Source organism: Cupressus sempervirens, chromosome 1, assembly GCF_028749045.1.
Source record: "Cupressus sempervirens isolate cs-2001-9-10 chromosome 1, ASM2874904v1, whole genome shotgun sequence".
Lineage (NCBI taxonomy): Eukaryota > Viridiplantae > Streptophyta > Pinopsida > Cupressales > Cupressaceae > Cupressus > Cupressus sempervirens.
This window is the reverse complement of record NC_143118.1, coordinates 199,754,027-200,042,384: the sequence shown is the minus strand read 5'-3', so window position 1 is coordinate 200,042,384 and position 288,358 is coordinate 199,754,027. Positions and strand designations below refer to the sequence as shown.

General features: G+C 34.7%; 1 protein-coding gene and 1 long non-coding RNA gene across 6 annotated transcripts; one reads left to right on the top strand and one right to left on the bottom strand.

Annotated features, from left to right (window-relative positions):
* Positions 1-64,832: 64,832 nt before the first annotated feature.
* LOC149576815 (uncharacterized) lies at positions 64,833-186,011 on the top strand. 3 transcript variants are annotated; one of them, XR_016362319.1, is made up of 5 exons: positions 64,833-65,116; positions 68,704-69,489; positions 137,128-137,182; positions 166,139-166,198; positions 185,394-186,011. It is a non-coding gene; the product is annotated as an uncharacterized LOC149576815 (long non-coding RNA). The 3 variants fall into 3 exon arrangements; XR_016362322.1 differs by lacking the exon at positions 166,139-166,198; XR_016362321.1 differs by lacking the exons at positions 166,139-166,198; positions 185,394-186,011 and adding an exon at positions 169,541-170,141.
* Positions 66,907-279,781, bottom strand: LOC149576814 (calcineurin B-like protein 9). Of its 3 annotated transcripts, XM_089820154.1 has the most exons (10): positions 279,628-279,726; positions 252,489-252,588; positions 240,899-241,052; positions 165,079-165,161; positions 164,762-164,821; positions 138,391-138,499; positions 138,197-138,249; positions 70,336-70,416; positions 70,103-70,215; positions 66,907-67,523 (listed from the first exon to the last, which is right to left on the bottom strand). In XM_089820154.1, the coding sequence occupies exons 3-10, from the start codon at positions 241,032-241,034 to the stop codon at positions 67,460-67,462; spliced, it is 699 nt and encodes a 232-aa protein (XP_089676280.1). In that variant the 5' UTR covers positions 241,035-241,052; positions 252,489-252,588; positions 279,628-279,726; the 3' UTR covers positions 66,907-67,459. The 3 variants fall into 3 exon arrangements, with proteins under 3 accessions (XP_089676280.1, XP_089676279.1, XP_089676287.1); XM_089820153.1 differs by lacking the exon at positions 252,489-252,588 and having other exon boundaries at positions 279,628-279,781; XM_089820161.1 differs by lacking the exons at positions 240,899-241,052; positions 252,489-252,588 and having other exon boundaries at positions 165,079-165,165; positions 279,628-279,765.
* Positions 279,782-288,358: the final 8,577 nt, after the last annotated feature.

Genomic DNA, 288,358 nt, shown 5'->3' with positions numbered 1-288,358 from the left:
GTGCTTCACCCCTGTGAGCATCATCTAGATCCAATGAATGCTAAGTGTTCCATTTATTCTCATGAGAGATGGATTCATGTTGAATCACTACTCATGAAATATGGGTCAATGAGTTTGACTCAAAAATCATACAGTTAAATCCTGATAGCAATATCACAACTAATATAATGTCAGGTCTTCTATATACAACATATTGCAATTTTCCAATCATAGACCTATACAAAGTTTGGTTCACATCAATTGAATCATCATTCTTTGAAATTTTATGTCTTGTCACCATAGGTGTATTGATGACCTTTGAATCTTCTAATCTAAACATTTTCAATATTTCCTTTACATACCTAGACTGAGTGATGTAAATAACATATTGCATTTGATACACTTGCAAGCAAACAAAGAATTTAATTTCTCCAAAAATGGACATCTCAAATTCTTGCTTCATTTGATCAACAAATGTCTTGCAAATTACATTTTTTCCTCCAAATATGATATCATCAAAAAAAAAATCGGCTAATAAAATACCTTTACCACCTTCAGTCTTCAAGTATAAATTTTTTTTGTCATCAATTCTCTCAAAACTAATCTTCACAAGATAAGTATGAAATTTTTCACACCATGCTCTAGGTGCTTTCTTTAAACCATATGAAGCTTTTTGTAATCTACATACCATATTCTTGTTGTTAGCATCAACAAAATCTTCAGGTTGTTCAATGTAAATCTCTTCCTCTAATATACCATTTAGAAATGCATATTTCACATCATTTGGTAAACTTTGAAACCTTTGTATGAAGAGTAAGCAAGAAGAGTTATTACTCCTTCTAGCCTGGCAACAGGGGAAAACATTTCTCCATAGTCTATTCCTTCTTCTTGAGCATACCCTTTGCAAACTAGTCTTCCCTTGTTCATTGTGACTTCACCATTTTCATCTAACTTGTTTCTGAACACTCACTTGGTACCAATAAGATTCTTATTCTCTGGTCTACGTACAAGTTACCAAGTCTTGTTCTTCTCTATTTGCTCAATCTCTTCTCTCATGGCTTTACTCTAGTCCTTATTCTCTAGTGCATCCCTAACAGTTTTAGGTTCATGCATGCTTAGTAGGCATGTATCATTTCTCAACTTGTTTCTTGTCATAGGTCTAGTCTCTTTATCTCCAATAATCTATGTTGTAGGCTGATTTCTTTTGACATACATTGACAATCTTGGTTATGCTCTATTTTCTTCAATAGGTCTTTCAACTTCAGAATTAGTATGTGCTTCTCTATTAGGTAATTCAACATTTCTTTCATGTGTATTGATCTCATTATTAGAATGTATCTTTGATTCACTTAGGAACTTGGCTCCTGACTGTAACTTGGTACCTAAACGTGACCCAACATTCATTGTCTATGACTCGATAGTCACTAAGACTAGTTATTGTTGGTTTCTAACTTGATTCACAACAACATCCTCAATCATGTCATCATAGAAGTAAACAAAAGATTTGTAATCTTTAGGTTCTTTTGCAAGTTCACCTTCATGTACTTTTGTATATTCATCAAATTTCATATTTTCACTTTCCACAACTTTGTTAGTGTTAATATGTAAACACTTATAAGATTTGCTCCTTGTGGGATAGCCTAGGAATATACCTCTTCACTTTTAGCATCAAATTTTCCATTCCTATTGTCCTTAAAAATATAACACTTGCTTCCAAATACCTTAAAATATTTTACATTGGGTGAATATCCATACCATAATTCAAAAGGTGTTAAATGAGCACCTTTCTTGACTTGTACACGGTTCAGGGTATAGACAGTTGTACTTACAACCTCTCTCTAGTATTACAAAGCAAAAAATTTCTCCATCATTAGTATTATAGCACATTCCATAACAAATTTGTTTCTTCTTTCAACAATCCCATTTTGTGGAGGGATTCTAGGTGCAAAAGTCTATCTTTTGATACTTCTATCATTATAGAACATCTCAAACTCATTTGATGTAAATTATCCACCTCTATCAAATCTCAAACATTTCAAGCTTTTACCAGTTTCCTTTTCCACTCTAGCTAGGTACCACTTAATCAATTCAAATGCATCATATTTTTGCTTCAAAAACATAACTGTCATCATCTTAGAATAGTCATCAACAAATAGGATAATTTGCTTGTCACCTTTATTATTATACACATTGATCAGTTTGCATAAATCAATATGAACTAACTCAATAATTCCTTTTAAAGTATAATTCTTACTTTTAAAACTTGATTTAGTCATCTTTCCTAATTGACATTGTTTACACATTACATTTTCTAGTTTCTTTGGTTTTGGAAAACCTCTGCCTCTCCTCATCTTATTGATACTGACCAAATTATCAAACTTAACATGACATAGTCTTTTATTCCATAGCCAGATATCATCAAATTGTACCACTAGACAAGTAGAATCATTCATGTCAAGATAGAAAAGATTACCTCTAGTATGATCACCATTGCCAATTAGCTCACCATTAACTATTAGAAATTCTTTAGAATAACTAAGAGGTGGGATGAATCAGTTATTCAAGGTCCAAATTTCCTAATAAAACTTTTTCACCAAGTAAAGTGATCCCATTAAATTGTTTATGCATCCAAGCTTAAACTTTCCTACTTAGCAAGTTACTGAAAATCAACATGCAAGAATAACACATGAAGAATCAACACATAACATAGTGATTTAGGTAGAAACCCAATTTGGGAAAAAGCACCAGTAACATGCTACTCAATTCTCACTCTTCTAAAGTGATGCCTTGTGAAAGGCATGCCATGTTCAAGGCTACAACACATTGTTAAATGTGACATGGTTAAAGGATTTAACCACCCTGTTAGAAGTGGGCCTAGTTAGAGGACTTTAGAATATTCACTTGGAATGCCACCCTATGAAAGGATTTACAAATGGTTGTTAAACCAACCTAAGTCCATAGGTTTTCACCCTAACTGATACAATTGTTAGAGAGTAACAATAAGGGATTTTGACTTGATACCACTCACAACTTAACTTGTAGATTTTAGATCTCTATTTAGCTCACAAAATTGCTTGGCTTTCAATCTTTTTAGCTCTGACAACTTGTCCTCCTTCCAAGCTTTGTCTCCTTAAGTCTCCATGCTCGATGTACCAATACAATCTCCTATATGGCCACTTATCAAACTAGAGTCTCTGTGCTATGTTCTTCCTTCTCAATGTCTTCTCCTTGACACCTTTCAACAACTTTGCAACTTGGCACCCCAACCACTCTAGCTTCTTGGCCTATGACTCCTTAAATAGAAGTCTATAATCCTTTTCCCGCTCAAATATTCCATCTTTTAATTTTAGTTCAAATGGATTAGGTAGGATTCAATGAATCTACCCCATATCTTGTTCCTTCTAGAAACATCATGAAGAATCCTCCTAAATTTGCCCAAAAATAGTTTAACTAAAATTCTGTGCCTCCAACTCATCATCCTTATCCTCCATCTGGTTCACAAAATTCAAGGTAACAAACTTGTCGGCTCAGATTTGGCAAATCTTTCAATTTTCAAATAATGCAGGACTTAGCATTATTGAAATTCTAGTGCTTGGCACATACAATGTTACTCGAAACAAACTATGTTTTACTGATGCTCGACACCTATTGTGGATTCACTCGACATCCACTAAGTTTTTTTGATGCTTGATACCTATTAGTTGCTCAACACCTAAACTTGCTTGACTCCTTCTGTATCACTCGACACACACTAGATTTTGCATTTACTCGGCTCTTACTGAAAATCTACTTGGCATGAACTAGCTTGCTTGGCATTCACTAATGAACTTAGTCAAGCTTTGTAGATAGCCTTGTTACAACTTATTCTTCCAAGATTTCTAAGTGTGGCCAACCTCTGTATCTTCAAATATATTATCAATACATGATTTTACCATTGTCTTAACTAACCCTTGCACTTCATTACAAAACTATAACTCAACCTTTCTCTTAGGTACTTTTGTTACATCTTGTTGATTAAATCCTCTTCATCAATCAACTAAGTGATAATACTTTGATCTTGTAAGAAATTGTCATTCCAACAAACAACAAGTTTGACATTAGTGACAAAACAATGATTGAAAACATTGTTTATTAACAATCTCCCTCTTTGCAAACAATCTTCCTTCTTCAACAATGATCTTTTCAATCAGATTTCCAACAATCTCCCTCTTTGGCATTGATGGCAAACCAAACTAATCAACCAAGTTATAAAAAATACTAACTAGGTTAAAATAGTAAATCAAATGCTAAAATAAATTTTGTTACCATTTCTATTTTCATTAGATTTCACATCTCTGTCTCTGATCTACTATCCTGACTTCTTTGCTTCTGCTTCTCCCTCTTAGCTAATGTTTCCTTTTTGCTATTTCTTCTCCTTTTGCATATCTGATCAGTTCCTGTATGACTCCTTTTCTTGTAGCTTACTACTTTGATCAATTTTTCTCTTCTTAACTACTATTCCTCCCTCTTATATTTTGTTTCTTCCTCTTTATCCATTGATCAATTTTTTCTATTCTGGTATTAGCTACTTCTTCCTTTGATTCTATAGATTTGATCAATTTCTACTAATTCTCCCTCTTTGACAACAATGCCAAAGACATATTATTTCAACATCTTAACATGCAAGTGTAGCATTTGCAGGTACTCCAATTTCTCCCTCTGACACCTTGCTTGTGACTGATTTGGAACTTTAGCACTTTACTTACTTTAGGAAAAATCCTAAAGTAAGTATCCTCTGCATCAATTTGTAATATTTCATCATTCAACTCATTTGATGTAGGGTAGTCTTGTTGTTGCTTAAACAACCTTGGATAGGGGTATCACCCCTAACTTATCTCTAAGATACTCAAATGCATCTTTAGGTAGTGCTTTTGTGAAGATGTCAGCAATTTGTTCCTTTGAGCTGACATATTCCATCCTCACTTGCTTGTCTTCCACCAATTCTCTTACATAGTGATACTTAATTGCAATATGCTTTGTTTTGGCATGCATCACATGATTCTTTGATATGTTGATGGCATTTGTGTTATCAAAATAGAGTATCATAGGTTCAGTTACCTCTTCCTTCATACCTTGTAGCAGATGTTTGATCCATACAATATTGGTGAAGTTGATAGCAGCAACAACATATTCAGCTTCTACTGTGGACTGTGAGATACAACTTTGCTTTTTGCTAGTCTAAGTAACCAATCTTTTACCTAAGAAAAGTGCTCCTCCACTGGTGCTTTTTCTATCATCAATATTGCCTCCCCAATCTGCATCAATGTAGGCTTTCAACTCAAAGTTTTCACTTTTCTTGTAATATAATCCAAAGTCATCAATCTCTTTTAAGTACCTCAATATTCTTTTTTCTATCATTAGATGATTTTCTCTTGGGTTTGCAGAAAATTTTGCCACTATTCCAACAACTAATGCAATTTCTAGTCTACTATGCACAACATACTACAATTTTCCAATCATTGATCTATATATTGTCTAATCTACTTCAGTTGACTCATCATTCTTGGATAACTGATGTCCTATTACCATTGGTGTACTAACTAGTTTTGAGTCTTCTAAACCAAATGTCTTGAGTATCTCCTTCATATATTTTGATTGGGTCACAAATATGCAATGCTTCAATTGATGTACTTGCAATCCAACAAAGAATTTGATTTCTCCAGAAATTGACATCTCAAACTCATTTTGGGCATCTTTTCCTCCAAATATTATGTCATCAACAAAGATTTCAGATATCAAAATATCATTACCTTTTTTTGCCTTGATATATAGGTTGTTGTTGTCATCTATTCTCTCAAATCCAATCTTCACAAGATATTTATGCAGTCTCTCATACCATGCTCTAGTTGCTTTCTTCAAACCATAGAGTGCTTTGTACAATTTGCAAACCATATCTTTGTTGTTGTCATCAACAAATCCCTTTGGTTGTTCTATGTAGACTTCCTCTTGAAGTATACTATTCAGAAAGGCAGATTTTACATTCATTTGGTAGACTTTGAAACCTTTGTAGGTAGCATATGCAAGTAGTGTTCACACTCCTTCCATCCTTGCAACAAGGGAAAATGTTTCTCCATAGTCCAGTACTTCTTCTTGTGCATACCATTTGTAGACTATCTAGCTTTATTTCTTGTGATCTCACCATTCTCATCTAGCTTGTTTCTAAATACCCAGTTGGCACCAACCACATTTTTATCAGCTAGTCTTGGAACTAAGGTCCAGGTTTTGTTTTTCTCATCTAATCTATCTCTTCTTCCATAGCTTTATGCCAATTATAATCTTGTAGTGCATCTTTCACTATTTTGGGCTCAATCTTGCTCAACAAACATGATTCATTTCTTAGTTTTTTCCTTGTCATTGTCTAGCTTCCTTGTCTCCAATTATTTGTTCAGCAGGGTGATGTCTTCTCACATACTTGGATAGTCTTGGTTCTGTCCTCCTTTCCATGTTTAATCTTTTAGTTTCAAAGTCACTGTGCACATTTCTTTCAAATATTTCATCATCTCTTTCATGTGTAATAATTTCAAAATCAGAATGTGCATTATCTTCATTGTACAACTCAGCTTCTAAATGCAGCTCGACATTCACTAGTTGTGACTTGGCTGATACTAAAATTTGTTGTTGATTCCCAACTTGATTGGCAACTTCATCTTCAACATAAATTCTTTCATAGAAGTATACAAAGGATTTGTATTCTTCTAGTTTCTTCATTTCATCAACCTAGACTTCTGCATGCTCATCAAAATTTACGTTTGCACTCTTCATAATCTTGTTAGTGTTAGTATTCAAACACTTATATGCTTTACTTCTAGTGGAGTATCCAAGGAATATGCCTTCATCACTCTTTGCATCAAACTTGCCATTTCTAGAATCTTTAAGAATATAGCATTTGCAACCAAATAATTTGAAATATTTTACATTCGGTGAGTGACCTTACCATTATTCAAAAGGTGTTGCATTTGTACCTTTCTTGACTTGTACTTGATTCAGGGTGTAGACAGCTATAATTATAGGTTCTCTCTAGTACTTCAAAGCAACATTTTTCTCCATCATTAATGTTCTAGCACAATTTATCACTAATCTATTCCTTCTTTCTGCAATGCCATTTTGAGGTGGAGTCCTTGGTGTTAATGTTTGTCTTTTAATTACTTTGTCATTGCAAAATGTTTCAATATCTTTTGATGTGAACTCTCCTCCTCTATCTGATCTTAGGCACTTCAGATTCTTTCTTGTTTCTTTCTCAACCCTGGCTAAATACCACTTAAACATTTGAAATGTATCAGATTTTTGTTATAGGAACATGGCAGTCATCATCCTAGAGTAGTCATCCACAAAGAACATTATGTATCTATCTCCTTGGTAGCTTTGTGCTTCTATTGGGCCACATAAATCAGTATGCACTAACTCTAGTACTTCTTTGGAAGTGTAGGTTTTTCTTTTGAAACTTGACTTGGTCATCTTTCCTAGTTGACATTGTTTTCACATTGTATTTTTAGGTTTCTTTAGGTTAGGCAAACCTCTAACTTTCTTCATTTTGCTGATGCTAATCAGATTGTCAAAGTTAACATGACATAGCCTTTTATGCCATAACCACACATCATCAAACCTAACAACAAAACATGATGCATCTTCCATATCTAGGTAAAACAAATTACTCCTGGTTTGTTCACCTTTTCCTATTAGATTTCCATCAATGTCATAGATTTTGGCAAATTTGTTTCCAAATTCTACTTTGCAACCGATATTGCCTAATTGTGACACACTCAGTAGATTATAGTTCAATCCTTCAACATAATATGCATTGTCACATGAAATTTTCTCTATAAGTTTAATAGAACCTTTTTCTTTGATTTGACATGGAGCATCATTTCCAAATCTAAAACTATTTCCATCATATTGAGTAAAGGTAACAAACTTACTTTCGTCTCCTATCATATGATGTGAGCATCCACTATCTATGGTCCATTTGTCATTCTTGTTCACATAGGTTACCAGTGTTGTTGTTTCATCTTCATCTGACTCCTCCTTCATAGCTACATAGACTACCTCATCATCATTTTCATCAAAATCCTCTTCTTCAACAATGTAACACTTTTTGCCTTTATCTTTGTAATCTCTGCTATCATCTTCTCTTATGTTCTTGTTCTTATTGCCTCCTTTGTAGTTCTTCTTTTGTTTGCATCTTGCAGCAATATGTCCTACTTCATTTTAATTAAAACAAATGATAGGAATCTTACCTTTGAATTTGCCTTTGCCTTTGTGAAATCTTCTAGCCAGCAATGCTTCCAATTTTTTCACATCTTCTTCATCTGTGCTACTATCACTGGATGCATACTTTACCTTTTTCTTATTCTTCTTTAATTTCACCTCCTCAGTGTCTTTCGATGATAGCTTGGCCTTGAAAGTAGATTCAAGATTCTTCGGTATGTAATTATCAAAATTGGACAACTCAAATGTAGTGAGTCTTCCTATTATACCTTCAAAAGTTAGTGTGTTCCCTGGTACACACCTTAACTCTTGGATGGCTAAAACTCTAATAGCATAGATGGGGAGCAAGGTTATTAAGTATTTTCTATTAATAGTGTCATATTCTAAATGACCACCCAAAATTCTTATTGCACTTACTACTTCTTTCATTCTAGAAGCATATTGAATAGCATTCACCTTCCTCCATTTTCATGTCATCAAACTTTCCTCTGAGGCTTTCTCTTTTTTCTCTTTGAACATTTTGGTCTCCTCCATATATATCAGTCAAGGCTTTCCACATCTTGAATGTAGAGTCATATCCCTTGATGCCATCAAATTCAACATAGTTGAGGGCAAAGGCAATCTCCAACATTGCCTGATTATGCTCCTTCTTTTTCTTCATATCTTTTGCAGTGGGTACAGCTAGATCAAGATGTTATACTTTAATTGAGGTTTGTGCATGATCACTTATTGATCCAAGGTGCAACTTCAAACTTTTTCCATGCAATGAAGTTATCTCTGTTGAGCTTGGGAACTTCTCTCTTGGACATCTTTGATCTTGCTTCTAGTGCAGTTAAACTAAATCAGCAGATGGCTCTGATACCAATTGTTAGAAATGCTTTAGAATAACTTGGCGGGGGAGGGGTGGTTGGGTGAATTAGTTATTCAGGGTCCAAATTTCCTAATAAAACTTTTTCACCAAGTAAAGTGAGCCCATTAAATTGTTTTTGCATCCAAGCTTAAACTTTCCTACTTAGCAAGTTACTAAAAATCAACATGCAAGAATAACACATGAATAATCAACACATAACATAATGATTTATGTGGAAACCTAATTTGGAAAGAACCACCAGTAACATGCTACTCAATTCTCACTCTTCCAAAGTGATGCCTTGTGAAAGGCCTGCCCTATTAAAGGCCACAACACACTGTTAAATGTGACCTAGTTAAAGGATTTAACCACCCTGTTAGAAGTGGGCCTGGTTAGAGGACTTTAGAACATTCAGTTGGAATGCCACCCTGTTAAAGGATTTACAAATGGCTATTAAACCAACCTAAGTCCATAAAATTTTACCCTAACTGATACAATTTTTAGAGAGTAAGAATAAGGGATTTTGACTTGATACAACTCACAACTTAACTTGTAGATTTTAGATCTCTATTCAACTCACAACATTGCCTGGCTTTTAGTCTTTTTAGCTCTGATAGCTTGTCCTCCTTTCAAGCTTTGTCTCCTTGAGTCTCCATGCTCGATGTACTGGTGCAATCTCCTATATGGCCACTTATCGAAGCAAAGTCTTTGTGCTCTATTCTTCCTTCTCAATGCCTTCTCCTTGACACCTTTCAAGAACTTCACAACTTGGAACCCCAACTACTCTAGCTTCTTGGACTGTGACTCCTTAAATAGAAGTCTGTAATCCTTTTCCCACTCAAATCTTCCATCTTTTAATTTTATTTTGAATAGATTAGGTAGGATTCGATGAACCTACCCCATATCTTGTTCCTTCTAGAAGCATCATGAAGAATCCTCTTGAATTTTCCCAAAAATGGTTTACCTAAAATTTTGTGCCTCTAACTCATCATCCTTATCCTCCATCTAGTTCGCAAAATTCAAGGTAACAAACTTGTCGGCTCAGATTTGGTGAATCTTTGACTTTTCAAATAATACAGTAACTCGACACTATTGAAATTTTGGTGCTTGGCACATACTGTGTTACTCGGCACCAACTACATTTTACTAATGCTCAGCACCTACTGTGGATTCACTCAGTATCCACTAAGTTTTTCTAATGCTCAACACCTATTACTTGCTCGGCTCCTTATGTATCACTCGGCACACACTAGATTTTGCATTTATTGGACTCTAACTAAAAATTTTCTTAGCATGAACTTGTTCGGCATTCACTAATGAACTTAGTCAAGCTTTGCAGATAGCCTTGTTACAACTTATTCTTCCAAGGTTTCTAAGTGTGGCCAACCTCTGTATCTTCAAGTATATTATCAATACATGATTTTACCATTTTTTTAACTGACCCTTGCACTTCATTACAAAACCATAACTCAACCTTTCCCTTAGGTACTTTTGTTACATCTAGTTAATAAATCCTCTTCATCAATCAACTAAGTGATAGTACTTGGATCTTATAAGCAATTGTCATTCCAACAAATAGCAAGTTTGACATCAGTGACAAAACAATGATTGAAAATATTCTTTATCAACAATCTCCCTCTTTGCAAACAATCTTCCTTCTTCAATAATGATCTTTTCAATCATATTTCCAACATTAGAATCATAAATCTTGGCTTTTTTATTTCCAAATTCAACCTTACAACCAACACTATTCAATTGTGAAACACTCAACAAATCGTAATTTAATCCTTCCACATAATAAGAATTATCACAAATGATAATATCTGTTAACTTAATTGATCCTTTTCCTTTGATAAGACATGGTGCATCATTCCCAAATCTAACACTATTTCCATCATAAATCATAAAGCCTTTGATCTCCACCTTGAAATTTCTCTCATGTCAAATTGGGATGTCATCCAAGTGTGTTTTAGCTCATGTACATTTTTATTCATTATTATTTTTCCAAAAAAATCCAAAGAGGTTATTTTATAGTAATTTTTAGATAAAACTTTGTAAGGATCGACAAAACCAATGGGAAATGCCACAAACTTTAAATAGACCTGAGGGGAGCCAAATTAGGGTCCAAGGTAAGGGATTAAATTGTACCTTAAATTAAGAGAATTTTGGATTATAGGTTCCTAAATATCTCAAACATGTAGCTTCCAATAGGTTTTATCAGGCATACAAGAGGGAAATAGTGATTTGATCACAAAAATGAGGTTAAAATGAGAGAGTGAAGGAACAACCATAGAGGCTAGGTCCTATCTCAAGTTTTGTACAAGAAAGAAAAGGGAAATCAAGGAGGATGTGTTAGAGAGAGAGGGAGTTGTAAGTTTATAATAGAAACACACTAAATAGGAGCTAATTTGTCACTAAATTAAATTTATTTCAATTTAGGATGGTACTGTTGGTGTTTTAAAATGCACTAAAACTACTAAGTGATAAAATGCTTAATACCAGGATGGCAGTAGATACGCAATCTAAAGACTAGCCAATTCTTATTAACAATTGCATATGCAAAGTATTTGGACCCAACTTCAACAAAACCACAGCTGGTTTTCTACTCTTTTGGCTCTGCAAAACCAGGGTGGGTATACCCAAGGATGATTCAAAACTGGAACAATTGTATGAGGATTATTCTTAGTTTCATTCTGATTCTCATTTCAAAATCCTCAGACACATACATAATTCTTAATAACTTGATAAACACATCCCATATAACAGATATGGCCAAAATTTCTTCTATAGATCTGCAGATGTTCTTAACAATAGTGGCTAACTGAAGTTAAAACATTCCATGCAGACAAGTGCTGGCCAACTTTGAAGATATACAGGAAATAAAAGTAAAATTTGATTTGATGCTGAATTTTGATAATCATTTATGATATATTTCTCCTTCAACTGAATCAATTTGATCAGTGCCTAATCCATTGGGGTTCAGAGTCTATAGAAAATTCTCAGATCTAGTTTGTTGCCTTACAACAAATTCTATCAGCAATTCTTATCAGAGTTCATCATTCAAAACCCTTTCCACTACTGAAGAAACCTTACCACATTTACCAAAGCTTTTATTTAATCCATTGAATTAACAACAATGATAAACATATATACAACCTAACTGGATTGCATTCAATTGCACAAGCCTTTACTTATACAATATCAAGATAACCCAGTAATAAAAAGGAGACAAGATTTAGAAAAGAATAATATGGGGATAGTTCACAATTTGTATTTATTTTCTTTGAAAACCTTATACCATTTACAATAGACTCAGAATGACCTTAAAAAAGAAACACAGTTCACTCTATATTCATGTATCCTCAGAGAATTGACAGAGAAAAGACATCATGGATTTGCTTTCAAAAATTTGGACCAAAGACAGACTAAGCATATCACTTAGAAAATTAGAATTCGGATCCTTCTTTTGCCTTGGAATCTCACTTAAATAGTGTGAGATGCAACAAGCTTTAGGCTAAAAGAAAGTGACAGGTGTCCTTTACAAAGAATATTTACATACACCTATCATAAAAATGACAAAATGTGGGTAACAGAAGATATCTAGATCAAAACATTCTTTTAAGTGAGTCAGCTTCTGTTATACATTCTAGTGTTGCTTATTGGTTATTGATCTATTTTCCCTGCATAAGTAACTACCAAATTATCCAATGATGAAGCTTGTTCTGATGATGGCACATTAACTTCCACCTATAGGCTTTCTTCGTCTTTATCTTGGGTGGTAGGAACAACTTCTATCTTGTCCTTTTCTCTAGCCGTATCAGCATCCTATGGTCTCAGGTTTGTAATTGAAAATGACAAGTTTTTCTTGTCTTCTTCTTCTGATTGGGTTTGAGAAATGATAGTATCAATGATTTGGACTTCCTAATCCTGCACGTCATCACTGTCAGTTTCATCTACATCCAACTGTTCACTAGAAGCCATTTCTGCCATCCACTTGTCAAATAATGCATCATCTGGCCAATTGAAATGCAAAATATCCTTCTAATTTTTTATTACATAATCAGCTACATTATTAATATCAATGAAATCCTATTTTAAAGAATCAAAGAATATTTTGGCTTTCACCATCTCTTCTATTGTGGTGGCCCACCATGCATGCCTGGTTTCATTTACTACTTGATTCATTCTTAAATAGAATGCATCATCAAGTTCTTTTGCCCATTCCTCTTTGCTTTTTAAATTAGTTTTCTTATCTAGGGCATGAGGAAATAATTTGAAATTTTGACTCTTATATTTGTCTAAGTGGCTTATGGTTATCTTCTGTAAATGTATCCTTTTACTATCAAAGTCAGCAAGGTCAGAAACAATATCAAAGATTTTTTCAATCTGATCATGAGAATTATCTATAACAGATAAGCACAAAAAGGTTATTGCTTTTTCCCTTCTTACCCATTTGTTCACAATAGGCTTTAGAGCCTCATCATTTGCTTTTAACTCCTCCCAAATGTTAATCACCCTGACCAATTGATGATGGATTAGTGGCCATTCAACTTTGTCTCCCAGATATGTAAGAGCTTTTCTTAGTTTATCTTCATACTTAGATTCCAACTCTATATGTAAAGCCCATAGTTTAGCCTTTTCTTCTTCAAAATCCTTAGTAGTGTAATATCATGGCCCCTGGGGTGTATCTGGCATTTCAATGAGGGGGGTAGACTTAAAAGGTTCTATTGGGGGACAAGGGTATGTTATTCTAGGCCTGGTGGATTGTTCCAATAACTTATTTTCAAGCTCAATCCTCCTCTTTACCTCTTTGTTGTATGCATCCACCACTGTCTCATACTTGCTCTGTAATTCAAGCATGACCTGTTCCTCCTTCTTAGCAGTGGCCAAAGGAAACTAGGAAGAATCCACATTCCAATAGGCTGCTTGTACATGGGAGGTGTCAGCAAACCTTCTTACAAGTATGTTGCCCATTAATCTAGACTCGTCTGGTTGCGATGATGTAGCTCTAGATCCTCTTTTCAATGACCAACTGACCAACACAGCTTGATCTTCAATAAATGTAGTTCCTTGGAAATCCTTTTTATTTGGGTCTTGCAATTCCAATTTATTTGAAACAGAATTGAAAATTAAGGCATCTGCTATATCCCAATTTGGCAATAATAATATGTTAGAGGTCTTTACCATTTGCCTTCCTTTTTCAGGAGTAATGTTCTGGAATTCCTTCATCATTTCTTCTTTAATCTAGTTTTGTATGGAAGTTTCATCCATTTCTGGATGCTCTGTCTTCATCTTTTTACATTTCTCCTCAAAGATGTTCATGTTTGTCCTCCATGCAAATTGCTGAAAAGCTCTTAATTTTACAAAATTGTCATCAGTCAAAAATTGATGACTTGCTTGTTCTAATACAGGGGCCAATTCCCTGCCTCTATAATTAGCTCTTGTTAGATCCAAACTTGGGAGAGGAGGTTTTGGAGGGTTACCTTCATCCAATTCTGCTTGGGTAATAAAAACACCTCCCTGTGATCCAATTTCTTTGACTTGCTCACCTGTGAGCTACTCTTCTCCATATTCTCAAAGGATATTGGGGGGGTGAATATTCATCAATTTGAGGTCTCTCTTCTCTTATTACCTTCTGCCTCTTTGGGCTAGGCTCATCAGGTCTCTCCTCTAGAGCTATGCTGGTGGATCCCATTATTTGTTTGCCCTTATCTATAGGAGCCCTTTTATTATGAATTATATGTAACCAGGTTTTTTCTGTACAATTATTTGACCAACCCCTATATTAGGAGTGAAAACTAACCTCTTCATGACTTCTCTAGCCTTATCAAGAGAAGAATTAATAAAAAAATATTTCTTCTCATTCATGGTTTCCATTATTGCAGGGAAGTTATTTATGAGCTTGTTTATTCTGTCAACCTCTTATTGGCATTGTCTAAAGGACTATAATTCTGATCAAAACAATGAATAAATTCTAGGACCCGAGAGTAAACTCTCCATTTTTCTTTTTTAGTTTCTTGTTCTTGTAAAGAAAATTCATTTCATGTAATGTCTTCTAGGTAATAGGAATCATGCTTTACCGGTCCCAGCTTGATCCTATGCCTTAGAGTCTGATTGAAGAATCCCTCAGAATCACAAAAATGGGGGTGGGAGACAGCCATCATATATTGATCCAAAATTTTGTACAAAAAGAGCCATCCTCCTTTAATAATCACAAACTAATGGGCCACTGTACAGGTAGGGAAAAATGACCCTAGTTGCCTTTTTGACAAGAACATCTCCTCTACTCCTCCTAGTTGCCATAAGATTTTTTCCATTCCTACCTTTAGGGGCACTTGGTAAGGCAAGACGTGAGGACTTCCTTTAAAACCATAAATTCTGAAAACTGTAGAAACAAGGTAAGGAATAATATCTCCCCAATTGTGTGAAACTTTCAAATTATGGGGGCTATCCATAGGTCTAATGAGATTCTTCAATACTTTAGGGATCCTTGGATTATCGCTCAAAAATAGACATCTCAATTTAGAAGCAAAATATCTATCAAATCTGACAAAATTGGCTTTATTTGCATCCCAAGTCATATCTGCACTCCACATCTGGACTGGCAGTGTTTCCCCATTTTCCTCTCTCTTCAATTTCATCTCATTACCAAACTATGTTACCCCTTTGAACAATAACATATGCATTAATAAGGAATAGTGGCCAAAAGTTTTCTCCACCTTATCTCTCACAATTCCAACCAAACTGATGTGAATTTCTTCAGCTAGAAAGGAGGCAAAATCAAAAATTACATCTACACCAAAAGAGGCAATTTGAATCATCATATACATAAGGTCAATGGGCATGAAATCCTACTCATCTTCACCAAGAACATGACACAGGGTTCTGTATATCTCTATAGCCCGGGAAGTGAAAAGGCTCTTCTTAAAAGGTTCTTTAGAGGCTACAGTTATTACTGGCAGAGTTCCTATGGTACCAATGTGTGCCCTCAATGAACCTCCCCTAATTATATCTCTCTTTGCTTTGTATTCCTTTTCTAATTCCAAAAAATTGATTGGCACGTGGAAATCTGATAATGGTTCTAAGTGAAAAACCTCTCTAATTTCTTCAGGGCTAATTGACACTAGAGGCACACCATCATTTCTTCTCACAACCCTAATGGCTTGGTCATAGTTCTTGGCAATGTCTTCTAGCAAGTCATAGTCCATGAAAACACTAGGAACTACTAACTTTCCCAAGTCAAAATTCCATATATTAGCGTGAGGGGCAAATAGATTCCTCTCTGAAAATCACTTTTTAAACAGAAAAAGGCCAGTCTAATTGGTTACTACATCCCTTACCTAGTTCCCCTTGTCATATAAGCCATCAACAATTTTAAGCCTAGGATTTAATAAAATTAATCTTTTGACCTGTGTAGACTCTGTAGTGGATCCTAGGAGTAATTCTAAGAAATCATTGTGGACATTCCTATTCATATAGTTAACTTGCCTAGAGAATGATTTCTTAGGAGGCATCTTGATTGTAAAAAATGGGAATTGGAATGTTACAGAGGTTATGATTGAGTACTTACTGGATTTACCAAAATTATCCTCCTTTGAACTTTTGCAACTGCTTTCAAACAAATATGGAATTATTTTCGCATCTTCACCAATGCTTAATCACAACTTGATCGATGGGTGCTTATGCTCAGAGAAAATGAAATCTTTACTGGAGTGGACTGTAATGAATAATAAAAGAAAATCTTATAGATTATACTCTACTTTTTTCTCACATGCGAAGTCTCTATTCATCATAAATGCATGTGACAAAATGTCACCACACTTCCCCCTTTTTTTAAAAAATGCGTCGTTGATTCTTGGAAAATCTTGTGATCTGGTAATGACAACTAAGCTGGCTCATTTTCTTATTAACATATTTGCAATCAAACTAATAGAATAGCTCCACCTGCACCTTTCCTTCAATGCTAGTGCTTTAGATTGGGCCCATGGATGACCACGGACACGTTTCATCACGTTGCTAACTCGCTATACTTATACCTCGAGTATCTTTCCATGGCGAGCTAGCGATAACCTTTAATCTTATGTCAATCATGTGGCAGACATTTGAAATGACTTTTCAAGGAATCAATGGTGGGCCATCACTCCCTAACTCGCCATGCTTAACTTATGAGCACTTCTTTATAGCAAGCTAACGATAACCCTTGATCTTGGTCCAATCTCACGGTCGAAAATCCTTGTATTACATTCCTAGGAAGTGGGTCCACGGTACCGCTATTGCTGAGCTGGTGCAATGTGTTGGCATACATATATATATTTTAATCATCCTCTATCTTTGGTTTTGCCATGTTTTTGACTTTAGGGTCAGTTGTTATGTCGCTATCGACAAAACATAAAAATACCCGACTAGCGATGCAACGACCCACCAGAAAATTGATGCCAGGAAAAGTAGCACAGCCTGCACAGAAATTTACGGGACTTTCCAAATCATTTCTGGTTATAAAAGAATGCCGCCTTTGGTGATGATTGGGTCCTCGCTATGTCACTACCGACAACTCGCTTGTATATTCTGATAGCGACTTAGCGACTTGCTAGAGTTATTTGGATGCCAGATTTATTATTCCTAATTGTCACAGACACATGTCATCACGTCGCTAATTCACTACACATTTATCTCGAGTATTTTTCTTTAGTGAATCAATGACAACTGTAGATTTAAAGGAAATCCGATGGTGAGGTAAAACATTTTCACAAGGATTAAGACAACGGTTTCAACAAAGGTGAATAAAGATCTTTTGCTTAACCCCCTTCCCCCCTTTTTTTTAAAAGAATTTTCGGCCAAGGAAAATTTAAAAGGAAAAAAGGGACTAGACAAAAAATAACACAAACTTAGTTGGAAACCTAGTCACCATTAAGGGATCACAATCCGAATTTTTTTTATCTGGGCAAGACGAAACCTATTATACAAAAATTTAGACCAATAGGTAGAAGGATGTCCTTTGGAACTAAATTTTTGTTAGTGAGTTTTCTTAAAATTTGGGCTTGGGGAATCTTGATCTTAGAAATAGGATCTCATTTAAATTAGGGTAATATGAAAGCTTTAGAGGAGTGGGACATAAGCGAATCCTACAAAATAGCATAATTTTTTTAATAAAAGATGGCATTTTTTTGGTGTTTTTGGAAAGGAGGAGGAAATCTAAACAGAAACCAAGGTGATGCGCTAGAGATTTTGAAACCCTTTAAAATACCCTTAAGAAACAACATGAGTATACAATCTTAGAAATGAGCACATAATGCCACAAAATATTCATTGTTAGAAAGTAAATATGATGACAATATCCTAAACATAGATCAATGTATTTAAATTTTCCTGTGAGAAGCATTTGTTAAGGCTTACAACTTTTTCCCTATTATTCAACTAAAATAACTATTCTAGGAGAACTTCATTCACCATATGGCACGGTATAATGCCTAATTACAAATATTGAAAGAGTAACTAGAAATGGTTTAATAATTTATAATCTATGATGAATTATAAGAGCTAGAAATAATAAACTATAGCTACATTCATCTCGAAATAACATGGAATTTTAGAATCATTTAGAAAATAGAAGAAAACATAATAAAAATGTTATGCCCCTTATTTTGGTCCCCCCAATTTAAAATACAAACAATAATTGAATGATAGCATAACAATAATTTAATAGAATTTAATATACAATATTTTATTTTATTAAAATAATCTATTTAAAACTAATATTATAAATAATATATTTGAAGAATTAATAATAAGTAACAATGATAAAATACAAAAATGAACAAATTATATAATCATAATATAAATAAATGATATCATTTAAATACATAATATTATCATAGAATTTTTTTTTTGGGTCGGTAATAATATTTTAATATTTATTCAGAAAAAAAATACATATATACATATATAGGCTAGAGAAAATAGTATTGCCACATCTTTTTACACCTTATATCACCTTAAACTACAGATCTATTCTGTTGGTCTCAGATTGGTTTTGATAATTGAGTGTCAACACACTTAACCAATTTCTAAGTTGATGTCGAGTATAATACAAATGTCGAGCTATAGTATGTGCTGAGTCAAAAATTCAATAGGTTTTGAGTGAACTTTAGGTGTTAAGCAAGTATCAAGGGCCAAGTGATAAGTGATGCCGAGTCACTATAGGTGTCGAGAAAAGTATAGATGCTGAGAAAGACATAGTTACTATAGGAGCCGAGCAAGATATAAATCTTATATGTGTCAAGCATCAGAAATCAGTAAGTACCGAGTAACACAGAATCAACATATGAGTTTGTGCCATCACAAACTCATATGTAAACCATTTTTAAAGCCAAATTAAGATGAATCTTGAAGGATCTTAAAGATAAGATTGAATCTTTTGCATTCCCTATGTAATCAACATGTAGCCAATAAGAAAAATGGAGAAAGCATGCAACCAATAGGAAAAGTGTAAGATTTGAGTGGGAAAAGAAGGATGAATACTAATCGTAGATTCATACCTAACCCTAAGACTTCAAAGCCTTTAAAGGAGGACAAAACCCCATAATTCGTGTGAGTGTAAGAGAGTTATATGGGAGAATGCTAGCGAAGTTCATAGGGGTATAAAGAGTTAGAGAAGGAAGAGAAATGTTGTAGAATTTAGTTGGTTAGAACAAAATATTAGCACTTCGAGCAAAGACATATCAGATCAGGAAGGATCAGAACAGACTAAGCAGAACACGGATCTGGAATCAACAATTGAAGATTGTAAGTCATAAGGTCAATACATTCTAATACTCTCTAGCCATTGTATTAGGAATGAAAATCCTATGATGATAGGTTGCTTTAATAGCCATGTTGTAACCTTTCAATAAGGTGCTAAATCTTTTGACAAGGTAACATTCAAAGTGAGTGTTTGTAAATCCTTTAACCAGGTCACTTTTAATAGAGTGTAAAGCCTTTAATAGGGTAGGCCTTTCATAGGGTAGACCATTGGAAGTGGTAAAACTTTGTAACCTTAAATAGTTACATATTGCTACAGTGATAATTTGTGGATGTCATCCCCACCCTAGTTTTACCTTCTCATTTTGGAGGGTTTATGGGTGACCAAAATCTTGTGTTATCTATTTTCATGCATGTCTTTATTTTTCATGTTAAATAGATATGTTAGATGCATGTGAATGATATCAGTTAAAAAATTTAGAGGTTAAATACTATTACTTCTTATTCAACCCCCCCCCTTCCTCTCAGAAGTAAATCTTCCCACTTGTAATTTCAACAATTGGTATCAGAGCCAAGTTCTCACAAGGAGAATCCTTATAGCTTGGAGAAAAGATCTAGAAATGGAAGTATACAAACTTGGTAAGGTCATAGAAAATTAGGTGATTGATACACAACTCGCTCTACATACTCTAGAAGAAGCTAGGGAAGAACTAAGAAAATCCTTAAAGAGAAGAAGAGACATTGCCATAGCTGAGAATGATACACAATACAAGGAGATTGACACCTCAAAATTATTTACAAATGGAGATTCTAGAGAGTTTGATGCAGCAATAGCAGATCTAATGGAGAAGAATAGAGCCCAAACAGAAGAGATCAGAACTCTCAAGATTGAACAAGAATCACAAGCCATGATGCTTGGTGAAGTGACTGAACATAAGAAAAGAGCCATCGAAGATAAGGCTATGCTAGAAGAAGATAAGAGAAACCTTGCTAATAGATAGGAAGAAAAGTCAATTGAGCTTGCAAGAATTTCCAACATGTAACTAGACACACTAAGTCAGATGATGAATGCACATCATGAACTAAATGTCAAAGACATTGAGATCTCCACACTGAAGATGCAAAATTAACAATTATAAAATGACCTAAAAAGAGAGAAGGAGATTCCAAAGAGCTTCAAAAAACCTAATGAGGCCATCAAGTACTTTGAACAGCTACTAAAATCACCAAGAGCTAGCAATGATACCTTAGGACTAGGATACACCAGCACTAAAAAAGGAGGGAGTCATGCAAGATTGTAGAAGAAATAAGTGAGAAAGGTAAGAACACTAAACCTACTTGTCATTTTTGTGGTTAAAAAGGACATACCTCTAATGTGTGCAGGAGCAAGAAAGCCCATCAGCATGACAAACCTAAAAACAAGGGTCACTGTCACAAGTGCAACAAGTAAGGACATCAAGCACATGATTGCAGGACTAGGACTATCATAACACCAAAATTTGAAGGTCACTGCTACAATTGCAAGAAATATGGACATACAACTTTTGAATGCAGATCAAAGCCTATGTGGACACCTAATCAGCCAACAAGGGGAAATAGTCATGGACATCACTATAATTGGGACTACAATACTAGGTATAGCTGCCACTACTATCAGGAATATGGACACATCCTTGAAAATTGTATAAGAAAAGATTTCAATGGAAACTATAGCAGATGGCTTAGCCAAACTATATGCTTCAGTTGTTTGAAAATTGGTCATATCAGCAAAAATTTCCCAACAAGGTTAAAGGCACCCAACTTAGAGTTCAACAAAGGAAAAAGAAAGGTAGATGTTGAACACATCAGAGGAGAAATAAATAAGACATGGAAGAAGAAAGATGGAAGTAGCACATCAAATGAAGAGATCACTTCACCTAAAAGGTCAAGTGGTCACACTTCATCCAACTAAGTAAAATAAGGTATGTGGGATTGATATACAAAGCTTTATCATTTATTAGTTCCAAGACAAACAAGTACTAAAAAGGATAGATCAACATGAATAGAGATGCAAAGTTAAAAATTTCAAGATTTCATAAGTGTTGCCGAGTTGCCCTTAGATGCCAAGTAAAATTCCAAAACATGCTGAGTTGATTGCCAAAATTAGTAGAAGCTGAATGATCAGTTGCAGCTGAGTTGGTAGTGGAAGCCGAGCGAAGGAAAATTTTAGTTGAAGCCGAGTGAGGGATACTCTAGTGATTTTCAAGTGGTGGAAAGACAATGGAAGCCGAGTAATGCAAAAATGATTAAGAAGTCGAGTGGATAGCTGCAAATGCACTAAGCATTAAATGCTATGAAATTAGGGTATATGTTCACATTTTGAACCATTTTTCCTCATTGCGAAGAAAGAGCAAAGATGAAGAAGAGTGTAGAACGATGTCCAAGTAGAGAATCTAGCATTTAAATAGATTTTAACACATATTTAGCACAATTTCAATGATTCCAAGGTATTTATACTAGTGCCAAGCTATGCAGTTTGAAAATATCTTCATGTTTAAACCCTAGTTAGAAGAAATGGCCTCCAATTCTAGGAAACCATAGGAGAAAGAGTCGTTTGAGATCCAATTAGTGTCAAACAAAGTTAAACAACTTGATTTCTAGCCAATCCCTGAAGTTTCTTACAAAAATGACCCAGTTGGATCCCTATCTATTATTCCTCCTAAGTTGGTTATGGTCCAAGATATTAGGAGGTGTTATAATTGTTGAGAGGAAGGGTTTGACTCATGCTCTAGAATTTCCCACCGTCTTCAAGACTGAATGGATCAGAATAGTGTTGAGCAAGATTCATGATGGAGGTTTATGGTTGAAAGATGGCCCAATAAAGATATCAAAGAGGATTGTATGTAGAGTAATAGGGTATCCAACCCTAGATCGGCCCAAAACTCTTAGAAGTGACTCTAAGGAAGCAATTGAGAAGAACAGAGGAGCCAAATGGAACAAGAGAAGAATGACTATAGATACCATTCAAGATCCTCTTGTCAACTTTTCTATTAGAGTTATTTCACACAAATTTTATCAATCTAGCAGACTCAATAGTGTACCATGCATTGCAATAGATGTTGGCTACAAATTAGTTAAGAAACATCATACTTATGATCTTGAAAAATTGCAATTACAACAAATTAATGAAAATCTAGCAACAATAAGAAGAACTAAGGGAGCACAATGCAAATTTGGTGCAATTTTGATTTGTATATTTTTCTATGTACAAAATGAATTTCCATCCTTTGGTAAAGTTAGTTGGAAAACCAATAGGTCCATTGTAGCTCAAGTAAATGAATACATTGAACAAATGGGAGCTAATTTTGAGACACTTATGACCAGTTATTTTGAGGATTTCAAGAAATCCATGAACAAAGACTGAGGATACTTGTTTCACTAGTTTATCAACATGTAAATGATGTATGTTTTCTTGTGGATATTTATTATACTTATATTCAAGTAGCCATACCAAGGGTTAGATGGCTAAGACCACTTGGTTATGAAATTAACATTGATGAGGCATCTACATCTATAACAACATTACTAGAAAAAGAAGTGGATAACAGTGCACCACATTTTGGGACTTATGATGTGGTAAGATTGAAGGTAGATATGGAATTGAATACTGCCTCCACATTGAAGAAAAAGGACAAACTGGTAAAGAAGCTTAAAGCTAAATTCAGAGAAGGCATAAGAGAGGTAGAGGAGGAGGAAGAAGATGAAGTAGATGATGATTAAGATGAACAAGGGCAAGAGCCATTAGTACTGAACCAAGGCATGGGTGAGGATGCAAAGGAAGAAGAAGGTGTCAAGCGGGAAGCACCTAAAGCTAAACTCAAGAAGAGAAAGGCTCAAAAACAACTTGCAGCATAGCCAAAAGGCAAGAAGAATGTAGTTAAGCCAAGCCTGGCCAAGCCTACCACAAGGGCAGACACAAGGGAAACAACAAAAGTGTTCAAGGAATAGGAGAAGAAAAAAGCTAAACAACAAGGAGGGCCAATAGAAAAGAAGAGGAGAAAATATGTTGCACCCCTAGAATTAGATGAAGAGAGAACAGAATATGACAATGAGCAATTCAGAGTGGTAAGTCACACCACTAAGTCTAACCTTGAAAATTTTTGTGACAACTTTAGGGATAATGCAGATTTAATTGGTTTGAAGACCATTGATTTTAATAAGTTAAATAGAGAAGAGCAGAACATAGTGAAAGAATCTGTCTACACTATGATGGCCAAGTTCAAGACTACTCCACTTGAACTTGATAATTCTATGCCTAAGGAGCTAAGCTCCATTGTTGAAAATAAATGGCATTGTTGTCTAAACATGGGGAAAGAAATAAGGGAGTCAACATTGGCTTGTGTGATGCCTGAACTTACAAAAGATCAAATAAGAAAGCCTAGCAAGAAACATGGGAGCAAATTTGCACCCAAATATAGAGCCTTCAATATTCTACAAAATAAGATTGAGGATGTTGTAAAGAAGTCCACACAAATGTGGAAATTAATTTATGGGTTGACTATAGTCAAGATAGGACAAGAAGATCCATTTGAGGGAAGAAATTATGGTGAAGAAGAAGAGGAAAATTAAAAGGAAGAAGAGGGAGAGAAAGAGAAAGAAGAGGTTACAGTGCAAAAGGAAACTCAAAAAGATGACATGGCAATAGTTGACGAGTAGCAACAGGAACAGAGTGTCCACGATACACAATTGCCACCACCTTGTCCTCCACATGCAGCATTTGTAGAAACTATAATTATGAAAGATGTTCTTGATACTTCATTTTAGAACATTAATCCATTGACTGCAGAGGATCTTAGAAATATCCTTCACCAAACAACTTTGCAATCATAGTTGTGCACAAATCTAGTTTTGGTGAGTGTAGGAGAGTTACAAAAGGTTGTAGCTAAAATAACCAAGGAGAAGGTGAATACACAAGAACCACCTTCACAAACTCCTACAGCTACAAGTGATCAACCACAAGAGCAACAAGCACAAGATGCATCTACTAAGGTTGACACTATAGTTACAGTAACTACCAAGGAGCAAGCTAAGGAAAACATAGGATAGAAAGATACCATTGATCCTATGACACAAATCCAAGGTGCACCTCCTTTGATCACCATAATTGATCAAGGTAGAATAGAAGAAGATAAGGAAGAGGAGAAGATCCCTAAGGAGCGAGAGTAAGAGGCAATACAAACTCTAGTTAATTTGCCTACTACAGGGACTCATACTAAGTAGTTCGGCACTGATGTAGTACCACTACAAATTTCAGCACCAAGCTTGAACTCTACCAAGGTAGTAAGTGTACTTCACTATGGAGACCCTACACTTGATGAATAAATAGTCATACCAAGCTATGACTACAAGACAATGGACTTAGCATAGATCAATGAAGTGCAAGAGGCACTGGAGAGGAAGAAGAAGTAGGAGATACTCATAAATGAGTATAGATAAAGGCAAGCATTAATAGAAATCTAAGACATCTTCCTTGATGCATTCGGCTTGCCAGTACCTGATGAAACAAAACCCAGTATGGAGCAACTATCCAACATAGTGGACTAGGTATAGAATGAAGACCTTGATACCAATATCAAATTGCTAGAATGGTCTTAGAAGAAATTTCAAATGAAGGTGAATGAGAAGATATCTAGTGAGATAGCACTATCACAAGTAGAACTAGCAAAGAAAGTTGAGAAGGTGAAAATAGTACTTGAGAACATATTCTCATTGTACTCCAAAGTGTGTGGCTCTTCATATTTCACACAAGAGACTAGCCAGTGGATATTGAGCCTCGAGAGGAGCCTTAAAATATCAAGCATATAGCTACCTAATGATCTAGCTCAAAGTGAGAAGCATTTTTCCACAATGCTTCACACTCAAAAGGAGTTAGCTATATTAACAATAGATGAGGCTAATATTAAGGCCAAATTGATACAGATATAGTCTGCAATCACCCCACACATGGAAGTATTGCATAAAGAAGTGGCCTATGTAGAGAATGTTTTGAAGAAAGATCCAAATCTTTCTACATCAGAAGGTCTAGTACATCTTGCAACAGAGACAACCATCCAACTCAAAGCACTGGAAATAACATTAGACAATTGGGATGCTGCTTTGAATATAATAATGGAGGTAAATAAAACATTTTTGGCTAAATATTCCATTCATTCTTAGGACCCTTTGACATAAGTGTCAAAAAGGGGGAGATAATATATTATGTAGATAAAGGACAAGATATAATAAAGATAGGAGATAATAAGAATGGATGTGTAGATAAAGGGGAGATACAATAATTTGGGGGAGATAATAATGAGATACCCACAGGAAAAAGAATACCCAAAGGGGGAGATATTCAAAATTTTGATATAGCCAAAAGGATACAAAAAATTCAAGGAGATGTGTGAAAGGTAGAGTAGACATAGAGCAGAAACAGAGTAGTCAAAAATAGAGAAGACAAGGCAAAGAGTTTCAAAAACATCAGCATGAGACAAATCCAGTATAAGGAATTTTGGATATAGAAATGGCAGATCAGCTCAGGAGGAGTTACAAGTTTTTGAAGTTTTGTACATATGCTCAACAAGATGTGTGTTATACTCATAGAGATTAGATTCATAATGTTTAGTTAAGTGTTTTTGCCACTCATGTCAAAGGGGGAGATTATTGGTCTCATATTGGTTTTGACAATTGAGTGTCAACACTCTTAACCAATTTCTAAGTTGATGTCAAGTATAATACAGATGTCAAGCTATAGTATGTACTAAGTCAAAAATTCAATAGGTGTCGAGTGAACTTCAGGTGCCAAACAAGTATCAAGTGTCAAGTGATAAGTGATGCCGAGTCACTATAGGTTTCGAGCAAAGTATAGATGTCGAGCAAGATAGAGTTACTATAGGAGCTGAGTGAGACAAAAATCCTATATGTGTCAAGCATCAACAATCAATAAGTGTTGAGTAACACCGAATCAACAAATGAGTTTGTGCCTTCACAAACTCATATGTAAACCATTTTTGAAGTTGACTTAAGATGAATGTTGAAGGATCTTAAAGATAAGATCAAATCTTTTGTATTCCCTATGTAATTAGCATGCAATCAATAAGAAAAATGGAGAATTCATGCAACCAATAGGAAAAGTGTAAAGATTTGAGCAGGAAAAGAAGGATGAATACTAATCGTAGATTTATACCTAACCCTAAGACTTTGAAGCCTATATTAGGAGGATGGAACCCCATAATTCGTGTGAGTGTAAGAGAGTTATATGGGAGAATGCTAGCGAAGTTCAGAGGGGTATAAAGACTTAGAGAAGGAAGAGAAAAATTGTAGAATTTAATTGGTTAGAATAGAATATTAGCACCTTGAGTAGAGACATATCAGATCAAGAAGGATCAGAACAAACTAAGCAAAACAAGGATTTGGAATCAACAATTGAAGATTGTAAGTCATCAGGTTAATACATTCTAATACTCTCTAGCCGTTGTATTAGGAATGAAAATCCTATGATGATAGGTTGGTTTAATAATCATGTTGTAAGCCTTTCAACAAGGTGCTAAATCCTTTAACAGGGTAACATTCCAAGTGAGTGTTTGTAAATCCTTTAACCAGGTCACTTTTAATAGAGTGTAAAGCCTTTAACAGGGCAGGCCTTTCACAAGGCAAACTATTGGAAGTGGTAAAACTTTGTAACCTTAAACAGTTACATATTGCTACAGTGATAATTTGTGGGTCTCATCCCCACCCCAGTCTTACCTTCTCATTTTGGAGGGTTTCTGGGTGACCAAAATCTTGTGTTATCTATTTTCATGCATGTCTTTATTTTTCATGTTAAATAGATATGTTAGATGCATGTGAATGATCTCAGTTAAAAGTTTTAGAGGTTAAATAATGTTACTTTTGATTCACCCCCCACCCCCCCCTCTCAGAAGTAAATCTTCCCACCTGTAATTTCAACACTATTCTACAACCCTATTCAACTACTGCCCCTTTGATTAGGCTTAAACATAAAACACATTACAATAGTGAAATTGACAAGATTATATATGAAACCCTTAAATACTCCTTTGTTCTACCCTTCTCGGCTCTATCAAAAAACTATAAATAGTCTTTACTTTCATCGTTCCCTTGACCACTTTTTTGTTGGTTAATCCTTCCTTCAAAATTCCTTTGTTGTTATGTGTTCTGAGTTTCATTGGAAAAAGCCAATCTCCATAGCTTTTCTACTTTCCTTTTTGTAGGCTCCCAACCTTTCACTATATCCTTCAAAATCCTTCGTCATTCTTTACCAAGGGCTTGCCCCTTCAAAAAAACACTTTGAAAACCCCAAAATTTAGACCACATTGCTCTAGTTTTCATCCATAAAATTCAAGAAAAAAGAAAAAGGAAAAAATTTGGTCACCCTTTGAATTGGACCTTACTCCTTTACCAGGAATAAAACCCTCACCACCATTATTATCTTCTTGTTTGCTATAGTTCTTTGATGTCTTGGATGGGATACCAAGAAGCCTATTACCTTATGTCCATCCCTTTCTTTGAAAATGTGAATCTCCTCTATTGACTTGAGCCACCTCACTCTTATTTTTTCCTTGTAAGCTTCCTTGTCCACTCTAGTTGGTCACCAAATGAAGCCATATTTTCCTCATGCTTCCCCATCATCTTCAACTACATAGCACTCATTGTAATTGAAATCCTACCCTAGCCAAGCCCATTCCAACAAGGAGTCAATCCCAACAATCAAATCTTTAGGGAATAGTGACTTCACCACCCATTCCACTTCTTCTTCTGAGAATGCCAATTACAATCCCCATGCCATCACCATTGTTGCAATATCCACATTAATTTTCCAGTGGTAGGTTCAATTTTGGAACAATTTCCCCACCATTCCTTTAACTGCCTTGAAAACACCTTGTGATGGACATTGAAGCAATAGTTAGAATCTTTGATTCTGAACTAGGCTGAAAAGCACCTTTTGTTGTCTGGCTATCCTAAAAGTGAAGGTAGCTTCCATTTCTACCTTCTAAAATTTCCTTTTTTTATCACTTTCACCAAATCTGCACTTTACTATTCAAGCTTGTTAAAATTTACCTTTTCGACTTCTATATTTTATAGAATATCAATCATCTCTCTTTTTGCACTTTTTTTCATTCACCAAGTAAATCATCATGTCCTTTACTATTTATCCCATCTTTTCATGATGCAGACATTTATTGTAAATCATCCAAATCTTCCTTCCTTACTTTATTTTGACAATCCTTTTGATTGTCATCCTACACTTGATCATTTAACCCAACATTTAAAATTCAATTTTTTTTCCTTCGTACATCACATAAAACCCCCTCCCAATAAATACACCATTCAAAATACTTTGATCCCGCCACCAAACAATCTACCACCCATTTTGAAAGCTGATCAAATTCCCCATTAGCCTCTCGAAACACATGACACAATTTAAAATCCTCAAGCATTTTCAACTCCTCATTAACAACTATTAAAAAAATTTCTAAGTGCTACACTGAGATTTGATTCCTTCTTATCACTTGCACCACCACTGTGGAATCTTCTTCCACACTAATTTTAAACCCTCCCACATTCTTAGCACATTCAATTGCTAAGAGTGCTACTTGGAATTCATCTTCATTATTAGTGTCATCTAGTAATCTATTTTCCCCTATTACCAAAGTCTCTCCTTTATGATCTCTCACTATGCAACCAACCCCTGATTTTCTTGGGTTACTCCTTATAGCACCATCAAGGTTTACTTTTAACCATCCTTCCTCTAGAGCTTTCAACATTGCATTTTCTCTCTATTATTTCTTTAAATTATCCCTCCTTATAACTCCATCCTTTCTAATTTTGATCCTTGGCCATTCCTTCTAGATATCTTTATCTTCTCTCATAAAAACACTCTTAAACAAATCCTTCTTAAAAACCACTGCACTGGCCACTTCTTCAATAGTGTGGTCAATCATTCTCAAGAGTTGTTCAATAGATTTAGTCACCTCTTGAAAGATTCTCCTATTTCACTCCTTCCACACCTCCCATATTACAATTGATTGGCTTATCCTCCACACACTTTCCAACATATTTCTTTTACTCATTCTTAGCCAAAAAATGAAGAAATCAACTAAAGAAAAACTCCATGGTCCTATCCATCCCAACTTTCCTTTGATATAACTCTAGCATTTTATTGCTACCTCACAATTTAACAATAGATGATCCATCGATTGTTCCTCTTTAATACACATCACACATTTAGTTGGGCCTTGAAATCCTAATTTCTTCCTTCTTTTGCCAATCAAAATTCTACCTTGAATAGCTAACTAGGAAAATATTCCCACCTTGGACAAAATCTCTTTATGCCAACATAAATCATCCACTTCAAAACTAACATCCTCTCTATTTGCAATTAACTCATAGCCTAGTCTTACAGAAAATTTTCCAAAAGCCATAGCACACCAACTAACTTATCCTTTCTAGAAATTAAAAAAATTTTCCTTTAAGTGAAAATATTTTTAAGTGATTGTTTTTGCCCCTAAGAAAGGCCCTCTAGCCTCCAATCCTTCCATTCCCAAACTTACCAAGAACACCTTCCTTTTCAATTAAGTAATTTCCAACTTTTCACCCCCACAAAACACATAATTTTTGTTTCATATCTCCATCTTGACATTCTTCATCCAACGCCTTATAACCATTCCAAGAATCCTCCCAAAAAAATTATTGGTTACCATGACCAGTCACCCATGAAATGTAATTTGTAATAACATGTCGACATGAAATAATAAAGTTCCAAATGACTGATTCTCTTAAGGGATTTTGGACTGTTAAAATCCTTGTTCCATCATTTGAATCAAAATATTTTCCCCTTAAAATCTTTAACCATATCTAATCCACATACATCACCATCTACCACACTAAGTTAGTTCGTAAAGCTATATTCATAAGATTCCAATCTCTAATTCCCGCTCCCCCATTCTTTCTTGGTCTACATATTTTCTTCCATTTTAACAAAGGGATTTTCTTACATTCCCTTGCTCCACTCCAAAAGAACCTACATATCTATTTTTTCACATTGCTAATTACCTTCTTTGAAATTTTAAGACACATCATTGAGAAATTGGGACTGCAGATACTACTAATTTTAACATTAAAATTCTTCCTATTGATGACAACCACTTACCCTTCCATCCTTCCATCTTTTTGAAACACTTTTATGGTAAACTCTTCCAAACACCACTTTTATTTCTACCTTGGAACAATGGGATCCCTAAATATCTTCTTGGTAGTAGCCCTTGCTTTATATTAAGAATTCTACATATTGCGACCTTTTTACTTACAGGGGTATTAAAGAAAAAATCTCTGATTGTGCCAATTAATCATCTACCCTAAAACTTTTCCATACATCTCCAAAGTCCTCTTCATCATTTTGGCTTCCTACTCTAAAACTCCCCTTGTTAAGAAGTTGTCATCCACAAACTGAAGGTGGGATATAGATTCCACACCCCTATCCAATTTCACACCTTTCCAAAGGCCTTTATTTCTCTTTACACTAATCAGTCTCCCCAATACTTCAGCTAAAATTATAAGAGAAAGATGGATAGAGGATCCCCTTATCTTATTCCTTTTTCTAACTAAAAAGAACCTTGAGGGCTTCCATTAACCAATACCGATAACTTGACAAAACTCAAACAATCTTTAACCCACCTTATCCAAAATTCATTAAAACCAAACTTAGTGAAAACTTTAAAAAGAAAACACTGATTCAATTCATCATAGCCTCTCCTTATATCTAATTTCACCATCATTATACAAAGCTTCTTTATTCTGATAGAATGAATTATTTCATGGGTTATTATAACACCTTCAAAGATAGATCACCCTGGTGCAAATCCACTCTGTTCCTTTGAGATCACCTCACTTACACCATCTTTAATCTATTTTCAATCACTTTGGAGATGATTTTATACACAATATTACATAATGAAATAGGCCCAAATCCTGCAAAGGTCCTATATGCTTCCTTCTTTGGCACTAAAGCTATGAAAGTATTATTTATGTCTTTTAAAACAAAACCTCCTTGTCTAGATTCCTCAACCGCCTCCCAAACTTCTTCCCCCAAGCAGTCACAGAAGAATTTGAAAAAGCTTCTCATAAACCCATGGGGTCCTAGGATTTTATCCTCACCTAGACCCCATAAAGCCATCTTAACCTCTTCTTTAATAACTTCTACACAAAACATTCTACTATGCATCTTTGAAACACAATAAGGAATACAATCCAAGACTTCATCTTCTATCTCCTAGCCTTCTTCCTCTAACCTTATCCTTTCTTCAAAAAAGGATATAACCTCCCTCTTTATATCCTTAGGGTCATTTACCATCCTTCAAAATTTACTAGTGAGAAAATCTTATTATGTGCTCTTCTCACTTTGACCGAGTTATGAAAAAATTTGGTGTTTTTGTCTCCTTCCTTTAGCTATATCTCCCTATATTTCTACCTCCAATACACCTCCTCTCTAGATAATATTTCCTCATAATCCTTATTTAACTTCTTCTCTTCTAGGAAGTCCTCTTCCCATATTCCCTCTTAGGGTATTCTTTTATTTAAATCTTTTAAAGAGAGTTCCAACTCTTGTTTCCTTTTAAAAATATTTTTGAAGGATTCCATGTTCCAAACCTTCAAATTCCCTTTGATATATTGTAACTTTTTAAAACATAATAAAAGCTTTATTCCCTCCATAATTTGGGGCATTTTTCCACGAGTGTCCTACCAAATCCTTAAAGCCATCTTCCCTTAATCACATTGTTTTGAATTTGAATGGGCATCTATCTAGGAAACAGTCTTCCTAAATACTCAAACTAATTGGAAAATGATCTGATCCATGGATAGGTAATATTTCAGCTTCCACCATCCATTCAACTTGTGTCCAGTCCCCCCCAAGAGAAACCTATCCAACTTTTCTGCAATATTCACAAACCCTGGTCTTCAATTATTCCATGTCAATTCACCTTGCTTAAAAGGGATATTCACTAGCCCATTATTTGTCACAAAAGCTGAGAATTCTTTCTATTTATCAAATCTCCATCCTCTTCCCCCTTTTTTCTACCTCAGGTAGAGAATGGTATTTTGGTCACCACCCAAAACCATAATTTCATCTTGTAGGACCTCCACCACCTTTGTTAAAGATTTCCATAACGCTTTTTTTCCCTACATTGAACCAACCCATACACATTGATTACATTAAATTATGACCAAAGTTGTTTTTATCTTACCTTGAGCCATTGCTAATTCCCTTCCATCTGCATCACCACAACACTCACTAATTCTTTCTTCCATAACACACAAAATCTGCCAGAAGCTCCTTTCACTGCTACCCATTCACTTTGCCACTTAAAAAATTTCCTTTTAGCTCTATTTATATCTTCCACTTTTATCTTTGTTTCTTGAAAAACAACTACATCTGGTCTCACTTGATCAAGGCCTCTCTTGATCAAGTGAAGCTTGTTAGGGGCATTACAAACCCTAACATTCCATTGAAGGATCTTCATCCCTTTCAAGAGGGGTTTTCCCCCTTCTTGTCTTTAGCTTATTTTGGCCTCTTGTACTTCCTACTATTTGAATTAAGGCATTGAGTGTTCTCCTTCCTCTCTTTTGACTTTCTACAACTTGAACTTTGTGACGCTTTATTTTTTATTTTGCTAGGCTCCTTTTTTCTTGTAAATCCATCATCTCCTCCAAGGTAATCCTCATCCAACATATCCTCCCTATCCATTGCTTCCTCATTGGAGTTCTCATCAAAGCTAGAAGCTCCAAAACACCCTTTCAAGTTTCTAATTGGGGAGATTTATGTCTTTAAAGACCTCGACCTCACACCTATCTTCTTCCCCTTCTATAAAAAACCTATATTCTTCCTCTTCCTCATTGCCCCTATGCACCACCATATCATTTCCAACCCCATCCTCTCCATTACAGCCTTCTCTTATTTTGGGTTTCCTCTCTACTAACTAAATCCAAAGTATCTTCTCTCATCCTACAAGATTCCCCCTGCTTCATTTTCCCAACCATCCATTGCAAATCCAAACTACCCACTTTTCCCTCCAAATCTTTATTTTGAACTTTAGCTTCAACTCCCTCCTCTTCCAAACTTTCTTGTTGTGCCTTTCAAGACATTTCCTCTAGTAAACTCACAACGTATTCATTCACCATTTCACCCCTTCCTTGTCACTATCTCTTACATTGTTTTCTCTAGTTTTCCAAATCATAATGCTTTTCATTTCCATAATAATCACTCTTGAGACTTCCCCTCTCCTTTCCTACATCCTTAATTTTTTCTTCAGCCAACAATACCGCACTATTTAGTAACCTTTCATCCTCCTTCCCTTTTTGTCATCCCTCTTGCTTACACTTTTTCAGCTCATGGTCCTCACACAGACAATGCTCACACGCCATTAGACCTTCCTCTATTGCTAGAGGTTGCCTCCAAACTTCCCCTTCTAAAAAAAACCTCAATCATTTATGGTATAGTATGATAATCATTCCATATTATACAAATTCTTGTGAACATTTGTAAATTTTTCTTATCAACCATTTCCACAACTTTCACAAATGTACCCAATTTATTACCTATCTCCCTATAATAATTTTCATTCCAATATTCTTGGGGGAGGTTTCTCAAGCCCATCTAGATAGGGAATTGTTTTATTATTTCCTTTGTGGGATCAAAGTTTGGTTCCCATGCTTTCATATAAAAACCAAAACTTTGTAGGAAATAAGGTCCCCCATTCAAAATCTAGTCCCTATCATGTGTCAGCTCCACCGTTACCATGCAAAACTCATTCTCCAAAGTTTTAACGTCTTCTACCCTTCCCCACTTTTCATCACACTAGTTTTTTAGCTTCCCTATTGTAGGCCATGGTCCTCCCCATTTTGGAAAGAAAGCATTACTTTCCAATAAATCCTTCATCACCTTCATAGGGCCTTGTTCTAAAAATACCCTTTCCACTGTGTATCTTACCATTTTCTAGTCCTCAATCCATTGTTTCTCCTGGTTTTCCACTACTTGTGGTTTTCTCATTAATTCTAAAATCTATCCAAAGTCCACTTTTTCCCCCAAAATTAAAAGATTTGAATCTCTGCATTGGATGGCTTCTATGTTCATAATAACTAGTCCTTTCTCCTCTATTTTTCTAGCTCCCCTCACCTTGCAGCTCCACTTTTTTCCATTGAAACCATTTTTGAAAATTTCGTCCTTCCCCCTTCCATTTCTCATTTCTATTACCCAATAGTTCATACCTTCATGTCTTCTAAAAGGTTCAAACCTTTAGGGTTGCTAAAAAATTTCTACCTTGCTTATTGAAACCGCCCTCATTCCTACTCAAAAACACTGCTCTCCACCGTTCAACCATTTTCAACCAAAAAAAGTTGTGTTACATTTCTATGTGCATCATAGAAAATATAAATATATTTTTTAAGTAATATTATACATACATACATATATATATACATATATAATAATAATAATAATAATAATAATACAATATATAATAGTAACCATAATTTGAAATAGTTTTACTCATTTTTCTTGAGTACCATGTGATATCATATCGACAAGGTATAATGATGACTAAATCTTCAAACTTCTCCATAAATAAAGTAAATTATCATTCTAAGTTATAATTATTATTATAACTTTCACATGTGTGAATTTCATGTAGAAAATAGTGTTGGAACTTGAAGATAGACATAACAAAGATGGTGGGGCAAATTAAGAGTACTTCCTAATAAAATCAAGTTATAAATATAGTTGTGCTCATGCCTTTACAATTTGGGGTTGAAACAATGGAAATGAGATGTTATCTACTCAAAAACATATAGAAAGATGCCCTAAACTATTCTCTACTAAAAATGGATTATAGTCCAAGGAACTATAGGGTATTCACAAAATTTGTAGATTGGGAATGCCCATTCAAAGATCATATTTTAAATGAGTAACTTGTTCAAGCATTCAATGTGTGGTTTCTCCATCTCAAGAGAAGTATTCAACACATTATAGGTGATGAAGTGTTATTTCCTTTGGAAAAATAATTAATAGTTCCCTTGCAACTAGCTTCCATTTTTCTTTCTAATATTATACATATTATTCAATGCTAGGGATTGTTAGAAAAAGTGATAGAAAATATTGTAAAGGATGAACTACTAGAAAATGATGTTTTTTCTATAATTTATTTGAAGCTTAACTATGGAGTGTTCAATCTCTTGTAGGAGAGTTTTTTCGAGAAGCTATTTGTAGTACTAAGATGAATTTGTGACAATTTATGATAATATTAAATATTGCTTGGCGTAGATTATTAGACCTTTTCAATAGGTGACATGAAATGTTGGAAGATCCCTAAACTCATGAATGATAAGAAAAGTCTATATGGATATTTATGCACTATTGGACATCCTAGGGTATGAAAATGAACCTCATTTTTGAGATAATCTCTCACAATAGGGGAATTTGGCTTCACATATTTGACTCACGATCCATAGGATATTCTTGAAAGGGAAACTTCTTTAACACTTTGTAGGAATGGATGATGGCTATGTGTTGAGGAAACTTAGTTGAAGCAATAACTCTTTAGTAAGGTTATAAGTTATGGAAACATCAATTATTCATAATGAGGAGATTAAATCAAAAATACAATCAATGGAAGAATGATGTGGGAGATTAGCATAAATCATAACTCAATAATTACTTAATTTTTTATGATAGTTTACAAGTATGTAGTTGGGTGTAAAATAAATCATTAATAGATAATATTTTGATGGTTTGGGGTTACATTAATTATTAAAGTATATGTTTACAATCCCCAACTAAGTTTTGATACATATTTTATGATTTTGGATGGTCTATTTGTGTAGTATAAAAACATATTCGCACACATATTTTGTTATATACTCTTAAATTGAGTATATAGGTTTTAGCCACTTTTCATGGGACATGCTTATGTATTTGGGGTTGACATTATGTTGAAGATTAGCATAAATCAGTAAACAATAATTGTAGATTTTTTGATGATATGGTACAAGTACACTATTTGTTGCAAATAAAATTGGCAATAGCAAATATTTTGATGATTTGGGGTTACATGAATTATTAAAATATATCTTGACAACCCCCAACTAGGTCTTGATATAATGTTTACAAATGATATTCTTGCTAAATCCATAAAAATGTATGGCCACGTATTAATACTTAAAAAAATCTTTGAATGGATACGACTAAAAAGATGCTCAGGAATAGGTTGACCTCTTCCCCAAGGGAAACACATCTCAGGGTTTCCAATTATTTTCTTTTGATTCCTAGTTGATTTGTATTGTTTTCCTATCCAAAAACTAGTATAAAAGGAGGCTTGGTATCTTCCTTTTGACGTCCACTCTTTATGAAATAATATCTCATCATCATAAGATATCCACATGCACTCAAGGAATTCAAGCATTTAAGGCATTCAAGGCTTCAAGGATTCTTTGTAGTAATTTCTTCTTCAAGATTTAGTAGTTTGTTGGCCATAAAGGGAGGAGATTTGCATTGAGGGACTTATTATCTTCTTCATTGATGCACATTTACATCCATGTCTCCATGATGTTATTTTAGTAGATCCATTGCAATTGTGGAGATATCCTACATTCTTCATACCAAATTCAACATCTACAATACACAAACAACATAAATTCTTATTGAAAAGGGTTTCTACAAGCAAGGTGAATATTTATATTTACCTTATTTCCTTTGCATACATTTACATTTCAATTTCAAGGTTGATTCCTCAATCTGGAGCTTGACCAAGGTAAGCCCTCATCCACCCAAAAAACAAAAACTAGATTTATTATGTGTAGAAATAGGTTATCAAATTTATGGTTGCAAATTTGGAATTAACTCCCTAAGAGATTTTAGAAAAACTCATGTCAACCTAGTTACAGGGTCCCAGGAATACAGTGACTTCATGGAAGAACATTTAGACACTTTTCCTCTAGATTGACTTGTTTTAGGAGCTTCGATAGGAAAAAAATGTTTCTGGGTTTTTTTCGTTTTATTTAGGGACTCATTGACAAAATTTCATAATCTGGCCAAGGCCTACACTTTTTGGATAAAAAAGACACTTTTCTCTACACATTTCAAGGTGAGTACTCTTCATTTTTAGCTTTAGTTCTAATATAATTGCATGTCTTAAATAGATTGATTGCATTCATTTAGCACTTATATATACATTATATATCTTACTTACTTAGTTCAATTGCACAATCACATATACATATCACACACAAGACAAAGAGCATGTCCTTGCATTGCATTCATTTTCACAATTCTAATTCAATATTGTATCTTCCTTTATTTAGGCCTCACTAATCTATTCGAATTCAAAAAATGATTGTGCTTAAAAATTTCCCTTTTCACAATACATACATTTTTAATGCTTTTACATGAAAAGTGGAGGCCTAGGTCCTATTTTACCCTTTTCTATTTTTCACCAAAATAAAAGTTATAGATCCAAAACACTAAGGAAAATTTCTAGATCATGATCATTTATTATACTTTTCCTATAGACTTTTATAGAAAGAAATCTCTCAAGTAAATCTTGAAAATGCAATAGACAATGGTCCTTCATTTGTTCCATGTAGAAGCCTCATCATGGTAATTGCTATATTTGTCTTGAGATGTCATTCTTTGCAACATTGTTTTTCTTCCTCATGTGCATTATAGGTGACACTTGTGGCTTCTATAACCTCCTTGTTATAATGAAGAAATAAATCCTCACTTTGCTCAAATTAGTAAAGTAAAAGAATAACCTACAAAGAATACTATCAACACAAGAGTAATCCATTAAGATATGTAATTTCCAATAAAGAGACCATACAAGTTTATGAATGCACAAATTGAGACACTTATTCATTGGTCATTAACTAAGAGGTACCAATCATTATTATTTCACACTACTAAATTAATTTCACCTCCATCAAAACGAAGTTATATAATATTTTAAATTTTATATGGCTAATATATTTAAATAACCCCATATACTCTATCTATAATGTGAAGCCTTCTCAAAGATGTAATTCTATCTACTAATATTAATAGATATATATTCTTATCAAGATCTCAACCTTAAAATCCTAATGTGTCTTTGATCTATAATTCATAAATCATGTCGTACTTCATGAACTTGTTGGTGTTCCTTTTGTCTCTTTTTAATTAAATAGTTTAGCAAATAAAATTACTCTTTTAACTTCATTGTGGTAAATAAATGAATAACTAAATGATGAATCTAGAAGATAAACCATAAAATATCATTGCTTGAAAATGAAAATTTCCATTACTCCCTATTATCTCATCAAATAAGTTATTTCATTTCTTATCTAAAATCATAGAAAGATAAATGACCATTTTTAAACAGAACTGTTGAGAATTTTACCAATGCTTCTTCTTTGGTCTCAACCATTCTTACTCCAATCTACTTAGAAAGCTAGTATAACTTACGCATGCACACGCTCGCGCGCGCGCACACACACACACATTTGTGTATCTTTACAACTATTTGAACTAATAAGACAAGTTTTACTTGAATACATCATCAGTATGAACGTTATTCTTAACTATCTTCAAAATGACCATATTTACCAATAATTATTGGGGTTTTGGTTGCTAGACATCATATCTATCCTTTTCATAGACTATTTATTCAATTTACTAAATAATCAACTAGAATTAACAATCCTTTTTTATTAATTTCTCACTATCATCAAACCTAGAGTGCTTCAGAATAGATTCTACTCGTTGGTCACAATATCATTTACTTGCTAAGTATTCATGTCTTTAGACTTACCACAACTCCTTAGTTTCATTGTTACTTAACAATATCTAAGTCTGAAAATAGTGCACAAAATCAAATTAAACAAAATTCAACATTCAATTGAACTGTCAATTCTACTTATGAAATAGAGCTTTGGACTCCTAGGAAAATTTTAAATTAGAAACAAATATAATTTTACAATATATATAGAGTCCAAAATTAAATTTCAAAATTAATATTCAAAATTCTCATTTCTATGCACAAATTTCTACTTTGTTATAGGCATTCTATTGATGATTAGTTTGTTGTTTATTTTTAACAACATATAAGAAAATTAATTTCTAAAGTGAACTTATTTTTAAACATGCAATTTAAAATTTAAATTTGTAAAATAATAAATATTTTAAAATATTTTTAAATGATTGATTACTTTACATCATTGAGGTATGTGTCTAGATGAAACATGTCTACATAGTACTATTACCTATCATTTGACATCTACTCATAATCCATTTACATTAATAGATATTAACGTTAGCCCCCTGATAATTTTGTTAATGTATATGAAAGGTCATATTAGGTTCTATGTTGTCATTGATGTCAAGCCTTAGTTGGTTAGACATTATGCTAATTTTTTAGGGTGTCATATCATTTGATTGATGAAGAGGATTTGAAGAAACTATGATAATGTAAGTGTTGATAAGTATATGGTTTTCAATAAGCACTTGAATGAGTTAGACTCTAACGATATAATATTGGTTTGATTATTTTACATGATTTGATTAAGTATAATGAAATCATGTAGAAACAAGATAGTTTGGTCAATGAATGAAGCAACATGGTATTAACCAAACTACTACAGTTGTTATTGAGAATTTGAAGAAGAGATGAAGAAAGTGTAGTGTCAATCGAGACACTTAAGTGTTAACTAAGTCTAGTGTTGACTGAGTGAGATGTTATGTTAATCGAGTATATGAAGGAAGAACAATATAAGAAATGATTTAATCTGAGGTTGACATTTGATAAAAATAAAGATTTTTCAAGATGTTTCAAAGATAAGAATGGAGTTTGTTAAAATATCAATGGCTGGAGAAATTCAAAGAAGACCTAATGAATAAGATTTAACAATTGGAAATGGAGCATAAAGTTCAAGGTAAAAGTATATTTACTGAGTGTCTAGATTCAATGAACATGAATGAACATGAACTTGATGAATACTAATGATTGTGATTAAGTGGAAAAACTTGGAAGATTATATAGGAATAACAAAAGTTTTCTATTTAAAGGATGAACATGATGTTTATTGTTGTTGATTGTTTTGATAGTTGTTAAAGAAATAAGGAGAATCAAGATGAATATTATTGTGAAGATTAGATGAAGAAAGAGCTAAGTTGATGTATCAAGTGTGTGAATCAACTAGAAAGGGATTAGAAGACAAAGATTGAGAAAAGAAGAGATCTAAACAAGAAAGGTAGTGCTACATCTAATAGATCATTTTATTATTACTCTCTAATCATTGTAACAAAAAAAATCTCTTAACCAAGTGGACCTAACAATATTTTGAAATCTTATATGGTAACATTCTATTGAGTGTTTGTAAGTCCTTTAGAGTAGGATTTTCTTTAGAAGTGTTAAAGAATGAACAAGGTCTAGATGATATTTGGTGAAACCCTTCTAACAAGGTCACATTAATGTGTATGTAACCTTTAACAAGGTTTGTTCCTAATAGAGACAACTTTAGAAGAGTGAAATTTTTGTGTTGTCAGTTCCCATGTGGTTTTTTTTCCCTTTACATGGTTTCCACTTTAAATGCTTGTGTCAAATTGTGTGAATGCTTACAATGTTGCAAATTTATTTCATGTTTACTATCTATTTCCATAATTTGGTATAAGCCACAAGATAACTTTGATGCTCGATATATATTGGCAATTTATTGTAAAGTATATATTAGTTTAAGTTGTGACATTAGATATAGTTATTGAGTTAATGATCAAAAAAATTAAAGTGTTTTGAATTGGTGAAAAGTGTTTTTAAGGCCTATGAGAGTTGGTTATAATGGATTCACACCTCCCCTTTGAGTTATCTAACAATTATAACTCTTTATAATGATTAGCAACAAACTATCTTAGATCTTTGAACTTAATTCACAATAATTGTTTTATATTCTGATGTAGGAGCATCCAATATTGTAAGGGCAATCCTGTATCACCAAAAAAAATGCTTAGTGTTAGTTTCTGTTTAATGTGTTTTCATTTCTAGATACCCATTTAGGTCAAATAGAGATTCTAACTCTCTTAGTTCCACAATTGGTTTTTGGGTTAGAGTTTTGAGCACCTTGGGATATGTGTCAATGCATAAAATAGGCTATTTTGTAATTGAGCCATAATTATGATGATTTAGAGGGTGTAATTTGGAGGGATGATTATACTTGTAATTTAAAGCACTCCAAAAAAATAATCAAGCCAAAAGGTTTTACGATTTGAAAGCTATTTCAGTTTTAAGTTGCTTGGAGACTCGCTAAGAGCTCTTAAAAGTTAGATTTGAGGCACTAAATAGCCTTGTATGGGCCCAAAACATGGGGAACAAGCCATGCTTGTCCATAGGACTATAGAGTGCTTGGAGAGCTTTCCAAAAATGTAAACAATTCATTAATAAGAGTCTCAAATCAAAAGTTATGCCTCCCAGAAGTTGGACTACCATTTCTAGATTCTTCTAATTTAACAACGACTTCTAATATGTTTTCTAGAATCTTCTATTTTTGTGGTGGATGCCAAATGGTATATTATAAAATGTATTCCTAACCCTAAACCTATTTTAGGTCACTTAAGGTCACTTCTGGCATATAAAGGTAGTTTTGGTGGAGTTTGGAAGAAGGTACTATGAGGAGGGTTTTTCTCCAAAATCAGACAACATTGTAAGCCCCTAGGGCACGTCATTGGGTTTATTTTTATTGTACTAAATGTAATAGAATATCACTTCAAATAATAATATTCTCCTTTTCCTGTGGTTTTCATTTTGGTCTTGGATTGTGCCCTCATCAAGTGGTATCATAGTGTACCTTCATCAGTGGTATCAAAGCGTACCTTAATTAGTGGTATCAGAGTAGGTTTTCTTGAGTGTGTAGATATAATTCCAACTATGAGGTAGTTTACACTAGGGCTATGTGGTTGTCAGATTTGATATAGCAAGAAGATGCCTCCATAAAGAGAGTGTGGTGGGAGAGTTGGAGTTGTTCGTCCTGAGGTTAGAGCCCTCCAGAGACAAGTTCAGACATTGCAAGAGGAGATCTGAAGAGGGATGAATATTGATGTCAATGATGGAAGTGAGGAGGAAAATGAAGAAGGAAACATTAGGCAGTAAGGGGAAGGAGACAAAGAATTCCTAAACCAAGCAGAGGAGAAGCTTTTTATGGCTATTTCTAAGCTGGGAAAAAGACCTAAAATTGACGTCAACATGTTTTCAGGAAATCTAAACCTGGATGAGTTGATCGACTGGATCAATGAGCTAGAGGAATATTTTGAGTATGAGGATATCAGGGACCCCAATAGGGTTAAGTTTGTGCAGGCCAAAATGAAAGGCCATGCCAAAATTTGGAGGCAAGAGATTCAACTCGAAAGAAATAGAAGAGGAAAGGAGAAAATCACAAGATGGGATCACATGGTGGAAAAACTAAAGAAGTGGTTCATTCATGTTGATTATGAGCTTGACTTGTTCAAGAAAATGCAAGGGTTAAAGTGAGGAGGAAAATCTATCTAAGAATATACAAAGGAATTTTATCGAGTCCTTATTAGAGCAGGGCATGCAGAAGCAAACAAGGAGAAGGTTGCTTGTTACCTTAGTGGGTTAAGACCTAGCATTCAAGAGGAGTTAAGTCTAGTTAGAATGACTAGCATTGAAGAGACATACCAGTTTTCCCTACGAGTTGAGGAGAAGCTTAAAAAAAAGTTTGATGGAAGGCAAAGAGGGTGCGGCGAAGGAGGAAGTGGTAGTGGCAGGTCATTTGGAGGCCAAAACAAGAACTGGAAGAAAAATGAAGATGTGGGTACCAGTCGAAACCAATGGAATGAGGGTTTCAACCACTCCCTTGATCAGAACTTTGGAGATCAAAGAGGAAGAGGTTGAGGATGTGGACAAAGTTTAGGAAGAGAAGGCTTCCATGGTACCTATTTTCATTGCAATGAATGTCAAGAAAGGATTGGTCATGTGGATGAGGATGCACAGCCATTGGATTTAGAGGATGCAGAAAGAGGAGAGGTTCTAGTTAATAAAAAGGTCTTACTAAGCGGTGAGACTGAACCTAGACAAAGGAGAAGTTTGTTTCATACTAGGTGCAAGTGCAAGGGTAAATGTTGTGATGTGATTGTTGATGGTGGAAGCACTAACAACTTCGTGTCAGAGGATATGGTCTCAAAGCTAAAGCTCAAGAGGGAGAAACATCCCCAATCCTATCAGATTGCTTGGGTGAAGGATGATCATAAGGTCCTGAATAGTAAACAATGTTTGGTAAAGTTCCAAATTGGGAGTTACCATGATGAGGTTCTCTATGACATCATTCCAATGGATGTTTGTCATTTATTGTTGGGGAGGTCGTGGCAATTTGATAGGCATGCTCTACATGATGGTCATGAAAATACATACTCTCTAACAAAGGATGGAGTTTGACACAAACTAAAGCCCTTGATAAAGGAAGGTGAAAAGGTATGTAGTAGTGCTAGGGTATGTCTTGTTGATGGAAGAATTTTTTTGGATGGCATGAAACATCAATGTATATGTTATGCTTTGATTCCTATAAAGGATAAGGAAGGTAGTAGTGAAATTCCACTTGAAGTTTTAGGTCTATTAAGTGAGTATGGAGATGTCATCTCTGATAATATTCTAGAAGGGTTGCCACCAGTAAGGAAAATTAGTCATGAAATAGATATAATCCCTGGAGCTAGTTTTCCTAACAAGGCTGCTCATAGGATGACTCCTACTGAAACTAAGGAGCTAAACAGACAAGTTTAGGAGTTATTGAGGAAAGGTTTGATTCAAGAGAGCCTGAGTCCATGTGTAGTACCTATAGTGCTCGTACCAAAGAATGATGGGGAGTGGAGAATGTGTATAGACTCTCAGGCTATAAATAGAATAACCATCAAGTATCGATTCCCTTAGCCAAGAATGGACGATCTTATGGACTGTTTGAGTGGAGCTCGGTACTTCACAAAGATAGATCTCAAGAGTGGCTATCACTAGATATAGATATGAGAGGGAGATGAGTGGAAGACTACATTCAAGAATAAGGAAGGTCTATATGAGTGGTTAGTCATGCCCTTTGGACTGACCAACATGCCAAGCACCTTCATGTGGCTTATGAATGAGGTACTAAAGAAATTCTTGGGAAATTTTGTTATTGTATATCGGGATGATATTTTAATTTTCAGCAAATCTTTGGATGAACATTTATTACACATTCATAGTGTCCTTTAAAGGTTGAGGGAAGAGAAATTGTTGATTAATTTGAAGAAGTGTAGCTTTAAAAAAAAAGAGTTACTCTATTTGGGGTTTTTTGTATCAGCTGAGGGTCTCAAATGGACCTAGAGAAGGTAAAGGTCATCTTGGAATGGCCTACTCCAAGATTTGCTATTGAGGTGAGGTCATTCCATGGTCTGGCTAGTTTTTATAGGAAGTTTATTAGGAATTTCAACAACATATGTGCACCCCTAACTGAAACAATGAGGGGGGGATAGAAAAGAGTTCAAGTGGACTACATGAGCTGCAAGGAGTTTTGAATTGTTGAAAAAGAAGGTGAGGGAGAAACTTGTGTTATTACTTCCTAATTTCAATAAAGTGTTCCAAGTGAATTGTGATGCTAGTGGTAGTGCTATTGGGGCTGTATTGAGCCAAGAAGTTAAGCCTATTGCCTACTTTAGAGAAAAATTGAATGATGTAAAGAAGTATTCTATTTATGATCAGGAGTTCTATGCAATAGTTCAGGCCTTAAAGAAATGGAGGCATTATTTGTTGCCAAAATAATTTTTCTTGTATACTAATCACTAGGCATTACAATACCTAAATAGCCAAGGTAAACTAAATCAGAGACATTTGAAATGGGTAGAGTTCATGCAAAGCTATACATTTGTGTTGAAACATAGAAGTGGAAGGTCTAATAGGGTTGCAGATGCATTAAGTAGGAGATAATTGTTGTTAACAGTAATGCAAGTTGAAGTGGTTGGGTTTGATGAACTCAAAAATTTGTACCCCGAGGATCTCGATTTTGTAGAAGCATGGAAGGCTTGTAAAGAACTTGTTACTCGAGATAGGACCAGGTGGCTAGATTACTTGATTGAGGATGGTATGTTGTTCAAGGGCAGTCAATTGTGTATTCCAAGGAGTTCTATGAGGGAGAATTTGATCAAGGAGAAACATAGTGGAGGGATGGAAGACACTTTGGTCAAGATAAGACCTTTGCCATTATCAGAGAACATTATTTTTGGCCTCAATTGTCACAGGATGTGATGAAGTTTGTGTAGAGTTGTCAAGTATGTCAAACAACCAAAGGATTTAGTCAAAATATTGGACTTTATCAGCCATTTGTTGTTCCATTGAAGCCTTGGGAGGACATAAGTATGGATTTTGTTCTTGTGTTTTCAAGGACACAACGAGGTAATGACTCAGTATTTGTGGTGGTTGATAGATTCTCCAAGATGGCACATTTCATTCCATGCCACAAGACTCATGATGCAATACATATTGCAGATTTTTTTTTAGAGAGGTGGTGAGGCTACATGGTCTCCCAAAGAGTACTAAATTTGTGGGCTATTTTTGGAGGACATTGTGGAAAAAGTTGAGGACGGAATTGAAGTTCAGTTCTACATATCATCCGTAGACTGAAGTAGTAAATAGAAGTCTGGGCAATTTGTTGAGGTGTTTAGTAGGAGATAAGCCCAAGGGATGGGATTTGATTCTACCACAAGTAGAATTTTCTTACAATAATTCTATCAATAGGAGTACTGGTAGATCACCATTCCAAATAGTGTATGGGAGTAGTTCAAGGACTGCACCGGAGCTAAGGAAGATGGAGCAAGGGGAGAGGACAAGTGCCGAGGCAAAAGAATTTGCTGAACATGTCAAGAACCTATATGGGGAGGTACATGCACATATTACCAAGATGAACGAACAATATAAGGCTAGGGTAGATCAAAAGAGGAGACATAAGGAGTTCCAAGTAGGGGATTTGGTTATGGTATACTTAAGGAAGGAACAATTTCTATTGGGTACCTACAACAAGCTAAATATGAAGAAATGTGTCCCCTGCAAAATTTTGAAGAAACATGACTTAGGAAATGCATATGAGGTGGAGTTGCCAAATGCGATTCACACTTCTCCTATTTTCAATATTGCAAACTTAATAGAATATCATGATGATGGTGTAGATGATGTTGTTAGTAAAATTTATATTGTAGCCGATTGGTAGAATTATATCTTAACAGGCGCGTGATAGTTGAGTCACCCCCTTGGGAAGGTGTATGTACACCATCCAGAATGGACTTGAAATCATCATCATTGTATTCATCATTGGAGTTATTGTAATAAGCATATTGCATATATGAATAAAGTATCTATTTTGCGTTATATCTTGCTATACATACATTAATTATTATTTTACCCTGTATGGTAAACATTTGGCATCATTACCTATAAGGACTGGGTGCTATGAATGCCAGAGACATTGAATAAAGATAGAAATAAGAATCTAGAAGATGATGACGTAAGGGCAGCATGGGAAGTATTAAACCACACACAACAAAGCAATCAGAGGCACAAACTCCAATAATTTGCTGAAGGGTATGGCAGTGGTGTCATAGGAGCTGACCATGGTACCACGGGAGCACTAACAAACGAAGTGCAACCACCAAGTTGATCAAGGGAGAGTTTGATAGAAGAAACCTATGAAAGGTGAAGGGTGATCAAAGGAATAAAGGAATTTAGACGGAAGGGAAAGGACCAACATGGCTCGACGTGTCAAAGGAACACGAGCATGGGGTGAACTCTTTGTCCCTGATACACCTAATGAGAAAATACAACTTGGTTGAAACAACCAAGACCTTGAGGAAGCCTTCATGCCACTCGAGAATGTAGGTGTTCAGAGTGGTACAAAAATATAGAACAATGCGGGTATCGATAGCAGTGCACAACAAAAGAAAGAGAGGGTACCAATGGCTAGTCCAAAGGAAAAGTTACCAAAGTTCGATGGGGATGGCACGACTGACCTAATCAGACACTACAAAACTAGCGAGATGATTTGGACAACAAATGGAGAAAATGACCATGACGAATGGGCAAGGCTATTTCCAGCCACCTTACGAGGTGTAGCAATCGATTGGTTTTATGACACCAATCCGGTAAAGCTAATGACATGGGAAAACATAAAGAAGGATATTACAGAGTTTCAACTTCTACGAGACAACAATGAGATAGTAGAAGAAATCTACACTACAAAATAAGGAAAAAATGAAACAATCCATGTATATGCTAGGAAGCTAAAAGAATTAGTAAATAAAATGGAAAGTAAGCCAATAGAAAGGCTGAAAAAGAGATGGTTCATAGAAGGACTACGCTCAGAGTTAAAAAGGAAAATAAAGATTGTATTGCCATCATCATACATTGAAACATACAATTGAGTGATGGACTTAGAGAGTGAATAAAAAACAAAAAAGAAGAAGAAAAGTAGATCACTTGACTCGTATGAATCCTCTTCTAAAGATAACATTAGTAATAAAAAGGGTAGTAAGAAGGTCCAAGCCCTCTAGAAGGATATGATCAAGATGATGAAAGATTTTAAGAATATGTAGAAAGGGAATAGCCAGACCAAAGAAAATGAGTTGTGGTGCACAAAATGCAAGACATAAGGTCACACTAAGGGATCTTGTCTAAATAATCAGTTCTGTGAGATCTGCCAATTGCAAGACATTCCACAAAGGAATGCCCATTCAATATGAAAACAAGACTCTATCAGCCATTGCCTATTCTATTGAAGCCTTGGGAGGACATAAGTATGGATTTTGTTCTTGGGTTTTCAAGGACACAATAGGGTAATGACTGAGTATCTATGGTGGTTGATAGGTTCTCCAAGATGGCGCATTTCATTCCATTCCACAAGACTCATGATGCAACATATATTGCAGATTTATTTTTTAGAGAGGTGGTGAGGCTACATGGTCTCCCAAAGAGTATTGTTTCTGACAGAGACACTAAATTTGTTGGGTATTTTTGGAAGACATTGTGGATAAAGTCAAGGATAGAATTGAAGTTCAATTTTGCACATCATCCGTAGATTGATGGACAAATCAAAGTAATAAATAGAAGTCTGGGTGATTTACTGAGGTGTTTAGTAGGAGATAAGCTCAAGGGATGGGATTTTATTATACTCCAAGGGGAATTTTCTTACAATAATTCTATGAATAGGAGTACTGGCAGATCACCATTCCAAATTGTGTATGAGAGTAGTCCAAGGACTACACCATAGTTGAGAAAGATAGAGCAAGGGGAGAGGACAAGTGCTGAGGTAGAAGACTCTGTTGGACATGTCAAGAATCTACATGAGGAGGTACATGCACATTTTGCCAAGATGGACCTACAATATAAGGCTAGAGAAAATCAAAAGAGGAGACATAAGGAGTTCCAAGTTGGAGATCTGGTTATGGTATACTTGAGGAAGGAACAATTTCTAGTGGGTACCTACAACAAGCTGAAGATGAAGAAATTTGGCCCTTGCAAAATTTTGAAGAAACATGACTTAGGAAATGCATATGAGGTGGAGTATCCAGATGGGATTTACATTTCTCCTATTTTCAATATTGTAGACTTAATAGAATAACATGATGATGGTGCAAAGGAGGAGTTAATGTTGGAGCCATATCCAATTCCTACTTGTGAGATGGAAGAGGTTGAAGAAATTTTGAATAGTTGTGTGGGCTAGAGTACCAGAAATAGGAAGTATGAAGAATACCTAGTAAAGTGGAAATGATGACCAATAGAAGATTCAACTTGGATATCCGCAGCAGAGGTTACCCATTTGGGTTTTCCTCTACCAGCTATAAAGTGACAGGGTCACTTTTCAATTTACCCTAGTTGTCTAATGCAGGAGCATCTAGTGGTGTAAGGGAAATTATGTATCACCCAAAAATATACTTAGTGTTAGTTTTTGTTTAATGTGTTTTCATTTTTAGATACCCATTTGTGTCAAATAGAGATTACAACTTTGAGAGTTCCACTATTGGTTTCTGGGTTAGAGTTTGAGCACCTTGGGATACGTGTCAATGCAGAAAATAAGCTATTTTGTAATGGAGAAATAATTATGATGAGTTAGAAGGTGTAAGTTGGAGGGAGATTATATTTGTAATTTAAAGCACTCCAGAAAAAGAATAAGGTCAAAAGGCTTGACAATTTGAAAGTTATTGCAATATAAAGTTGCTTAGAGACCCCTTAAGAGCACTTAGAAGTCAGATTTGAGGAACTAAATAGCATTGTATAGGCCTAAAAAATGGGGGACAAACAAAAATGGTCCATAAAGCTATAGAGCACTAGGAGAGCTTTCCAAAAATGTATACGGTTCGTCAATCAGAATCCCGAATCAAAAGTTATGCCTCCCGGAAGTTGCACTACCATTTCTAGATTCTTCTAGTTTTACATCAACTTTTGACATGTTTTCTAGAACCTTCTGTTTTGGCGGGTGGATGCCAAATGGCATATTCTAAAATGTATTCCTAATCCTAAACCTAATTCGGGTTACTTAAGGTCACTTATGGCATTGTAAAGGCAATTTTGGTGGAGTTTGGGATAAGGTACTGTGAGGAGGGTTTTGCTCTAGAATCAGACAACATTGTAAGCCCCTAAGGCATGTCATTGGGTCTATTTTTGTTGTAGCAAATGTAATGGCATATCACTTCTAATAATAATATTCCCCTTTTCATGGGGTGTTCATTTTGGTCTTGGATTGTGCCCTCATCAAGTGGTATTAGAGTGTACCTTCATCAGTGGTATCAGAGTATACCTTCATCATTTTCAAATAGAAAAAAATATTTTAATTCCCACTTTCTCATCACCTGGGGCATCACCTCATACAATTTCATCCCTAATATTGAAAAAATAAATTTTATAATTCCAACAACTATCCTTTAACTCAAGTTTGTGTCACTCAAATAATAAAAAATTACCATGTAATTGTTTATAAAAGATAAATATAATTACATAAAAAAAATTGAATTTATGTAACAAGCACAAAAGAAAAATAAAACTCACAATAAGAAAAAATACACGTAATCAAAGCACAAAATTTATGACCACACCCACACATAATTGTATCAATCACTACATCCTAAACACACTTCTCAAGGGCATTACTATTTAATATTTCAAATCTATTTGTTAAACTTGATCATAATTGAAGAAGTTCTTTTTTGTGTAGCATTAGTACAAGCCCCTAAAGATATATACAATATCGACATGTTTTAAAGATTGCAAGTTGAAAAGTTATAAAGGATAAACTGACAACCATCCAAAACACTATTATATTTAAAGGACACTAATTGTGGTCCTTTAGCTACCATCATGCAAAAACGGATAGAGTCACATGCAATACTGTCCTATTCATATAAAATTAATGAATATATAATATTACTCATATTTCTAATGCTTACTTTTGATTAAAAGTAACTTGAAATATTACAAAAGAATAATGACACCACCTTTTGTAACGTACTAATATTTTCTATTTTATTAGCCTATGTTTCTTTTAATGAGAAACCTCTTTTGGGATAGAGTTGCATTTAAATTGTAATCGTAATGTATTATACTAACCTACAAATGCACAAGAAAAAGGGAGTTTTTTGTGGGAGGGGGATTGCCTTGGTCAAGCCCCGATTTAGAAATTAACCATGAAATTAAGTAACTAGAGTATGTAAAGTAGATAAATGTAAATATACCTTATTTCTCAAATCCTTGTGGATGGAAATGGATCTTCATAAAGATGTCTACTTTCTTATGTATTTGTTAAAAAATAGATGAAGTAGAATGTAGGATTTCTAAACTTATGCAATAGATCAAATTTTGTCATGAATCAAGGATCATAGAAGATTTAATGATGTAGATCTCCTCTCTTAATAGAAAAATCACTTTAGTATAGAGATGCATATTCTAGATTCGATTGTGTGCCATATTTTTGTATCAACATTTCGAATCACACTCAGTGATCCATTGGTGAGTTTTCGTTTGGAATACTCACTTGTTTTCTATGATGAAATGAACTAGATCTATAGAAGGAAATTATTCAATGTTTAATGGAGAAAAAATCTTTCTTTAACTCTTTGAATGAAAAATGTCTTTTATTGAAGATGGCTTGAAGATGGATCAATAGCTTGTAGTTTTCAAGATTTGTGTGTGGTGTGAAAATGAGAGGAAGATACTTTCTTTTATAATGGTTATAGGAGTTACATTTTGTGAAGCCAAATCCACAAGGTTGGAAAGGGAAAATACCTTTTATTAGGCCATAAAACCCTTTGAAGTAGGCCTCAGATTATCGTGCACCTAGGGGTGGCCCATCCTAGGGAGTGCAAGCTCTAAGGTAAGTGGTGTGTAACACCCCACTAGGGAACCCAAGAGAAAAAAAACCTATTATATCATTAAGTTTACTGCACATTTTAAATTTATTTTATTATAAAAAATTAAGATAACAATGCATACATAATACATTAAATACACATCACATAAACATAAAACAACACAATCACAATTACATTTCTCAAGGGTTCACTAATGTTGAACCACACGTGTAAATTTTATTAAGTCAATTTCAAATATAAATACAAAGTCCATGTCCATAGATAAATAATGTATGAATGATCTTATAAAAGAGTACATAAAGAACATATGATGTTACAAGGCATATCCCAAGTGCAAAACATCCTCTCCACATTTCACATGGTATGTAATGATAAGCCAAATACAACACAATAAAATACATCATCTCATAGGACTCAAAATGCAAAAGTACAAAAATATGAATACATCCACTGAGCCCATAGGAATAAGTCTCCACATGGTATGAATAGGAATGGTATAATTGCAACAATATTACCTCCAACAACATTACACGTATATCATGATCTCAAAGGAAAATTAAATATGACCACCTGACCTCGTAGAACATAAATGGCCCACTCCCATTGTGTTGAGGGGATATTGTCATATCTCACTCAAATAAAAATCTACAAATCACATCAAGGATCTAGGTGAAGAAATCTTGATAGCTCACTATCACATATGTACTAAATGTACAATCAAATAATACAACTAATACTAAAGGCAACCAGCAACACTTAGGAAACAAAAAATGTATATGAGGAAGTGTCATCACATGAGCTAGCTCTAAGGTTACCTTGGAAGTCCCTTTAGACCTTGACCCCCTAGTGACACTTTGCAGTATTAATAATCTTTTCGTACAAATAAGGAAATAAACTATGAAAGGTTACTACTACTAAACATCTTCTCCCACTCTCGTACTAGTACTCAAGGCATGGGTGAGTACCACTTTATCTTTTTGTTAATTTATTTTAACCTCATTTAATTTTTATGTTATCATGTATTAAACAACTTACAATGATTTATCCTAACAGTCACTTTAGCATCCAAAACATCATTGCAAGCCAATTTTCCCCTATACACATAGATAACCTACACTAAGTTCAGAAGTCAAATCCATCTCATAAAGTTACAATAGTCACATTCAATCCCATAAAAGGAATCTGGAATACATTATTGGTTTTATAACTAAGTCATCATAAACGATTGTCAAATAATCACACATTATGAGCTTCACATATAAAGGTTGGGTTTCATGATTATGAACACACATAACACATCAAGACACAATAATAGTGCACAATAAGCAAGTTCTTAGCCTCTAGTATACAATCATATTTGGTCAACTACATAACCTCCAATAACCATTATAGAGTAGACATCACCAAAATACCATAACCAACCTACTCATAAAACACAAGTTTTCAACCATGTGATTTAGATTGGTAGTTTGCTAAAGTCAAATTTGGCGATATCAATATATTTTTAATCAACAATAATATTTAATTATTAATAGTTCATAAAATTCAATTCACATTCATATCAATAGTAGTTGATACTTTCAATACACGGTTCCATAATTTTCCAATTCTTTGGCCACGAGAAAAGATTTTAATAAATTAGTAAATATTAATCTATTTTTCATGTTATTAAGTAATAAAAAATTAACAAAAAAATAAAGAAAAATTATAATATTATATGCTTTTTAAACTTTCCCATCTAAATCCCATTGCATTTTAACTTAAATAAATTCAAAACCAATATGTAAATTAATTTAAACAAAATTTGCCAGTAGTGGCATGTTGTGATGGTTAAGTTGTTGTGTTGTTATCCTTGCCATCAAGGTTCAAATCTCATGGGGATGAGGTCCCCCGTTTGTGGCCTCACTAGTTCATAGCTCCAAGTCAAAGCGTTTACCCCTCTAATAAAAATATAATTTAAACAAAATTTAAATTTCATTAAAATTTAAATAAATTAAAACCATATATATATTTGAAAAAAATTAAAATTATTTTTAATAGTCCTAATTAAGGGTTGTCTGACTATCTTGGTTGGTCGCAACAACAACAACTACTTGTGGTCACTACACCAACAACAATAGCATAGGTTATCATAGGTCTTTCATGGCAACCATTAGAACTTAGGTTATTGCTGCTTAATGCAGCAGCCTGTGCGACTGATGGCCACCGTGAGTACAAGGGGGAAGGGGGTTTAATCCCCTCCAAACTTATTTTTTATTTAATTTTTTTATCTAGTCTTTTCCCTCAGCTTGATTAGACTTTTTCTTGCAATAATTTTTTTGTTTGTTTGTTTTGTTTTCAATAGATCTTTCTGACAGTGATTTTCGTAATATGAGAGACAAATATAAAATTATGTTGGGCGAATTTTAATGCCAAAATTTTTCAAGGTTTACAAAGGGAAAATTTTAGTTGAAAATATATCTGGTTTAAAAACTATTTTCTCTTGAAAAAAAATTGATCGGTGATTTTCTCTAAATATTTAATATTGAATTTCCTACCTTTAATTGGGCTTTCAAAAATATAATAATTTAATAGTTTATGTTTTGAAATTGTCTATTTGTTTTCTCAAATCCATAGGTTTTCAACATAATTTCTACAGTAAGATTTTACTAGTTTCTCTCATAGAGTTTTCAATAATAAATAACTCAATCCTTTTCTCCAAATTATAAAACCATATTTGTTTCATAGATTCCATTTCAACTATTTTCAATAATCAATTTTCAACAACTCAATAGACACGAGATAGACAATTTTTCCAAAAGAAAATCCATGATAGGTTCTCAAACCCTACCTCAAATTGACAGTTCTAAAAATTTTCAGGTCAATTTGGTTAATTCTCTAGATCCAAAATACTCCTAAGCTTTCAAAATACTCTAACTTTAATCTACCAATTTGCTTTCCAAAAACCCGTGTGTGCTAAATTAACCAAAAAAACCTCTATAAAGAAACCTAACCCTACTACCTAGGGTTTCTAAATTCTAATTTTATAAAAAATAATCCAAATTTAATTAAATATTAAATAGTTTAATTTATTAATTCTTTCATGCATATTTAAAGCACTTTTAAATTAAAATATTATTTTATTTCTTTTTCTCACTTTATTTATTTGTAAAAAACACTTTTAAATAACATAACTATTATTTTAATTAATAATAAATTTGAAGCTCACTTAATATGTGTAAATCTAATTTTATATTTACTAATTAAATTATTATGAATAAAGTAACATTTTAGTATTTTAATTACTTTTTTTGACTTTCATATTTAGATTTTGTTTTAAAATTAAGCGTTTTTAAATTAAATGTACTTATTTAATTAATTCCCAGATAATTAAATATCATTATATTTCAATATGCCCCTTTTCATAACTAGAATAATAGTTATTAATGAATTAATCTAATTAATTCCTTGGCTAGTTTAATAATACACATACAACTAAACACATGACATATACCAATAAGAAAACCTCTCAAAACCCAAAGTATAAAATCATAGTCAAGGGATAAGTTCATGAATTCATATCACCTTAATACATTCAGATTGATAGTGAACATATACTTATCCTCTAACTCAAGACAAAATAGACTCAAGTTGGGATCTAGACCTGACATTATCTCCCCTCTCTTACTATTGAGATATTGCCATAGGGTACAATCATTTTGGCAGTTCAGGGAAGTACTTTTAAACCTACGTGAAAGATGAGCATGTACAATATATATCTACATATAAAAGATATTGGCAGGGAGTGGTATATCATGTAGATCTTGACTCAAAGGTGATTGCGACTCCCTCCCTCGACCACATCAAACACATCAAACAAAAATGTAAAAGATAAAACATAACCATACACATGCAAGTATGGGGTCAGTAACCAATAACCCATTTACATCATCAAATATAACCATCATCATGAAGATAACTATAATCACTATGTGAAAGAATGTAAAACACCATCATTGAATAAATGACCATGCTCAACAATGAACACATTTAATGTCTTAACTACACAATAGCTCATGATATTTATGAATCGAACATAGAGTAGTGTCAAACACCAATGCAATGATGTATCACTAAATCAAACAACATATGCATGAAATCTAGCCTAAAAGAGTTTGGCAATATAAACTGAAAGCAAACTATGGGTGGGCACTATATGGTGTATGACCTAAGAGCCATTAGAAATTTTGGCAGGAAACAAAAAAATGAGCATGAAAATCAGATATGAATCCTAAAATGGGACCAAGAGGGAAGGTGAATAGGTTAAATAAATGGGTAAATATGAAATTGTGCATACGAAATAGAGCCAATATAAAATTTTGAGAAAGATCAAAGGAAAAGAAAGGATCTTGATTTGATAATGTATGCAATTAAATACAATTCAAGATCTTAATGAAAAGGGTCACATCAAGGATTACTAAAATGGTATAAAAAAGGACATAAAGAAAGTTCTTACTCTTTTTAAGATGATATGGGTAGTAAAGAACTCTTTTCATCACCATTTGTCTTCTATACGTATGATTGACCTTTGCTCCAAGTCCTCATTCAATTAACTAAACCCTTCTTCTACTTCTCAACTTTACCCTTCTTGACACTTGATACCACATTATCTTTAGATCCAAGGTCCTTGTTCATATCCAGATCTTTCTTTAGCTTAGTCTTTGCTTTCTAACTCTTAGAACAATAACTCTTTATAAGGCTCAAATTTGTTGCACTTATCCCCTCACTCTCCTTCAAGGGAATCAAAGTGAACTTTTGTCCATTTTTCTCTATTATAACCACATTTGTTTCTACAATCATGGATAACTCCTCTATCATATTGCCAAGGTCTACCTAATAAAACACGATAAGCAATCAAAAATACCACATCACATAATACTTCATCTGTGCAATGCCTAATCTTAAAAATCACCAAATATTTTTCTCTTCCCTCTACTATATGGTCATCCTAAAACTAACTTATCCATATTTTGTACCATCTCTTCTAATATCAAATTATTAGAACTACAACCATCCACTGTAAGTGTACAACATTTTCCTCCTAATTTGCATATAGTCTTAGATAAACTCCTCAGCTATATAGGTTCATATTCATTCTTTCTCAACATGTCTCTCCTATGTATGAGAGACTCTCCCATCTTAGGTTAGACCATACTTTTCAAAAGTGTATCAATAGTATATTCCTTATGCACCACACGATTCTATTTTTCCATGAATCCCTAAGAGCGTTAAAAAAGGTCTATGTCCTATGCCACCACAATTAAAAAAAAAGTAACTTTGAATTTTTTATTTCAATTTTATTTCCTAAGCTTTCTCTAGTCAAGTTACTCATGAAAGGTCTACTTATCTTTTCAAATGCCACTTAATTGCTTCTTTTTCCCTCTAGGATTACTTTGTTTCCTTCCTAACTTATCTTTGGCCCTCGATGCACATTTATAAACATATTCTACTATCATAATCCTCAACATAATCAACTCATCTTGAGTATAATCTTATACTATTTATGTAGCTATCTACCTTCTCCCTAGATAATTCTCAATGTCCAAATCTAATTTTCACCTTGTAAAACTCCTTGGTATATCCCTTCACACTCATATCCTTTTACTTCAAGTTTTGTAATTACTTGAATAGTTCCAACTCATTATCTTTAGGTATGAATTTGTCTTTTAACTTGGAAACTATCATCCTCCATATAGTAATTTATGTCATTATTTTCTTCTCTATATTTTTGCAATTTATTCCACCATAAGGAAACATGACCCTTCAACTTAGTTTTTGCTAACCTAATGCTCTATAGATCTCTAATATCCTCAAGCTCAAAGTAATCTTCTAATTAGCCTATCCATTCTATCAAATGCTCAAGATGTAAAGAACCATAGACATTAGAAACATCCATCCTATGACTCTTACCTACCTGTGTCACATCTCTCAACAATCTTTCCTCAACTGTAGTGGTCTCAACATATACAATCTTAATATCTTCAAAAACTTCCTTATATTCATCCTATATATTAGGATTTCTTTGTAATCTAGCTAACATATTCTGATCTCATTCTTTATTTTAATCTTGAAGCTAAAGGAGATTGTCCAAAGCATGCAACATAAGTCAACATAGTGGAAATTACACCTTCAGACACAAGAATAAATAATTAACATACTATAACATATCTTTGTATTATCACAGAATCACAAAGTTACATCAAGTTGACCAATAACATGAAGATTATGTTCAATAATATATACATGCCCCAATTATAATAGGAATTTGGATCCTAATCCTAGATCTAACATTCAAGAGGTTATCCTTTAGAACTCTTATATTGTTCTCTTAAACAAAGATCAACTCTCTGCATATATAGAGCCTTCACAAGATCTATGTCAATCTAGATCAATTACATTCTCCAAGAACAAGAGAATATCATACAGGAAGATATGTCAGGTTACAAATCATAAGAATCTCCCTCAACTTTATAAGACATTAATGACTATCCAAGATAGATGTCATCCAAGGACCCAAGAGCATTAATGTGTTAAGATTTTTTGTTCAAGAAATAACTATGTGAGGTCACAAAATTCAATTGAGCATACAGACTATGAATAACACACAAAACAAAACAAGAATCCATAATATATGTGCTGCAAAATATACAAATGAGATGTGAACCTAGATACAAATGCATAATGATGTCCAAATTATATCTAAGGTTCACAATAGTAAATGATCCAAATCAAAGAATTGCTATGAATAGTACTAAAACTTGAAAACAAGAATAAAACAAAAAAGGAAATATTTTTGGTTGGTGCAAGATTGTCTATGACCCAAGGATGCTCCTACATTAGTTCTCTACCTTGGGTTTCTACCTAAAACTTATACAGATACTCATCTAACTATTCCCAATCTACTTGATAAAGTTTTGAAAACTCTATAACCCATTCTTGCATACAAAAAAAGGATAAGGTAGGGTAAAATGAGCTTTCCTTGGTTAAACCTCTATTGATGAATCAAACTTGATTTTCAAATAAAAGGAAATTACAATAAAAAAAAAGTCAAAAGGTAAATGTTTGATTTACCTTCTTTAAATCCTCACAAACATACACATAAATTTCTCATTCCCATGAATATGTTTGAATGTGTTCAGAATCAAGGAGTTGACCTTGGAACATAGAATATAAATCAAATATTCCCTTAAAAATGTATGGATATACAAACACCACTCCTATATCTTCAATGTAGATATGCTTAATAATAACTTGCAATGAAATAGATAAGAATGCATATATGAAAGGAATGATCTTCTTACTTGATTCATAATTCCTCTACTAGGCCACATGGGAGAGAAACTTGCTTCAATGGAGAATTGCCTTGGAATTGAATAATAATGAATTAAAGAAACTAGATCTTGGATGCTCACCTTCAAATCTTGAATCCAATTGCTCATTTGCTCTTGATTACTTGAACACTTCTTGATCATGAATGCTTGAGGATATTGATTGATCATGATTGTATCTCAAAATGAGGAGAGATAGGGTGTTTATATACTTCATCATTTAGAGATTGAAAAAGAAGCTAGGTTAGCCACAAGGTCTAATTTCCCACTAGCACCCTAATATAGGGATCCAAGCTAAAAAGTAGGGCACAAGATGTTTCAAACATTTTGTACTTGGGTACAAAATATTTGAAACATTATATATCCAGGAGATTGATCCCAAATTCAAACTAATTTTTGGGAAGGTGAAAATAGTGTGAACAAAGGAATCAGGTTTCTAGGATCAAGCATAATGAACATTAGATCTTGAAATCACCAAAATGGGACCTAAAAGAACATCTAATTACAGGCACTAAATTTTTAGGATGATACAATAACTAATACAAATTTACAAGGTTGATATCACTCAAATCATATAATTATCCCCCTTGATACTTACATTTCAAATACATAATAAAAACATTAAAATAAGTGCTAGGGTAAAGAAGACCCATAATCTCTTTCCATCAACAAAGCTTATTTATGCACATAAATTTTGTTAGGTGAAGTAAATTATTAAGAGACTGCTTTCTAAATCACAACCTTACCATTCATGAATATCTCATGAAAAATGATACTAATCTATATTATTATTAGTTCCTACTGTAGGAAACTATAGCATTCAATGCACTTTTATTTTTTAATTTGTTTATTCAATTAGAACACTTTATTATTCAATTACTTTTTTAGCTATAAAGTTTTCATATTTATTGCATTTAAAATAATTCAAAACAATTTATTTATTGACAATTTGAGCCGTTGTTTTGTGCTATAGTAGGGAGTGCAACTTTTTCTTTTATTTGTTTGTCCAATTAAAACAATTTATTATTCAATTACTTTTTGCAACTATAAAGTTTTCATTTATATTATATTTGAAATAACTAATAATTCACAAAAATGTATTTACCTTTATTTGTTTGTCCAATCAAAAAAATTTATTATTCAATTGTTTTTTACAACTATAAAGTTTTCACCTATATTATATTTGAAATAATTCATAAAAATATATTTATTGACAAATTAACTACTTGTTTTGTGAGATTTTAATTATTTATACACAAAATGCAACATGTCATTTTTGAGATTTTATACATTTTATTATTGCATAAAATTCATATTATTTTCTTCTATCAGCAGGAACTAGACACTTTGCATCCTTGTTAAGTACATGATATATATAATTGTTGGCCATACAAAAAATACTCTATAGAATTGAACCTCACAATCTTATTAATAAATTATGTTTGATGTAACAAAATTACCTCTTTAGATAGTGTTAAAAATAAAACACGTACTATACTTTTGTCATAGATGAAAGAACCATTAATTGCCTCTTTTTAATGTAACAATCAATTCCCAAAAATATAAATAAAATTAAAAAAACAAAAACAACAAGAGTGGAGAGCTGGAGTCCCTACCTAATGAAAGGGTTGGAAGATATGAAAAGTAGATGGTAGTTGTTGACCTTATGGTCAAATCATTTGTTAGTTAGTGACTAAACACTTAATCAGATTGATTGGTTACATTGCAATCGAGCTTTACAGTTGCTATTGAGCCTCACATTCAGATAGCAATGTATACTGAGCTTTACAGTTGCTGTCGAGCTCCATATGCAGAAAGAAGAGTCTACCAAGCTTCAGAGGTAGAGTGTGGTGCAAGTCGAGCTTCATAGAGTCTACCAAGCTCCACAAACAAAAAATAAAGTATACTGAGCTCATTAGTATAAACCATGTAGGAAAGAATGTTAATCGAACTTATCAGTGTCTACCGAGCTGATAGTGTTAACAAAGCAGAATGAAGGTAGTTTTGACCGAGTTGCAATGTCAATCGAGCCCTTCAATGTCTACCGAGTTCTTCAATGTTTGTGGAGTCACCAAGTGCTAACCAAGTTCATGCTACTCCCAAGATCAATGTGGACCGTGCACCAGTGTCAATCGACTACCGGAGCTTGCCAAGTTGACTGTATTTTTGAGTATCAGAACATCACTTGTGTGGTCTTTCAGACCCAAGTTTCAGCAATGAGCTAACTTGGTGATTATGATAAACTTGGTATTGTAGTCGACTCTAGAAGGGAATGATTTGGATTGGTATATATTTAATACATCTTGTCATATCCAAATGAGGAATAATGTGTAACAAGTAAGAAGAAGCATGAGTGTGAATTAAAAGAAGGCTACAAATACTATAAGGAAAATTGGAGTCTTATCTATCATAGCAAGGTGATCAGTTTACAACAAAGGAATCTCATTCAACAAACCGAGATGCAGATCAGAGATCTATTACTGGTGCATCAATCAAATCCTTTAACAAAGTGGACTAAACAGTCTTGTGCAAAATCTCCTAATTGAATGCATACTTAATTGTATTGTATAAATCCTTTCACAAGGTGGACCTAACAGTCCTTACTGCTCCTGACAAGGTAGATCCCCATAAGTGATCAATTGTAAGCTTTAATATGCTAACTTTATAGTGCAGTCATAAAGCTTGTGGGTATCATCCCTACCCCAGTCTGGTTTCTGGGTTACAAATATTGTCTTTAATGTTATGAATGTTTTATTGTTTTTAGTCTTTCATGCATACAATTAGATTAGATTATATTGTGAAGGTTTAATTGGTGAATTAAAATATAAGTTTCATTGGTTCTTAATTCACCCACTCTCTCAGTCACCTAGTCTATACTACATTTCCAAGAAGTAGTATCTATTTGATCATTTTGTGTATGGATTTTTAGTATAAAACATTAAATTTTACATTTATAGAAAGATAAAGTAAAATTCAATAGTGATTTGTGTCACTAATCTAAATTTATAGATATAAATTGGTGTAATTATTTTTTAACAAATTACACAATAAAATATTTTAAAAAGTAACTAATATCTTAATTTTTTTGATTGTTAATTTAAAAATAATAATAACAAGAGCTATGTGCAGTTTAGTCCCTGCCTATGTTGGGGTAGGAGGAAGGTATTTGTAGATGACTTTGGCAAGTTAGAGACTAAGATAATATCTCAAGAGAGGGAATCAATTGCCAAAGTTTAACTACATAGATATCTGTGACCATAGTGTTTTTGATATGGCTTCCGAGTAACAATGATGCAACTTATACTTCATCAAGCAGTCAAATGGTATTTTATTTTGTTTTCTAGAGTAGCTATAGAGCTGCTTATTCCAAGATTTCTATTTTTTTTGCGAAAGCAGCTTTAGAGTTGCTCATTCCAAGATATAAAAAAGATATGAAAGTGATACTGACATACCAATAGTCTTGGGAGCGGGCCCACTAAATAATGGGATGCCTAAGGCTAACACCTTCTCATGGATATTGAAAGGTGGGGCCAAATGGTTTGGAAGTACAGGAATGGTGATGGCATGCTACAACGCTAACAACTAGAATGATCCAAGTAATTAGGAAAGCAATGCAACATTGGAATGGTTTAAGAAACACAAATATTTAAATTTTAAAAAAAAGTATAAATAAATCTACTAACAGTACTAATAAAATAATAATATAAAACTCTTAAATACAATATTCTACCCTACCAATGGAGATGAGAACAATATAAATGAAACAGAAAGTTCTAGATCTTGAACTCTGTAGAAATTGCATATCCTTTGACGTTTTCATAGAGATAAACACGTCATACAAATTTTATTTGCTGTACAATATGGAATGGATTTGATTAAAGCTAGCATGTTTATACATAATTTCTGTAAGATAACATAAATGATAATATGAAACCTTTCAAATTTAATGTATATGCAAATTCATTCAAATTCCCTCACCTTGCACTCAATTTGATATTTCAACTCACTAATTAGGCTACCACATATAGTTCACAACATACAAAATAGAAATAGTAAATATGTAAACACAAAATACTAGTCAAATACAAGTTTTGATGACAAAATGTTCGGCAACAAATTTTGCACAAAGCTATAGCAGAGGGCAATTTGCAGTAGCATTTAAACTTTTGAGACCATGTGAAGGAAGTGGTGTTGAAGACAATATAAATGCAATCGTTGTAGACAAGGGCAACCCTCTAAACAAAGCTGACTAGAGTAAGTGTGGATAATCGATTTTCTCCAGTCACAGCTGATGGAGATCCTATTTACTTAATCCAAAGATTTTTAAGTCAATTACAACCCAAAGGAATTGAATTATTTAAAATTGAAACTATATCTTTAGTAGTCATCAAAAACTTTTTCTTTCAACTCAGTTTAACTTCTATTCCTTATCAACAACTCTGCTTATTTATTGCTGCTCAACTATGGTGGATCATCTTAGTTTGTGCAGTGGATCTAGATTTTGTCCTCCATTATCATCCGCTTCTTGGATTTTTAGAACAAAACCAATAAAATGTCTTATATGCAGCCATTTGAAAGTCTCTGGTAAAAGATCAACTATGTAAAACAAAAGAGTAAGTGGTTGAAAGAGAACAAAGTATGAGAGAAGAAACCCTTACAAATTTGGTTTGCTATAGCAATTGGTATGAATCAAAATCCAAACTAGAATTTGAGATTCAAAATATAATTCCAAAGCCAAAAACCATATTTTGTGAATAGAAAGGGCTCAATCCTTTGTAAGAAGATCAATTGAATAAGAATGGAAGAACATATTAGTACACCCGTGAGAGAACAGATTAAACATTCATGCATAGCGCCACATGTTCATGAGGACAACATGCATGAGCCACATTTAAGAAACTTGGTTACCATGCATCATTCTTTTGTGACATATGGCAATAATCCCTCACTTCATATTTTGTGCTAAATTTTTGATGATAAAAATGGAAAAGACTACCAAGAATAAAGCCATCTGCCAATGAAAAATCAGAAATATTACACTGAGAATTTATGTTAAATGAATAACATTGAATGATGAGGAATTTTATGAGAATGTTTAAATGTATTCATAATTTTCAAGACATGACTAATTGGAAATAGTGACATGAAAACAATAGTCTCGGGGACTAATAATATGAATTCTATCATTCTTTAAATTAAATTAAACTAGAAGCAATCACTAATAACGATGATCATTTAGCTAACACCGATGATCATTAATATGCACTTAAAAATACAATTACAATTGGATGTTCACGAGTCCTAATCCTGCTTTCAGATTTGAATTAAACGGGATCTGTTAAGCCTGCACTAACATCGGATTTTTTTTTCTTAAAAGATCAGGAGTTCAACCCCACCGGAGACGTTTGCATTTTAATAGCGGAAGGGATGTGTCAATCCAACTGGATGAGTAGGCTGGCGGTGGCAAGGGCTCTATAATAGGTTTACGGAAGCAAAATTATTGTGGGTTAATCCTAGACTTTTCTCAAATTTACCTCTTCCTAACAGGGTGTACTCTGCGGATTTTGCTCCATTTTTGCAGATTGCAACATTCTTAGCTGCTTATTTTCATGCTTTTGCATCTTGTAGAATTGAGCAAACCTTAACGAGAAAGCTAACCCATTACAAATAGTTTGCATATATTTTGCTCTTAGAACAGATCATTTGGTTTAGTTTAATTTATTCTTAACAGTGATATAAGGGTAATTTCAATCAATCGAGCTGAAGAGACTCTCCATCAAGCTGTGAAGACTCTATTTTGGAAGAATTATCAACCAGATAAAATTTCTAGATGCACATGATTAGGTAGATGTATCCAACTAAAGAGGAAATCAGTTTTTAAGCTTGCGCCACATTTAGTAAGATAAATGTGATTTGTGCCACATGAACATTCAGTAACATGACAGTGACTTGCGCTACAATCTTAGCGTAGCATATGAATCCTTGGCCATGGATTAGAATTCATTAGTATCTTAGAACACGATTAATCTGTTGTTCATTCTTAATATGTAACAACTATCGTATGCCATAGATTAATCATCTCTTGTACCAGCTTCATAAATTATCTGCATTAGAGGCGTTTAGCTCGGGCACTATGAGATGGATATGGTGCTTCACCCTCCGATGCTTCTCTAGCTCTCACTTACGCTTGGGAAAATTGGGTTAGTGACAAATATAGAGAGCCAACCCTTTCCGAATTACTGTACCAGGGGAATTCTACTATATTCCATGCAGCTATTGTTGTGAATCCTACAGAGTTTTTCAGACTGGACTCTAGGAAGTGAGTGAATAGTATCCCAAAGATTAACAATCTCTCATGTCACTCTCAAATTATCTGCTCCGACTTATGTGATTGTTGGATGTTACTGAATTTAGCACTTCTACTCTCGCTTCAATAGGTATGCTTCAAGAGGACTAGCAGTGGCAAAAGAGAAGAAGATGAAATGCCTTGCATGTACTCCAAGGAGTTCGTGCCAAGCAGAAGGCTGCTGAACGGGATCTCCTACACCTATGTGAATAAGCCCTGAGTCCACGGATGTCTTCACAACCTACTTCTTGAAGTCTGATTTTCTTTTTAATTTTTTGGTAGTTGCCTGATAGACGTCTTTTCTAATGGGTAAATGTAGTACGTAATAAATTAATATTTTAATTAGAACTGGTTACGCTTTGTAAGGGTAGGGTAGTTAAGTAGTGAGGGGATGCATCCATTGTTTTCCCTATCAACGGACCATTATATAAGATCTTTTGAATATGGATGATGGACTCATGCTTTTTGGTAATCTATAAAGCAATAACATTTTTTCGTCATTTTGGTATTTTGATTCTAGTAATTTATAAAGTCATAACATTTTTTTGCCATTTTGGTATTTTGGTACTAGTAATGAATGTCATGTTGATACAATTGAATCAATGCTATATTGTTGTCTGCATTGTGCATTGATAACCATTCTACAATATTCATCTATATTACATGAGGTTTAAAAAAAAGTTTGCTTCTTATTTAATCAAGCATGCATGGTTGGAACACTCAATTTTAAGAATCTAATAGTCCCACTCTTTTATTTTTTTAAGGCAAAGTGGGCTAGGGCACATATATTAGTAGATGAGAGTGGAACTTAAGACCTCCTAATTGTCTCTTTTTATTCCAAAATACAAATAACTCACTATGTGCCCAAATTTTAATTTGTTCTAAATGAGTATATACAACATCAAAAAAAGATAATAAAATATTACATAAACAATTATCAATACTCTGTCGAAATTTTTTTGCTATACATTTATCGTGCACAATACACATATTTGAAGATTATGTGATTTTCATTCATTATACAAGAGTGCTCTTCTTCAAGTACTCTGAAACAAAACCCATATACATTGCATATAAATACAAAGTCACCCATATCGTAAACTCACTATTCTAGGTGTAAGTTCATGGTACACAATGTACATATTTGGAGATGTTGTGATTCTCATTATACATGAGCAACTCTGAAACAAAATTCATGTACATTGCATGTTAATACAGAGTCATCCATATCGTTAACTCACTATTATTATTGCAGATCGCCAGCTGTTCTCACCCACAGCCACTCAAGTGTAGTTCTCAGCTAAAATTGCACTCTACTGTTCTCACCCACAGCCACTCAAGTGTAGTTCTCAGCTAAAATTGCACTCTATTAATTTCTGTCACCATTATCTTTCAAACATTCAAGCATTTCCAATGTCCATTCTTCGAGTGGCAAACAATGGGATAAATGTATCAATGGACAACTATCTTAATTTTTTTTCTCAGCAGTCAATCGAAACTCAGTTTGCTAAATCATCCACTTCAGCGTTGAGGACGAAACTTGGAAATGATGTGGGAAGATTCCTGCCAATATTTAATTTCAGCTGATAAATCAGAATTTAAGTTGTGAATGAATACAATTAACTTGTACATAAAGTACTAGGGATCTTATGGGAAAAATAGATTCCTACAATACAAACTTCATATCTACACCGATATATCTTTTACCGATACCCAAGATACACACAAACAAGGAAATGCAATTCAGCTTTTGTCTAACTATATTCAACTTTGGCCAAGTGATTTCTAGTTTATATTGGTGTTACATTTGTTACCGAATGCCTTTGTACAGAATTTCCCTGCCATTGTTGAGAACAGGAGCTGGAGCTTAACAGCTTATTCACAGCTTCTTGATATGGCCACTATGCAACAGCAAGATATACAGCTGCACTACTATTATGTTCAACAGTAAATAGATTATTACTTAGATAAAAATCATTTTCACAGCAGTGTAGTAATTTTGTTTTAATAGATTTAATTAAATAATTCAAGCGGAAAATAAAATAAATAAAAATTTAGAAATAATTTGTTTTTAATAATTTAATGAAAAATAATAAATGTTTTAATTTTATTTTACTTATCAAGTGTTTCTTCTGAAAGTTTCAAAAGTCGGTTAAGTCATTTTTTCTGCCAAAAAGATCTTGTGGGCCTCTAAAAAAGAGGTGAAGGCAAAGTCAATTGATCATCTTTGATTTGGTTTTATATGATCTTAAGAGTGTTCTTTGAGAGCTTTGTGTTTGAAGGTTTAATAAACCCTAGACGAAATCCCTTGAATTATTGGTTGGAAGAAAACTCCTTTCAGCCAATTGGGTGAATTCTTTCGCATTGTACTTCATGGTTCAGTTTGGAGATGCTATTTTTGTTAGATAGAAATATTAATTTCTCCCACTAAGAATGCGCAACAGTTAAACCAAGAATTTAATATAGAAGCTTACCACCACCCTTCCAGATACTCTGCTTTATTCACATTTCACATGTGGCTTTTGACTGCCATGTATTCCAGATGTTTCCTACTGTGTGTATTCTGCATATGACAACTTATGTGTATGGTTCTGGATTATTCTCAGACCACTATAAATAGAGGCAGATGTAATAGATGTATTCAACGGGCAAAGCAATAATAATATAAAGTTTTCTTATTTGATTTCAATCTTTTCTGTCTCTGCCCCTTCAATTTTGATTTTCAAGGAATATATTTTTGCAGGTTAACATTTGGAAGGTTGAAGAACTTTTCGAAATCTTTCACGAAGACAAATTTCAAATTGTGCTTCAGTGCTCAATGCTAGAGGGTTTGCAATGGATGATTTTAGGAAGAGAAATAGCTGAATTTGGGCAATCCCATTACTAAGCTGGGTGATTGATGTGTGAGTATCGAGATGTTAAAACTCCATGACATTGGGTGATCAAAGGATGAAGTGTTGTGATAATTATCTGAAAAATTTATTTGGCATTGGTTATTTCTGACTGGTTGATGGGAGTGAACTTTCCTTAAGTTCATAATCTCCTTACGCTTTGATGTGTGTGAGTTGGGTATGGAAGGCATGTCAGATGTCTTGTGTGGAGGATCACGTGGCAATAAGGATCAGCGTTTGGGAGTTTTCAAGGAAGAATATATTGCCTTTGTCAAATAAATTGGACCTTCCTTGGCTTGGCCCAAGCTATATTTTACTGCTTTTGAGGCATCTATGCATTTTGTGGTGGTCGGCAACCTCTGGGCTATTAGTCCTATCCAAAGATGATCCATGGATTCTTTATTGGCTGTTCATAGCTCCTTAGAAAGGGTATTTGCAGTCCTTAGTAAACTGTGGGAATATTTATTGCATGTATGATTTGCCAGGAGGCGTGGGAAACTGCAGAAGCTACTGCAGACTGCTAGATAGCAGATTGCTACTTTCAGACTACTCGTGGCAGTCTCAGAATCAATTAATTGTTGAAGTTTTCTGAGTTGAAGGCTTGTATTATCAAGTAATATTGTAAACTGCAATTAGAGGTCAGAAATAAATGCGCTATCTTCATAATTTCTGAATCTTCATTCAAAATATTTCTGCAGCTCTGAATATTAGTAGAAAATGTTCTTTTAAGTAATGCCTTGGAAGTATAAGATTTCATATACACATATGTTATACCTATTGTATTTGGTATCCTTGCAAAACTAGACCCAAAAAAAGTTGTAAACAAAGCTTGCAAATAAGTGAAGTCTTTGATCAGATGACGAGGGAGAGTGCAAAAATATGATGAAAAAATCATAGGGATCTTACAATCGAACAAAACATAACTAACTTCTAAGTAGATCAAGTCAAACAAAATTAGCATGCAGTACTAGAAGAAAGTACTTTACCAATGAACTTAACTTCAAAGTTCATTCCAAAAAAAGTTTTGTGTAGTCCCTACAAGACTAGCAATTCTTCAGAACATAACTCATCAATGAAGCTGCCAACATAACTTGTGAAAATCAAGACTACCTAGATGCAAACAGCTGCAAAATTTGTCATTTGATGTATGCTCTACTATACCTTCTTGGTGCACCAGGAGATCTTTGGACACTTGAATGTTAAACTATTGGAAATTGAGACAGGAATATGCTGTTCAGAAATAATGCATACCTTAAGGATGGAAGAGACATATTCTTTAACAATGACGGGTGCTGTAGTACAAACCCTTTCCATTCCTCTATGTCAATTTTCTGATCACGACGTAGATCTGCATCTAAAAACGTCTGTGATCCAATGCAGCTAACGAAATCAGTTTACATTAATTGACTGCAAACTAGGTGAGCAATGTAATAAAACTCAAAGATTTTTTATTTTCACTATAGCTATGAATATCTCAGTGCCACCTGATTTACTATGGCTTCAATGACATCATCTGTGACTTCTATGTCTGATTCTTTAAAAAAAACTGCTATCATCTGCTCTACCTGCAAGATTGTCCACATTAAAGAATCTGTGAGAAAAAGGTCACTGCAACAAACCAAAACAATAAAATATGTACTGAGACAATGATTAATGAAAACCACATTTTAGTTTCAAACGACAGATTAAAAGAAAATGAAAAGGTGACAAACTAAAAAATACGAAATAATAGGGGACCCTGCAAAATGTGGGGAGTAATAGGTAGAAACAGCCAAGAAAGGGCAACAATAATCTTGAAAAGAAAAGTTTAGCCACGAAAAAACCCAAAAGATCATTAACCATTGCTTTCTTGACTACATGTGCTGAAGGTTATAGTGTCATAATCAATCACTTTGAAGGGATTGAAACAAGATGTGGTAATGCTTAGTGGGGAGTGCCAAGGGCCAAGAGGAGTACTCACATTAGGATCACACCTAACTTACAAGGACGAGGTAACCCTTGTAGTAGTGTAAAATCTTGAATTATGGATTCGCCCCTATGACTTGGGAGGTGACTAGAGAGGAGTAGATTTATGTTAATGAGATGAATTTGGGCCATATGTTTGGAAAGCGACAAGACTATGATGCTGGGGTGAACATTTTATGTAAAAGTTGTGTTTGATGGCCCCTTCCTAAGCACTGACAGCTTGGTGACCATTAGCCTATTCAGTGGGTTCCGTTAGGCTAGTTAGATTCAGGTAACTCTTGGGGTGCAGTTATCATTGAGTCCAGCTAAACCGACACTATAATGAGTATCTTTGAGCTTTTTTCACATGATGACTCTTTCTAGAGGGGTTTGTTTCAAACAAATTGTCCGTTTTTACCTTTTTTTTAATAAGTGACAGTCAATGCACTGGCATGATCAATTGGTAGTATTCATGTTTTGGAGTTGGTCAATGCATTTGGTGATAAGGTGGCCTAGAGGTATTATTTTGAATAGTGTTTCAGTATTAAAGTTAAATTAAATAATTAACATAACATTATTTATACAGTGACTTTATGTGTGTGCCTAGGGGATTTATTATTTATAAGTTGTTATTTGAGATATCAATTAGATCGGGATATTTTTAATTAAATAAAATATATAATATTGCTAGTTGGGTGTGGGATTTGGAGGAGGTTCAATACCTTTTCTCCAGCTCATTTCCCCTCATTTATGATATTGGATACAATAATTGACCTCTTTTGGATTGATCTTGTTAATCCTTTGGCTTTGTTAGGATGAAAACCTTTGTAGAGAACATGTTTTTTGTTGGTGGAAGATCTAACTTGGAAGATTGATTGGTGGTTTCATTTGGGAATCACATTCAGGCTTTATCTGAGATTATTTTGCTGGTTTTTGCAGAGGAATTAAAGTGCAGATCTCAAAGGCAAGCAGAGCAGATATTATTGATCAATTTATTGTTTATTTACCTATCATTTCCAGTTGTACAATTCCCCTTGCTGGCTGTACAAGCTAGGAGGCATGAGAGTTTGTGGAGAGCAGCACCTAGGGTTCTGGAGGTTTTGTTGTTGCTAGGGAGGTGTCTAGGGCTTATCTACTTGGTGACATTTATATTGTTAAAAAGTAATGCCCCCCCATTTTAGCTCTCCTTGAGTTGCAGTCTGGATTAGCCTATTCGTGATGTTGGTAGGCTAGTCAGGGGGTTAGAAGGTCTCAGTGGCCAGGCCAAAGATTATGTTTTGACTCCAGTGGGCAGTGATGTTTAGGGTTGCCCTTTGTTTGAGCCAGATTGGAACACTTGCTATTAATAGTGCTGGTGTTAACATAGTTCATTTTAGGGGACATACTATTTGTAGTAGATCAGTTTCAGGGAGTTCCTATATTTGGTAGGAGACCCGGATTCATGGTTTGCACAAGTGGCTGACTTAATCATTAGTTGATCAATTGGAAGGATTTCTATTGAGTTCATGGATATTACTATTATTAATTAAGTCATTTAATCAATGATAAAGCTATTCTAAAGTATATTCTAAAGTTATTTGGGGCCAATTGACTTAAGTGGTGCATCAATGGAATATTTCGAAATGGGGTCTAATTAATTATTTTACTTTAAGTCAATGTGTGACATATTACGGAAGTAATTGGTAAAATACTTGCTTGTTATTAACAGAGACCAAGAGGTCAATTTATACAAAAGAATAAAGCGATGTTTCCTTAGGAAACTATCAAAAAGAATAGAAATATTCTATTCTAATAGATAAAGCTAAAAAAGCGAAAGCTAACTAAAGCTAACTAGATATTTATAATAGATAACCATTAACTAATAATAGATGACTTATCTATTATTGTAATACCCTCCCTTAATGGTTAATCTATCTAGAACACCAAGCTGTCCTCTGAATTTGACAAACTTATCAGGACCAAGAGGCTTGGTGAGAATGTTTGTAGTCTGATCTGTGGTAGGAACATATTGCAGATCAATAGTCCCGTCTTCAACCAGCTGTCGTATGTAATGACAATGAACATCCACATGCTTGGTTCGTTCATGGAAGACTGGATTCCGTGCTAACTTGATAACACCTTTGTTATCAACAAACAGAGTAGTCGGTCTTGCTGGTGACATCTGCATATCCCCAAGCATCCGACGAAGCCAAACAGCTTCACATCCTGCCTTAATAGTCCCTTTGTATTCAGCCTCTCTAGAAGAGAGAGAAACTGCTTGTTGCTTCTTGCTGGTCCATGTGACTGCACCAGATCCCAAACTGAACACATATCCAGATGTTGACTTTTTATCATCAACAGAGCCTGCCCAATCTGAATTTGTCAACCCACTGAGTTTAGGATTATAACTTCGAGAGTACAAAAGTCCATAATTTGAAGTGCCCTTCACATAACGAAGCACACGCGTTGCTGCCAGCCAATGATCAGCCTTAGGAGTTGTCATAAAGCGTGAAATATAGCTGACTGCGAAGCTAATATCAGGCCTAGTAGCAGAGAGGTAGATGAGGCTACCTACTAGTTGCCTGTATGTAGTATCATCAACGGAAGGAGAATCAAACTTTGCTGATAACTTGAGACCTTTCTCCATAGGTGTAGATGCAGGTTTGCAATCCTGCATTTAGAATTTGTCTAACAAGGCCCTGGCATATTTGGACTGAGAGATGAATATACTAGAAGATTGTTGCCAAACTTCAACACCTAGGCAATAATGCATGAGCCCAAGGTCAGTCATATCAAAAGATTGGCATAAGTTTTGTTTGATTCCCTGAATCAAAGATGCCGAACTACTAGTGATGATCAGATCATTCACATAGATAACCAGAAGGATGATGTCACTGTCAGTAGTCTTGATGTACAGATTTGAGTCTGAAGAACTCCTCTTGAAGCCTTGATCACTGAGGTAATTATCAATCTTGATGTACCATGCCCGAGGGGCCTACTTCAAACCATAGAGAGCTTTTACTAATTTCAGAACCTGATGGTCTTTACCAACAACCTTGAAACCAGGAGGCTGCGTCATGTAGACCTCTTCATGGAGATCACCATTCAGGAAAGCACTCTTTACATCCATCTGATGGACCTTCCAGCCAAACTGTGCTGCCATGGCTAGGACTAATCTGATGGTGCTCATCTTTGTAGTAGGAGCAAAGGCCTCCTCATAATCAATGCCCTGACGTTGAGAAAAGCCCTTTGCCACTAAACGAGCTTTGTACTTATCCAAAGTACCATTTGATTTGTATTTGATTTTGTAGACCCATTTGCAGCCAATGGGTTTCTTCCTTGGTGGAAGATTAGAAAGGACCCAAATGTTGTTCTTCAGTAGGCTTTGGTGTTCAGATGTCATGGCCTGTTCCCACTCTAGAATTCCTTTAGCCTCAGAATATGTTTGAGGTTCAAACACACTGTGAATGTTGGCCATAAGAGCAAAGTTAACAGAATCTGTAGTATTGCTCTTTTTCCGAGCAGTTCTCCCATCTATGGGCTCATCATCATGAAGATCAAAAAGTGTCTTAGCCCACCACTTAGGCCGGATAGGAGAAAGACCAACTGTAGTACTAGGAGATGCTTGATCAGCAGGATTCGCATTAGAAGAAGCTGGATCAAACTCAGGTGAAGCATCTTCAAAACGAGGTGATTTTGTAGGAGAAGCCAGAGGAGTCTGTACAAGTATCACTGGAATAATTGGAGCTGCAGGAGCTACTGGAGCCCTCCCATCAGGTGGACCTAATGGAAGCCGAACTCCCAAATCATGAGCTTGCATAGGCTGGTCTGCTAGATCAGGAATAGGAGAAATAGGCATGAATGGTCCTCGCTGCTCATCAAAGACTACATCATGGCTGTATATGAGATGAGATGTCTCAACATCAATTAGGCGGTAGGCTTTGTGAAGATTTCTATATCCAACAAGCATCGGTTTCTGACTCTTGGCATCCAACTTGGTGCGTGAAGCATCAGGGATTCAAACAAAAGCAAGAGAGCCAAAAACCTTCAGGTGACTGATTTTGGGCTTGTGACCTGACTAGGCCTCTTCCGGAGTTTTACCTTTGACCGCCACTGTGGGTGACCGGTTCAACAGATAAACTACAGTGTTAACTACTTTTGCCCAAAACTGCTTCAAAACATGTCTGTGTTCGAGCATGGAACGAGCCATCTCGGTGATTGTCTTGTTCTGACATTCAACTACACTATTCTGTTGTGGCGTGTGGGGTGTGGTGAACTGGCGTTGGATGCCATGTGTATCCAAGAAGCTGGAGAAAACATTAGAACAAAATTCCCCCCCATTGTCTGATCTAAGAGTAATAATAGATCTCCTAGACTCTTTTTCAACTAAGGGTTTAAACTTCTGAAATACAGTAAATGCATCGGATTTCTTTTTAAGGAAATACACCCACATTTTTCTACTGAAATCATCTACAAACAATAGAAAATACCTGTACCCAAGAACAGAAGGAGTGGCCATAGGGCCACAAATATCAGCATGAACAAGCTAAAGTACCTGAGAAGCTCGCCAAGAATCGCCACTAGGGAAAGGTGTGCGATGTTGCTTCCCAGCCTGACATGCATCACAAACTCCAAGGTGTTGAGTTTAAATCTCTGGCAAACCAAGAACAAGCTCATCTTGAGCAAGTTGTGAGAGATAATGCACATTTCAGTGCCCATATCGCTGATGCCAAAGTGTGCTTATGGAAGATTGTCGAGCAACCATAGCTAAGTCCTGAGAATCACCAGAATCAGTAAGTCTGAAAAGACCATGATCCTCAAGACCAATTGCAACAGTAGACTTAGTTGCCTGATCAGTGATTGTGCATTGATGTGAACTGAAGGTGACTGCCAAGTGTGGAAAATGTCGTAGCAACTGACTGACTGAGAGTAGATTTAGTTCCATCCTTGAAACGTAGTACACATCAAGGAATATGAGATTCCTCCCAACAGACTGAATTTGAATGTTGCCTTTACCGACAACCATGTACTCTTCTCTGCCACCAAAAATAACAGAATCTGAATAAGGCTGGTAGTTAGTAAACTAGTCTTTGCGGTGAGTGAAATGTCAAGAGGCACTTGAATCAATGTACTAGGCAGACGATTTCACATGATCTGCAGGTCTCTTAGCCATAAAGGCGTAAAAGGAAATTTTTGCCTGCTCAGTGTGCTCTGCACTGTTCGCTTTGGGTTGCGAACCAAATTGCTTAGATTGGGCAGCTAAGCGTTTCCGACATTCAACCTTCATGTGACCAAACTTGTGACAGTAGTTGCATTGAATGTTCTTTTTGGTACCATCAGATGCTGGAGCAGAAGACTTTTGCTGAAACTTACCCTTATCCTTCTGAAAGGATTTCGGAGCAAAGGCTTGCTCAGTGGAGGTGGAATTGGAGCTGCTACCGAACTGTTGTTTCCACCGATCTTGCTGAAGCAGCAGGGTGCAAAGATTAGTGAACTTTAGATCAACACCAGTAGATGTGATGTTGAGAGTCTCGATAAAATGCTCATAGGATTTTGGTAAACTCCGAAGAGTGATTACCACAATATCCTCTTCCTCCATCTTGCGACCAATGGCAAGTAGATGATCATGGATTTCCTGAATCCGATTCAGGTGTGCCTGGAGTGTGGTCCGCTCATCCATGGCAATAGAAAAAGAGTGTTTTTGAGAAAGAAGGCTCTGCTCTTGTCAGAAGTCTCATGAAGACCTTTGAGGTGTGTCCAGATTTCGGCAGCTGTCTTGCCGGATGGAATCTGAGAAAGCTGATCATCAGCCATGGATAACTTGAGAAGCATTACTGCCTCTCGGTTATTCAGATCCCATGTATCTTGATCAGGACCCGGAGAAGTCGGACGCTTCGTAACACCTAGAACAAGTTGATCGGTGTTCCGATATTCAACGATTGCGATGATGCATTGCTTCCAGGTTCCATAATTGTGACCATTGAATTTGGAGTTATGCTCGAGCAGAATATTTGTCAGAGATGCCATGGTACGTCTTTTAATGAAAATCTGTGAAGGCATGTTGTTCGAGGCAAAAATATGGAAGACCTAGAAGAATCAAAGAGTGACCCAGAAAAGAGCTCAAAAAACCCAAAAGGAATATGCTGTTGTTTTCTAAATCTGCTAGCTCGAAAATTGAAGCACGAAAAATGAGACACCTAGAAAAAACGGACGACAACCCAGTTGAGCTCTTGAAAAACCCATCAAGAATTTGCAAACAAAAAAAATTTTGACCCCAAAAATTAGAGTTTTGAAGCAAAAAACCAGTCGGCGGATTTGAAGGTCAAAGCAACAAAACAATGGTGTTTGCAGGTCTGAAAAAGACAATTTTGATCAGAATAGGGGTGTTTTTGCCTAAGATAGCATAGGCAAAGAGATTTTAGCATAAAAAACTATGATTTCACCCTCAAATACGCTGTTCCTTGATTGCAAAAAAATAGATGTCAAAACTGAAACCCTAGCTCGCGATTTTTAGATATGATGAGGATCCGAGTTGCAGAAAAACAACCTCCAGATCTGCGATTTTCAGCAGCTGAAAAATGACAGTGAACACACGAATTCTTCAAAAAACGGAAAACCCTAGACGGGTTTTTGAGAAATCGCAGAAAAAATTCCAAAATTTTTGAAGCAAATAATTTCAAAAAAGAAATTATAGAATTTTCGAAAAAACTTCAAGTATTAGCTCTGATACCATATTACGGAAGTAATTGGTAAAATACTTGCTTGTTATTAACAGAGACCAAGAGGTCAATTTATGCAAAAGAATAAAGCGATGTTTCCTTAGGAAACTATCAAAAAGAATAGAAATATTCTATTCTAACAGATAAAGCTAAAAAGGCGAAAGCTAACTAAAGCTAACTAGATATTTACAATAGATAACCATTAACTAATAATAGACGACTTATCTATTATTGTAATATGACATCTATAGAAAGCATATTAATTAATTATTAAAATATAGTAATCCAAACTGAGCAACAAAAGCAAATACATGAATACAAAATTCATGTGATGAGTAAGGTTGAAGCTATTTGGTCGATTTGGTCAATTTTTGAAGGAATTAAGTTATAAAGGCACTGAAGGTGATCAAACTTATCCATCCTCCTGCAGATTATTGTTTGGTGAATTTGTTGTTGGAGGAAGTTTAGATTTGATGATTGTTGCAGCTGAAAGAATTGTGAATTCTTATCAGTGGTTTGCATTCTGAGTTGGTGAATCATATGCCAATGATTTGTGCTTGATAATTGTAGAGTGGAAATATCGCTCAAATTCACAGAGATATAATATGCTAACCATAAGGAGTAGTCTAATTGAGATACATATGAAGTAAAACACAGAACATACCATTCATACCACAATACCAATAGGCAAGGAAATGATTTCTTTATTAATACCAAAAATCAACATGAGTACATTGACAACGTTCCAAGTACTTATAGAAGGGTCAGTTGGTTGGAAACCAACCGACACATTCCCTCACCTTCTAACTATCCCGCCCAACTATAACAAGTACTAAACACAATAGTTACTTTATTTTGACTTCAAGAAGAGGATGGGAAGACATCCCTGTGCTTCGTGCTCCCCGTAGTCGTTGCAAGTCTCGTTCAACTATTTTTTGTTTTGTCCATACACCTTGCAGCACCCTTAAAGCATCCATCTTTTTGGTTTTTGCTGTGGCAAGCTTGCTTTCCAATTCAACTTTCTCTATTTTCCAAGCTTCTTGCATGGTAGCTTTTTCGACTTCTCAGTTCTCTTGAAGTTTCTGCCTTTCTAGTCCCCATGCCTTGGCTAGGATTTTTTTTTTTTGAAGTTCTAGGAAAGTTCCCTGAAAGACAACTTCCATAGCCGCAAGGGCTTCCATGAGAGGGCAATTGTTCTAGCCCACAGTAAATGATAGAATTGCTTGTCCACGTAGTGGCCATGTCTTCCTCTGAATATCCACCCTGTGCTAAGAGTTCCCAATCTGCATGGCAACCAGTCCACATGAATGCGGCCAATGCTTCTGCTACTGTTAGAACAGCTTCCAAATTTTGAGGCCTAGCCTACTGCATGAGCTCCTTGGTAGAATGCTCCATGGCATGCAACTCAAATAAATACACTTCTGCCTTGGCAACAAAAAAAGCTGTGTTTGGAGGTTCCCATGCTCACTTTGCATCTCTACCCGTTCCTCAACAACTTCTTGGATAGGGGAAGACACCATGCCTTCTTGCTCAAGTAAACTTGTTAGCCTCCTCCCGAACCATCTCCGCCATAGCCCCAAGTGTCATACTTTCCTGAGTGTGGATTTCTTGTTGTTGCTGATCCACTGCTACTAATGGCTGTACTACGAGAGCAACTGGATGTACTACTTTTGGCCCTAGAGGTGTTTGCAATCTTACTTTATGGGCACACTTTGTTTGGCACCTCAAATCTATGACTTTAGTATGGGAGTGTTGTTCCAGAAAGATAAGTGGCACCATTTTCAAGAGTGATATTCTAGAATCCCCCATGTCGGAATTTCTTGCCTACCACCTGTTCCTTCCTTGACTCCTGCTTGATTTGGATTGGAATTATCGGTTGCATCAATTCTGTCGGGATCACCAGGCCTATTCTGGTAAAGCTCAAGAGGTTTTGATACTCCTGTTGGAAGTGGCCCCTCCGTAGGTGGTAAAAACGTAACCGCCTGTGGAGTCCCCTGCAGATGACTTAGGTGGATCTCCATCTCTTGTGAGTCGGATGAAGATGAATCCATATCGTTGCCCTCTTCTGAACTTTCGTCATCCTCTTCCTCTTCTTCAATCACCGCTGTTTATTTGGGTTTCTTGTTCTTTGGTTTGCTGCCATTGTGAGAGCCTACACCCATGGTATCCATATGGAGCCAGTATATCATAGCCGGCTTGTAGGGCTCCACTCTATTAGCTAGTACCAATGTTCCTCGGTGTTCACTGCTCACCTGAGTGCGTACGACTTTTAAGAACAAGGCTACGGCATGGTGAGGCATGTAAAAGGCTTTGTGTTTCAGCTCCATGAATTCTTGAAGCCTGTCAGAAAGAAATTGAGCCTAGTTATACGTCTGTCCTTTATAAAGACCCTCCACAATAGGCAACATCCAAAGGGCAATGTCAGACGTGCGGCTACCTGCTATGAGCTTGCTTTTTACCAAATCTACAATACATTGCCATTCATCATTTACAATGAAAATTTTCTTGAGACACTTGCTGTTCTTCAAAATTCTGTCCCATTCCAGACCTATAACATCTTTCTGGCACATTAGTTTTAACCACTTCTTGTCTTCTACTATCATAGGGGTTTTTTCCTATGCTCCACGGGGACGCGTCCCCTGCCTCTGTACCCTAGTACCCGTACCGGGTACGAAACGGGGACGCGGGTACGGATTTTGGCCGTACCCTGCGACGTCCCTTTTTTGAAGAATTCAGAAACGTCCCCGAAACGGCCAATTTTTTTGGGCAGGAAACTTGGGGACGGCCAGCAGTATCGGGGACAGTTTTGCCGTCCCCTATCCGTCCCCGAAATTGCTGGCCGTCCCCTTTTTTCCAGTCAATCTGGTAAAGGCAAACCATCCCCAAAAAAACATTTTTTCCTAATTTTTGTTGTTCGTGTGGCCCCTAGTCATCTTAAAGACATAATAACAATATGCAACCCATATTTGGTCCATTAAAACACTAACTCTTCTACTCATTTTTCGATTTAACATACTTGCTAAGAGGAAGGAAAAAAACATAAGAGCAGTAGCAGCAATGAGCAAAGATTGTGTTTAGTGAGGCAAGACTGCGTTCGGTATTTACTATTTACCAACTATTTTAGTTGGACTTCTCTTTATTTCATTCTGATTTCAGCATGATACTTGAAGCCTTTAGGCATTTTAATTTTTGCTATATATGTATGTGATATTGTTATAATGGAAGCACTTAGTATTTGCCATTTGATAATATTCCATGTATTTATCTTCTAAAATGTCTATGGTGAATGGTTTATCAATGTTATGATATACATATTTGAATTTTGTCTCTATATTAAAAAAAATCCCCTATGTTTTTAATCGCCGTCCCCTGATGTCCCGTCCCCTAAATTTTGGCTTCGACCCGTACCCGTACCGGAAACACGTCCCCGTCCCCTAAAACGTCCCCGTCCCGGAAACTCCGTGGAACATAGGTTTTTTCCAGTTCTTGCCCTCTATGGGGGATTCCAAAAACCCTACTTATTTCTTCTGCTAAATAAGAAACTGTCACCTGTTGCTGAAAATACTGTATTGTAGATTTATGACATGATTTACCCTATGATTAAATTCCGTAGTATAGGTTCAAACTCTTTTAATTCAAAAATCGACATGAAAATGATTTTATCTACCTCTGTTGTGCATAATGCCTGCTTCAGAGGATGATCCGCCTCTGCTTTTTCCCACCAAGTCCTGCACTCGCTTCCCATCACACTTTTTCAAACGTAATATACTCAGCCGTGATTGTGACTTTCTGTGCCACTTTCCCTTTGCCTTTTGTCATCTTCCTTACCTCCTTTGCTTTTAATACTGCAGGTTTCTTCTTTTTGGAGTCGATAATGTTTCTTTTGCTCGGATTTTGTATGCTTAATTTCACCATTGTGTGTTGATGCATCAGTTCCCAGATCTCTTTAACTGTTTATATACGCCACTTGTATCAACTATACCAACCGTTCTTGTGATGTGACTTCTTGCAACAAAGCCCTTCTTCTATCTTAGAATTGATAGGTACGGCTGCTTGTAATGTCTTCTACCGTTGTATGGACTCCTCACGTACGGATGTTACCTCTTCCTCTCGTATGGATGTTGCCTTAGGTATGGATGTTACATCTTCCTCTCGTATGGATGTTGCGTTTGGTACGGATGCCTTCCAAATTCCCCCTGTCACCTGCTATGTCTGTCGTACGGATATCAATGATTGTTGCTGTCGTATGGATGTCCTCCACTGTTGTATGAGTACTTGCCACTTCCATACGGATATCTGCTACTACTGTACGTGTAGTTGTCATACGAAAGTCTGCCGTACAGGTATAGTGGTGAGTATTCCCACCTGTTACGTGGTGACCTAGGTTCGTTCCCCGGCAACGACGCCAAAAATGTAGAGTGGAAATATCACTCAAATTCACAGAGATTTAATATGCTAACCATACAGAATAGTCCAATTGAGATACATATGAAGTAAAACACAGAACATACCATTCATATCACAATACCAGTAGGCAAGGAAATGATTTCTTTATTAATACCAAATATCAACATGAGTACATTGACAACGTTCCAAGTACTTATAGAAGGGTCGGTTGGTTGGAAACCAACCAACACATTCCCTCACCTTCTAACTACCCTGCCCAATTAACTATAACAAGTACTAAACACATTAGTTACTTTATTCCGACTACAATAATATTGGTTTCATGCAACATTTCCTTAAAGAAATAACTAGGTCATTTTGGTGTTAGTAATTGCATTCAATTCGCTATATCCGTTGGTGTTTGGATGGCTAGCATATCTGATTGCAGCCATTCAAATTGAGCCGCGTTGGGATACTTTCTTGTGGTTGCCATATTTTGGGAAGCGATTCCATACATTGGTGGTGCTAGCTATTTGGGAGTGCTGCGATTTATGTTACAGAGCCAGCGTTTCATCTATAAGGCTCAGTTTTTGCTTAAATTTGGTGCCACATTGCGATTTCCAGCAGCCATGTCAAGCTGAGATAGAGACTAGATGGGCTGTGATCATTGCTGGAGACAAATACTATTTTTTTCTTGGTCAATCCAGGTTCAATATTCAATCTTAAATAAAAAATTGTTTTGATCATACGTGGTGTAAGTGCATTGTAACTACTTGCATTTGAATATAGAGTGAATCTCAAGATACGAATGCAAGATTGACTTGTAATTCCAATTTCCATACATTGTTTAATATATCATTTCAGAAAATACCATAAGTATATATGTTTGAAAATCCAAAAAAGTTAATTGAATTTCAAAAAAGACGTAAAATTTCCTAGAACATACAACAGGATACAGAGCAAGAAAGAAAGTTAGAACCAACGTGTTCTTACACATTGAAGTTTTGGAGCTTGCATTTTCTGATAAAAGTGTAGAATTAAATCTATGCATGTTAACATTTTGAACCCATTTGGCGAATTAGGTATTGTAGACAATGATTATACATTGCAATCTACATTTGCAATAAATCTGAAAGTAATTTCTTGTTGTGGGTTTATTTCATTTTGATTAATCTCTGTTATTTCTTTTCTGCAAATATTGTCTTTGTATTTCCTATGATGTATATGATTTACTTTCAGACATTAAAAGTTTAAACATCAAATGAAAAACTTCAAAATAAATATAAGGGTGTATATTGTAGTGGCATCAGAGTAGTGTATCTTGCCATGTTCAAGGGTTCAAAATGAATGATTGGTGACATATCTGGGTCGTAGCATTAACCTTTTCATATCATTATAAGATGAGAATGAATAGAACTAATCCAAACTTAACAAGTAAACATGGGCGATAGACTGTCACAGAGTTCACCGAATTTCAGGCATCACATTCAGATTTAGGTGAACTTTAGATATTTCTGTAAAATTCGTTGAAATTTGACCTGTGTTCATACGGAAAAAGGATGGGATTTTTCATTAAGTAAAAAAATTGAAAACAGTGTTTAGGGATTTGAAATACCATTGTTAAGGGTATTTTTTTATCAAATGCAATGCAACCCGACTTCACTGGAAAGGAGTTGAGCCGCAAAACAAGAGAAAAGATGAGGAAATACCATTGTTAACGTCCGACATGGAAATACCATTGTTAATCGTTTGTTAGAAATGCCTTTGTTGATTGTCCGACGTGGAAAAATTCACAGAAGTTGATCTTTTGATGGAGGCAAGATAGGGGATGAGTCGCATGCCTTTCATGTCGAGAGAACACTTTGTTCCTTTTTGCTGTGTAAGATGATTATAACTTATTTTATGTTTAATATTAATATTATTATATAGTTTTGGGTTTGTGATATTTAGGTTTTTTTACCATATCATTTATACATATTATAATGTTTTTGGTTTTTATAGTTTTTTAAGAATATTAAATTGTTATAAATTTCATGTTTCATATTAAAATATATTAATAAAAAATTAATCATATAACTGTTACATCCCAAATTTTACCCTAATTTTTAATTTGATCATAACTATTGGTTTAACAAATTATTTCTTTTCATGATCTTGTGAAATGAGTTATTTATATACGTTGAATCAACTGTTAACGAATTATTTCTTTTCATGATCATGTGAAATGAGTTAGTTATTTATCAACAATTGTTTGATTTGAATTAACAATCAATATATTTTGTTTTGAATTACTATGGAATTAATGTTTTGGCAAGAATGTTTTACATGGTTGATTGCAGGAGAAGACTGAAGAAAGGGGAAACATTGCTAACAGGATCATTGGAATGGAATGTTCGTTTGGTTCAGTCATTAGGATCAGTAGGTATGACCTAAGACTTCCTTGGAAAGGATACAAAGACTCATCCACAGGTTAAATTATGGGACCGCATGAGCTATTAAGGAAACAATATAATAAAAACATAAAATAATCTAAATTAAAATATAATACATACCTTTAGAGATTGTTTATTAATTTGTATCTTATCATTATAATAAACACTTACATACGAACACATAAATATAAAAATGAAATAGCACCAATAAATTAAAATGATATAATCTAATGATGTCACCTCATCAATATACTTATGTGAACGTATATAAGAACTATTATAATAATAAAATAAAAATTATAACTCTTCAACTCCTTATTTCTTTTCTCTCTACATTTCTCTTCTTTTTAAATTGAATTAATGTTTATGAAATTCGAATGGTCATTTTGTAAAACCGATAAAAGTCGAGGAGTCTCGGCAAACCTTTTTTAATAAGCTGTGAATCAACCAAGGCAGTATCAACCTTTTCCATGTTTGCTACGTTTTCCTTCTAAGCCGTGAGTCTCTTTCTTAGTCGAAACTTTCATTCTGTCTGCACCTCGTATCATATTGTTCTCTTTCTTGCCTTGCCAATGCTTTGTAAACTGCAACCCAAGTCTTAGAGCTAGCAGGTGAAGCAACTTGCCAGCAGGGTTTCCGGCCAAGGACGGGAGGAGCCACTTCCAGACCGATTGCAATCAAAAACATAGGTCATGTTTAAATGCCATCGTAATTCATAAGAATCCCTTCTTTGCTGTATGCCTGACTATAGTCAGCTACAAGAATATAACATATGCATTTGTGTTTCATAGTTCTTCCTTCTTTGATAATTGTCAACTATGTAATGTCCCCGTTACAAAATAAATAATTTAATCTTTGTAACGGCCTGATTGATTTATTTTATCTCGGACCCATTTTATTTTGTTTTGTTTTCGTAGTTTGTGTCGTCGTTGGTTAACTTTGTACACCCTCGGAAAGCTTTTCCCGACGGGTATTTAAGCATAACTCATAGTAGTCTGTAGGCATGCTTTGGATTGTATTTCTTTGTACTGCGAATTCCTGTTGGGGATTCCTGTTGTTCGCCATTTTGGAAATGGAAGACCTTCCCTATTTGGCTCAAGCAGTTTCGGTGGGATTCAACCCTCACTCTACTTCATCCTTGCATGTATTACTTGAGGAATCTGGCAAATTGGAGTGCTTTTCCTCAGCAAACATATTTGGAAGAATTTGTGTATGTACACTCTACATTTTCATGTGGTATCTGATTAATGTTCTTGATTGATTTTCCATGTACTACATTCCTGCTCCTTTCATTTGCACGTACGACCATTAATTATACACTCTGTACGGACCCCATTGCCGTACTTCCCTACAGACCACCGTACTGCACATTCTTCATCGCATACGGCCTGCTAGTTACCCTCTATTCTCACTGTATTGCTGCTAATCATCTGTACGGGCACACAATTTTCACTGTACGACCTTTATAAATGTTGTATGACCTGTCATAAGTAGCCTACAACCATTCCATATACATCCCGTACAACTACTTAACCCATCCATACGAGGTTACCTCTCATCTGTACGGCCTGCCTGGCCAGTGCGTAGGGTATCTAAATTGAAGTATGGTCTGCATACTCTTTGGATGAAACACATCCGTACAACCTCCAATCACTTAGTATTCCATTAGTCCTTCTAGTTATCAGTATCCGTACGGCCATTCTGCCATTGGTACAGCATGGGATCATTACAGTGGTATCAAAGCACTTTGATCTTGCTAGCCTGTGGACAGTGAATGAGAGTTTATAGCTGGAAGATAAGAACACATTCTGTTCGAATGGTTGACGAATGAGAACCAACTGGCGCCGAAGTTGTGGCACTTCTGAGGGAACTTGCTTGGAATCAAGCACAGATCACGGATACGCACCGATTCATGGAGGAAACCCTCAAGAAGTTGGCGAAGAACAAAATATCTGGTGAACAAAATGGGCATAGCGCGGACTTAGTATCGGGTAAACCACACCCTCAACCAGCATGATCTCGACCTTCCATGCCGACTTTCCTACCACGAACAGAAGCACATCACGGAGAGAGACTACCAACTTTGGAAGAGATAAGAGAGGACTGGAGGAATGCAAACCTTGAAGAGGACATTTCCTACAAAGATTAAGCAGATCTGAGGATGAGATACTCGGGAGGTGGAAACAGAGGAGGATACTTTAACGATGATCTCAGGAGAAAATTGAGTAAGGTGAATTTGTCTCCATTTGAGGAATTTGGTTCCATTTCAGCACAAGCGTGGGTGATAAAAGCCGATACCTACTTCCAGCTGAATCCTATGCCTGAAGAAGCTATCAAATTTGCTGCGTTGCACTTGGAAGGAGTTGTGCATGAATGGTGGCACCACGACACCATCACATTAGGGCATGATCAAATAAAGACCTATGCGGAATTTACAGAGAGATTAATAGAACGATTCGATGGGAAAGACCTTGAGCTCAATTTCAAAGATCTGGCACAACTGAGGCAAACTGGATTTGTAGATTAGTTCATTGCGAAATTTCAGAGACTTTTTGTGTTGGTCACGGACATCTCCGAAAGAATGCGGGTTGTGCTCTTTATGGACGGACTGGCAGAACCACTGAAGGGTTGGGTGAAGGGATTCAATCCGTCTACCTTGTCAAAAGCAATCAGTAAGGCACAAAGCATGGCATCATCGTTGACATCATCCTCATCCTCTCGGAGTCACTCACATCCGAAATTGTCGACGTTTCCGAGGGACAAACCCCCGCCCAAGAAGCCATCATTGGATGAAGCATCCTGACAAGAACTCCGAAGGAAGTTGTGTTTCAATTGCAAGGGGCCCTAGGAGCCTGGCTAGCGATGCCTCGGGAAGGGGAAGATCCATTACATCAAGGTAGTATCCGATGATGAGGACAGACACGAACAAGAGGAAATGCCAGTGGAAGATATCCAACCTAACAGTCACACCAACATGGCTAGTTTAAACTGTACGGAGAGGATTGCCACCTTGGTACAGCGTGGGGGATCCATTGCATTGGCTGGCAATTCGAGGTGCACAGCTTTTTGTGTACGAGGTACCCTTCAAGGACAAAGGGTCACGATGATGTTGGATAGCGGATCTACTTTGAACTTCATCAACTCATCCTTGGTAACGCGCAGAAGTCTCCCTATGGAAGCACACGTAGGCTTTTAGGTCAAGGTTGCCGAAGGGACTTTCTTGCCCTGCACACACCTTGTTCCTTAGCTGAGCATCACAATGGCGAATCACACGGTGACGGAGGACTTTTTCATAATGGACCTCGCCGACATGGAAGTCCTTCTTGGCATACAGTGGATGGAGACGCTTGATGAGTACACTCAGAGTTTCAAACGAATGGACTTCACTTTTGTGGTTGATGGGAAGAAGGTGGTCCTTCGAGGGATGGCAAATGAAGATCTGAAGGAAGTTTCCACGCATCAGATGGAGGCAATCTTGCGGCACGATGACGTTGCATGGGCTGCGCATTGTTTTATCTCGGCGGAACTTATAAAGGGGCACCAAACACCTCCATAGGTTAAAACACTTTAAAATGTTTTAAGTAGGCATGGAAAAACTTTCATGGATATTCCACCTAGCATACCACCGCATCGGGGGTTTGAACACACAATAGAGCTGGAATCAGGGGCAAAACCAGTCATAACCACATCGTACCACCACCCCAAGAAATTCAAGGATGAGATCGAACAAACGATTTAGGAGTTGCTTGAGAAAGGATGGATCCGTCCCAGTTCTAGCTCATTCGTGTCATTCATGGTGTTGGTCAAAAAGGACAGAACGATGCGCATGTGTGTGGACTATCACACGCTGAACAAAAGGACAATAAAGAACAGGTACCCCATCCCAAGGATAGATGAGTTGCTGGATGAACTACATGGTGCGGTCTATTTTTCAAAAATAGATCTTTGTTCTGGATACCATCACATCCGAATGAGGGAAGAGGATGTGGAGAAAACAACTTTTCGCTACCACTACGGACACTATGAGTTCTTGGTCATGCCGTTCAGTTTAACCAATGCACCTGCTAAATTCTAGTCATGCATGAACCACATCTTTAACAAACAGTTGCGTAAGTATCTATTGGTATTCTTTGATGATCTTATTTATAGCAGGACATAGGAGGAGCACTTGAAGCATCTGAACGAAGTTCTGAGTATCATGGAGGAACAGTCCCTGTTCGCCAAATAGTCCAAATGTGAGTTTGGTATGATAGAGATATTGTACTTGGGGTATGTCGTCAGTCAATATGGGGTTCAAGTGCATCAAGAGAAGATTCAGGCTATCCTCAACTGGCCTTCCCCAAAATCATGCACGGATTGCGAGGGTTCTTCGGATTATGCACTTACTACAGGAGATTTGTCAAAGGTTTTTCTTAGCTCAACGCACCTTTAACGGATCTAACAATGAAAGGCGCTTTCCAGTGGAATGAAGAAGCACAACTCACATTTGATAAGCTAAAAGAGGCCATGAGCACTTGCCCAGTTCTTGCACTGCCTGACTTCACTTGACCATTCATTTTGGAATGCGACAAGTTAGGGGTGGGCATTGGAGTGGTTCTGATGCAGGACAGACACCCCATCGCCTATGAGAGTAGGAAGCTTACACCAGCGGAATGCCTCTATTCTATTTACGATAAAGAAATGTTGGCCATTGTACATGCACTAATCAAGTTCTGGCAGTATCTGGTCGGTGCCAAGTTTGTTGTCCGTACGGATCACAATAGCCTGAGATATTTCCTGGAGCAACAGGACTTGAACGAATGACAGAAAAAATGGGTAAGTAAAGTTCAGTCTTTTGATTTTGACATTGAATATGTAAAAGGTAAGAACAATGTTGTCGCAGATGCCTTGTCCAGAAAACCCATCTGCTCGCTAGAATAGATCTCAGCCGACTAGAAGACACAACTGTTGGTAGAATATTCCAAGAATACGTTTTCCTGTGAGATAATGGATGGCCACATCCACGATGATCGGTACAGGGTGGTGGATGATATCATCTATTATAAAGATCGGATGTACCTAGTGCCAGAATCCAAATTGAAGTAGAAGATCCTAAAGGAAGTGCACGACTCCCCTCTGGCTAGACATCCCGACTTCCTTAAGACTTATAGAAGTATGCAGGAGAGATTTTCATGGAAGGGACTGAAAGGGGACGTGTTGTAGCATGTGCGAGAATGTACGGTTTGACAAACAGAACAAATCCGAACACACTCTTCTTGCCAGACTATTACAGCTTTTGCCGATTCTTGAACATAAGTGGGAAAGTGTATCAATGGACTTCATAACAGGTCTTCCCAAGGTGAACGGAAAGGACTACATCTTCGTGGTAGTTGACAGATTGATAAAGTATTCTCACTTCTTCATCATCCCCTCAGACTTTCAGGTTGCACAAGTTGCCGAACTGTTTTTCAGGGAAGTCTTTCGCCTGCACGGGTTACCTCGAAACATCTTCAGCGATCAGGATGGATGATTTGTCAGTATCTTCTGGACAAAACTGTTTCAGATGGCAGGGACAGAATTATCACCGAGCACGAGTTATAACTCGCAGACAGATGGCCAAACGGAAATTTTGAACAAATGGCTCGAAGGCTACCTACAAAACTACGTCTCGGCACAACAATGTGCGTCGGTAAAATGGATCCATTTTGGGGAGTATTGCTACAATACCATGTATCATATGTCGATCAGGATGGCGCCGTTCAAAGCTATGTACGGGCATGAACCCCTCATCTTCATCGAAACAGTCTTGGGCGACAGTTGTGCTCCAAGGGCGAAGGATTGGCTTCAGGAGGGACAGGACATATTGAGGAGCTTGAAAGAAACCTGTAGCAAGCACAAAATCAATAGGTGTATGACAAAAGACACCGGATAGAGAGGAGTTTTGAAGTAGGGGATCTGGTCTATCTTCGGCTTCAGCCATACCGCCAGTCTTCATTAAAGGGAATAGGAAAGGAGAAATTGAAGCCACGTTTGTATGGTCCCTATTGTGTGATCCGTCGTATTGGTGAGGTAGTGTACGAATTGGACCTTTCGGAGGGTAGCTGCATTCACAATGTCTTCCATGTTTCCTGTCTGAAGAAGGCTATCAAGCAAAACGTCACAGTCACTACTGACCTTCTGCCACTTAGTGAGGAAGGGAAGATCATTCTGGAACCTGTCGAGATTCTCGAAGTGCGTGACAAGGTCCTGCAAAACCATACTGTGAGAGTACTTGGTACGATGGCAACACCTACTATTGGACGACGCAACGTGGGAAGGCGAGCACATCCTTCAACACCCGACATTGCACTTGCTTGAGGACAAGCAAATTTTTGGGACGGGAGGACTATAATGTCCCCGTTATAAAATAAATAATTTAATCTTTGTAACGGGCCGATTGATTTATTTTCTCTCAGACCCATTTTATTTTGTTTTGTTTTCGTAGTTTGTGTCGTTGTCGCCTACTTTGTACACCCTCGGAAAGCTTTTTCCAACGGGTATTTAAGCACGGCTCGTAGTAGTCTGTAGGCATGCTTTGGATTGTATTTCTCTGTACTGTGAATTCCTGTTGGGGATTCTTGTTGTTCGCCATTTTGGAAGTGGAAGACCTTCCCTATTTGGCTCAAGCGGTTTCGGTGGGATTCAACCCTCACCCTACTCCATCCCTGCATGTATTACTTGTTCGAATCTGGCAAATTGGAGTGCTTTTCCTCAACAAACATATTCAAAAGAATTTGTGTATGTACACTGCATTTTCATGTGGTATCTGATTAATGTGCTTGATTGATTCTCCATTTACGACATTCTTGCTTCTTTCATCTGCACGTATGGCCATTAATTATACACTCCATATGGACCCCATTGCCGTACTTCCTTGTAGACCACCGTATTGCACATTCTTCATCCCATATGGCCTGCTAGTTACCCTCTGTTCTCACTGTACTACTAACAATCATCCGTACGGGCACACAATTGTCATCATACGACCTTTATAAATGTTGTACTTCTTGTCATAAGCAGCGTACAATCATTCCATATACATCCTGTACGGCTACTTAACCCATCTGTACGATGTCATCTCTCATCCGTACCGCTAGCTATCCTCCCATACGGCCTGCCTGGTTAGTGCGTAGGGTATCTAAATTGAAGTATGGTCTGCATACTCTCTGGATGAAACACATCCATACGGCCTCCAATCACTCAGTATTCCATTAGTCGTCCTTCCAGTTATTAGTATTCGTACGACCATTCCGCCATTGGTACAGCACTGGATCATTACAAACTACATATTGATAGAGCTGAGAATAATGAAAATATGTTTTCATATACATAACTACTTATCCTGATTTGAATGCTCAAACATAGCCGGCTATGCATTGTTAGGTTGAGATTAGTTTATAATATCTTGCTGTTGCTTCTCGACTTTGCATAGAGTTCATTGAAGGTATTTGTGATTAAACATCAATTATAATGGTAGTTGTTAAAACTTGAATGTTTGAATGAACCAACATCAGTGACCATGCTATCGCAATTTCCGAACATGGTCAAAATACTTATTGACTCTCTAAACACCGAGGAACTCACTGGCAAGATGCCATAGAATGGTGAAGAGGTGTAGATAATAACAGAATGCTCATAATCTTACACACACCGAGGAATTCACCGGAAAAGAACCTATGGAATGGTGAAGAGGTGTAAATAATAACAGAATAATCCTAATCTTTAGGTACTTAGGATTCACCGGGAAAGAAGCTTTGAATGGTGAAGAGGTGGAGTTAACCTATAAGAATCAAGAATGAAATCAGATATGAATAACTATGTAAAGAAAAACACTTAATAGCTCATGCATGTTCCGGTAATGGAATCTGTTGTTAAGTCGAGTGGTGGTGATTGTGTCCATGCACCCATCTGAAATCCTTGGCCAATGTAGTTATAGGCATATATTCGAATCTTAAGATCACTCGTTTGTCCGTAGACGTCAGTTTTATAGGTATAATTGATTGGGCACTCAAACCACCTGGTAGCTCGGATGGCTGGACTGAAGAACATCCCAAGCCCGATCTTGAGGTAGGAAGGACCGTTCTAATAAGTTAGGATGTGTGGGGATAAGTATGGTCCGAGGTTGGGAGGTTAAGCCTATGTCAATGCTTCTCTCACCAACGCCAAAGCTTGAACAACCAGATAAAGAATTCTTCCGTTATTACTGTATGTTTCTTTTACACTTTTATCTTTTAATCCTTAGTAGGAATAATTAGACAGTTTTTTTATTCAGATAGAGTAAATATTTGTCATTTACATTGAATAAATGTTTATTTCAGTTGATATAAATTCAGTTAAGAAAGTTAGTTGTTACTTTATTTTTCAGTTGAATATGTTATCAGTTAGAAATGATTAAATTGTTAGCAATGTATATATATATATTTTCGTACTCGTTATATCAGCTGAACATGAAATATAGTTAGATTATAAACAGTTACTTTTATTATATTTATATTCGATTAATAGAAGTCATTGTCATGTGAAATGGAATCAACTACTTATAAAATCAGATCATAGGGAGTTTTAAATTGGTTATGAAAATTCGTTTGTTACATATGGTATCAGAGCCCTGGGTTCGACATTGAACCTAGGGCACACTACTTTCTATGAAAACCTTAAAGTTCTAGACTGATTGCACAGGATGCAAGTACGTAAAACACCCCGCAAGAAGACTCGACACCCCATCTTTCCTTATTCAATTAAAAACATGCCAAAAAAAGACTAAACCTGCTGTTCCATGCCTTGAGACAATGAAACTCTGAACTAGGCAATACAACGGATGAAGAAAGAGAGTCAAGTGGACTCCCGCTAGCAAAGTAGCATATAGGAACAAGTTGATCCAAAACTGGAATGCTTGGTAGGGCAATTTTCTTTTACAGTTCCATAGATCCTGGATGGTGCGAGATATGTACCAATCTGAGTCAAAATTAAGTGCTACAAAGCAAGACTAAATATTTTGATGTAAACATCGTCAATAGAGGAAATTTTGTAAATAAAGTTGGTCTAAGTGAAGCAACAAAATATTAAGTTAATTAAGTTATTAATTCATGTGTTTCATGCATTTGCAAGACTTTTTCTTTTTGTGAAACTCTTAAAAAAAAAAAACCAAAAAAAAAACCCACCTAATTAACACAAATTTGTAAATTAATAAGTGAAAACAATAAACATAAAATGATCAACAATGAGAACGCTGCGGAGCAAGGCATAATTCATCAGAAAACTCAGTCTTCTAATGACCTGTTACTTCAGATCTTGCAAGAAATGCAACTGAAGTTGGAAAACATGGAAAGAAGAATGAATGAAATGGCAGCCCAAATGGGGCAGAACCATGAGGGAACTCAATCCTCACCTCCTCCTAGAGCAAAGACAAAAGTCTCCGAGCATAACATGAAAACCTCCTCACCCAAACAATCAGAAAAACAAAAGAAACAAGAAATAGTAGCTGATTTGTCAGCCAATATTAAGAAAATCAAACCACCTGAGTTTTCTGGTTTTGAGTCCGGGAAGGAAGCAAAAGCTTGGCTAATTGAAATGGAACAATATTTTGAGATTAGGAATTTCTCTGAAACCTCAAAAGCAGTTTGGGGAATATATCATTTTATCGGAGAAGTTGCAGCCTAGTGGGGAAACACCATTGTTGAGCAAAACATAAAAACCACTGAGATTACTTGGGAAAAATTTGTAACCATTTTTAGGAACCGCTGGCTGCCTCAAACTTTTTATGATCAGAAACTTTTAGATTTTCCTAAAACTTAAAGCAAGGAGACCTGTTAGTACATAAGTACTCGGGAAAGTTCACCCGACTGTTAAAGTATGTACCACTGTATCAATAGGATACCAATTTGAAAGTGAGAAAATTCATTATGGGTTTGAACAATAGAATAGGTGGAGCTATTGATGTTCTCACTCTCTGAACCATGGAGCAAGCTCTTGAGAAGGCTGTTCGGCAAGAGCACAAAATCAAGAGGGATGACTCCATCCGAGACAACAAGAGAAAAACAACCTAGAATTCAAAGGGTGACTGATTTTGGACCCTAGAAAAGACAATTTAAGGATTTCAAGTACAACAAACCAGAGTCAAAGGGAAATGAGGTTAACGATGCTAAAGGTAATTTCAATGCAAATAAGAATGACAAGAATAATGAAAAGAAGGGACCACTTCTAGGATGCTTCACTTGTGGAGGAAATCATTATGCTAGTAAGTGCCCCAGTAAACCTAACACCAACTAGCCACAACGACCACCTCTACCACAGCAACAAATTTTTCAGCAGAGGATTCATGTAGCTCTAGATAATAGGTAGGCATAACAGCAGATAGGTTCTATTGAAACTCTGGGTAAGATCTACGGAAACCCTGTGTCCATTTTAATTGATACTGGAGCATCTTAATGTTTTATATCACCTAGATTGTTAAGTAGGTTTCCAAAAAGATTTAGCTTTATGGAAAAACCATGGACAGTAGAATATGCAAACCAGTCAAGGGCTAAGGTAGAGAAGTGCTTGTTTGAAGCTTAGGTTGACTTTCCAAAATTTTCAACAGAATTGAACTTGTATGTAACACCTCTCGGGTCTTACGACATTATCATAGGAATCAATTGGCTCAGTGAAGGTAGATTGTCTTGCAAAAACTGTAAATTGTGTGGATGATCGAGGTAGACCAACAAGCATTATAGGGATTAAATATGAAATTAGATCAAAACAGATTTTTGCAATGCAACTTAAGAGATATGGAAGAGAAGGCTGTGAGATTTTTGCAGTTAGGATTGAGGACACGAGAGAACCTAAAACCACCACTTATTGAGACGACCATATTTATGAGGATGGGGAAAGCAGAGAAAAGTTAAAAGAATCTTTCGAGGAAAAATACCCCTATTTTGAAGAATTATCAAGATGTGTTTCCTGAAGAACTTCCTGGACTGCCCCCTTCCTGAGCCGTTGATTTTACCATAGATTTGATACCTGAAGCAGAACTCATATCTCGGGCACCATATAAGATGACAACTATAGAATTAATAGAATTATAGATCCAACTTTAGGACATGTTAGATAAGAAATTGATCCGGCCCAGTGTCTCACCATGGGGAGCCCCAATATTGTTTGTTAGAAAGAAGGATGGAACCATGAGATTATACATAGATTATAGAATGCTCAATAAAGTTACCATAAAAAACCGGGACCCGCTACCTAGAATAGATGATCTCTTTGATCAAATGAAGGGCGCGACAGTGTTTTCAAAAATTGGTTTTAGGTCAGGTTACCACCAGCAACTTTTATGAATTTAATGAACAACATATTTCAAGATTGCCTGGATAAGTTTGTGTTGGTCTTTATAGATGATATTTTAATCTATTCTGAGAACGAGGAAGAACATCAAAGGCATTTATAAATAGTTTTGCAAAGATTAAGAGAACATAAACTGTATGGAAAATAATCTAAGTGCACCTTTTATCAAAAGGAAATTTAGTAATTAGGGTACATTATATCAACTCAGGGCATAGTTGTAGATCCATCAAAAATAAAAACAATTAAGGAATGGCCTATACCGAGAAATGTGTCAGAAGTCAAAAGCTTCATGGGCTTACTAGGATTTTATAGAAAATTTGTCAGAAATTTCTCAAGGATAGCTTATCCGATCACATCGCTTCAGAGGAAGGGAAAGAAATTTATTTGGACAAAAAAGTGTCAAACGGCCTTTGAGTTTTTGAAAGAAAAACTAACTACAACACCCATATTAAAAGTACCTAATCCACAAAAGCAGTTTGTAGTTATAACAAATGCATCCGGAGAAGGATTAGGAGGTGTGTTAATGCAGGATGAACAGGTTATTGCTTATGAATCTAGGAAACTCAAAATATGAACAGAATTACGCACCCCATGATCTTGAACTAGCAGCTATTGTGCATGCCTTGCAAATGTGGAGATATTACTTAATCATAAAACCTTCTGAAATTAGATCCGATCATCACGGTTTGAAATATATCTTCACCCAACCGAATCTAAATACTAGACAAAGGAGGTGGCTGAAATTTTTAGCAGATTACGAATTCGACATAAGTTATATTAAAGGCAAGGAAAACAAGGAAGCCGATGCCCTAAGTCGGAGAAGACGCATCTTTGCAATAGCTACTGTAAACTTCAGGTTAAGGGATTAGATTTTACAACACTTAGAACATGATGAGTTTTATGTAGAAATCAGCCTAGCTCTTGTTAGGTATCCACAAGATTCCAAGTATTTCGAGTTTAGTTTAGAAGAGGACAGATTACTAAGATATCACAACAAGATCTATGTACCTAGCAACCCTGAACTCCGAAGACTGATTTTAGGAGAATTCCATTCAGCCCTATATTCAAGACACTCGGGAGTAACAAAAATGCTAACTGATATAAAACCCCTATATTTTTGGAAGAGAATGAAAAGGGAGATAACAAAGTTTGTTGCAAGTTGTTTGGAATGCCAGAGAGTAAAAGCAGAACATCGATACCCAGCAGGTCTTTTGCACCCTGATGAGGTAGCCCAATGCAAATGGCAAATAATATCCATGGATTTTGTACAAGGATTACCTATGACATGAAATCGACACAATACCATTTTGGTCATTGTTGATAGATTAACAAAGGTTGCTCATTTTATACCAGGGAATTTAACTGATGGAGCACTAGAGATTGCCCATAAATTCATAAAATTTTTTTTCAGATTGCATGGAATTCTAGAGAAAATTATTTCAGATAGGGATGTTAGGATAACTTCCAGATTCAGGCAAACATTATTTTCAGCTCTAGGCACTAAATTAAACATCAATTCAGCTTATCATCTTGAGACAGATGGTCAAACGGAAAGAGTGAATTAGGTATTAGAAGATCTTCTGAGAGTATACTATATGGACCGACAATACCAGTGGGAAACATACTTACCCTTGGTAGAATTTACATATAACAACTCGTATCAGTCCACCATTAAAATGGCTCCCTTTGAGGCCTTGTATGGTCATAAATGTAGAACTCTTGTGAGTTGAAATCGGTTGGAAGATAAAATTATTGTTGGACTTGAAATGCTTAAAGAAATGGAAGAACAGATAATCCAAATTCATCAAAGATTAAAGGAAGCTAATGATAGACAGAAAAGTTATGCTGATGCCAGGAGAATACCTAGAGAATTCTTAGTAGGGGAAAAGGTATTACTAAGAGTTAAACCTCAGAAGAGTACCATCAAGTTTGGTAAGAATGCTAAATTAGCCTTGAGATATGTGAGACCCTTTGAAGTACTAGAAGTTGTGAACCTAGTAGCTTACGGAATTGCTTTACCACCAGCCCTTGCTAGTACCCTTTGAAGTACTAGAAGTTGTGAACCTAGTAGCTTACGGAATTGCTTTACCACCAGCCCTTGCTAGGATGCATGATGTCTTCTATGTGTCATATCTTAAAAAGTACATTACCCACCATGATCATATGATCGATTCGAAATTATTGCAGGTGCAAGAACCAGGGGTGGTAGAGGTAAGATCACTCAAAATACTTGAGGTGCATAAGCTACACTTACGAAATTGGGAGGTGACTCAATGCAAGGTCCAGTGGGACCAGTATGTTGAGGATAATACCACTTGGGAGGATTATCATGAAATTTTCCAAAAATACCCCATCTTTTCTCTGGAACTGGAAATTGAACATTTCTTTTCTCTCTGTTTAAACTGATTAAGTATTGTTTAAAGTTTTGTTGTTATGTTCATCGAGGACGATGAAAAATCTAAGGGGGAGGATATGTTACATCCCAAATTTTGCCCTAATTTTTAATTTGATCATAACTGTTGGTTTAACGAATTATTTCTTTTCATGATCTTGTGAAACGAGTTAGTTATTTATATACGTTGAATCCACTATTAACAAATTATTTCTTTTTATGATCATGTGAAATGAGTTAGTTATTTATATACGTTGATGAAATGGCTGGTAACCTATAATTGTTTTTTTAGATGATTAACAGTTGTTTGATTTGAATTAACGATCAATATATTTTGTTTTGAATTACTATGGAATTAATGTTTTGGTGAGAATGTTTTACATGGATGATTGCAGGAGAAGACTAAAGAGAGGGGAAACATTGCTAAATGGGATCATCGGAATGGGATGTTCATTTGGTTCAGTCATTAGGATCGGCAAGTATGACCTAATACTTCCTTGGAAAGAATACGAAGACTCGTCCACAGGTTACATTATGGGACTGCATGAGCTATTAAGGAAACAATATAATAAAAACATAAAATAATCTAAATTTAAAATATAATACATACCTTTAGAGAATGTTTATTAATTTTTTATCTTATCATTATAATAAACACTTACATACGAACACATAAATATAAAAATGAAATGGCAATAATAAATTAAAATGATATAATCTAATGATGTCACCTCATCAATATGCTTATGTGAACGTATATAAGAACTATTATAATAATAAAATAAAAATTATAGCTCTTCAACTCCTTATTTCTTTTCCCTCTACATTTCTCTTCTTTTTAAATTTAATTAATGTTTATGAAATTTGAATGCTCATCTTGTAAAATTGATAGAAGCTGAGGAGTTCCAGAAAACTTTTTTTTAAAGCCGTGAATCAACCAAGACAGTATCAACCTTTTCCATGTTTGCTACATTTTCCTTCTAAGCCGTGAGTCTCTTTCTTAGTCGAAACTTTCATTCCGTCTGCACCTCGTATCATACTGTTCTCTTTCTTGCCTTGCCAACGCTTTGCAAACCACAACCCAAGTCTTAGAGCTAGCGGGTGAAACAACTTGCCAACAGGGGTTCCGGCCAAGGACAGGAGGAGCCACGTCCAGACCGACTGCAATCACAAACACAGGTCATGTTTAAATGCCATCGTAATTCATAAGAATCCCTTCTTTGCTAAGCATATGCACCACTGTAGTCAGCTACAAGAATATAACATATGCGTTTGTGTTTCATAGTTCTTCCTTCTTTGATTACTATCAACTACATATTGATAGAGTTGAGGATCAACTCAAGATAAGCAAGAAGTTGAGAGATTTTGTAAAAGAGTGTTATCAATATCCTTTCTTCTTAACTTTCAAGAAAGAATCCACTTACTCATGGAGCGAGTATGGGTATGGTGAATCTTTAACTACACTTCTATCAAGAGCTGGAAATAGTGATATCAATAAGCTTTCACTAACTCAAAGGCTAGCTGAAAATGTACTAGTTTGACTCTAAGTCCGATCGTACTTCTATATGAAAAACTTTACAATTAGGGCACAAAGACTTCTAAAAGTAAGAATACTTAACTATTTTGTGAATTAAGAAAGAAGTATAAGCTACACACAAAGCTTCTAGCTATATATTTCCACAACCGCTCCAGTCAAAGCTTCGGCTTCGATTGCTTTTTAAATCACAATGCTTTTTTATTGAACACACAATAATAATATGAATCAAGACAATAGGCACAAATTACAGTCAAAGCTTCTAATTTTCTCTATCACAATTGCTTTCAGTCAAAGCTTCGAATCTAATTGCTTCTTTTATTCACTTTTCTTCCAAATTCGTACTACACAATCAAAGTTATGCTTGCACAAATGTGGCAGAGCTTTCTTGCATACAACAAAAGATGATTTTTACAATGAGGGGGCACTCCTTTATATAGGCACAGGAGTTGAGAAAAAGGTAGAGGAAAAAGTGGGAGCAACTCAACCAACTTTGACCTAATCTAACTACAGAAGAAAATAAAGGGTTACATGCAACTGCACATGCAACTCGCGTTACATTCTTTACATACACATGTAATTCGCATTACATGTAATTACACATTTTCATGCAATACATCCTCTTCAATTACAAACATGAAAGAAGAAGAAGACGAAAGAGAGTTGAAACAATCCTGAAGGACCTTGTACTTGATGATGCAATACTGGATGATCACACGAGTGGAAGTTCCTGTACTTTGTAGTGCTGCATTCACCTTGATAACCATGGTGTTGCGTCTTTTGATAACCTCTGACTTTGATGAATTGTTTGCTGTCATGTGGAAACTTAATGTGATCCGACTTTTCTCACTCAAGTTGTCGTGAATTCTCTTTTGTAGATTGGCACATTCTGGATTCTCAAACACTTTGAAAACCTTCTTGATGATCTCCGGTGTAAACTCGGAACAACTTTACATCAACACCTTTATTTTTTTAAAAAAAAGGTAAAGTGCTTGGTGCATGGGAATGCGTGCAAATGGAGATTGCTGATTTCCAAAATGTGACTTGGGCTTTCAAGATGACGTTGCACGGAAAATGGAGTACATGTAAATGCAACATGTAATGGGGAATGAAAAGTAAGATGACATGCGAATGTGGATGGTGGATGAGCTTTTACATGTAAACACGAATGAAAGATGAGGTGCAAAGCATGGAAAGATGCAAAAAATGGGAAAGCATGTATTTGCTCATGGAGGCGCGAATGCATATGGAGAGGCGAAAATGGAAATGGAAGCAGAAAATGGGATTACATGTATGTGCGGATGGTGAATGAGATGGAAAACATGTAATTGCATTTGTCGAATGAGATGTGATGTGTTGCGACATGGAAAATGGAAGTAAAACGTGATGATGCTTTTGCATGAAGTGAAGTAAGAACAAGTTCTTGGGAAAGAACTTGTAACTTCTCCAAAGTGGAGAAATCCGACAAGCAAGCACAAATCACAAAAACAAGCACAAAACAAATGCATGCCTTTGACAAAAGACTCAAACATGTCAAGATGCAATGCACTTCAACACTTAAATTCAAATTTCGAGTTTGGGGAAATTCCAAAAGTGTGAAAATGAGAGTTTTCATCATTTTTAAAGGCAAAATGCACTTTTCATGGCATATATATGGACATGTGCAATTTCAAGCTAAAATATGCATGGAAATAGCAAGATAAGCACAGATTAAATAGCAAGAAAGAAAGAGTCCACTTACATTAAGATTAAGTGCCAAAAATGAAGGATAAAGAGCCAAAATAACAAGTTTTATAGACTTGAATACCAATTCTCCTTCAAATTTGAATTTTCAAACAACTTTTTGACTTTTTCCGCACTTGCATGTAATGGACATTCAATGGTCGAATTTGACACGAGAAGGTAAAAAATGTGGTCTCCAAAGACAAGAGCAAGTATTAAAACTCAAAAATGACCCCTCTTGATCCAAAGGTATGGGTTGAAATGCCATTTTTTGAGTTTTTTGAACAAAAATAAGACTTTTTTATGCAAAAATATGAGCCGTTTTTGCAAAAACGTGGCAAAAAAATACATGTTTTTGAGTTATTCTTGACTTGTGAATGCAAAAAAAACTTCTTCAAATGCATATACATGGATCAAAATGCAAAAAAGTGGCTTCAAAACGCATAAAAGTGGATTTAAACCCCAATTTTCTAGTCATTTTAAGCAAAAACGTGATTCATAAAAAAAAAACATGAAACAAAAACGTTTTGGCTTCTAAAGTTGAAAATGTGTATCACAATGCAATGACAAACACTTAAAATGCCAAATTGATTTGGTTGGGAGGAAAAACATGCATTAAAAATGGAATTTTTGCATATTTTTCCAAAAACGTGATCCATTATGAAAGTTTCAAAAACATTTTTGAGGCAAATGATTCCATTTTATAAGCAAGGAAACTCATTGCTATGCAAAAACGTTTCAAATGGAACAAATCCCATGCAAATCCATTGAGTAAAACTCAAGTTATGAGCAAAAATGAAGGAATTTGAAGTTTTTCTTCAAAAACCTGCCCTAGGATTGATGTCCAAAAACAATTTTGAGCATGCTAAATCTATTCTTGATGCAAAGAAAATCATTGCCAAGGAAAAACATTTTGAATGGAGAAGATTTCATGCAATTCCACCAAGAAAATCTCAAGTAATGGGCAAAATTGGGTTCTTGGAGGCCAAATGCATGCTTTCCTTTCAAAATCGGACTTTTTGGGATGCATAGCATATTTTAAAACATGTTTTCTTTCCAAATTGGACCTTTTGAAGTGCAATGCATGTTTTAAAATATGCATGAAGTGAAAATAGGACCTTTTTGGGTCCAATGCATATTTTAAAATGTGCTTTCAAGTGAAAATCAGACCTTTGGAGGGGAACGCATATTTTAAAATGCATCTCGCTTTTTAGACGCATAAGCATAAAACTCCACTTTTCATGTCAGCATCAAAAAGGTCCACTTATGAAGTCTTTAAGTCATTTAATTCACTTAAAATTATAAAAATGTTACAAAATGGGTCAAAAACAATATTTATTAATCATATTATGAAATATAATACATAAACATCATTTTAAAATAACATTTAAATAAGTATTTGATTTTTAAAACCAAATTTTTAAAAATGAAACTATATAATTATATAGTTAATTTAAGTGAAAAATTAGAAAGTAACTCAACTTAAAGTTATAACATAAAGTGCACTATAGTCACTTTAAGTTATAAATTTAAAGTAATAGTAACTTAAAAACATAACAAAATGTGAGTATAATGTTATTTTTTTCAAAAAGTGAATATCAAATTGAAAATATAACATCATATTTTTAATTTGTGCTGTTGCACCTAAAATGTCCACTTTTGAGGCACTAAAATGGACATAACTTTTGATTGACAACTTTGATTGATCTCTAGGTTAAACCAAATCGAAGGGAAAAATGAAAGGCATGACATGAGCAAAACCAAAGGACAAGAAAACAAGCAAACACAAACTCAAAAGAAAAGAATCAACTATAAAGGCTTCAAAAATCAAGCAAAGGTTCGACAAAAAGCAAAACGAAAAAGACTTGATGAAGGCTTTCAATAAAATGATTCATTATATCAATTAGTATTGATTGGTTGATCAATACTGACCAATTAAATAACGAACTAAACTCGGAAAAATGCGAAACTAAGCTTGAAAAAGTTTCATACTGTTACGTACATTTTGTGGTGACAAAATGCAAGACAACAGTTAACTTGAGATTAGTTTATAATATCTTGCTATTAGTTCCCAACTTTGCATAGAGTTCATTGAAGGTATTTGTGATTAAACATCAATTATAATGGTAGCTGTAAAAACTTGAATGTTTGAATGAACCAACATTAGTGACCATGCTATTGCAATTTCCAAACATGATCAAAATACTTATTGATTTTCTAAACACTGAGGAACTCACCGACAAGATGCCATAGAATGGTGAAGAGGTGTAGATAATAAAAGAATGCTCATAATCTTACACACACCGAGGAATTCACCGGCAAAGAAGCCATGGAATGGTGAAGAGGTGTAAATAATAACAGAATAATCATAATCTTCAGGTACCTAGGATTCAGTAGCAAAGAAGCCTTGAATGGTGAAGAGATGGAGTTAACCTGCAAGAATAAAAAATGAAATCATATATGAATAACTATGTAAAAAAAAACACTTAATAGCTCATGCATGTTCTGGTAATGGAATCTATTGTCAAGTCGAGTAGTGGTGATCGGGTCCATGCACTCATCTGAAATCCTTGGCCAAGGTAGTTATAAGTATATGTGCCAATCTTAAGATCACTTGTTTGTTCGTAGATGTTAGTTACATAGGTATAACTGATTGGGCACTCAAAACCACCTGATAGCTCGGATGGCTGGACCGAAGAACATCTCAAGCCCGATCTCGAGGTAAGAAGGGCTGTTCTAATAAGTTAGGATGTGTGAGGATAAGTATGGTCAGAGGTTGGGAGGTTAAGTCTATGTCAATGCTTCTCCTTTCACCAATGCCAAAGCTTGAACAACTAGATAAAGAATTCTTCCGTTATTACTGTATGTTTCTTTTACACTTTTACCTTTTAATCCTTATTAGGAATAATTAGACAGTTTTATTTTTTAGATAGAGTAAATATTTGTCATTTACGTTGAATAAATGTTTATTTCAGTTGATATAAATTCAGTTAAGAAAGTTAGTCGTTACTTTATTTTTCAGCGGAATATGTTATTATTTAAAAATGATTAAATTGTTAGCAATGTATATGTATATTTATTTTCGTTCTTGTTATATCAGCTGAACATGAAATATAGTTAGATTATAAATAGTTACTTTTATCATAGTTATATTCGGTTAATAGAAGTCATTGTCATGTGAAATGGAATCAACTACTTATAAAATCAGATCATAGGGAGTTTTAAATTGGTTATGAAGATTCATTTGTTACAATAACTTAAATAAAATTTATATTTTATCTATGCTCCACGGGGACGCGTCCCCTGCCTCTGTACCCTAGTACCCGTACCGGGTACGAAACGGGGACGCGGGTACGGATTTTGGCCGTACCCTGCGACGTCCCTTTTTTGAAGAATTCAGAAACGTCCCCGAAACGGCCAATTTTTTTGGGCAGGAAACTTGGGGACGGCCAGCAGTATCGGGGACAGTTTTGCCGTCCCCTATCCGTCCCCGAAATTGCTGGCCGTCCCCTTTTTTCCAGTCAATCTGGTAAAGGCAAACCATCCCCAAAAAAACATTTTTTCCTAATTTTTGTTGTTCGTGTGGCCCCTAGTCATCTTAAAGACATAATAACAATATGCAACCCATATTTGGTCCATTAAAACACTAACTCTTCTACTCATTTTTCGATTTAACATACTTGCTAAGAGGAAGGAAAAAAACATAAGAGCAGTAGCAGCAATGAGCAAAGATTGTGTTTAGTGAGGCAAGACTGCGTTCGGTATTTACTATTTACCAACTATTTTAGTTGGACTTCTCTTTATTTCATTCTGATTTCAGCATGATACTTGAAGCCTTTAGGCATTTTAATTTTTGCTATATATGTATGTGATATTGTTATAATGGAAGCACTTAGTATTTGCCATTTGATAATATTCCATGTATTTATCTTCTAAAATGTCTATGGTGAATGGTTTATCAATGTTATGATATACATATTTGAATTTTGTCTCTATATTAAAAAAAATCCCCTATGTTTTTAATCGCCGTCCCCTGATGTCCCGTCCCCTAAATTTTGGCTTCGACCCGTACCCGTACCGGAAACACGTCCCCGTCCCCTAAAACGTCCCCGTCCCGGAAACTCCGTGGAACATAGTATTTTATAAATCCGTCAATGTTTTAATAATGATTTTAAAACTATTTAACAATGTTAATATATATTCATGGCGAATTTTTTTGTATTCTTGTCGAACTTCATCCAAATTTTATGGTTACTGAACTTGAATTCGAATTCAAACCTTGTGACTTAGGTGATAGAGATGGAGAAAGTAAACATGTATTGAACCTTATGAGTACTTTGGTTAGGAGATAGGAAGAAGCAAGTCACTATGCACTAGAAGCAAACCATCGTACTTCTCAGTTGACTGACATTATGGCTTAGGAAATTAGGTGCAACAATAACAATAATAACAACAATGACGGATACAATAATGGCCAAGTACACAACTCAGTGAATATTAGAATTGTATATCAGTGGATTGGAAAAACTATTCTATGGCCACTCTTGTCATTTTTCCTCCTGAAATACAACCATAGGTTGATAATAAACTTCTAATGAATGATTTACAAAATGACTTTAGGCAAGATTGAAGTGGATGGAGGGCTAGTTTTTCAGGGTCTAACATCTTTAAGAGATTACATGAGCCTCAGATTGAAGCATAGGCCTCATATAGGTGGAAGAACAAATAATAATGATTCGTAGAAAGTTGGGAAACTAACTCTTCCTTATTGTGATGGGTCTAGGAAGATAGCGAGAGCTTGGGTGCAGAAAGTACATACCTATATTTAGCTTAATCCCATGATGGAAGATGATGCGATTAAATATGCTACTATTTGACTTGGATGGAATTGCTCTTGAATAATGGCATAATGGGATGATCATCATTAGACTTGATCAAGCCAAAAGATACACAAAGTTTACTACGGGCTTATTTGCAAATTTGACATAAAGGATCCAAAAATTTCAAGGAGTTGGCATAATTAAGTTAATGATATTCGGTGGATGCTTATGTTGCTGATTCACAAAGGTTGTTGGTTTTGGTGATAAACATTTTAGAGATGAGAGTCGTTGTTATATTTATAGATAGTTTATCAATTTGCTTTAGCGGATGGATTAAGGTACTCAATCCAGCTTCTCTATAGAAGACCATCAAGAAGGCTAGGGAGATGGGGTCTTCCAGTTCTAGGAGCAAATTTTAGTCAAAGGGATTTCCACACAAAAAAGATAAAGATAAAAAACATTTCATAGAAACCAATTTAGTCAAGACACGAGACTAACAAATTGGATAGTGATCAGCTGATTGATTTGAACAAGAAAAAGCTATGCTTTCATTGTAGGGAGCCACAGGATCCATCTCATAGGTGCAGTGTTAAGGCAAAATCAAGGTAGATAGAATACTTTTTAACAAATGTATTAGTTTCATAAGAATGAGACGAGAAAATTAATTTAGAGAGTAGTAAAAAAGAAAGTTCACTATATGATTTGGAAAAGAACAAGGTATGATGGAACCATTGCCCAACCCTCACGTTTTCAGAAATTTGGATCATTTAAGGATAGAGGTGTTCTTTAGGGGCAGTGAATAAAAACTTTTATTGATACAAGTGCCATCCACAATTTCATTGATGAGGGCCTTGTGGCCAAGAGGGGACTTCAAACAAAAGAGTTTGTAGGCTTCAAGGTGATGGTAGTAGATGGGTATAATCTCACTTGCACTCACAAGATTTCTAATCTACACATATAGTTAGGAGACTATGAATTGGAAGATGATTTCTATGTGGCGAATATAGGGCATATAGATGATTTCTATGTGGTGAATATAGGGCATACTCTGTGGTCCTAGGATTGCATAGGATGGGGACACTTGTTGAGTTGACGAATTTATAGGCTATGAAGATGGGATTTGAGTCAAGTGGGGATGTTGGATGGTGATCTAAGAGTAGTTTCCCTTAGAAGGATGGAGAGGTTAATTACACATGATTAGGTGGAATGGGCATCAAAGTGTATCATGATGCCAATAGTATGGAGCACCAAAGATAAGTTATCATCAAAAGATTCATAAATCACTATCGAAGCATAGCAAGGTGTTCAATAATATACATCCTAGAGTACCACTAGAGAGGCATTGAGAATGTGGTAGAATTACTAGAAACGTTCAAATAGACAAAAGGATGATATTGTTTACGGCATGGGGTAAATAGATTAACGCATACAAACAATAAACAAGAACAACAGTACTCCTTTTTATTATTTGCATATGCCAAAGATGAAATAAGTTTTGTGAAGTTGGAAAGTGTGGAAGAAGCATATCAATATGCCTTGAAAGCTAAAGAGATCTTGACCAAGAAGCATGAACAAAGAGAAAGAGGTAGAGGTAGTAGATTCCAGAGAGACAGAAGTAGATCTTATGGAGAAAGTGGCAGATCTGACAATTTTGTGCAAGACAAAGGCAAATCTGAATGGAAGAATGATGACAAAGACAAGTCTGAGTGGAAAGGTGGTAGTTCATACCGAGGAGGTATTGGATCTTACCGAGGAAGAGGTAATTCTTACCCTAGAGATGGTTTTTGTGGTGATTGTTTCAGATGTGGCAAAGGACATAGATCCTTTGAATGTAGATCTTCTGAAAGTGGGCAGAATAATAGAAATTCTGTGATTCAAGAAGACATTGAGAGTTCACCAAGCGGACCTAAGGCTGGTAAAAATCTGATGGTGAGAAGAACCTTATGTAATAAGGGAAGTGATGAACCTGTTTTAAGGAGAAGTCTTTTCAAGACAAGATGCAAGATGGCTGAAAAATGTTGTAAGGTGATCATTGATAGTGGAAGTTCAACAAATTTGGCATCAGAAGAGCTGGTTACAAAGTTGTAGTTGCAGAGATTAGAACTCCCAAACCTTATCATGTTTCATGGATCAAAGATGAGCATAATATATTGGTAAGTGAGCAATGCCTTGTGAAGTTCAAGATTGGACATTACTTTGATGAAGTTTTGTGTGATATTATGCCTATGGATTGTTGTCATATTCTGTTGGGTAGACCTTGGCAATATGATAGATATGCTGTACATGATGGAAGATTGAATTAATATACTCTTTGGGTAAATGGAAAGAAACAAATATTGTTGCCTTTGATTGAAAGCCCATATGAGGTTAGTTGTACTGCGATAAAAGTTTGCATGGTTAATGGAAAGCAATTTGAAAAGGAAATGAAAAAGAATCAAGTTTGTTTTGCTATAATTCCAAAGAAACCGAGTTGTGTCAATAGTAACCAAGTGCCAGAAAACAATGTTAACCGAGTGCCACTCAGTGGTGACCGAGTGATAGTTGGTAGTATTGACTGAGTACTAGAAGAAATTGCAGAATTGCTGAATAAGTATAAAGAGATTGTTGTAGAGGATATACCTGATGGTTTACCTCCAATGAGAAGTCTAAGTCATTGTATGGATTTGATTCTTGGAGCTAGTTTGCCGAACAAAGCACCATATAGATTGACACCTATAGAGAATGAAGAACTTAATAGACAAGTGCATGAGTTGTTGCAAAAAGGTTTGATTAGAGAAAGATTGAATCCATGTGTTGTACCTGCTGTATTAGCACTTAAAAAGAATGGAGAATGGAGAATGCGTACTGATTCCAGGGCTATTAACAAGATCACAGTGAAATATAGGTTTCCTATTCTGATGATGGATGGCATAATGGATTGTTTGAGTGGAGCAAAGTATTTTACCAAGATTGATTTAAAGAGTGGCTATGATCAAATTAGAATTAGAGAAGGTGATGAATGGAAGACCGCTTTCAAGACAAAAGATGGTTTGTATGAATGGTTGGTTATGCCTTTTGGTTTGACTAATGCACCTAGTACTTTCATGAGGTTGATGAATGAAGTTTTGAAAAGATTCTTGGGTAAGTTTGTAATTGTTTATTTGGATGATATTTTGATATTCAGTAAGACTAAGGAAAAACATCTTGAGCATATTAGACAAGTATTGCAGAGGTTGAAAGAGGAAAAGTTGTTGATTAATCTGAAAAAGTTTTCTTTTATGGAAGAGGAGATTGTGTATTTGGGATTTATGATTTCAGCTGATGGATTGAAGATGGATCCTGAGAAGGTTAAAGCAATTTTGGAATGGCCTACACTTGAGAATGTGGGTGAGGTAAGATCATTTCATGGTTTGGTTAATTTTTACAGAAAGTTTATAAAGAATTTCAGTGCAGTTTGTAATGCTATACCTGAGACAATGAGGGGAGATAAAAAGGAATTCAAGTGGACACATGGAGTTGATAAGAGTTTTGAGATTTTGAAAAAAAAGGTTGCTAAATTACTTGTATTGGCTTTACCTGATTTCGACAAGGTATTTCAAGTTGAGTGTGATGGGAGTCGTAATGAAATAGGAGCTATATTAAGTCAAGAAGGTAAACCTGTTGCTTTCTTTAGTGAAAAGTTGAATGATGCTAAAAGAAAGTATTCTGTGTGAATTTTATGCTATTTTTCAAGCATTGAAGAAATAGAGACATTATTTGATTCCTAAGGAGTTTGTGTTGTATATTGATCATGAAGCTTTACAATACTTGGGAAGTCAACATAAATTGAATCAAAGACATATGAAGTAGGTTGAGTACTTGCAGAATTTTACATTTGTCATTAAGCACAAGAGTGGAGTTACTGACAGAGTTGCTGATGCATTAAGTACAAGACGTTTTTTGTTGACTGAATTGAAGGTTGAAGTTCTTAGTTTTGATGAAATAAAAGAGTTGTATGATGCTGATCCTGATTTTTTTGAGGCGTCGAGAGAGTGTGGAGCACCAAATCTGACAAATCACATAAGTATGATGAGTATTTCATTCAAGAAGGTATGTTGTTCAAGGGTATTCAGTTGTGTATTCCTAGAAGTTCTATGAGGTTGAATTTGATTAAGTAAAAGCATAGTGGTGGATGTTTATCGTATAGGGTAAATGAATTAATTCATACAAACAATGAAATAGAACATGTAATAGTAGTACTCCTTTTATTCGCACATATGCCAAGGGAATTACATAATGCTTACAATGATCTCGGATGGTGTATATATACTTCCCGAAGAACCTTCCTGAAGGGGACCATCGGCTACATAACAAGAATCGACGACATCAACCCATCAGCTATACAATATTTACTGACGACATCAACCCGTCGGCTACACAATATTTACTGATGAAATCATCCCCCCCAAAAAATAAAGTCATCTCTGGACGACAATTACAAAACATCCGAGACAAATTAACAAAACGGAATACATTAACTGACTAACTACAACAAGATAGATCTGTTTCTGTCACACCACTTTCACTTTCATCTCGTGCCTACACCAAACTGGTCTCCAAACTACGTTGCATCTATAGCCTTTGCTAACACAATACTGTTTCCTTAGCTGACTTAGATAACCACCCATGCCGCTTTCTTTGCTTCCAACTCCTGGTTACATTGAACCAAGTGTCGCGGTACTACCTTCAACTAGATGATCAGCTCCTTTTGAGCTGTGTATGCATCCACTAAGATAGCTTTAAGCTCAACACCTACTCTAAGTGCCTCAAAGCATATCACCCCTCTCGAAACATTTGCTTCGTTGATCTTTCCACCTCTGGCACACTATGCCTACAGCAGCTCCAAGTCTCATCAATTGGTCACACTTCCCATGACTGATAATTGAACTACCTGTTTATGTCTTTCCCTTCCCTTTGGCATCATGCGTTATTCATTCTAAACATTTTTGATTTGTCGTTTTTTTTTTTTTTAAAGCTCCTTCCCTTAAGTTTTTCTTCAACTGCCTCTTTCCTGCAGACTCCATTTGTTCTTTTGCTTGGTTAGGTCAGTTCTCTCTGCACACACAAATTCTTCTCCTTCTCGGTGTCCGTACAAGTTCGTACGACCCTTGTTCAAGCTTCAATTAATCGGCTTCTATAATGACTTTGCTGTTTGCACTCAACCCCTTGATCAACCTCTCAACAATGCTTGTGAAATGCCTTTAATGTCCGTATTGTGGCAGTACTCATCCTCTGTTCCTTGCGTGACCATACGGTAGGGGCGCTAGAGACTTGCATGAGTATGCTTCTCATGTTATAAATTCTTTTTCATGTACCGTATAGATGTTCGTAATGTATGTATGGCTTTGTTTGGGCTTCCTGTGCGGTTCTGCAGTCACCCGACCTGTGAGCCCCTATTGCCTTTAATTTTCGTACAGTGTACAGTCTCCTTCATCTGCTTCAACGAATTCCTATACTGCAAAGGCAAGCCTTACAGTATCATCACTATGTAGGGGGGGTCGTATGGTGTTAATAACATATTCCTTGAGCTGTACGGTGTTTACAACATATTGAAATTGCTATATGGTGGCAATAGAGAGACCATACGGTGTTGATAGTTTGCAAGTGGAGTCTTGAATTACCGTACGATGGAAAACTAAGACGACCGTACGACAGAATTGCCTGTGAAAACACTGTACACTGTTTCCTGTCTACTCACCCCCCATTTAAATATTATCGTATGGTTATGGGGGCTCTTAAAAAGGCGTACGGTTATGGGGGCTTGCTGAAGGTGACCGTACAATGACTTTTAATAAACGACACCAAATGTTTACCGTATGGGGTAAATGAATTAATGCATACAGACAATGAAACAAAACATGTAACAACAATACTCCTTTTATTCGCACATATGCCAAGGGGATTACATAATGCTTACAATGATAATTACAATGATCTCGGATGGTGTATATATATTTCCCAAAGAACCTTCCCGAAGGGGCCCATCGGCTACATAACAAGAACCGACGACATCAACTCATCGGCTACACAATATTTACTGATGACATCAACCCGTCGGCTACACAATATTTACCGACGACAGTGGATTGGCTGAACATTTTGGAATTGATAAGATAGTGAGATTGCTGAAGGATAATTATTATTGGCCACAAATGTATAAGGATGTTTAGAAATTTGTAAAGAGTTGTGAGGTTTGTCAAGTTGCAAAAGGAGTGAGTCGAAATATTAGTTTGTATAACCTTATTACTGTTCCTGAGAAACTTTGGAGTGACATCAGTATGGATTTTGTTCTTGGATTACCTAAGATAGTGAAGGGGTACGATTCTATATTTGTTGTGGTGGATAGATTTTCTAAGATGGCTCATTTCATACCATGTAAGAAGACATCAAATGCTGAGCATGTTGTTGAACTTTTCTTTAAAGAGATTGTAAGATTGCATAGATTATCAAGAAGTATTATTTTTGATAGAGATAGTAAGCTTGTTGGTTATTTTTGGAAGACTTTGTGGAAGAAGATGGGTAATGAGTTGAAGTTTAGTTCTACATTCCACCCACAGACAGATGGACAAACATAGGTTGTGAAAAGAAGCTTGGGTAATTTGCTGAGATGTTTAGTTGGGAATAAACCAAGTAATTGAGAAATGGTATTAGCACAAGCTGAGTTTGCATATAACAATTTTGTGAATAGGAGTATAGAAAAAACACCTTTTGAGATTGTTACTGGAATGTAGCCTAGAGGTATATAAGATTTGAGAGATGTTGCTAGTGAAGAAAAGAGAAGCACTGCAGGAGAATAATTTGCTGATTTTATGGAGTCTTTGCATAAGGAAGTGAAGTTGAGGTTGGAACAAAGTAATCAGAAGTATAAGGAGATTGCTGATAAGTCTAGAAGACATCATAATTTTGAAGTTGGTGATGAAGTGATGGTTCACTTGAAGAAAGGAAGCTTTCCTGTTGGAACATACAATAAGCTGAAGAAGAAATTTGGACCTTGTAAGATCTTGAAGAAGTTTGACAATGGTAATACTTATGAAGTTGAGTTACCTGTGACATGGACATATCTCCTATATTCAATATTGCTGATTTGTATAAGTACCATGAGTCAGATGATGAAGTTGCTGTATCAGAGGACTATCGTAAGAAGCAAATTAACGAAGTTGAGTAGATATTTGATCAGAGAGTTAGCAAGAGCACAAGAGGAAAAGATTACTATGAATATTTGGTGAAGTGGAAGAACAAATGTATGGAAGATGCTACCTGGATTTGTCAATTTGAGTTGGATTCAGCTCAGGTTGTGACATCTCAATGATTCAAGAGAATCATTTTTTCCAACCCTGGTTGCTTGATGCAGGAGCATCCTGGGTTTCCTTGTAATCTTGCACTTTTGTTCATTTAGTTAGTTGTTGCCAAGTTCTTATGTTGATGCCAAGCCTTTGGTTGCCGAGTGAACCTTTGGGTACCGAGCGGCTCCTTTGGTTGCCAAGTGAATTCTTTGGATGCCGAGTTCGGAGTTGCTGCTTGGTGATTCCTTTGGGTGTTGAGTTCGTATGGATGCCGAGTGCCAGTTTTGAAAAGCTTTCATTTGCCTAGTAATCTATGTCTGGTCCCAATTTGGGCCGACTTTGCTCGCATTTAATTTTGTTATAGGTAGTTATATTTGCTAAGGGCTGACTTGTGGCTTCTCTATGTTCAAGAATCTTTTGTAAGCCATTTTGGCAAGTATAAATAGTGTTTTAGGCTTGAATAAGTAAGAAGGTAGAAGTTGGAAGTAAGAAGCAAGGTGTGAATTTGCAGCTAGATCATGGATCTGAATGTAATTATCTGGCCGTAACCCAGAAGGCCTTACAACTTGGCATGTATGCTGATTATTTGATGAATCAATAAGTGTTTTCTCTTCTTCCTCCTTTGGTTGTTGTTTGGTGTGTTGTGTTTTCGCTATGTTAACTCTTGTAGGGTGGTTCGGATAGCTGAGTGTACCTTTGGTCTTAGTTATTCATCCCTCCCTACATCACATTACTTGATTGTGAAACCTTTTGATCTTCGATCCGACCACCACAGCCTAAAATACATTTTTACCCATCCCAATCTTAATGCTAGACAAAGGAGATGGCTCGAATTTCTAGCAGATTATGAGTTTGACATTCATTACATCAAGGGCAAGGAAAAGAAAGTGGCAGATGCCTTAAGTAGAAGGAGACACATTTCTACAATGGCTATTATAAATTTTAGATTAAAAGATTAGATTTTACAACATTTAAAGCATAATGAATTTTATGCAGAAATCAGCCAAGCTCTCATTAGAAACCCGCAGGATGCTAGGTATTCAGAATTTAGGATAGAAGAGGATGGATTGTTAAGATATCATGATAGGATTTATATACCCAACAAAACTGAACTTCGAAGAATGATTTTGGAAGAATCTCATTCAACCCCATATTCAGGACACCTTGGAGTGACTAAAATGTTGTTAGATATAAAACCTTTATATTTTTGGAGAGGAATGAAAAGGGAAATAATAGAATTTGTGGCAGAATACCTGAAATGCTTAAGAGTTAAAGTAGAACATCGTTACCTAGCTAGCCTTTTGCACCTAAATGAGGTACCAAAATGGAAATGACAGATAATTTCCATGGTTTTGTACAAGGGTTACTTATGACATAGAATAGACACAACACCATTCTAGTAGCAGTTGATAGATTGACAAAAGTTGTTCACTTTATACCAGGAAATCTAATTGATGGAGCACTAGAAATTGCTCATAAATTCATAAAGGAGATTTTCAGATTACATGGAGTTCCAGAGAAAATTATCTCAGATGGAGATGCTAGGATAACTTCTAGATTTTGGCAAACATTATTTTCAGCATTAGGGACTAAACTAAACATAAGTTCAGCTTATCATCCTGAGATTGATGGTCAAATAGAAAGAGTAAATTAGGTTTTAGAAGATCTTTTAAGACTTTACTTTATGGATTGGCAATACCAGTGGGAAACGTATTTACCCTTGGTTATATTTTCTTATAACAATTCCTATCAATCCACCATTAAAATGGCCCCCTTTGAGGCTTTATATGGCCGCAAATGTAGAACCCCTGTGAGCTGGAATCAATTGGAGGACAGAATTATTGTTGAACCCGAAATGCTTAAGAAAATGGAAGAACAAATAATCCAATTTCGTCAGAGTTTGAAAGAAGCCAATGATAGACAGAAAAGTTATGTAGATGCAAAAAGAACACTTAGAGAATTCTTAGTGGGAGAAAAGGTCCTATTAAGAGTAAAACCTCAGAAGAGTACCATCAAGTTTGGTAAGAATGCACTAGCCCCATGGTATGTGAGACCCTTTAAAATATTGGAAATTATGAACCCAGTAGCCTACAGAATTGCCCTACCACCAGCTCTTGCAAGGATGCATGACGTCTTCCATGTGTCATACCTTTAGAAATACATCACTCATCATGATCATATAATTGATTGGAACCTATTACAGGTGTGAGAACTAGGGGTGGTGGAAATAGAACCACTCAGAATACTCGAGGTGCATAAGCTACGCTTCCGAAATCGAGAGGTGACTCAATGCAAGGTGTACTGGCATCATTATGTAGAGGACAATGCTACTTGGGAAGATTATCACAATTTTTTTCAAAAATACCCTCATCTTTTCTCTAGGGCTAGAGCCTGAACTTTTAATTTTCTTGTAATGATCTGAATAGATATTAGTTTTAAGTTTTTTTGTGACATTCATCAGGGACGATGAAAAAACTTAAGGGGGAGGGTATGTTACATCCCAAATTTTGACCTAATTTTAAATTTATTTATAGCCGTTAGATTGAATGGATTTTCTTTCATAATCATCTGAAGAGGGTAGTTAAATATATCTGTTGCATTCATTATGTTAATTGTTTAATGAAGAAGGTCGTTATTCATTATTTGTCATGTGATGATTAGCAGTTGCTTGAATTTGGAATTATGGTTAATAATTAAATTCTTTATCTATATTAAAAGTTATCATGGAATTATTATGGAACTTGTTATTATCGTGGAAATATTGCACGGGTGATTGCAGGAGAAGATCAAGGGGAGAAGCATTGTTAAATGGGATCAACGAAATGGAATACTAGCTTAGTCCAATTATCAGGTTGACAAGTATGACCTTTAATTGCCTTGGTAAGGACCTAGCGACTTGAACATTAGGATACAATCGATGGACCCGCATGAGCTATTAAATAAACATTTAAAAACATTAATTATTTTAATAAAAAATAATGCATACCTCAAATGGTTTTTTATTGATTTTTCCCCCGCATCATTATAATGTATACCTATGTAGATAAACATAGATATAGGAATAAAAGTGACACCATAATTTATTTTTATAAAATAAATAATATGATGCCACCTCATAAGTACATCTACATGTAAGTAGATAGATATAAATTATAATTATCCTCGATTTATTACCTTCAAATCCTTTTCCATATTTATTCTCTTTTTCTTGCTAAAAACCAAAATGAACATTTGGCATATTTTATTGGCAATCAAGAGCCAAGTCTCTTCTTTATGAGTTACAGCTCCTTGGAAGCCAAAGAGACCTCAAATACCTTCTTATATTATGAAGCCGAGAGAGACGGGGAGCATAAAAATATATCACCCGATTCCTTTTCATATATCACCCGAGTTCTTTTTCATATATCACCGATACCTCTGCAGATATCACATGATATCTCTACAATGTACCGCTTGATAACTATTGCATTTTCCTTGCAACGATTTTCCTTTTTCATTAATTTTTGCTGAAGATGTGATTGATAATCACATTGGGACTTGCGCTTAAAGATTTATTCCATGAAGAAGTTGATCATTAGCGTCCAACAAAGGCTCCAATACTTTGAAAAACTTATCAGGTTATGTGTTTGATTTGCCATATCAATTGATTTATAATTTATACTTTATCGATTTACCTCTGCATTGTTCTTACAGCATTAAGCTACAAAAATCTTGAAAAAGCTATACATCTTTGATGAATATCATTAGATAATTCCTCTTTAAGTTAGAACTCCTCATGACAGATCAATATCAATTATTCATGATACAAATTCACATCTTTATATTACTGCAAAATGTCAGAATCAAATGATATCTAGTTTGCAAGAATTATCTTTCACCAGTCATAAATGTAAGATATGTTGAATACATGCAATATTTTATATCAAGTTGAGGGATCAACAGACAAAGCCGATTGCTCTGAACACCTAGGACTCACTGGTTATATAGCCATGGAAAAGGTGAAGAGGTGAAATGGAAATCTGCAATAACATGGTAAAGAATATCAGATATAACTATTCTAAAATTATTTAAAAAGGAAAATCACTTAAAAACTTATGCATGTTCATACATATTGTTTCCCTATTGTCAAGTCGAGCGGTGGTGATCGGGTCATTGAACCCATCAATAAACCTTGGCCAAGGGCATTAAAGGCATGTTTTCCATCTATGATCACTTGATGTCAGTAGAGCCAGTTATTCAGACATGCCTGTCCATAACTGTGCGGACATTCTAAACACAGGAATACTCAGGTGGTTAGACTAAAAGTATGCCAAGCCTGATTCCGAGGTAGGGATGGCCTTTCTATTCAATAAATTGTGTAGGGACAAATACGGTCCGAGGTTGGGAGGTTAAGCCTAAGTCAATGCTTCTTCTCTTTTCGAAAGCCGAGGCTTGCACAACCAAATAAAGACTCACCAGATACTTCTCATATGTTCTTCTTTCTTTTTCATGTTATGCATTTACTTTACTTATATGCAAGGAAAGATAATAAATCATTATTTCGATTATATCAGTTGATCGTTATTACAGTTGATCATTGTTACAATTATTTTAGTTGATCATTGTTATAGTTATTTTAGATGAGCTTTGTTATCTCAGTTAATCGTTGGTAGTTAAAAGTAGTTAATGTCTCATGAAAGGGAATTCAATACATTTTGTTCAATAATTAGTTGAGGAAAACTCTTTCTAGATCACTTTTATTTTGTTATGAAAATCCATTTGTTACAGAGTCAGGTTGCAACATTATTATGGATGGGTGGGCAGACATTAGTCATTGTCCACTCATCAACATTATTGTCACATGCACCAAGGGCCCATACTTTTAGAGGGCAATTGATTGTTTAGGGCATCATAAAGGTGCTGATTTTTAGTTTCATGTGCTTAGGGATGCCATTGAGGAGGTTGGGCCACAAAATGTGGTCCAAGTTGTGACAGATGCAACACGTGTGCAAAGCTGCAGGGAGGCTTGTTGAGGCAGCCTATAGGCATATTTGGTGGACTCTATGTTGTGTGCATGCCATGAACAATGTACTTAAAGACATGGGAAAAATTGACTGGATTAGACAAGTAAAATTTGATGGGAGAGGTGCAGATTTTTATCTACAACACCATACATCACATGCACTTTTCAGGGGCTTTGCAAAGAAGCAGTTCCTTAAACTAGTTGAGATCACATACGCCTCATATTCTATTCTCTTGGAGAGAATGATTGAGTTGCGAGAGCCATTGCAACTCATGGTTATGACACAAGAATGGAATTGATGGCTTGAGTCCAGAACAAAGCAAGGGAAGGGTGAAGGAGAGAGTGAAGAGCGATCAATTTTGGAGTGATGCAAAATACATATATCTCGATCATTTTTCTAGTGTTCCAAGTGATTAGATATGGAGATGCAAATTCACCTAGCCTTGGAGGGGTTTATGAGTGCATTGATTCCATGCTTGGGCAGATGAGGGCTATTGAGTGTGAGAGAGACCCCACTCTAGCATTCTATATGAAGCACATTCAGCCTATCATTCACTGCAGGTGAGAAAAATTGAACTGTTATATCCCAAATTTTGACCTAGTTTTAAAATTGTGCATAGCCATTGGATTTAACGGTTTTTCTTTCATGATCATGTGAAGTAGGTAGTTATTTATACCCGTTGTATTAACTGTTATTGAAGATGGTCGTTAACCATTATTTTCTATATGATGTTTAGTAGTTGCATAATTTTGGAATTATGGTTAATATTTAAAGTCCTTGAAATGTTTATATGAAAATTATTTTGGAACTGTTATTATGGTGGAAGTGTTTCATGGGTGATTGCAGGAGAAGATTAAGGGGGGGGGGGGGGGGGGGCGGGGGGGGGAAGCATTGCTAAATGGGATCATTGGAATGGAATGTTTGCTTAGTCCAGTCAACAAGATTGACAGGTATGACCTTAGACTTTTTTGATAAGGACGTAATAACTTGAACACAGGATACATCTGTGGGACCCGCATGAGCTAATATGTTATATCTCAAAAATTAAGATTTAATTAATTAAATAATTAATTATTAAAATAAATAATACAACCTAAGAGATTATTAGAATATAACAATATAATTTTAATATAAAGATATATTGTTAGAATAATAATAATAATGACAATAAAACAATATTGATTGAATCTTAAATAATACTATTATTATATTTATTATAATTTATAATAAATAATATTATATTATATCAATATAAAATTTATAATAACCTAATGAAGGAACTTAAGAAAACTAAATTCTTAATAAAGAAACTAATACCATCTGAGAGATTGCAAAAGAGCGGATACCAATGTTATCGGGTGAAACCAATCTTATTGTGTGAAGGGCAGGATTGAATTTCTATCATCCACCATGAACAGAACTAAGAGGAATGAGGACGGTAGTATTGCTTACGACAAGACTGCAACCCACGATACATAGAATACAACACACGATACGTAGAATACAACGAACGTGGATAACTTCTCATTTGCCAGGCCAAGGCATCATCTCTACCTCCATATATGCAATGGGAACAAATCTAATACTCCCCCACAAACCCCATCAATGAATAGAGAACTCAATACAAGTTGATATTATTCAATCGATATTTGACTAAACGATAACTAAGTGGTGCGAATATCTTAATCAAATCTGTCAGAAACATCATTAAAAGGAAGATACAAAAGACGTGTCCCTTAGAATACATTCATCAACTCATTGGTACATACATATATATGGTGGATGCCAATTGAGGATAGGAGGGAAGGAAAAAAGCAGCGAACACATACTGAACAGTTTCTTTATCATCTATCCCATCCTAGTCATCATTCTGAGCGTTGTTATAGTCTCAGGTTTGAAGAGGAAAGAATTTGAATTACCTGTTGGAAGGAAATCAGAGAAATACGATCTAAGGAAGATATAGAATATAATTGATAGCAGGAGATAGCAGCACCTAAAAATTATAGATTGCATGATCATAATATCAGAATTCTGAAATAGTGATTGCATTTATTATTATCTCATTTCAGTTTACTATAAATCGATCTTAGGTTCATCACAGCCACATAGAGATAATCCATTAAGTATTGAGGACAGATTGCACAATATTAGACTCACCAATTGAAGAGAGAGATCTAGCAGCACATATGCATCAAGATATACTTCTAATGATTTCATAATAACCAGACCATTGCCATTACCAATGCTACATCAGATGAATGATCAGAATGGATTGTTAAGAAACAAGATATCAGTGACCACATATATTCTTTGCAATGAGCAGTTGATATAATAGGGGAAATTATATTCTTCAAGTCTCAAATTAAGTGCTAGAATAATACTAGACTTACAAACAATCCTTTACTCATACAATTGAAAAGTAGAAACTGGTGCAGGAGCACGTCTGCGATAGGAAGTTTGGTGGCGACACGAAGACAACTTGCAATATGACTAAAATGCAGGGTACAAAGCAAATATCAGAAAGTTTTGATTTTAAAATCTAAATTTTGAAATGTTTGTGTGTGTGAGTTTAGAGTTTTATGTTTTAAAATAATGTCCTATGATGTGGTGGCATAAATGGAGGAGTGAAATGATAAACTCTCCAAATATAGCCACTTAGGACCATGTGTGTTTGTTTTAGTGGAGTTAGTAGTGTGCAATGATTTAAGAATCTAATCATATCCTAAAAAAGGACAGATAGTTGGCAGCAGGAATATTCATAATTTTTGAAACAGTCTTTTATTCTTGGATAGGGACGTTTCATATTCCTTATTTAGGGAGTCAGTTTTTAGAGAGGTAGAGAGAGGAAGAAGACAAGTTTTTATTTTTGGGTTGAATTCGGTATGTTTGCAGAAATCAGTCTCAGTGCGTTTGTAATATCTCCCAAATGCACCGTTGGATTTTGATGAGCTTTGGATATGTTGTTATAGGCCTAATTACGGCCATCTTCACCAAGGCGATTTAAGATTTTTGATCTGGTTCAAAAGTTATTCATGTCTGAGTTCAGGTCTATCTAGAGACAGCAAGAAGCAATATTTTGCAGAAAAATGTACTCTGATGCGTGGTCAATATCTTGGGTTTGAACTGTTGGATTTCTCTAAAAAATTTATATGTTGTTTGAAACCTAGTTACGCCAAATCTCAATGGTTGGATTGAGTAAATCATTTTTGGTTCGAAAGTTATTCATGTCTGAGTGCAGGTCTATTCGGAGGCAACAAGAAGAAATTTTTGGGGGGATTTATTTTCAAAGTTTTGTTTATTGAATCTGATTTTAGTGTGTGTTCCTGAAGGTTGTAGATGCCCCTTGATGTAACTCAGTTGAGTGACTGAATCCTCCCGAGTTTTCCAAGGTGTGGCTCTGCATCAGAAACTTGCACTTCAACTGAAGTATTGGTCAGAAATTAAGTTCCTCCAATTGAAGTTAAAGTAATCAATTCCAAAACCTTTACAATTGGACTAGGGACATTACATAATCAATAAATAATTTAAGAAACATAAAATAATCTAATTAAAATATAAAACGTACCTCAAAGGATTTTAAATGATCTTTCACCATATTATTAGAACATATATGTGTATACGTACATATAGATATAAAAATGAGGTGGCACCATTATATTATAATAATATAATAAAAACGATGTCACCACACTAATATATTTACATGTACGTATATAAAATAAATTATAACAATAATCGAATTATAACTTTCCAACTTTTCTTCCATCCATTTTATTTTTCTTCTTTTTGAAACCGATTGAACACTTGGCGATTTTAATTGACAAATAATCTTTAAGTTACGGAAGCCAAAGAGTCTTTTAAGACCTTTTTATATCTCTAGTCGGGTGAGACAAAAGACGCAAGAGTACTCATCCCTGCTTTTTTCTTTTATTATCACATTTTTTTCCTTGCTTATTTCAGTTCATTCCTAGTCTATTCCCTGCAATAGACCTAGCAGATACCCGCAATGCCATTTAAAAAAGCCTTGTTCAAAGCAGCACCATTTTGTACTCCCTACCATATAAGTATTTCTTGTTGAGGATATAAGTTCTTATACACTGTGGTGACGTCTTCAAGCAACTGGAGGCAAGCTGATTACAAATCGATTTGCAAACTTCAGACAACTCCAAATTTATATCAGGTCATGTTTTAATCATTTTAGATTGTGATATTCCAATGTTTTGACTCGATTTCCATAGTAGCTGGCTAGGCTCAGAGACTTCTTTCCTTTCCATGATTATGTTATAAGCTTTGCTGAATATTCCATGTCATTGTTATTGATATTTTTATTAACTTTCATAACATCCAGAATCATCATAGAAAAAGTCGAATAGTATCTCTTAAGAGAGAGCTTTCTAAGTGCAATAAAACTTGGATGAATTATACTGTAGGGAAACATAATTCAATTGGTCTCGAGAACATATTTTTTTTGTCATAGTTCGTGATAAGATATACTAATCAATGAATCCTTTTAGAATTTATGCAAAGAGTAGATTGCTCAATATTTCCAAACACCTGGGATTCACCAGCTATATAGCTATGTATGGTGAAGAGGTGGAATGAATCTGCAAGAATGCAGAAGAGAAATCAGATATGATTAAATAAATAAATTAAACATACTTAATAGCTCATGCTCATCCTTGTAATGTAACCGGTTGTCAAGTTGAGCAGTGGTGATCAGGTCGATAAACCCATCAAAAATCCTTGGCCAAGGTAGTTTAAAGGCATGTTTGATGTAATGTCCCCTTTTTAGCATTCATAGCATGATGTTGTTGTTAGCCTATTTCCCCACGGTTCCGTAGGCTAACCAGGACATTAAAGGGGCTTAGAGGCCATTTGGTCTAGATAGTTTCAGTTGCAGGTCTTTCTGAGGGGTTTTGAGGCGACTTTGGGCATACTTACTATTTATAGTAAGTCATCTTGGGCATGGGTGGACATCTAGTGGCAGCAGTATGTCGATGGTAATTGTTTAAAATCGGCAAAAAGACTTGTTTATCATTGATAAGATTTGTTTTGCATTGATAAAGCTATTTTATAAAGTTAAATTTAAATATTTAACTTTATTAATGCATAGACTATAGTTTGTGGGAAATATTTAAATTAAAAGAGTCCCCTTTATTTTATAACACATTGGAGACATAAGTTACATAAAGGGAGTTATGTTTTATCCTACATTGAGAAAACGAAGGATGGAGCTCTTGTGAGAACACTATAAAAGAAATGGAAGAGCTTCTTTTTAGTATGGTTGGAAATATCAAAGAAATTGGGAAATTTTCTGGAGATTATGTCTCAATAGTTTGAAGGACGAAATCCCTTCAAGTTGGAAATCTTGACGCCATTGAAAGATATGGTCTTGAGATTCAACAGAGTAGCAGTCCGAAAAAACAGATACGAAAAAGCAGCCCGAAAAAGCAGAACCGAAAAAGTAGGCGAAAAAAGCAGTCCGTAAAGGCAGTTCTGGAGATTATGTCTCAATAGTTTGAAGGACGAAATCCCTTCAAGTTGAAAATCTTGACGCCATTGAAAGATATGGTCTTGAGATTCAACAGGGTAGCAGTTCGAAAAAGAAGATACGAAAAAGCAGTCCGAAAAAGTGGAACCGAAAAAGCAGGCTGAAAAAGCGGGTACGAAAAAAGCAGTCCGAAAAAGCAGAACCGAAAAAGCAGGCCGAAAAAGCTGTTCGAAAAAAGCAAAGCAGAAGGGGCAGCATTGAAAGAAATTATTACAGCCACCTACAACCAGGTTCTTTTGTTAGTATTGCTTTTTAGAGTGTTATAAGCTTTCAGCTGTAAGTGTGCATTATACCAGCATCATCATTTTGTAATCCATGTAAATGCCAAAGTCTTGGCCATATTTCATGAGCATCGTATTTTTCATTGCAATTAAAAAGATAATAGTTGCTGGTGTTATTTAAGCAATTTAATATCATTATTTATCAGCTAGTTAGTGTGCATACCAACTGTTTGTAAAAATGCCAGTTGGCTGTAGGTGTTCATTTCTCATGCTTAGATCATATATATGCACTAAATATTGTCAAAATTGGTAGCACACGCATGTTAGGTCATTGTGTAGTCCATTGTAGTCTTCTAGCACAAGATTCTCATTGATGCAAATTGAAGAAAAAGTCATTTGAAGCTAGCTGAAATACTATATCAGTCATACGTCCCTTGCATGTGAATTGTTTGAAGAAATTCCTTGAGCTTTCATCAGCATTTTTTGAGAGCAGATTTGAGGAGGGTCATTACAGTGGTATCAGAGCTTGCTTGCAAAGTGTTTGACGAAATGTCAAACAATTGAAGTATAAATATTTTTTTGGTGTTTGAAGAAGTTATAACCTATTGGGGTTGTTACAGTGGTATCAGAGCTATAAGTCCTGCCATCCTGTGGAGGTCTTACAGGGAATTTGGAATAGCCAGATAAAGAGAAAAATGTTTGACAAAATGAATGCCGATCCAGATTAGAGAAAGGAAAGATTCTTACAATTATTAGACACCTTAGCACAGGGATAGCGATCAGCAGAGCAAAGAGCACAGGAACAGAGTCAGAGATTTGAGCTTATGATGCAGATGATGGCTTGTCAAATGGGGTTGAATACTAATGTGGGTGGAGGAAATAATCAGAATGGTAATAATCAGGATGGGGCACATAATGGAGGCGAACAAGTTGAGAACAATTTCGGTCATGCACCCCAGCAAACTAGGACAGTGAGTTCGCGACCCATGATTCCCATATTTCCTCCTAGAGCTCCAGAGCGAGCCCCAGATCACTGATATACAGGACCAGTTGAGGAGAGATTGGGAAGCCAGAGGTCCAAATTTTATTGCTGCAATTACCTTTAGGGAGTATATAGATGTGCGAATGAAGCATATGCCACGTGGACATGACAGGAACCAGAGCTAAGAGCTACAGAAGAAAGTAGGAAAACTTCAGTTACCATATTATGATGGCTCGGGGAAGTCTACAGCAAGAGCTTGGGTTCAAAAGCTTGACACATACTTTCAAATGAACCCTATGACTGAGAAAGAAGCTATTAAGTATGCAGCAATTCACCTGGATGGGTTAGCACACAAGTGGTGGCATCATGGTATGGTCACTATGGGTCATGCACACATTACCTCATATGTGGAGTTTTCGGAGAGACTGATTGAACGCTTTGATAGGCCTAAGGATCATACCTTCCCTATGACATGCAGACAATTGTATGAGGAGTTTAACAGACATGCAGATTCGATACAGGGAGACTTCAGCACATCTTCAGGTAATGGTTTATTTGCATCATCTTCACAGGCAAAAGGGGTTTCAGATGTTGTGCAGGTTGAGCCAGTTGCATCAGAAGGTGATATCATAGGCACATCGGATTGCATGATTGACACAGATAGTGATTCTAGTACAGTTGGGTTGGATGAAGTTACAACAGTTGAGGATACTGTCATGTTTGAGGATAGTACAGTTGATTAGAAAGTGAGCATTCAAGACTTTGTAGAAAATGAGTATCAAGCACAGTTGGATGCTTCTTCACATGAGATAGAGGCTAGTAGCTCTTCACTTGGTTTGGCAAGCCAGCTGAAGACAAGGGACAAGGATATTGTTGCGACTTTATCTCATCATGACAGGATGTATGGATTGATTAAGAATCACATTTGGATGATTCAACTGCAGGAGGGACAAAAAGGAGTCACAACAGGTTCTTCTTGTGACGACTTACAACAGATCAAGGAAGGCATGGAGGCAATGAAGGTAAGTTACATACACCGACTTTCAGATCGCGATCATCTCCTTAATCTTGCAGGGATCTATTTAGATGCATTGAAGAAGAAGGAGGAGGAGGTTGACCAGCTTTCTCATGAGCTAGAGTATACTCGGAATTCCTTGGTGTGTATTCAGTTGGCTCTCTAGGATTCTGAGAGACATGTGGACAAGCTTTGTCTTGAGGTGAGCTCAGTTCGGGAGTTAGTGCTTATAGCAGGGACTCAGTTTTCTTTTACAGTTAGGTCGCATGTTGATGATTTCTCAAAGATGACAGAGTTTATAGGAGTCCCAGGATCTAATTATTACAGACGACATCCAGGGGGATGTTGTGGATAGTTTTGAGGACTTAGTTTCCTCAGCAGTTTTTTATGGTACGGAGGGGTTGAACAGCGATGCTACAGTTTTTGATACTACGTATGTTGATATGAACTTTGGAGTTGATTCGCAGGATATGGATGGTAATAGTCTAGAGACCAGTAACTTTGAGGATGCTCCTTTAGACAGTTTGTCAGAGGAGGTTTGTAGGAGACAGTCTAGCCAGTGCCATCATGTGTCTAGTCAGTTGAGAGTTAGTGAGCAAGACATTTCTATCGCTTGCCAGCATTTCGACGCTGCTCGTCAGTTGTTAGCAGTTTATGGATGGGGTTGTTCTACTAGTGATGAGCAGGGAGGTAGTTATCTTTCCTTGATAGAGATCCACTCTTTATGGGAGGCTATTCGGATTCTGAGACAGGATTATATGCAATTGGTAGCCGACAGAGATTATCTTATGGAGTGGGGGAGTACAGCATACGATGCATTATTGGCCAAGGAAGATGAGGTGAGTGAGCTTACTCAGCAGCTCGAGGTGACTTCTGAGATTCTTGAGAGTACACAGTTGGCTTTCGAGGAGTCATAGTTTCATTTGGCTAAGGTGACCATGGAGTTAGAGCGACTGCAGTCTTTACCAAATTCTGTACAGTCACAAGCTGTGGTGTCTAGTGATCTGAGGATGTCCATGGTCGAGATTGTCAGAGACAGTGGAGATGGGGATGCATCCACCCTTGATACTAACATTGGCATATCGGTTCTGTTCCTACTAGAGTCAGGTTCAGTTGAGTTGGGTGCTATAGCAGATTGTTGTGGTATGCCTGACATGGTGGTCGCCTCTAGTATTGATGGCACGGAGACTAGAGATGTATCAAAGATCATGTGTGATGTTGGTGAGCCAGCAGTTGGCATGGTTCCTGCTAGTGATACTACTCCCTTGGCGATGTCTTCGAAGGTAGTAGTTAGTTCCAGCTTGGTTAGTGATCGATTGCAGTTAGTTTCATCTGGGTTGCAGTCTGAGCCACTGACTAAGATTGGCGCATTCTATCGGCATTACACTGTGAGGTATGCTCATCAATTTACCTTTGATGACCATGTTGATGAGATGATGATATGGAGATATACTTTGATTCCTAGTGCTTGTCATCAATTATGGGATGGTTTGATGCCACAGGATGAGAGTTGTGATGGGCATGACATGGCAATAGGTTCTGCGGTTGATAGCTTGATAATACATGACTTAGAGTAGGAGTTTGGGAGTGATGCTTCAGCAGTTGTTGTTATTGATTCTACTCCTTTGGTTATGACATCTCCTGACTTAGCTAGTGATCAGTCACAGTGGGTTGTATCACTTGTTCATGGTAAGTTGTTGACTGGGATTAGTTCTTTTTATCAGCATTATACTACAGGGTATGTACATCAGTTAGCATTTGATCCTTGTGTTGAGGAGTTGGTGGCAGGCAGATTTGGTTTGGGTTCCATTTCTTGCTGTTTATCTTGTGATGTCTTTTCACCATCAGCGGTGCATGGGAGTTATGGCAATGAGGCAGTGGCCCGTAATCTATAGAGTTGTGTTAATTGCAGTAGATGTACAGTGTGTGGATTTTTTGTATTTGTTGCAGTTTCATGTGAGAGTGGTCACCATTGTTGCAGAGTTGGATTGTACATTCCATATAGACCAGTGGGATGCGTTGATGGTATTTACTGTGTTGGCAGTTTGGGTTATCTACTCTACTTGGGTTCTGATATTTCGAGAGCTTGTTTCTCATGGGTTCCTGACTTTGGAGTTTGGGTGAGTTGTATTCGCCAATTTGATTATGGATTCCTCTTGGTTAATTTTCAGAGGTTGTTGTAGGAGCCTATGTTGACTAACAGCAGTATAGTTCATGACTACATTTGGGATCCAAGTGGATTGATTGGGTTGTTGTTCGGCCATTGCTTGGGGACAAGCAATTTTGGGAAGGGTGGACTGTAATGTCCCCTTTTTAGCATTCATAGCATGATGTTGTCGTTAGCCTATTTCCCCACGGTACCGTAGGCTAACCAGGACATTAAAGGGGCTTAGAGGCCATTTGGCCTAGATAGTTTCAGTTGCAGGTCTTTTTGAGGGGTTTTGAGGCAACTTTGGGCATACTTACTATTTATAGTAAGTCATCTTGGGCATGGGTGGACATCCAGTGGCAGCGGTATGTCGATGGTAATTGTTTAAAATCGGCAAGAAGACTTGTTTATCATTGATAAGATTTGTTTTGCATTGATAAAGCTATTTTATAAAGTTAAATTTAAATATTTAACTTTATTAATGCATAGACTATAGTTTGTGGGAAATATTTAAATTAAAAGAGTCCCCTTTATTTTATAACACATTGGAGACATAAGTTACATAAAGGGAGTTATTTTTTATCCCACATTGAGAAAACGAAGGATGGAGCTCTTGTGAGAACACTATAAAAGAAATGGAAGAGCTTCTTTTTAGCATGGTTGGAAATATCAAAGAAATTGGGAAATTTTCTGGAGATTATGTCTCAATAGTTTGAAGGACGAAATCCCTTCAAGCTGGAAATCTTGACGCCATTGAAAGATATGGTCTTGAGATTCAACAGAGTAGCAGTCCGAAAAAGAAAATACGAAAAAGCAGCCCGAAAAAGCAAAACTGAAAAAGCAGGCGAAAAAAGCAGTCCGTAAAGGCAGTTCTGGAGATTATGTCTCAATAGTTTGAAGGACGAAATCCCTTCAAGTTGAAAATCTTGACGCCATTGAAAGATATGGTCTTGAGATTCAACAGGGTAGCAGTCCGAAAAAGCAGATACGAAAAAGCAGTTCGAAAAAGCGGAACCGAAAAAGCAGGTTGAAAAAGCGGGTACGAAAAAAGCAGTCCTAAAAAGCAGAACCACAAAAGCAGGCCGAAAAAGCAGTTCAAAAAAAGCAAAGCAAAAGGAGCAACATTGAAGGAAATTATTACAACCACCTACAATCAAGTTCTTTTGTTAGTATTGCTTTTTAGAGTGTTATAAGCTTTCAGCTGTAAGTGTGCATTATACTAGCATTATCATTTTGTAATCCATGTAAATGCCAAAGTCTTGGCCATATTTCATGAGCATTGTATTTTTCATTACAATTAAGAAGATAATAGTTGCTGGTGTCATTTAAGCAATTTAATATCATTATTTATCAGCTAGTTAGTTTGCATACCAACTGTTTGTAAAAATGCCAGTTGGCTGTAGGCGTTCATTTCTCATGCTTAGATCATATATATGCATTGAATATTGTTAAAATTGGTAGCACACGCATGTTAGGTCATTGTGTAGTCCATTGTAGTCTTCTAGCACAAGATTCTCATTGATGCAAATTGAAGAAAAAGTCATTTGAAGCTAGCTGAAATACTATATCAGTCATACGTCCCTTGCATGTGAATTGTTTGAAGAAATTCCGTGAGCTTTCATCAGCATTTTTTGAGAGCAGATTTGAGGAGGGTCATTACAGTGGTATCAGAGCTTGCTTGCAAAGTGTTTGACGAAATGTCAAACAACTGAAGTATAAAGATTTTTTTGGTGTTTGAAGAAGTTATAACCTATTGGGGTTATTACATTTGACATCTAATGATCACTTGATGTTAGAGGTGCCAGTTATGTAGACATGTCCGTTCTATAACTGTGCGGACATTCTAAACACTAGGATGCTCAGGTGGCTGGACTAAGAACATCTCAAGCCCAATCCCGAGGTGGAGAGGGCCTTTCTAATTCAATAGATTGTGTGGGGATAAGTATGGTCCGAGGTTGGGAGGTTAAGCCTATGTCAATGCTTCTCCTCTTACCAAAAGCCGAGGCTTGCACAACCAGCTATAGGCCCTCTGGATGATACTTGTATGTTTCTTTTTTTCTTTTCTTGATAAGCATTTATTTACTTGCATGTAGAAAAGATAGTTAACTTAGTTATTTCAGTTAATCATAGATGCAGTTGTTTTCAGTTGATCATTAATACAGTTATTTTCAGTTGATCGTTAATCTAGTTATATCAGTTAATCATAGATATAGTTGTTTTCAGATGATCATGGATACAGTTATTTTCAATTAATCATTAAGTTAGTTATTTTCATATGATCGTTGATATGGTTATGGTTATTTCAATTAATTGTTAAAACAATTAATGTCATATGAAAAGGATTTTAGTTATCTTTTCAATGAATGTTGGAAAATCTTTATTTAAACTGTCTTTGTTTTTTATATGAAAAACCATTTGTTACATGAACACTCCTTTGCACATGGCTGCTTATGCATTGAACCTGAAGTTGTACATGCCTAGGCTTGGTACAATTACACCACTTCAGGATGATGAGGTGAAGAATGAGTTCTTTTGGTGCATTGCCAAGATGTATGATATTGAGACTACTAGTGAGATTCGCATTGAGTGGTTGGGATTTTCCAGTCTTACAGGTAATCCTTAATTCTTGGTTCAGTGTTCTAACGTCTTTATAATTATAAGTTCTTTAAATTATTACTTATAAGTTATTTTAATATAATGTTGTAAACTTTTAACTTGTAGGATACTCGGATATTGCAAAGGCGGATCTCAAAATTATGGCACTGAAGAATCTCATTTTGTGGTGGAAATATCAAGGATCACAGAAGTCAAAGATCATGTCACTAGCCATTTGATTGCTGTCGCAGGTGAATAGGAAGAAAATAGGACCTATCCTCAACCCAAAGTCCCAGAAGGAACGATCCAAATTGATTAACCACAAGGAAGTGATCAATCCACAAATGGATCAAGCAATGGAGAATATGAAGAAAGAAGTAGATCCTTTGATCTTGCTATTGGAAGTTAAGTACTTAAAATCTTGAATAAATAGAAGACAAATACTCACCTTAAAGTAGGATAAGTCTGGAAAATGCTGATTTTGGATGCCTGTATAGAGTTTCAGGGAATTCTGCATCTTGTTTCAGATTGGAAATGTTGAGACAGAGAAAACCTAGAAAAATTTTGTTCTTTTGAAGGTAGGTCGACCTTGACCCAGATAGAGGGGCACAATCTTACCTCGGGGCACAACTGTATCCTGAAAAGCCGACCTTGACCTGTATTGCTCCGACGAAATTTTTGTTCGTAAAGCCCACAAGTTTGGCAAAAAGGGTATCCAAATCTGCACTTTAATTCTCTGTTCCACACTTGTATCTGCAAGAAAAATAATTTGCTTGTTTGGATGGGGGGTTTTTCTTGGTCAAAACTCAGTTTGGAATCAACCTTGAAATGTAATTGAAATTGCAATATGTATAAACAAAGTAAATGGAACTATTCACCTTGCTTATATTGAAATCCTTGTAGAGGATTTGAATCCTTGAATCCACAAGGACGGATGCTCCAGATGAATGTAGAAATGTATGTAGGATGTCTCCAATCAATGACATTAGATCTTCAACACCAATCTTGAATATATATTTGCATAAGAGAAGACTTGGATGAATGTGGATGGAGAAATCTTCAACAAGAGGGCTCTATAGAGATTGAATCCTTCAACAACTAACAATGGACCTCTTTGAATTGGATCTTGAATGCTTGAATGCTTGATGGATAGTATATGTACACTTCATGTAGGTGGATTGTAGATTCGCTCATAGAATATGGGTGCTTGATAATAAAAAGTAGATGGATCAAATGAGAGAAGAAGGCTTCCTTATATAGAGATCTAGGGCACAAACTTCTAGAGAAGGCCAACATGGGAGTATTAAATCCCAATTAACCTCAACCACTAGAAATGGACATAGATTAAATGCAATTTAAGAGTCTACCATTCCGAAACCCGAAACAAAAGACCCGAAAGCGAGAAAATAAAACTTTCTGAAGCCTGATATCCCAAAACTCCCAGAAATTGAAAATTCACTTGGGGTTAGGGACGAGACCGACCCTGCCCTAGGTCACAGTCGAGGTCGTTCTTGACCTAGGTCAGGGTTGAGGTCGACCTTCACCCTTCAGGTCGTCCTTGACCCAGAAAGTCAAAGTCCTTAGTTTCATAGAGAAAATTGTCAGAAATAGGCTGGAAATAGAGAGAGACAAGAGGGGGAAAACAAACAGATCCATGCAAAGACCTATTCAAGGTGCTTGACATGACCCCAAACCACTTACTCAGAGGACTAAACACTCTTAACATGGAAGTGCTTCCATTTTAAGATGATACAACAGGTTTGTAGTTCCACCCCTATCTAATCTTAACTTTAAGAGTTTTAATTTACTGATTTATGATTCATTGATTTATCATTTATCATTTGTCACAAATTTTATGAACGTTTGTTTGTAAGTTGTAACTTTCATCATTGTTATCTCAGGTTTCTAGCTTCTCAGTTGCAGAGAGGAACTTGTCCACCTATAGCTTCATCCACTTTGTTAAGAGGAATAGACTTACCTCTAATAGAGTGGAGAAGTTTGTTGTTGTACATGATTTCTTGCGGCTTAAAGAATGCAAGACATGCGAGAACAAGGAGAGCACAACATGATGGGATGTAGAGCCAGAGTATGAGGTTCAGATTGATGAGGATGACGATGCGACATAAGCCGATGTAGGGCTAGTTGGTGCTCCTTTGGAGGATTAGGATCTTACCCATGAGGAGTCTAGTAGTTCGAGTGATGAGGACTTTGATATAGGGGATGATTATAGAGCTCCCACCCTTACTTTCTCATTATTGACATTTTGTTGATTGTACTCACTTTGATATGGCCATGATACATTATTTCATTTCATTGTTTCATGCTACTCTACTCATTGTCATCATGAGCATCTTTAATATATCATATTTGAACAATGAATTTTGAATCATTTCCTTTTGTCATTTGATAGTCAATGGGTGACTTACATGGTACTATGTATGATTTATATTTTTCATTTTCATTATTATGTTAAATTTTTTTATGGTACTATGTATGATTTATATTTTTTATTTTCATTATTATGTTAAATTTTTTTACTATGAGTATGTCACTAAGTTCAATGGTCATTAGTAATGGTTATGGAGTTTCAAGTTTCAAGTTTGAACTTATGGTTCGTGAATCACATTTCAATTTTCTATATTCAGCTATGTTTGGTATGTTATGTTGAAGTATCATTTCATAATTAGTATTCTCAGCCATATGTATACTATGCAACTTCCCCTACCCCCCCTGCACCCCCCCACCCCCAAATTGAGGCCTTTTGTTTTCTCTCACCCGAAACTCGTCTTGATGCTCCCTCGCACCACCGCACCCGTGCACCGATGTAACATTGAAATAAATGGGTTGAGGGATATTTGCGTAATTACATCGCAGGGCAACAAAAGGCATGGGTGAAGTTGTTACACCTTGGCGAGTACTGTTATAATACTACACATCACATGTCTATTCAGATGACAACCTTCATAGCCTTCTATGGAAATAATGCCCTCAATTACATAGATTTTTTCTTCAATGACAATAGAGTGCCTAGGGCAAAATACTTGTTATAGGAAAGTTAGGATATCATGAGATCCTTAAAGAAGAATATGCAAAAGGCACAAAACCAACAGAACAATATGCATAAGAGTATAGGGTTGAGTGAATATTTGATATAGGTGACATGGTCTACCTTATGTTACACCCTTACAGACAGTCCTCTCTTAAGTGAAGTGGAGTAGAGGAGTTGAAGCCACAATATTATGGTCCTTTTAGAGTGATTAGAAGGGTTAGAGAGGTAGCCTATGAGTTAGAACTACCCGTAGACAACAAGGTGCACAACGTATTTCATGTATCCTGTCTCAGGAAGGCACTAGGACATCACGTGACACCAGCTATAGAGTTGCTTCCTCTTAATGATGAGGGAAAGTTAGAGTTGGTTCCTAAGGCGATCTTGGACAATAGAGAGTGTACACTTTGACAGAGGAGTATTAGGGAATACTTGGTGTAGTGGAAGGATCTATCGAGGGAGGATGCTCCATGGAAGAGTGAAGCAACCTTATAGCATCTAGGTTTTAGATTGCTTGTGGAAAAGCAATTTCAAGGGGGGCAAATTGTAATGTCCCCCACTTGAGTGAGTCATGGCTATTGGTTGTTAGCCCATACTTCGTGGTCTTGGGGGCTAACTTGGACTAGCAGAGGGATTCTAGAGGTTTTTGACTTGGGCACATTTAATAATGGGTCAAACCAAGTTTAATCACTAAGATCTTTTATGGTGGAAGTTGTGCTCAACAAATGACCTCTTAGGTGACATTTTGTTTAATTTAGACAAGGTCACTTATTGAGTTATTAAGCATATAGAAAAATGGAGGCAAGTGAGCTTGGTAAGAAAATGCAAGTAGATGGGGTATAAATGAATTTTGAATTCTTTTTAAATTCAAAATAGAAGAAGGCTTATTTAATGAAATGGGCATATTTATATAATTAAATAGAATTGGATATTTATTGATAGATGAAATAAACTAATTTACCTAAAGGGATTAGTAAATTAGGGGAATAATTAAATAGGCAAGCTATTTTATTAATAAGACTCCAAACAAAATAGGAAGGGGACATCAATTAAATAAACAAATTATTTATTTAATGAGACAACTATAAAAGAATGGGAATTGATCACTTAATTAAACAAAGCCAAAGGATTATTTAATTAAATAGAATCAAGGATGTTAAATAAATTAGACGAATTAATTTACCAAGACTATAGAACCTAGATAATTAATTAAATAAATTATTTATGTTTGGATTTCGGTGTCTACATCCGTTGTCTCCAATATGCTTTTTCTTGCTCAATATTGACATCATTAGCCCTTTCCACTTCATCGTTTTCAACTTCTTTTTTATCCTCATGACTTGGACACTTAATCTCATGAAGAAAACTATGATTTTTCTTTGGTGGAGATATTGAGAGTTGAGGATTGAGTATGGGCAGAACTCATGGGCTTAGAGGAATTCCACCGTCTTTCACATGCCTTTACAATTTCATCATTTCATCCTCTTGGTCCTTGATTCATCTATCTCCTAACTTGGGTTCTTGCTTTCATCCAAAAAGGTGTTTTCACTTGGGCGTAGGTTTTGGGATAGAGGAATTTCCTAAGGCAGAATTTCTTGGCCGAGAGGAATTCTGCCATCTTCTAGTCTCCTTTTCTAACTTAGTCAGTTTTTCCTTTTGCCACTGCCTAGCACTTCAGCTGCAACCAAATCCTCAAATTTTGTTTGAAAGTGTGCTTCATGTTCGTGCTTAAGTGTGATTTCATATCTTGCTTTCCCTCTCCCAATCTAATTGTCAACTTTCACTTGAGGTTTGGCCTCTACATTTTGCAAAGTTACCCACTTAATGAATTCAGACTTCACTATCCAACCCCTAAGACTTGACTGATTTCAAACTGTATCTCCTTGATGTGGCCTCGCAAATTCTTCGCTGACTAAAACAACTTGCCAAACTTACTTCAACACCTAAGCAAACAGGAGCAAAAGGAAAAGAGGGTGTCCCCATTTGCAATGGGGTGATAGTGTGAAAATCTCAGATCAGTATCTTTTATGAAGTCAGCTATGTTATATAAAATGAGTTGCCAAGGTTTTGTCTCCCTAAGAAACTAGAATGTTGGTTAAAAATTTAAGGTCTATGCTAGCTTGTAGAAAGGAGACACTAATACTACAAAAAATGTTGTATTTTCTGAAATGTAATTGGATCCTATTTGAATGAGAATTGAAAGCCACTTATGAAGCTTATTTTAAGTTTGAGGAACAAAGCCTTGATACGAGCTCTGTAAAACAAAAAAATTGTCTGAATAGCCCTGAAATTATTCAAATTTTTAGCTAATTGTTATTAACAAGCACAGAAAAAAACAAAAAACATTATCTTACTGACCCCTTTGGGCATTTACCATTAGAAGTCGTCATAAAGGCAAGCCTTCTACCTCTACCTTCACAGTTGTCAAGCTGGGAAACTAGACTATGAAAATAAATTAGAAATGAAAATGTAAAACCAATATTTTGTTAATTCAACTGAGTTGCAATATAAAAACTTATCAGAAATAAGTGACCATTTATTTCATCTTTGAATGATTATCTAGTTTATCTACATGATGATTGTTCAGTTTATCTTCATGATGACTGTTAAGTATTTTATTTCTAATTTGCATAGTTAGGTGAATAAATGATCTTATTTGAATAGTTTAGTAACAAGGGCCAAATATTTTAACAAATATAATGGTCAGCATCTTATGTTAAAACTCTGTGTAAATTTGGATGTGTTTGTTAGAATTTACAATGTCAGATATTTCAAATTGACCAACTTGGGTGTTGAATTTTGCGGGACCTCACTTTCTTTTATGTGGAACCAAAAAACAAAATGATATAATCCAGGAGTTATGACATATGACAAAGCATTTATGTTAAGTTGGGTCTCCAAGAAGTTCTGAGTTTTCTATTTCAGGAATCAATTGGAAATGTTAGTAGCGCAAATGAACAATAGATTTTGGCAAATTGTAAGACGAGTTGTAAGTTAAATAGAATTATATAGTGCTAATTCAAATGTGGAAATAGAGGGAGATCAAGTTTGGCATGACATTTCTAGGATGCTAATTTTAGTCAAAAGAAATGTAATTTTATTTGTTGCTTTTATGTGTTGATTTTTTCATTTACTTGGGGGGCAGTTTTCAGATTTGAAGGCATAAAAGGAATGGGAGGAGGTGGAAATCAGATTTAAAGGTGGGTTTTCTGTTACAACTTTCGTCTTGCAGGTGTTTTTGTTAATGTATTCAGAATTGTAGGAGATTTAGTGAAGCCATACAGTCAGAGTTGTAGACAGTCTCATAGTTTGTATTTTAATTGATGTTTATTTAAGGCTGTTGTTGTTGATCAGTTTTACATCAGATTTTTAATGATTTTCATTTGCCCTTGTGCCTGTCACATTGATGTAATTTCAGTTATGCTTTGCTTTCATCATTCAGGTGGTTTGGTTTGAGGAAAAACTTCATTCTTTTCAAAGTTTTGATGTTTGAAGAATTTCTGAATTGCATTGTATGTGCAAGTGCCTTTGCTGATTTATATCAGTTTAATATATCGAGAGGTCATTTCTATTTGCATCATCAAATGTATAGATTCATTTATTTCTTTAAATGTCATCATATAAACATCTCTAGATGGCTTTGAACTAACATTTTCAATTAGCATGCACTCCAATGCTTTCCGAACAGTTGGTTTGTGTTCATTATTGAGGGACTTTGACTTTTCCATATGGGCTTGCCAAGGCTTTTTCCATTGGACCCCATGAGAGAGTAGTCAATCCCCACAAGGTTTGCTGCCCCTAGGTCCCTGATTTGACATTGTAGAAAAACAAAATAATTTATGGAAAAACCATGTCCACCAATCATATGCAATATGATGGACCCACAATATTTTTAACACTTGATTTTATGGTTATCCCAAGTGAATAATTATAAATGCACTTACCTACTATTTTCCAAGATTTGCAAGAATTTTGTACAAATTTGTATTGAAATATGCAAATATTCATAAAAAAAAATAGTTTTAAAAAATAAAATAAAATATTCACCAAGAAAATTAATGCAATTTGCAAGCTTTTATAAAAGAAAGTTGGGGGCCTCTTTTAGAAGCTGTCACAAATCTCTAGTTAGTTTGATAATTTACATTTGGAGAGTTCGAATCTCCAAAGTTCATACATGAACTTAAAAATTGTCACCAAAAAGATCATATACATACTTCTTCACGCTCAATATAACCCGTCTGCCTCACATCGTAAAGTTTAAAAGCAACTGCATGTGAAATCCCGGGGAAAATTGTCTTGTCAATTTTATAAACATAAGTTGCTTTTTCATTTTTGAAATGGTGCAACATATGAAAGTATGGAGTAAGGGATGAATGACATAGAAAAGGAGACATCTTTCTGTACTTACAGTTAATCTTGACCTCTTGGGATGCATTTGGATGGAAAATGCCGAGACCATGAACAAATTCTCCAAATTCAATGACTCCGTTGCGATTTTTATCAAATAGATTAAAGATCTATTCAGTAATGCCATAAACATTCCTCAAATGAGCACCAGCCATGAACCAATTGAAGTAGCAACCAGAATGGTTACAGTATAATTTTGTCAAATAAAACAATATTGTCAGCTGACTGCAACTACATATGCACAAAATAATACATGGGATAAATAATAGCCATATTCTAGTATTTAACACATCATCTATTCTTAGTTAAACTCAGATCTCATAGAGCTGAATCGATAAACAGAACACACCATGAATTTCCTCAAACTATTATGAATGTCAAATCATTTCAGAGGTGCAATGGACATATGCGATTAGTCATTACTGTCTAATATCAGACTGTAGATATAGACAACCTATGCTCAAATAGAGCTGCACTAAGGAGCACCATAATAACTTAAGAATAGATGTCAAGCCTCAGATGCCACAATTATTGAGAGAAGGGATTGGTTAACAAAAAAGAAGAGAATTGCCAATGTAAAAATATTGAATGGGGTCATATCTATGCATCACACTTCTTTGTTCTAAATCAGTGGACAAAAAGCATCCACCTACATTTTTCAAAACTGGTAGATATTGAAGAGTCCCAACTATATAAATCTAAAATGATCTCTAGTGTTATTCCTTAAGTTCATAAGAAAGTGCTTGATCATGTCCAAATCAACAAACAATAAAGGGTACTTGTAATGATCTTTTCTGGAATTGACACAATATTTTAGATTTTCTGCCTAGAGGAATTTCAACAAACAGTTGATGTGCAACCCAAATATCAATTACTGTTGCCACTGTAACCTTACTGTGCTGACTACTAACAGACTTTCAAGAAATACTCGGATATCAATGGCAAGGAAAATAACTGAACACCACTGTAATATTCTCCACCTGAATAAATCAGATATTGAGTACTTCAACTGGTGGAAATTTTATCAAATAATTGTCTTGCAAACAAAGAGCTTAAGCAAAGCCACTAAGATCATGCCACTGCAACACTCTCCTTATACTTCATTACAAAAATGGTTTCATTAATCAAGCATTTTAACAAACAGATGATATGCACCCGACTGCTGTATGTTAAACGCAATATTGTAGTACAGATTTAACTGGAGTTTCACAGCATAGAATGGCCGCTCAACAATGGATTTCAGTTATATTGAAACTCACTTTACTGTTGCAAATGAATACAATGATTGCAATACAAACAAGCTAACAATACTATCAAACATTACATATATACTAGCCAAGGAACGACTACACTTTAGGAGATTGAAAATACATACGTGCCTGCTGTATGCTGTGATTACGTTCAGACTGCTCACTCACTGAATGCTGCTGACAGTTGGAGAGGTGTTGGCTTGGAAGTTGCCGTGAAGGACCCCTACTATCCCTTTGGACTTTCCTACTGCTACTGCCAGTTCATATAAGACTTTCCTGTTACTTCCTACTGCCTGTTACCTCCTACTGCCTGTTACCTCTGCTCTGAGGGAGTTCTGTATTGTGCAACTGTTAGGGGATGTGAGTATGATGCCACTGCTGTTCCCAGTCTCCACGTCAACCTCTGCTATGGATAATGCTAGGGAAAACCTGACTGTGATAGAATAACCCGTGAGAATGAATAACTATGCTCATGCCAAGTTTATCTTGTTTCATCTATGAACTGATCCTGCTCCTGTCCACCAAAACTCACGTCTACTGCTGCTGCGACCTGTACTTTACTATCACAGCTGCTCTCCTTAATAACCAACTTTCTCTTCCTGTTTAGTAACTCCACATCTTACTTTGAATGTAGAATGTATCTATCCAATTACTTAATCCAGAATGAAGTGTGAGTCGTTGGGTTTGTGTTTAGTCTCACTCTTTTCTCAAGGGGTTTCGTCCTCAAGGAAAAGCCAAGTTACAATAAAACAACCTTATTGAAATTTTGAATATCATAATATCTCATGGTAACAATCCCAATGCAAATGCCTTCTTTTATAACCTCGGAATGAGGAGAGATACCAACAACTTAGCAATGTGGGATAAAAGACTTTCGTCTTTTAGTCACTTAAGTGATTTTATAACTTTATAACATTAAAATATTTAAATAAATCACTTAAGTCACTTGAACTTTAATATCTCTTGAAATACTTGTCTGATTGCCATGCTGTTTGAAATGGGAATCTCTCCTCATAATTCCCCATGTGACCAAATACACTTTCTAAAAATAGAAAGGGTCCATCTCTATTACCCCTAAGTTACTATACATAGAAAGTATGGCAAATAGTGTCCAAATGACATTAAATGAAGGCCAAATTCATATATCACTGAATGTTGGAGATGAATCAATCCTCAGAAGACCCTCTAACCATCCTCATTAGCCTACGAGGATCCAATATTAGGCTAATCCCTGAAATTTTGATGCTGGCAACCAATGGGTACATTATAGTACTCCAAAACTGACTGAAGACCAACAGGTTGTATGGCATAATGCAGTATCTACGCCACTCAACATCAAAATTAAAATAGAAATTTAGGGCTTAAAAGCTACAATGTTGACTTTTAACCATAAGTTCTCATCAAAACAAAGGAACTTACTGAAGATATACATTGTGTAGCTTCAAGAGGAAGACAATATGACAATAGAGCAATTGTTTTTGGAACTCAGCAAACTATGAAACTATAGGAGATCAAACATATGGGCAAGCCATAATTACAGCTAAATTAGTGTAGTGTCAACTACTAATCAAGTGACAAGGAGATTGCTGCAGTATATGCCTTCTTCACATTTGTCAAGAATGAAAAAGCTGTACTTCGAAACATAATTTTTCCCACAAAGGTTTGATAAGTGTAGCTGCAATTCAAAGGTTTTATGTTTCCAAGTGTCGTTTGTTTGTTATGCTTCAAATGATGGTAACATTACTTAAATAAACAAAACTCAGAGTAGTAACAAGCCTGAAAAGCACTATTTTGGAGAGTTGTATTCTATGAGCATAGACCTTGAGATGGTTTATCATAGAGTTTAAGAGGTTTGTACGTTAGCTTGTTTCCCAATTCACCATCTAAATTTGTATTGTATCCCTACTTAATTCAGATAATACTGTCTTTTCTGCAGGACAATACTCAATAATAACTGTCACACTATTGCTTCAAGGTAACTAAAAAGAAAAACATAGCTTTCTTTCACCTAAAATGAATATGGAAGCATTGCTTTCCTTTCACAACTCAAAAAGCCTAGGTATAGAAAGAAATATTACTCTTTTGACTTGCAATTTGTTTTAATATGTAGGTATTACCAATAAATCTGAGAGAAAATCTTCAGAGAAAATGAAGTATTCATGTTTTTATCCTCTTTTGTGATCTTTTTGTTCTTCTGTTTAATAACAAGGCTCAACTGTTTTCAAAATAGAAAATGATGCCTTAGCAAGCCTCTCTGCTAATTATACTTATGGCTGCATTTCATGGTATGAACATTGACATTAATGACCTTTCTATTTTTACTTCCACCTGCAAATGAGTAGATAAAGGTCATATGGCTAATGCCTACCTGGTTCTCATGTGGTGCTAATTTGCTTTGGGTATTATTGATTTGTCACATAGATTAGGTATAATAGTGTGCACATTCCAGCAGTATCCTTTTGGCTTTCAACTCACTAAGAGTGTAATCATCTACCATCAATATGTTTTGAAGAGGTGATGAACTAATTCCAGAATCCCTAAATTGGAATTTCTTAGAGGCTTTGGGTCAGTAGATTTAAAAAGTTTTGGTGCATTGGAAAATGAAAGGTAAAAGGAAGCAAGATGCTATAGTTTTCTAATTGCATACAGTCTAAAACAATACATTGGGATAATAGGCTAGAAAAGATGCCCAGCTTGAGTGTTTCCTTTGTGACATGATAGAAATTTTCTGATCAACTAGAAATGCAAGATTTATAGACTATAGATCAAATAGACTTGACTGAAAAATAAAAACAGAAAGCATTTGCTTAAAAACGATTTATTAATTTCAACAAGAAACCAATAAAAGACAGTGGGACTAGGAAATATAACTGCTTATGATTTAGAAGTACAGAGAATAAGAAGGGGACCCCCTATGATGTGAAAATAACTAAAAGCAAAAGCTACATTCAAGAAAAATGCAAGAGACAATAAGTGTTAAAAGGTTTAATATCTTTGAACCATCAGATCTATACAGAAATGTTCATGGGAGGGGATGATAAATCAAACATGGAGATACATAATGATTAAAGTCAAATAAACCAACAACATCATTGTTGGCCACTGTTGAAATTCAAGATTAGATTTATATTGAACACTAATGTATACAAATATTCTTGTACTATATATTCTCTGATAGTATAAAGTAATTTTGAATAAATTAACAATAGTACTTAATGGTACCTATCACTTGGCAGACTATATAAAGTTTTAATTTCAATGATAAAGGTAACTTGAAAGATCTCATTTTTACAAAGATAAGAACGGGGACAGGGGGAAGGGGGGCAATACGTAGGGAACATGACCCCTATGAGCTTCTCCAAATGACACATCAGTTTATGGAAATGTTTGGTGGATGGTAATCTAAATGCAAACATACTTGGTCAATGCAGGTTAGCACTAACAACAGCATGGCACATCATACATACAATGTATACTCGATGCCATCACATGCGAATGGTGACAAGGCCATGCTTGATGCCGTCATGCTCCTTTTACGAACATGATTCACATTACTTCAACATGTCAATTGTGGGGTTCGCCAAGACAGGATGAAGCATTATAATCAAGAGGTAATACATGCCCGATCAGGGTTATAAAAGATTTAACAAATAATAATATCAAAGATTCAAAAGAACTTTGAGTTGCAATTGATTATAGATATATATGTGAGAACATTATACATATTAAAGGTTATGAGTATATATACACACACAAACACACAATTTTATATATATCTATATTTAATCAAATATTTGACTTTTATGTTTGGCCTTATGATTTATCTGGTTGAAGCTATAAACTCCCTCTATTACAAATTTTAAGGATATCTCATTTGATATCCTAGAAGATTCATTGGCTATCCATAATATCAACACATGATATTCACCAAATACCCAATTGAGGTTTGATACCACATTTGATATCATTAGCATTGGTCTCCCAAAATATCAACATTCAATATTCACCATATTCTCAAAAGGTTTTGATATCACATTTCATATCAAGAGTATTGGTCTCCCAAAAAATCAATGATATTTCATGTCCCCAAATCTGAATGTAATAATTAAATTAAATTAATTAATTAACTGGTCCCAGAATTTAAATAATATAATAAAAGGACCTTTAATTAGTTACTTTAATTAATTAATATGGGCCCAAGTTATTATTTGTATTTGTGGTTCCGATTGATTTAATATATCTCAGACCTATTTTTATTTTAGTTTATGTTGGTAAGTTTTGCCATCCACTATCTTTGTACACCCTTGGAAAGGTTTTCCCCGACGGGTATTTAAGCACAACTTGTATGTAGTTGTAGGTATGCATTCTGATTATTTATTTTGTATTGGAAATTCCCATTGGGATTCTCTGTTGTTTACCATTTCGGAAGTGAAAGATCTTCCCTACTTGGCTTATTCGGTTTCGGTGGGATTCAACCCTCACCTTATTCTGTTGCATGTAATACTTCGTTCGAATTTGGCAAATCAGAGCACCATCTTATTGCAAATATTAATTGAAGGATATTCATGTTCAATTTCCATTTTTGTTTGGTTTATTGATGAATTCCGATCTATAAATTTATGGTTGTATAACTCGGCATTCCTCCTCTATCCATACACCATCCATCCCCCACATCATGAAGTGCATCTTCTGTACTGCAAACGTACGACTTGGACAACTCTATAATTGTACTACTTCTATCATACCGTACGACTTGTCTTCTCCGCACACCATATGACCATTGCACCTCCATCCCATACGACCCTAGTGACATTCCATCGTACGGCCACCACGCTACCGTATGACCTTCAAGAGAACACTGTACCACCTTCAGATCTACACTGTACAACCATACACTACTGTACGACCATCAAGATAATACCGTACTACTTGAAGCACTGAGGGAGAACTACCTGAAGCACTAAGGGAGAACTACCTAAAGCATTGACCTGAAGCACTGGCCACCCGAAGTATTGAAGGAGAACTACCTAAAGTACTGGCCACCCGAAGCACTGGCCACACGAAGCACTGACCCAAAGCATTAACCTGAAGCACTAGCCACCTGAAGCACTAAAGGAGAACTACCTGAAGCACTAGCCACCCAAAGCACTGACTTGAAGCACTGGCCACCCGAAGCACTGACTTAAAGCATTGGCTATCTGAAGCATTAATGGAGAACTACTTGAAGCACTAACTTGAAGCATTGACCACCTTAAGCACTGAGGGATACTACTTGGAGCACACAACCAGACTACTTGAAGCACATGACAAGACTACCTAAAACATACTACGAGACTTCATAAGGAAACTCTAGAACAAAACATTACAGTGGTATCATAGCTAGTGATCTTGTAAGCCTGCTAGGATGATTGAGAGATTTTGGTACTTGGATCACACTATGGCCTCGAATAGTGATGGAGAGTGGTGGTTGAAGGCACTACAAAGGATTGGCAAAGAGCTCATTGAGGGTGTTGATCTTCCATTAGATATATTGGAAGTTTGTTTGTGTCAGATGAACCAATTACCTTCAAGATTTATACAGATTAAGGAGGCCTTAAGTCAACCCAGGCTTTTGAGACACCATGACAATGATAAAAGATTGGTAGTTGCAACATGTCTCGGTGAGGTCTTGAGAATTTCAGCTCCTAAAGCACCATATGATGATAACACCATGATAAAGATATTGAAATTGATAGTTGACAACTTTCAGAGTATTAATGACTTCATTAGTGACCCTTTTGGTAGGAGATCTACAATATTGGAGAATTGTGCAAATGTCAAAGTAACCTCTTAGATCTTGAATTGCAAAATTTGGTCCATGATATGTTTCATCACTGCATGGTCACCATCAAAGAAGATCATGATACTAAGATTTCAGTTGCTATGGAGAGTCTTATGATTTCGTGCATTGAAGAGATGGATGAAATATTCCAACCCATCACATATATGTTATGGGCTGTTCGTAATCTAGAATGTATTCCCTCTATAGCAGCATATAGATTGGTTAGTAATGTTTTCAAGCATTGTGAAGAAAAACTAATATCTCATTTGCACAAGTGGGAGAAAATGATTGACAACGATAAGGGTGTTGCTTTACGTGAGGAGAATGAAGGCATGATTATAGGGCCACTCCAGGAGGATTTGCGAAATCTTTCTACTACACCAACATGGGGAGAACACCAAAATAACGAAGTTGCTTGCATGGATCTTGTGAAGACATGGATGGATCAAGTTGTGCCCATCATCGAAGTTGTGCCCGAGGTTAAGTCTGTCACGGAGGTTGTGTTTGTTGTCAAGGTTGTGTGTCTATCATCTAAGTAATGTCCATCATCATGGGCTTGCCCATCGTTGAGGTTGTATATTTGTCACTATCCTTGTGTTTGTCACCGTCATGTTCGTCATTGATGCTGAGTTCGTGTCCATCACCGTTGTGTCTGTTACCATCGTGTCCATCATCATCATGTCCATCATTGATGCCGAGTTTGTGTTTGTCACCGTTATGTTCATCATCGACGTCGAGTTCGTGTCCGTCACTGACATCGAGTCCGTGTTTGTCGTCAAGTTTGTGTTCGTCATCGTTGTGTCTGTCACCATCATGTTCGTCATCATTGTGTCTGTCACCATCGTGTCCATCACCATCATGTCCGTCACCGATGTCGAGCTTGTGTCTAACATTATCCTGTCTGTCATCGATGCCGAGTCCATGTTCATCATCAAGTTCATGTCTGTCACTATTGTCGTGTTTGTCATCGCCATGTTCGTCATAAAAGCCAAGTCCGTGTCCATCATCAAGTTCATGTCTATCACCATCGTGTCCATCATCAACGTCGAGTCTATGTCCATCATCGAGTTTATACCCGTCACCAACGCTGAGTCCATGTCCATCGTCAAGTTCGTGTCTGTCACCGTCATGTTGTCACCATCGTGTCTGCTAGTGACGTTGAGTTTGTGTCTGTCAAGTTAGTGTTTGTCACCATCATTGGTCTGTTGTCACCATCGCCATCGTCATTGTATCCATTGTCATCATCGCCGCCTTGTCCATTGCCATGTTCGACATTGCTATCGTTGTCATGTATGTCATCTTCATTTTATCCATTGTTGTTACCATAGCCATGTCTATTGCCAATTCCATCGTCATCTCCATCATCATCATTGCGTCTGTCAACAATGTCAAGTGTGTATCCGTCGTCGTACTTGTGTTCGTCGACAATGTCATGGCTGTCTCCATCATCATGGTGTGTCTGTCATTGTGGCTGCATCGATTGCAATAGCTACGTTTTTTGCCATTGAGACATTGTTGGTTGTCGAGGCTCTAACTATCATCGAGGCTTCAATTGAGGTTTTGTGTCCCATTGAGGTTTTATCTACAGCTAAAATTTTATGTCGCCGAGGTACTCTCTGTTGAGGTTTTTTCTGCCAAGGTTCCTTTTATTGAGGTACTCTTTGTTGAGGCTCCCATCATCACGATACCCTTCACTGAAGCTCTTGTCACCAAGGTACTCACAGTTGAGGCCCCCTTCGTTGACATTCTCACCACTAAAGCTCTTTTTGTCATCATTTCATTTGTCGAAAATATAATAGTGGTCATTGTGATTGTGCTAGTGGCTAAGTTTGTGCCAGTGTTAGCGTCTATGTGCATGACCGTACCCAAAGAGATTTTTGAACATAATGATGTGAAAGATTTCATCAAATTGTGTCATTGGGATTCTGGTGAAGGCTACGAAAATGTTTATATCATAGTGGCACAGTGGATGCTTAATGACAATGTGGTGCAAGGGAGGTTTGATGACCATTCACTCCTTTCGCATGCGTGTTTCATTCAGGTCCCTGGTGACTCAGGATACGACAATATTTATATCAGAGTGGTGTGGTGCAATGAAAGTTTGATAGCAGTGTGGTGCTGCGGAGGATTGACGTCATTTTACTGGTCTTGCCTGCGGATTTGATTTGGGACCCGGGAGCTGTTTGTGTTTCATTTGATGATGGATTGCTTGAGGGCAAGCAATTTTGGGCAGCGAGGATTTGTCATGTCCCCAAATTTGAATGTAATAATTTAGTTAAATTAATTAATTAACTGGTCCCAGAATTTAAATAATATAATAAAAGGACCTTTAATTAGTTTAATTAATTAATATGCACCCAAGTTATTATTTGTATTTGTGGTTATGATTGATTTAATATATCTTGGACCTATTTTTATTCTAGTTTATGTTGGTAAGTTTTGCCATTGGCTATCTTTGTACACCCTCAAAAAGGTTTTTCCCAACGGGTATTTAAGCACAACTTGTATGTAATTGTAGGTATGCATTCTGATTATTTATTTTGTACTGCGAATTCCCATTGGGATTCTCTATTGTTCACCATTTCGAAAGTGAAATATCTTCCCTACTTGGCTTACTCGGTTTCGGTGGGATTCAACCCTCACCCTATTCCGTTGCATGTAATACTTCTCTCGGATTTGGCAAATCAGAGCACTATTTTATTGCAAATATTAATTGAAGGATATTCGTGTTCAATTTCCATCCTTGTTTGGTTTATTGATGAACTCGGATCTATAAATTTATGGTTGCATAACTCAACATTCCTCTATCCGTACACCATCCATCCCCTACATCACGAAGTGCATCTTTCGTACTACAACCGTACGACTTGGACAACTCTGTAATTGTACTATTGCTATCATACCATACGACTTGTCTTCTCCCCACACCGTACAACTGTTGCTCCTCCATCCCATACAACCATAGTGACATTCCACCATACAACCATCACACTACCGTACAACCTTCAAGAGAACACCGTACCACCTTCAGGCCTACACTGTATGGCCATACACTACCATACAACCATCAAGATAACATCGCACTACTTGAAGCACTAGCCACTCGAATCACTAAGGGAGAACTACCTAAAGCACTGGCCACCCAAAGCACTAAGGGAGAACTACCTGAAGCACTGACCACCCGAAGCACTGAAGGAGAACTACTTAAAGCACTGGCCACCCGAAGCATTGCCCTAAAGCACTGACCTGAAGCAATGACCTGAAGTACTGACTTGAAACACTGGCCACCCGAAGCACTAAAGGAAAACTAGCTGAAGCACTTACTTGAAGCACTGGCCACCCGAAGCACTGAAGGAGAACTACCTAAAGCACTAGCCACCCAAAGCACTAACTTGAAGCACTAGCCACCCGAAGCACTGACTTGAAGCATTGACCTGAAGCACTGACCGAAGCATTGACCTGAAGTACTGACCTGAAGCACTAACCCGAAATACTGACTTGAAGCACTGGCCTGAAGTACTAGCCACCTGAAGCACTAAGGGAGAACTACTTGAAGCACTGACCTAAAGCATTGGCCACCCGAAGCACTGAGGGATACTAATTGGAGCACACAACTAGACTACTTGAAGCACACAACAAGACTACCTAAAGCATACTGCGAGACTTCATAAGGAAACTCTTGAATGGAATATTACATGATAGTCACCAAGTACTCAAAAGGTTTTGATATCACATCTGATATCAAGAGAATTGGTCTCTTCGAATATTAATGATATTCACCAAGTACTCAAAAGGTTTTGATATCACATCTGATATCAAGAGTATTGGCCTCCTAGAATGTTGAGATGCAAGACATTCACCATATACTCAGTTTGATTTATCTCATAATACAAGTTATTGTAAGATCATCATCGTACAGTAACTTCTGCAAATACAAGTGACATCATTTGGAAGTTGTCACTTCCTCATGATATACACAAGGGGTAGGCCCATTATAGTCACACACGAACTTTTTTTTTCAACTCCCTCTGAATATCAATCATTAGAGCTCCTCATTTAACTCCCTCTTCCTGCAATAACATTCCCAAAAGAAGGTCAAGGCACATAGTTCTTATGATTAAAAAATACACACAAATAATAAAGTATAGTAAAATAATTTGATATTCTGAGACTCCATCTTAGAAATTTTAACGAGCTAAATTTACTTTTGAAAGTGTTTCATATTTATTTTACACTTTAATGAATATAATAGAGAAATCCCTCTTAATCAAGTATTTCACTCATGTTATGGATATTCTGAAGTTCTTTTAGAATGGACATTTCTCTAGATCTGTATCAGAGTCACTGACTTTGGTGAAGCGTGCTTGATGTTTTAGCCTATCAGGGCATTGGAATGCTGAGTGACCATGGTTTTCACATCTAAAACATTGCATCTTAGAGTAATCTACATGTCTTCTTTTCCTTTTGAATTCCTTTTATTGACTTGGGTTGTGAGATCTTGAATATCATCTCCAGTAGAAGTATCGCCTTGTGATATTAACATGCACTCCTCTTGTATGTAGTCATCCTTTAGTCAAGAAAGTTTAGGAAGCTTGGATCGAGCACACACCCCTTGTCTTGAGGTTTTCCATGATGGAGGCAGTCCTTTTAGTGCCTTTATGTCTAATTCTCGCTCATCATAGATGTGACCAATATTAGATAGTTGGTTCCTTAGTTCTGTGATCCTTAGGAAGTATGAAGCAATGAATTCTCCTTTGTTCATTTTAATATTGGAGAGATTATTTTTCAGAGTTAGAATTCTAGTGGTATTGTTCATCTCAAACATTTCTTCAAGTGCTTTAAGCATTTCATGTGTTGTATCTAACTCTAAGATGATGGGAAGTAGATGATCCTTAACACCATCCACAATTAATTTCATGTCTCTAGTGTTATCTTTTTCCCATTTGTTCATTCTTCACTCCCCTTTGGTGGTTGGTTAGATTTTTCAAAGAATTGTGTTAGGTCATTCTCTTTTAAGGTTAACTTCATTTGTACTTTTTACCCTGTATAATTTGAGTCACTGTTAAGTCTATCCTCTACCTTTATATTGTTTACTACTTACCATTTTGATAGATAAGGAAATTGAGAATATTTTTAATGCACTAGATAAAATAAATCTATTTGGAATCGTCTCTTAGACCTGCTCTGATACCATGTTGAAATTCAAGATTAGATTTATATTGAACACTAATGTATACAAATATTCTTATACTATATATTCTCTGTATAGTATAAAGTAATTTTGAATAAATTAACAATAGTACTTAGTGGTACTATCGCTACCTATCACTTGGAAGACTATAAAGTTTTATTTTCGATGATCACGGTAACCCGAAAGATCTCATGTTTATAAAGATAAGAACGGGCGGGGGGGGAATACCTAGGGGATGTGACCCCTATGCGCTTCTCCAAATGACACATCAGTTTATGGCAATGTTTGGTAGATGGTAACTTGAATGGAAACATATTTGGTCAACGCAGGTTAGCACTAACAACAGCGTGGCATGTCATACATACAATGTATACTTGATGCTATCACATGCGAGTAGTGACAAGGCTATGCTGAATGCTGTCATGCTCCTTATTCAAACATGATTCAAGTTACTTCAACATGTCAATCATGGGGTCTACCAAGACAAGATGAAATATTATAATCAAGAGGTAATACATGCCCGATCGGGATTATAAAAGATTTCACAAATAATAATATTAAAAGAACTTTGAGTTATAATTGATTATAAATATATGTGTGAGAACATTATGCATATTAAAGCTTATGTTTTTATACACAATTATATATATATATATATATATATATATATATATATATATATATATATATATATATATATATATATATATATATATATAGTAGCCTTATGATTTATCCGATTGAAGCTATAAAACATTAACAACTACAACAAAATTGCCAATAGGAAGTTATACATAATAGGTTGTATTTAGATTACACTGTGTAGTGTTTCAATTTCTTATCAAAATGTAGAATAAAGATCCATGCGTGAATGCCCATGGGAGGGGATGATAAATCAAACATGGAGATGCATAATGGTTGAAGTCAAACAAACCAACATCATTGTTGGCTGCAACAAATTTGTCAATAGAAAGTTACACATAATAGCACACATATATGATGTTGGTTTGTTTGACTTCAAACATTATGCATATCCATTGTTTGATTTATCATACCCTCCCACTGACATTCATGTATAGATCTTATGGGTCAAAGGTTTTAACTTTGTTTAGTTATCATCTCTTTTTTTCCATTTATTGTAGCTTTTGCTAAAGAACAAAAAGAGAGGATAACTAAAAAAGGTTAAAACCTTCGAACCATAAGATCTATATATGAATGTTCATGGGAGGGGATGACAAATCAAACATGGAGATGTATAATGTATGATATCAATTGTTGGTTATAACAAATTTGTGAATAGAGTTATGCATAATAGCATGTACTTAGATTACATTGTGTAGTGTTTCTAATCAAAAGATACAATAAAGGGAAAAAAAGAGAGGATAAGCAAGAAAGGTTAAAGCCTTTGAACCATTAGATCTATACGTGAATGTCCATGGGAGAGGATGCAAATCAAACATGGAGATGCATAATGGTAGAAGTCAAACAAACTAACAACATCATTGTTGCCCATAACAAAATTGTCAATGGAAACTTACACAAGAACATGTATTTAGATTATATTGTGTAGTATTTTTAATCAAAAGCTACCTAAAGAAAAAAATAGGAGGATAAGATAAAAAGGTTGAAACCTTCAAACCATCGGTCTATACATGAATGTCCATGGGAAGCAATGATATATCAAACACAAAGATGTATAATGGTTGAAGTCAAACAAACCAACAACACCATTGCTGGCTACAACAAACTTGTCAACATAAAGTTGGACATAATAGCTTGTATTTAGATTACATTGTGTAGTGTTTCTAATTTAAACATTTCAAGGCTCCTTTGAGACCCCGCTTATGAGAAATTAATTCAAATAATGTAATTTTTCTTCAAATATAATATTTCTTCATTGGTGATCTTAGTTTGTTTAGGTAGTTTCTATTTTCAACTTTTGTTTATGTTTGTTTCATTTGGAAACATCATAATATAATTGCCTATATAATGCAATTCCGCTTTCTTTGTTCAATATACAAACACCATTGCATGGTATTAGAGTAGATCAATGGGGTTCTTTAAGTTTTGGCATGTTTTTTAATAAAAAGTCGAGGCTTTTTGGAATTTTTCTAGAATTTTTTCTCATCTATTTTTTAATGAAAAAATTGTTGTTGATTTTTGAAAAAAATGTTCTCGACAAATTTTCAGGGTTTTTTGTAAAGAACGCACAAGTTATTTTTTCACTATCAAGGGTTTTTATGGTTGTTTCGTGGTTGGGATTTCACTTGCCATCGATCCTTCCTATGTGACCGGTTTTTGTGCTCACGTCATTGTCTTCAAGCTGCCTTTTTCCCCCTTTTCATGGCTTTCTTGTGCGATGTTTGAGCTCGTGTTCTAGCTTGCAGTGTATTTTTTTCCTTGTGCTTGTGGTGGAACTTACACCAACTTTGCTAATAGTGACAACCATTTTGTCTGAAAAATGCATCTATGTTGGGTGCCATTTTCGCAGTGCTTGCTTTCATTTTTTAAGCACACTTTGTAGAATAGGAATTTTCTACAAGTTTTTTACAATTTTCTCCAACTTTCTAGGGTTTTCCAATTTCCATAAAATTGAGGGTCTAATTTTGACCAGGATTTCTATAATTAGGCACAATTCCATTTTTTATTGGCTAAGGTTTTTCCCATGGATGTATTTTTTATGGTTTTTGTGGATTTTTTCCACAAAATATTATGGTTGATGTTTTAGTTTTTGGGTTTTGATTGATTTTTGTTCGAAAAAATTGTGATTTTTAAAAAAATCTATTCTCAAAGTTTGCTCATAATTTTTTTCAATTTTCTCCATAAATTGACTTTCTGGGTTCTATAATTTTTTCCTCAAAAAATTATTGTTGGTTTTTTAATTTTCTTCTACAATAACCAGGTAGTTTTTCGTGGGTGATCTCAACATCACATCAAGGGTTTGACAAAATTTTCCACTAAAATATTGGTTTCTTGTAGTTTTTTTTGTGTTGTAGTACTCATTTGTAAAAGTTTATGGCAACTTTTTGAACAAAATCATGGCTTTTTTTAAGAGTAGTTTTGGTTTTGCAAATTTCTCCTCAAAAATGTGGTTTCAGTTTGAGGAGTTGTTCTTGGTATCTTTGGCTACAGAGAGGGACAATTTTATTTCTCAACATTAAGTTGGAAGCTTTTTTATTATCTTGGTCATTTCCAGAAGTTTTTGAGCATCAGGGAAGGTCTTAACAATAGACTCGTGTTGTAGAACATTTTGAAGAGAAGGGGGCAACCTTCTATGGATTTGTGATCAGAAGGGGTCAAGCTTTTATGCATTTGTGGCTAAAACATATGTAGATTGTCTTTTGTAGCGTATTTTCCTATTTTGTAGTGTAGTTAAAACAATGACAATAAAGTTAGGGTATTAAAATAATGCGATGTTTCTTTAATGGTCATCTGAGTTTGTTTAGGTAGTTTCTATTGTAGACTTCTACTTACATTTGTTCCTTTTATAAACATTATATTGTAACTTCCTTTATTATGCAACTCCATCTCCTTTTTCTCAATATACAATTAACATTGCAAAATAATAGGATAAATAAGCTAGTTATGATAGTTTCCATCTCATAATGGCCAACTCTAATGTGGCCTTAGTTGGAAAATCCTATAAAGAAGCAAGATTATCTCCAATGGGAACACTCTTAATTGATGCAATCATGGATGGAGAGCTCAAAGGAGGACTTTCAGTTGGTACAACTTGGAGTTAAAAGAGTGGAATAGATTCAGAATAGTAATGCAACTTATCATTGATTCAAAATTGCAAAGAGAGAACGATTGGTTCATTGGCATGTCACATGTAGATTATGAAAATAAACTAGGTCATGGATAGCTACCAGTTTGTAATGTCCCCTCCAGTGAACAAAGGGGATTAAATTAATGATTTAATATTATTTAAGGGGCCTAATGAACTTAAGAATAAAAATAAATTAGCACCACTTTATTAATTTTCCTCATCATGTCTCATTTGAATTCAAAATATTTGGAGCTAAAAAGGTCATTTGAGGTATATTAAAAGGAAATTACCAAAGTTTCTGACTATCGTCTTTATTTCTACCATAAGCTGCAAAAGCTAGGCAAAGTTGGAGTTTTTGTAGTAGCTTGTAAGGTCACTGGGTCGAAATCTAGTAGCTTGTAGCATGCTTGTGCCAAACGCTCAAGGCTGGGCTATACAACGATGTTGAAGGGCAGACGACATTCTTGACTGGCCATCCTGTGGAGGCAATGGATGATAGACTCAATTGGCTGTCCTATGGAGGTAGTGGGCAACCACTGTTTAGCAAGGTTGTACAAGGTATGCAACATAAGTCACTGTATGAAAGAAGGGATTAGTTTGTACAATGGGAGGGTGAGTGGATGTATGATGTAGGGGTGTTGATCGTATGGCATACACGTGTTAAGCTATGGTGTCTGTATAGTTTTTGGAATAGTGAGTGGCATATAGTAGGGGAGTTGTCCAAGGCGTACAATGGTGAAGAATTGTGGATACCATGCATGGGATGTGAATTAGATGCTTGTGCCTATGGGAATAAAATATGGTGTCCATGCAGACCAAACCATTAAAGGAATTATGTCTTCGGGATGCCTTTACCGCTTATGGTGTTTGGTAATAGTGGATTAACGAAATTCATGTACAAATAAGTAAACTTATACCAAAGACCAAGTGACCAATCATGTAAGAAGTCTTCCTTGTTTAACAATTGTAATGCTTCATATTACCAAATCTGAAGTCAAGAGAAACAAGAAAAGTAGGGTAAGGGATGAATCCCACTGAAACAGTGTTAGCCAAATAGGGAAGGTCTTTGACTTCCAAAATGGCAAACAGGGCAGAACTCCAACTAGGATTCATAGAACAATAAAATAATTCAAGTCGCATGAGAAATACATCCTACTTGCCAGTCATAACTACCCCTATGATGGAAACTCTCGGGGTTGTACAACAAGTGCAGACACGACAATAAAAACACCTAAAAAAAAGAAAAGATGGGTTTGAGATATACATAACTTAATCAAGAGCCCAAATACAAATATTTTATTTTATTAATTTTGGGCTCCCATATATATTAATCAAAGAAATTAATGAAAAGTCCTTTTATTATATTATTAAAATTATGATACCAATTAATTAATTTAATTATGTTATTACATTAAATTATTTGGGACATCACAAATCCTCTCTGCCCAAAGATTGCTTATCCTTAAGCAATCCATCATCAGATCAATGCTATCAACTCCAAGTTCCCAAACCAAATGCATAGGTGGAATGAGGGAATTTCTAACAAACTTCCTCTGCACCACATTGTCATCAAGCTTCTGTTGCGCCATATTGTCGCCAAACTTCTGTTGCACCACTTTGATAGAAATAGTGCTATCAAACTTTTGTTGCACTACATTACTTGGATCCCATAGAAGCCACTCATGCATTCGATGCTCTAATCTAATGTCTTCATTCTATCATACTCACCATCATAACTGAAGTTGAACTCGTTATGTCCATGAGGAAGTTCCTTACATGAGGGAAATGTAGCTAGGTAGGTCTCATGCCAAACTAGAGGGTAAACACGAAAATCAAACATCTGTAGAATTGGTATAGTTTGCACCTTTGCCACCTCTTGGAAGTTGGAACACATGTTTTAGGATCATGACTTAAGTTATGTGACTTCAGAACATTATTCATACTATCTTGTGGACATGGGCATCAACCCAAGCACAAACATGGTCACAACACAGGCATATACATGAACATAGACATGGGAACGAGCACGAACACAGACGTGGACACGACTGCAAATGCAAAGATGCAGACACATAAAAATGAATGGACATGAGCGCAAACATAGACAGGACCATGAACATAGACACAAACATGAATGTGGACGCAGAGCAGATGCAAAACGACATAGACATGAATGACTATAGACATGGACAGGGACATATACATGGAAGCAGACATAGACATGGATATGGATACAGATACAAACATAGACATGATTGTGAACACGGAGAAGATGCATACAAAATATCATAAGGCTTCCCATAGCAATCAAAATCTTAGTATCATGATATTCCTTGATGATGACTAAGAAATGATGAAACATATCATGGATCAAGTCTTGCAAATCTAGATCTAAGAGGAGGTTACTTACTTCGACATTTGCACGTATCCAATATTGTAAGTCTCCTACCAAAAGGATCGCCACCAATGTTATCAAGGCTTTGAAAGCTATCAATGATCAAATGCAATATCTCTATCATTGTGTTATCATCATACGCTACTTATGGACCCAAGACTCTCAAGATCTCACTTAGACATGTTGCAATTGTTAACTTGATTTCCTTGTCATAGTGTCTCAACAAACTAGGTTATCTTAAGGTGTCCTTAATCGTCGCAAGGATCCTCTATATAAATCTTGAAGGTGATTGGTTCACCTTATACAAACATACTTCTAATGTATCTAGAGGAGTTTCAATACCATCAGTGAGCTCCTTTTCTATCTTTTCTAGTGCCTTCAACCACTACTGTCCATTGATGTTGGATGCCATAGTGTGATTAAAATACAAAAATCTCTCAATCATCCCAACACATTGGCAAGATCACATGCTTCAAACCCCTATAATTTCCCTTGGTTGAAATCCAATAGCTCCTAGCATGCTTGTGACTAACACCCAAGGTTGTGCCATACACAATATAGAAGGGTAGGTGACAAACCAAATTGACCATATTGTGCAAGCAGCTAGTAACTACTCTTTAGAAAGGTTGTACGACATACACCAACAAAGGTTACGACAACAAAAGACATTAGTTTGTACAGTGGGAGGGTAAGTGGATGTATAATGTAGGGGTGTTGACTATACGACATGTAGGTGTGAGGCTATGGTTTCCATACGGTGGTTGGAATAGAAAGTGGCGTACAGTGGGGGAGTTGTCCAAGGCATACAGTGGTGAAGAATTGTGGATGTTGTGTGTGGGATGTGTATTGGATGCATGTGCCTATGGGTGTAGACTATGGTGTTTGTGCAAACCAAACTGACAAAGGGAATTATACCTTCAAGATGCCTTAACTGCCTATGGTGTTTGGTAATCGAAACTCATGTACATACAAGTAAACGAATACCAAAGATGAATGTCAGAGATCAAGAGACCATTATGCCAGAAGTATTCCATGATTAACAATGGTAGCACCTCATGTTTTCCAATTCTAAAGCCAAGAGAAACAAGTAGAGTAGGGTGAGGGATGAATCCCACCAAAATTGCGCAAGCCAAATAGGGAAGATCTTTCATTTCCAAATTGGCGAATGAAGCTAAACTCGAATTGGAATTCACAAAACAAGTAAATAATTTAAGTCACATGAGAAATACATCCTAATCGCTGATCATGAATACCTGTACAGAAGAAACTCTTGAGGGTGCACAATAAGTATTGACATGACAACACAAATACCTACGGTGATATACATGAATCAATCGCGACCCCAAATACAAATATTTTTTATTATATTAATTTGGGCCCCCATATTTATTAATTAAGTAATTAATTAAAGGTCATCTTATTATATCATTTAAATTCTCAGACTAATTAATTAATAAATTTAATTAAGTTACTACATTAAAAAATTTGGGGACATCATGCAACCCCAGTTTTGTCTTTGAATTCATGAAGTCCCTATAAGAGACAAATTTGCAATTTGGGGTGTATTGAATATTTGAGTGACTCAGCTTTGGATTCACAACAGTTGCATTTCATGCTTATTGAGAATCCTGTTGATTGTTTAACCTTTGAAGCATTGGAAGAGGGATAACAAATGGCCATTAGTAGATACATGTCTTGATTTGAGTTTGTCATTGCAACATGGTAAATTATAAAAAAAATTCTCTAAATCTTGCCAATGATTGCCACGCAAGTTTGGTATTGCCAAGTTAAATTTGGAGTCAAAGACACAATTACTACATTAGAACCAAGCTTTATCGACCTGCAACAATTCCAAGAAACGTCACAATCCCATTTTTTGTAGGTCTAATTCATTTTGACTCCTTGCTTAAACATGCACATCACATAGAGGATAACAGTTATTAGAGGATGAGGGAAAGCAAAGTGATAAGGATCCTAGTGGTCAAGTAAAATTGTTAGTGCAATTACTAGAATCGTAATGTGAATTGAAAAATAGAATTTTGTCTCGTTTGGCTGCAGGAATAAGAAGGGAGAATGGGAATTGGGATTATGAATTTGTTATTCCAAAGTTGTTAATTTGGAATTTGTTATTTCGCAACCCATTTGGTTCTATAAAAGTAAAATTGGAATTTGAGTTAAAATGGCTTCTAGATCTTTCTCTATATTTGAAATGGATTCTAGATCTTTCTCGACTTTCTCCAAAACTGTCACCAATCCCTTCATCAACATGCTCGTCCAATTCATCAATTTTGTCCTCGAAGCCATCGAATTCCTACTCTTTATTCTTGGAAAATTTCTTCTACATTTGCAGCTTCAAAAACCTCATATATCTCTTGGCCATGGTTTTCATCAGCTTCTTTACGAAACAAACACCTAAACTATAGGAATAGACCTGCTATTATTTTGATTTGTCCTAGCAAGGGACCTAGAACTCAAATAAAAAATATGAATAGACCTCCTATTGTTTTAATAATTTCACAGGGCAAATGAAAGACAAAATTCAATGTTGATATCGCCATTTTCTATAATAAAGATGGAATAAGTCAGCGATAGGGAGTGTAGAAAAGATTAACCGACTACAAGAAAAGCAAATGTCAAAAGTGTGAAAATTACTGCGAAAGAATATAAAAGCATTGCTAAAACACAGGGACCGTCATAAAGTTGGGGATAATTAAACATGCCTCTTATATTCGGAGATTATTACTTTCTAGAAGAACTCAAATTGTCCACTTGCATTCGGGTTTGATTTTTATCTTGTACTATGACAGGGAACAAGTCTTTGATGCGATGGACTTGAAAACATTATCAAATAAGAAAAAGTCAAAATGAGAATTGAAATTGAAATTCTAATAACTACTATTTTGATGGATTGATAAATTCTCGTTTTGAGGCCAAAATGGGAATATGAATTCCAATTCCCAATTCTTATTTGGTGCACTAAACTGAGAATTAAAAATTCCATTTCCCAATTTTGATTTGGCACAACAAATTGAGAATTAAAAATAAATTAGAATTTCTAATTCCTATTCCAGTTGAATTCCTGCAAACAAACAGGCCCTTAGTGTTTATGATTAAGCATGGTGTTGGTAGAGGTGGAAATACTATGACAAAAACTATAATTCTAGTGGCTCATTTTGAAAGAAATTTACAATTCTCAATTGGATGTTACCTATATTAGGCTCCTTTCAACTAAGATGATGAATATGTTTTTCACTCAGATTGTGGACTCGAGAGAGGCCATTGTGAAGGATAGAAGGAGATGGACTAGCAGTGGAATTCTAAAGTGGTCGATGTATATAAACTTCCAAACTTGATTTTAATCAACCAAAGGTTTTGCCTAATTTGAAGCTCTTAGAAACAAAGAAGAATGAACTTCAGTTTTGAAAAGAGAAAACCTCCTACCACAAGGGCCTATGTGATTAGTCAATGCACCTCATGGAGACATAAGGATGACTAAGTGCATGATTGCTAGATTTAATAGAGCATACTTCAATCCAAATTGCAACTCTTTGAGTATTGCCTCAAAAGCTGTTGAGGTTGAAGGTCCACACTAATGGTTTCATGGAACTATGCTTGGGGGATTCACTATCTTGCTTCCTAATAGGACAACAATTATGCATATTAGGGTAACCCAGTTTGAAGAGGAGAGTGGTATATTGAGTGTTGTTTCTATGTAGTTCCACGAGGTATGTGATACATTCATTCCACATTCTTCTATTGTGAGTAAAGATGACAATAAAAGTCTCTAAGGGAGCGCGATATTGTCATTGTTCTATCCTATCCTCTAACAATGTTGGGTCTATTTTTGGATTGCATGTAATCTTTGAATCCAATCTGTAATGTGACACTATTTTCTTGAGATGATTGTGAGTTTTATGTTTTATTCAAGAGGGATTTAAACTCAATCTTGTAGACTTTGAGCTGCATATTGCATTCAGAATTTAGTTTCTTTCCAAATTTGGTCTTGTAGACTTTGAGCTACTTATCAAACTGGAAGCTTTTGTAGAACACATAAATAAGGAGGTAAATTGCAGACTTTGTGTTGCTTTTATTTTCATAGTTTGTGTATGAAAGGTGAAATATGTGCTGGAGACTTTGAGCTACACACATGTTTTATTCTTGTTCACAAAATCTTATGAGCCATGGAAAGACTTTGAGCTTTCATGAGTTTCTTGGTTACATAAAATGTTAGTATGTTGAAAGTTATTCTTATGTCTAATATTCTATTTATTGGAATTATTGCTCCAATAGATGCTTTGTAAGTGAAATACAATATTTCTTTAAGATTGTATTGTTATATCGACATCTATTCTGAAATAAGAGAATAGAATGTGTCTTCCACCTTGATCCATCTTAGTGTAAATAAGTAGTTAAGTGTTTTGTTGATACTAGTAGCAATAAGAGGGTGAGCCTTCCTTGAGAATTCAGAGAGACTATGTCTCACATGCTATGGTTGGAACCACTGTTTTATAATTTATCCTTAAAAATTGTTGGTTGCAAACTATCCATAGTTTTGTAAGTTGTTATCACAATGACTTACAAAATTGCCACCCAACACTTTCTACCCTCATATAAGGATTGTCGTCCATTTCTATCTAATTTTCTTTTTGTATTGTATTTCTCTCAACTACCATTATTGGATCACTTTCAAAGATAGGAGTCTGAAAATTGATTTAGGGATTTATTGTCGAGCTAAGTTATGTGGAAATTGAAACTGTATTTTGGACTTTGCTAATATTTACCTTTGGTGTCACTTGGATGAATGAGATAACAATTCTTCTATGGCAGGATTAGCGCTAAAATAACACACTGACATAATTACTAGCTATGACACCACTATGACAACCTACCCTATTTTGTTCTAATTTTCCAATAAAAATGGAATCAAATGTCTTCAACACTTTCTGATGATCTAGATCTCAAAGTGGGCAAGGTGACAACATACAATGCTTCCTTACACAATTAATCTAGATGAATTAATTACATATGAGATGGTCACAATTTGGCCAAATTACATAGAGTAGAGAACTAGCTTTATCAACACCTCTTTGGCAAAGTGCATAATATGACATGCAAGCAACAAAACGATCTTGTCAACAACTCTTTAGTAGAAAACATGGATACAATGCAAAGGCATTGGAAGAATTGCCAAGCTTGACTTAGACCAAAATGGTCAATATTATTAGCCTTTTCATACAAAAATAGAATAAATGTAAACTATTATAATTGTTGGTAGTGATTACTTGCAAAATGAAAATGCATGCAATGAAACGCTCTAATGGTATTACCATTTGAGGTTTACAATATTATATGAAATGCATTACAAAGGAGCATTTTTTTAGTTGAATCACTGATAGAAATAAGCCAAATAACATAGATAAATTATTTTAATTGTGAACCAATTTTTCAATACAATGAAAGGATGAAATAAAATGTTGATACACGTCTGATATCACTCTAGTTTGTTGAATACTACTCAAATAGGCTCAAAACATGGTAAGACTTTGAAAACATTGCTCAAAGCACACTAATGCCACCAAATTGTCAAGCAACTCAAAATACTATACAAATGCTTCTACATACTCCTAGGTACACTAAAAACAATAATTTATCCAACTTAAAAGTCTATTGCAACTTACTAAATTGACCGCACAATAGGTATACCATGTTTATTTTCACTAAAATTTCACAAAACATTCATTTCTTCACACAACAATGAGTTGTAATCTTCAATAACTATTCCTTTGGACAAGGAAGAGTGAGCTCCAAAAGGAAGATGTTTCACCATTTTTATTATCATACCTAAACCATACTTGTATGATTTGTAGGTACTTTGTACGACCTCTATAACTTTTCTTTCAAAAACTTCAAAACTATATGGTCTGCAAGTTGATTTCATGGAAAGCTGAAACACAAACTTATATCAAGTTATTTTAAATAGTGTACCAACAACTAGAGTGGCCAACAAATTGAATAACGTACATAAGATATGACCATGCTAGAGTGGTATGGCTGGCTTGCTTCAAAAAGTCACTTCAAACTCCCTTAGAAAATCACCACAAAATGGAGATAACTATTTATAAAAACACATTAAAAAGGTCCATTCTTGCAACAATTAGAAAATCTTATGGCAGGCGCAGTCGTGACTTTTGGGTGAAATCACCAAATATAGATAAGTGTTTTCATACGTGAAATTGGTATTTCTTAAATGGTTATTGCCATCAAAATTAGTGTAACATGTGGAAGCATCTCCTCTCCTCCGCCCCATACCTCCCATCCTTAGGACGAGGACTTGGCATCCCCCCATCACTGCTTTCTTGCTGCTAGGACGCGGGGATAGGCAAACATGCTCAGGACATTTGGGGGATTACTAAATGTCCCTCGACTATCTTGGAGAAGCTTGTGTGCCCCTTGTCCCCGGTTAAGACGAGACAACAATAACTAGAGATGTACGGCTGGTTGGTGATAGAGTCCCCTTGACATTTGCACATCCCTTGTTCCAATTATGGCAAGATTGCAACAACGAGAGATGAAGGGTTGGTTGGTGTTGTTTTGGCTGATCTTAATCGTGAGGAGTCCAATAGTTTTAGTGATAAGGTGTTTTCCTTGAATTATGATTAGAGGCCTCCCTTCCCTTTATTTTTACATGATTTTGTACTTGTTTTGATATCATCCTAGTCATTGTAATAATCTTTTTGATATTTTGATATAATATAAATCAGGATTCTTGTATTTGTCAATAATTTGAATTTTTAATAGTAATTGGTAATTCAATATTCAAAGTATGTTGTACTCCATATTAAACATGTTGCAATTTTGCTATGTTCAATTATTTGACATTATTAGTTCTTAAACTGTTATACCTCATTTCATAACTAGCATTTCAAGTACTAGATGTACAATATATTACAACAACCCCACCCTTGTCGCTGTCCACTTGACGTCCCCAAATTGAAGCTCCCCCCGCAAACCCATCTCAATATCCCCCAATACCTGTGTTGCATTGCTCAAAACTGTTATTTCTAAGAAGTTTTTCATTTTCATGAAATAAGAAACTTTCAAACTCTTAAAAAGAAAAGAACAAATGAAAGATGACGCCCTTCTCTCTCTAGAGCCCCTTTTTAGCGTGTTTTGTTGAATAAAATAGTAATTTCTCTATTTGACTCCATATTCTCTTCAGTATTGAGCCCAATGCCTGATTTTTGCACAACATAAAGTCACATTTATGTTTATAAATAATTAAATAAATTGTCAAATTAAAATATAAGAAATATCACTTTGACAACTTTATCATTTAATATACATTTTCCTTTTTTTATGTCAATTAGCTTATTCGAGAATATGGGAAATAAGATAATGGCTATAAATTGGCTTATGTGGAAGAAGGGGCATTATAGTTTTACTACTAGGGGAAGAAGAGGAGATTCGAGAATGTAGCTTGTACAATATATTAATTGACTTTGAAATTTTAAATTTTGAGCGTTTTTGAGTCATATGACATGCAGTCTTTGAATTGTGACAAAATGTTAATCAAAATAGACTCGTGTTCTCTAAACCCATTAATTTTGTGTTTTTTCCCTAGTTTTTGCTAAGCTCCAAGCCGAACTTATAATTCTGGGCTGTTAAATCTGTTGTTTTCCTACCATGGATGATCTAATCTGGTATTCCAATCGCGCATACTCTCTGTGCTTAAAATTTTTGTTAATTTGGTATTTTACTATTGGAAGATGACCAATATATTGCAGACACTTTAGGATTCCTTTGGTGATATTACAAGGCATTTGAGGATAGACTTTATTAATTGTTTCTGGTAGATTTTTGCATAAATTCCTTATTTCTGACCTCCTTGTTTATTATCGCTTAACCAACAATTCTTTGGAAAGAAGAAAATAAAAATACGCACTTACTCTATCTGCAAAAAAGTTCTCTTTCCTGGGACATCCAAACAATGCTAGCTGGAGTGCTTCCTGAAGAGAAATCAAGAATGGTTTTAAAATGTATAAACAACGGAAATGTTCATTCAAAGATATTCAATTTAACCCCCCTCCAATATCTACCAAACCCTGTGTATAAGTGTAGATAATTTGGACTACTTCCATACTTATCATGCCGTAATCTAAATTAAGTACCTTCTATTTTAGTTTTTAAAATTGACCACTACAGATGTGATCCAAACTACTCTGCATTCACGTAAAGTACATGTATCTTATGCAAAAAAAAGCACCTTGTGTATCAAGCCATCGTCAATAATAGAGCTACTCAGTTTCCGAAATAGCTCGTACAAGGCTTCAACTTCATTAATGTTGACTACCTTGCAAAAAAACAAATTAATGGCATAGTATTAGACATATAGAAGGAATATCACTCATGAAGAGGAAAAGTGTTTTTTGAGACCAAAAAACTGTAAAGTTGAAAAATGAATAGAATGAGGAAAACTTACAATAGAGAAGTCAAGTATACAATTACAATGTAACTAAAATAAGAATGATAACATATTATACAACTAGTAAATGTAATTACTAATATGACCTTCAAATTCCATCACACACTACGAAAAAGACAAAGTAAATAGCAGAGAGAACATATTATCGAGAGAGCATTCAAACTTGACTGAATTTACAAGCCAAGCTATTAATATAGAATAACTTTTGGATTTATTTGACGTGATGGTCTGGAAGTTACAAATTATAGTGTTATGGATCCATTTGTAGCAGAAAGAGTTTAGTAAAAAATAATCTACACTTAATGGGCTGAAGGGTTACTGGCCTTTCAACAAATCTGCAAGAGTCATTAGCAATATTAGAAGAAAAATAATATCTGGCAGGTCCGTTAACCTTGTTTGATTACAATTGACTAAATCCACACCATTTCTCCAAGATCCATGATGTTGTACCCATATGGACTTAAAAAAATAAAAATAAAAATAATAATGTCAAGTTTCAAGCTAAAATTATGATTTCTTGAAGCACTAGTATCAAACGTCTGTTTTTTTGTCCATATTCTTTTTGTTGTTCTTCATTCAAATCTTTGCAAATCAAATAATTTTTGACATCTCTTATTTTGTTTAATATTAAAAAAAAATTATATATAGTTGTTGAGACTTCATACAAATTTGAGTTGATTGGTTAAATTGATTATTCGTTATGGTTTCATGTGAAATTAGAAATATGAGTTAATTGTTATGATCTCATATGAATTGGAAATGGTTAGTTAACATGATTAAATTTGATTTTATTAAAATTATTTGGAAATATGCTATTACCATGATAAATTTCTTCATGTAGGGGGGGGAAGCTTTGTCAGAAATTGGGCACGAGGGCACCAACCTACCATGGAGACAATAGGTATGAGTCCTAACCACCATGGCCATGGGAAATGAACTAGGCAATCAAGGGAATACAGGGTGCTCACCATGAGCTAACCAGGTCAACAAGTTTAATAAGATATTTAAGTTGAGCACTAAACTGAATTAAGAACAATTATTACCTTTATGACTTGGGTCAACGAAAAACCTTATTGTGTCTAGACATGTTCTAGTATAATGGTACCCATGGTACTTACATACATTTGTACATGAACATGTATGTATAAGTATGAATGTGTATATTCAAATATGATGTACGTATACCACGTATACACAAAATATTTATATTTGGATTGATACATACATATACATATTTATATATTTTTGTGTGTGTGTGTACACGTTACCTATACAAATATATATAAGCATGATAAAGTATCATTATAGTAAAACATAATGAGTAGAATTATTATTTTCATCTTATGTCAATGTTTTAATATTATCTCCATCGGTCCTTTGATATCATCTTCCATCAGCCTTCATTTGTGGCTTTTGATTATTCAAACCAAGAACGTAACTTATGTTTGCCACCTTTCGATCATCTTGCTTGTAAGTACATTCTAGGATTATAACTGTGAACCAGGCATTTCTTAAGGCATGCAAGAATAGTTAGCCATTTGATATCTGCAAATTGCTTCCATATTTGCAATTTGTTTTCATATCTGTGATTGTTTCTATTACTTGTGATTAGTTCTTTACATGTGATTTTATGTCCTTTTGAGAAAGAGCCAACCCTTGCAACTCTCTATTATTTTTCTCTTCTACACCTCCGATATATACTTCTAGCAAGTGCAGATTGCTCCAACCCTCTTTTTCTCTATAAACAATGCTCATAGCCACAACTAGAGGTTCTGATTTATACAGTCAGGGAGTCGAGCTAGGCATTAGCAAGCTTCTACCAAGCAGTCGAGGGTGACATTACCTCTCATTTATAAGCCATGCCATGCGTCTCTTTTGCACTTCTCTTTTCTCATTTAAAATGATCAAAGGCTCTAAGATTCAAACTCATATTATGAATGAATTTTAATATAAATAGAGCCAGACGAAATAGGGTTCAAAATTGAAGGATGTGTTTACATAGGTTTGATTACTTAAGTATATTCAATTGGTCTGCTTTATCTGTTGTATACTTTCATGATTTTTCCTTCAAAACTTAAAACAACTGAGGAAGAATACTAACTCTGTGCAATACTTATATAGGGGTGTCATCCATATGCCTCTGAGATAAGAAAAGGCACCACCAGAGAGTTGATGATATTGTTTAGGAGATGCCACAAACCTTTTTATAATATCAGTTAAAATCTTAGGTTGGGCAGAGAGTTTGACTACGGTAATAGAGATTATATAAGGTTTATAGATAGCCACATTGAGATTCATCAAGGATGACCAACAAGGTTGAGGAAGGTTGTGGATTGATAACAATTTCAAACTGTGAGTAATACCTGCAAGACGAGATGGAATTCAATAACAAATTAAACTGTAATGAATATAAGTGAACACATTAAACTGAGTCATCTCATGGTGGACAATAGGTATAGTCTTGTTTGTCAAGTCGAGTGGTGGGTGATTGGGCACATAGTGTCCATTTAAATCCCTGGCCAGGGTAGGTTAGTGGCACATGTTGCTGTTGTGATCACTAGAGGTCAGGATAGTTTGTAGTTAGATGGAAAGGCTGATGAAAAGGACTCCATAGCTTAGCTGACTGTATAGATGGCACTCTAACACTAGGATGCTTAGGTGGTAGGACAAGTAGTGTCCCATGCCCAATCCCACACAGGAGGGCCTTTCTCAGTTGGGATTGTGTGGGGATATTTAGGGTCTGCGGTTGGGAGGTTAAGCCTTTGACAATGCTTCTCCTCTCCCCCAAATGACAGGACTTGCACAAGACAGAATAAAGAATTGCATTCTCAGCCTTCACAGTTAAAATGTATCTTTCTTCATATATGTTATTTAAGTGTAGTTAAAAATCATGTGATTATTACAAATATTATCTTCGGATTTATAACATTGCTTAATTATAATTAGTAGGAAATAATGATCTCTCTCCCTTTAAGTAATGGTTAGTTATGCTGACAGTTGTATATATTTCTTTTGTTGGTTGAATGCTTTGTTTGATTGTTAGTTGAGATAATTCAGTTATTCTATTATAACCGTTAACCATCTTTAATAGCTGTCTTTGCATGCTCATGAATATGAAAAGTATCTGTGTTCAATGCTGTGATAGTTGTTAGTTAAGGCAAGGAAAAAAACTGGATGTCACAAATTTGGCTTTCAAATGCATTTGTTATGACAAACAATAAAGTTCAAATTGTAAATACATTGTTGAGTGCAGTATAGTATGCAGACCAGCTTTTTGCCAAGAAATGGGTGCACAACCCTCTCTGAATATATAGGACTTAAAAAGAAGCAGCAGGTGTATATAGGCACGATTAGTGCATAGTGACCTTCTTAAAAAAAATAGCAGATCAAATTTATAAGCAGAGAAGTTGTATATAGGCAAGTGTGTAAATGTTTTTAAGCCACCATTTTGAGTCATTGTGTGATTCAGGACAAGGATTTCATCAGCAGGACAAGGATTATGAGTGATTCAAAACATTGACTAGAAAACATTTACACAGTCGTTTCTCATAAGCATTTTACTGTGGAAAGGTTATATCAGCTAATAATTCATTTATTAATTAATTAAAAAAAGGAAAATATACTGTAAAATATAATTTAAATTAATTATATAAAAGCAATTATAATCAAAATATTTATTACTTAAGTCACTTGGTGTAGCAATAAGGGTAAACTAAACTTATAAAGAAAAGACAAGGCTGGGTTCTTATCTGAGTATAGAGAAGATTGATAGAATTTTGATTTCCTGTAGAGATTTCAATTTTGACGTTGAGGGGAAACTTTATATGGAGTACCAAAATCTCAAAGATATAGAGGACAGATTCTCTCATGCTTCACAGGATTAGTTCCACATAGACATTGGGTGAGCACAAAACCCTTAATTACATCTTTGCGTTTTTTCATGTTTGAGTCAAATGATTGGTTCATGTTTGAGTCAAATGATTGGAGATTTGCAAGAGATTGATTGAAGCAAAGTTTATTTTAAGATATTTAGAAAAAATAAAGTTTGTTTAAACTTGTTGTAGATGTCCATCTATTTGAAAAAAAAGCTTGTAAGCAACTTTCTCTTAGTTGTGGCCTTGAAAGGTCAATGTTTTAAAGCTACTAGCTTTTTTTTTTGGAAGGGTTCAGTAGACTCGTGCTCCTGTAGCGTGTAGGTAAAATAATTTCATTAAGGCCCTCTTTCGGCTGGTTTGCTTGCGAGGTTTGTGCCCCTGCTGGACAGGACAACTCATGGTCTGAACCTCCATCAAAAAGGGCAGAAGAAGACAAAAACTCTTAAATCGCAAAAGGGGATTTTGGTATTTTGTGATGACATAGGTAGACAAAAGGATTTAAATAAATACAATTGAGGAATCATTGTTTGTGTTGAAGACGTGGATTTTGAGATGGAGATTTGTGACATTTTAGTCTCAAATCGCGAGCATTGGAGAATTACTTAGCATTTATTCCTAGGATGTGTGCATGACTTTCAAGCTTGTTTGTTTTGGCATGAGATTTCTTGACTTGGACTTCAAATTACGATTCTTGATGTTTAGGAGAGTGAAATAATAGATGTGGTTCTAAAAGGACTATGCACAGTTTGAAACATTTGGGCTTAGCTCTTATTAAATGAGCCATTTCCCTTCAACCATACGACTAGATTCTTTGTCAAGATTAATAGTAGGATGACCAGTGTAGAAAAGAGCATGAGAACAAATTAAGGTTGTTGTGCACATTCATTCAAAGTCTCTAAGGTCAAGGGGGCCCTACAAGCAATAAGAAGACAAAATAACATAACTCAGTTTAAAGTTTTAGATAAATCGTCTAATATAGGGTAATTTAGAATCTTGTGACATATTGCAAGTTCACATCTAAGGAAAAAACAAAATTTGAGTCTAATTCTTGAGTAGATGGTTGATAGAAATCAAATTTGTTAATATATCATAAGTATTGGTTAGAAGACAAAATTGATAAAATGCACATTCCAGTTTGATGTTGGAAACAACAAAATTCACTTGAAGTTCACTAAAGCTAGAAGTTTGACAGATTCCGAATTCTGTCATCTAAGAAAAATACAAAACTTGACGCCAATTCTTGAGTAGATGGTATAGACAAATCAACATCATTAATAAGTATTGGTTATACAAAATAATTGACAAAAGGCACTTGGAGTTTGGGTTGGAATTTGACAACAATAAAATTCTGATGTACTTCACAAAGGTAAATATTTGACATTAAATTTTCTTTTTATATATTATTTAAAAGATATATAGACAATCAAAATATCTTCACTTTTATTAGATATAATTGACATAAAATAATGAAATTTATAAACTTTAAAATAAAATAATATTACATTGAATTTGAAAATAGTCAAATATTTAAGAATAAAATAAATAAATATTAGATTAATTTTGAATATATTATTATAAATTTAAAATTCTTTCAACATAAAAGTATTTAAAAACTACATTTAAAAACAATTGAAATAGAATGATTAAATTTATCATTTGAAAAATAAAATAAGATTACATTAAATTTGACAATGATTATAAACATTTCAGAATTATAAATTCAAAATTATTAGAAATAAATATTTTATTAAAATTTAAATACATTATAATATAAATGTATTTACAGACAATCCGGACGCCCATAGTTCACAATTTATCGAGCGCAGAGGGGCGGAAGAAATACCCTTTTACTCTGATAAGCTTTCTGTGAATTTGAACGAGTTAATCAGAGATGATTCCAATATGGACGTTTCTTGATTCGTTCTTCATTTCTGTAGGAGATTCTTGCATTTTTTGGTTTCTATATTCCGCCCGAGAATGTTTATCAGAATGCATTTCGTTTAGAAATGCCCTAGCCTTGTTCCTTACGAACTTTGGGGTGAACTAGAACGAATTCTATGGATTTTATTGGGATTCGCCGAATTTGGAATTTCATATAAGAAATGCGGCCAACCCTGTGACGCTTCCAGGCTATTACCTGCGAAGGCGAGAGATTTTATTTGCTCATCTTTACACGTTGCAGACAAAGAATGCTCACGTGTGCCAAGGTTTTGAATTGATTTTTTGAGGTTAATATTTTGAAAGTAGCCTTATGGCAAGGCGTCCCTTTTAGGAGAGTCATTTCGGTAGTTCAGAAAAAATATTGATCTTTCCTTTGCCGATCACCCCAGAAGCTGAGCATCTTCTTTATGGGAATTTAGATTAGGTTGAATTTCAGAGTTATTTTGTGCAAAATTGTTCTTTCTTGTAGCCACCTGAGCTGAAGATAACTGCATTTGCAGTTTGGAAGGGTTATTCAAGTTTCTTCAGCTTTAGGAGGGGCCCAGCTACAGGGGCAACGTTGTGGAAAGTATTATCAACAGTAGCTTGCTTATTGTGGGTGTTAAAGTTGCTAAATTCATCAATTTGAGCTGTTATGGGATGCCCAGAATAGCTACAAAAGCGACCAATTGTTGAAGCTTTGGATTTATTTCATGACTGCCATAGGGCACTGCAACTGACAAATGTTTCATTGCTGCTTTGTACATACTGTGCATAAACAGAGGACATTTCCAGATTTTCAATCTTAAAGAGGCTGCTCAAAAGGCACACCTTCGATATTGTAATTCTTTGGATTAATGCTAGTCATTTAATGTGTAATTATCAAAAAATGAATGAATACTTTCCAAGCTTTTTAATGTCATTATGAGCTGTTTGCAAAATTATCTGTTCAAATCTCATAAGCATTAAACTTACCCATTTTGGTCAAGGGCAAACGCTTTGGGTCTAGTTATTAGAGAAACCCTTGGCTGCTTTATCATATCAAATAGCTTGAATCTCACAGCTTGTGAGCATGTATCACCCTCTAAATAGTGAACATGTTGACCTTGCAAGAGGTATTTGCTCATGTTTTTGATTAAGTGAAAACAAGTTTTGAGGGGTTCTTAAAATCAAATATAGGATGGGTTTTAAACAAAGGGACCTCAAATCCATACTGAAAAATGCAATAAGCTCCACCAAGAAAGAATGGAGCAAGGACAAAATGAGATGAAGACAAAGAAGGGGGAACGAAACATATGACATTTTCCACAAACACTAGCTGACAGTAAAGAAAAGCATATACAATCAATCATCAAATGACCCCAAAAAAGATAAAGCCACAAGATTAAGATTTCCTCTTAGATCCCAACTTGTGGGATTTAAAGTTCATGTCAAAAGGAGAGGTTTTTTGAATATTTTCATTGATCGTAATCCATCATTCTTCAACCTTAACCGTCTTAGAATGCCAAGCCAACGAATCCACAAAACTATGAGAGCCACCAGTAACAAGCTTGCCTTGGAAAATAGAGCTAGCACTAACAGTGATAGGGATAGCAGGCTCAACAAGGGGAGTAGAACCAACACCACTAGAGGGAACAACATTTTCCGTTATAGCAGGGACAATGGGTTCCTTAGGAGCAAGAGGAGAAGTAGAGACGACGTCATCAATAGTATTAACTGAGTTACTATTAGCAAGAGTAACAATCACACCTTTATTTGACAGAGTTGTTGGAAATGTAATGCAAACTAGGTGACTGAGGGGGTGGGGCAAGGGGAGGAGGGGCGGTGGGGGGGGGGGGAGGGGGTGAATCAGGAACCACTTAAAGTTCTTTCACTTAATTCACCTTGTTGAGTTGTCTAATCTATTTGCATGCAAGAAACATAAAACAATAAAGTAACAACACCATAACACAATATTTGATATCCTAGAAACCCTCCAAATAAAAGGTAGAACTGGTGTGGGGATGACAACAACAATTCTTCACTACTGCAGTAATAAAGTTGGCCTGTTAAGACTTACAATTGATCACTTCTAGTGATCTTACTCGGTTAAGAGTAATAAGGACTAGTAAGTCCACCTTTTGAAAGAATTTATACAATACAGTTAAGTATGTACTCTATTAGGAGTTTCTGCAAAGGACTGTTAGGTCCACCTTGTTAAACGATTTGAGATTGATGCACCTGTTAGGATGAATAAGTGAATTGATCTATGAAATGCAACTTTGATCGCTGATGAAGATCCTTTGAAGTAAACTGATCACCTAACTGTGATAGATGAGTCTCTTTCTTTCCTTGTGTTACTTGTAGCCTTCTAAATATATTGCTCTTCCATGTTCATTAATGCTTGATGATGAACACAATGATGATCTGAATAAACAAAATACCTCATACTTATGTTGATCCAAATAATTCTTCTATAGTTCGGCCACAACATAATCATTTCCAAAAACAATTACCAAGTCGGCTCAGTGCTGTAACTTGGGTCCATTGACTTACTCGAGCGATGCTAAAGACACTCGAGCACCACTGCCACCTTGGCTTACTCTGGCACTCAGTTGTTACTGGATGCTTGGTTGATATTGATCACTCGATAAACACTTCTAACTCGGTTCGCATTGCTCTGCCAGCTTGATTATCATCTTCGAAAACTCTTCTGACTCGGTTCTCACGTGGAGCTCAGTAGGGCTGTCAACTTGGTTGACACTACAACTCGGTTGACACAATAGCTCGATGGGCACTGTCAACTCGATTGATACTACTTACTTCATGCAAGATTAACATTGTTTTCTTGGTTCCTTTATGAGTTTGGTTAACACTGCAAACTGGTAACTCGGTTGCTATTGTCTTTTCATTATGACTACATGTTTTGACACTAATTGACAATATATCTTGTAATGAGATTAACAATCTTCCCCTTTGGCATTAGTGACAAAAACACTTATCATACACAAGATTTGAAATCAAAATTTCTTCTGTCAAACTCCCCCTTTGAGTATGCTATGTTCTTTAGCTTGGTTTGCACTGAAGACTCTGCAACTCGGTTTGAATTGAAAACTCTATTTTTGATTTTTCAAAATTGTTTTTGTTTTGTTGCTTTTTACATATCTTTCTTGCTGTACATATTTTCTCCTCCTATACATATCTCCCTTTACACATATATAAATATGTACATTTCATATACTTTCCCCCTTGCATTTGTTACAAATGCCAAAAATTTACAAGGTTATGCCAAAATGAGAAAAAAAATCATGATTTACCTTCAAAATCATAGACAAAGTCTTGTCCCAATTATCTTGTAGCACCTTCAAGATGTGTAGATCAATTTGAAGCTCTACTGATAACTCATACATATGATCTACAACTGACAAATTTGTATCCTTGACTAGTGTCTTTGCATGATCCATTCTCTTCTGCATAATGTCCATGTGGGGAAGAATCATACCTTGTATATCAACTAATGTTGCCCTTATTCTGGCTTCTTCCCTTAGCATTTTTGCCTAAAGGTCTGTCAGAAATCTGGTTTTTGGCAAAATGATTGGAACTGGAGCTTGGATTGAGTGCCAACAAATTTGCATTATCCTTCAAGTCCATGTCAATCTTTGCCAGTTTCTCTTTTATTTCCTTGGTAAAGTTAGTGGAATCACTCAACTTTACTAATAAAGATACAACATAATTTACAACATTTTCTAATGTAGAAATCAAAGTAGATAGTTCTACTTGATCAATAGCTATCTTCTATGCTACATTCTCTAGTACTTTATTCTCAAACTTCCTTTCAACTTTCTCAAGGACTTTGTCCTGCCTATCGGTGTTCTTATTGAACTTATGAACAATATCAATCAATCGATCAATGATAGGGCCTTTTTCATTTACCTCTATAGATTGAGCATCCACAAATTTTTCTTTGATGTCCTCTAGAACTTTGTTTCTATCTCTTTCAACCCTTAGTGTTCGTTGCTTGGCCCTTTTCTTCCACAATTCTCCCAAAATATCCATTTGCTCAACAGATAGATTGGATTGGTCCCAATTTGCGATCACAATCTCTTCATCAAGATCTATGCCATCAACTATCTTCTCTTTGCCTTTGCTCTTGACAGTTGAAGAAGGTATGATCTCTTTGCCTTTTGTGAACCTAGTCCTTCTGGTGTTGCTCGGTCAAGACTATGAGAGCCTTCTGCTTGGTCGAGACTATAGGAGCTTGCCCTATTGCTCAGTTGCCTCTGGGAGAGAGCTCGGTGAAGGTGTAATAGTCTTCACTTCACAGCTTGGCTGAACTAGGTTCAACTTAATGGATTGTTGTTCAGGTGTTGCCTTAGGTGGAGTGGTAGGAATTGATGCCATTACCTCTCCAACAATCTTCTCAGGATCATACTCTTCAATTGTCTGAACCTCTGATAGGTCTCCCTCTTCCTTGATATAAAAAATCTTTTTCCACATATTTGTTGTGGACTACACAACATCTTCTATCTTATTTAACAAAACTTGAGAAGTTTTAAATCTAAAAGTTTGTTTGTTTTCATAGTTGGACATTGCATCCTTAATTTCTTTGTCAGAGAGATTAGGCACGAGACTCCTTAGAGTCTTCTCTCTAATATCCTTCTTTGTTTCAACTGGATTGTCCCAATGGTGAGAGACAACCTTTAGTAGGGCTTCAGGAGCTTTCCGTTTAAGTTTAGAAGGCTTATATTTCCATCTTGCCATCTTCTCAACTAATGCTTCCTCAATTTGTTTACTCCTCTTTATTTCTGAAGTCATACGTGAAGTATTTAAATCCTTCCATACCCCTTCCTTCCTTTATGTTTTTCAGTTGTTGCTCAAAGGTAGGGGGTGCCCTCTTCAAAGAAATAATTGGGGTGTTATCTTCATCTGCATCATCCTCATCCTTATCCTCATCCTCTAGCCTTAGTTTGTTCCTTTGCTTCCTTGGCTTTGAGGTAGTAATTATAGGAGTAGACCTTGTTGATCTCTTTGGTTGAGGTGTAGATGGGGTCTTTGCCTTCTTCTTGGGAGGTTCCTCTTCCTTTTCTTCTTCATTACTTTCCTCTTCTCCTTCTTCATCTTCCTCTTCTATAGTATCACCATTTCCTTCAGTGAGCATAAGAGGTGAATTTGATTTTGCAAGTTTCTTGCCAATGCTTTCTAGCCTCTTCTTTCCTCTCTTTAGAATTTGAGGTATCTGAATCTCAAGTGAGATCCTTGTCTTGGCTTCCTCATATGTCCCAAAATAAGTAGCCTTGGGGTCCACATTCTCATTGATAAGAGCCTCAATAATGTCTTTGTTTTATCAATATTTACCTCATATGCTAGAGGTTTTACCCATGATATCCTAGGTCTGACTACATGTATATGAACCTTGTCACAATCAACCAAGAAGCATATATCCTGCTCGTAATCATCTACAAGTTGCTTAGGGATCCTAAGCTTGTTTTGTATCCTTTCCTTGAAATTATCAAAGTATGCATCCATGATGCTATCAAAGTTCTCACCCATCTCATTAACGAATTCATTAATTTGATACAATACTGGGGTGCCTTTCTTCCAAACAAAATTTCCTTTTGAAAGGAAAAATTTTTGCACATAAAAGCACAAACAAACTAGTAGTGAACCAAACTTACATGGGTTATTCTTGGAGGCTCGAATGCTCTCCATGTTTTGGCTCATCTAGATGCGTTGAAGCTCTGCTAAGTCAAAGGATAAGTTCTTCTTCACGACCTTGTATGCTAGGTCCATAGCTTCACATGACACATTGTTCTGACGACTTGAACTGTAGATTTTGTGTGCAATGACATGGATGCCAAACTTGATTTTCATGTCACTCATATTGTTTAATTTCTTGCCTTTGCCATTCCATTCAACTAGGGTTAGCTTTGCCAATTCTGTCCAACCTAGGGTTTTGGTAGTTTTTGATTTCTTCAACATTGGATACCCTGTTATCTTGTGAATCATCTTCTTCGTGATGGGATAGGTCTTCTCCAACCAAAATGACATGTCATGGACTCGGCTTAGTATAAGCTTGATCCATTTGATTCGAAAGTTTCTTGGCATGTGGATGATGTGGGTCAAACCCTTGACCTCCAGATGCTTGTGTTCTGGCTTCAACACATCATTATTGCACAATGCACCATATGTTGATCTAGCTCAAGATTCCCTAGTTCTTGAATCAAACAATGAGATAATAACCTGATGTCATGAATGAGAAGTACCTTGGGAGGGATTGACGAGTGTGCTCTTTGTGGATCCTTCTCCTCGACAATTGCTAGATAAAGATGGAATTTCAGAGGAATGCAGTCAAAACTTTTCACCAACATTTCCAAACCTTTTTTGACCTTTGCACTGGAAGATGATACCATATTGCTCTTTTGCTGAAGAATCTGAAGAATGCTGACTTCGCCAGAGACTTTCCTTCAAAAAAATTGCTCTAAATCACTTTGGGGGGTCGAGGAATGCTATGCTCTTAGAAAACTATGGATTCACAGTGAAAGATGAAACTTCAATTTCTTCCTTTTATCAGATTTTCACTTTTAGGGCTCCATTAATGCTTCGTACCTGGGTAGTTGAAAGATGTTCGGTTTGGTCTTCAACTCTTAAATGCTTGGCTAACACTAATTAACCATGCTTGATTGAGTTCGTGACTCGATTTAGTCTACCCATGCTTGGTTAGGTCTAAGGAGTAACTCAGTTAGGACCAACAACTCGGTTGGGCCTAAGGAGTAACTCGGTAAGAACTAACAACTCGGTCAAGTCTAAGACTTTCATCTGTCCAAGTGCATATGATATGTTGATCAGAACTTTCATGCTAGGATGATTGGAACTGATGTAGAATGTGAATTTGATCACAACTCCAATGGTCTCCTTGCCTGTTTAAGAAGAGATAATTGAAATGCCCAATTCATTGCTTTGGGTGTCAATAATCTCACTGGTTTCACTTGAATTCCCTAGAGATTTACTCACCCATTGCTACTTTATTTGAGTTTTGATCTTATCAGCCTTTGATTTCTTTTCATCTTCAACTTTACCTCTATTCATGTAGTTCTTTGCTCGATGACCAAGTTTTTGCACACATAACATCTTTTGGTAGAGTTTCTTTTTCTAAAGTGAGTCCTCATGCAATTAGCTCCAAAGTGTCCAAACTCTCCACATAGATAACATCTGCACCAAGTGTTGTAATTCCAACCAAAGATTGCTTTAGCAAGTTGTTTAGTAGGATTCCAATTCTTGGTTCTACACTTTGAAGATTTATGACCTTGTTTGTTGCATATAAAACATTTTCCTTCAAACTTGGTTTTCACTGTGCATTCACTTGCTCTATGTTCATGTTTGTTACATTTGTAACATTTGCTATTAAACTTTGACTTTCCATTGCTCCAACATTTGTTTAAAGTATGCCCTATCTTTCCATAATGATTGCATGTAGGTCTTTTATTGTTTTGAGCTCCTTGCTGTGATGACTCTCCTTGTTTAGTGTAGCCCAATCCTGCTTTCCCTTTGTGTCTATTCTAAGATATTTCAGCTAGTTGATCCATGCTTGCTTGTGATCACATCATTCTTTCATTGGTTTCTCTTTATGTTCTAAGATAATTTATGAGTCTTTCATTTTCTGTGCTTAGATTGATGGCTTCTTGATTTGCATTATTCAACTGATTTGCCATATTTTCCTGATGTAGTGAAAGTTGGTGGATTTCATTGTCTTTTTCTTCTAACCTGGTGTTGAGTAGTCTTCTATCTTCTTCTACCATTATTTTATCATTTTCAACTTGGTTCTTTTGTTCTATGACTTCACATATCCTGACTGAATGTATCTCTTGTTCTCTTTTCAATCTTCTAACTTCTTTTTGAAGAACAAGGTTCCTTCCAAGTAGATCTTCTATTGCTGCATCTGCTTCATCTGAACTTCTTTCTTTGCAAATATCTTCTATGTAGAGATTGTCATTCATCTTTTATGCCAATTCTTTTCTTATTTTCAAGGATTGAGAGAGTTGATCTTTCAGTTTCTTGATTTGTTCCATGGCCACATGTAGATCCAACTTTTCATTTTTAATGGCTTTCTCTAGATTGTATACTTCCATTGTCTCTGGTATTTTCTCTCAAGTTGTTAAACTTCTAATAAGAGAACCTTGCTTTGATACCAATTGTTAGAAATGTAATGCAAACTAGGTGACTGAGGGGGGGGCGTTGAATTAGGAACGACCTAAATTTCTTTCACTTAATTTACTTTGTTGAGTTGTCTAATCTGCTTGCTTGCAAGAAACATAAAGCAATAAAGTAACAACACCAAAATACAATATTTGGTAACCCAGAAACCCTCCAAATAGAAGGTAAAACGGGGGTGGGGATGACACCCACAATGCTTACTATTGCAGTAATAAAGTTGGCCTGTCAAGGCTTACAATTGATCACTTTTGGTGATCTTACTCAGTTAAGAGTAATAAGGACTATTAAGTCCACATTTGTTAAAGGATTTATGCAATACAGTTAAGTATGTACTATGTTAGGAGTTTCTGCAAAGGACTGTTAGGTTGACCTTGTTAAGGGATTTGGGATTGATGCACCTGTTAGGATGAATAAGTGGATTGATTATTAAAATGTAACTTTGATTTCTAATGAAGATCCTTTGAAATAAATTGATCACCTAACTGTAATAGATGAGGCTCTTCCTTTCCTTATGCTGCTTGTAGCCTTCTAGATATACTGCTCTTCCATGTTCACTTAATGCTTGATGATGAACACAATGATGATTTGAATAAACAAAATAACTCATACTTATATCAATCCTAATAATTCTTTCATAGGTCGACTACAACATAATCATTTTCAGAAACAATTACCAAGTTAGCTTAGCATTGTAACTCGGATCCAATGACTTACTCGAGCGATGTTGAAGACACTTGGGCACCACTATCACCTTGGCTAACGCTGGCACTCGGTTGATAATGGATGCTCGATTCATACTAATCACTCAGTAGACACTTTTGACTCAGTTTGCACTGCTCTACCAGCTTGATTATCACCTTGGAAAACTCTTTTTACTTGGTTCTCACTTGGAGCTTGGTAGGGCTGTCAACTCGATTAACACTGCAACTCGGTGGGTACTATCAACTCAATTAACACAATAGCTTGGTGGGTACTGTCAACTCGGTTGACACAATAGCTCGGTGGGAACTGTCAACTTGGTTGACACAATAGCTCAGTGGACACTGCTTACTTCATGCAAGGTTAACATTGTTTTCTTGGTTCCTTTATGAGCTTTGTTAAGATTGCAAATTGGTAACTCGGTTGCTACTATCTTTTCATTATGACTAAGTATTTTGACATTAATTGAAAATATATCTTGTAATGCGATTAACAAGAGCAACAACATCCAAAGAAGTAGTACCCTTAGAGCAAGACTCACCATATTGGACCAACACAAGACTGATCCCATTTGAATGAGGAGGGTCCTTAAGAACTGTGTAATGAGCATTAGAAACACCCTTCCACCATTAGGAAGACTTTTCCAGTTTAGCTTTCACTCTCTTGCAATTAGCTGCAACATGCCTAGTCTTGAAACACTTTCTACATTTGAGAGGGATGCCCTCTTAGTCGAGAGGTTGAATCCAAGAGCTCATAGGAGACTTAAACATAATCTTTGCGAGAAGACCCTTAGAAGCATCAATATCTACGAGAGTGTGAGAAAAGGTAGAGTAGAGAATAACAGAGGAGTATTCATCAACCATCAAAGATTCACCAGGGCATTATCACCAACTTCCTCCAAGACCAGATCCACCCAAAGATGGAGGGAGAGGTAGGGGAACTGAACCCAGATAGGCATCTTGCAAAAGGTTTCTGAAGATGGTTTGAAGTCTGTGTGCGAGGGCTTCGTCATTAAAGGAAAGCGATTCTCCCAGGTGAAAACATTCTTGCAAAGAACAATGTATCTAGCACAAGGCTTCTCAAACTTGGCTGAAAAAAAACCCTTGGCTAAATAGAAAATGTGAATTGTATCAGAAATAAGAGGCTTCTAGTGATTGGAGATCCATTAGTGAATTCAAGGGAGGGAGGGCCAAAAAATCCTAAATCTACAAATGATAGCATGTGTAGACAAATCAGAAGCCATAGTATTGATCTCTTCCACAGTTTCCTCACTTAGATCAACAACAAAAGAACGACAAAGAGCAATAAAGCACTTATGCATTCTTCAAGATCAACAATAAAAGAACAACAACCGAGTCACAGTTCTACCATTACAATTCTTAGCCATCTTTGCATATGATGTGCCATTTGAGGGACCACATGTAGTGACAATGCCCATAGTATCAGGGGCCTCAATTGTAGCAACAACATCCCAAGTCTTCAAAACACTCATCACTGAAACCCTAGGCACAGAAGCTGCCTCACCAAACAAAGGCTTCCTAGTAGTCTTGGGACGAAGAGACCTGCTATCCAGAATCAGTTCTATATCAGGGCTAGCAAGGAAGCCCTTAACAACACCCGTAGGAGCTGAGCCAGCCTTGGTAGAATCGACAATGACATAATCCACATGCCCAACAAGACAAGAAGAAGTGGGCAGCGTTGTCACATATAATGATGAACCTCCAATAGAAAAGGGTTGATTACCCCTTGGCAAGGTAGGACCTCCGTCACCAACATAGCAAAGTGCAGAGGAAGAAATAGGTGGGAAGGAGCGTCGAGCAACATGAGCAACATTGTATTACAAGTTCTAGTGAGTGTTTATCTTACCTTGCCTGAGTTATTTGCTCATGTTTTTGTGACACAATCTTTATGATTTGGAGTTATTTAATGAACTAGTTTACAACAACAATGTGAAAGTTTTAGGACCATGTTTTTGTGACCAAATTTTTATGATTTGGAGTTGTTATTAAATCAATTTTACAACAACAATGTGAAAGTTTGTTTCACAAATTTGTTGATCAAACCGCACAAACCAACAATTTTCATTTAAACCTAAGGCCTAGAAGATGGGTTATCATTTTCAATTTGTTAGGCTATGTTAGTTTTGGTCAATTAATTTGTTAAGATTGAAGAAACCAATTTGTGCCATGTGAATGAATCAAACTAAATGAAAAAAAATATGATTTGTAACAAGAAGGCTCGAAAGCTAATAGACAATGGCTTCATTCAAGTGGGTTCTTTAACAATTTGAAGTCATGAATTCATTGTTAGATGTGTGAAACATTACAATCCTTGAAAGTAGGAGATAAGATAGGTAAGTGATCAAATTCCTAGCAAGTTTGATACTAGGTCATTAGATGCTACATTCATCTTGACACTCCATGGCAAAATGGCAGCTTTCAATCTTTGGTGGTGTAAAAGAGTAGTATGAAAAAGTAAAAGGGAGGACGCTAAACTAATGACAAAATGATTTGTTTTTCTTGGGAAAAATCTCAAATATGCAAAATACACTTTTTTTCCTTGATTTTTTATCATTTTACTACAACGGTGAAGATCAAATACTGAAATTTTTCAAAAAAACCATTAGATTTTGCATAATTCAAATAATGCATCCAAAATAAACAACTCATGCCATGCACTTATTTTCCCAAAATTTTCACAAGCAATTGTTATAGAATGTGATATCTTGATGCTTTGGGAAGGATATATGTTAGGAATATTTACCCTTCCAAGAGTAATTAGCTTCCAAGGAATTGCACCACAAGAAGACTTTGAGAAGAGATTAGTATTACATATATTAGTACTACATAGTCCCTGCCTAATGATTTTTAATTGTAAGAATCAAGTAGACAAGTAGTGGATTTTCTATGATTCCCACTATAAGAGAGTTGTCATATTTACAACTACTATAGTGCACTACATATCACTACATATTGTTGTACAAGTAAATTCAAGTTGGTAATTTTTGTTTAGTTTTAGAAGTTTACAGTTTTTTGTGGAGGGATTTTTTATCATTGAATGATTACTTATACCTTTTATGTTGCTAAAATTGTTGGTTTACTATATATTTAATCATTGATATTATTAAAATAATAATATTGTAATATTTATTTTATAATGGTCATTAAAATAGCTTAGAACCTTTTTACTTTCTAAGTTAGTTTTTGTAACTTTTGTAAGTCTTTAGTTCTCCATCATTTCTATCATGGAACGATCTTCTATAATCTTTTGTATAGGGAGGATTCCTTGTTCAATACAACAAATGATTATAATTTTATGGCATCATAACATGGGTTAGTTTTTGGCAAATTTTTATAATAAAATATGTAGTAGTAGAACATACAATTTATAGAAATGTTTTGCCCATCCAATTTTTTTTTTAAAATGTAGGGTATGTTGGGAAATGTTTTGTTTGATAAAATTTTTGTTTACTTGGAAATTCTTTTCCATAAGATCTAAATGATTTTCTAATAAAAATCATCATTTTTAATTTGAAAATTCAAAACTTTTTCAAGAGTTTTCTAAGGATTTTTTGAACAATTTATTACTTAACAAAAGTCGAAACTTTTCTTTAGTTAAAGGTTTTTGGTGCCATTGTCTAAGTCAGAATGGGTCTGAATATGAACCCACTCACACTAAAAAACTGGCGAGTTGGAAGATGTTTCCCATGTTGGTCCTCTCCAAATTTATTGACACTTTTCATGAGGTTTGCTATGAAAAAATGTCACATCTTCTTAGTTTGAGAATTTACTGTTCCATCAAGCAATTGAAGAAGCATTTCATCATTTTCAAGTCAGTGAAGGAGAAGATCTAGTATTGAAGGATTCAAGCATTGAAGATGGTATTCATGAACTAATTCATATGTTTTCTCTATGAGTGAAGATATGGATGAGCTCCATTTTAGTATTGTCAACCTTTTACGAAGGCTTCAAGACAAGGAGAATTAATAGCAAAGCTTTGCCATTGTTGATTCATCATTCTCTATTCTAGATTCAATGTCTCTTTCATACATCATTGTTGTAGGTAACGTTGAATCCTCTTAGAGATTGATACAACCCAACTCCATTTTGTCTTCTTATTGTAAACATGGTTTCGATTTGATGGAGAAGGATCATAGATCCAAGAAGAGTTGACTAACACAAAGACACATAGGACATTGTGTATCAGTTGCATAGCTTGAGATTGTTCAACAAATTTTGTTGGAGATGATTAAAGTGACTTCTTGTGGCAATATCCTTTCATGATATCTACATCAAATTCTCGAGGACTGTATTGCATTGTCATATGGTCCCACATTTTTAGACCACAATCTCATTGATGGGTTCTTCTTGGATTCCTTATTCTAGGTCTATCTCTAGAGTTTGCATTCTTTATCTATAGCTTATTTTTATGTTGATTATTGTCAATTTACATTATTAACTTCCTAATTCTTACTCCATCTTATGTAATCATATCAATAAATTCATAATAAAGAATGATTTAGTACTATTAGAATATTATAATGCTTCTTTAATACTCATCTTAGTTAAGTCTTTAGTTTATTAAGTAGTTTTTATTTCCATCTTTAGTTCAAGCTTGTTTCTTTTAGAAACATTGTCTTTTTAAATCTATACAAGGAGTTTTCATCTCCTCAATTTAGTACAAATATAACAACACTATTTTACCATAACATGGTATCATAGTAGGTTGATGAGATTTCATAAAATTTAGCAGATCTTTTGAGAAAAATTCGAGCCTCTTTTGTTTTGCAATTTTTTCTAGAAATTTACTTTTCGATTTCTAGAAATAAAAATCGTTGGATGTATTTTATAAAACTTTTGTGGTTTGTCTTCAAGGATTTTTGTTGGAAATTGTAAACTTGGTTAAGGGTTTTGATCCTACAATTTCTTGGTTGTAGCAAAAGTCTCTGATTTTTTAGGGTTGCATGTACTCGCATGTTTGTTGTATGTACTCGCATGTTCTTGCATGTTGATTGCATTTGCTAGTTTACCATGCGAAGTCTTGGGATTTGCCACCCTTCAAATTTTTTTGATGGGTTTGCATAATTTTTTCCCTTAAAAAAATGTTGATGGGTTTTCATAAATGTTTCCCTTAAAAAAATTATTATGGATTTCTATAAATTTTCCCTTAAAAATTTCTGAGTTTGTAATTTGCAAAGTTGCATGAGATTCCTATGTGAGTTTATAAATTTTTCTTCAAAAATTATCTGTTGGGTTTATCATTTTTCCTAAAAAAATGAAGCTTTGTATTGTTTTGGTTTTGATTGATATTTCTCCTAAAAAATAATGTTAGGTTTTGATCAAATTTTCACCTTAAAAACTGTGTTGGGTTTTCGTCGATGATTCTCCTAAAAAAAATTGCAAATTTTTGTAGTTTGTTTTGTAGGCATCATGCTCATCTACAAAGTTTGGAGGGTTCAATGCTTTTTTCGCAAAATCGTGGTAGCTGTTCTCAGTGTTTGTCTTTGTCTCCAAGGAAGAGCAACTCTTTTATCCAACATCAGGTTGGATATTTTATGATGATTTATGTTTAGATGTTTTGCTAATTCTAGGAGGTTTAGTGACAGACTCATCTCAGAGGCAAAGTGAATTGAAAGCTCTTATCTCTTGTTGCAAAGCATTTTGAAGAAGTGGATACTCTTCTTTGTTCATTTCTGGATGGTTTTTGGCTTCTTGGTCAGTAACATTATATAAATCCAAGGAGAGTCTCAACAACAACAAAAATGTTTTGAAGAATTTGACCTAAAGACAACAATTAGACAATGACCACTAAGGGAGGGTATTAGAATATTATAATGTTCCTTTAATGGCCATCTTAGTTAAGTCTTTAGTTTATTAAGTAGTTTCTATTTCCATCTTTAGTTCATGATTGTTTCTTTTAGAAACATTGTCTTTTTAAATCTATATAAAGAGTTTCAATCTCCTCTATATAACACAACGACAACAACAATATTTTACCTTAATAAATACAACAATTTAGTTGTGCCTTGCTCTTACTGGCCCAATTGGTTTGAAGTTTGGCCAATTGGACTATTGTTTAATGAGCAGTTGATGACATTGAGTTTGATTCCTACTTTTCATGTTTAAGCTAGTGACCCCTATTTCCCAAATCTTCATTTTGGTGAACCTACCATAAGATGCACTATATTTCTAATATGGATGATTATATTTGAATATAATTGCATAGCATTTTTTGATTAAAGAGATGATAATTAGTCTTTATTGTGCTTTGATTTAATCGTTTCAAAGCTAAAATGTATTGCACTCTCTTATTCCATTGTCATAATTGCTATTCATTTTTCTAAGATCATAAATCACTTCTCTTAGCCTTATCTCTCTTGTGTATGAGATTCATTACTCGTTCTCAATCCAATATCTTTGTGATAAGAATTTTTAGAATTATAGATTTCCAAGGTTTTAAATACTAAGGGTATTGTGTGCTTGAGTCGACTAACCTATTCCTTACACCAACATCTACAAACAACGCATTTAGATAGGAGCCAAGCCCATTCTCGTCCCAACAATCGCCTCACCTTTGAAAACTGTAGAGGGTTAGGAAAAGCCTCCTATGCTAAAATAATTCATCAACGTACAAATAGATGCCTTTGACGAGGAAGTAGGTAGAGAACTACAAAAGAATGATTAGAGTAATCATTGTTCACAACTTTAGGCTTGCCAACATTATTAGAACAACCTCCACCACCTGCAAAATTTGATGCACCTACAACTAAAATTTCAATGTGTGTAGGAGAGCTCATTTCAAAAATCTTGGATTATGTTAGAAGAAAATGTTTCTTTGAAGGAAAAAGAGAAGAAAAAGATGATAAATACTAAAATTCCATCTCGCCTTTTCAATTCACTTTATATGTGGATGAGATTTGGGATACCAAGCTTAGTCACCTAGACATGGGTGAATTCCTTAAAAGAGTTGAAACTTCAATCAAGGCTGGTATGATGCTTGTTAAAGAAAGTTACATTCATCTTGTTGCTATGGCTCATTTTGTTTACGCAGAGCCAAAATTTGTCATGTCATGTACATGGAACTTTGACTATCCATCTAGAACTATTAGAGATCAAGATGGGAACACCATCATTAGTTTGGATCCTGAGACGACATAATGAATGTTCAAAGTACTACCTATTTCTATCGTCACATACATGACAATGAAAATGACCCTATAAAGGTGGAATGATGGGAAACATAATCTCGTTAAATATGTCAATAATCATTGGCAAATCAACAAGAACCCAACTTGGCAAGGTAGCCTATTGGGGTTCATTGGTCATATTTCAAGGAAGACATTAATGATCTCATCATATTGCTCAGTAGAACTTGGGGCCTTGAGGAATTCAACACTTTTGAGCCATGGATGCACAAATTTATCTGTATGATAATTAGATCAAAGCAAACAATATTCTAAGGAGAGACGACAAGTGACATTCTCTGCGAGAATCATCTAAGGTGATTGACACTTGTACATTCACATGAACTCTTACCTGGTGTACATTGTTGTTTCCCTTGTGATGCAAGAGCATCATTAGGTTGTTGGCAATGTTGCATCACCAAAAAATATTTCCTTTTAGTTTGATTGTTTCTTGTCCATTTGGATAGTTTTCTTGTTGTTCTAGGTTACAATCAATTCAGATGGCTTGTTATCTTATGTGATCCTTATGACATGGTCTAGGCATCAAGGAGATCCTATGTTTAGCTTTGCTTGTTCAATGGTTTCTAGACGAAGTTAGCTTAAGGTTGGCATGGTTCTATAACTAGCTTTCTAGCTCTAGCATGCAAGATTGTGAGTTTCATCTGGTGATAGGATTTTACAGCATGTGAGGCTACTTGATGCATTGTCTTATGTTGGTATATACATGGTTGATCCTCTTATGTATCCATGCGACACAATGAATCTATTAGGGGGTGTTCTTATGGATTTTGATGCTGAGCTATATGATGTAATACGTTTCCTTTATCTTAAAAATTATTGATCAGATAAGCCAACTTGTGGTTGGTGATCTTGTATATAAGTAGGGCAGAAGTCATTTTTTAGGCAATATTAGTAGATGTAAGGTAGTTGGTAGCCTAGCACAAGATTTGATAAATAGTCAAGCATGTATGCTAAGAATATAAGAAAGACTTGTGTCCTAAATATGTAATTCACACTTGTAGACCAACTTGATTATATTTGAAGTTCATGTTTCCTTATTAGCTAGTGTTATTATTGATTTGTATTGTTATTTTTGATGTGGTGTTTCTTGTTACAAGATTGGACATCTCAATTTGGGGACTTCTATGACCTTAACTGCATCAAGCAGTATCAGAGTGTAGCTACATTCTTGGTCTTTAAATATTGATTTCTAAGTTTTTGACGTTGTTACTTGATTCTTGTGGGATAAGAGAGTCGAGGATGTAACCTACATGAACTAGTATTTTGTGTAAGGTGGTTAGCCATAGGATTTATTGTTGGTTGACTTGAAAGAGATAATGACATCAATATGTACATATCAGATTGAGTTCTGGAGACTGTGAAGCCTAAAAATTTTGGTTGTGGGGTTGCAGAAGATAGATTTGACCTAAAATTGTAGAATGTTTTACAAGGAAGATTTTGTGAGTTAGTTGAGTGACAAGTTGGTGATTCTAGGACTAAGCAGATTCATTGCTTGAGGTAGATTGTTTGTGTTTGTAGATTGCTTGTTGGTGTAAGGAAATCAACATTTGTGATCCAATTGCCAAAGTTGAGGAGATTGTGAACTTGAGATTCTTTAAATCTACAAGGATGTCGCCTAAAAGAATGTATCCTAGAAGGCAAGAGAAAATGATGGAGAAATTCAGAATTGAGATACAGACAAAGAATCAAAATATATTGACTTGGGTTAGGAGAAACCATGAGATCAAAGATGAATTTGAGAAGGCTATTGAAGATCTTGGGACAACTGAAGTTGAGACTCTTGCAAAAGAAAAATTATTGCGAGCTATGACACAAATGGGTAAGGGTCATAGAATTGATGTTTTTTACTTTACTACTTTATTACATCCAAAGGAATTGATAACTTGGGTTAATGAATTAGATTATTGCTTTGAGTATGAAGATTTTAGAGATCCACGAAGGGTTAGGTTAGCACAAACTAAGTTGAAGGGGCATGTTGTCTTATGGTGGTAAGAGTTGGAGAAGGATAAAGAAAACGATAGTGAACCTAAGGTAACTAGGTAGAGAGTTATTATTTCTAGACTTAAGACCAAGTTCATTCTAGAGGATTATGAATTGTAATTATTTAAGAAATTGTATAATTTGAAGGATAAATATTTGTTAGTTGAGTATACTTTAGGAACTCTACAAGATGCCAATAAGATTTGGGTACTAAGAGTCATCCAAGGAAAAGGTGGCTAGGTATGTTAATGGATTGAGACTTAACATTCAAAAAGAGTTAAATAAGTTGAGGATTCATACAACCAAGAATGCTTATCAATATGTTTTGAAGGTAGAAAATAAGTTGAGGAGAAGAAAAGTAGTCCCTAGGGTTAGGGATAAATCAATTGTTGATAAGGGCAAATATAAACTTGTGTAGGATCAATAACTTAATCAAAAGATTTCGGGAAGGGGCAAAGACAAGTAGTTCAAAGGTACTTGTTCCAAATGTGGGAATGATGGACAAGGATATCTAATGTGTGGTTGGTTCCAGGAAAGAAAAATAGGACCTAGTGAGACATGAGGAACGAGTTGAAAAAGACAAACTTGTTGAGAGGGAAGTTGCACTTGAGATGAAATAATATTTGATCTTGAGGTTTGTTTTGAGCAAGAATGAACAAGAGGCTATGCAGAGAAGTAAATTATTCTAAACTATTTGTAAGTTAAGAGGAAAATATTGCAAGGTGATAATGCATAGTGGAAGTGTTGATAACCTTGTATAAAAGGAGATGGTAAAAAAGATGGGGTTGAGACTCAAAAATTCTCGTCCTAATGATATAAGTTGGTTTTATGATGATCATATGGTGGAAGTGGAAGATCAATGTTGGGTTAATTTCAACATTCAACCATACCGTGATGAAGTAGTTTTTTGTGTGGTTAACATTAGTGTTTGCCATGTTTTATTGGGTAAACCATGACAATATGATGTTGGCACTTTTCATGATTTCCATAGCAGTGTAGTTTCTATCATAAAGGATGGAAAAACATGTTCTTCCTTTGATGACAAAAGAAAGAAAAGATAAGAATTTGAGTATGATGAGAAATTGCACCTTAGGAGATTAAAATGCTTTGGATCAAAATGTGATGCATTTGTAGAAGGTAGCAGAGAAGGTTACTAAGGTTGTATAGTTGTTGGAGGATTAGATAAATGGAACGAATCAATGAACTTAAAGGTCGGTGGCAACTATATATTATTACAAGCTACTAGAGGAGTGATATCAAATGAGCAACAAAATCTTGTGAGTAGATTAGAGGTTGAGAAGTTTCTGAAGGATGATAGAGATGGAGTTCAACAACTAAGGACAAACTAGACAAAAGTGACAAAGGCAGAAGCAATTGGTCTATTGAGATTGATTAGAGCAGTGGTTATGGAAGCAATAGAAGAGAAGTACCTAATGGTGGAAAATGTTCTTTTGGACTTGGGTATTTGCAGAGGTTGCACAATCATTTTCCTTATGGTGAAAAGGATATGTGGGTGAAGAATGAACATGGGGTTTATGTTTTGAATCCTATTATATGTTCATAACCTCCTCTTATGGAACATATTTTTATTTACCTAGGGATTTTGTTACAGAAACATCCTTGGGTCATTGACAATTTAGAATCACCCAAAATCATTTCCTCTCAGTTTTTCCATTTTCTATTTATTTGGATAGTTTTTTGTTGTTGATCTAGTTGGGTCGTTATCTTATGTGATGCTTATGGCATGGTCTAGGAATTGTGGAGATCCTATGTCTAGCTTCATAGCTTGTTCTGTGGTTTCCAGACGAAGTTATCTTAATATCGATCTAGTGCTTAATTTGAATTTCCTATTCTAATGCCCATGATGATGAGTTTTGGATTTAACAACATGCAATACTGATTAGTGGTTTTCTCTATGTTGTTATACATGTGGCCGACCCTGTTATATATATGCACAACATGATATATCTATTTGTGTGTGTTCTTATGGATTTGGGTCTTGACTATATCTTGTAATACATTTCCTTTGTCTTGAAGATTGTTGATCGGATAAGTTGAATCATGGTTGGTGATATTGTATGAAAATAGGGCAGCAATCCTTCTTTGCAGTCTTAGTAGATCGAAGGCAATTGGTAGCATAACATTGGATTTGATAAATAATTAAGCATAAATGCCTAGAATGTAAGAAGGCTTGTCTATAAACCTATAATTTGCACAATCAAACCAACTTGACAATAATTGAAGTTCATGTTTCCTTATTGGCTAGTGCTATTATTGCTTAGTGTTATTATTTCTTCTGCGGTGTTTCTTGTTGCAAGATTGGGCAATCTCCATTTGGGGACTATCTAACCTTGATTGCATCACTTTAGGTCCTTTTCTAGCCTCTCAAACCAAAGTGCATAAGTCATTGGTGCATTAATGTGACTATTATGAAAAACTAACTTTGAGACCTACCAATATTCATTACTAGAGGGTGTATGATGCTTTTTATGGACACTACATGTGTTTGTTTGAGAATCGTTGCCTAAGAAGCATGTATCAAATGAGTCTTAGAAGAAGGTAAATGAGTATGATTATCTCTTTCTATAGTTTCCCAACTTTACATATGTCAAAGTTGGTTACTTTCAGTATGAGCCCTATACCTTGCCACACTACCCTATTGACAAAATCAGTTTGATTGAGTTGGCAAGAAAACTCATGGTTGTGGAGGTATATAAGTCAACACTATACATGCTTGGAGTAGAGATCTCTTTATGTAACTTAGTCAAAATTGGAGGATAGTCTTTGGATATAGTTTCCAAGGCCAAGAACATGGAGTTTGAACTTCATAAGATAATTGTTAAAAAGTTCAAGTCCAGGAGCTTCTTTGACTATTGTGGGATGAACAAAAATAAAAAAAGGAAATTTGTGCATGTTCAAAATTTTTGACTAACTTACACATTGAGGTTGATATCAGTAAGGTGGATTACTGTAGGTTGATTGTGATGAAAAATGTGGGCTTTAATTTGGGACAAATTCCTGATGGAGTTTAAGACAATGGAGATATTCTAGATCTTGACAATCGAAGACATTATGTAGATAGCTTGCCTATTCTACCACCTTCATGGTCAATGAAGGTGAAGATGTTTATTTGGGATAGGTTTCAACCAAGCTTAGCTAATTCCTACCCCTAGATGAAGAGGAGATGTCCAAATGCATTAAACTTAAGCTAGGTGGTTTTGTTCAGATTGGTTCAGTTAAGTTAATTGAAGAAATCAAAGTTAAAGGGGAAGATGGAGCTTCTATATCAGAGGGTCCAACTATTTGAAACCTTACTATAAAGGGAGGAAAGACTAATTTCAAATTTCCTGAGAGGATACATGTATCTAGCAAGGATGAGTTGCAAGAGGAGCCTATCCCTGAGGTACCTCGCATCATGATACATCTTTGATGACTACACTCCCAGATTATGCTCCAATGTCAGATGATTCTCTTGAATCTCCACTTGATACAAATGTGGACTCATTCTCTACAGTAGACGTTCCTCTTATGGATGCTTCTATGATGACACGTACAATGCCCATCTCTTTAGTCCCTCCAACATATACATCAGAGTCTACTATGCAAGGCTAGATAATGTATTTGATGCATGCTCTACATTTCCTTCTATGTCTAATGCTCTTATGACATTTCTTGACACCTCAACTGTGCAATTTGAGCAGTTCATGGTTAAAGTTTCATAGAGAAGCCTAACGCCAATAGAGATTCAAATACAATCTCCTTCCATAGTTAGTATTGTTGCATGCATAGATACTATTGTTGCATAAGTGGAGACAATGACTACCAGAGCTACTACATCAACATCTTAAAACCTTTTCTTTTTCTTTACCTTCGTGTTTGAGGTACATCACTCAAAAGTGGAAGACAAGGGAAGTTCTTATAGAAGAATTTGGTTTTAAATAGATCAATAGGGCTAAGGTTCCAAAGAACAAGAAAGCAAAAATATTTTCTAGAATTGTGGTTGATGAGAATGAGATTAAAAATGTTGAAGGTGTTGAGCCACTTATTAATAAAGTAATTGAAGAAATTCAAATTGATGAATACATGTTCACTAGATTTGAACTTGGAAAATAAACACGATTGGGATGGTGGCAAGATGCACATGATGCATTTTCTCTGCTTACTGAAAAGAATGAAAAACTATGAGAGAAGAAAAAATGTCTATAGGAAGTAAATGCACACCTTCTAGAAATAATTTAGAAATGAATAACTCATCACAATGAGTAGTAGATATACTGAGCAACTTAGGTGTAAGACCAAGGCTATTAATGAGTGAGGCAATTGCTTGGAATCATAGGGTGTGCATGTGATTCAAGATGCATTCAGGGTATTGTGACAAGCCAAGGGAATTGCCACTAGTTTGAATGAACCCCTTACATTATTCAACAAATAACTTAAGGTTTTGTATGGAGATTGGGGTGTCTGGAAGAGTATGATTAATGTTGATCTAGATGTGGCATGCAAGTATGAAGTCATTTTCCTCTGTGGATTAGAAATGTAGTATGATTATTTAGATTTGATGATCAACACAAAGAAAGTCATTTAGGGGTTGGTTAAGGAAGTAAATGCAATTGTGGACCTATGTAGCTAGAATTAGCGCCTAATTAGTGATGGTTTTCATTAATTGACATGCATGTTAGGAATAACAATCCTCACAACACAGTTGGGGGAGGTTTGGTGAATCACTTATTTTCTATACTTATAAAGTTTATATTTCTCAACCAAATTACTAATGGAAGATATAACAATGCAAAACAAGATGAACAAGATATAAGCCAACAATACAAGACACAAGTTTTTGTTCTCGAGGAATACCTTATTAAGGGAAAAGACTTGTTGGGGATAATAATCACAAGACCATGCACTAATATGAAAATGTCTATGTTAGAATGATAATCACAAGACCATGCACTAATATGAAAATGTCTATGTTAGAAGAATTGAACCTATTAGGAATCTATACAAAGTATTTAGTACATTAGTCCTTGTTAAAGGACAAAATCCTTGTTAAAAGGTTCACAACCCTATTAGTAGTTGATGAGACCAAAAGGCTCATTGCGGGTTGGTTGCGGTGCTTATGTCCTTGCATGGCAGAAGGTTGCTGGGAAGGTGTAGGATGGATGGACAATAGTAAAAGGAAAAAAAGTCAAGCCCTCCAATCTGTCATTTGATATGTCTTTACGTTCTCAAAAGATGAGACCGAAATGCAAATCTTGAGGCTTGGTTTTCAATACCTGTTGCTTGCCTAATCTTTTAGAGGCTATCCCTTTTTGTTTGGATCTCCTGGCCTTTTTGGCCATTTTTTTCTTTGTATTTTTACGTGGTTCAAGATTTATTGTCTATTTCATTTGTAACCATGGGGTTTCAGGTACTCGTTCAAAACCTGTTTTGGTGGCAAACGTGTATTGTGTTATCTGTGAGGCCGCCTTGGTCACCTAATTTTGGTTGGTGACCTGTTTCTCCCTTGGGCTATTGTATCTTTTGTTTGGGCTCCATTGAAAATATTTTGAATTGTAAAGGCCTTCATGCGCCCTTCAAAACCCTTTTTCCTTAATATAAAACAAAAGGCTCATTGTGTGAGCACACTACCTGAAGGTGAAGATTAAGGCTACCTTCAAGATGACCCAATTTTCGAAAAGAGAAAAGTGAAATCTACCTTTGATGACATTGCTGATGAAAACTCAATCTCTTTCACAATTTCATTGAAGTGCATAAGGAATTATCATAGATTCCGTTCAAACCTCTATCAAAGCATCTAATTGAACCTCAAACTCTGCTTTGATATGTAGTATTAAGGCTCATATCTATACTATCCACATCCCATACATTACAAAAAAGAAATTACTTTCCTTTATACAAGCTACAACATGCAATTAGGTCAGTCAGTTAGGACTTCCCCAATGCACACATAATTACATCATACAATGATAGGGTAAACAAAATACCTATTACACATGTATAAAAATTACAAACATCAAATCATGTTCAATGCTCCATAATCAAGGCTTGCTAATTCTTAATACATGCTACACCATCCAATTAGCTACCAAAAGCAATTATGCAAATGACACATGCTAGTGATCAACTCAACATGAACCAAATGAACCACAAATCCAAAAACATACTTTAATTGAACTCTTTTAAGATTCCTTATGCTCCCATACAACAATTTAAGCTCACCAACATCTTATACTCAAAACACAGTAACCACCTATGACATAATTTCCTATTACTAGCATGCAACTAGTCTTTACTAAATCAATTATAACTCTCACAAATAAACACAAAAAGATCTGCAATTGTACACATAAGGTCTACACTCACTATAAAGTATATATCCAAGCTCACATACTCAAGAAATTTGTATATTGTCTGTATTGTTGTCCAATGTCTTATAACATTCAGAATCATAGTTTGCCCAACTCATTACTGAACATATGTTGACATCAATGATAGAACCCGAATTTCAACATCCCATACAACAAAAAATCCAATCAACAATCTTCCCAATATCCAACATATCCAACTATCTCCCCATGTGGCATTGATGGAAACATGTGTAAAAAACCATCAATTCCAAAGTAGCATCTCAATACAACTATTTGAATATCCTTAGTAGAAACTTCCCCTAAAACAATAGGAGGTTTTTCACATATTCTCTCCCCTTTGACATCAATGGAAAATAGTGTCAAATAATGTCAACCTTTGACACAATCTATCCCCTAATATCACACTGCTTTAGAACATAGATCTTTGCAACTCCTCTGATCCAAGAAATATACGTGCTACACAAAGGAAAATCAAGTGTCACAAAACATACTAGGCTCTTTGATCACAAAAATTTCTTTCAATGAATATATCCAAAGAGCTCTATAAGCTTATCTCCGACAACAATGAGTAACCCCCCCGAGGAGCAACATCCAAGCATCATGTCCTGAAATCTAATAATGCTCTAATAACCCCTAGGCTGATGCATTCTTGCATCATTTAGTTCTTGCTAGGTGGGGCCATCACCCCAAGCATAACTTTGATATACTTAGAGGTTTCTTTAGGCAAAGGTTTTGTGAAAATGTCTATTATTTGTTCCTTTGTGCTTACATATTCCAACTTCACTTCTTTCTCTACAAATTCCTCTCTTAAAAGTGATACTTGATTTATATATGCCTTTTTAAAAATGTAATATAGGATTATTTGACATGCTAATTGTACTTTTTTTATTAGAGTGAAAAACCAACATGATCATAAATTACAACCCCAATATCATTCAATACTTAGTTCATCCATACTAACGGAGTGCAAGTAATTGCAGTTGAAACATACTTCGATTCAAATGTAGATTGATATATGCAATCTTGCTTCTTTCTTAACCAAGAACTAAGCCTCTTTCCTAGAATGAAGGCTCTTCCACTAGTACTTTTCCTATCATCCATACTCCCTCCCAAATCAACATTAGTAAAAGCATACAAAGTGAAATCATCAGATCCATCACAATGCTAACTATAGTCCCATCTTCCTTTTAAATTCTTAAGATTCTCTTCATAACTACCAAATGCATCTCTTTAGGTTGCGCTTGAAATCTGGCAACAATTCTAATTGCATAGATGTATATGGTCTTTTGTGAGTTGGATAAGTCAATCCACCAATCATTGACTTGTACCTTGTCTAAAGTGTATATAATGAGTCATCAATAGAATCTAGCTTGATTTATGTAAGCATAGGCATTCCTACTAACTTACAGTTCTCTATTCCAAACATTTTTAACAAATCCTTAAGATATTTAGTTTGAGATATGAAAATTCCATCTTTATTCTAAATAATTTCTAAACCTAGGAAAAAATTCATTTCGCCTATCATTGGCATTTCAAATTCGCCTTTCATCTCATTAGCAAAATTGTTACTCATCTCATTGTTTCCACCAAATATGATATCATCAACAAACACCTTAATAATCAAGACACCATTATAGTTAGTTTGTAAGTACAAATTGTTGTCTGCATTATCTTTCTTGAAACTAAGGTGTAAAAGATACATGTCCAATCTAACATATCGACCCCCATGGTGCTTGTTTCAAGTCATACAATGCTTCCTTCAATTTGTACATCATGTCTCTTGACCAATCAATAGAAATCTATTTTCTTAGTTTGTGTAAACATCCTCTTCAATCTTGCCATTCAAGAATGAAAAATTGGCATCCATTTGATAAACCTTGAAGTCATTATGAGCCGCATAAACCAAAAACAATCTACTTGCTTCAAGTCTAGCCACATGAGAAAACATTTTATCAAAATCAATACCTCCATGTTGTGAATAACCTCTACAAACTAATCTTTCTTTATTCCTTACAAGTTCACCTTGCTCATTCATCTTATTCGTATTTAGTTCATATAACATTATTTTTCTTAGGTTTGAGAACCAATTCTCAAGTATTATTCTTCTCAATTTGATCCAATTCTTCTTACATTGCTTTAATCCAAGATTTATCTTTACAAGCTTCATCAATAGTTCTAGACTACTTGTGAAATCAAAGATAATTTATTTCTCATCTTAGCTCTTGTTATCACACATTTGTTTGCATCACTAGTAATTTGATCTTCAAAATGATTCAATGATACATACCTTTAGAGTTTTAGGAGTTTGATTTGAATTTCAACACATACCTGAATTCCATTATCAATCTCAAAGAACTGTTGTGGTTATTATTCATGATTATGATTATAATTTTGACTATTAGTTGGACAATTCCCTTCATTATTTGAATCATGATCATATACCATTTTCTGTGTCTGAGGTCTCATCAATTTCACATTATTAATCTTAATTATCTTTCTCAATATGAAATTATAACATCTATATGCCTTGCTCCTAGTAAACTAACCAAGAAATACCCCTTCATCAGTTCTAAGATTAAATTTTCCTATCTCATCATCTCTTCTGATATAACATTTACTACCAAATATTCTAAAATACTTAACTAAAGGTATATAGCCAAACCATAACTTGTATGATATATTATTGGTGCTATGTTTGATCCAAACTCTGTTTAAAGTGTAAACTAGTGTAGTAATTGCTTCTCTCCCATGCATCTATGGGACCTTACCTTCAATCATCATTTTTATTGTAGTATCAAGAATACTTATGTTTCTTCTCTCTTCTACTCCATTCTCCTATGGAGTCATTGCACAAAACGCAGGTGCATTGGATCCTAAAGTTGTACACATTGCTCTCCATAAATTTGAGCCTTTTATGAATGTTCTTTGAATATAACTCCTAAGTGTCATTGAGGCTTATCTTTTCATATGTATTAATAGAATAGGCGTAGTTTTTATGATAGATTACATATAGAATATTAACAAGTTTTAAATATAGGGGAACATGTTCCAATATGGTAGCTTCATGTAATTAGGTTGCAAGTTCTTGAAGCATTGTGACATTGAATAAGTCGGATAAAATCATTTAAATAAGTCACTTAGTAAGTTTTGCAAAATTTTACAAATATGTTACAAGTTTTAATAGTTCTAAAAAGTTAAATTAATTTTTTTCAATATTATTGTTTTCAAGTTTACTATGAGACACCTAATGTGTGTACAAATTCCCAGAGTTCGAAGTGTAGAAACTCAAGCTTTGATACCAGATGTGACACTTCATCCTGGAACCCATGAGAAATTACTCTATATTTACACTAGTCATCTCGACAAAATATGACATTGATCCACTTGAATACAAGCACAAAAAGATCCAACCAACCTCAAATATAGAAAAGATGCAACAAATATAAGCATGCTCAAACTAGGGTTCTGAATTCATGTCACCTTCATGAAGTTAGAGAAGGTAGTAAATTGGATGCTTGTCTACTATTTCAAGATAATGATGACTTAGGTTAGGATTTAGGCTTGAATCTTATCTCCCCTCTCTTACCATTGAGATAATGCAATAGGGCACACTCATCCTTGCAATTCAGAGGAGTTTATGCTTGACACCTACAAACATGATTAAAAGTTAAACAAGTACAAACAAGTAAATATATAAAAGATAATGATGGGGATCATTATATCATGTAGATCTTGCAAGTAATTATGACTTTGTCCCTCAACTACATCAAACATGTAAAATATAAATAAATAAAAAACTTACCAACCATACATATGCGGGTATATGGTTAGTAATATCATAAATATAATAAGATCATCATATGCAAATAATCATTATCACCTAACTGACATGATATAATTTAATTCAATGTTCTCCATCATCAAAAAATACTGGAATAACATCAAATATCAAAAAAGATTAATAGACACATGACAAGTGATCTAAAAGTAGTTTGACATTATAAATTGAAATGGTATAGTGCACAATGTTCGATGGATTCATGGATGTTAATATATGATCTTTCTTGGATCATAGATGTTTATATTCTGATTTGTATGAGTGATCAAAGTTATGGTGAATAACCTTTTTTGGTTATTTTGGTTATGACAAAGTTGTAGTATTTGGATCGATGTAGATTAGTTATGCAATGTTTCTTGTTGCTTACTTGGTAGTATGCTTAGGATTTGGACATGTGTCCATACTTGAAGAAGTTCATGATTTTGAGACATTGCAAGTTATTTTTCTTTTATTATAGATTTTGTCTAGTGATGCTCAAATGAATGTTAGTTTGTGGTGACTGATCAAGGAAGCACTGTACATACTTCATAATTCTTTGGGGTTCAAATTTTTTTTTGGGCCCTATTTTATTGAGAATTTTGGGCCAACATGTTGTAATTAGTTATAAACCTAAAGTGGTAAAAATATTGTATAAAAGGGCTTAGGGTTAGGTATCTTTCATTACGTGTGATGCGAAAATTGCTTCTTGTGGCGGTATTGAGCTATATGGGATTACAAATTGTAATTAGGTTGTAATCACTGGATCGTATTAATATTGGACTTGTTTTTTGGTGGATGTAGCTCAAGGATTGGGTGAACCACATTAAATCTTGGTGTCTTGTGTTCTTTTCTTTGCACTATATTATTTTTTGATATTGGTTATATTTGCATGTAATTGTTATTTTTGTTTGTAGTTAATCCTAACAAGTGGTATAAGAGCAAGGTTTTTTTTTTTTTTTTTTGTTTCAGTTATTCTCTACAAGAAAGTTTCACAATTGAGTGGGAGTCTCACGATTGAGTGGGAGCAATGGTAGATGAGTGTAAGCTGAAGGTTGACAAGTCTAATAGGTAGAACTTTTAGTTATGGAAAATGTAAATGGAGGACTATCTTTATCATAAGGATTTATGGAAGCCTTTGGAAGAAAAAGCCAAGAAACAAGGAACTATGATAGATTAGGACTGAGAGATTTTAGACATAAAGACATTTGGAAGTATTTGATTATGCCTGGCACCATCGGTGACATTTAACATTACAAAAGTGAAGACTACAGAAGAGTTGATGCAAACCTTAGCAACGTTGTATGAAAAGCCCTCCACTTCAAATATGGTATTTCTCATGAAAAAATTATTTAATATGAAAATGGCCGAGGGTAGATTTGTTGCAGATCATTTAAATAAGTTTAATATTGTTACTAGTCAATTATCTTCTGTGAATATTAATTTTGATAAAGAAATTAGGGCTCTCTTGATTTTGTGTTCTTTTCCTGAAAGTTGGAATGACTTGGTAATGGCTGTGAGTAATTCATTTTTTGGATCTAATACCCTAAAATATGATGATGTGACTGGTGTTATTCTGAGTGAGGAAACTCATAGGAAAACCTCAGGTGGATCTATATCAGGAAGTACTTTGAATGCACAAAGCAAAGACAAAATTACTGAGAGAGGAAGTAATTGTAGAAATCGTGGGAATTAAAGAGAAAAATCAAAGGGGAAGAGATCTAAATCTAGAGGACTGAGAGATTGTTGGTATTGTGGGAAACCAGGCATAAGAAGAAAGATTGTTGGACTCGAAAGAACAATGAAGGAGATAAACTAGATGGTAACAAGGAGGCAAATGTGGTAAGGAACAAATCTGAAGATGATGCTTTGCTTCTTTCTTTAGAAAGTGTTGATGATTCATGAGTTTTATATTCTAGTGCTTAATTTCATGCTACACCCCATGAAGGTTATTTTATTGATTACGCCCAAGGGGATTTTGGGCCTGTTTATTTGAGGGATAATAAAGCTTGTCAGATTGTTGGAAAGGGAAAAGTTAAGATTAAGTTGCAGAATGAGAATCATTGGCTACCACATGAGGTAAGACATGTTCCAAGGCTGAGTAGGGATTTAATTTTAGCAGGACAACTCGATGATGAGGGTTGCGTCATTACTTCTAATGATAAAAATTGGAAGGTTTTAAAAGGTTCCCTAGTAGTAAAAAAAGGTGTGAAAGTAGGCACCTTATATCTTTGTAGAGGTCATAATGTTCCTTCTACTTTAATTGTTTCAGAGTAAAATGAATGTTCAGGAATAGTTGTTGTAGTTGAGTAGGGAGAGCAAACAATTGCTGTATATTTTGATACAATGCTCTGGCACAATAGACTTGGGTACATGAGTTAGAAAGGTACGAAATTACTTTATTGAAAGAAAATTTTACCAAGTCTGAAATGTGTCAATATGGATTTCTGTGAAAGTTGTGTGTATGGAAAACAAAAGAGAGTGAGTTTTGTGAAGAGTGGGAAGGAAAAGAAAAGTGAGAGATTAGAGCTTGTGCATACAGATGTATGAGGACCATTTCTGGTACTTCCCTTAGTGGTTCTTATTATTATGTTGCATTTATTGATGATGCAACTAGAAAAGTATGGGTTTATTTTCTTGGACATAAATCCGATGCATTTCAAACTTTTAAGAAATGTAAATGTTTGGTTGAGAATGAGACTAGTAAAAAGCTAAAATGTCCCAAATCTGATAATGGTTGAGTATTGCAATTATGAATTTGAAGATTATTACTCCAGTAGTGGTATTCGTAGACATAAAACTGTTCCTAGGACTCCACAAGAAAATGGAGTGGTTGAACGCATGAACAAGACTATAATGGAGCATGCAAGGAGCATCAGGTTGCATGCTGGGTTGCCCTTAAACATGTGTGTAGAGGCTGTTAATACTATTGTATATTTGATTAATAGAGGTCCCTCTACTCCTTTGGACTGTGGTATTCTAAAGGAAGCATAGACTATAAAGAAGGTGAGTTATTCTTTTCTCAAAACCTTGGTTGTAAAGCATTTGCTCATATAGATTCTAAAAATAGAACCAAGTTGTAAGCTAAGTCAAAGAAATGTGTATTTGTTGGATATTGCATTGATGAATTTGGTTATAGGCTTTGGGATTTTGAAAATCATAAAATTGTAAGAAGCAAAAATGTTATATTCAATGAGAAAGTGTTGTACAAAGATATGTTACAGCAACATGAGAAGAAAGAAGATGATTATGCAGTGTTGGATGATACTCCAAAAGAAGATGTTCTAGCAATTTCTCATGATGTGCAACAACCACAACAACAAATACCACACACCTCAGTGAATGTTAGATGATCAACAAGGTTAAGTAGAGCTTGAGAAAGATTTTCTCCCTCTTTGTACTCTATTTTACTAACAAATGTTGGTGAATGTGAATGTTATGATGAAGTTGTGTAGATGGATACTAAGATTCAACAAGAGTTTGCAATGGCAGATGAAATAGACTCTTTGTTGAAAAATAAGACTTGAGATTTATGCAAGTTGCCTATAGGTAAAAGGGTTTTACAAAATAAATGAGTTTACAAGTTGAAAGAAAAGGATGGAGGTAAGAAAAGATTTAAAGCCAGGTTAGTGGTAAAATAAATTACACAAAAGAAGGGCATTGATTTTGATGAGATTTTTTCTCCTGTTGTTAAAATGACTTCTATTCATACTATGTTAAGTATTGTGGCTACTGAAGATTTGTATTTGGAAGAGTTTGATGTTAAAACAACCTTTCTTCATGGTGATTTGGATGAAAAGATATACATGGCACAACCATAGGGATTTGAGGTCAAAGGTAAGGAGAATTTAGTATGCAGATTGAATACAAGTTTATATGGCTTGAAGCAAGCACCTCAGCAATGGTATCTGAAATTTGATAGTTTTATGCATGAGCATGGATATAGTAGATGTCATTTAGATTATTGTGTTTATTTTAAGAGGTTGGATGATGACAACTACATTATTTTATGTTTATATGTTGATGATATGCTTGTAGTTGGGTCTAACATAGATCACATTAAGGAGCTGAAATGACAATTAGCACATTCATTTGCTATGAAGGATTTGGGGGTAGTAAAACAAATCCTTGGTATGAAGATTTGTAGAGATAGAAAGAACAACAAATTGACATTATCTCAGATTGATTATATTGCGAAGTTGTTGCAACGTTTCTCTATGAAGAATGCTAAAGTTGTCAGCACACCTTTACCTAGTCACTTGAAGTTGAGAAAGGAGATGTGTCCAAAGACATAAGAAGAGGAGGATAAGATGTCCAAGGTACCTTATGCTTCAACTGTAGGAAGCTTGTTATATGCTATGGTATGTACTAGGCCAGATATTGCACATGCAGTGGGAGTTGTTAGCAAGTATATGAGTCATACAGGCCTTGAGCATTGGAATGCAGTTAAATGGATTCTCAGATATTTGAGAGGAACATTTAGTAAGTGTTTACATTTTTGGGGATCTACCAATGATTTACATGAATATGTTGACTTAGATTTGGCAGGGGATATTGATATCGGGCGAAGTACTACATGTTATGTATTTACTATTGGTGGGGCAATGGTGAGTTGGGTTTCCAAGTCACAGAAGGTGAACGCTTTATCCACTACAGAGGTAGAGTATGTTGCTGCTACAGAGGCAGTCAAAGAGATGATATGACTTCAGTTCTTCATGGAAATATTGGGACACCCACAAAGGAATAATTTTTTGTTCACAAATAACCAAAGTGCCATTCATCTTGTGAAGAATTTTGCTTTGCATTCAAAGATAAAACACATATAGTTGCGGTACCATTTCATTCGGTCAGTTTTGGATGATGGACAATTAAAGCTAGACAATATACATACAAATGACAATCTTATAGATATGTTTACCAAGGTAATGACAAGGGAGAATTGAACTCCTCTTTAGCTTCGGTTGGTCTTCTCGAATGAACAAAATAAAAGAACAATTGAGTCTAGGGTGGTTTGATCCAGTGGGAGCCCCATGCGATATCGATATTGCTATTGTACCCAAGTGGGAGATTGTTAGTTTGTGGTGACTAATCAAGGAAGCACTGTACATACTTCATAATTCTTTGGGGTTTGGGAAAAAAAATTGGGCCCTATTTTATTGGGAATTTTGGGCCAATATGTGATTAATTATATCCCTAAAGTGGCAAAAATATTGTCTAAAAGGGCTTAGGGTTAGGTAGCTTTCATATGTGTGATGCAAAAATTGCTTCTTGCAACGAAATTGAGTTGTAAGGGATTACAAATTGTAATAAGGTTGTAATTACTAGATCGTAATAATATTGGACTTTTTGTTTGGTGGATGTAGCCTAGGGATTGGGTGAATCACGTTAAATCTTGGTGTCTTGTGTTCTCTTCTTTACGCTTTATTATTTTTTGATATTGGTTATATTTGCATGTAATTGTTATTTCTGTCTATGGTTAATCCTAACAATGAATAATGCACAGTTGTTTGTGGATTGAAAGATAAAGATGTTGTTAACAGTGCTTGTTATTTTTTCTTAATGATGTCCTATTCTTGTTGTTGGATCACATTGGATTATATGATTGATTTTGGAAGATTTCATGGAGCGTGATGATGTATTCCTAATCAATTTGGTTGGTTAGCATGTTGATTTGGATTGCAAGCATGATTTATGGATCGTGGACCTAAGCACATGTTATAAACATGTCCTAGATATGTCCCAATTGACGTATATTGGATAACATTGGTTATTGTGATATATTCTTGTTATTATGGCCTCAATCTTGGTCATGTGATTTTATGTTGATATTTTATATACAAGGATGAATATGTACTTTATTTAAAAGTGATGGAGGTTGCAATGAGTATTGCAAATTCAAGTGAGATTGTTGTATCTATAATTGAGAGAAGAGGTATGAGTGAAAAATATTGAGATAAAATATTGATGTACTTTAGTAGAGCTTTATTGGAATATTAGAGATGATATTAGCTAGTTCATAACTCAATGGATTATTTTCCATCACAAAGTCATTTCCATTGTTGTACTCTCAAGGTTGTTTCCCTCTTGTGTTTTATTGATTGGAGAGCTCTAGGCATGAACTTAAATGTTAGAGTAAAGCGTTAATTTAATTTAATTTATTAAATTACGTTTACTCCATTCTTAATATTTCACTTTATGCACTTTGAATTTTTATTTCATAATTAATTAGTAATTGTTATATGTCATTTACCCTTAGGGTTTCCCTTTTAGGTTTGTTGATCTCCTTCTATAAGGATTGATATGTTTTAAATATCTCTCATTCTTTTTAGTTTGATAATATATTTTGCATATTTTCAATGCAAAACCCTTGCCTCTTCTTTGTTTTTCCTTCTCTATGACATGTTCTTGCATGCAGGTGTTCTTCAGGTTTTGTAGATTTGTATTGCTCAAATCCTTCATGGTATTAGAGCCTGACCTATTGTAGCTTGTTTTTATTTGGAGAAAAAAGAACAAGGATTTGACAGAACATATCTAACTTTTTTGGGGCATTTTCTATGAAAATAGAGGGTCTCTGATTTTTGGAGCACTTTGAGGCCAAACATATCGCATTGTTGGATTCAGAAGGCATCAAAACCTCCGTTTTCATATAAAACTTATTGATTTTGGACAATGTTGACTAGGAAGCAATTCTTCTTTGCATACTAGGGCCATACGACCTCTAGTACACATGACAAGGCATGTTTGTGTGATTTAAAAATAAATAAATAAAATTTGTGGTGTAAAACACTACTGCAGTTATCCTAACTGCAATAACCATCATAATAGTTATCTAAACCACCGTGACAACCGCTAATAGTCAAACTCACCGCATGCGGTCACTGCACTAGCTCCGCCAGGTTTTGCCACTGCTGCTTCTCCTCTGCCCGAATGTTGCCACCTCTCCTCTGCTTGAGTGTTAACGCCTCTCCTCTACCTATGTGCCACTAGAGCTCTTCTCAGCCACCAGTCCACCCAGGCCGCTGCCCTACGGTCACGTGGGGGGGGGGGAGGGGAGGGCTTAACTTTAGGCCCTTTAAAAAAAATTTAAACAGGTTTGTCATTTTTTTCTTTATATGGAGGCCCTGACAATCTTTTTGCTCTAACTTGAGCATACTGGGATATTTGTTCAATCAAAAAGAAGCGTCAGAAAGAAGATTCAGAGACAAAGATAATAGTGAAGGTATTTTTGGATTTTCTTTTAGTTTAGTGCCTATTTTTTTGCTCGAAGTTAAATGATGTCTTTTATTTTTCTGGGGGTGTAACTTGCTTGTTATAGCTCCATTTTTCGATCCAAAAAAATCGTCGAAAAGATCTTCTCGAGTACTTTCCAAATTCTCTGTCATTTCACCAATTTTTTATACTAGGTATTTGTGATACACAGTTGAAGTATTTTTTCTCTGTTCTTTTATATGCTTTCCTTCTGTAAGCTAGGGTCTAGTTTTTTGAAATGTGTGGGGTGGGGGGGGGGGGGGGTTGTTATAATATTAGCATATTAGAAAACTTCAAAACACTTTCTTAAAACAATGGCCGAGACCTCTTCTTGTCTAGTACTTCTAAACCCACACAACTATCACACATGGAAATCTCATATGCAACAACTTCTCTATTCTAAGGGTTTGTGGTCTTGTTTAGATACAATGCAACCAATATTTTAGAGTCAATATCAGAACTTGCAATACAAGAATAAGATGGATGAAGCAATCGGTCGGATTTCTTTGAGTGTTTCAGACAACTTATAGTTTCATCTTGATGAGTGTTCCACTCTTCAAGAAATGTGGGACAAGTTCAAGGACTTGTTTGGCACCATCAAGTTTAGAGCACTTCAAATTGAGGTAGAGCTTAATTCTCTTGTACCAGATGCTTTCCCCTCTGTTGAGGACTTTCTTATAAGGTTCAAACAACATAGAACTTTGTTATATGGATGCGGGAAAGAGAAGACAAATAAGGATGCCTTCCATTCTACTATGGATGCCTTGGTTTCCAGATCTACCATGCCCACTTTTGAAGTCTTTTGTGATTGATTGACTAGAGACCAGTCCAAGCTTACACAGTTGGATACTATCATCGATTCAAAGACACATGCATTGGTTTCTTAGACATCTATAGGGAAGCTGAAGCAGAAATTAAAGCCCAAGACAGATTCAATAGGTAGTGTGAGTTCCTCCAAGCCTACTCCTAAACCCACTCCAAAGGGTAAATCTTCTAAGTTTGGCGATTCTTCCTCCAAGACTAAGAAGTACACAGGTGATCCTTGCAGTTTTTATGGCAAGGAAGGACATCTAGTTTCCAAGTTTTGGAAACGTCTTGAGATTTTAGAGGAGGCCATGCAGTAGCACAATATTTCTTCTCTGAAGCGACCACCTCCTCCTTCAGGGAATTCACATGCTCTTTCTATATGAGTGTTTTCTTCTACAACTACTTGGATTCTTGATGTAGGCACTTCACACCATATAACACACTCACCTAATTTGGTTACCTCACTTGCTTAGAGTGTTACTACATAGATTGCAGTTGGTGATTCTACACAAATTTCAATCATAAGTTCAGGAACTATCTCTTTAGAGGGTGGTTCACTACATGATGTTTTATTGGTTCCAACCATTTCTATGAACCTGATGTCTGTGTTTTAGATTGGTCATTCTGGCTCTAATAAGATAGTTGAGTTCTCACCATGTGATGTAGTTATTCGAGACCTCCATGATCCCAACTTGGCTTTGGTAAGATAGTCTCACTTACATCCATTTGATGGATTTGAGAGCTTTGGTTCTATTGGTGCTTCTCTTATTGCTCATGCAGACATAGTGAGAAAGATATAGCATGAGAATTTTGGCCATGTCAACTACAAATATCTAGAAAAGATGAGTACATAGGAGCTACTAATTGGGCTACCTTAGATCTCTTGTACTGATGGTGTTTGTCAAGGTTGTGCACTTGGAAAATATCACAGAGATCCATTTTCGATAGGTAGATCCACATGTGCTAAGGCACCATTGGAGTTGATACACAGTGATCTTTTGTCATTTCCCACTCCATCTTTTTCAAGTGTCTGATATGTGCTTACCCTCATAGATGACTTCTCTAGACAGACATGGGTGTTCTTTTTAAAGTACAAGTCCGATGCCTTTGATTCATTTCGAATCTTTAAGACATTTGTGGAGAAGCAATCTGGTATTTCTGTTAGGTGTATATGCATTGACAATGGGAGAAATATGTAAATCAATCTTTTAGAGATTTTTGTACTAAGCATGGTTTACATCATTAGTTCATAGTTCCCCATACCCCTCGATAGAATGGTGTTGTAGAGAGAAAGAACAAGACATAACAGGAGATGGTCAATTTTATGATATAGTCTTGAGCTATGAGTTCTTCATTTTGGGCCGAGGCTACCAATTGTGCTAAATATTCAAAATTGGATGCCTTATAAGGCATTGCGACACTTGACTCCTAAGGAAGCTTGGACTCATGTTAGGCTAGATGTTTCAACTTTCCACATTTTTGGTAGTGAGGCTTGGGCATTTATTCCAAATTCTTAGGAAAATGCCATGGAGAGGAAGAGCCAACCACTCATCTTTGTTGGCTAGTGTGAGGATGTGAAGGCATATAGGTTGTTTGATCTTGATTCCAGAGATGTGTTGTTTCGGCAAGATGTTCAATTTGATGAGCGTTATCCTCAGATGGAGCCACCATCACCAATTTCTCCTTGACTACCCAATACTTCCTCTACTCCTCCACAAGATTATGCATCCTTTGAGGAAGATATTGATATTGATCCTCCTTCACCACCTCCACCAATTATTCAGTGAGTGCCCAAGTTGGCTTGTGCTACTATTGATGCAACAAGACCTATGGTAGGTGATCCTATAAATTCTCATCACACTCGTGTTCATAAATCTGGTACTAGACTCTTGAGTCATGCCATTTTAGATGATCTACAAAGTTTTTTCACAAGCAACAAGAAACTTAGAGCGAGATAGAGCTATGGATGAGGAGTACTCTTTGATGAAGAACCACACATGAGATCTTTGTCCTCTTCCAAAAGGAAGAATGTTGGTTTGGTGCTAGTGGGTGTATTGTACCAAGTATGTTACAAATGGTCCTATTGATAGGTACAAGAGGCACATCTTGTTACAAAGGGCTTTTCACAAGTTGAGGGTATTGATTACTCTAAGACTTTGCTCTTGTTGCCAATATGAATTCTATTCACCTTGTACTCTCTCTTATAGCTTCACAGGGATGGAGAGTGTTTCAGATGGACGCGAAGAGTTCCTTTTTGCATGGAGATCTTCATGAGGATATCTATATGGAGAAGCCTCATGGTTTTCTATAGGACTCTTCATTGGTATGCAAGCTTCAAAGGTCTTTATATGGTCTCAAATAGGCCCCTTGGGCCTGGTATGAGAAGATGAATTCCTTCTTGCTTACTTCACAGTTCACTCGGTGTCATTCTGATCCTATAGTTTACATTCAACGTCATAGGGCTGACTTATTGATACTTGTGCTTTATGCAGATGATCTCATCATTATAGGTAGCTCATTCTCCTTGATATAAAGTGTTTGACAAACCTTGAGAGAGCAGTTTGAGATTACTTCTGCACTATTTTTGGGCCTATAGGTTGTTCAATCCTCGGATGATATAACCATACTCCAGTAGAAGTATGCTCTTGATATGCTTTAGAGATCCGACATGTTTGATTGCAAGACCACTCCCATGCCTTTTCAGTCAAGTGTTGCTTTTATCTACCACTTGCACTATGCCTACAGTGGATTTCTCTTTATGTAGACAACTTGTGGGTAGTTTGTTGTAGTTGACATACACACGTCCTGATATTTCCTTTGTAGTTGGACTTGTCTCTCAATTCTCCCATGATTCACATGAGAGTCATTGGCAAGCTTCCAAACATATCTTGAGATACATTAGGGGTACTACATGTTATGTCATTCATTACCCATCAAGGGATCCTCACATTGTTGGTTTAATAGAGTTAGGTTGGGCTGGTGATATTGATGATCGCAAGTCTACTTCTGGGTTTGTCTTTTGTCTTGGTTCTAGTCCTACCACATTGTCTTGCAAGAAGCAACATGCTCACACATTATCATTTATAGAGCTAGAGTACAAGACAATTGTGCTAGCTAGTTAGGATTTTTGTGGCTTTGATAGTTGATGACAAAGTTTGGATTTCCTCCTAATAGTCCCACCTTTCAGTGGTGTGACAATTAGAGTGCTATTCACATTTCCCACAACCTAGTTGAGCATAAGTGGACCAAGCATATTGAGCTGCACATTCACTTCATTAGGTATCTAATTTAGGATAGCTCTCTGAGCTTGGAGTACATTCCCACTGCTAAGCAGGTTGAAGAATTCTTCACTAAACCTTTTACATCCCTGTGGTATCTTCATTTATGTTCTATGCTTGAGTTGAAAGAAGTTGTTCTTGGAGGGTCTCAGTTATGAGTCCTTCCTTCCTTCTTTTCTTGCTATCTCTTTTTGGAGTAGGGTTTTTCCCATGTGGTTTTCCCTATTTCTCTATTTCATACAGATTTGGTTGTGATTGGGTACCTCATCAGGCCTTACTGTCGGGACCCAAGTTTGCTTTCAACATTGTATTGTAGTTTCCTTGCTCTTTCTACATTGTTTGTAGCTACATTATTGCTCATCTTAAAGGGGGGTTTTGGAGTAAAGCATTAATTTAATTTAATTTATTAAATTACCTTTACTCCCTTCTTAAAATTTCACTTTATGCACTTTGCATTTCTATTTAATAATTAATTAGTAATTATTAAATGTCATTTACCTCTTAGGGTTTCCCTTTTAGGTTTTTCAATCTCCTTCTATAAGGATTGATATTTTGTAAATATCTCTCATTCATTTTAGTCTGATAATATATTTTGCATATTTTTAGAGCAAAACCCTTGCCTCTTCTTTGCTTTTTCTTCTTAGTGACAAGTTCTTGCATGCAGGTGTTCTTTGGGTTTTCTAAATTTGTATTGCTCAAATCCTTCACTAAATTCATGTGCATTCTCATTTTACCTTTAAGAGGGTTTATGTGCTAGTACATTATCTAGTGGGCTTAATCCCCACCATGGTTTTTCTCCTAACAAGGTTACATAAAAAACCCTGGTGTTATCTATTATGGTATTATGGTGGGGTTTCTTTCTTTTCTTTAATGCTTATGTTTCAAATCTAAGATGTTATGGTTATGAATAGTTTTTATATAGATCAAGTGTTAGATAACTAAGAGGGGGACTGAATCACTTATAACCAATTATCCTACGGGCCTTAAAAACACTTTTCACTAACTTCAACTTTATAAACAACTTGATAGACACATCTAACATAACAATTCAAAATGATAAAACTTTGTTATCAATTGTGAACTTACTGCTTCTTAGTACAATTAGTATAAGAATAAACATTCAAATTATATCAAGTTGCAACATTAAACAGTTAACTTGAAACAAATATGCAACATGATAAGCATTCACACATTTTGACACAAGTATTTAATGTGGAAACCCTAAAGAGTGAAAAACCACCTAGGAATTGCCAACCCAAATAATTTCACTCTTCTGAAGTGAGCTTTGCTAAGAGCCAACATTGTTAAAGGTTACATAAATATCTTTTTAGAGGATTTATACCAAAGATCATTTAGACCTTATCACTCGTTGACATTTCTAGAGAGTGATTTGCTCTAAAGGACTTTCAAAAATTACAATTGAATGTTACCATATAGGATGTAAAAAGACTATTAGGTCCACTCAGTTAAAATATTTTTTTGCTGCAATGGTAAGAAAGTAACAATGAAATGATCTATTAGGTTTTAGTACTACCTTGCTTGTCCAGATCTCTGCTTCGGCCAATCTCTTTCTTATGATCCTTTTCTAGCTTTTTCACACACTTCACACTTCCACTTAGCACTTCCTTTGCTTGACCTTCTCAATATTGTTTTTCTCAATTTACTTTATTCTTTCTTTTTCCACTTCAATCACCAACATTCACATTAGCAATAATCAACAAAAAAAAATATTTTTCATCCCTGTAAATATAAGAGTTTTGTCGTTCCAGAATCTTCCAAGTTATATCGCTTAATCACAATCGTAGATCTCTATCAGATTCAAATTCATTAAATCTAGATGCTTAGGAAATAGACTTACATCTTGAACTTTATGCTCCATTCCAAATTGATAAATCTTATCCATTAGATCTTCTTTGAATTTCTCTAGTTGTTGACCTTGTAACTTACTTCATCCTTATCCTTGAAACTTTGGAACATTCTTAATTTTCACCAAATTTTGGCCCCAACTTTAATCTTTTCTAAAATTGTTTTTCATGTTCATGCTTGGTGAACGTTACTTCTCACTCAGACAATAGTAGACTTGGTTAACACTTGCATCACTTTGTTAACACTATGTTCCTTCACTTCTTTCTTAGGTGCTCGGTGACAACTATAGGAGTTCAGTTAATATTTTATATCTTCATTCACCAAGTAAATTGTCTTTCTTATACATATTTCTTAAGACCATGTAAAGAGATCAAACCAACATTCTGCTGTTAGAGAAGTCTAAATCCTTCAAGTTCCCATTGAATACCATACATTTATCAACACTCAAATCATCATATTTTGTTCAAATCCTCTTCACTAATCAAATCCTTTTCATAATCAAATGATGTGTTACTCTATTGAATTAACATAATGTCTACCCAATTAAGGTTAGACATCAATGAACACATAATAACTAATTATATGACTATTACAAATACATTTACAACATTATCAATTGAGGCTAACAAATCCCCCTTTGGCATTGATGACAACAAATAACATAAGATATTACGTTATATAACATTACATCATAAGATTATCAAATGTATGCATTGAGGAAAATACATCTTTTCAACTCTTTGACTTCATTCAAGTTCTTTGCAATAGGTTCAACATTGGGTTATTCTCAACCCAATTTCCACTTTGATGAATTCTCCCCCTTAGGGTGTAGTTCACTTTTTTGTTCAACATCTCTTCAATAATTTTGTCTATCTCCTTTTGACTTAGTCATCTCCCCCTTACTAGTTCATGTCCCTTCTTACAAATTCTCTCCCTTACTAGTTCATCTCCCCTTTGACATCATTGGCAATGGTAACTATAAGTTCCAATTTGAACCTTACAAAACCTTGTAGTATTACCTTGTACCTTTCATGTACTTATTGCATTAGCTTCATTACAATCTATTTCAAAACTTCAGGAAACAATCCCTAAAGAGTGAACTCGTGCATCATCTCCAGAAAAAGAAAAAAAAAGATCATCCATGAATTGATGCAACATGCATCCTTTCTTAGTGAATCTTGGATAGGGAAAGGACCCCTAACTTACCTCCCAGATACTCAAAAGCATCCTTAGGAAGTGGTTTTGTGAATATATCTGCAATTTTCTCCTTAGACTTCACATACTTGAATCTTGCTTATTTTGTACTTTCTCTCTCAAGTAATGATACTTAATAGATATGTGCTTGGTTTTTTCATGCACCCCAAGATTCTTGGATATGTTTATTGCACTTGTGTTATCACAATAGATAGTAATAGACTTGGTAACCTCTTCTTGCATTCCTTCTAATAGTTTCTTAATCTAAACTATGGTTGAACAATTGTTAGCAACATCAACATACTTAGCTTTAGCTTTAGACTATGACATACAACTTTTCTTCTTGCTCAACCATGTAATTAATCTTTCTCCTAGAAAGAAAGCTCCACTATGTGTACTTTTTCTGCCATCAATATTACCAACCCAATCAACATCAGTGAAAAGTCTAAGTTTAAAATCACCTTCTTGTTTGTAGCACAATCCATAGTCTTCTGTGCCTTTCAAGCATCTGAATATCCTTTTAACAACACTAATGTGCATTTTCTTAGGATTAAAGGAAAAGCTTGCAAAAATACCAACTACATGTGCAATATCGAGTCTACTATGCACAACATATTGTAACTTGTCATTCATTGATTTGTATTGTGTCTCATTCACTTTAGTAGTAGTGTCTTCCTTAGATAACTTGAATCCAATGACCATAGGCATGTCAGTTGTTCTTAACTCATCCATGCCAAATATTTTCAAAAGATCTTTAATGTTCTTAGACTGAGTCACATATATACCATCTTTTGTTTGATGAAATTGAAATCCAATAAAAAAATTAATCTCACCGAACATAGACATTTCAAACTCCTTGCTCATATGATCAACAAATGATTTGCATAACAAGTCATTACCACCAAATATTATATCATCTACGAATATTTCAGCAATGAGTACCTCATTTTCAACTTCAATCTTCAAGTACAAGTCATTGTTCTCACTTGTTCTGATAAATCCAATCTTGATCAAATATGAATGTAGTCTTTTATACCATGCTCTTGGTGCTTGCTTCAGTCCATATAGTTCTTTGTTCATTTTTCATACTAGGTGCTTCTAATTCAATTCCACAAACCCTTTAGGTTGCTCAATGTAGTTCACATTGTCTTCCTTAGATAACTTGCATCTAATGACCATGGGTGTGTCAATTGTTCTTAACTCATCCATAACAAATATTTTCTAAAGATCTTTAATGTTCTTAGACAGAGTCACATATATACCATCTTTTGTTTCATGAAATTGCAAGCCAATAAAAAAATTAATCTCACCAAACATAGACATTTCAAACTCCTTGCTCATTTGATCAACAAATAATTTGCATAACAAGTCATTACCACCAAATATTATATCATCTACGAATATTTCAGTAATGAATACCTTGTTTTCAACTTCAATCTTCAAGTACATGTTATTGTTCTCACTTGTTTTGATAAATCCAATCTTTATCAAATATGAATGTAGTCTTTTATACCATGCATTTGATGCTTGCTTCAGTCCATATAGTTTTTTGTTCAATTTTCATACCAGGTGCTTCTAATTTGGTTCCACAAACCCTTTAGGTTGCTCAATGTATACATCTTCCTCCATTACTCCATTCAAGAACATAGACTTAACATTTATTTGATATACCTTGAATTTCTAGTAAGTTGCATATGCCAATAGAGTTCTGACTCCTTCCAATCTTGCTATAGGTGCAATGATCTCATCATAATCAATACCTTATTCTTAAGCATAACCTTTACAAGATAATTTGACTTTATTCCTCACAACTTCTCCATTTTCATTCAATTTGTTTCTAAAAATCAACTTTGTTCCAATTACTTTCTTGTCTGTAGATCTAGGCACCAGAATCCATGTGTTGTTCTTCTCAACCTAATCTATTTCTTCATTCATAATATTGATCCAATCTTCATTATCAAGTGCAACTTTCACAGTTATTGGCTCAAACTCAACAATCAAACAAGTATTATCCTTCAAATTACTTCTTGTCATGACTCCAACAATCTTGTCTCCAATGATTTGCTTAGGTTAATGGTTCCTTCTCACATACTTTTCTAGGACAAGTTCATTTCTTTTATCTCCAACATTATCATTGCTCGGTTGGGGCTCAACATTTTTCTTGGGTATTGTACCAAGTTCATCTTCATAAACACTTACAAAGTTTCTATAATCATTAGGGTCTTTTTTCTTTCTTCATCATTATTATTTGCAAACTCATAGATTCTCACATTTGCACTTTCAATTATTATTTTAGTTGCATTATTCAAGCATTTCTAAGCCTTGCTCTTAGTAGAGTAACGTAGGAATATGCCTTCGTTGCCTTCTGAATCAAATTTCACATTCTTTGCATCTTTATGGACATAACACCAACTTCCAAATATTTGAAATAACTTACATTTGGTGTATGACCATACAAGAGTTCATATAGTGTCTTGCTTGTTCCTTTCTTAAATTGAACTCAGTTGAGAGTATATATTGCATTACTTATGGCTTCTCTCTAGAATATTTGTGCAACTCCCTTTTCAATTAGTTGTGTTCAAGTACAATCAATATTCAATCTGTTTATTATTTTAGCAATCCCATTCTACTATGGTGTTTCGTTGTAGATAGTTGTCTCTTAATTCCATTATCTATACAAAAGTTAGTGAATTCATCAAACATAAATTCACTACCTCTATTAGATCTTTAGACTTATCAATTGTTTACCAATATATTTTTCTACTCTAGCTTTATGCCATTTAAACATTTGAAAAGCATCATATTTCAACTTCAAAAACATCAGTGTCATCATTCTAGAATAATTATCAACAAATATGATGAAATACCTATCTCCATAGTATCTCTCAACTCTCATTGGACCATACAAATCAATATGAAGTAACTCCAAAATATCATTAGTTGAATGTTGTTTGCTTGAAAAACTAGACTTAGTTATCTTACCAAGTTGACATTGTTTGCACATAGCCTTCTTAGGTTTATGTAGATTTGGTAAGCTCTCACTTTTTTCTTTCTATTTACTTTGACCATATTCTCAAACTTAACATGATTCAATCTCTTATGCCATAGCCACACATCTTCAACTTTTGTAAACAAACATGTACTAATAGTAGGATCAAGGTGAAATAGGCTACCTCTTGTTTGCTTTCCAATGCCAATCAGATTTCCATTATCATCATAGATCTTAAATTTTTTGTTTTGAAATTCTAGCTTGTGACCTATATTATTCAATTGTGCAATACTCAATAGATTATACTTTTGTCCTTGAACCCAATATGCATCTTCATTTATGATTTTATCATTTAGCATCAATGAACCTTTACCTTTCACATGCCATGGAACTTCATTTCCAAGTTGAATAGCTCCACCATCATACTCTTCAAGCTTATCAAACGTACTTATATCACTAGTCATGTGTTATGAACATCCACTATCAATAATCCATGTATCACTCTTACTAACATGAGAAATAAGGGAATTTTGTTCCTCACACATTTCCTCATTAGGATCTTCTTTAACAACAACATATACCACTTCTACTCCTTTCTCATCACCTGTGTGCTCTTTAATTCTCAGCAATGTAGCATTACTTCTTTCCTTCATCCTCTTAGTCCTTGTTCTTCCTGTATTAGTGCTCCTTATCAATTCCGTCACTCTTGTTCTTGCTAGGGCATCTAGTAGCAAAATGACCAACTTCATTACATTTAAAACATATCAAGGGTAGTTCACCTTTGAAGTTTTTGCATCTCTTGGTAACCTCCTTACAACCATTGCTTCAATCTTATCTATATCTTTGTTTGAATCTAAATCACTTTCACCTTATTTTTTTCTTTCTTTATTTGAACTTTCAATGGTTAGTGACCACTTGAAAACATTCTCAATCTTAGGCACACTATTATCAATTTTACTTAATTCAAATGCAGTCAAATGACCAACCAAACCATCAAGAGTAAGATCATTACCATGAATATCTCAGAATTCCTGAATAACAAATACTCTTATAGTATAAACAAACAATAGAGGTCTAAGAATTTTACTTACAACTTCTTCATTATTGATGACACCTCCAACAACTTTGATAGCACTCACAACTTCCTTGATTCAGTTGACATATTGAACAATATTTTCTCCATTTTTCATCTTTATCTCATCATATTTGCCTCTAAGTCTTTCTACTTTTTCTCTCAATAAATTATGATCTCCACCATGCACAAATATCAACTTGTCACAAATTTCTTTAGCAACACTACAATCTTTGACATCGTCAAACTCAATATCATTCAATGTAGAAGCAATCTCATCCATAAGACTATTGTGTTATTTCTTCTGGTTCATTTCATCAACTGTCATAGGACCAATGGGATTTGTGTACTGATTGTCCAGATAGCACATTGTCTCCAATCTTGGATAGATAAAGCCTCATCCTTCTTTTTCATGAGGAGAAGTTCTCTTTTTTCAACTTTGGTACCTCTTTCTTAAACATCTTCAGATATTTAGCTTAAGCCCTTTTAAACTTCTTCCTTCAAGCACTTAGCTTTGATACCAATTGTTAAATAGCAAAGAGAGTGGGGGACAGGAATCAATTATAACCAGTTATCCTACATAGGCCTAAAAAACACTTTTTAGCAACTTAAACTTTATAAGCGTTCAGATCATTAACTTGGCAGGCATATCTAACATCAAAATTCTAGTTGATAATTTTTTTTCATCAAACTGTTAACTTATTGTTCTTTAGTATACTGAGTATCAGAGTAAACATTCAACTTATACTGAGTTGAGACATTAATAGTTAACTTGAAATATACATACAACACAATAAGCATTCACATATTTTGCAACAAGTATTTAATGTGGAAACCTTGCAAAGGGAAAAACCAGCTGGGAATTGACAACCCAAATATTTTCATTCTTTTGAGGTAAGTTCTGCTAGGAGCCAACCTTATTAAAGGTTACATACACAGTTTTAATGTGATCTTGTTAGAGGATTTACATGAAAGATCATCCAGACCTTATCACTCTTTGGCATTTGTAAAGAGTGGTCTTCTTTAAAGGACTTACAAACATTACTATTGAATGTTACCATGTAGGACTTCAAAAGACTGTTAATTCCACTCAATTAAGATATTTTTCTGCTATAATGGTAAGAAAGTAACAATGAAATGATATGTTAGATTTTATCACTACATTGCTTGTTCAAAACTTTGTTTCGCTTAATCTCTTTCTTCTGATCTCTTTCTAGTTGATTCACACACTTCAAACTTCCACTTAGAACTTCCTCTCCTTGATCTTCTCAATACTATTATGCTTAGGTCACCTTATTCTTTCCTTTTCCACTAAAATTAGCAACATCTGCATCAGCAACAATCAACAAAAAAAAAACATATTTTTCATCCATTTAAATAGAAAACAAATCATTCCAGAATCTTTCAAGTTTTGCCGCTTGATCACAATCATAGATCTCCATTATATTTGAATTCATTAAATATAGACACTCGAGAAATAAACTTCCAAATTGAACTTTGTGCTCCATTTGAAATTGATTAATCTTCTCCATTAGATCTTCATTGAGTTTCTTGAGTTGTTGATCTCATTACTAATTTCATCCTTTTCCTTGAAACTTCTTCAACATTCTTAATTTTCATCAAAGGTTGGCCTCAAATTTAATCTTTTCTAAACTTGTTTTTTGTGTTCATGCTTGGTGAAAATTACAACTCACTCAGTCAATACTAGAATCAATTAACATCAAAATCACTCAGTTAACACAATGTTCCTTCACTTCTTTCTCAGGTGCTCAGTGACAGCTATAGAAGCTCGATAAATATTGTATTATTCAATCACCGACTAAACTATCTTGCTTAAGATCATGTAAAGCAATCAAACCAACATTATACTATCGGATTCTAACCCATTCACGTGCTAATTAAATACCATACATTTTATCAACACTTACATCATCATATTTTCTTCAAATCCTCTTTATCAATCAAATGATATGACAGTCTATTGAATTAACATAATGTCTAACCAATTAAGGCTTGACATCAATGACAACATAAAAACTGATATGACTCTTACACATATATTAACAACATTATTAGTTGGGGCTAACATCAAGTTTTATTCCACAACTAATTCACCCTCTCCCCAATTCTAGTTATGTGTAACACAATACACACTATAGTGTTAGGAGTAAAACATTGTCCCCCTCTTTACAAAAGCATTATCTTTAATGCTTTCTTTTTCTTCTTCATCTCCAATTTTTAGTTTTACTTAAATTGTTTTTGTTGTTTTTTGGTTCTCTCTCTCTTTCTCTTGTTCTTTTCAAGATCAAAGTACATATTTTGTTGAATAAGCATAACATGTATGTGAGTTGTTAATTACATAAAACATGTATGTGTTTCCTTGAATCAAAGCTAGAGGAAACATATGTTTTAACTTGGGTTTTCTAGTTCTTGAAAATATGTATTTTGAATGCTAATCATTTTTTCATCCCCATAGTGGTTTTTCATCAAGATATATGCATAAAATATAATATTTTGAAAAAATATAAATTATACTTATTTTTATATTGTATGTATATATTTTTCAAGATGTGTTCGAATGTTTTAGATCTCTACTAGTCATAATTCATATTCTAGATTTTAGGACATCTTATAATTTTTAGGATTGGTTAAATTTTAGTAATTTGCAGGCTCCTATTTTCACATTCTTACTATCAATCTCATCATCTTTGTCTACACCAATATCAAGATGTGTACATTTCCCTATCACTCTTGTTCTTATCTCTCTACATGTCTTTAGAACTTTTTCCTCTCTGCCCAAGCTGTAGATCTTCAAAGTTCTCAAACATAGTCAATTTCAATAGTTACTAAGCTCTCTCTCTCTCTCTCCCTCTCTCTCTCTCTCTCTCTCTCTCTCTCTCTCTCTCACACACACACACACACACACACACACACACACACACACACACACACACATTCCCTCTCTAACTTTGCCTTTCTATCTATCTCTCCCCTCTTAGCTCTATCTCCCATTTCCCTCGCTCTTCCTCTAAGGACGCAATCCTCCCTATAAGACATATATTTCTCTCCCTTTATCTCTTGAGAGTGTAACTTTGAAAGTGAGGTCATTAGAAACCATATTAAAATAAGTCACTTATTTCTACTCCAGTGTCTCTTAAACCTGGATTGACCACTCTCTAATGACCTTATTAGACATCATTTATAAACTAAGAAAAATATTCACTCATATCTGGGAGACATATCCTCCACAAATATTTTTGGTAGGAACCATAATCATGGAGTAACTCTTTCAATTCTACAATGATTTCTTTGACATTCAAATTGAATTCACCTCAATATGTTCTTAAAATAACCTCCAAATATAAAAATCAAAATCACTAAATTTTGAAATATATGTGATTTTAAAAATGACCTCCAAAATTGAAGAAAATGACTTCCCCTCATGGTTCCATTATCATGCTTTGATGCCACTTACTATGAAATAAATTGCACAAAATATGAATATAATATGAAAAATGCTTCAAATACTTGATGGAACTATGCCACTTCAAGAAGGTAACCTCCTAATTCACTTTAAGTAGAATGCTTCCAATATATTTAACAAAAACACAATATTGAATATGATGATAAGGGTATGCACACCAAGACGTTGAACAAAAAATTGAGCACTCACAAAAAACAAAATAAATGTGCATGCACTTTTTAAACACTTCAAAATGCGTACAATTGATTCTCTAAAAATCTATACCAAGACAATTACAAGTTATTTAAATTAAAAACTTGCACATGTTACTTGACATTTTTTTTAAATAAGTAAACTCGTGTTTTTTTAAATAAAATGATAAAGGGTGCTCCCCTTAATACCATAAACACATAACATAAACAAAGAATGCCGCAAATGCGAAATTATAGAATTAAAAATTACAATATGCTAACCGACATAAGTACCTTCATTACAGTAATATGCAAGACAATGCTGCAAACCATCACCCAAACTAGACAATGTTTGGGTCTTTCTTAAATAAACAATTTTAGGTTGTCCGAGAAGGTTCTAGACACTCAAACTTAATGCCTAGGGTCGACAGACCCTAACAATACATATAGAGTCGGCTAAATACATCTTTGACATTTAGTTTAGAAATTTCGGGTAGCCCAACTTCAGAAGGCCATAATTCTCAAACCATTGCTTCAATTAGCTAGTATAACCACTTTTCCTAAACACCAGCTCTTGATCTACAAACTCAATTTTGCACAAGCACCCATCTGTAGTCAAACTTATTGCCTAGGGCCAATAGACCCTAACAATACATATAGAGTTGGCTAAATATATCTTTGACATTTATTTTAGAAATTTAGGTTTGCCCAACTTTAGAAGGCCATAACTCTCAAACCGTTGCTTTGATTAGCTAGTATAACCACTTTTTCGAAAATGCCAGCTCCTAATCTACAAAATTGATTCTGCACAAACACCCATCCGTCGAGTTTTCAAACTTCATTTGAGGCCTCTAAGACCTTCGAATATGAGCTTAAATATTTTTCTCCAAATTTTTTCACCGAAAATCCACAATAATTTTTCCAATACTAGAGCAGGAGAAATGAGATTTTTATGGTAGGCTTATAAGTTTGAAATGAACCTTCATGTAGAAAATCAAAACATTCTGAGCTTGTGTGACAAACTTACTAAAAATAGAAGCTCCTAGAAATAGTAACCCCCTTGTCTAATAGTCCTGCTTAAAATAAAAAAGATTGAAAATAAAAATATTTTTGGGTGATGCAAGATTACCCTTACACCCAGGATGCTCCTGCATCAGACACTCGAGGTAATTTGAGAAGTGACTCCATCATGGCTCAAGTGTTTAGAGGAAATCTAAGACGGTTAATCTCCTCCATTGCTAGCCATGATGAATCCTCTACTAGCCTCCCTTTCCATTTGACCAGGTATTCTTCATAAGTTTTGTTCCTTGTACTTTTTTCCAACATGACTCTCCAATATCTCATCAATCTCCTTTGTAGCCAAACTAGCTTATGAAATACTCCACTGCGCTTCTGCAACTTCATCTCCATCACCTCCATAATACGCTGTCAAATCTGAAATGTTAAATATTGGTGAAATATTTAATTCGATAGGTAACTCCACTTCATAGGCATTTCTAGGATCATGCCTTTTCACTATCTTGTACGATCCAAACTTCTTCATCTTCAACTTATTATATGTACCCACTAGAAAACACTCCTTTCTCAAATGAACCATGACTTCATATCCAATCTGAAATTCCTTAAACCTCCTTTTCACATCTACCTTAGCTTTATACTATGTAAATTCATCTTTATAATGTGTTTGCTCACCTCCTCATGAATATTCTTCAAATTTTCAACAAAATCTTCTTCTTCAGTACTACTTATCTCTCCTTTACCCAACTGTCACAATTCAGAAGCATTTTTAGGATTGCTCCCATATACAATTTGGAATGGTGATTTACCAATACTCCTATTGATAGAATTATTATATTCAAATTCTCCCTGTGGTAAAATTAAATCCTAGCCTTTTGGCTTGTCTCCAACCAAACATCTTAGTAAATTTCTCAAACTCCTATTCACCATTTTTGTTTGTCCATCAGTTTGTGGATGATGCGATGAACTAAACCTCAAATTTGTCTTCAACTTCTTCCACAATGTATGTCAAAAATACTTAACAAATTTGGTATCTTGATCTAAAACTATACTCTTTGGAAGACCATGTAGTCCAACCACTTCCCTAAAAAACAACTTTGCCACCTGAATATCATCACTAGTCATCTTGCAAGGAATGAAATGTGCCATCTTTGAAAAACTGTCAACCACAACAAAAATAGAATCATGTCCTTGCTAAGTCCTTGGTAATCCAAGAACAAAATCCATGCTAACATCCTCCCACTACTTCTTTGGTATAGGAAATGGCTGATACAACCCTATATTCTGCTTCACTCCTTTCGCCATCTGACATACTCTACAATTCTATACAAACTTCTTGACATCTTCCTACAAGTGTGGCTAGTAATAATTCTTAGCAACCACAGCAATGGTCTTATCTCTCCCAAGGTGTACAACTAATCCTTCACTATGCTTCTCCTTGATGATATTCTCTCTCATTGAACTTCTTGGAATGCACAACTGGCTTCCCTTGAACAACATACTATCCTGGATCACGAAGTCCAACCACTTTTTCCTATTAAGTGTAATAGGTTCTGCACAAGCCTTCCACACTTTACCAAAATTAGGATCATCTAGATACAAATTCTTGAGTTCCTTGAACCCAACTACCTCAATCTGCATTTCTATCGGCAAAAGTTGTCTTCTGCTAAGAGCATCTGCAACTCTGTTAGACTTTCGACTCATGTTTCAAAACAAATGTATAATTCTGCAAAAAATCAACCCACTTCAAATGCCTTTGGTTTAATTTTCCTTGACTATTCAAATATTGCAAAACTTGATGATTAGTATACAAAAGAAACTCCTCGGGAAGAAGATGGTGTTTCCACTTCTTTAATGCTTAAACTATATCATAAAATTTCTGATCATAAATAGAATATTTTATTTTTGCATCATTCAACTTCTCACCGAAATAAGCAACAAGTCTACCTTCTTGGCTCAAAACAACTCCTATTGTAGTACCACTAGCATCATTGTCTACTTGAAACACTTTGTTAAAATCTAGAAGTGCTGAAACAGGTTGCTTTGTAAATTTTTGTTTCAACAGATTAAAACTCTTATCTGCTCCTATAGTCCACTTAAATTCTTTCCTAAACCCTGATATTGTTTCAGTCAAGGGTCTACAAATACTGCTGAAACCTCATATGAAATTTCTGTGAAAACTAGTAGTCCATGAAAAGATCTTACCTCTGTAACACTCTTTGGAGTAGGCCATTCAAGGATAGCTTTCACTTTCTCTGGGTCCATTTTCAGACCTTCTGTTGAGACTACAAATCCCAGGTACACCAACTCTTTCTTCACAAAACTACACTTCTTCAGATTTATCAACAACTTCTCTTGCCTCAACTTATCAAACACCTTTCGAATATGCATCAAATGTTCCTCCAATGTCTTACTAAAGATCAAAATATTATCTAGGTAAACAATGACAAACTTACTCAGAAACTCCTTCAGTACCTCATTCATGAGCCTCATGAAAGTGCTTGGTGCATTGGTTACCCCAAAAGGCATGACTAACCACTCGTACAATCCTTCCCTTGTCTTGAAAGTAGTCTTCCATTCATTTCCTTCTCTAATGCGAATTTGATAGTACCCAATCTTGAGATCTATCTTTGTGAAATACTCAGTCCCACTCAAACAACTCATAATATCATCCATCCTTGGCAATGGAAATCTATACTTGATTGTGTTCTTATTGATAGCACGATAATCTGTGCACATCCTCCATTCTCCATTCTTCTTTGGTGCTAATACTGTTGGTACAATGAACAAACTCAAACTCTCTCAAATCAACTCCTTCTACAACAACTCATGAACTTGTCTGTTCAACTCTTCACTTTCTGCCAGTGTCATTCTATGCACTGCCTTATTTGAAAAATTGGTTCCTAGTATCAAATCCATTTGGTGACTGATCTTCTTCATTGGGGGAAATCCATCAAGTACATTATCCGATACAATGTTAGAAATCTCTCCCAACATATCTGCAACTTCTGTAGGTACCTCCTCTACTTCTTCTTTACCATCTTTTGGAATTACAGAAAAATACATGCTCATGCTGCATACCTTTGAGAAACTCATTTCCATCAACGAAACATATTATGGCAGCACTACATACCTTTTTTTCTTTCTCCTTCAATGACTTCAACTTATGTTTCACTCCATCCTTTGTTAGAGCGTAGGTATTTGTTTTCCCATCATGTACAACATGCCTATCAAACTGCCACGACCTACCCAACAACATATGACATATGTCCATAGGTATGATATCACATAATACCTCATCCTGGTAGCTTCCGATCTTGAACTTCACTGAGCATTGCTCATTGACCATGACCTTGTGGTCATCTTGCACCCAAGCATTATGTTATGGATGCAGGTGTTTCTGTCTCTTCAGCTTCAACTTTGGGACCATCATTTTTTATACCAGATTGTCAGTACTTCCACCATCAATGATCACATTATAACAATTATCTTCACATTTGTACCTTGTGCGAAACAAACTCCTTCTTTGATCTAGTTCATTCTCCCCACTCAGTAGGACTCTTTTGTTAACGAGGACTTCTCCTCTTTCAACATCTTTAGAATGTGATGATTTGACATCTTCGTCAACATGTGCAACTCTGGCTTGGCCTTTGGTTCTTCGATCTATCCTTCCTTGGCACTATGAACATTCAAATGCTCTATGCCCTTCTTCTTCACAGTGAAAACATTTTTCATAGAAGCCTCCTCTTCCAGATCCTTGTCCTCTGCCTCTTCCTCTTTGATCTCTATTGTTTTGATCATGGAAATGATTGGAATTATTTCCCCTCTGGTTCTGACTACTATTGCCAGCCTTATCCTTGTTCTTTTGATCATCATTTTGGTTTCCATAAGATTGTCTGCTCGATCTTCCACCGTGACCTCTTCCTCTATTCTTGTTGTCAAAATTCTTGCTTTGTTTCTCTTGAACTCTTAGGGAAAAATGGTATGCCTCCTCAATACTGGTCATTTGGACCAGACTCAGCTCATCATGAATACTTGGCCTTAACCCATTGAGATAACAGGTCACTTTCTCCTTATCAGCTTCTGCATGGCTAATTCTAATGAGAACTCAATAGAACTCTTTGATATACTCTTGAACAAATTTTCTCGCTTGCTTCAACTATTGCATTTTCTTCAACAGATCCAACTCATAATCCACGGGGATGAATTGTCACTTTAGTTTAGCTATCATCAAATGCCATCTGGTGACTTTGTCCTTTCCCCTTCTATTTCGCTCCAAGTGAATCTCCAACCACCAAATCTTTGCATGTCCCTTTAGTTTCACCTTCACAAAATTGACCCTATCAGGATCCTCAATATCTTCATACTCAAAGTACTCCTCCAATTCATTGATCCAATCGATAACCTCCTCTAGGTTAAGATTTCTCGAAAAATGTAGGAACCTCAAACTTAGGTCGTTTCCCAATCTTGGAGATGACCTTAAAAAGCCTCTCTTCCTATGGGTTTAGAACTGCCTTTGCTTCGGCATTTTCTTCTTCTTCATCCTCATCCTCATGTTCATCTCTTATGGCAAGATTTATTCCTCTACACATTTGTTCTTCCAATGCTTGCATTTGTCTTTGGAGAGCTCTAAAACCCTCAGGTGTAACACATACAACACTTCTGCCACTCTCTTAATGGAGGCATTTTCATGCTTCCACTAAAACCCTAGTGCAAACTGCCTCTCAATTGATGATCTATCTACATGCTTAGCCCAAACCATGGGCTTGGTGCGAACTACCTCACAGTCGACAATCTGTCTGCATGCTCAAGAACTCTAGCTCTGATACCACTTGATAAAGGATGCTCCCCTTAATACCATAAACACATAACATAAACAAAGAAAACATATAAATTACAAGAACAAAATAGGGGCTTCTTATTATCGCCACAAATGTAGAATTGCATAATTCACAATTACAATATGCTAACCCACATGGGCGCCTTCATTACAGTAATCTACAAGACAATGTTGCAAACTATCACCCATAGTTGTTCTAGAGAATGTTCGAGCCTTTCTTAAATAGGCAATTTTATGCCGCCTAGGAAGGTTCTAGACACTCAAACTTAATACGTAGGGCTGACAGACCCTAACAATACATATAGAGTCGGCTAAATACATCGTTGACATTTATTTTAGTAATTTCAAGTAGCTCAACTTTGAAAGGCCATAACTCTTGAACCATTGCTTCGATTTTCTATTATAACCACTTTTCAGAAACACTAGCTCCTGATCTAGAGGTTTGGATTTGTGCAAGCGCCCATCCGTTGAGTTTTTGGAGCTCATCTGGGGCCTCTAAGGCCTTCAAAACTGAGCTCAAAGATTTTTTCCAATTTTTTTCACTGAAAATCCACAATAACTTCTCTGATACTAAAGTTGGAGTAATGAGATTTTTATGGGAGGCTTATAAGTTTGAAATGAACCTTCACATAGAAAATTAGAGCATTCTAAGCTCGTATGACAGACTTACTAAAAATAGAAGCTCCCAGAAATAGTAACCACCCTATCTAGTAGTCCTAATTAAAACAGAAAAGATTGAAAAATAAAGAAAATATTTTAGGGGGTGATGAGACTCAAAATCGCCTTCTCAATTTGAGTACCATTCTAAAAATCAAGCCTTATAAGTGCTTTTTAATGCATGTGTACCTAGTCGTCCTTTTGAGGCCTAAGAGATGTTTAATGTTTCTAACACCTTGCATTAAGCATATCCATGTGTTCCATGAAGATAAATTGCTATTTCAAGTTGTTCCGTGAAGTTTCGTTTTGAGTAATGTCCAAATCTTTATTTTCACCTAAGTGTCAAATAGCGATAGGAGGCCTAGTTTGCATCTAAATATCTCACACCTAGTAATGTTTCATGACTCGCTACTTTGAGAGTGTTTAATATCCATATTAGAGAACCTGTGTTCTAGATTTCAAGTCATTTCAATATGTTTTGACTAGGTTTTGAATCTATCAAAGTTGGTCATTTATTGTTGTTATGCTGATTATATATTGTTCAAAATTTTGGGAGGCCCTATTTGACCAGTTATAACTTTGACCCAGTTGATTGAAATGAGAAAATTACTTTTGCATTGTGTCTAGAGGTCATAGACTTGTTATGTTTCAATTTTTAGCTTATGATGAATCCATTTGATCAGTTTTCAAATGCGATTCCATAAGCAATTTGTAAAGTTTTACTGGTGTCAAGAAATGCATATTGATTGGTACCCCTTTTTGGGATGTCATAATTTTGAATCCACGATAGGTGAGATCAAATGGATTATACCATTGCATTCTACCATAAGAATTCTTTAAGTGTGCCAGTTTGCAAGTCTTGATGAATCCGTCTGCACATTGTCCTAGGTCCATTTTGTTTGCAAAAATCACTTTTTTGCCATTGTTTCTAGTTCTACAAATTTGAGTAGCCCATTTTGTCCGCTTGCCAAATTCGCCTAGTTATTTGTCATGATCCTAGATCATAGATTTATACTCTCCTCGTGACAGTGAACCAAGGCTCCAGTTTTCGTGCCCCCAAGTGTTAGTTTGACTTGTTTTCAAAGCCAAATCTGAATGTGATTTATTGTTTTTTGACATGTTTGCTTGCAGGTAGTTTTAAAAAGGTGACTTTGAAAGTCAATATCTTTTGACTGGGAATCCATCATGAGATGACATTCGACAGGGTACAAAAATGTGGAACAAAGTCTCAATATATTTGTTTTCAGAGCTCGATTGGCTATTTTGGTTAGTTTTCAAAGCCAGTCAGAGGACCCCTTGGCACAAAATTGACAGTTTGCAGATAAAGGGTATAATGAGTTTTAAAGGTTGAACCAGTATTGTGAATTGATTCTAGTCAGTATGATAACTTCATTGGAGCAATTCAAGGTTTTAGTTCGATTTTTTTTTAGTTGGACCCACTTTGGGGCCCAATTGATTTCGTCAGAATGCAAGGTCACACTCATAGTGTAAAAGTGTTTTAATTATACATAATATCCATGATCGTGAAAAATGATTCTATGAACATATTGTCATACTTGATCAAATAGACTTAGGAATGTGTCCACAATAATCAATAAAAGGCTTTTAGTATACTAGAGAGATTCTAAAGGTCATTTTTATCGGAGTTAGCTATAGTAGTGGTCTTCTTGTGGGAACATTTTTTATTTTTTATCCTGAGATAAGATAGTATGCAAAAAGCTTCTCATCAGTGAAATGGGACTTCAATCCAAGATGTTCGTTTTAAGTTATCTTGTGAGGGCCTCCATTATTAAAATCCCTTCTTGATCTACGCACAAAATGCCTCAATGGACAGATGAGTTGTCTTAACCCTTTCACACTATGTATATTGCTGATAGCAAGTTTAAGTGGCAATCATGAATGATGATGGCGCTTGTGCCTCAAAGTCGCTAGAGTTATGAATTTTCAACATTACACAAAAATAAAGCATTCTATTGATGTTTCATTTTCCTCTTTGCAATGTTTTTTTTTAAGGAACATTGCACACCTACCGCTTGTCAGCATTGCATGCTCATTTACCTTGTGGTTCGAGAAGAGCTTCTGGTTGTGTGCAAGTACAATTACCATGAGGTCAATCTGATAAGGTAGGGAACAAGGTCAGAGATGAAAGGTTCGAGTTTTTTCCCACCAGTCAACACACTCTATTATGTCGAGGCCCCACTTTTGGGTAGGGTGAATGTGCATTTGTAATGGAAGGATCCACTAAAGGAAGATGGGATACAAAATCAGCCACAGGAGTGCTTGGTGTATATGTCTAGAATGTGCAAAACCCCTTAGGCATCATAAAATATGAAGTCAAACCAAGATATTTGAGGATCCCATGACGTTTTTGAAGCATTACCCACATGCCTCCATATTTGATTGCGTAAACCTGTGATGACAAGGAGAGAAGTTGCCCTAGAGGAAAGATCAAAGCTAGAGCTAAGTATCATGTAAATCCTATTCGAACGCTGTCGCAAAAGACATTGGAACAAACTAAAGCCTTCTTTGTTCATATGTGGGTCAGAGAGATAAAGCACAAAATGAAGAAGTTGTAGTCAAAGAAGACCTTTGGAGAAGAAAGCTGCAGTTCTACTATAAGAAAAACACATTGTAGAGAATGGTTTTCTCCAAGTTCAAAGTGCTTGGATATGTATCAATGCGGGCTCCTGCACTTGCATGTTAAATACCTTTTCAAAGGTATGCCTTGTTGGTGTTACCACCCCAACATCCAAAGGGTGACCCCTATGAGAGCTTGGGTGGTACAGTTGGTTCATCATGAAAGCCCCATTATTCTGATGGGATGCTACTGCAGTAGTAGGGGCGTCTGTCGTTTGAATTATCCATCGAGAAATAAATCCATTAGTCTAGATTTCAAAGGTCTGAACTTACTAAAATTTAACCAAAACCAAGTTAATGATGATCCCTTGACCTGTGGTAGGAGTGGCCTAGATTCTTTATGTTGCAAAGGGCATGTGAGTGGGAAGAATACACTCCACTTTCAAACATTGTTTACTAAAGAGAGTTATTTGCTTCCTTGGGTCGCTAGGCTAGTTTTTGAGAAATCATCGCTTATAGAGAGCAGAGCAAGCCAAAATCCAAAGCATTGATGGATCCATGGGTGTAACCATTTCTTACATTGCAAAAGGGGTACAACCATCTCTTTGTAAAAATGAACATGGAAGAATTCTTCATGTTATTAGAAAACTCTAGCCACGTGGTAGAACAGAGGACCAATGAGATAGTGACATGTGGTGCCTAAGTGGCGGGTGTCAGATGACTATGTAGAAGATAGGCCAATCAAAGCGTGACACGTATCACAAGTCGGTCAAACTAGTTTGACCTAGATGGAAATTTGGAGGGAAAAATCAAAGTGCCTAAAATAATAATTTATTATTATTTCCCTTTTTGAACGTGTGGTAGGAGTTTTAAATAAATTTTGATTTAAACCTATAGTTGTGACTTTAAGTAAAGTTAAATATATGCCATAATGCAGTTTTAGAGCCATGAAAGGAACCTAAAATTCAAACTAAGATTCTGGGCATTTCTGATAAGCAAATATAGTAGTATTATATATGACCAGAATTGGGAGAGAAATTGTTTTTCATTTTTGGAGTTTGTTTTCACACAGGAGGCCATTGACTCAAGTTATGTGAGGATTTGTCTTAGGTACCCAATTTTCAGTTTCATTTAGTTGGAGTAGTTCAAATTTGATTTCTAGTGAAGTGGTGAACTAAATGAACATAAGAGGCAGTATGACTGCAGCTAGGGGAAAATTTGTCACATCCAAGTCAGTTAAATGGAGGTTTTATTAGCATTTTAGATATTTTGGCAACACAAGGGTTTTCATCATTCATAAGAGATTTCCAAGTTTGGTACAAAATAATGATGAAAATCATATCAGATTTCATGGGTAGAAAGATGGGAGATGTTTTACAATAGCAGGGAATGAGGATTCAATTGGACACATGTCATCTCTAGATTAGATCTGGGATTTCATTGCTTTCCTATATCTTTCTCTTTCTCATTCATTGTAAGGGTTGGCAGTTTTCACTACGAGACCATAGTTCCAATTTTTGGAAAAAATTCTCATTGTTGTGATACCATGGGGATTCCAATCTTGAGTTTTCTCATATTTGTGAGACTAGGGGCTCTAGTTTTTGATGTGTTTTCATCACTGTGATACCATTTTCTTCAGCATATTTCTCTTGCATGAAGAACAATAGTTAAGCTAATATAGCTAGTTCTGATATATTTAGTGATTTCATGAGTTGATTGCATGCATCTAGATTGTATAGTTTTAAAGAATTGAATACAAATGAGCAGGAATATCTTAGTTTCATTCTGATTCTCATCTCCTATCTTTGTAATATGCAATATTTTGAGGTTTAGGGACAAAGAACTTAGACCCATTTGCATCCCCTTAAGGTTGTATGTCTGATATATTTTTCTATTGGAACAAAGGGCCAAGTAAACACTTGATGTATTTGACAGGGTTGCAGGTTATTTAAGAAGAATATTTTATGAGAATGAGGTCTTTATGAACACCAATGTTTGATTCACAAAGTGATAAGATAGATCTAATATCTTGATGTATGGAATATGTCATTGGTATCATAGATGTATGTATGTAATTCGTGGAATTGCCCAATGGATAAGGCATTGATCGGCTATAGGATCAACTTGTTCTTACTACTGCATATTTTGGGGTTTTTCTGAAATCAACATTATAATCATCCATTTCATTTTCCATTTAAGAGCTGAAAGGATGCCCTCACATAGCTTATCAATATCTTTTGCCATGTTATTAGCTATTTCATTTCTAGGATCTTTGCATAAGTGTTAGAAGATTAAGGGTTTTATCTACTTTGTTAGATTCAAGTGTATGTTTTAGCACTGGTACCATATAAGTGAATCTAAGGTCCACCCACCTAGGTTTTGTAGAGCTTGAAGTAGAAGAAGGGTCTAGCCTTATAGTTGGCCCAGTGTTTGAAAGGATATGCTGAGGATGGAAAGTAGCTACCCCTAGATGTATATTGTTCTCATCAGGGTAATTTGAAACTAAGATGTTCCAAAACACCAACAGGGGGATGCAAGATTACCCTCACACCCAGGATGCTCCTACATCATAAAAGCTAGAGGAAAAACAAGTTGTAGATTGGGTGTCATAGTTTTCTAAAACATTTATGTATTTTGAATGCTCTAGGTATTTTGTCCTCTTGATAATGGCTTCTCATCAAGATTATGCACAAGATATAATATTTAGAGAAAATATAACTTATACTTCAAGTTATATTTCATGTATATATTTGACAAGATATTTCTAAATGGTTTTAATAGATCTCTAGTAGTCATAATGCATATTCTAGATTTTAGGAGATCTTATAATTTTTAAGGCTTAGTCAAATTTTAGTTATTAGAAAACTCCTATAATTAGATTCTTACTATCTTTGTATCTTATGATCTTTATCTCCACCAATCTCAGGGCTTATATGTTTCCCTATTTTTCTCCTTCTCCTCTCTCTACATTTCTTTACCACTCTCTCCTCTCTGCCTTAGATCTAGATCTTATAAGTTCTCAAACTTAGTCAAATTTTAAGAATTGATTTAGCTCCTATCATTATTCTCTCCCCGTCTCTATTTCACTGTCTATCTTCTTTGACCTCTTGACAATTTACTTTTTCTATCACTCTTCCTCATGATTCGAGCCACCCCCCCCCACTCCCCTCTCTACTTATTTATTCTTCTTTCTCCCTCATTATTTATTTCTACCTCCTTCCCTCCCTCCATCTCATTTTCTACTTATTCGACTTTCTTTATCTCCACCAAACTTTATACCTCACTATCACATGTCACTCTCCCCTCTCTATCTCATTCTCTCGTCTCTCTCCTAATATTTAGACTTATCTCTCCAACCGTTAACTCTCTACTCTCTCTCTACATATACCTCTCCCACACTCCCTACCCCCATTTCTGTATATACATCCCCTTCCCTCCTCCCCTCCTCCCCCCTTTATCCCCTTCTATCTCTACTCATATATATCTCCTCTCTTTGCTTTTGTATACAAGCCTCTCTATCCTTTCTTACCTAAACCCATTTGTCTACACACATATCCCTTCCAAAATAACAATGTAACTACCTAGAAAAAGAGGAGCTATAAAAATGATTTCTATGAAATCTCAATGAGAAGAATCTTTCATTGAGTCTAAAAAATTAGAGTCAAAGAAAAATTTGTTCTTCAATGAGTTATATGAAAGTGACGAGAATTCATACTTCTAAGAGAAAATAGGATTCAAACAACACATTGTCTTAATCAATTTTGTCTTCATAAAAGAGGAGATAAACTTGGATTCCTTTGACATGAACTCATACAGATCCAAAATTCTTGATGGATTTCATGTTGTCTTGTAGAAATGTTGGTATATCATTGAAAAGAGGTTGTGATTTTAGGTGAAGCTCAAAGATTCAAAATTTACCAAAATAACTCAATTTCATATTTATTACATTAATCTCAAGAATACTTTTCTTGACTCATACTAGATTTTTGAGAAATCTCCCTCTCTAACACTATATAAGCTTCGATAAAATATAATGAAGAAATCTAAAAATAGACACCCCCTTTTCTAATCCCTCAATAAAAAAAGTTGCTTAATCTTTGAAATATTATCAATAAAGATATCAACACTAGACATAGCAATCACTTAATTATGATAATCAATCTCAATATTAGCAAAGCCTATTGTTAGTGAACATTTTTGCCCTTTTTTAAAAATGAAGCACAAAAGGTAATGAACAAGAAAAACTTTCACAACAATTGAGTTCCTTTGATTGAACTCTCTCTGTTTTGAGGCACAACTCCCTCCTTAAATGATGAACAATAGTTTCCTTTATTTCAAAAGAATTTAAAAAGTGAGGTCTTTTAACTAGAAAGAACTTGAGGATTTTTTGAAATACATTTCCATCTCTTATGTAAATGTATAGCAAGGATAATGTTGTTTCAAAAATAGGCCAAAAGACTTAATAAAATAGATTTCAAAGAACAAATGAAAATAAGGATGATTGATTCCACTGAACAATATAATTAAGAACCATTTACAAAACAAAGCATACCATCATTAATCACGATTAAGAAAATATTACATATAAAACAAATTCAAATTGTTAAAACCATATGATCACAAATGACCAACAATGTATAACTAGTATCAAAAGATTTATGTTTCTATTTCTTGTTAATGTAAATAGTATTACCAAAATGGTTCAGTCTGAACCCACTTAAAAAACTTAAGTTACTATCGCAAAATCACCAGATTATCAATACCAAAAACATTCAAAGTCTTACAAAATATAGTCATGTAAGGCTTATAAAACTATTATAAAACTAACTTTAGACGAAGTTGATAAAACTAAGCCTAGAACCATAAAGAAACTAACTTAGGAAACTAAAATATTAAACGACCGAAGCCTTGGTTCTAAGCTTAAGCAACTGAAATATTAACTGAATTTGGTTGTCCTTGATCAAAGGTCACATTGACACATGTAGTTTTCCAATCCTTATAGGCAACTTTGAAATCCACAATGTTCTATTCTCAACTTCTAGATGGTAATGACCCAATGAGCATGCTCCATCTTCTTTTTCTACATCATTAGATGATCATCATTGATTATGATCATCGAACTTGTTCGAGAAACGACTGCGAGACTCATAGAAGATGTGTCCTTGGTGTCCTTGAGAGCTCACAACTTATCCTAGCAAGCCATTTCTATCTCCTTCAAATCCTTGCTGGACTAGTCTTTATTCCCTAAGATCTCAACATTCATACATTTCATATCATTGTGTAGGATCTCTTTCAGGAAAATTGTGTTCTTTGCCTAGCTCCGAACACTCTTCTAAGTATTGTTCAATGACCATGTTCCTCCATTCTAGGTTAATTTTGGAGACATATAAGAAATCTGCATCGATCTCGAAGTTTTTCTTTTCAACCAGAAACTTATCTATTTCATACATACTCATGAACTTTTGTGATGTGGGCCACAACATCCTCCCATCTCTCTTTTTCCTCAGCCCACACACTTAAATTTGCTTCCATATTGGCCATCATTTGTTCAACATTAAGCTTCATTTTGGATAAACGATCTATGTACCTAACTTGCAAGAAACTACCAACTCAAGCCATTCATCAAATGCTTTAGAGACTGACCTATCCCTTTTCACATGGTCTATGAATTGCTGATTTTTTAGGGAAGTCAAATCAATCATGGAAATAGCTTGGGGTTGGCATTCAAATTTTGAATTTTGTAGATTATGGATGTACTCTGCCAACATCCAAATGGACTATTTTAGTTCTTTCTTCTCCTTCCAATCTTTCCAAATATGACTAGTGACCCTGGTGTGTCTTGCATCTAGGATTTTCATATCCACAACTCTGGAGACTAGCCTGAGAATTTTTTTCTCTATAGTTTAGTCTTGGGGAGTGATGTCTTTGAGAGTTTTGTCTTCGGATGACTTGAACACGTTGACAACCCAATCCCCTGTTTGTTCATTGACCCTGATTATAGTTTCTATCTTCAACTTTTTTATTTTGGTTACCTTTCTCGGACATTTCCCAACCATGACCTCGACTGAAATGCTTATAAGAACCAAGCTCCTTTTCTTGTCCACAAACACATCAAACCAATTTGGTGCTAAAGAGGTACCATTGGATGGAGGGGTTTACAAGGCAGGGAAGGCATAATTGGTGATCATTGAACCTGAGGCATTAACATCACCTCTCGTTAGCTGATCACTCTGATCCATGGCCTCCTGAGTTCTTCCTTTGGAAGGTTTTGGCATAGCTTCTACCTTGATTGGGTCTATATAGGTATCCTTCATGATAACCTTTTGGGCTTTCTTCTTCTTGGTGTAAGAATGAGTTTGCCTTGGGGCCTTGCTTGTTGAACTGAAATTTGAACCCCGGGTGCAACTTCAACTTCAAGGTTCAAATTAACTACAAAGGAAAAGGTGAAATCCTTATTAGTATCATGAATAGTCAAAAGTGAACTAGAGTGGATGAGGGCTTCTTGCAAGGCTCGCTCTGCATTTTTCATTTTTGATTGCCTTTTCTCCTTTAACCAATTTTTAGTTCTCCTTATGACTGGGTCAGTCTTGAATTGTAGGTCATCTTCCTTGAGTGAATCCCAATCTATTTTTGGCAGAGGAAAGGCTTCAGCCTGTGCTATATAAATAGGATCAACCACTTCTTCATCTTTGTTCTCCCTTACCCCTTTTACATTCACCTGAAGTTTAAATTATTTTATCTACTTCAAGGTAAGTCTAGACAACCACCTCTTCTTGACTTCTTAATCATCATCACAGTTAGCTCATAATTCTTCTAAGTGAGGGACATGCAAGAACTCTACTTGTAACTCAATCATGGGCTAAGAAAAGTCTTTTTCAGCAAAGTTAAGGCGAATAGTATGAGCCTCTAGGTTCCTCAAATTCAGTTCATGTTTGAGATCAAAGGCATCTTGCATAGTTTTGCATTTATAGTGGTTGAGTTCTATAGGGAAGGTAGAACCCAAAGCTTTCTAAATATTACATCTTTTTTCAACTTCAGCTACCTGTTTGCAGACTTCCATTATAACATATTTGTCTAAGCAATGCCTTGGCAGTTTAAGTGGTTTTCCTTCATACCCACCAAGTTGGATGTATGTGAACTTAGAGAACTGGGTGAAGAAACTGTCATAGATCGATATGAATTGTATTGCCTCTTCTATTAATCTGTTATGTTCCTTCCTTTGTAGCTCAAAGACCAGTTTAGCAAGAAATGTATCTTGCACTCTCTTGAAATCATCTCGATTCTTTTCTCTTTGCAAAGAGGGGAAATATTCATTTATAGGCATGTTATTTACCCAACTGGTATGAGGAAGTCCGACCCATTCTTTACAACACGCCAGGACATAAAACAAGTATGAACTCATATAGAATCCAGACACTCCAGACGCTTAGGAAAGCTCTTTGTGTAATCTATCGGCTATGATTTCCATCCAGGCAATGTGTTTGTTTTTATCACTCCAGATGGTTTGGATAAAGAAATACATCCAATTCTCCCAGTGAAAGGCATGTTGATTTCCTTTGACCTTGTTTAGGAGAGTAATCACATCTTTGATATTAGGAATCATGTGTTCTCTTGTCAATGAGTGAGGAAGACATGACCCCCCTTTCTCTAGCTTGAGTAACTAGTTCTTGGCAATTGTATTATTGATCGTGTTGGGGTCTGCCGAAAAATTAATATCTGAGAGACCAATCATCTAGGCTTTATATTCTTCATGTGGTAGAATCCTCAAAGCACACATAATTTTAACCCTATTTATACAGATAAAAACTTCTCTGAGATATGTCCTAATGCATCTTTGGGTAACATCATATCTATTTCTACATTCTAAAACTAGTTCTAGGCAAAGTATTGATTCTAGAAAACTGGTAGCTTGCAACAATCCACTATTAGCTATCTTTTTAGTAATGGAACCGGGTTTGGCTTAGATAACCTAGACAACAACTTTTGTATGTCCTCATTAGCAATGAATGTATCCTTTAGTGTGGGAAAGAAACTGGTAAGGGAAGTGAAAAGCTTTTCTTTTGGTAACTTAGGGTGAGAACCAGCCATGGAAAAAAAACTCAACAATCATGTTGGAGAAACAAAAATGTACTTCCACAAACAATTTTGCTGCAGACGCCTATGACTCTATACAAGGGTGAGTATTTATCTTACTGCTGGTATCATAATGAAAAAGAAAACAACTTAGAAAATCCTTTAAACAAATACTTGCATCATGACTTGATATGGGAAGTACCGATTTGACAAGAGCATGAAATTCATTGATGAGAGTATTTGCCTTCACACATAACAAATATTTCCACCACACTTCGTACCAATCATTTATCATAAGGTGTCACTTTATCCTTTTTAGAAAGATTCTAATGCATTTCTGTATTGCCACTTGCTAATCTTTGTGAATGTTCTAGGCTCGTGAACTGAAACCTTGAACTATTTAGAAGTTTAGATTTCAAGTTCAAAGCCAATGATTATAGAAATTGAGGCACATGAAACCATAATCAACTTAATCAAATGGACATGGATGATGAACAATGCAGTTTGAAAGAAAATGATTGTTCAAAGTTCTGTTTCAAAAGTGTTGATAGTCAATGAATTTTATGTTAACACCGAGCCTAGGCGACCTTTTGGACAAGCTGGTTGAACTTGAACTTTGAACTTAATTAGTTCAAAGTTCAAGTTCAAGAAAAGAAAAAGATTTGCATTTATAGACCCTGCAAAAAAAGAAGCTAGTGAACTTGAACATTCGACTCAATTGAGTGAGTCGTTGAAAATCATCAAGCAAAATTATATGGGGTTTTTACATGGGTAACACATATGACGAGCTAATAGGAGGTTTCACTTGAAGTTTGTAGAGAAAATTAGCTTGTATGGTATTTTGTTTGAACTCATCTTCATTAAGCACTTTTCTAGGTTTATTACTGTATAAATGATTAAACATAGTAGACTAAGAGATTTTTTTCGCGATCATACTCTATATATGGAAAATATGTTACATCGCTTTGAATGAGTTTTTTAATGTTCTTACTAGGTTGTTTAACATTTTCATTTGTCACATATTGCTAGCAATGGTTGGACTAGTCTTAACAAGATACGGGGCCAATACCATATTTAATCTTGGTGTTGCTACAAATATTCCACATTCCTATGTTAGAGTCACACTTTCCACAAATTTGGTTTAGTTCAAGGGGGTTTTGTTCTCTCATTAGTTTTTTCAAGTCAAATTTCACTCCATAGCTATATGATTCTAATTTACTTTGCTCCCTTTCTCCCTTCTAGGCTCTTTGTCCAGTACAAAAAAAATCACAATGGATTTTCTCATTCACTTTGGTGGTAAATTATAGTAGATGGACATCCTTGTGGATATCAACAAATTTAGCTTGAGAGAACTTACCTTCTTCCCATTTGGTGACTTCCTAACTACAATTTAAGAAGATATTGGCATGAATCTTATCAAAATATTTGTTTGACACAATGTCAACCTTGACATTTATTCTATGTGTGTTCAGTATTTATACTTTCATTAGAAGTAATTATCGACAACATTGTGCATGTAGTTGATTACTCTTCCTCTTAAATGATTTTAATGATGTCACTTGTGACATTGACACTTAATTCATTGTATAGATAAGGAAATTGTAAACTTTTAAAATTCTCAAAGCCTTGATTAATTTTTATAGCCTATCATTAGTGTTGGTACATAGTTAATTGAGTGTTTGCTATTAACTATGTTGGCACATACTCAAGGTGAAGGGAAACTCTTTGAAACATAGATGCTAGCTAATTGAATTTACTATCACTTAATAATATTCTTATATTATTTTATTAATTAAAAATAATATATTTATATTATAAATGGTTTAGTTGAAAGCAATTTTAAGATTTGTAATTACTTTTGGACATGTTTTTAATATATGCATAATGTACATAAAGGTCATGAATTTTTAGGTACAACACATTTGTAAAAGGTCTTTAACATTAAGAGTTACATTGGATTCCTTTAGTGATAGGAGTTAATGGTATGAGAATTTACATTTTATTATTAGAGGGTTTACTTTTGGAGGATATGTATGCTCAACTATTCCATGATCCACCTGATTCCAACTATTCCAATTTTTTGTTGAATTCATCCTAATCAGGTGGATCATGGTATAGTTGGAATCAAAACATAGTGATTGACTTGAAATCACAATAAATTAATCTCTCAAAAGGAAATGTCATACTAATCTAAATAACAATGAGAAAGTGTCTTACTTTTCCTTGCACAAAACCATATATTAACAATGTTGGCATAGACAAATAAAAGAAAAACTTACAATTAGTCTCAGATGCAAGAGAAGCTAGCTCTTTGTAGTGGGGATGGTGTTTGTGAGAGATAACTTTACAAAAATCCTTGAAGATTGTAATCACCGGCTCTACACATGCTATCATTGGCAATATTATAATACCCATCGTTGGCACTAGATTCCCCTGTTGCACCACCCATTCATAATTCACTATAAGAAATTTGTGAAATCACTTACTCTTTTACAAAATAAAGAAGTGAAAAGATCTTTTAAAGTTCATAAATATGTAGGAAACGATGTTTCTAGGTCTGAAATAAGTAGCATACTACTTATGCAACTACACTTAACAATATGTTGTTAGAAGCATATAAAAGACACATACGAAACCAACCTTATTGTGTTTAGTGATTCCTCCCTTCTTTTTATTATAACTTATAGAAATCACATAATACACAAACCTAATATGTATAGACTATAAGGTGCACATACATGCACAATTCCCCTCTTTTTATTATAACATTTGCATGGTACATACACTATGAATGTTTATTGTGCTTACCTACTAAAATACCATACTCAGGTCCCTTCTTTTTATACATTATATGGAAGGTACATACTTCACAACGTAACCATGTTTAGCTTGAAAGATGCATATGCCCATACTTGCCTTTTTTTTAATACTATATGGTATGCATATACTTGCAACTCTCAAACAAGTGTTGCCTTTAAAACACACATACCCTTTACTTCTCCCTTTTTCATTACACTATATATAACACACATACTATGCAGCCTTTATTGTACTTAGCTTGTAAGCCATACACAATTGTACTCTAAAAAGTTCAATGCTAAATCACATACTCACCCACATTCCTCCCTCCTTTTCATTACATATATGAAAGCTATATTGTCCACAATCTTACCGTGTTAAGCTTAAAAGATACACATGCCCCTCACTTCTTTTAATTATTTGGAAGATACATATACCCCTCACTTCTTTTAATTATACCATATAGAAGGCCCATATTAGCATATAAGACACACATAACCGTACTCTCCCTTCTTTTCACTTCTTTTAACTATACCATATAGAAGACCCATATTAGCATATAAGATAGACATAACCATACTCTCCCTTCTTTTCATTACTACATATAGAAGATACACCATGCAATCTTGACTGTACTTAGCTTGCAAGACACACACACACACACACTCATACTCCTCACTTCCTTTCATTATAATACATAGAAAACTCATACTTTACAAACTTGACCATGCTTAACCTGTATAGATATCCATACTCCTCCACTCTTATCGTGTATGTATATGCATGCATATCCTTAGTCCTCCCCTCTTATCATATAGTGATGTATATACTCTACAAACTTGACTAGGCCCAGCCTATAAGGCAGGCATAAGTTTATACTCTTCTTTTGGTAATCGTAATGTTATTGTACTTAGTTTCTAATATCAACTCTGTTAATCTATTCCCTTAGGGCCCGTTTCACAATGGGAATACAAGAAGAATAGGCATATGTAAATTCTTAAAATTTTGAATTCTTCATTTGGATGCACCAAATCAGAATTGGAATACGTATTCTAATTTTGGCCCAAAAATGATGTTTTGCAATTCCACTCAGATAGGTGTTATTGGAATACGTATTCCTATTCCATTTTTATTTATTTTAGAAAACATAAATTTTGGGGTCCGCAAATTCCCCATCAAATATTGGCTGAACCAAATGGAGAATAGGAATACGCAGCCCCATTTTCTATTCCAGAATACGTATTCCAGAATAGCTATTCCTATCCCCCTATTCTTATTTCCACAACCAAATGGGCCGTTAAGGTTTTGAATCACACTCTTTTCTATTCTCTCATCTTGCTCTCTTATTTCCATGATAATATTTAATCTGAAATAACCTTCACACACAATAGATATGAAAAAGTAAGAATAATAGTCTTCCCTTCTTTTCATTGTAACATATAAATGACACATTGCAAAACTTAATCCGTAAACTACACATACCCATACATCCCAACTGTACTTGAAAGTTGAAACTTATAAAACACAGATGTCCATACTCTTGTCTTGACATCTCACTCAAAACATTAACATAAAAAAATTCTATTATCTATTTTTTTTTTATCCAATATAATATTTGTTCAACACTATTTGTTAAATTTTCTATTTAAGAAAAAAACAAATATGCAGAAATTAAATTTGGCAGATTTCCTCAACCTTATCAGAAACAATAATGTAGAAAAATAAGAAATGAAAAGAATGACATGGCTAAACAGAGAATTACCAAAAAATCACCACAACTGAGAAAAGTTACACACACATCTACACACATACACATACACACACAAATATATATATATATATATATATATATATATATATATATATATATATATATATATATATATATATATATATATATATATATATATATATATATATATATATATATATATATATATATATATATATATATATATATATCACTTAAAATTAAAAGTAAGAAAGTTACACAATTTTACAAAAAAAAGTAACAAAGGTCTGATTTATAAAATATTTACATATTGTTATAGAAATAAAAAACATTCTGTTGAGGAGTTTCAACATGAGATCTGCTTGCCATGGTCTAGTCTTTAATATTTGCTACTTTAAATTTTGATACAAATGTTTTAGCTGATAGACTATTGGTGGGAACTTTGTTCCCAGAAATTGATTTTTTGACATAAAAGTTGTTAGTTGGCTAGAAAAGTTGTCAGTTTGGTCAGAAAATTGTAAATCTTTCTCGTTAATTATGTACCAACTAATTTCTTTTATCTCACTCCACTTTTAACTCTTGTTTCGATATTTATTAGTTGTTATCTTTACTTTTAACTATTTTTTTTTTCTTTTCTATTTATTAAAAAAATTAATTACTTGTTATATCCACATTAGCGCATGTTGTGATCTCTATTTATTTAACTTTTGATTTTTAAAATTGATTTAGATTTTAATTTTTTTTTATTAGTTTAGTTTTTTCTTTAAATATTATTTTTTAGTTTTTATAATTTATTTAGTCAATAGAATATTTGTTAGAGACTTATTTTTTCATATTATTTTTATGTATTTCTCTTATTAATTTTTCATAATAGATTTTTAAATGGGATTTTAAAAAAATATTTGATAAATTGAATGTAAATAAATAATTTGTTTGTCATTTGGGATTTTTCACAGATACTCTACTTTTTTTGCTTGGTTTGCCATTATTTTTTATTAGTTTAGTTTTTTCTTTAAATGTTGTTTTTTAGTTTTTATAATTTATTTAATCAATAGAATATTTGTTAGAGACGTTAATTTTTCATATTATTTTTATGTATTTCTCTTATTAATTTTTCATAATAGAATTTTTAATGAGATTTTAAAAATATTTGATAGATTGCTTTCCCTTTTCTATTTATTTAAAAAATAATTACTTGTGATCTCCACATTAGCTCATGTTGTGATATCTATTTATTTAACTTTTAATTTTTAAAATTGATTTAGATATTAATTTAATTTTTTTTATTAGTTTAGTTTTTTCTTTAAATATGATTTTTTTAGTTTCTATAATTCATTTACTCAATAGAATATTTGTTAGAGGTGTTGCAATTTTTTCACATTATTTTTTTGTATTTCTCTTATTTATTTTTCATAATAGATTTTTTGATGAGGTTTTTTAAAATGATTTTTTTAATATTTGATAAATTAAATTTAAATAAATAATATTTATTAATCTATTTAAAATATTTTAGTAAATATTATTTTATTTAAATTGAAAGTTATTAATAATCTAATTTGTTCACATAAGATTATATTTTAAATCTACACTTTTAACTATATTTTTTTCTTTTCTTATTTATTTAAAAAATAATTATTTGTCATCTCCAATTAGCTCATGTTGTGATTTCTATTTATTTAACTTTTAAAATTGATTTAATTTTTAGTTTTTAAATTATTTAAATTAATTTTTTATATTAGTTTAGTTTTCTGTTTAAATATTATTTTTAAGTTTCTATAATTATTTAGTAAATAGACTTTGTTAGAGACGTTACTTTTTCATATTATTTTTTAATTTTTCTCTTATTAATTTTTGATAATAGATTTTTTTATGAGATTTTTTAAAATATTTTTTTTTTCATATTTGATAAGTTGAATTTAAATAAATTATATTTATTAATCTATTTAAAATATTTTAATAAATATTATATTGTTTGAATTGAAATTATTAATAATCTAATTTATTTACATAAGATTATATTTTAAAAATTAATTTTATTATGGAGCACCTATCAGCTTATCATTGTAAGCAAAAAAGCTAGTTTTGTATTTATCTCATTTTTTTATTCATTTGGATAGATTTATTTAAGGGGCAAGCCTTAAAAAATAATGCATTTGACTAGAACTCTCATAAATTCAACATGACGTTGCAATCTGATATTAACTTGACGTGAATATTATCTCTAAGTATCCATAATCCATCGATGACTATTCATTTAGAATGTCTTTGTTATCTTAAATACTTTATTCTAATTAGATATGTTCGATATGTTTTTAAAAAAAAAAAAAAGTGGGGTAGAAATTTATTCAATCAAATCCAAATTATAGAGCAAAGGACAAGGTCCACAACAACACTACATAATCCTGTCTTCCAATAACAACTGCTCAATGATCTCACAATACTTAGTAGGTCACTCATCCCTACCACTAATATCCCACCTAACCACATTATCTAAAGCCCACTTTTCCAAACAATCCGCCACTTTGTTCCATTCGTGAGGGATATGACGAAAGGAGACAGAGTCCAAGGAACTACAAAGACTTAGAATTTGTCTAGACAAAGAGGCTAGTTGCCAACCAAAATCCTCCAAACTCTAGTTATTCAGCATATCCACAACAATCTTAGAATCAAACTCACAAATATCTTCTTCCACCCTAAAGAGAATTCACGCTCAACAAAAATCTTAATAGCCAGGGCCTCCATCAGATTATTAGAATGTTGACCCTTGTAAATAGAGAAGAGAAAAACCACACCACCATCATTACCTCTACCTATAGCCCCAATACCAGCATGACTAGGGTTCTCCCAAGAAGAACCATCCATATTAATGTTCAAGATCCCAGCCGAGGAAGGAGTCCACCTCCCATCCCGACAAACCCGTTGCTTAACATGGTGAGGTCTTTTTCCAAGAGTGCATCCTTGACAGTTATTCCCCACGTTCAGATTCCTCACAATAACTTGATCACTAGGATCTATAGTTAAAGACATATCACACTTTGCAAAAATAGTCTCCTGAAGCCTACTAAGAATCATCTTCCACAATTGAAATCTTCCTAATTTGGAGTCATAAAAAATTCTACGGTTCCTTTCCAGCCAAAGGTTCTAGAGAATGAAAATCAGCCCAACTGTCCAGGCAACCTACAAGAAAGAAGTCTTCGCTGGAGGTATGCCCAAGCTCTCCCAAAAATCAATTAGAGAGGTAGCATGAATACAGCCATGACACCAAGCCTCCCACCATCTATGCCATATCTCTCTCAAAAAAGGGCAAAGAAAAAACAAGTGGGAGGCACACTCCTCATTGTGTGAACAAAGGAAGCAAATAGAAGGTCCCTGAAAACCTCGTTTGTGAAGATTGTCCCAAGTGAGGCATTTCTTCTAGGCCAACAATCGTAAGAAAAAAATACATTTGAGCCAAGAAAAGTTGCTCCAAACCTTCTTCCACCATTGCACTTCAGCTAGAGCATGTAAGTTCCTATCAAGTATAGCATAGCCTTGAGCCACAATAAATTTATCCTTTGGGCTAGGACTCCAAGCCAAAATGTCTCTCCCATTAAGGGAGCTACAAAACCTATTCTCCAAAGCTTTAGAAAGAAGGGCATGATCCTCATCAGAGCCACCCATAGGCCAACAATCAACACCAAGAAAGTACTTATGGGTAAGAATCTTGGCCCAATCTTGATCCTAATTGTTGCACCATCGCCAGTACAACTTGGCAACCAAAGCCATGACAACAAGAGTCATCGATCTAAGACCAAGGTCTCCAACATGCTTCGACCTACACACAGACTCCCACTTGACCAAGCACCACTTCGAAGATAGAAGGTTGTCAAACCAAAGGAATTGCCGAGATAAAGCATCAAAGTTCCTCACAAAATTAGAGGGGGGGACCTGAACACAACACCTATAAATGGGGAGAGACTACACCATAGTCTTTAGCAGAACCACTCTCCTAGCAGAAGATAACTATCTGTAAGTCCAATGACTAACCTTACTCTAGAATTTATCCAAAATCCCTTGCCAATAGCCCCTCCTTTGAGATCCCAAGGACAAAGGGACCCAAGGTACATCAAAGGAAGGGAATCAATTTGAAATCTAAGAATTCTAGCAATCCTACTTTGAATAAGTTGAGGAGTATTAAAGAAATAAATAGAAGACTTATCATCATTAATTCTCTGACTTGAGGCTTTCAAATAGGTATCCAAAGCTTGCCTGATATTCACTACCATATTCGATATATTTTTATTATTTATATTTATTTAATTATTTTAAATAATAACAAGAAATGTCAAATTAGATTAAGTTTAATTTTAAAACTATATTTTTATAATATTTTTTAATAATTTAATCAATATAGTTTCACAATATTTTTCACTATAATTTAAGAAATGACAAAGTAAACTTTATTTAATTTGAAAAATATATTTTTTGTAATATTTTAATCATATACATTAGTTAGCTTCATTCATTTTATATATTTTAGCTAATAGGCTATATGTTGGAACTTTGTTCCCGTAAAATTACTTTTTTGGTTGGAAAATTGTCAACCCTTCTCGTTAATTATTTTTTGACTAGTTTTATCTCACTCCAACTTTAACTCTTATTTTTTTCCTTATTTATTTAATTTAATTAGCTATTATCTACATTGTTAACTCTTGTTTTTTCTTATTTATTTATTTATCTTCATTTTTAACTCTTGTATTTAATTTATAAATTAATTTATCTATACTTTTAACTTCTTTTTTTTTTTAAATTTAGAAAATTAATTAGTTGTTATCTTTTAGCCAATAGGCTATGTGTGAACGTTGTTCCCATAAAATTACTTTTTTGGCCAGAAAATTGTTAGCTTTTGACCAGAAAACTATTAGCCCTTGCCATTAATTATTTTTTTATTAGTTTTATCTCACTCCAACTTTAACTCTTATTTTTTCTCCTATTTATATAATTTAATTAGCTATTATCTACACTATTAACTCTTGGTTTTTTTCATATTTATTTATTTATCTTCATTTTTAACTCTTATATTTAATTTATAAATTAATTTATCTATACTTTTAACTTTTTTTTTTTTCTACTTATTTAGAAAATTAATTAGTTGTTCTCTCCACTTTTAACTCATATTTTTCTTTCTTTTTATTTAATTTTGATTTTTAAAATTGATTGAAGTTTTTGTTTTTAAATTATTTAAATTAGTTTAGTTTTGTTACTTTAAATATTGCTTTTTACTTTAGCTAGTAGAATCTTTGTGGGTGGAGTTCCTATTTTTTTATTATATTTTTAAATATTTCTCATATTAATTTATATATTAATACACTGTTAAGTCTTAATTTTTTTAAAAAAAAAATTTATCTTCATTTTTAACTCTTGTATTTAATTTATAAATTAATTTATCTATACTTTAAATTTTTTATTTATTTATTTAAAAAATTAATTAGTTGTTATCTCCACTTTTAACTCATGTTTTTCTTTCTTTTTATTTAATTTTGATTTTTAAAATTGATTGAAGTTTTAGTTATTAAATTATTTTAATTAGTTTAGTTTTTTTTTAGTTTAAATATTAATTTTTAGTTTAGCCAATAGGATATTTGTGGGAGTTCATTTTTTTTTTCTATTTCTCATATTAATTTTTTAGTTTTTTTAAAAATAAATATTTTATTCATAGATTTAAACTAATAGACTTTAAATTAGTTAAATTTTTAGTTTTTATAATTATTTGATAAAGTTTTAGTTTTTAAATTAGTTTAGTTTTTTCACTTTAAATATTGATTTTGAGTTTAGCGAATAGGATTAATGACTAGGATATTTGTATGATTAAAGTTTTAATTTTTAAATTGTTTTAATTTATTTTTTAAATTAGTACAATTTTTTATTTAAATATTGATTTTTAGTTTAGCCAATATGATATTTGTGGAAGTTGTTATTTTTTAATATTTTTAATTTTAATTTTTCATAATAGTTTTTTTTACTAAGATTATTTTCAAATAATTTTTTTCATATATTTAAGTTGGTAGATTTTAAATTAGTTTAATTTTTTATTTTTTAAAATGATTTTATTTATATATTTAAGCTAATAGACTTTGGACGTGGTTATCCTCCCTACAAATTGGACCATTGACTAAATTTCAAAAAAATGAAAACACAATGATTTTTTTTTTCAAATTTTAGCATTTGATCTTCATGATCTATATATTTTGTGATCGAAAACAACAAATTTTTTGAGAAAATTTTGTTGTGTTTTTGTGAATTTGAAAAAGAATCATGTTTAACTTTTTTTTTTTGTTTGTCTTTGATGCATTTTGTTTAGAGATTAGCTAGCACCGTAGACTTTAAATTTATAAGTAGGAGATATTTTTCCACAGCAAGTTAAATTATGATATTATTATGAGGGTTTAACTATGTAGTTTTTGATCAAATTCATTGACTCATGTTTAATGAGTAGTGATTTACAAGAATCCATCTCTCCTGATAATAAATAGAATACTTAGCAGTCATTGGATCTAGGTGATGCCCACAAAGGTGAAGCGTCTGGACTTCCCTTAGTTTAGTTTTTAGTTTTTATAATTATTTCAGTTTATATATTTTGCTCCACTTTATACGTGTTTTTTTTTCATATTTTTTCTTATTAGTTTTTCGTGGGAATATTTTCTAGATGATAATTTATTAGTATACAATAAATTAAATAAATATTATTTATTTTATTTATTACAAAATTAAGTTTTATTTTACTTAAAGTAAACACCTATTTGCTCATCATTGCAAGCACAAAAGCTTGTGACTACTAGTTAGTACAATTATCATCGCCAATGCTTCTATCTAAATTAAATTACCTTGCTTGATAACTAAATAAATATGAAAAATATGTACTTATTATTTATATTTATTCAATTAGCCTAAATAATAAATTATGTAGCTTTAGTGAACTAAACTTCATTTCATTTGGAATGTTTAGTTATAATATTTTCTTTAACTTTTAAAATATATTTAAATATTATTTTTAATTGTTTATATTAATATGTATTTTAATATGTTGACACATAATTCTTATTTTTAAATATTTTTTCAAATTTTCTTCTAAAATTGTGAGAGTGGATGCTTCTTTTGGGATTAACAATGGCATGCATAAATTTGTTTTTCACTTGCATAATTTTAAAATTATTAATGGTGATTAAATTTATTTTTAATTAAATATTAAATGTCATTTGTATTAATTTAAATTATTTAGATAATGATATTAGTAAAAATAATTAATAATTACAAATATCCTTAACATCTATTCGTCTATATTCAGCTTATTTTACATGATAAATATTTTAATAGAATAATAAAATGATAAGATTGAAGTAGGAAACAAATGAATATCCAAACACAATGAATGTAGTAAATATCAAATATGTAAATACACATAAAATAGATTCAACAAGTGCCACATAGTGGCAAGTACTTTATGATTATTTGAATTAATAGATTGTTAATTTTTTAATATAGTACAGAGAGGTTCAAGGGATAAGTTGATAGCATAATTTAAGAAAACTATCATTGTATGAAATTGCATAGTATAGTAAAGGGTTAAACATATATTTTCCTGATGATAAATACTCTGTTCCGATCTGGTTTTATCGATTGAGATATAGATAGAAATCTACTCGTGGTATCTGAATCAAAAGGTATATTCTACCCCAACATACAACCCTTCTTTCTTGGTTCTACTCAAATATGTGACCAGAGAAATGGATATAGGAGAGTATCAATCATGTCAAAATTTTCTCTTGGCTTAAACAAACACCACTAAGCTTTTACTTGGTGTGTGTTGTTCAATCTGGAGCCCACCTCCATCACATCCAATTTTATTAATTTATTTACTTTTGTTCTTATATATATTTAGTGTAGTATTTTATATTATATTTTTATTATAAAGTAATTTGTATATGTGATAACATTTCCAAATTAATAATTTAAAATAAGTTATAAATCAAAATAAAAATCAAATAGTTTTATTAACTTTACAACTTATTTTGGTAGCCAATTGTATGAGATGTTAATAAGCATAGGAATCGTTCCAAAGGTTTCAGATAAATAAATGGAATCTATTTCTTATCTGATTATTAATTCTTTTTAATAGAATACATATTCTTGGTTCTTGGTTCTGTCATTTTCTCATTCAGGGTCTGCCAATCAGGAAATTGAAAGAGAAAGTAGAAGAAATGCACCAACAGGAACCTTCTCAATAGTATCAAAAGCTAAGTGTGTGTCTATGGTTATATATTTACAAACCTTTCCAATAGTTTGGATTGGGAACACTTTGTTGTGTGTGAGTTTTTTTTTTTTAATTCTTCAAAAAGAAATTCAACATGGGCAACTGATACAATAAATAGAAAAAATGAAGAAATTTTTGATAAGTCTTATATTCGTGTTAATTACTGTTAAACTTTTTATGTTTTTTAAAAAAAAATTATATTGTACAATATTTGTACTCAACATCATTTAAATGTCTAGTATTTCATTTTGTATTACTTCTATGCATATATAATTTAAAACCCCTTCTAATACAATGCACCTAATGTACTGCACCTAATTAAGCCAATAATTATGATTTATGTATTATTCCTATTGTGATAAGGATTGCATAGAAGGAATTAATAGCATCTAAATGATTTCACAACAAGTCAAATTGTGATATTGCTATCAGGATTTAACTGTGTAGTTATCGAGTCAAACTCATTGACCCATGCATCATGACTAGTGATTCACACATGAATCCATCTCTCATGAAGTATTGGGATGGGTGACCTTCATGTGTGAATCACTACTCATGATAAATGGGCGAATGAGATTGACTCAAAAACTTCACAGTTAAGTCCTAATAGCATTATCACAAATTGACTTGCTGTGGAAAATATCTCCTACTTATCAATTGATGAGCTTAAGGGGCTTTCTAATGAATGGTTCATAAGGCACAACACTTGGTGAAGGTTTTGCAAGTGGGGTTGCAAGTAGAGTGGTTTTAACCATAGAGGGAACTCTATAGTTAAGCATGCTCAAGTTGGAGTAGCACTGGGACGGGTGAGCTCCTAAGAAGTCTCAGTGCTTCACCTATATGAGGATCACCTAAATCCAAATGATTGTTAAGTGTTCCATTTATTCTATGAGAGATGAATTCATGTGTGAATCTCTACTCATGATTTATGGATCAATAAATTTGATTTAAAAACTACACAATTAAATCATGATAGCAATATCACAACATAAACATTATTAAATTCTAAAACAATCAAAGTAATACACCTATACCCAAGATTCGTTACCTTAGTCCTGCAAACTGTTAAAGGTTGCGGTCTTGCCTCTTACTTCCCTGCTCCAAAATCACTACTTTTAGCTGAAGCTTCCTTTTGTTTCTCCTAATTTCTTAATTGAGACGTTCCACAAACATCCAAAAATTAGGCCTTGCATTGTATGGTAGACTGTTCGTAAAAGTTCTAGAATGCCAAAAATGTTAGATATAAGATTACCAATGACATCAACATCTACTAATTAAAAAGAGTGGAAGAAAGCACGAACCCACCTGTTTATCCAAGAAAGGGTCAACATCCATTTTCGTTTAAAACTATGTTTCATTTTGGTTGTCTCTTTAAATCTATGGCTTGCGAATTCTAATATTGTTGCTTTCAGCTTTCTATTGATTGTCGTGTTCTAATGCAGCATTAGAAGCCATAGTGCTTTGTTGTTTAGCAGGCTTTATTATCTTATCCTTACTGATTTGTAGATAAATATTTTAATGTATCATTAAAAAACAATTGATCATATCATGTTCAATGAAACAAATGATTAAGAAACAAATTATACACATACATCAAATTTTCTTATTCTAATGGAGCCTTAGACCTGTTTGTTTCTCACCATCATTCTTTGTTTTTCTTTTAAGCTTTTTCCTTTTTTCTTTGTAGATAAAGAATACCCATCAACGCTTTATAAAAAAATGGATCATCACATTCAATCAAGCAAATGACTAAGAAACAAATCATAAACTTACATTAATTTCATATAGATCATGCATATCTTAAATATAATTATTTAAAAGATGTTTAATAATATCAATTTAATAAAATTAAATAAATATTCACTTATTATGTGAATAATCATCAAATTTATGTTTTTTTTTAAAAGTTTATAAAATTACAATTGACTAATAATTATCATTATGATTACACCACTCCACGCTGTAAATTTACAAACGATATCAAATAATGACTAAAAAAAGTGTCAAATAATCAACTTCAAATTCTAAGAATCTCAATAAAATTTGATGGTTTAAAAAAAAATAGACACTACACTTCTAAACGTGTCAAGACATTGGTTTTCTGTTGATCTATATATATGATTTTGGCATCTACCTTTTCTTACATGTTTCAAAAAGATTAATGTGATATAGGCATCTATTTTGTTTTTCTTACAATTCCATTAACCTAATTTGATTAAGAGGATTGAATAGTAATAATATACAAATTCAAATTTGAAAATGTTTGACTAGCATGGAGAAATGTAAAACTTGTTTTAACTTTGCATTAAGTTTTGAACCTGATGAGTCAAAATGTGATAAAATGTTCAAATGGGATGCCTTTATTTATCTTTCAAAATTCAATCTACAACTACATTTTGTTACAAATGTTCAGTTTTACCTTCCATATTTCAACCAGAACACCTTTTAAATCATGTCTACTTAATTCCTTGCACATTGAGATGACTGGGGACACCGCAAAATTGGAATGTTTCCAAGCAAATTTCATAGCAACGGGCATAGCTACTTCAAAATGTGTATAATTTCTATAAAATTCAAAAGGATAAAAAAATGCTTCTTAGCCAAAGCTTTACAGAAAATAATACATCTTGAGCTACATGGGTATATATGACAAATTCTATATGTAAAAATTGTACAGGTAACAAAAAAATCCAGACATGTTGATACTTTTGTTCTGATTCAGAAGAAGAATGCTGAACTATGAAATTCAGTTCAAGAACCTACTTGATATCTAAGGCTAAAGGTCATTCGGCTCTGTTTATATCTAAACTCCACATTTCTATCCATGGATGGCAAGACAATGAATAATTTTTTGGCTTCTTCTCTAGAGGTACATAGCTTCTACCTTGGGATCTGCCTCTAGAATCTATACTTCTCAATGCCTTTTTTACATGCAAAGGTCATGGGAAGTTTTACTATCATCAATCATTTCATGTTTTGTGTGCAATTCACCTAAGTCATTTCTCTTCTTTCTCTCTGTGAACCCAAGATACAATTTCGATTGTTTTAAATCTCACATCAGAAAATTGTATGCACGTAACCCACCTCCTTTTGCAATCTTGGAGGATCTCCTAGAAGTTTCTGAACCATTAACTGTAGCCATATTCTTATCTCTTCCTCACAACCACTTGAAACCCTTTTTGAAAGACTGAATAAAAGCATTGAGGTCCTCTGAATTATTGCCATGAGATGTTAAAGAAGTGGAAGCCATTTCTTGCTCCTCAAAATCTAGTGCTCTGCGCTCTAAAAAAGTTCTCAATAAGATTAGGGAATGGAGAGAAATGTGTTGGAAATTGAACATTGAGAGCCTGTAGGTTGTCCTCGAGCCCTACGCCCATCTACCTTGTCAGCTTGTTTCCCGCAAGCATCCATGGACGACAGACATTTATTTTGGTAGGTGATTTTGAAATTTGAACGTTGAGAGGGAAAATGGAATATGACAAAAGGAATGTTTTCTACATTCATTCATTCAAAAAGAGAGTCAGTTCAGCAAAGAAGAGAAGATAGAAGTTGCAGAGCAGAGCGAAGCAAAAAGAAAGAGATCAACAGATCCAGTTGGCAAGTGTTTCCCTTATTCACTCTGTAAGTTTTCTATTGTTGGTTTTGTCCTATTGAAGCAGTGATTGCTCCAGGCACCATTGTATGCAACCATTAGAGCTGCAAGTTTAAAGTTCATTGAAGTTTGAAGTTTTACTAGTTTAGGGTTATTTTAGGGGTTTCTGGTTGAAGCTGAATGTTCTCAGATTTTGTAATGTTTTTAATCAAAGTTGAATAGAAAGCAAGCAAGCATACTTGAATCTATTTCTCTTCCTCTATTCATTGCATTTGAGAAGTTTTTTTAGAAGCTTCAAGCTTTGGCTCTCTGGTTTTAATGGTGGAAATATTTACGTTGAAATTTCTCTAAGTTATAATTTTTTCAGTTTGAGCCAAGCTCACTCGGCATCCATTGTTGCCAAGCATTTCCCTTTGTGTGCCAAGCTTACTCGGCTTCTTCTTGTGCCAAGCTAACTTGGCACCTACTGTCTGTCACTCGACACCTTCACGTGCCAAGCAAATTGCCACTCGGCTCCTTAAGGTGCTGAGAAAACTGGCACTCGGCAATAGTTAGTGCTAAGTGAATTTAAAGTTGTGATTTATTTCTCACATAGCATTAGAGCTTTGAGGCCCCGCATCCACAGTGAGTTAGGGCATTTATTTTCTTGGGATATTTGACATGGCAGTAGATACAAGAAAGATATGGCAGCAACCATCATCTTTTAATGGGCAAAATTATGATAGATGGGCAAAGAAGATGAAAACCATTATAGTTGCAAATGATATATGGGAGTTTATTATAAATGGGTTCAATGATGTGAAAGATCCAACTCAGTATGCTGCCCTCACAAATGCACAAAAGATTCATTTGAAAGAGTCAAGGAGGAAAGATGCAAAGGCATTAAGTTTGATTGAAACAACAATGACAGAGACAATATTCCTCAAGATTGGAGCAGCAAATTATGCAAAGGAAGCATGTGATATCCTTGAGACGAACTTCAAGGGGACTGATAAAGTCCGTACAATAAAGCTATAGAATATAAGGAGGGAGTTTGAGAACCTTCAGATGAAGGAAAATGAATCAGTTGCAAATTTCAGTATAAGGACCTCCAATGTGATTAATCAACTGAAATCAAATGGAGAAGACTATCAAGAGCAGAGGATAGTGGAAAAGATATTGAGGAGTTTACCTCATAAATATGACAATTTGGTCATGACCATAGAAGAGGCAAAAGACCTCACTGTTTTGACAATGGATGAGTTGATGGGTACTCTTCAAACCCATGAGCATAGGATCAACAGATCTGCATCTTCTTCTTCCCAAGAGCAAGCATTCAAGGCTCAGTCAAATCCAAGAGGAAGGGGGAGAGGAAGAAATGGCTCAGGTAGAAACTCCAGAGGTAGAGGCCGAGGAAATGGAGGACAAAGAAATGCTGCAGTAGAAAGCTTAGGAAGAGCAGATGGAGCAAGTAGCTCACAAAATACTTCAAGAGGAGGTAAGAAAAACTTCAACTCAAATAGGAGTAATGTAGAATGCTACTACTATCATAAATATGGGCATTATGAAAGTGAATGCTGGAAGAAACAAAATGATCAGTTAGGACAAGCAAATGTGGCTGATGTGAACATGGGAAGTGGAAACAATGCCACTGCCTTCATCATGTGTAATGTTGGTGAAGAAGGAAGCCCCGAGGTTTGGTACCTCGACAATGGATGTAACAACCACATGAGTGGTAATGAAACCTTGTTTTCATTTATTGACAAGAGTTTCAAATCTGATATTAAAATGGGTAACAATGGAACCCTACCAGTAGTGGGCAAAGGATCTATTATAGTCCGCACCAAGCAAGGTGAGAAGAAGGAAATACAAAATGTATATTTTGCCCCTAGTATGAAGCACAATTTGATGAGCATTGGTCAATTCATTCAAAATGGATACACAATGTTGATGGAGAATGGCACGTGTGTCATTCATGAAAAGGATGGGCCACGAACTTACTTGCAGCAATTCAAATGACAAAGAACAGAATGTTTCCCTTGATGATAGAGACATGTTTCTCATCTCAAGTTGGTGTTGCACCTCCCACACAATCAACTCTAAGGAGTGTGATTGAAGACCCCTCATGGCTATGGCACCTTAGGTATGGTCATCTAGGCTATGATGGTTTAAATTTGTTGTCAAATAAAAGGATAGTAGAAGGTTTTCCATGTATAGTAAATTCATGTAACAAGTGTGAGGCTTGTATTTTGGGTAAGCAACATAGGCTTCCCTTTAATTCTGAAAATTCTAGGAGGGCTAGATATCCATTAGAGTTAGTGCATATTGACCTAGTCGGTCCTATGCAAGTTACTTCCATTGGGGGGAGTACTTATTTCATGACATTTATTGATGATTTTAGTCATAGGACATGGGTTTATTTTTTGAAATCTAAATATGAAATATTTGATAAGTTTCTTGAGTTCAAAGCGCAGGCTGAAAGAGAATGTGGACACTATATCAAGGTCCTAAGATTAGATAGAGGAGGGGAGTATACCTCCAATTATTTTCTAAATTTTTGCAGGAAACATGGTATAAAGAAAGAGCTCACAACCATCTATACACCATAGCAGAATGGAGTGGCTGAAAGAAATAACAGGACCATTGTTGAAATGGCAAGGAGCATGATGAAAGAGAAAGGTCTCCCTACTGAATTTTGGGGAGAGGCTGTGGCACCAATATTTTACCTAATTAATAGGTGTCCTACAAAAGAAGTTCGTGATAGAATTCCAATGGAAGCATGGTCACGAACTTCGTATTCCAATTCTGATTTGGTGCATCCAAATGAAGAATTCAAAATTTTAAGAATTTACATATGCCTATTCTGCTTGTATTCCCATTTCCAAATGGGCCCTTGATGGAATTAAGCCAGTCCCGTAATTCTGGGAGCTCTAGGCACTTGTTGGTTGCATGGCCAAGATAGTCTCGTTGCATGGCACGACGAAGCGAAAGATTTGCAATTTTGACCACTTTCGTAGCAAATAATGGAAATAGGTTTTTAACTTTTGCTCCATTTCTTCTAAAAATTTGAAAAGGTCAAATAGGAGTAGCTTCCTCTCAAATGGAACATTTAACATATGAAATGCGTGCAAATCTCGTCAATAAGTTGTAGATGATAACCGACACTGTGCGCCTAGGCAATTGGAATAGGGTTTAGTTTGTTTTGTACTAAATGCTTATTACAAATTTTGGGACAAATGGCGAGATTCTATTGAAGATAACTGACTTAGTTGTCTATTAATTGCGTGAGACAATTGACTATATGTGAGACACAAGAAAATAGTAATTTTAGAGCTATCACTCCACAGGAGAAGCCTATCAACTTAATAATAAATAGTTATTAGTAGGATAATTGTAGTGAATTAATATTGTTACTAGATAATTGTAGTGAATTAATATTGGATTAAGTAGATTAAAGAGTAGATAAATGCAAAAAAATTTATTAATCGCCCTCTTGATATTGTTTTAACATTTAGTTGAAGATGGTAGAAATGATAGTGAAATAAAATGTTATAGATTTTTATTTACTTATGTCTATTTTAATAAGAATAGTTTAAATAAAATTATAGTATACAAATTTAATAAAATAATTTGAGTTAAAATATTTTTTATTAATATTTATGATTCTATAATTTTTCTTTTATTAATTATGATCAAGCAGGTTTTAATATAAAATTAGTTTGTTAAACTCAAGGTGGATAAATGTCAAATAAAAAAATCAAATGTGTCTTACAATGAAATTTAAATTTAAAAGATTATGATTGCATTTGTAAAAACTAAATGAATAATTTGAATACTTAATATCTTTAATTATTTGCTGTCAACATAATATAGTTTATTAATTCATTCCTAAAATTGTGTTGATAAAATAGCTTATTAATTCATTTTGATTTATCAATTAATTTCCACTAATACAATTTTTATGTAATTGGCATGTTTCTAATTTTAAAAAAATTTATTGATTAGTTTTATAAATTCTAAAAATTAATTTTCACCACTGTAATTGTTTGTTTTGATTTTGTGTTATACGACCCCTTTGTTTGGAGATAGCTCCATAAAAAAAATCAGAATGAATTAATAAACTATATTTTGTTAACAACAAATAATTAAAGATATTAAGTATTTAAATTCTTCATTTAGTTTTTACAAATGCAATCATAATCTTTTAAATTTAATTTTCATTGTAAAACACATTTGATTTTTTTATTTAACATTTATCCACCTTGAGTTTTAGAAACTGAATTTTATATGGAAACCTACTCAATCATAATTAATAAAAGAAAACTTATCGAATCATAAATATTAATAAATTTTTTTAACTCAAATTATTTTATTAAATTTATGTACTATAGTTTTACTTAAACTATTCTTATTAAAATAGACATAAGCAAATAAAAATCTATAACATTTTATTTCACTATCATTTCTAATATCTCCAACTAAATGTTAAAACAATATCAAGAAGACAATTAATATTTTCTTTCATGCATGTATCTTTCATGTACTTAATCTAATATTAATTCACTACAATTATCCTTCTAACAACTATTTATTATTATATATATTTTAATTTACTATATTACAAAATTAACAATCTATTAATTCAAATAATCTTATTACTATTCACCATAAGATAAAAACCACATTGAAAATAACACGAAAGTAGGAATTTCCTAATTTTAAAAAAATCTTTAAATCCATTATTACTTTTTAAAATTCGAGTAGAAACCTTACAATAAGATAAGATAAATAATAATAATAATATTATTATTCTAATATAAGATTCTTTATAGTACTAGGAATTTTTGAGATAGAAATCATGTCGCACAAGAGACAGAAGCGAGTTTACGTCATAAAAAGACTGAAATGCATGGCTAACTACCACATATCTTATTTAAAGGACACACTATAATGTATAAATTATAGTATATTTACATATTTCTTACTACTATGGAATTTTTCTAAATCCTTTTTCATCAAATTCTTATTAATAAATATGATAATGGAATTTTTTAGTCATCGATGAATTATAACTTCAGATTAGCATGGAAGAAAAGTAGCCCTCTAATTGAGTACACATTTATGAAGTCCACAAATTGCCCTTTCAAGATGTATAGTCACTTAAAAGGTTTATAAGGAATATGGAATTTAATATTTTGAAATGGTTAGAGAGTGAATACAAAGGCCTAAACAAGTATAGTGAACATAAAGTGTTGTATATTATTGTTATTGTTTAAATGATTAGAAAATCGTATGATGTAAGTTTTTAGTTGTTTTATTTTTGTTGGGTAATAGATGTGTTAGAATAAATTTGTATCAATATTTTTTTAATGAAAACTAGTTTAAGAAAGTGCAACAATTAGATTATGATATTTAGTATTAATTTAAAAGAAAATAGAAATAATTTAGTGATTTTTTTTGGGGGTAATAGGTAAAGAGTAGTTCATGTTGGGTTGGAGTTATTATTTTTCATATATGGTTTGAATGTAGTTATGATATTGAAATGTATTTTATTTTGATTATACAATTTACATTTAGTGGTTATTATCCAGAATTATTAGTATCAATGACATTAATATACATGAGATTGTCCTAAGTAACTTCTAGAAATAATCCCCTAGATTGTATTTGATTCTTCATTTGATGATTGGCTTTGATAACATCTTGTAGAAGATTTGACAAATTAAGCATCTAGAGAAGGATGCTAGACTATAGATTTTTGTCTACCACATCCAAAAGAAAACACAAGTAATTAGAAACTACAATACAACATTCTTTTAAAATATGATTAATTATAACTTGCCTAATATATTCATAAATAACATTCACCAAATAACAATAGATTAACTTTTTGACCTACTACATGAACATAAATTGGCAAGGAATCCTTGAAGATAGTGTTGCTAATAGAGAGATAAATGTAAAGTCTTAGAATAGATGTTAAAATTTTGATTGGGGAAATAGTAGAACATGTATAAGCTATGTAGTTCAAAAAAGTTTTTTTTTCCATGAGGACTTTGAAATACAGAATATTCTAGACAAGGAAATGGGAGCTAAGAATTTCATTAGATTAACAAATGTCATGACTTAGGTTGGACCAAATTACAATACTCAAGTGGTTACTTCACTTTAGGGCAAGGAAGAAGGAAAAGATTGATAAGAAGTTGCAAGTAGACTTTGTCCAAGAAAATGAACTAGTGTAGGAGCACCTTGATGCTTCATGATCCTACAAAGGGGTCAATATGGATTATTCCTTTTATTTTCTTGTTGTTTGCTAAACTTTTTAATAAGGCCCCATAAGGCCATTTGTGTTTTAAATAAGGCCAAAGAGTCAATATGGGTCATGTGTCTTATAAGTAGTTGGTCAACAATGGTCAAACTTCAACAAATTATGAAAAACATAATTTGTAAATGGTGTTTGTGGATCTATGAGGTCCTTATATTTATGTTTGTAAGATTTTATGGTCATTAAAATGTTGCTTAGCATCATCGATGACATTTTTCAAAATTCGCATTCCAACACCTGATTGATTAAAAAATCAGCTAGGCTAGTTGGTATTGGAATAGGAAGGCAATCTAAGGCCCATATTTCTTAATTATAATGTAAGATGAAGAGTTGATGATGATTTAGAGGGAGGCGTGCATTTGGTCCTTTAGTAATTCAAAGATTTTTCTATTTTCAGAGCACTGTATGGTCTTCTAAAAATTGAAGGAGTGAAAATACTTGTAGATGTTAGATAATTGAATTACCTTCTATTTGATTTTGGTCTTGTGTAATTTGGTGCAATAAGAAAGAAGATTTGTTCAATTCATGGTTGATAGGTTTGGAACCTTGATCAACTAGGGGTTTAATTTAAAATGTGGTATAAGTCTTCATTTCACTTTTATAAAATCCCCCCCTTCATTGAAGTGAAGGGTCTCCATGTACTAGTAATATTTGAAGAGGTTTGGTACCAAATGCACAAGGTTTCCATGCAGGATAACACAATTTAGGCTAGGCATCCTTTATGTGATTAGTCATGAATGACTACAAATAGATGCATGGTGAGTGATCGAGAAGTGTTGCAGATAGATTGATGGTATAATGCATGTTCTTGGATCATTAAAGAATTTTATATAAAGTTTTGAGGCCATGAGAAATCAAGGAACAACGACTTGCTTTGTAAAGGTGTCCTATTAAGGATTAAATTGGTGGAATTGGAGTTAAGAGGTTTGAAAAGAAGAACCCAAATCCAAATTGTTTTAAATATAATAGAAACCCATAAAAGGGTATCTTGAAAGGTAATTTGTTTGGCCCTTTGTGTAGGAAGTTTGGAAGATAACATAAAAATACCAAATTTTGAGACTTAATTACTAGTAGGTCTTCTACTCGGCCTAATTAGGCAAACATTGTATTGGGTTCCCAAGAGTAGTTCAAAGGAGTCAAGTTGGTGAATTTGGATTTCATAAGAAGTGTAGAAGATGTTTTCAACTCTTACATCTATTATGATTATTAGATCCTGAATTGCAAGGAGGCAGATCACTTGGATAAACCTAGAATTGTGAAGGTTGTTTGTGTATGAGTAGTGAAACTTACTTGTAGATGAATTACTCATGTTGATGGTCACAAGGAGGTGAGCTAGGGTAAGTTCTTGCTACTTAGAAGACTCTTGGATGGGCTTTAATCATTGGAGTCTTGGTAAGATTCCAAGAGCCTAGGCTTCCTTTGAAAATTGGTTAAGTAATTAGATCTCTTTGCATCACAAAGGAAAAATGTTGAGAGGAAATTTGATGTAAATATTTGATAAGTAATAGGGGATTGGGTAGAAAGCTCAATAATCATCTTGGGAGGAATAAGAGATGTAATGAGATATAGATCAACTTCATATCAAAATAAGAGACTTCAAAATAGATGAAAGCTGGTTTTAAGAGTTTCTTGTAAAGATTGTTTAGTTATATGGTATGAAATAATCTTTATGAAATTGTAACAAAATTCTTAAATTATTATTTTGAAAAGTAATGTATTTAAATGAAAATTGATATTCTAGTTAAATGGATTTTAATATTTTTAGATGCAAAGGTCATTAAATATGGGTTGTTAGGTGAAGTATTTATGTATAATCATGCCTTCATCTTGAAGTGTTTGATAGTTACATTGGACTCCCTAGTGGTAGGATTCAATTGTAAGGGAAGTTACATTTTATTCTTAGATGAGTTAGTTTTAGAGAGCACACACACTCATGATTTTGATCCTATTATTGAAATCTATCAGCGGTTCACTGAATCTTCAAAGTCTATTTATAAATGGAGATTATATGATAATTTGTATTCAAATTTATGCTACAAGAATTATTCTAAATAACATACATACCTACATATGTGCATACATACATACATACATATGTACATACATGTATACATCCATCCGTCCATACATACATACAATCCAAGAATCGAGTAGCACTCATATATACTACAATGCATCTTAAGGTGATCAATGACACTAATGTGACATGCCCTTCGATACCACATGGGATGAGGAAGACTTGACCTAGCCCTTACCAATTGAACCACAATCCCAACCATTGAAGATTAATGTAACTAGATTTAATTTAAGAATTCAATTATTTTATTATAAAACTCATCTCAATGTCATTATCTATTATTTTACTAAAATTATTTAAAGCATGATCCAATTATATTATTTTTTCCTTTAGAATGCCTTTTTCTACTCAACTCAAGCAAAATTCTTGGGGACTTTCATTTGTCTCAATTCCTTCTTGAACTTCTTAGACTAATCTCCAATGTTCCCTTGGAATTCATGATATGGATTAATTTCCTCATGTATTCTATAAATCTAGTATTTGTATCAAAAACATACAAGTTAGCCTTTTTGTGTAATGGAAATGGTAGCCAATAACAATTTTTATGAGAGCTTGGTCAAAAGTTCAAAACTTGTCACATAATGTTCATGGGGTGAGGGATTGTTGGACTAATCACCAAAATTCCCCTTTGATATTTGTGATATGGCTTAACTACCTCATGTGTTCTATAAGTCTAGTGATTATGTCAGACATTGATAGGTTGATCTTTTGGTGTAATGACAATGCCAAGTTGTAACATAACTTACACTACTAAGTTGGATCATTGTATAGTTGGAATCAAAACATGTTGATTCACATGAAATCATCATACATTAATTGTTGGACGAAGACACATTGACAAGGAAAATGGTGTAAAGAGAACTCAAGTATTATGTAAGTATGAAGCGTTGTCGTTGATTGGCAATCGGTTAACAAGAAGTGATGAAGCATTAAAAGTGCAACCACCAGTAGAGTAACATCCTAGTCATGGTAGAAGAAGAAGGGAGATGTGGAAAACTAAGTGTCACAACCCAATCACCATTGATGGATGATACAAGAGGAGGTCTGAATGCGACATGACATGCATTCATAAATGAGTGGTGGAATGTAGTTCAAGCACACAAGGTTGTAGATTTGGATATAGAATTGTAGATGGATAGACTAGCCTACAAGTATAGGCATCTACAAATAGGTAGTCACGAGTTTCTTGTGACTATGTTCACTGTGCAATGCAAATTTCAAATTTGTAGTTTGAGTAGGATAACTTTTAGGGTTTCAATCTATGAATAGTGAATGCAATTTAAAAGTTCACTTCGACTTCATCTTTTAAAGAAGGTTGGTGAGGTTGATGAAAAGAGTTGTTGTTGAAAGAAGAAAATAACATTTTTGTTAGTACAATAGTGTGAAGCAAAGATATGTGATGAGAGACTAGAATAGTTGTAAAGAAAGAGTAACAATGAACATGTATGAAAAACATGATAAGAAGAAAGAGAAAGTGAACAAAGGAAGTTCACCAAGCCTAAATAGAGGAATGAGATCAAAGAATCTTTGAAGATTTTTCATAGAGGATCTACTAAGAAAGGCGTGCCAAGTATTTTAAATTTAAACTTTTGCTTGATCTCTAACCATTGCAACTATTGTAAGCCTTTAAAAGGGAAGACTTGTAATGAGTCTATTAAATCCTCTAATAAGACATCCTTAATAGGTTTTTGTGATCCTAACAGGTTATAGGCATTCATAACATGATGCATTCTCAGAAGGAAAAAATGTAAGCCTTTAATAGGGCATCCTTTCACTTGCAAGGAAAGGATAGTGGGTATATTACTCCCACAATGGTTTGCAGCCTCACACCAGGGGTTTCCATGTAAAAAACTATGTGTTATTAGTGTATGCATCTGTGTGTGATATTATATGGTTTTATTGCATAGCCTTTACCATTTCCTTAATAGCTAAGGTGTTAGTAGCAAAGTGTGTGTTAAAACTAGTTGTGTTAACCGATAGATTTTGTATAAGTGAGTGTATTGATTCACCCCCCTCTTAGTATTAGTTGGGACCAACATTAATCTCTCATTAACTTCTACCAAAAGGAAAAGTCACACTATGCACCTAGAAATCTGAAATGATCCTAGTTTTGCTTACTACAAAATATTTCTCCATCATGACATTCAAAGATCTTAACACATTGTCCATATAGACACTAAATGCATTATAAAATAAAAGCAAAACTTATAGGTAGTCTCAGGTGCCAAGAAAACTATTTTTTCATAGTGGGGAGGGTGTTTGTGAAGGTTAAGAGTATTAAAATCCTTGAAAATGACAAATATAGGCTCTACAAATGCTATCACCAAAAATATTATAATATTGATTATTGCACAACTCATCCATAATTCACTACTCTAATTAAAAGTATGATAATTAGAACATGAAACAACAATATTCCATTTTTAAACACCTTTTTTTGCAAGAACCATAATAGAGATAATAATGTGTATATGTTAAAATAGGTTTGTGGGTAGACAAGTACGCTCACACAATCGAAAAGAAGAAGAATGAAGTTCAAAGAACATTAAGTAATTAAAGAAATTCCAATAGCTCAAGTATTATTATCATCAAGCTTTTCCTACAGATTGTCAGAGACAAGCAATTATTAAATATGATCAATCTAATATTTTTATTTATATAATCATAGTTTTAATTATAAATATTTATAATATTACTCTATTTATTTGTATTTTTTAAAAATCATTTCACGTTTAAATTCAATTTTTTTCCTAAAATAATTTATTCTTTACAGACATAGATCTTGTTTACTACATAATATATAGGATGCTACCTCACTTCTTAAAGAGTTGTTTTCACTTATTAAAGAATTTTTTTTGAAGCCTTTGATAACTAGCACACTTCTTATTCATTTTGTTTGAACTAAAGGTCCTTAATATGAAAGACACAACCAAAAGACTAGATTGTGCCTAGGACTCATCCCTTGTTTTTATTACTATGTATAGAAGTCACATACTCGATGATAATGACCATTTCTATGTGATACAGATACACATAAATGTCCCCTCTTTTCATTATACATATAAAGTTGACTATGCTTAAGCTCTAAGACATACATACTTATACTATTCCCTTATTTTCATTAAATTATATGGAACACACATGTTGGGTAAATGTAAGAAGTTGAGTACCAAAATCACATAAGTCCTAGAAGAAAAACATTTGTAGCTTGAAATGGTAAAAAACAAACACCTGCTTTAGGCTCAGATGCCTAATCCTAAATTCAAAAAATGGGTATACATTTTTTTCCAAAATGGGCACCCATTATTTTCAAAATGGGTGCTTGTTTCAAAAAATATATTTTTTTGTTGATGAAAACCTCATTTTTACACATTTTTACAAATGAGTACACATTTTGAAATGTGTACCTGTTTCTTAAACTTCAAATTTTACAAGCTATGGGTTGCATTGAATTTTGGCTTGGGATAGGCTTGGTAGGACCAAGTCTATGCTTGTGTGAGAATAAAATTGGCTAAGGCACATGAACATGACATTTCTACCTTGCTGCAATTTTTTGGAGGACTTTTCAAATGAATTTTTTGACAAAACAAAAACCAATTATAGTACTTTTGTCTAGATTCTAAAAATGTAAATTTTATAGTGATATGATTTATTTTAGTATTTTTACAATGTTTATCAAGCCAAATTGGTACTTAGAATTCAAATAGTATGGTTAATGTTAGCCATTTTGGTCCCCTCCCTTTTATCCCTTGTCACCATCATTGAAATCTGATCAGAGATATCTATTCATGGCATCAAGGTTGCACAATGTGCCAGGCATGTGGCTAAAACCTAGCTAAAACCCTAGTTATCCCCTTCAATGTTATGATCGTATGTCATTTTCATATTTTCCATCAAGTGTTATGATCTTACTATTAGGATTTTTTAGCGTCTAGTTATAAGCCTTGATCTCCCCTCTTCCGATGTTACAAAGTAAAGGCTAGTGAGGGATCATAAAGGTAAATGTTGAGTCTCTTGATCTTAGGATATTCCATATTATCGTAGTATTGTAGGTGTGTGTTTTGAAGTTTTCAATCTCATGATTGTCCTAGCTATGTATCATTGTAAGTGCTTTGTGATGGATAGTAAGTGGTTATGCTATTATGATAGGTTGTTGATCGTAAAGGATCAAAAGGGGACTCTTGACCATATGAGAGCAAGGAGATCATAAGATCATAAGAAGGAATGTTAAAATGAAGTGGGGCCAAAAACATAGGCATAGGAGAAATAAGCACATGTCAATAAGTCTCTCGAAGATATGAAGGTAGTTGATCATAAGATCATAAGGATTGAAGTACATGTTGGATATGCTATGAAAGGTTTGTAAATTGCTGGCATAAGATCGTAGCTATAAAGAGTACATTGCAGTTGATGTTCTGATCATAAGATAATGTTGTTGATCGTAAGATCATGGAAGACTTGAAAGGAACCCTCAATCATGTGATAGCAAGGTGATCGTAAGATCGTAAAGTCTAGATTCCAAGCTTATGAAAATATGAATGGTTTTGACTTCAGAGTGATCGTAAGATCATAAGACCTAAGTTTGACATAAGAAAAATGTTTTTTGCTTTTCTGAGCTGGAGAACAACAGAAAGCCCTTAGCCAATGAAATTTGAGAATGATATAGAATAGGGTATAGGCCAGCACTAAACAAAGCCAGAAGGATGAGCGTTGATGCTTAATCTACACAACAATGATGGGGATTTGATTTTTTAGGTAGAGTATGGTAGTAAGAAACTTATATGAAATTAGATGCACTGAATAACCACCAAGATGGAAATAAATCTCTTGGAAGTAGTTGAAGAGATTAAAGAGAAAGGTGGTTGCAGGAAACCAAAGGATTTGTTTTCCTGCAAACACTCTTTTTGTGTTCTCGACACCGTTTCACTCCATGCTTCTTTAAATGCATATCATGATCAAATGTGATTGATTTGATCTCTTATGGTTGGGTGCACTCTTTTTCTTGTTCATTATTTCATGTCCAGCGGGCAATTGCACTTCATGATCAGATTTTCTTCCTGATTCTTAGTTATTGCTCTCATCTACAATCCAACCCTATGGTCATTGGAATTTAACTCAAGGGTGTATCTGGGTTATGCTTGCACCCTATAAAGGCAAGTTTTTTCATTTTCTAAAGGATCTCTTTTTCTGGTCTTCTACAAATATTCTCTGTAAATGTTCTTGCCTCTTATTCAATAGAAATCACTGTTGTTATATCCATTCTTAGCTAGTTAAATTTATGTAATCTAATTATACCTCATTTTCATAGATGTATTTTAGCAATTGCAACACCGTATGATCATGTTCATTTTGATTCACTAATTTGTTAAGTGATTTTGTTGTATTCCTTGCATGCTTATGTTATTTCTTGGCTTTACTATGGTGTAAAGATTGAAGGAATACATATATTGGTATGTCTTGTGAGATCTATTTGATTTTAGTGTAGCTATTGAGAAGAAGTAGATCAACAATATATTTGGTGCATCACCACTTTTCCCCTTCAACATTTTACTTTTATGTTTCCTCCTTCCCTTTCCCTTCCTAGACTTAGTTAGGTGCATCCAGATTGTAAGGAAGTCGGCCTTCTCTGGAGATTCAATCTTTGATTGCAAAGTCCCAAAATTTTGAGCTTGTTTCCATGTTACACAAGGTCATTTGAGGGTCACACCTTAAACAAGGGTGCAGATTTTTGTGTCAACAAGTTTTTGGTACACTCGGTGGGACTACATTCAAGCTTACTAAGAAGTCGACTGGTTTATTGGTGTCAAAATAAGGACTTCAACTTCTATGTTGAGAAGATAGTGTTTCTATTAGCATTTTAGCCTTCAATTGGTTCACATTCAAGCACTTGGCATTTCCATCTCTATATCTTAGTGTTTCAGACCAAAATTGTTGTAATTCATGCCCAAGGTTCACACAATGGCATCTTCTAGAGGTAACTTTTAGTTTAGTAGCTTTCATTTTCAAATCGTAGAAGAAAAAGAAATAGACTCTCTCTATCACCAGTTAGGAGTTTAGAAGTAACACATACACCTTCTATATCTCTTTCTACTCCTCTAGATGATAGATCCCAGACTAGGGCACCATCTTTTCATTTGAACAGATCACTATTTCACATGGCCCTCCCTAGAAATTAGGTGTTTTCTCCCCTTAATGGTGGCATCCCTCTTGTTTTGGCTCAAAGACATAATATCCCAATATCCGCCCTTAAATGTCTACTAGATTTGACTAGTGAAACTTTGACTTTCCCAATACAACATGTTCAGGAAGTTTCAAATATCTACAACATACATGGTATAACCAAGGATGATGTTGATGTTATACTATTAGCTTTGTCACTAAAGGGAAAAGCCTTAAAATTGTATAGAGGATTGCCACACAACTCTATCTAGAATTGGGATAAGCTAGGAGAAAGGTTATGCAAGCATTTCGAAGATAAGAGTGATCATTATCACTCTTGGAGAAATTAACTACAATTAAAAGAGCACCCTATGAGTGCATGACAAATTTCAATTATAGATTACAAAAATCATGGGATAGAATCCCTGCGGCAATAAGCCCTGCTCCTAGTAATTCTTTCTTGCATTATCTTAAAGCTCTTAATAGTGATATTGTTACCACATTGCAAACCATGGGAGGGGACACTTTTCCAATTGCTTATGAAATTGTTATAAAGGTAGAGAACACTCTAATTCAAGGAGGAAAGCTAGCTCCAAGGCCTCCAATGCCACTATTTTCTAGTATGCCTACACATCAACCTACAATGGCTCCCATCCCAACTACAACTACATGTCAGCCTCTTGTTTTACACATCTTCGAATGGGATAGATGAAATTAAGGCCATGATGTGGGTTATGATGCAGAATATGGTTAAAATTAAGGATCATAACTCTAATATAGATAAAAGATGTCAGGATCAAAATGTAGTGATGGAAAAAATGATCAATGAATTGGTGACTCTAAAGTGACAACAAGCTCAAGGTAGTAGGCCTTTTCAGACCAACTATCAGAATCATCCACTCAATAGGAAACCAAACTATGGTCAAGGCCCATATAACCAAAATAGACTTATGGGTAATGCAACCCCTACAAATGAAAGTGCAAATCTAGTAAGGAAGGTAGTTGCTCAAAATAACTTCCCTCAAGAACAAGAATATTGTTCAATTTGTTACTTTTCATATGAGCAATGTATCTTCCATAGAGTGGAACCTTATTAAGCTTTGGCTACACAAGAACAAGCAATAGGGCATCAACATGATGCTAATCAGCCCACTATTGGTTTTCAATCCCAACAGCAAGGGGACTACAGTTTCATGAATTATCTACCTAAATATTCTTGCCATGTAAATCAGGATGGTAATGATGGAATAGCTTATAACACTAGAAGCAAAAGGACAGTTGTTGAGGAGGCTCCATCCTCTTCATCAAATCATTCTACAACTTTGAAGAATATTCGACATGCCATAAGTGCATATGTACAACATAATGTTGTTGCTCCATTGCAAAATTAGAACAATAAGAAGACCAAAGAGCCACATGCTACTCCCATTCATATACCAACCCTGTAGTCACCAAGGTTCCAGCCAAGTCAACATACACTCCTCTCAACATTGTAGACCAATCAAAGAGGACCAAAATCAGTGTTCTGATGTGGGATGTTCTTGCAATGTTGTCTGAATTGGAATTACTATGACAAGAATTAAAGATTGTCAAAGTGTAGGATAGACCAACTATCATGGAGGGAGCAATGAGCTTTGTGTAACCTACAAGGGAAGAAGAAACAATTAGGAAGAGTAATCCTTCCCCTTTTTATCTCTCTTTGATTATAGGAGATAAATTAGTTCACAATTGCACTCTGAAGCTAGCAACTCAGTTATGCCAAAGTGTGTGGTTGAGGACCTTGGTATTTAGTATGAGCCAATGGCTAAAGGGGTTCTTTAGATTGATGGTAGTTCTATTACAACAGCCAGAGTGTTTAAAAATATGAAGATGACATTACATGCATGTCTTGGTTGTACTATCATACAAGACATATCAATTGTTGAGCTCCCTCCACATTTTACTATTTGCCTATCTAGGGACTTTACTGCACAAATTGGTGGTTATATTACATCTAATTGGTCCTATATGTTCTTTAGGACAAGATATGGGAAAAAGGATTCCATAAAGGCTAACCAATTAGCCCTTAATCACATAGAAACTTATACTCCCAGCCCCATAAATATGAATTGCACAATCCATGAAGAAGATGAGGAATCCATAACTCATGAACATGCTACACTCGTAACAGAGGTTCCTGACTATCTTTTAGATGAATGGGCTAATGTTTTCCAACTTGACCCAATATAAGAAGCTAAAAAAATAGACCTTCGAACTTATTGTATATTTGAGGAGGGTGCTCCTATTCAGAATTGCACGAAAGAAAAAGAAGATACAAATGGATTGTGGACTATGTTCTTTGATGGCTCAAGGAACAAAAATGGTTTAGGTGTTGGTGTAATGCTTGTTTCCCCTAATTTGGAGAAATATTACTTTTCATATAGACTCCAATTCAGCTACACAAATAATGTACTCGAGTATGAAGCCTCGATCCAAGGTCTCCAACTTGCACAAAGAAGAGGCATAGAGCTCTTCAAAGTATTTGGGGACATCGAGTTTGTTGTCAATTAAATTAGAAATCAGAATGTTACAAAGAATAACCTCCTCAAGTTATACAAACACAGAGTTTGGGATCTACTTGAAGGCTTCCAAGCATTTAATATTAAGAATGTTCCTAGGAATAAAAAAAAAGATGTTGGTAGGACTGCATGAATTAGTGCTCATTATGACATACTAAAACATAATATTGATGTAAAGGAACAACATATCATACTTGTTGCAAGACTTGTTGTCCCAGATAATTGCCTAAATTGGCAATTATTTGATTATGATTTACAAATTGTTAATTTCATGCAAGATGAAGCAGAATTCTTTGCTTAAAATTAGTCTAAGATGCAAAGTCAGTATGGAGATCAGATTGTGAATCTTAATTCCAACAAATAGCCCAAAGGTTTGGTCACTTTAGAGGGCATATTCAACTCTGAAGATCAAGAAAGAAGCAAGCGTTTGAACCTAACGACAAAGAGGGATGACTACATGCCTGTCACCTTTGTTGATGGAAAGACTCTTAACTTGGGAAAGGGATACACTAATGCTGAACAAGAAGTTTTCATTAATTTATGTCGAGAATTTAGTGATGTTATTGCTTGGACATATGAAGACTTAAAGGGTTTTGACCCAAGCTTATTCTAGTATATTATAGATTTAAACCATGATGTAAATCTTGTTAGACAAAAGTAAAGGTTAGTCAACCCCAAGATTGAACCATTAATGAGAAAAGAGTTGTCCAAGCTTATAGAGGCTAATATCATTTTCCCTATTAAGCACTCTTCATGGGTAGCCAATCTTGTTCCTGTTAGAAAGAAGAATGGAGAAATTAGATTATGTGTAGATTTTAGGGACCTTAATAAGGCCTCTCTTAAAGATCACCATCCCCTTCCTTCTATGGAACAAATTCTGTCCAAGGTTAGTGGCTCAAAGAGGTTTTCTTTATTAGATGGTTTTTTAGGTTATAACCAAGTGTTAGTCCAACAGTTAGACTGATACAAGACAACCTTCATTACCAAATGGGGTACTTATGCCTATTGTAAGATGTCATTTGGACTAGCCAATGTAGGTGCTATATTTCAAAAGGCAATGGAGATGGATTTTAAGGGCATGTTGGAGAATTTTGTGCTAATATATCTTGATGATATAACTATCTTTTTAAAGCATGCAATACACCAATTTGATCATTTGAGGTAGGCGCTCATCAAATGTAGAGAGTATGGTGTGTCTCTAAAACCAAAAAAGTGTGTGTTTGCCATTGATCGAGGAAAACTCTTGGGACACATTGTGTCAAGAGATGGACTAGCGATAGATCCAGAAAGGGTGGAAGCAATTCTCTCTCTCCCACTTCTTAGCCACAAGAAAGGATTGTAGATTTTTCTTGGTAGGATCAACTTCATGAGAAGGTTCATCCCTGATCTTGCTTCTATAATGAAACCTCTCACAACCATTTTGAAGAAGAATATGATGTTCACTTGGACCAAGGAAGGCAAGGCCAGTTTTGAGGAGATCAAGAAATCAACTGCACCAGCTCCCACTCTTGTCAATCCCAACTTTGATAGAGATTTCATCATTTACTCTCTTGGAGGAGAGTCAAGTATATTAGCTATTCTAACACAATCAAATGAAGAGAATTTGGAACAACCCATTGCCTTCTTTAGCGAAGGACTTAAAGATTATGAGAGCAGATATAGCTATGTAGAAAAGAAAGTTATTGTTGTTGTAAGATCTCTCAAAAAGTTTAGACATCTTCTACCTCATAACAAGGTCTAGCTCTTGGTACCGCATGCAAGTTTAAAGGAGTTCCTTCTGAACAAGAAATATCAATGAAAAGAGAGCTGGATGGATCACCAAGGTTATGGAGTATGACATTGATATTAAAATCACCAATCTTTTGAGAGGCAAAGGATTGTGTAAGAAAATGGCCTCATCTTTTGAGACACCTGAGGAGGCTACCCTCTTAATACAAGGTGATCAACCAACAAAGAATGAAAATTAGAATGATTGGTTGCACGACATGACGACCTTCTTGGTAGAAGGAAGATATCCCCAAGGTCTAAATAGAGCCAAGAGAAGAAAGTTCAAATTACAACCTATCCCTTATGTCTTTGTGGATGGAATATTATTTAGGAAGGATTCTAATGGAGTCCTATTGAGGTGTATCAAAATAGACCAAATCAACAGGTTGTTGAAAGAGTTACATGATGGTCCTATTGGTGGTCATTCCTCAGCTAGGATTCCAACAATGAAGATAATGAGGGCTGGTTATTATTGGCTGACCTTATTAAATGATTCTCATAAGTGGGTGAGGAAATGTGAGAAATGTGCATTCTTCTCCAAAAAACAAACATTGGTTGCCTTTCCTCTTCATCCTATCTAGGTAGATCAACCCTTTGCTCAATGGGATTTGGATTTCATTGGTCCAATAAACCCACCCTCTAGTTTTGGTCACAAATGGATCTTGGTAGCCACAGATTACTTCATGAGATGGACAGATGCAATAACTTTGAGAGATGCAACAAAGGCTTCGGTGGTTGAGTTCATTGATGGAATAGTGACCAGATTTGGTGTTCCTTCAACTATCATATTAGATAATGCCAATTCTTTTGTTGGAACTCATATATGCTCTTGGGATATTGAATATGGAATATATGTGAGCACTTCCTCAAATTATTATCCCCAAGGGAATGGCTTGGCCATATCCTCCAACAAGAGCCCTAGCAGAATAATAAAGAGGACAATTGAAGATAATCAAAGGTGTTGGCATGCCAAGTTGAAGATTGCCCTTTGGGCTGATCAAATTACACCCAAGAGAGAAATTGGGAACTCACCCTTTATGTTGGTATATGGACGAGAAGCAAGGCTTCCTATTTCACTTGAGTTCCTCTCTCTTAAATTGGCTTATCAATTGGAGCTAGTTAAGAATGATGCTATGACAGTCAAGCTAGTTGAAGTAATGGAACTAGAAGAAAAAAGATAGCAATCTATGCATACACTTCAAGTACGTTAGCAACAAGTCAAAAGAAGCTTTGACAAGAAGGCTACAGTTGGAATTGTCAAGGAAGGAGACTTTTTCCTCAAATGGGATGTTGATAGAGCCAAGCCTGGTAGGCATTCCAAATTTGATGCTATGTGGAGTGGCCCATATATTATCACCAATTACAAAGAGGCCAATGCTTTTCAGCTATCTAGGCCTGATGGTGAAGTTCTTTCGATTCCATTCAATGGAATTTACCTTAAGCCTTTCTTCTAGGTAATGTTAAGAGTTTATATACATAATAGAGTAGTTTTTCAGTTTTCAATAAGTGTACGAGCATAGGCTATTTCTTTGTGAAATAGAAAGGGTTTTGAGGCTTTGCAGTTGTAGAGGTTACATTTTTTGTTGCAGAATAGGGATCATTTTTTGTGACTCTATAGTCCAATGATTGCTTAAAGCCACTGATCCTATGCTTAGCAGGCAAGCATCCCCTCCGAGTCGCCATAAATTTTAGCCATTTTAGCCCCCCTCTTTATCCCTTGTTGCCATCATTGAAATATGATTAGAGATATTTATTCATGGCATCAAGGTTGCATAGTGTGCTAGACATGTGGTTAAAACCCTAGTAATCCCCTTCAATGTTATGATGGTATGTCATTTTCATATTTTCCATCAATGGTTACGATCTTACGATTAGGTTTTTTAGCGTCTAGTTGTAAGCCTCAAGTGATTTTCCCTCTTTTGATGTTACGAAGTAAAGGCTAGCAGGGGATCGTAAAGGTAAATATTGAGTCACTCGATCTTACAATATTCCATATTATCGTAGTATCGCAGGTGTGTGTTTTGAAGTTTCTAATCTCACAATTGTCCTAGCAACATATCATCGTAAGTGCTTTGTGATGGATAGTAAGTGGTTATGATGTTACAATAGGTTGTTGATCGTATGACCATAAAGGCTCAAAAGGGGACACTCAACCTACGAGAGCAAGGAGATCGTAGACCATATGAGAGCAAGGAGATCATAAGATCATAAGCAGGAATGTTAAAGGGAAGTGGGGCTAAGTGCATAGGTGTAGGATAAATAAGCACATGTCAATAAGTCTCTCGAAGATATGAAGGAAGTTGATCGTAAGGATTGAAGTACATGTTGGCAATGCTATGAAAGGTTTGTAAACCACTAGCCCAAGATCATAACTATGAAGTGGACATTGCAGTTGATGTTTTGATCTTATGATAATGTTGTTGATCATAAGATCATGGAAGACTTGAAAGGAACCCTCAATCATGCGATAGGGAGGTGATCATAAGATCATAAAGGCCAAATTCCAAGCTTACGAGAATACAAAGGGTTTTGACTTCAAATTGATCGTAAGATCGTAAGACCTAAGTTTGACATGAGAAAAGTTTTTTTTTTCTTTTCGAAGCTGGAGAATGACAAAAGGCCCTTAGATAATGAAATTTGAGAATAATGTAGAATAGGGCACAGGTCAACACTAAATAGAGCCAAAAGGATGAGCATTGATGCTTAATCTACACAACAATGATGGGGATCTAATTTTTAGGTAGAGTAAGGTAGTAAGAAACTTATATGAAATCAGATGCACTGAACGACCACCAAAAGGGAAATAAATGTCTTGGAAGTAGTTGGAGAGATTAAAGAGAAAGGTGGCTACAGGTAATCAAAGTATTTGTTTGCCTACAACCACCCTTATTGTGTTCTCAACGCCATTGCACTCCATGCCTCTTTAAATGCATATCATGATCAAATCTAATTGATTTGATCTCTTGCATTTGGGTGCGCTCTTTTTCTTGCTCATCCTATCATGTCCAGTAGGCAATTGCACTTCATGATCATATTTTCTTTCTAATTCTTAGTTATTACTCTCATTTGCAATCCAACCCCATGGTCATTGGAATTTAAACTCAAGGTTGTATTTTGGTTATGCTTGCACCCTATAAAGGAAAGTTTTATTGTTTTCTAAAGTATCTCTTTTTTTGGTCTTTTGTAGATATTATCTATAAATGCTCTTGCCTCTTATTCAATAGAAATCATTGTTGTTATATCTATTCTCAGCCAATTAAATTTATGTAATCTGATTATACCTCATTTTCCTGGATGTATTTTAGCAATTGCAACACTGTATGATCATGTTCATTTCAATTAACTAATATGTTAAGTAAATAAGTTGTATTCCTTGCATGGTTATGTCATTTCTTGGCTTTTTTATGGTGTTATGATTGATAAATACATATAGTGGTATGTCTTGTGAAGTCTATTGGATTTTAATGCAATTATTGAGAAGAAGTAGATCAACAATCTATTTGGTGCATCACCACTTTTCCCCTTCAACATTTTACTTTTATGTTTCCTCCTTCCCTTTCCCTTCCCAAACTTAGTTAGGTGCATCCAAATTTTAAGGAAGTTGGCCTTCTCTGGAGATTCAATCTCTGATTGCAACGTCCCACACTTTTGAGATTGTTTCAATGTTGCACAAGGTCATTTGAGGGACACACCTTAAGCAAGAGTGCAAACTTTCGTGTCAACAGTTAACTAAAATTTTAATAACTTTTTTGAATTGACATTTTTTGAAAAATGAATTATATGACATTAATCTGCATAGACTTTAATATAAAAAATGAAGTTTGAAAAAAGGTGATTTTTTAATCAAATTATGGTGGTCGTACACTAGAGGTTTTCAAAATCTACTTTATGGTCAAATAAATTTTTATAAAACAACAAATATTCAATAAAAAATAAGTAAAAATATTTACATCAATCTTTGGTGTGTTAGGTAGCTTTCCCCTAAAGGAATCACTAAAATTTATTTTTTTGCTCCAAAAAAGGTGGTCGTACATGTATGTGGTATGATCTTGAGGTAGGCATTTTGAAAAAGTGATTTTTGAACATGCCTACCAAAATATAATTTATACCATGTGAGTATCCCAAAAAATTACATATTTGAAAACTAGACTTTGAGCACTACATTTTCTATTAGTGATTTTTTCCAAAATTCAATCTTAATGTGCCTCAAATTTGGACATCAATTGATAGGATATTTGAAAAATAGGAAAAACACTTCCACTTTGTGCCCAAAAGTGGGACTCGACTTCTTGCACCCACCTTGTTCACAAATATGAGCATGCTTAGCCTGGGAGATACACATACCCATAGTCCTCGCTTCTTTTTTATTGTAGCATATGGAAGAGATGCACATACTCATACTCCATCCTTCTTCCATTACAATATATAGAAGAGAAATACTATTTGGTTCTAATTGTTCTTAGCTTGTGAAGCACACTTATGCATACTTTTTTTTCAGTATAATATATGGAAGACATGGACTCTACGAACTTGACCATGTATGCATTTTTTATCATGATTAGCTTGTAAGACACACATATCCATACTCTTTTTATTATTATAACATATATGGAAAACATATACTATATGAACTTGAGCATGCATGCAATCTTGATTGTGCTTAGCTTGTAATACACATAGTCAAACTACCATTTTTTATTATAAGAATATGAAAGGCACATACTTTATGAAATTGAACATGCTTAGCTTGTATGCCTTACATATCCATATTCCTCCTGTATTTTCCATATTGTAAGTATGTGAAAGGTGTATATTCTACAAACTTGAATGTTCTTAGCTTACAAAATATTGCTTAAACATATTCTTCTCTTCTTTTACCATAGAACATAAAAGACACACTATACAACTTACTATATCTAACCCATAAAATACTTTGATCATATTCCTCTCCTCTTTTCATTGGCCAAATTGGAAAGAAATATACTCTACGTTGTACTTAATCTACAAAACACATACATCCTTACTCCTCCCTCCATAGTTCAAACATTAAAATAATTTTTTTCTAATTATATTATTAAAAGCATTTTTTTCTTTTTAATCTTAAATTGAAATTAAGTATTAATTCAACAATCTTCACTGAAATTTGTGATTAAAATTTCTAATAGATATTTAACATTTAACTTGTTGACCACAAACCTTAAAAAAAGGTTTTCAAATCATTTTTTTTAATAAATCAGCACTTAATATTTCTTACAATGCTTTCAAAACATTCTAATAGTCAAATTCTCAATCAACTTTCTAACTAACAATTTTAAATTCTAATACAATTTATCTAACAAATAATTTTATATTTTGTTAATTTTTTCTTAAATAAAAGGCCCAAATAGAAATTTTGTAATAAAGCAAACATGTAATACAATCTAAAACGTTAAAAGTACTTTTATATTTCTCTACAAAATCTTGAAGTTTTAATCCATTTTTCCTCTGTTTTCCATTACCTTCTCTCTGCAAGAATTATTATTTGCAAGATTTTGGGAAGAAAGCGATTTCCTCTTTAAAAAACATCATCATATTTTCTTAAAAACAAAAGAAAATGTTTGTAATAGTTATTAATCATTTACAGAACCATGAAAAATCAAAAGAAAAACTGATAATCAATACATAAATTAAAAGAAAGGAAGTTACACAATTTTTTTAAAAAAAAGAAAAGTTCATAAATTGTTGACTTACTGTAATAGAAGAGAAAAAGTCTGCAGAATTTCTGCCTCCCATGGCCTTCTGCAAATCCAGTCTTTAATATTTGTCAGTTTGATACAAATATTTATAATTGTTTTCCATTTGAATGTGATAAGCATCAGGGAAATAATGTATGAGCAATTTGAGATGACTTTTGATTTATGACAATTTTAATTTATTCATCTCATAAAAGTTGAGATGAGCAATTTGACCGTTCATTTCATTTTCATGTACCTAATAAAATTATAAGCTCTAATGTGTTTTATCTGAATTAAACATGTGCCTGTTAATTATATTTATTCAATTTGTTTAAATAATTTAGAAATTCATTTCATTTAAGTCTATTTAAATTATTATTTTGTTTGTGCTTTGAAAAATAATTTAGTTATAATATATTTCTAGGTACAATTTTATTTTCCAATTACCAGATTTAATGATTCTTTAGAAATTCTTATTTTATTTAAATTATTAAATAATAATAATATTATTGAAATAAATAAGCATAATAAATTTAAATCTATGGAAATATGCATAAATAATTAAATGTATATAAAAGTAAAAGCCTACAACGCAACTTGCGAGCCTCTCATGTGGTAGGTCTTGGGTTCCAATCTACCTTCACCTAACATATAATAATAATTAATTTGAAAAAAGTTCCAATCTACCTTCGCTTAACATATAATAATAATTAATTTGAAAAAATAATAATAATTAATCTAAGTTTACCGATTAATTTTTTAAAAATAAAATAAAATGTATATAAAAATATTTATAATAGATATATGTGAATTTTTTTTTTTTAATAAAATAATCTTATGTTCATTTATTAGATTAAAACATTATTTCAAAATGAGATCAAATCTAAATAATTATTCAAATTTCATAATTTTTCAAAATCTTAGAAGTCCGTTATTATATTATACCTGAAAAATTAAGTACAAAGCTGACAAGAAACATAATAATCTAATAATAATTATAATTCTAATATAAGATTTTGTTTCGGTAGTAGGAAAGTGTTATTTAAGATAAAATTGACTAGATGTCGTGTATACAAGAGACACAAGTAAAAGTGATTTTACATTATAAAGAAGACTGAAATGCATGTCTAACTACCACATATTTTATATGAAGGACACATGTAAAGTCACAAAATCAGATCAGACTACATGTGCAAAGTTTCTTCCCATACTAAGAATATCTTGGAAGTTTTTCTATAATAATCATAATGATTTGAATTTGTATAGTCACTTAGTGACTCATAAAATCACAACCCTCCACAATAGAGTACGTTTTTCCTCATAAAAGAAATTATGGATGTGAAAGGTTGTACACAAATTGCCATTCAAGATGTGTGGTCACTTAAAGCAAAGATTTAAATCAATATCTTGAAGTGGTTATAAGGGTGAATAAAAAGGGTTTGACAAAGATAGTGAAAATAAAGTATTATAGAAGTTGGTTATTCTTATTATTTAAATATTATTATTTGGGATAATAATAATGACAAAAATAGTATCAATTTTGTGTTTATAAATTATAATTGAATTTTTTGGCAATAGAAATCGAGTGGCTTATGTCAAGTTTTTATATACTTTTCATGTATGAGTTAAATGCAAGATATGATGTTTTTGAAATAAAAAGCGACCAAAAACAAGGGGGTCGATCCTTATAAACCAAAAGTTGGTAACCAGCACATTACCAGCAGTGACCAATAGCCAACAAAAAAACTAACTAAAACTTCACAAAACCACATAACAACTAAACTAAAATCCAGAAGATCTAACAACTACGAAATTTCAACAAAATAACTATTGGCATAACAAGCCAACCCAAGTCTTAGTTACAGCTGGAAACCAACAAAATCGAAAACAATAGAAAAACATAAAAGTCTTGGATCCGAGGATCCCATTAAACTAAAAATCTCGATTTTCTTTTTTCTCCTTGTCCTTCGCAGCCAGCCGAATCTGGGACTAGTCTTGAACAAGGAATTTGAAGAGGAGCTTATGGTCCTCCATATCCATCCCAATATCTTCCTTTTCTTGTGCCAATAGCTAGAGGGTGGTGGCCGCAGGATGGGTGACTTTGAAAGCAAATTTAGAGAAGGTAAAGAACCCTTCCTATAAGGTTTTAACCCTCTTATCCAAATTGGCATACACCTTCACCTGCTCCTCAGTCTCTTCCTTGATATTTGTTTCCACCTTTTTTGCTTCTTCCTTTGTTTTGTGTACCTAGATATCATCCTGCAAAACACCAAGATTAGTAGAAAACTTAGATTTTTTCTTAGCCAAGGATGAGATAGTTATGGGGGAGTTGTCCACTTTTCTGCTCTCTTCACAGAAGGTTATGGGCTGGAGGGTGAAGCTAGCGAAAACATGGGTGATCTTTGTGGTAGTAGCATTGTTAGCTGACACCTGAGCCTAAGCATTTTCAACAGAATTATCCTCTGAGTTAACACTTTTTTTCACCTCCTCCTTTTCATCTTCTCTTTTAGAATTAGAGTTGTCTTCCTCTTCCCTTTCTTCTTTATTATTTTCTGAGCTTTCCTCTCCAACCTCCTCAACTTTGAATATGTTGGATTTCTGTTTGCACCTTGCCTAGGATTGGGTGAGTCTTCTAGATCTCCTCCTAGTCTTACCCCCGGCCTCCTCCTCTTCCACCTCAACAGGTTTTTCAACTTTTATTTTTCTTGTTGCCCTTTTGTTCCGTAGCTGTATCAGGTTTTTTTTCTTTTTCTTGATTTCCTGATTAGGGGAGGGATAGGGGGTATGAATTTTAGTGCCAATACTAGTGCTCAGGAGAGAATTATGGCGGGGCGCTGGTTGTCAACCACCACCACCCTAGGGGGGCATAGGGCAAGATCGAATTGGTAGAGGTAGAAAATTAGTCCTTGATGGATTATGGTAAAGTTATGCCCTTTATTCCTCTTTTCCCTAACATCAACTACCATATCCTCAAGAGAATGCAAAAGGAAAAACAAGATAGAAATGAAATCCCTATTCCTAAAATGATTTAACAAAGGGAAATGGTAGTAGTAGTAAACACCGAACTTGCCCTCCAGCGTCAGATATCTAATGAGAACTAGGCACACATCGTCCCATGGGGCTGGTAGCTTGTCCCTTTTAAATCCTCCTCTATATTGAACCGGTTCCTCATCTTCTGCAAAGAAATTGTTCATACTGGCCTCATTAGCAGTTTTAGTGACCTTTCTCCATTTTTTCCCTTTCATTGAAAGCCCAGTCCCCATGGCAATCACCTCCTCATTCACTTGGAAGGTGATTCCATTAATGGTGACCTTGTTCTCCATTTTCGTGGGCTCTAGCTTGTTTAAGTCATCTGAACTTCCTTCTCTTCGAGATCTCTGCAACTACTTTCCATCCTAATACCTATAACAATAAGCAAAATAGCATTATAGTCCCGTGCTTGATAAGTTTCAAAATCCCATGCAATTTCATTATGGGAATCGTGATTGTATAGTATCATAATTTTCACACCTCGAAAATCTCTAATAGTCTGATAACATATATCATTCGTACTTTTAATTAAGAAGTAATTTGAATTCTGCGATGGGTAACCATAATGGTGAAAAGACATCTTTCTTAATTTGCATTCACTCGTTTGTCTGTTTGTATGGATACGTCTTCTAATCATTTCAAAAAAGCCTTTTTTAAATTTACCGAACACCAAAACAAAATTGCCAAAATTGGCCTCGACTTTGAAATTTATAGTCATAATTAAATGATATTCCCGCCTCTTTCTTTGGTTATCAATGACTTAATGTTGAAAGGTATTTTGTTTTGGTTTAAATTATTACAAATTCAATTGTTGTTATTGGGAGGAATTAGTAGTATGAGATTGGTCTAAGTAATTTCAATTTTAAAAATATTATTTTCAATTGTTTGTAATTGATTTTTCAATTGGTGGTAAAGATTTTGGACTACTACTTCTTAAAGAGAACATAAGTAATTTAAAACTATGGACTTGATACAACATTTATACTAAAGATATTTTTTTATAACTTGCTCAATATAATCATAAATAGTGTTCACCAATTTGACACCTCGTTTTATGACATTGTGATTACATCTTACTTTTATTCTAATATGCAATGAATATGCATATGAGATTAAGTTTACATCACATAGATGTTTTTGATTCAATAAATGTGAATAGTATGTTGGAGACATTGCACTATTATAAGATATGGAACTTATGTTGCCATGTTGAATTTGTAACACAAACACCTCCAAGATCAAATGACAAAACAAAAACACTTTTCACAAGGAGAGAAACAAGAAAATAATTCTGTTACATACTTAGAAAGAAAAAATTGTAAAGTTGAGATTGTAAGATGAATTACAATGTATGCTATTGTTTTATAGAAAAAACATGTCTCTAAAAATAGAGTAAAAACTAGAAGGCTAAGGTATGCAAACTAGTGCATGATATAAAAACTAGAGCTAAAAAATGAAAACTAGAGCCCAACTAGACAAGTGACTAAACTATAAGAGGCTCAACTATGTGGGATTAAGCTATGCATACATGCTCAATTTTGACTTAAGATATGTATGAAAATATTCTCAAGCATGCACCATTAAATTAACATAATAAAATCAAATGTGCCTAATGCAACATAAATGCATGCTTTAACACCCCCTTAAGTGAACCTTAGCTAGACACAAAGCTTCGAGAATGAAATGAATGAATGGGTCTTGACAACTAGGCCGTATTAGGTTTCTATGCATAATGAAGAACCTCTCAGAGCTTATAAAAAGAAGAAAAACAATGTGGAAAAAATCTTCTCCAAAAGTAAAAGATGCAATCGCATTATGTGAAGAAGAACAAACTCTAAGAAACTTTAAAAATATGAATAAAACTCAAATGATAATGAAGAACCTCGTTTCAAACCAAGATGGTGATTAGGATCAATCTACATAAGTGCCTCTTAAACTACTACTCAAACAATGCTCGTAGATAGCAAAAAAAAGGCCAAACATATGTTAGTCAAAGATACAAAAGATAATAATCATCACAAGTCCCCCGAATAACACTACTCAAAAAATGGATGTATGGAAACAAAGGAAAAATAAATGCTAGTCAAAGATACAAATGGAACATGACTTTTTTATGAGTGATTCCAACAATAATACCCAACTATATAATAGAAATTTGCTAGTCAATATTACAAGTATCAATAGTTTACAAATCTAATCTATTAGAGAACAAATGAAGCATTAGCATAAATAATAGAACCCCATGTCTACACCTCCCCCCTACCCAATGTTGATAAAGGAGAGTCATGATAGGTTCATTGAAATTGTGTTGCACTAAGGAGAAGCTAAAAGAAATGCCCATAGAAAAAGAGTGTAACTATTTCCTATGTGTGAAGAAGGCATAGGATTTGAAATGTGATATTTTTGTAAAGCACTCTCGAAAACCTCTATTCTTCTCTAGTACTTGGTGACATGCATATCCCACCTTGCCACAAAAAATACAAGGATCACTTGACTTCTTCTATGTTTTGGAGGAAATCTTTCCATAGTGAGAAGAAGGAGAAGGAGATTAAGAGGAAGATATTTTATCTAACCTTTAAGTGGGATTACAAGGATTCTCACTTCTTAAAGAGTATTTTAGGATTTTCTTTGTCTTCTACTTCTCCTAAGGTGATTTTACAATCAAAACATAGGACTTGGAGCCAATAAATGAATCATGTTGAATCAAAAGAGACTACTCCCATGTGAAGTGCTCAAAGCATGCCTCAAAAGTAGGAAAAATAAAGGCATCTCCGCATAACATCTATGGTAGCATAAAGTGTAGAAGAAAAATCTAAAGGGGTCCTCAAACCTTAGAAAAGATCATAAAGATGCGTTGGCTTTCTCTTTCCCACGTCCATAAAAAATATTTATAACAGACTTAAGCTTCTTTAAGAATTCACCAATGGAAGGAAAATAATCAAGTACCAAAATAATGAAATCTATCTCTAGCTACAATGTCCAAAACTCATTAAGCTTCCCAAAGAGAGTCTAAAACTTGAGCCACATGGATCTAAAAGTAGTGTAAGACTCAATGTAATATCCATAATACAAGGCACTCTTATACTAGCATAAATAATCGAGTAATCTAAGCCTATCCTTCTGATAATGGACATCTCAATTGCGTGAAGTATCGATAAGTTGTAGCTTTTAGTTTAGTAGATTAAAGGAAGAAGATAATGTATGAAGTTACAAAGGCTTTAACATTACATACAAAACATATCGAAGTAGACATAGTAACCAAGGAACATAAGCGACAAAGTGGTTATTCAATTATGCACAATAAATGCATCCATGGACAATGATGGAGACATCAACTTTGGTATATAACATAGTACTGAAAAAGGTTATGAAGGCTACAACACTCCATGTGGAGGATACGCTAATGACAATTCAAGGACACTTCTATAAGAAATAATAATAACATGAACCATCCAAGTATTCACAATTGCCACATCAAAAGTCATCAACACCTTTATATACATGGATGAGGGTAGCTAAGTGAAATATGATAGAATTGTATTAACAAATATACTATCATTTATCATATAACATAAGATTAGTAGTGGCGGTTCAAGGGATACAAGAGTCCACTTGGATAAACAAATATGACTGAAGTAAGTAATGACAAAGATTTTAATTATAAGCCTTGGAAAAAGTGAGAATGGTATAGTTTCTAGTATCTCAAATACATTGATTAGTTAAGAATTTATTAGTAGCATGATTGGTAGAAGTACCACAAAGAGACCTAAGGGAAGATTGAATCCATGAGAATGATATTGACCCTATCATTAATATTTATACAACCCATCAAACATATAGACGATAATAATACATTGATAAGTAGGAGATAATTTCCATAGCAAGTCAAATTGTGATATTGCTATCAGGATTTAACTGTGTGATTTTTGAATCAAACTCATTGACCCATATTTCATGAGTACTGATCCAACATGAATCCATCTCTCATGATGGATAAATGGAACACTTAGCACTCATTGGATCTAGGTGATGCTCATAGGGGTGAAGCACCAGGCCTTCTTGGGAGGTCAACCATCCCAGTACTACTCCAGCCTGAGCACACTTAACTACGAAGTTTCCTCCATGGTTAAACCCAAAGCTTACAACCCCATTTGCAAAACCTTTACCAAGTGTTGTGCCTTATGAACCATTCATTAGAAAGCCCCTTAAGCTCATCAATTGATAAGTAGGAGATAATTTCCACAGCAAGTCAAATTGTGATATTGGTATCAAGATTTAACTGTGTGATTTTTGAGTCAAACTCATTGACCCATATTTCATGAGTAGTGATCCAACAATAGATTTCTTTTTGGATAAATGTAAAAATAGGTTTTGAGGGGACCTGAAACCCCATACAAAAATTATCCAAGAAAAAAGCTATAAGTTTAAAGTAGTAGAAAAATAAATAGGTTTTACAAGGACCTAAAACCTTAGATATAAAGCATTACAATACAAAAAAAAATCCCCAAAGGGTAATACCTTACTAATGTAAAAGAGACAAACGCCACTAGTACCATCCAAACACCATGACTAGAACTAGACCACAGACCAAAAAGAATCACATAACCAAAAAAGAAACTAGAACCCCTGAGCTCCTTTACTACTCAAGTTCTTACCAATGTTAGCCACTTCCTCAATATATTCTTTAGTAGTCAAACCTAGACCAGCTTCAATAGCCTTCTTAGTTCTCTACCTAGTGTGCTTGTTAGGACCCCCACTAAGAGAAACAACCATTGGAGAAAAAATCTCATCCACACTTCTCCTTTCTACAATAGCAGTGGCTGCACATAAGCTGGAAGTAATCACATTAATGTTTTGCTCACTATTTTTAACAAGCTACCTAAGTTTGGCCTCATTTTCAAGAAGCTTACCACGAATGCCCCAACCTTTTCTTCTAGCTCCATTATATTTTATTTTCCCTGACCATCTTTCTTAGAGAATTTATTTCATTATAGATCCATGTGTCAACCATGAGGGTTAGGTCAGCATGCATCTTAGCCTTATGGAGAAACTCAAGATTACCACTTAAGTCCTTCCTAGCCATCTCATCGAGGTCATCAATAACATAATTATCATTCTCATCACATTGTCCCTTATTCAGATCCTCTGGCCTAGTATCCACAGTACCCTCTAACAGAGTCTTCTCATTCTCAGTGACAATATTATCATCTAGCTCTTCCATATTATAGCTCAATCACATCCTCCATAGGTTTGTTTAGTAGGCTGCCTTGGATTTTTGAAAAATCCCCCTTCTTATTCTTAGTTAGCTCCATATCTTTCCTACTTTCATTACCCAAGAAAAAATCCTTCACAGGAATATCCCTAGATTCCAATAGGAGGACCTTCTGAGATCCATCATGGTTCTTCTTCTCCTAATCTAAGGTTTCACCGGAATCAACCCTACTATCAGACATTTTCTTCAACCCACTCCCAGTTCACCAGAGTACCTATCATTGTTTGAACTATACCCACCACTCTCTGTAATTTCCCCTTTACCCTGACTTCCCACATTCTTTTCTTTCAGCGATAGATTTGTTGGTGTAATTAAACATTACTAATTACACTCAAGTTTACTTAAGATAATGCATTTGCATATTAGTTTTCATGTAGAGGACTTTGCATCTCATTTTAGCACATGCTGTTGGAGAAATCCACTTGAGGTGGAGTTAGTTATCTTC

Bases quoted from the DNA above. Each gene is read 5' to 3' on its own strand.
- LOC149576814 (XM_089820153.1), bottom strand. From the start codon at position 279,669: ATGGGAGGCAGAAATTCTGCAGACTTTTTCTCTTCTATTACA. The intron at 165,162-240,898 runs GTAAGTTTTTCT...TTTGCAAGGTAG, and splicing joins TCTTGCATCTGAGACTAATT to TCAACATTAATGAAGTTGAA. The intron at 138,500-164,761 runs GTAAGTGCGTAT...ATTACTGAATAG, and splicing joins AGAACTTTTTTGCAGATAGA to ATCTTTAATCTATTTGATAA.